A 288,358-nucleotide genomic window follows, 5' to 3' on the forward strand; every position below is an offset into this window, starting at 1 on the left:
TAAAAAAGACCCATCATGACAGCATGATAATCACCAGCCGGCCACATGTTTATTAAATTGCATTTCTATTTTCCACACAAAATTATGCAATTTTTGTTTTTACATATTTAGGGAGACGTTCATACAGGGTTTACACTGGTCACACACCCTGTTTCTCATACAAATTTTCAGCCTTGAGGCCCTTAACCCAGCTCTGCTTATACAGTTACTGAACACAGAGGTTCTACAACAGCTTGATACAGTATTTCCGCTTAGCTGTTCTCAGGCACAACAGTGCCCCCTTGTGCTTAGACAAGTCCAAGTAGTATTGAGTAACTGAGCAGTTGTCACGTTCACTATTGCCATATCAGCAGCATTAAACCAGATTACAATAGATCTTCATTAATAGGCACCAAAGCTCAGAGAGAACAGCTTAAAAATGCTTCATTAGATATAGTCAGCACCTCCTGAGATGTGACACTGTATTTTGACCGTCTTAAGAACGCTTGTCACTATACACAGGGATAGCAGCCTCTAAACAGAATGTTAGATCAGTGAAGCCATTCACAACTTCAATTCCCCAGCTGTGCTGGATGTGCTGCATTCACAGGGCCCAAACTAGAGGGCAGCAACCACTGCACACTTTATAAACACAATAGAAGCAGGGCTATTTTTGTGCAGGCTCCAGCAGGAACTGTGGCCCTTATTCTAGTTCACTCTTTCTGACAAAATATTCCTCAGATGGACAAACCCATGTGCACTGCAGGTGAGGCAGGTGTTACTTGTGCAGAGATAGCAAGGATTATACTCACGATAATACCTTTTCTTCGGAATACTTCATGGCAGCCATTACATTGGGTTCATCCCTCTCTCCTCTCCAATTAGACAGGTAGTTTTTTCCCCTTAGGATCCAGCCCCTTCCTCTATATAATCTGGCACCTCCCTTCAGACCGTAGTCTTTGACTGTCTCCGTCCTGATCCTAGGGAAAAAACACAAACAGGGAGGGCCAACAAACTTTTGGGCTGCCATGAAGTATTCCGAAGAAAAGGTATTATCGTGAGTATAATCCTTGCTTTCTCCTTCATACTTCATGGCAGCCATTACATTGGGATGTACCAAAGCAGTAGGGTGGGTTATACTATACCTCAAGCCAAGACTTGTCTAAGGACCTCACTTCCAAAGCTTGAGCCCGCGACATCCAATGCATAATGCTTAGAGAAGGTATGCAAGGAAGACCAGGTGGCTGCTTGACAAATTTCTTTAGCTGAAACTTTGGCCTCTCTCGCCCAAGAAACCGCCATTGCCCTTGTTGAGTGAGCCTTAATGCCTTCCGGAACTTCACGACCCACTTTCTTGTAAGTGAATGCAATTACTTCCTTTAGCCACCTTGACATTGATTGCTTTGATGGAGCCAACCCTTTCTTTGCCCCCTGGGGAATCACGAATAATGCTTCTGACTTCCTGAACCCTGCCGTCCTGTGTAGATAAATCTTGATAGCTCTCAAGACATCTAGGGTATGCAATTTTTCCTCTTTCTTCGTCAGAGGATTTTGGAAAAAACAAGGCAAAATTATTTCTTGACTTAGATTAACTGAGGAAACCACCTTGGGTAGAAAAGCCGGCCTAGTTCTTAGCACTACCCGATCCGGGAAAATCTTCAAATACTGTTCTTTAATGCACAGAGCATGAATCTCTCCCACTCTTTTTGCTGAAGTTATTGCAACTAAAAATAACATCTTCCATGTTAGAAACTTTAACTTTGCTCTGTCCAACGGCTCAAACGGAGCCTCCATTAGTCCATTCAAAACCAAATTAAGATCCCACTGGGGGATTATTGACCTAACTCTAGGCCGGATCTTCCTGAGAGCCTGACAAAACCTTTTAATTAAACTATGTTCTGCTAGTTTCTTGTCTAGCAGCGCACTCAGCGCCGAAATCTGGACCTTGAGTGTCGAAGCCGACAGCCCTTTGTTAAGACCATCACAAAGAAACTGTAACACTTGAGGAATATTTGCTTTAGGAAAGGTAAACTTGCCCTTGGACCAATTTGCGAACACCCGCCATATTCTGTAATAGATCTCTGACGACACCTTCTTTCTCGCTTGGAGAAGTACTTCAATGACTTCTGGGGATAAATTCTTGTCTTTTAGTTGCCGCCGTTCAATTTCCAGGCCGCTAAATTCAATTTGTGAGGCTCTTGGCAGTAAACTGGGCCCTGCCTGAGCAGATCCTGAGTCACCGGAAGAAATACTGGACCTGCAATCGCCATGCTCTCTAACATGGGGAACCAAGCCCTCCTGGGCCAGTAGGGAAGGATAGCTATGACTTGGACCCCCTCCGTTCTGATCTTCCACAATGTCCTGTGAATGAGGGAAATTGGGGGGAACACATACCCCAGGTGAAACTCCCAACTCTGAGATAGGGCGTCCACTCCGCTCGATCCCCAGGCCGGGTACCGTGAGTAGAACTGTGGCAACTTCTTGTTGACTGCTGACGCCATGAGGTCCACCTCTGGTTGACCGAATTGCTCTACTACTTCCTGAAACACTGAGTCCTTCAGTTCCCACTCGCCAGGCACCACGCTTGTGCGGCTCAGATAGTCTGCCAGCTGATTGTCTTCCCCCAGCACATGGAGCGCTGATATGGACAACAGATTTTCCTCGGACCAGCACATGATGTTCCGCACTTCTTCTAAGAGCCCGTGACTCCGTGTACCTCCTTGTCTGTTGACATAGGAGACGGTAGTGGCGTTGTCCGAAAAAATGCGCAGATGCGCCCCTTGGACTTCTTCGCTGAAGAATTCGATTGCCTTCCACACGGCCCTTAGCTCTCTGTGATTTGAGGAGAACTCTGCCTCGTGCCGGGACCACTGACCTTGACATGTCTTGCCCAGACCATGAGCCCCCCAACCTGTAGCGCTGGCGTCTGTGGTGATCACTTTGTAACGGGGACTTGCCAGTGAAGATTTTCTTGGCACCAGCTGATCGGTCTCCCACCATCTTAGGGACTCTTTGGCTGCCTCTGAGATCTTTATCCTCCTTTCTAGTGGCACCAGTCTTCTCGAGTAACCTAGAAGGGACCACTGGAGAGGTCTCATCCTCCATCTGGCCCATGGGATTATGTCCACCGTGGATGCCATCATCCCTAAGAGACTCATTGCTGACCTGAGGGACACCCGATCCTCTTCGTAGATTCTCGAGATTAGCTGCTGGATTTTCTCGCACCTCTTTGTGGACAAGGATACTTGAAACCTCACGGTATCCACCAATACCCCCAGAAACTGGAGACTCTGCGTTGGTTCTAGACAGCTCTTCTCCCAATTTAACAGCCATCCGTGTTTTTGGAGAAACCGAATTGTGTAGTCTCTTGCTGTGACCACCTCTTCCTCCGAAGGTGCCACTATCAACAGATCGTCTAGATATGCCCATATCATGACCTTCCTTTTCCTCAGTTCTTCTATCAGGACCACCAGGACCTTGGTGAAGACCCTTGGTGACGAGGTGAGACCGAAGGGCAAACAGGTGAACTGGAAGTGATCGTGACCTACGCAGAATCTCAGATATTTCCTGTCGTCTGGGGAGATGGGAATATGGAAGTAGGCGTCTTTTAGGTCGATGGAGACCATGAAATCGTTTCTTTTTAACCCCATTAAGATTGACTTTGTAGTCTCCATGTGGAACTTTCTTTTCTTTATGCGCAAGTTTAATTTTCTTAAATCTAATATAGTTCTGTAACCTCCAGAACTCTTGCTGACTATGAAGAGACGAGAGTAAAACCCGGTTCCTTCCTCTTCCTTCGGGACCCTCACCACCGCTCCTGATGCGACGAGTCCCTTTAAACTTAAATTTAGAGCTTCCCTTTCTATCTTCGAAACTGGGATCTCTGAAACACAAAATTTCGCCATTCTTGGCTTTGACATGAACTCTAGGTGATAGCCAATCCTGACTACCTCCAGAACCCATCTGTCCCGGACGGTTTGTTCCCAGACGCGAGCAAAGCCCAACAGCCTTCCTGCTACCTGGGCTTGCTCCACCACGGGACCACCGTCACTGCTTCTGTGTGGTTCCCGAACTTTCGCCTCTTTTCTTGACGTATTGCCGAAAAAAGGCTCTGGACGTCCCCTGCGTATATCTGTCCCGGGCAGACCTACCAGGCCTGTAGGACTTGGCTTGCCTATACGCTTGTCTGGAAGAATTTGAGAAAAATCTCCCTCTTCTGTCCTGTGGTAATCTGACTGATTTACCGCCTGACATTCTTTGAATCATCTGATCCAAACGACTGCCGAAAAGGAAAGCACCCTCATAAGGCAACGTTGTTAGCTTGTTCTTCGAATGGGAATCTGCCGCCCATGATTTAAGCCATAAGGCCCTACGGGCCACCAACCCTGATGTCAGGGATTTTGCTGCAAAATCAAGACCATCTAGGGAAGCCTCACACATATAGTCCACTGCCAGCTGCACCTGGGTAAGACTTTTACTGATTTGATCACGGGAAACCTTTTCCTGTATGTCCTCCTGCAATGCCGAACACCAAATCCTGAGTGCCCGAGACAGGGAGGCCATAGCCACACCTGATTTTAACGAGACTGAGGCAGAGATATGTAGTCTCTTTAGAGCGCTCTCCATTTTTTTATCCATAGCGTCTTTCAGTGACGCCCCATCCTCAAGAGGAATGGTAGTACGAGTCGTCACTTCTGACACTGCTGCGTCGACTTTAGGTATATTACACCACTTAATGAACTCTTCATCCTCAATGGGAAACATCTTTTGAATTCTCTTAGTCGACCCCACTCTCTTGTCGACACCCTGCCACTCTTTAGCCAGGATATCCTTCACAACCTTATGCACCGGAAAAGATCTCCCTTTTTTAGAACGATCCTCAAACAATGCGTCAAACTCGGATTTTGCAGGCTGCTTATAGTTAAGTGTCCTGTAGAGATTTTTAAGCACTGCTTCTACCAACTCCACATTAAATAGACGCTCGTCCTCCAAAACTTCGCCTGACTCAGCTGATGAGCCCCCAGACTCCTCCTTGTCCGCATCATCATGCACTGACACATCACCATCATCTTTATCAAGGCTAGTCTGGGACCTGGACCTCTTATTCCCTGCGTACTCTTCTTTGGAAATAAAGTTTTTCTTCATCCAGTCTCTCATTTCAGCCAACTGGGCAGATATATTCATACCAACATCCTTTTTTGTCAGACACTCTAAACATAGTACTGTCTCTCCCACAAAGGCTCTATCACATCCTGGACAGATTTTAGTATTCTTGGTCTTAGCCACTTTCTTTCTGGGCACTGAAGGCACACTACAAGACAAGAAAGAAAGATACTAACTACCTGACTGCAATATGGCATGCTAAAACAGCGTGTCCTCATTGAGAGGACTTACCTGGGCGGCGGTGTAACCCCCTTCTGAGAGGCATCCTCCATGGCAATAACCTGGCTTGTTTCCAAAAAAGCGCTCCTGCAGCCGACCAGCCTTGCGCCTGTAACACCGGCCAGGCGCCTTTTAATACACGCTGCCGCAGCAGCAGCCGGCGTCCCCCTCTCTGCTGCTGGCGCCAACCCGGCGTGCACTTCCGCCTAGCTGGAACGCACGCGGCCGTGACCCGCACGCCGCGTGCATCCGTCGGAAGTGACGCGCTCGCCACTGACGCCGTCCTGACTGCCGGGGAGACTCAGCGCTAACCAGCGCAGGAAGCCGGAGCCTGCATCCGAACGCTGGGACCACGCAGGAGCCGGCAGACAGGTGATACACACATGCAGTATGCAGGGAAGGACGCTGTGGGTTCTATAATGTCCTTGCCGCCGGCCCACGGACATATTTTAGGCTTAGGCACCGCCAGCCTGCCCGCCCAGGTCTCCGGTCGCACAACCAGCCTACCGGGTATATAAAAAATAACAAACTAAACTCTAACTGACTACCTGTCACAGACAGAAGGAGACAGGAAAAAGACTACGGTCTGAAGGGAGGTGCCAGATTATATAGAGGAAGGGGCTGGATCCTAAGGGGAAAAAACTACCTGTCTAATTGGAGAGGAGAGAGGGATGAACCCAATGTAATGGCTGCCATGAAGTATGAAGGAGAAAATTAGATTTGGGTGGATTTTTACACCTGCCACACCTGCAGTGCACATGGGTTTGTCCATCTGAGGAATATTTTGTCAGAAAGAGTGAACTAGAATAAGGGCCACAGTTCCTGCTGGAGCCTGCACAAAAATAGCCCTGAATAGAAGTAAACATTTATGTATTTTTTTAACACTAAAAAAAAAAAAAACAATTGTTCAGCAAGACCACTTGTATAGTCCATTTTTGTATACAGTATTAGTTTACAATTTATGCAGAGTAAAACAAGAACATTAATAGATCCCCATACAGCTGCAATGAATTGAGGCAATTCCTAATTCAAAAAAAAAAAAAAAAAAAGAATTTCTGCAAATTAGAACCTCAATGGCACCTATGCAGCATTTTATTTTTTTATTTTCTATGAATGGCCTACATTACTTTAGAGGAGCGGTTCCCAAACTATGGATCCTGACTCAAAAGTGGGTAACGACTTTCTCAGCATGGGGTCGCACTCCATGTTACTGACCATCAGGCTGATGACTTTTCTAATCTCAGTCAGTGATCCAAGGAGTCTGAACAATCTGTTGGATTGTCTGTTATGTTAGACTCCTCCCATCATTTTGTGCCTCCACAATGCTGCTGCCATGTATGTGCTCAGCTGTCTGCTGACTACACATGTGATGTGATGACCTTCTGCAGTAACTTGCTGGGGTCCTGTAATTATTTTTATTGTCTGATGGGGCCCCAGAGCAAAATAGTTTGAGGACCCCTGCCTTAGAAGATCTGCAACAGAAACGTCTTCCTGACAGATAAGTATAGTAAATAGCAGTGGTGGATTAAAGCCTGTGGAGACCACTAGGACTAAATATTGGGACCGACCTTGCAAATTATCTCTGCATACATTTTTAATTTTACTAACCAACCATTATGGAAATTAATGCGAATCCAATATCTATGATTTAGATTTTTGGCCACATTCCATTCATACATTATTTTCTATATAGAGTCTTTAATGCATTGGCGTAACTAGATATTCGTGGGTCCCATAGCAAAAGTTTGTAAGGGCCCCCATTTTCTAACTGATTGTGATAAGTGTATGTAAAACATTACTTAGACAGGAAAAATGGGCCCCCTTCAGCTCTGGGACCTATAGCAGCTGCACCCCTTGCACCTATGGTAGTTACACCTTTGCTTTAATGTAAAGTTTGTTTCTTTGAGTTTAATATTTTTTTCTATCTTTTGGAAACAATTTTAGAAGTCTTGAATGTAATTTTCTTTCAAGATCCTTTGTCTTGGGGCCCGTCAAGAGGTGTGGGGCCTGTAGGCTAGTGCCTACTTTGCCTATTTGATCTGGCACATAGACTCGGGGAGAAAGATTTAGCACTTTAATTATCACTTTTATTAGCCAACATGTTAAATATTTGAAATTTCTCTTTAATACAAAGCAGAGGTAATCAAAGCTATTTTAATTTTCACAAGAGGATCACATAAGCGTCATACATATTAGTAGATCCATCAAGACTTTAATCAGATATTCAGAAGTAGTGTCCTTGTGTCGAAAATAAAATGACAAACGTTTGTAGATGGAACGTTAGTCGAGATGCTCCAGAACCTCAAGAATGAGATTCCGGGGACCAGCCACAATCTGCTTGTAGATGGTCTGGTAAGGGAGACCAAGGCAATTGATGCCGTTAACAGATTTTATAAATTGACGGATCTGGAAGAGGAGTTGAACATTATCAATATAATTCTCTGTACACATTTGGCAAGAAAAGGATCAGCACAATTACTATGTTACCTTCATGCCAGCAGCAGCTGCTGGTCCACCAGGATCCACCGCTTGAATGTGACATGGACCTGTTCCCCGGGCAACAAAACCCCAGCCTACATCATCGCCTATGACCTAGAAAAAAAAAATATGACTACGGTTAATTACATTTTTAGCTCTGTGGCTAGACTAGAAGTACACCAACTCCCTTCATTTTGACTCCAAGTATTTTCTTTTAATTTGCTTTGAGCCATACTTGCTTACCTTCACAAAAGCTGCAGGAGGCTCCAAATTTTTATGATAAACCCCCACAGCATTGGAAGGTTAGATTATTCTCCCACATCCCACCCAGTTTCCGGCAGGCAGGATGAGAGAAGCAGTGAAAACCCGGTCAAGGGGGTGGGGCTAAAAAGGCAGGATTTGTTTACATTTAGGGGGGTATGCAATCTCGTTCGAGCTCCCGCAGCCATCTCCCGACGGGGGAGATGGCTGCGGGGCCCTATTCAATGCTGTCTTCCCCGACAGCATTGAACAGGGTTTCCTGGCAGAACGAGCCCGACAGCTCTAGCTGTCGGGCTCGTTCTGCCGAGAACAGCCGGGAAGTGACGAGCTGCCGGCTGCAGCTCGTCACTTCCCGACCGCAACTCGCGGCCACGCCCCCTTCTCGCCGCTCGGCGGCCGGGACATTGAATCCCGACTGCCGAGCTCCAGTCGAGGTAAGCGAGAACGGGACAGGGGCACGGCTGTCGCGCTAGCTCGACAGCCGTGCCCCTGACATTGAATACCCCCCTTTGTCTCACCCCCTAACCCACAAATCACAGGAATTTTCCCATATTAGAGGCGGTGCTTGGTGATGTGCCAGTCTGGCCCCATCCCGTAAAGTTAATTTGGGGGTTTAATACAGATGTATTATAAAGGGAGAATTCTAAAATTAATATTTGTTGAAGACTGTGGCCTAGTTCTAGTACATCAAACCCAGTTACATTGCATCAAGTGAAATTTTGGTACTTATGTAGTAACTGGGCTGCCGATTTTGAAATCGGGTCCATCGCATCGCACCCGACCAAATCGCATGCGATGCGATGCGATGGACCCGATTTTTCCATAGGATTCAATGTTAAAATGGACTGAGTCCATTTTAACATGGAATTCAATGGGAAAAAGGGGTCCTTTTCATACCCCTACTATCCAAGTGGGCATGGAGTTGGATATAAACCTGTGGCGAGCGTAGCGAGCCACCGAGCCCGAAGCGTGGCGAGCGTAGCGAGCCCCGCGAGGGGACACAGAATACCGTCCCCTCGCGGGGCTCGCTTCGCTCGCCACGCTTCGCTCGCCACGCTTCGGGCTCGGTGGCTCGCTACGCTCGCCACAGGTTTATATCCAACTCCATGCCCACTTGGATAGTAGGGGTATGAAAAGGACCCCTTTTTCCCATTGAATTCCATGTTAAAATGGACTCAGTCCATTTTAACATTGAATCCTATGGAAAAATCGGGTCATCGCATCGCATCGCATCGCATCTGATTGTATGCCTTAACTTAAGGCATACAATCAAAAAATCGGCAGCCCAGATACTACATAAGTACCGAAATTTCTCAGTATCCCTGCTAACTTCTAATGTAGATATTCTGGCACTTGAGCCTGCTTGTGTCCATAGAAAGCAGAGCCGGCCCTAGCCTAAATTACGCCCTAGGCAAGATTTTGACTGTTGCCCCCTAGCACTGCCACTAGTTCCATCTCCCCTTTCCCAGCACCATCAACCCTCATCATAGCAGTCATCATTTTGGTGTCCCTACCCGCAATATTTTAAATAGAACCAGCACACCCATTCAGTGCCTTTTTTGCTGAAAATTCGTCTTATTTGCATTGTTATGACCAGCACACACAAGGAGCTTCTTCTGATTAAAATGATATGCAGCATGCCTATATTCTGTGTGCGACTGTGGCTGTACCTGCATACGGAATGCTATGTTACAGTGATTTCCATGAATACACTATTTCATATGCAGATACAGCCTCACTCACACATAGAATATAGGCATGCTGCATATCATTTTAATCAGCAGAAGCTGCTGATGCCCCTAGGCATTCCAAATGCCCTAGGCAATTGCCTAGTTGGCCTATGCCTAAGGCCGGCCCTGATAGAAATGGTAATGGAGAGGTGTGCCAAGTTGATTTATACCCCTTTTCGAACAAAGTTATAACCTGGGTTATTGCCGGGGGAACCTGGGTGTATATACAGTGGGAAAGGGTCAAAATGACCCAGATTGCCTTAAATCAGGAACCCGAATGTTGTAGCTAGCAGGGTTGAGCCAGACACCAACCAGAATAACCTGCTACCCAGGTCACACTAAAAACTTATGGAAAGCTGGATCATTGGCGCTTGGAGGCTGGTTGTCACAGAGGCTGCTGACATCTGTGTGCCAGAAGTGTGCTCTCACCACCACCTACACACTAATACTGACTTTCCAGAACCTAAGGTGAAAGTGTGGAGGTGGCCTCTTAACACCTGATGTTTGCATGAAGTTCAACAACTATGTCTCTCTTTATATTTGTGACAGTAATGATGGGTACACACCTACAGATTTGTCTGTCCAATCTATCTGGTGGGAACAAAAACCTGGAAATATATGGGAACAAATTACATTCTAAAATTTGCTGCCAAATGCTGGAATACAGACCCAGGAGTAGAGCTGGTCCTGGTTAAGTGCTGCATGTAATGTCACCGTGCAGCACCCAGCTACGGTCACTGAACAGGAGCTAGAATTTTGGTGTCATCCCTCGATGTTCAACACCTGGTGCAGCCTGCAGTCCTCTTGTGATGCGAACTGCTTGGAGATGAGGTCTTCTCCAGGAAGACCCAGCAATAACCTGAGTTCAGCCTGCCGTGTAAACAGTGTTTTGAGCCGCTGTAACATAACTTGAAACAATGTTGAATCACTATGGTCAGACCTGGGTTTTTAAATCGAAAAGGAGTTTAAGCAGTGGTGGCTCCAGAGGAGGGGCTGCAGCACAGTTCAAAATGTAAATGGGGCAGCCACACCAACTGCCATTATAAACTGACTCACTGGCAGTTAAAGTAGCTCCCATATTTGAATCACAAACACATGCAGATGCATATTGGCTGGAGAATGGGTGGGTGGTCACGGCAGGTACAAATGAAAATGTAGACAAACTTTAGCTCTAGCAAAGTATTGTGATGGTCTCTTTGTGAATTCACAATGGACACCACAGCTTTTTGGATAGTGGAAGTGAAGTCTTAGGTCCAAGAACATACAAAGGGGACCCTACACAGATTAAACATCTTTTGACCAGAGTTTCCCAAATTCTACCAGATCTATGATTGAGCACAGTTGACTTAATTAATACGGCATGGATGGATGGAGAATATTTTTTTTTTTTTTTTTAAACAAAACATTTATTTGAATTTATATAACAAATGTCAGCGATGCTGGCATTTTTGGCGGATATTTTGCACATTTCTCAGAGTTGTTGGCACTCAAAAGGTTCAAACACTGACACTTTGCTAATAAACTCCTGGGGCTTTTTATGCCAGTTTACCAAACAGTAGCTAGATAAATAGAAAACATTTGAATGTTTTAAACCACTGGAAGCACTCAATTTCTTTGTATTGAGTTAATTTAATCCAACCCTATTTTACCCTAAGAAGAGCATCCATTACAAAAGTAGAGTGTTAAACCAAGCTGTCCTACATGGGTCAATTGTGCCATTTGATGAAGTTTAAAGAAAAAGCTCATATAAAGGGGACAAGATCCTGTCATTGTGCAAGCTTCCTTGCAGTTGGAGAATGACCAGATCTTCGGGCCAACATGTCATTACCATATATGGTGAATGGCGATTATCTGGCATTGCAGTCATTTTACACCACATTTGCTGTGTTAATGTGTGGCCATATTGGTCCTTCACAGCATGGAATAATGCATTTTCCCCCAGATAACCTTCTTGATACAAACCCTTCCCTACTTACAGTAATGGTCTTCACAAAATATGATGAATCTGGTGCCAACAGTTCTTCTATCGTCACTGGCTTTTTAAGCACTGGGGGAAAAAAAACAATGGAATACGTTTTTGTGCAGGTATCCATCTTTAAGATCAGTGGCAGCAGCGCAGTCCAAAATTCAAATAAGGGAGCCACTCCAACTGCCAGAGTTTGGCAGTGGCAGTGGGTGTGGCTCACCTATTTGAATTTTGGACTGCACTGCATCCCCACTTCTGGAGCTGCCACTTCTTAAGATACATTTATTGGATTTTCTAGAAAAGTTGCAACACATTAATGCAGTAGTTCCCACACACTGTCAAAGTCTGGACTGTTGGGGTGCCTTGAGGACCACATTTAGGAACCACTGAAGTAATGCAAAGGACAAAGACTGTGCATGCATGCATTTTACTACCACTAATCATGCCTCAGTGTGTCTCGGCTTAAGAGACAGCTAAAGGTCTTTGAGCCATCTCACCTGAAGGAGGGGACATCACAGGCCTGAGTGGTGGATAGCAGTAACTGGCACCAGTTCCAAGGCCAAAACTGTTGCTTCGCTTCACTAATGGAGGATGATGTTGACGCCTCGATTCATTAGCTTGGACGTTTAAAAAAAAAAAAGGTAATTCAGATATATTTGTGGCTAGAAATGTAGCTTTTCTATTCAGACTAAAATGAAGGGAAGGAAGGAAGAAAACAATAGTTTAGTCCTTGTTTAATCACTTTAATGAATCATACTGGAGCAAAATGTGAAGGAATTTTGTACTCAAGTTCTCCCTGCACCCTGTAATCCCAGGAGGTATTATATAAAGGTTTTACACGTTATTGGGCTATGATCAGCTTTCTAGGTTTTATGTAACTACTGTGGAGGAAAAGGAAACTAAACATTGGATTCATTTAACAAGGACTGAAATGCTCATTTATTATTTGTTTAATTTGCACTGTATCTAGAATAAACGAACTGTAATCTGAACTTTCACGTTTTATCTGTATATTTACTAAAGGTTCATTTTTATCGATTTCAAATGTAAGAAAATTGGTCGGTACTTGTGTATTATCACGGCGCCCACGATATTCAGTCGTATGGCATTGTATTACATTTAAAATTTGTATGCCATTGTATATGGCATACAATGCAATGAGATGCGATTTTAAATTGTATATACAATCTTTAATTGTATAAGCACCTTAATAGGTGCTTACAATGTTAAATGCACCCCCACGCCACTGCCACTATCAACGCCAACCCGAAGCGTGGCGAGCGCAGCGAGCCCGCGTGGGGCGGCGGTACGCGTCCTCTGACCTTTTCATTGATTTTATATAGTGTGGCGAGCGCAGCGAGCCGGAAGCGTGGCGAGCAGCCGCGCTTTACTTCACATGTATTCCGCGTGTGCTCACCACGCTTCGGGCTCAGTGGCTCGCCACACTATATAAAGTCAACTCCACGCCGACGTGGATAGTGGGGGTATGAAAAGGTCGGAGGACGCGTATCGCCGCCCCTCGCCACGCTTCGGGTTGGCGTGTATAGCACGGGTGGCGTGGGGGTGCTTTTAACATTGTAAGCACCTATTACGGTGCTTATACAATTTTTTATGTTATAGGGGGCACATTTAACATTGAAAACACCCATTAGGGTGCTTATACAATTTAAAATCTTATACCATTGTATATGCCATACAATTCGATGGTATACAATTTGAAATTGTATAACATCTGCTAACATTGTATCGCATCGCATACCATCGTATGCCTTATGGTATGCGATGCGATGGGCGCCGTGATAATACACAAGTACCAATTGGTCTAAATCAAAGAACACAACGTACCTAATTTTATGTCTCCACTTCTCAGCTTATACCATGTGGGCCGTGTGCAGGCTCTAATTGCCCCCCTCACTCCAGCATTGCAGTAGACCTGGTTATTGTGCCTGCCATGGTCTAGAAAGAAAATGCAGGTCTCCGGGTGCAGAGTGTGTGGCCCCATGTTTACCAAACATCTTGCACCCAGTGGCCTACGCTTTCGTACACCCACTATTTTAGCAAATGCTTAACCTCTATTTACTTTGCAAACACAAATCAGGCCATAGGTTAGCAAAGTGGCTATTGTACACATATCGGCCAATGTTTTTTTACTATGCATGCATATGACAAGCAGTGTGCATGCACAGTGAGTGAATTGCGATGGAGGAGATTAAGTGCAAAATTGTGACTCGAAGACGTTGCTCGGGGGTGGGAATGGGGTTGGATAAAGGCAGCCAAGAGGTATGCTGGGCCCCAGTAAAAATTTGGGGGCATGGCCTAATTGTGTGAGGCGTGGTCAACTCCCACGATTAGGTCACACCCCCAAAATGTTTAAGGTGGGTGAGAAAAACACTTTAAAAGAAGTCAAGGGTGGAGTAATATTGCCCATCCCCCCAACCTCAGCAGAAGCACACACCTGCAGCATGTGCTGTGCTCACAGGTTGACAGCAGGCTCAGCATTCGCTCTCACACTGTCAGAGATGCTCGTACTGAGCCTGCTGTCAGCACATGTAGGGGTCTGCTGCTGCATAGGAGGGACAGAGGGGGAAGGTATGGGGGGGTCCTCACAGGGCAACCGCCGGGCCCCTTCAGCAAGCCCAGGCAATTAGTACCTGCTGCTTTGATTGCAGGCTATAAAAGCCAATGAGTTAGCCCGAAGGGAGGGAACACCTCCCAATGGGACTGCATCTGCCTGGAGAGGGGGCTGCAGTCCATAGGTAAACACCGCCACTGATTAAATGTTATTTTATTGTGGGTTGTCAAGATATCCCCTGAAGATGGTTATGACACACTTACATTTTTTACGTACCTTCCAGTAACCTCTCCCAACTTTACAAATAAACCCTCACTGCAACCAAGATGAATGCGCAGTTGGAAAATGGATAAATATCGATATTGAATACATTTCTGAATAAGGCCCTTAGGTCCATAGAAGTTGGAAAGGAGAGCGTTACATTTTCTTGCCAAAACTCCAGAAAGCTGCATATTTAGGGTAATACCCGCAGACCCAGAACAGTAGGCGACTCTCCTGCATCCTGGCCACCTCCTATTGAAGCGGGCAAGATAGGTTACTCATCACCAATTGCAGGACCCGCTGGGCAACCAATCAATCTATTATCTTCTAGAAGGTGCTAAATAAGAAGTGGATTTTGATTGGTTGCTATGGACAACATCCCATCTTCATTAGAACTCTCATCTTTGTAAATAAGCCCCCTAGACAGCAGACTTACAAAAGGCAAGTATGGCTATAGGCATACTAAATATGAAGGTCTAGGGCAGGTTTAGGGCAGGGGTGTAAGGCTTCTCAGCACACTAGGCAAATATTCAACCAACCACACCAATACCTTCCTCAAGTAAAAGCATGGAGGTGGTTGCCTAAAAGTTCCATAGCTGCCACCTGAATAAAGTAGAAGAAGGTCTTCCTTAATTTTGTGATTGGCAGACTTGTTAGCATTTTGGTGCCCTGTGTCAGAAAGGTAATTTGTACCCCCATACTCAAAAATGTAGGAATTGACTACATGGGCAAGAGATGTGACCATAATAGTAGCAATGGTACTTGTTTCCTAGCAGGGTGCCCACTACGCAAATAGCTTAGGGTGCTATTTTTCGTAGAAAAAAAAAATCGCATTGCGTACCGTCTATAGGGCTGTGCGATGCGATGTCCATGTTAACTGCACAGGAGTGCTTACACAATGAAATATTGCATGGCACCAAATGCGATTCGATATTTCATTGTACAAGCACCCATGCCATGAGATGTGATGGGTGCATAGTATGTGATGTGTGCTTACAATTGTAAGCACCTGCATACAAGTGTAAGCAATTGTAAAGCACCTGCTTACAATTGTAAGAACCTGCACCTACGCCATTGTTTGGTGTCAAGCACAGTATCCACGCCACCCCGAAGTGTGGCAAGCGGCGGCAGTGGAACGCATCCTCCGACCTTTTCATACCGCCACTATCCACGTTGGCATGGAGTTGATTTTAGATAGTGTGGTGAGCGCAGCAAGCCACTAAGCCCTAACCAAGGCGAGCACAGCGAGCCCCCTGAGGGGACGCAGAATGCACGTAAAGTAATCCGCTTCTGCTCGCCACACTATCGTCAACTCCACACCGACGTGGATAGTGGGGGTATGAAAAGGTTGGAGGATGGGTTCTGCCGCCGCTCGCCACGCTTCGGGGTGGCGTGGTTATGTCATCTTGGCGCCTCTGGAGTTTTGACTGACAGGAAGGGGGGGGGAGAATCACATCGCACGGTAAAAACGTACCATGCGATGCGATTTCACTACGTTAGCGTACATACCTTGTAGAAAATCTGGGCGCCGTGCTAGGAAACAAGTACTGTAGCAATACCCATTACACCACACAGCTGTGCTCACCACCTATTCTATTCTCCCTCTGTGGGAGCCCTGGAACTCCACAAGAGAAGATAGCCTGTGTAAGTCGGAATAACGAGGTCAGAAAAATGATGGTCAGAATACCAACTTCAGTGAGTCATACGACACCCCTGGAACACACCTAGTTTGTCTGCACCTAGACAGACAAATACATTGTTTTCAGTGGATCATACCATTGCAGTCCTTCTTACCACACACAAATCTGCCATGGGGTAGCTCAGAGCTAAGATTGCGAAGGCAGAATGGACTGTCAGGCGACTCTCTTGTGAGTTCCATTGAATGTTGTGTAGAATCATTGAGTACTTCAATTAGTTTTCTTCTGCGTCTAAAGTTAATGCAGAACTGAAAGAGCAGATCCGTATCGGAGAAGCCATGTTGTTCGGATACTAGAGGAAAAGCCGAAGGTAATTTTTCATAAATTATTTAAAAATCAAGTAACAATAAGTTACACTAACAATTGCTTACATTAATCAAGTAACAATTGTTCATGGCTGGAATTCTAACATTGAAGGATCTCTATACACAGACTGGAGGTCAAAGCTTAGCCCTATTTCTTACATAGGAATATTATACAGCTTCCAGGTCTCTTACAGACCAGACTAAAGAGGTGTTCTCCCTCGTTGCTGCATTCACATTAAAAATCCCTTCTAGACACGCCTAGTCATAAGTATTTACTAACACTGATCATCTTTTCGTGTGTTTTGTTTTACAAAAATGCAGTGTGTTTTCGAAATAACTAGATCGTAATATTTTGTACATAGATACAGCAGCGGTTGCACACAATTTGGTCAGGCTGTATATCATTTTAATCAGAAAGTCTGCTAGTGCGCCCTATTGGCATAGTGATCCAAATAAGCATTTTCGTGGAAAAAGGCAATCAACCGTGTATCATGGGAGTCTTAGGTTTGATGAATGTAGACAATTAGATAAAAGCTTAAGAGGGGGTTGGGTAAGCATTTAGACCTGAAAGTTGTGGTGTTGGGGGTTCAGAAAACTGGGCTGTCGCTCTAAGTTTTATTTTGGGCTATCCATTTAGCCCCTGTTTTTACTACCCTAAAAATGTTCCTTCTCACAAAACACATAATAATGGATCCTCATTGTGGTTTGGTTTCACCTGCCTGAAACAGGTCAAACAAAATCCCATAGAAGTGCCAGCATCATGTGCAATTAGATAGTCCCAGGGCTGGCAATTTACTATTATTTTAACTAAACTAGTCTATGGGGGTTATTCAGACCTGATAGTTGCGGGCAATTTACTATTATTTTAACTAAACTAGTCTATGGGGGTTATTCAGACCTGATAGTTGCGGTTTGATTTAGCAGCACCCTGTAATTAGATAGCCACTGGCCACTCACTAAATTAAACCCCACCTCGTGCAAGCCTGCAAATTGCCTGTGAAGATATCGCAGGCCTTCAATCAGCTGCAAATCCATTTGCAACTCACTCACCATCAAATTATTTTCCCACTGTGTGCAGTCTGTGCGTTACCCACTGCTCACTCAGCCAGTGCGATAGAAACATGGGGGGGTTTGAAGCTTATATCACACGCCCTTCCTTCAACGCTTGAGCACACCTGCGTTTTTTTAAACTCTCACAGAAAACGAACGGGTGACACCCATAAATGCCAGCCTCCTGTCAATTACCTTGCGTATGGCCAGCGATAAAAGAACTAGCAGGATTTTATCACAGGATTGCCTTGCACAATGATCCATACCTAGTCGTTCTAGAATAGCTTGCAGTGCAAATTCACAGATGTGCAATCAGGTCTGAATGACCCCCTATGTCCTATTGGTTGCAATCATTTACTGTACATTTAATTTGGTTCGTAAATAAACCACATTATGTTTATATAAAACTACATGACCTGGCTGGTTTATTGCTTGCACAGAGAAAAACTACCATTCACAGAATTAATTATTCCTGACTTTGGCCCCTTATTTCTATTTTTAGGGCTTAATATCCCACATCATTTACAGAGTTAGGCCTCATCTACTATTATTGATTTCAATTACCCGCTCGTGTGTTAGTATCCACTATTGACAGCCAACCTGTCTGTGTAAAAAATAAAGTAAAAAAGCATACATACCAAGCTGTATAATACCGTATTCTAGCATTGCTCTGCACAGCCTTTCCCCATCTTCCCTTTTGGCTACTTGACCATGTTTCACCAGCCAGTCCAACATCTCGGAGCCTCGAAATGTTCTTTGATATCGCTCTGAACCTTGCTTCCGCAACTGAAGAATGGGGTCTTCCTGACTGATCATCCTGATGGAGATAGACAAGCTTGTTACAAGGAAAAACACTGGGGTCTGGCAGCTGAGAGTAAAGTGTTAACTTCTGCCATAAAAGTAGGTGGCCCCTTTTGACAATTGTCCTTAAAATAAACAGTCCTCTTATGCATCAAAGAGGAAGAAGGGTCTTCTGGACACAACTCTGTTGGACACTAGAGCGCTCTTCACTAGGTCTCCTGTGTCTACTAGACAGCTGTGAGCTCTAGTGAGTCTCCTAGTGTTAGGTCTGTGCAGGAAGGAACCCAATGACTCCACTGTCTGAGAGAGAAGAGTGATGCTGTGGAGCAGAGTCTGGCGCAATCCCACTGCCATTTATACTGGAGATTATCAGACTGCATGGCTGTGCAGTCTGTCACCACTACAAGCGTGAGTCACTGTCACATACCCGGTGCATTATGCTTAGTACAAGCTGCTGCATAGTCCTTGTCTCTGCCTTGCTGTGCATGTTGGGATCCTCATGCTGCTGCAGAACCTCTTAGATCTACTATGTTTATTGTCATCTGCATACTCAATAAACCAAAGTTCTAATTATATTCTGTTGTGTGGATTAACATCACCCAAACACTGCAACACTCTGCCAACAAACGCCACTCTATCATTACCTGAAATTAGATTGCCATTCAAGTCAACCAAAACATTACCATCCAGCCACCAGATTATAGGAGTCGCTCCTCGACATTAACTGGCCTTCACCAAAACCATTTTACAATGGTTTTCCAAATAAACAGGGTTCAAGGAAAGATATTATTCACACTTAAATAATACATCCTCATAGGTGTACAATACAAGGTTCCCATAGATTGTAATTCTGTACCTCATTGTGGCATCTTACACTCATTTCCCAGTGAAAGAGATAAGATTGTATCACCTGTATAATGTACAGTACACATGCTACATAAACACAGTTTGTAGGATTGCAGCTTTATTTAGGGTGTATTGCCGACATATGCACGTTACACAATGAATTACTGTACCACAAGTTTCTAGGATACTCACATCTCATACAACTGGTTGCTTCGTGCAACAATCTTCATCTGCCTGCTGGGGAAGAGTGTGCCATCATCAGTCCGAAATCTATAGAACAGTCTGGCATCTTTGAATATCGCATGTTCGTCGCAAACTAAGGGTGGGAGAGGGAAAGCAGTCAGCAACAGATGCTGCAAGACAGATGTAGTAAATAGATTGTATTTATTTTCTTTCAGTCCCTTCATCCATGCCTCACTGATTTTCCAATTCGCACATACACACTTGACAATTCACGCCATGAGCGACATAGTCAAGTATCTCCCCTGAACTCCTAGGCAAATGTTATGTGCGTACACACTGAACAATATCGTTTAAAGATATCAATCAGTGATGTCACCAGGACCCCTCACTGAGCATTCAGTCTTTTGACATTTGTCAAGTTGAGCTGCATGCACAGACAATAGCTGGGTTGTGAAACCACCCATGTGAGAGTGCATTGGTCATCGTTCATTGCATAAACACAGGGAACTATATGAACGTTATTGCTCAGAAGGGCTAAAATGAGCAATATTGTTGTCTATCGCCCAGTGTGTACACACCTTAAGATTTATCTGCCCAGTCTGTCTGGTGAAACAATTTGGTAATGTATGAAACATATGACAAACCATTTGTTTCCAAATACTGGAAAATAGATGATGGTCAGTCAGACATTTGTTAAATCTGTTATATTTAACATTTATTTAACATTTATCTGAACAATCATTTTTGTTAGTTTCCAAGCATTTGGGAGAAAATGGTTGATTGTCACATAGAATTTGAGGGCAGACAAGAGCCATTTGGGCATCTAGTCTGCCCCTTTTAACCATATCATATTGTTACCTCATACCCTATTGGCTCTTTATTTTTATGTAAGGATATCCTTTTGTCTAACCCACCAGACCAGCATTAATGGGGGGGTGCAGTGGGTTAGTAGCCCTGGGCTTCCCTATGTTAAGGGACCCCATCTTTGGAGCTGCTCTGCCCCTCCTGAGGTGCTGCAGCATGGCAGATTCAATCTCCAGCCTCCGATCTGCTGCCGGTAGCAAAGGCTAGGGATTGCATGATCCCCCCCTCAACACACACACACACAGCATCCGGCACCTCTCTTTCCTCTAGTCTAAAGGTTCAGGCAGCGGGGGAGCCAACTGTCTCCCTCTCCCCCGATTGCTTAATCCGGCCCTGTACACCATGCATGCTTAAAAAGCTCTACTGTCTTCTATGGGTGTGTAAGTTAGGATCCCGACTGTTGAAAGGCTATCATTCATTTGTAGAATGTTTCCCTCCTGGATCTTGTTAAAACCCATGATATATTTAGAAATCATCCCTTCTCTGCTCCGGTCTATACATATTGACATTTTTTAGTCTTTCTGGGCAAGTTTTGTGATGTAGGCCATGTACCACATTAGTTGCCTTTCTTTGTATCATATGTAGTGTAGATGGGTTTGTGGTCATCTGCAGCGGATTGTAGTGTTTTAAGCTGCTGATCTCCAGGGAAGGTGGCCACCCTCCAAATTACACAATGGATGGGGACCTGCGCTAAGAGAATATAAAAAAAGTGTGGTGGCCAGGCAATATAATGTGTTACCCAAGTGGTGTTAGGAAACTGCTCCTCAATAAGCAATGTACATACTGTACTGATTGAGAAAAAGACATGTATAGCACATAAAACATTATGCAAATATTTAAAGGTCACAATGCCGTAAGGTCAATGGGTGGGAAAAAGTGGAGAGTCAAGGTGAGGTTAAAGGATAATTCATGGTGGTGGTAATAGTGGTTTGTCTGGGTGGGCAGGAGACACAGGTTGGTGGTGCGGGGGGCTGGCGTCCTGTCCCTTCCACATTGCACCTAACCTGTGTGGGTGGAGTACCCAGCTTAACACCTAAATGACATGGTATACATTTTCACTGTAAGACAGAACCCACCATGATGGATGACACTGGATTCAAACAACGTCTGCATAATGCTGACCGCAGTTTCTCTGTCTGGGGCCTCTTTGTGCTCGATCAACCAATCCACTAATTCCTTGGCCACAAAGCAGTTTGGATAGGTGAATGCGTAGTGGCATCTGTCCTTTATCAGCTTAGCATTGTGTAATCGCAGCCTGCGAGAGAGCGACAGTTTGTTTATAAAAACTGTGAAACTGTATAACAAAAAAAATTGGTTAATTCGGTCTAATACCCAGGGGGGTGCAAGAAGTCTACCAAATCTGCCATTACAGTATTTATTTAACAATTTCTTATGTAGCGCACACATATTCCGCAGCGCTTTACAGAGAAGTGTTGAACACTCACATCAGTCCCTGCCCCAGTAAAGCTTACAATCTATATTCCCTACCACATGTACACACGCAGACATTCATTCTAGGGTTAATTTTGTTGGGAGCCAATTAAACTACCAGTATATTTTTGGATTGTGAGAGGAAACCGGAGTACCCAGAGGAAACCCTTGCAAGCATGGGGAGAATATACAAACTCCGCACAGTTACAGCCATGGTGGGAATCAAACCCATGACCTCAGTGCTGTGAGGCAGTAATGCTAACCAGTACACTGTCCATGGTTTTTGTCACATTACACCGTCCATGGTTTTTGTCACAGGTGACATTACCGCAATCAATTTTTTTTTTTTACCATTTAGTCTCAAGCAGGGATATCCTTACAACCTGGACTGTAATGGCAAAGCAATTTCTCAGGTTGGCAAACATAGAAGCAAAGCAAAAGCAGAAAAGTACACACACTAAGTAGACAACAGGATCACACAAAGCTGCCCTATGGCAGCAAAATGGTTCCATGTCACTTCAACTATGCTCATTGGCCATCTGAAACTTTGTTAACATTGTCTTTTATATGCAATATTCAAAGCTCCAAGTGGGGGAATTACATTTTTGTTTGCCTTAGCTGATACTCGATGGTCCCCAATAGAGTAATTCAATTGTTGGATCTGTTCCTACATGCATGCAGCTGGGTGGGACACATTTTATCTCGCAGCCTCCTGATTTGGGCTGGAATTAAATCACAGCCGCTATTTCCACTGGGGGAAATAGCGGCCATCACCTATTCAATGCTACCGTTACCGACAGCATTGAAGGCAGATTTCGGCAAAACAGATCTGACTTTAAAACAAGTCAGAGCTGTTTTGTTGGAAATGGCCAAGGATTGTCAAATTTGCGGCCGTTTTTGACAATCCGCAGCCACATTGAATACCAACTGTCGAGTTCCTGTTAGAAGGAATGAAAAAGACCCCCCTTGGTAAGCTAAAATGTACAAAAACACCATAGTTTTAGAGCCCTACCTAGGCCTTTTGACTGGTTTAGCCACGTTGCATTGCTAAACTCAGTACTAATGAGCAGTCGCGGGATACCATCAAAGTGCCTCAAACCCAACCTTGCTATCACTGGATATATAATCCTACTGCAAAAGCATGGTGCAGTAGGTCTAAATCACAGGCCCCATAGCAAAAGCTTCTCTTGTACCCTCTAAGTCTAAGAGCTAAACATTTGGAACAAGCAGGGATCAGCATTATGTTGCAAATGTATTAGAACACAGGTTTTCAGAGTCGGTTCACCAGTTGAATAGAATGAGACGTACAGATTGGGCAGGTCCCATCTTGGTAGGGGATGGCGACGGTGACGCCAGCCACCATCCCCCGCCAGCGCCATATCGATTGCGAGAAGGGGACGCGCGCGCATGAGAGGCGCGCGCGTCCCCTTCCGACGGCGCTTCCAGCTGCTTCCCCGGGTCCCCGCCGGCTTGTCGGCGGTAACCCGGGGTCCCCGCCGCCTGCCCGTACCCCCCCTAACCCTGTCCGTCTCCCTGAGGTGGAGACGGACAGGGTTCCCGCCGACGGAGATTGAGACGCGCATGTGCGTGAGATGCACGCGCGTCTCAGTCTGATGGCTGGCGAGGCTGCTGGCGGATCGCCAGCAGGGACGTTCTGGCGATTCGCCAGCCAGGAAGAGGCCTGCCCCATCTGTATTTGGATGTTAGGTCAACACTAGCTCGACATGGGTTTTTCATGATTTTACATTCTTGAACTTTTTCCAAAGCTTTACCATGCACATGGATTACAATTGGGAATTATGTATTTGTGAGCACAAAGTATGCGGTGCACTAATTAGAAGTCCATGTGATCAAATCTACAAAATTGACACCAAAAAACACATGAAAAACTCATGCCAACCTTTTTATGTGTTGTTGACCATTTCCATGTCAGTTTTTTTGCTTGTGTTGACCTTTTCCCATGTCTACCTAGACATGATCACTCCTATGATCCATACCCAATGAGACACAGCAGAGTCACAAAAGATCTGCATTTTAGCTTTAATAGGTTTACAATTAAACACCGTGGGTCTTTAAAATCTCATCTGTTTTAGATGAACTTCTGGTTATTAATTTTAAGTTCCCTGTGGAAGGAGAAGTCCCAGCACAGAAGCCACTGGCTGCCCATTACTTAGTGGTGGTGCAGTCTATGCAGGGTTGGACTGGCCCACAGTTAAATAGGGAAAGCCCCAGTGGGCCCCCACCTCCTCTTCTAGGGATCAGGTTCCAGACTGTGACCTTAAATTATACTGCACAGGACAATGGAGTATCCCTTACAGAGCATTGCTGTTACTAACCCAGTACATTATAATGCATGCAGTAGCAGTATTTGCAAAATATATATTTATGAAGGGGCTCAACCCTGGAGACAGGGGCGGGCTGGGGCGGGGGGCAGGGTGCCATCTGCCCCCAGGCCGCTCTGGCAGGTGTGCTGCGGGCCGCGCCACCGCGGCCGTTTCTGAGGCCGCATTGCCATTTTTTTTTTTTCACTGCCGGCGGCCATGTTCCTGTGGTTTTTTAAATGATGTCTGCGGCCACAGGAACATGGCCGCCGGCCTCCACGGCTACGTGGAGGAGGGCTCCGGCCGGCAGCCTGTTCCCTCTTATCCCCAGTGGCAGTCGGCAGACGCTGGGTGCGGTGGGGACGTCATGACGTTGACGCCTCCCACCCACGCGTCTGCACTCAGAGACTGGAGGAAGGCTGGGGCCGCCCGCAGAACAAATCGTGGGGGACGCTTCAGGAGGCTGCAGAGAGGGGAACAGAAATTTGTGCCGCAGCAGGACAGGAGGAGCCTGGTCGAGGAGAAAACACAGGACAGTAGTAAGTTAACATGATCTAAAACGACATATCTGCTGTGCTGTTTCATGTATATTAATAATAATGCAATGACACCACAGGCTGCTCCACCTGTATAATAATTTGTGTCATGGCATTACTATTAATAATAGTAATGCCATGACACAAATGATTATACAGGGGGAGCAGCCTGTGGTGTCATTATTGTACAGGGGGAGCAGCCTGTGGTGTCATGGCATTATGCCATGACACCACAGGCTGCTCCCTCTGCATAATAATAATAATAATGTCATGACACCACAGGCTGCTCCCTCTGTATAATAATAATGCAATGACGCCACAGGCTGCTCCCCCTGTATAATAATTTGTGTCATGGCATTACAATTGTTATATTATACAGCGGGAGCAGCCTGTGGTGTCTTTGCATTATTATTATACAGCGGGAGCAGCCTGTGGTGTCATTGCATTATTATTATACAGCGGGAGCAGCCTGTGGTGTCATTGCATTATTATTATACAGAGGGAGCAGCCAGTGGTGTCATTGCATTATTATTATACAGCGGGAGCAGCCTGTGGTGTCATGGCATTACTTTTATATTATACAGGGGGAGCAGCCTGTGGTGTCATGGCATTACTTTTATATTATACAGGGGGAGCAACCTGTGGTGTCATAATTATTATTGTACAGGGGGAGCAGCCTGTGGTGTCATGGCATTATGCCATGACACCACAGGCTGCTCCCTCTGTATAATAATAATGGCATGACACCACAGGCTGCTCCCCCTGTATAATATAAAAGTAATGCCATGGCACCACAGGCTGCTCCCCCTGTATAATAATTTGTGTCATGGCATTACTATTGTTATATTACAGTATACAGCGGGAGCAGCCTGTGGTATCATTGCATTATTATTATACAGCGGGAGCAGCCTGTGGTGTCATGGCATTACTTTTATATTATACAGCGGGAGGAACCTGTGGTGTCATAATTATTATTGTACAGGGGGAGCAGCCTGTGGTGTCATGGCATTATGCCATGACACCACAGGCTGCTCCCTCTGTATAATAATAATGGCATGACACCACAGGCTGCTCCCTCTGTATAATAATAATGCCATGACACCACAGGCTGCTCCCTCTGTATAATATAATAATAGTAATGCCATGACACAAATTATTATACAGGGGGAGCAGCCTGTGGTGTCCTGTCTTTTACGCAGGGGTGCAGCCTGTGGTGTCCTGTCTTTTACGCAGGGGTGCAGCCTGTGGTGTCCTGTTCTTTATTTATGCAGGAGAGCAGCCTGTGGTGTCCTGTTCTTTATATATGCAGGAGAGCAGCCTGTGGTGTCCTGTTCTTTATATATGCAGGAGAGCAGCCTGTGGTGTCCTGTTCTTTATATATGCAGGAGAGCAGCCTGTGGTGTCCTATTATTTATTTATGCAGGAGAGCAGACTGTGGTGTCCTGTTTTTCATATGCAGGAGAGCAGCCTGTGGTGTCCTGTTATTTATTTATGCAGGAGAGCAGCCTGTGGTGTCCTGTTCTTTATATATGCAGGAGAGCAGCCTGTGGTGTCCTGTTCTTTATATATGCAGGAGAGCAGCCTGTGGTGTCCAGATCGTTATTTATGCAGGAGAACAGCCAGTGGTGTCCTTTTCTATTTTTTATGCAGGTGAGCAGCCTGTGGCAGGGGCGGAGTGGGATGGTGGGAAGCCAGGCACATTTTCAGTGTGCCGTGTCCCGCACCTCTCTCAGTGGCCATTCTCCTACAAAGCCGGGCTGATACATACAAAACCTCGGCTGCCACAATCGGAGCTTCTGCACTTGCGCAAAATCTCAGTTAACCTGGAGCCACATGACAATAATGTGCTAGGCCAGGGGGTAGTGTCACTAGTCCCCCTGCATCATATATTAGGCTTTTAATTTTTTTAATTAAAAACCTGCATTTAACAATGCGCTACTTATGGGCCACTTATGCGCTACTTATGGGCCAATGCTCTAGACTTGCCCCCCAGGCTAAAAGTTGCCAGCCAGCCCCTGCCTGGAGACCAGCCACACCAGTAAATTTGGGCCCCTACCACAGCATACTCACGGTGGCCCTACATGTCCCAGTCCAACACTGGGTCTATGCATTATCATTGGGTGTGGGCAGTGTCTGGAATAAGGTCACAGATCCGAGATCTCACCTGAGTTGCTCCCCGGCTAGACTGATCTCCACCGCTCGCTGATAGTCCTCTGTTCTCTTCTGCAGGTGGCTGCTCAGTAGTTGCTTTCCCCGGTCCCCGCAGCCCGGCTCCTGTTGTACTGCACAATAGGACATTGGGAAAAAATAACACCTGCTTCCGATCCTATGTCACAGAGATGCGCTAGTCAGTGGCCCTGCTCACACACTGGGATAAACCAAGTGCACAAGTAAATAGTCCCAAACAACCCTTATAATATTAACCCTTATTACCTCTCTACATTCCACTCATCAAACCACACCCTATCCGTGTCAGGGGTGGCCAAACCAATCGTTGACAGCTACTAACAATCCAAGTTTTCCAGGCCACCTGTGAGTATGAAGTATGTGTGGGTTAGTAATGAATGCAACACGTTTAAAATGTGATGGTTAGTAATGAGTGACTACACCTGAGCACCAGCTAAGTCATCTAGAAAACATAAATTGTTGGCCACCCCTGCACTAAACTAATTTGATGATGGATATATGTCATTACTACACCCCGTGTTTAACTACCAACGTAGTACACTATAATATAAACTAATAGCAAGATCTGTCACAGTAGAGTGAACATTCTTCTACCTCCTAGTTATCCTGCCCTGATTTCGTACCTGCAGACAGCACCTGGCTTGCCCCAGCTATTCTTATCTATGTGATGGGAGAGAAGTGGCTCTGACAGGGTTAACTTTCCAGGCAAAGCCTGAAGAAACAACAGGGTTTGATGAGAGCAGATGTGTGGTGTGCAGCATGGTGGTCGTTTTGCTTGGGGCAAATTGCATCCTTTAAGCTGCGTACACACGGGGGCGATAGGGGCTATAATCGCTGGGAATATGGTCGCAGGCGATAACCGTTTTCAGCCCCATTGTAATCACTGATCGCAGGAGCTTGCTCCTGCGACCAGCTAATTACCTCTGCGGCACCCCCAGCAGAGATTCCCTTTCATCAGCAACCATCTCTGGTCGCTGATGAAAAGGAGACACTGGGCAATATATTGCTCAGCAATGTATTGCTAGCAATATATTGCTGAACAATATATCTCCCCCGTGTGTATGAGGTTTTACACTGCCTGTTGTAGAGAATAACACAAAGATCAGGTGCTGATTGTATAGAACTTTCAAGTTACATCTGGCCCTTAAGATGGATACACACATCTGTTGGTGTGTTCCCAGCTTTAGCAAGATTGGATATAAGAAACTTTAAACTTGAGGTAAATCCAACAGTTCATGTTTTCTGGATCTCCTTATAGCATCCCAGGTAAAATACAAAGTAAAATGTGTGAATCTGGCAAGAGGTGGCAAGATAACTCATCCAGTTTTTAGAATTTCTGTTTTGCACTACAGTACCTTATATTTGTATTCATATGGGCAAGTATATCTTGTGAATTTAAAGATATACAGTATCTACAAAGCCCCTCGACCACTACCGCAGCCAATCTCCCCTTGAGGGAGGTCCCGGGCAGCAGGATCACATGCAATATATTGCATGCGGTCCTTTTACATGCAATCCCATTCCCCCCTGGGGGTTCCAATGGATCCTTGGTGCAACACTAACCATCTCTATCTCTGATTTCATGCTCATGGGAAGTGCATCGGATCGGAATCAGAGGTTAAACCCATGTGATTTGTACCCAATGCTTTGGAATCGGATGATTAGGGCCCAAATCGCACAAGTGGATGGGGCTTTAATGGCCAGGCTGAAAGGGTGTTTTATAGTTTTCATCTATAAAATATTAATCTTCAAGTAGAGATACTTGATTTTCAATTTATTTTCCCATGTGCTCTGCAACATAAGCTATTTTTAATTGCTTTATAGTACGATTATCTCCAATCCACAGTGCCACAATTTACACTCCTCTCTTTAACTTCAGGAAATTAATTTCTACCACACAGTTTAATAGGATGAGCAAGTAATTGCTTATTTAGAAGATCTTAAGCAAATCTGCTCAGGAAATGTTCATTTAAATATATATTTTTTTTTAGTTTGGATGATACCATGCAATTAGTTTCGTTAAATTGTGTTAATTATGTTCTTTTAGATTTAAACTAACCAGACATTTTTAGCATTGACATGATTAGTAATGCATATACCCCATAGCAATCGTCATTGTGCATACATAGGCTTACTATACTGTCCCTTTAAACCGAGACAAGCATGAGTTACACAAATTCTCTGGCTGATTAAAATTAGATTAAATGCAGTTTTGAAGTTATGCGTTACCCAGTTCAAAGGGATAGTATGGCAAGACTATGTATTAAGGCCCATACACACTAGAAGATTATCTTTCCAATCTGGCTGGTTGTAATGAAAGTCTGGAATTTTTGTCGCGCAAATGACAATTGACCATTTACTCTTAAACATGGAAAACAGAAAAAAAAATGGTCCTGTACACAAATTGGTTAAATCAATTAAGCAGAGGACTGCTTCATACTGGCCTACCTGACCCTCTCCATGCGGGAGAAAATGCTCTGTTCCTGGACTTCCCTGGTAATGTATGATTGCCAGCACCTGTAGGGAGCTAGGTGAAGGTGTTGTGCTGGCAATCATACATTACCAGGGAAGTCCAGGAGCAGAGCATTTTCTCCCGCATGGAGAGGGTCAGGTTGGCAAGTATGGACTGCTTTCATTCATTTTCCAGTGTTTGGGAGCAAACGGTTGATTGTAATTTGTTCCCAGAAATTTCTAGATTTTCATTCCAACCAGCCAGATTTGAACGATAATCTTCTAGTGTGTAGGGGCCTTAAGCTTTGTCCCATTAAATATACAAGAAGATATTGACTACAGAGGTACGCAATTAAACCCAAGTGCAGCTACACATAAATCCACATGGTAGAAACACCAAGTACTACTGAGAATTTGCGAATGGATAGAAGTAGTGAATTTAAAAAGTAGCGCTCACAGGTAGCTATGTGACAGAGTAAATCAAACCTTACATAAGGTAATATCAAACCCAAATTGACAAATTGGTGATCAAATCACAATCCTGTGTACTCCACAGTTTCTTTTGCTCCCCTATTGAATAAGCAGGGGAGACACAATAGAATACAGCATAGTGCAGGTCATTAAAGTTTTAAAAAAATTAATACATATACTGCACTTACAATAAAACTTTTTAAAAGGCATTAGACAAGTGTTCCATAAGGCAAACTGCAGGCGGGTGATGTCATCAAAGTCCTCCCTTCTGGGTTCCTTAGTCCGGAATAAGAAGCCACAGCCGGGGGTCCCCACTGTCCAGATCAGCCTTTCAGGATACAAGAGTCCACAGCAAACAGCACACTTAACGCGTTTCGGAAACCATCCAAAGGAGGAGCCCTTACCTGCTCATGCCCTTTGGTTGCTGGAGCTTGGTAAATTTGACAGCATCACAACCACATCTGGGTGCTGATGCTGTGAATACCCTGCAAACGTTATTAGATAAATCCAGCCCACAGGAGCTTAATAAAATTTCCATGCTAATAAAAAAAAAAAAACAATTGTAAAAACTTAGCTAATTTGCATATTGGCAAAAGCAGATTTGATTGCAGCTGGGTTTAAAAAGTGGCTGCTGATCACTGGCTTTGACCAATGGATTTCAAAAGAAAAAAAAATTCTATTGCCCTTTGAAATTAATTGGTCAAAGCTGCTGATCATTGGTGGCTTTGCATACCCAAAAAATACTGGGGTTAGTTTGCCACTTAGAGCTTATAGACAAGTGTCCTAACAAAATGCTAATATGTAATGTAAAAAATAAAGGTGTCCACATGTCTGTGATCACATGCAAATGCAGCCAGTAGTTACCCTTTCACGCAGAAACAAATATATTTCCATTGCGTGTGGCTGCTAAAATATATTTGAATTAACACAGGGGTAGATTGGGAACTGAACGGGCCCTGGAAAATTTTCTAGAAGTGGCCCCACGTGTGCAGCACCAGAGGTATAAAATGGCAGCATCCCTGGATGGCAAAAGTTGCTTGTACTGCAGAGATAGAATAGGGACAATGCAGTGTAATGGTCTCACCAGGGATCATCTCTGTGTAACCTATAGCCATTCTAACCCTGCCGCAGGGAAAGGGGGCCATAGAGCTCAGGACACAAGATGAGGGAATGTGTAAATGTGATAGAGGTCAGGCCGCAGGGGAAGGGAGTGTATTCGTGGGATAGAATGTAGACTGCAGGTTAAGGTCACGTGGGTAGTGTGTCAGTGTGACAGAGCACAGGCATAAGCAGCACTATTCCTGTGGGCAACCAGAATACGTTAACACGGGGACCAGTGGTGACTATGTGTGCATTTCTGTGCATATGCAGACTGTTTGCCAAGTGCACACACCCAGGACAGCGGGCAGGAGTCGGCTAATGAGGCCATGGCGTGGGGGGCGGGCAGTTGACATCACTGGATGTCAGATTCCCCTACATTTCCTTCCCAGCATCATACCTCCCAACTGTCACGATTTTAGAGGGACAGTCCCGATTTTCGGGTCCTGTCCCGCTGTCCCACCCGCGGCAGGCATTGTCCCGCTGCGGGGGGGGGGTGGCAGTTGGGAGACCCCCAATCTAGTAGAATAGACGCTGTGCGCATGCGCACAGTGTCTATTCTCGTATGAAAATGAGGTTGTGGCTAATTAGCATAAGCCGCACCCTCATTTGCATACGCCCCGCCCCTTTTCAGACACTCGCGCGGTCCCTATTTCATACGGACAGAAGTTGGGAGGTATGCAGCATGCATGGTAATGTAAGCTACTTAACATCTTTTGATGGTGTGTGGGTGGGGGAGGAGGCAGCTGGCACTGCCTCCTCCATAATGTCAACGGGTCAGTTGACCTGTTCACACTGCACAGCAATGAACCAGTATGAACTCTGCTTTTTACCTGGTTCAGAATGACGTGTTGCTACTGATTAGCTATAACCAGAAACCCCTTTCACATCGCACTAATTGCCAGGTCTAAAGGCCCCCATACATTAGGCCGACTTGTCCGAAGGACAAGTCGGACCTAATCTACTGACAACTCCCCTGGGGGGGGGTCACATACGATTTGGCACTTGATGTGCCAGGTTTTGCATGCGATTTATCACATGCAGTCCCCCCAGGGAGCTGCTGTCAGCGGGAGCCGGGAGCTGAGCAGGGCATGGGAGCCAGATGCCGAGCGGGGGACTGCAAGCAGGGAGCCAGGCAGGGGAGGAAGTGGGCGCACTGGTCCAGGCGGTGAACTCCGCGAGGGGACCAGAGAGCAGAGACCGGGTAGCGTAGGGGAAGCCGGGCAGCAGCGGGCGGAAATAGAAATGAATTAACAGTCAGTGATTGGCTGAGAGCTCTCTCAGTCAGAGAGCTCTCAGCCAATTACTGGCTGTCCATTAATTTCTATGTGCCCTGCTTCCCCTACGCTACCCGGTCTCTGTCTCTGATACCCTTGCGGTGTTCACCGCCTGGAAGTATCTATTTGCGGCATTCCCCCCCCCCCCCCCCCCCGCCCAGGATAGTGCGCCCACTGCCTCTCTAGCCCAGCTCCCTGCTTACAGTCCCCCGCTCGGCTCCCTCCACCGCACGTACTATACGCTGCGTCCCCTGCCCGCCTTGGGCTGCACATAAGATTTAACAAATCTTATGTGCAGCCCGTCCGACCTCCCGAATCCGACCCGATGCGCACGGGACCGCGCATCGGGTCGGATGGGATGTCTGCACATGCGATTTGGCCCGATTTCACGGCCCGATTCCTCCGATAGTGTATGGCGGCCTTTACTGGCAAGAAAACAGCTTGTACCTGGTAATTAGCTGCAATGTGAAAGGGGTATCAGTCTTGTATGAATTGTGTACTGGGATCTTAGCAATTACGTCCTCACTGCAAAAGGTGCATGTGCTGGTGTAACTAGATGCATTTATTATAATTTACTGCAGCAGTAAAGCTGCCAGCACTGAATGCTAAGCAAATTTGCACTTGTGATTTAGATGCAAATGTAATGTTGATATTAAGGAATACATGTACAAAACTTCTAGCTTCTCGATAGGTCTGACCTAAAAAATTAAGTAACTATAATATTAAGTGCAAAGCATGGAATATTCTGCATTTAACATTGGTGTTGCTTTTAAATTAAGGTCAGGCTATAATTACCAAGCCGCAGCTTCTCAGTGGGGTGGAGCCGGTTTACAAAAGCAGCTGCTTTGTTAATATAGCCCATTCAGTTTTATGCATTTATTTTAGGATATATCTATTAACCAAGGAAGCTTGGCTATCCAGGAGAAACACATTGGACAGTAGAGCCAAGTGAGTGACATAGGACACATTCCCTAGTGTGTAGTGAGTCCTCAGCCAGCAGAAATGCCGCAAGAGATACTTTGGGCCCGATTCAGACCTGGTTGGAAGGATGCGAATTAGCAGCCTATCTGAACATGGATGTACCATGCATGCGCAGGGTACACTGTGCTCAGGGTCCCCTTGTGTACGGACCATGCGAAGGGTAGCCTTCGCTGGCTGTGCACCAGGTGGCTGACAGGCAGGGGGCATTCCGGTGCAGATCCCCAGCATTTCATGGCCATGCACACAAACGTGGCCATGGTGGGGGTGGCATTTGTTAATTTGCATTTCAATCTATAAAGTACAAATTAATTACGAACAGGCATAAATTTCAGCTGACTGGTAACCCAGCGATACACTGCGCACAGCCACAGATCCCCCCCCCCACACACACACACACACACAGGGGGGCATCAGACTGGTACAGAAAATCAAAAGAGCCAAAAGTTGTCTTGTGCCTGCATCAGGGCCCCAGGGAGTAGATAAACCTGGAACAAACGATTACTGCAACCCTGATCTAGCCACTGGCAATTAGGAGAGAAGAGACCCCTCCAAAGCAGTGCATCATGCCCTGCAAATACATTTATGCAGATGTGCAAAGCCTTGGACAGTGATAAAATGGAAAGAGATAGAAACTACCAACCAATCAGCTCCTGTCATTTTTCAAACAAACACTTTATCACTCTACAAGGCTTAGTACATCTGCCGATTTAAACTGCGGATGAATAAATTAGAAAATTATATTTAGGCAACTTTTATGTATTTTCAGTTTTAGTGGAAAACAAATGCTACTTAACATTAATATAGACATCAATAATTTATACAAATACATGTTCCGTAAGATTGCTTCATTGACTTTGGCCTTTTAAAATTACTTTTGGGTTGAGCATGTTAACAGGATAAATGTTGACAACATATAACACTCCCATCTAGTCATATTACCTCCTAATTAATCATGGTTGCCTACCTGACCCTCTACATGAGGGAGAAAATGCTGTTCCTGGCAATGGCATAACTAGAAATATTGCGCCACCCTGCAGAATTTTTTTTTATTCCCCACTGCTTAGCAGCTGACAGGGGGGACTCCCAACAGCCCCCCCACACCACGGGACACTGCCGCCCGCGGGTGGGACAGGCCCTGATAATCGGGACTGTCCCGCTAAAATCGGGACTGTTGGGAGGTATGTAATACTTCCTGTCCCCCATCTCTATCATCACTCCTATGACCCATAACAATTATGCCTCCTGTCCCTCCCATCAAAGTTATCCCTTATTTGCCTGTTCCCCCACTAAACACACAGTACAATTTAGAGAACTTCAGACCTGGCAAGCTTCAGGAGCAGGTGTCACTGTCCGGAGTCTGGACACAGGGAAGTTCAGTCATTTCTTTCAGCTCACTCTCTGACTGTGGCAGCCTTTATAATCAATCTAAAGCCTCACTGTAATATGCTTTACTGTGAGGATTTGGGTTGATTGTAAAGCCTGCCACAGTCTGTATAAATCAAGTGAAGTGTGGCAGGGACGGGAGGAGAGGGCGATCATTATATACTGTATGAAGCTGGCCACGCTGCTGTCAGAGTCACAGACGGGTGCAGGCTGCAGCAGCCAGGCACCACATCTCATCTCAGCAAGGGAGCACTTTGCATACCTTGCTGAGCCGCCAACACTCAGCCCCCGGCATTCTTCTCCTGCCTCCAGCTCCTGCATTCACAGGTACTGTGCGGTGACACTGCGCCCACATATTGCTGGCTCCCCCCCACAATGGCTTGGGCTGCTGAGCCTTAGTTATGCCACTGGTTCCTGGACATCCCTGGTAATGTATGATTGCCATCACCTGTGGGGAGCTAGGTAAATGATAAGAAAGGTGTTTCACCACAGGTGATGGCAACCATACATTACCATGGGATTCCAGGAACAGAGCATTTTCTCCCTGAAGGAGATGGTCAACCCTGTAATTAATTCAGATAAATGATTGTATTATTTATTACAATGCATGTGTAAAGTTGTGTAGATTTAATGCCTGATGTATCAAAACAGGATTTCATTATAGTGATTAAAAGATGTTTTTTTTCTATTCACTACTTCTAAAACTGGTCATAATCGTTAATTTTCGTTGTCCTTGGTTATATATAAAGCTGGTTACTTGATATTATCCAAGAAAATAGCAGAGCTATGCTAGATACTAGTAAAAATTAAAATAACTTTTTGATGATTTAACCAAAAAGCATAAAAGAACATCAGAAATATAATCCAATGTATTTAATACCAATTGTTGAATGACACACACCCACAAACACATACAAAAAGAAATACATTGGTACTCTTTACCTAGCACGGCGCCCACGATGTCCATCGCGGTCATCGGGTGTAAAAAATTACGGGCATCGCATGCACTACAGTAACGGGTGCGACACGACCGACGCGATGCCCACTATTTCCCATAGGGATCAATGTTAAATTTTTCAATGGACGCGATTTTTCAGTTCAATGCCTCAATGCCCGCGATTTTGCCATAGGAAACAATGTTAAATGGGCCACAGAGCCCAAATAGGCACCCTGAGCAGTGAAATGTCCCCCACAATTGTTAACGACACCCCACGATCCACGCGAACCCGAAGCGTGGCGAGGCCGCGAGGGGCGGCGGTACGCGTCCTCCGACCTTTTCATACCCCCACTATCCACGTCGGCGTGGAGTTGAGAATAGAATAGTGTGGCGAGCGCAGCAAGCCACCGAGGGGACGCGGATACCTTCACAGGTATCCGCGTCCCTTCGCGGGCTTCACAGGTATCCGCGTCCCTTCGCGGGCTTCACAGGTATCCGCGTGCGCTCGCCACGCTTCGGGCTCGGTGGCTCGCTGCGCTTGCCACACTATTCTATTCCCGCGATGGGCGCCGTGCTAGGTAAAGAGTACCAATACATTTAATAATCTGAAGGTGGACTATTATGCAGCTTTCACATTGCAGAAATGGGTAATGACACGGTATTCTTAAATGGGACTTTAAAACGGGTCAGAGCCTTGAGACCTTTCACATTGCAGGTGAACACCGTTTAAAAATCATTTAATACCATTCAAACATTCAACCCGTTTAACCCCCGAGGGACACGTTTCAAGCCATTGAAATAGAGCCATTCACACTGCCTAAAAAACGGCTTTAAAACGTGTAGGACTCTGCTTTTTAACCTTGTTGAAATACCGGTTAACTTTAACCGGTAAATCAACTCTGGCACTTTCCCACTGCAGCCTTAAACGTTTTAAAATGGAAAAAAAAGGCAATATACCGTTTTAAAAAGTGCGATGTGAAAGGGGTATCAGTTAGTATTCTCTTGAGAAGTTAGCCAAAGCAAATCTGAAAGTAAAAATTGGGTAGTTTTTAATTCCATTTATTTTAGTGAAAACCTCACAACACCGATTTAGGGATTGTGTTCCACATTTAAATAAGACACATGGAAACTGCTTCTTGTTTGGGTTTTATTTTCAATTGAATTCTGCCTGGAAAACATAAGCTCTGAATGTGACAGCAGAGCAATTACTAAAATCATGGCAATGGGCACACTGAGATACAGCACTCCATACACAAATGCAGGCACCAAATGAGGGTATTTGGGTTGAAGGGTAAATATTCAGCGTGTTACCCCCTACCTCCTTGCAGCCCTCAATTCAAATGCATTCACAGTAAAAATTCACTCGGAACACAAAGCCTAGCAAATAAATAGATGTATCAGCACTTTATTAACCACAGGTAGCACAAACTGACTGCATCACAAATGAAATGTGTTTGCGACCAGACCTTTTCCTTTCTGTGCAAGTTGGAGCTACTGCACCAATGTACATAGTTGTTCCTCTTGAAGGGAGAACCTGATCTAGATGGCACCATTCTAGTTGTGGCAGAGACAGGAGACTCACCAATAATGGACACATTTTACTTTTCCCAGCACTCTGCTCACACATTTCCTGCAAACACTGAGTGCAGGAAACAATGACGACAGTCTCCTTACAATAATGATAGCACATGACAGGTAAAAATTATGGGAAAACATCAGGATACAATGGTGGTGGTGAAATAAACAGGATCTATAGGACAAATTTTATATGTTTAATGCAATTGCAGTTAAGTATTTTGCCCCAAATACCACTTTCAATTGGATGGCAAAGTAATTCCAGACATTCTCCTCGCCTTGTTGATTTGGGCTTCCTCTGGACATTACATGCTGTCATCAATTTAAAAGAGGTCCAGTAACCATAAATCAATTATGTGATTTTAACAAGCATGTATTAAAAGAAGTCTATAAAAATAACTCTAAAATAATTCTTCCAGTACCCACACCCCCTGTTCTAGATCTGCTGAGTCCAATTCAAAGAATACCAGCAGTTTGGGAGCTTCTCACGCCATCAGATAATGGTTAAGCTGTGTACACACGGGGCGGATAGCAGCTGAAATCGCTGGAAATATGGTCGCAGGCGACCATATTGCCAGTGATGGAAGTGTGCCCCGGGGGTTAAATCGCCGGGTGCAAGCTCCCGTTTTAATCGCTGGTCGCAGGAGCTTGCTCCTGCGACCAGCTGATTACCTCTGTGGCACCGCCAGCAGAGGTTCCCTTTCATCAGCGACCATCTCTGGTCGCTGATGAAAAGGAGACACTGGGCAATATATTGCTCGGCAATATATTGCTCAGCAATGTATTGCTAAGCAATATATCTCCCCCGTGTGTACGGGGCTTTACTTCTCAAAGTATAATTAGTGGGCGGAAACTCTTCATTTCAGTCTCTGTACCGCTCCAGGATTTTCTGTGTAAAGCGGTAGCCACTAGGCGGTTCCTGGCAATAGCTCACCAACAAAGTTATTGCCTGTTGGGAAGAGGGTTATTGTTAAATATTACTGGAGTTGTCCTTTAAGAAAGCTGAATACTGTTCTCATAATGTACTAGTGTATTTGTAATTAATACCCCCCTTTGCATATGAAATGCTGCTCTTTGGCATGAGAGTATGATGAACCTGGCAGAGTCAAACAATGCAAAAGAAGGCCCTGTAAATAAAATAGGAATAAATAAAAGGCCAACGCATACTGCACCATGAATCACTATATTCTGTAATGCAGCAGGACCTGGATTTGGCAGATTCCGGCTTTTAGTTATTTATTTTTGAAGAAATCAGTGCCCCCAATATATTATGTCCTATTCATAATAATGATTACTAAAATGCAAATAGAAACAAATATGCTTTATCACATAGCACACTGGTTCTCACAATATGAGGTATGACCATGTTTTTTGTGGAATGACAAAGTTGGAGAAAGTACAAAAGGAAATAAGGAAAAGCAAAGCATACGACACGTATATACATTATAGAGCAAAAATAGAAACAAACAGCATTATAAATATCTAACATTATGTATGTGTGTGTATTCAGAGACACTTTATGGGCACATTGCATAAAATAAATGTTATCAGGGTCATTTTACTCCTTGCAAACTGGCAGATCTGTCACAATAGCATTTGTATATACCAGTGACTCCAATACATACGTACATATGAGAGTTCATACTTAGTGAGACACTTGATAGATATTTCCTGCTCAGTTCAGAGCATACATGAAGGGCACTTACACACTGTGGAAGCAGACTTTCTGTTGCCTGAATCCCCATCCAAATTTCTGTTCCAGAGGTATCACTGGTGCTCAGTGAACGGGTATAAATGCACATACAGCCCATCATCTGGGGTATGAATACCCGGGCTATAATAAGATCTAATTTAATACATCCATAATTAAAATGAGGAAGGCTATCCAATTTATTTAAGAATGATGACAGGAGTTATTTCATTCTGAAATATGGGCATATGTTTTATATATACAAACATACATAACACTGGCTATGATATCAATGCTCATCGCATAAAATTGCTCCCCGCCTATGGGTAAAAGGGAACAGTAAACAATGAGGCCTACTGTGATCATTTCATACACCATGCACACTAATCCAAATACACAGCTAAAAATCCTGACAGGCCAGCAACATATTGCACAGTCAATTTGCCCCTCAGTAGAGGGGGTTAAGCGTAACAAGTTACTATTAATGCAAGGAGATGCCAGTATACATAGATTTACAGACTAGACTAAAAGCCTCTTCTCCGTTAGACTTTTGAACATATATACTGTATATATTAATGGAATGTTCTGCAGATGTTTCCAACTCCCGGAGCACGCTCGGAGTTGTAGCAAAGCCCCAGCTGGAGAGCTACATCAACTCTAGTTATACAAAGGGTTTATTTAGAACTCTGCTAGACACATAAAATATAGTACATATTTCACAATCTGTAAACAAACAGTACAGCTAGAATTTTATCAAAATATTGATCTGAAAATATAACCTAGCGTTTAATTTATAAGACTGGGGGGGGGGGGGGGGGTCATTTGATAAGACAGCAATGACAGAAATTTTTTCTCTACCTCCTCCTGCAAGCCAACTGCGACAGTGCAAGCCCCCTTATGTTTACACACAGTAACATTTCAGTGGGCCACAGTATTGTGTCCATCATTTAGCCTCCATGAAATACTGTAATATGCCAGTCATTAATGCTACCCTCAAACTGTTGTGTGGGGAACATGAAGCAAGTGACATTACCTGGTAAACATAATGGAGATTGAACTGTACCTGAGGTACTGAGGCAGTAAATGAAGGAGAGAAAACACAGCAGCACAATATGTTAAGGGCTGGACTGACATACACTGGGAAACATGGCCGAAAACCACACAAATCGTCCAGCTATTAGGACTGAAATCACCCGAGTCACCTATACATTAAAGTATGAAATAAAATTTCAATGGCATGGAGAGCAGGCTCGTACATTTCCTTCATGTCACCACACACAGAAGAGATACATGCTGGCACAGAGGAAAGTACACAGAGGCAGCACTGACGGGCCATGCTGTTAGGAGTAGGGAGCAGATGGTTGTATAAAACACAAATGAATTGTGACTCGTTACTGAAGACCCACTGTAGAGCACCAATCCTGAATAGATACAGCCAGCCCCATATTTCCAATTAACATAAGGTACAGTACAATGATGACTATGAATTATGTTTGCTCTGTAAAGACAGACAGCAACAAGAGTGATCATGTTTGGTACCAGAGCGTCTTGAGATACCACTTAATTATCTTTGACATGGACTGTTTTAGGTTATTGGAAACAGGGATCTCCCCATAATCCTCTCTCACACTCCCTACACTACCAGTTCGCATTATCCCACCCATCAGTTGTAGCAGGTGCCTGGCTCTGGCTGCCTTTCTTCCCCTTCCCTTCACCCTCCCAGTGACTGTCCCAGTTTTCCCAGCCTTCACTGTTGCTGTTTTTATTATTAGAGGGGGTGCCGGACCCCCAAACCTCCCAGCTGTCAGAGCTCTTTCTCTCTGTGGCATTTTCAGGGAAGGTCCAGCTGTCCCCACTTGGTGATTGTGTTGGCTTCTTTAATTCTTCAGAGCTGCCAAACGTCTCCCAAAAGGATTTTCCAGTGGTGGCATTCTGATAGGTGTCACCAGCTTCCTGCTGGTAACCCTCTCCTGCAGCAGAGCTGTATGTGAGGAAAGATGAAGAACAGAGGTATAAAAATGAGACAAGATGGCGTATGGGTGAGAAATAGATTTTACAGAGAGAGAGTAACAAAATGTTCCCATTATTAAATTGTGCACATTCATTGTCTGTATGTTTATGTTATTAAGCACGTTTCCCACAAGGTATACCAATACAGATACCTGATCAATGCAATACACATGCTCATTTACATGTCCATAGAGAGTCAACATCATGCACAAACAGAATACAATGTGGGGAGGACAGGCTGTTGCTCACCTCTCAGTGGAGTCCTCACTTTTCCCTGAAAAAAATGTTGTCATATCTCTCCAGCTCTTTGAACCGACACCCTGCACCTACAGAAGACACGTGGTGTTATATTGACTTTTGTTCATTATTACAGGCTCTTGTATTAAACATACAGTGGATGTTTCTAGGTTAAGGCTCAAATTATCATGTCGGCTCATTTAAGCAAAAACTCTTATTCTTACGTGGAAAAATCTAGTCAATTTCTTAAAAAGCTGCTTATACTGTAGTTTATCAGTCTTCTAGAGTGGAGGCAGCCATTTTGTTGGCTGAACATATATTCATGGGAAAGCAGCCAATACATTTGGTGGAACTGATGACATCACTGAAGAAGTCTAAAAATGCTGTCTTATGAAACACACTATGAACCAATGACACTGAGTATATGGTCAGACCACAAAATATTTGCCTTCAGATAATGGTTCTTCTTAAATAAACACAATGAAAAAAAGTAACATTTTATTTTAACGCCATTAACAGATCCTATGTGGTCTTTAAGTTGTCAAGCTTAGCTTCAAAGCAATAATTATCTTCTACACAAGTGGATTTACTAACACTAGTACTGAATGGGGAAAATGTACTAAGATGTGTATTCTACTTCACATGTGATGTTGCTATGGGCAACCAATCAGAATCTACTTATTTATTTAGCACCCTCTAGAATAGGGGTGGGCAACAAGCGGCCCTCCAGATGTTGATGAACTACACATCCCAGCATGCCTTCCCTTAGTTTTGCTATTTGGCCAAGGTGAAACTGATGCAAGGAATGCTGGGATGTGTAGTTCATTAACATCTGGTGGGCCGCTTGTTGCCCATCCCTGCTCTAGAAGATAGTACACAGGATCTGATTGGTTGCCCATAGCATCATCACACGTGAAGTAGAATACACATCTTAGTAAAGTTATCTCCCCACAGAGGTTCATGACACAACTATAGTATGGTTAAGCTGTAGCCAAAGGCTCCCTGCAGTATATAGGAGATCGAAGTACACAGAATATGAGCAATTCTTTTTTGGAATACAACTTAAACTATATTCAAATAACAAAGTCTAATAACTGTGTGAGAACACTGTCGGTCTGACTAGATCTTGACTACAACGGGGAAATTTACTAAGAAGGGAGTTCTATTTCACATGGGATGTTGCTATGGGCAACCAATCAGAATCTACTTATTTATTTTGCACCCTCGAGAAGATAATAGACAGGATCTGATTTGTTGCCCATAGCAACATCCCATGTGAAATAAAACTACCATCTTAGTAAATTATCCCCCACGAGTAAAGATCTAGTCAGGCGATGGCGACGCATGGTACTGCGAATCGCCTTCACTCGGGGGCATACACATGGAGCAATCCTTCCTTAAATTTAGAAAATGGGCTAAAATTGCCCCATGTGTATGCCACCATGCACTGATCAACAGTCATTTTATTGCAAGTCATACTAGAGCGATTTTGTGGAAACTTTGTGCTGCCAATTGAAAAAAGAAAAAACAACATCTGTTTTGCTAGATTTGTGAAAACTCAAAACAAACTACTCAACTACCAATGGCTGATCTCCCTTTTATACAATGGGGAAACGTTCTACAATGATCACTGACTATATTCCCACATTATGGCTATGTTTCCTATTAATTCATTCCAATTAATTGATGGTATCAATTAATGGTATCCATTACGTCAAGAAAGAGACAATTTAAAAAAAATCATTTTTGAATTTAGCAACCCAAAAATTCCTTCAAATATCCTTGGTAACTAAAACATATATTTTATCAGACAGTTTAATGGATCTTTATAGCACCACAAAAACTTAAGCTGGGTACAAACTATGCATTTTTTGATACTTGTTCCCTAGCACGTCGCTTATTGGGACCCAACCGACCAGATTTCGTTTTTTTTTTTAGGTTTTCCGGCAAATGTAAAATCGGGTCCATCGCATGCCATTATAATGGCATGCGATGCGACCAATGCGATGGACCTGATTTTACATAGGAACCAATGTTAAATGGCCCCCCCATACCCGATTTTTGATTGTATACCCACCCTGATGGGCAATTTGTATGTGAAATGCCCCCCCCCCATTGTTAACGCCACCCCTCAATGAACGCCAACCCGAAGCGTGTCGAGCGCAGCGAGCCCACGAGGGGCGGCGGTACGTGTCCTCCGACCTTTTCATACCCCCACTATCCACGTCGGCGTGGAGTTGATTTTATATAGTGTGGCGCAGCGAGCCACGGAGCCCGAAGCGTGGCGAGCCCCGCGTAATACCTGTGAAGCAATGTGCGTTCGCTCGCCACGCTTCGGGCTCGGTGGCTCGCTGCGCTCGCCACACTGTATAAAATTAAACTCCACGCCGACGTGGATAGTGGGGGTATGAAAAGGTCGGAGGACGCGTACCGCCGCCCCTCGCTGCGCTCACCACGCTTCGGGTTCACGTTGATTGTGGCATTAACAATGGGGAGGGCATACAATGAAAAATGGGGTCTGGGGGGCATTTAACATTGGATCCAATGTAAAAAAAAAAAATCGTCTCGGTCGGGTCGATTGCATCGCATGCGATTTGGTTGCATGCAATGCGATTGACCAGATTTTTGCGACCCGATTGCATACAATTAAAAATCGGTGGCGCCGTGCTAGGAAACAAGTACCCATTTTTTTAGTGATAGCCCCAACAACAATATTATGTGTACCCAGCTTTAGGCTCCAGAAGTATGAGTAGGGTGGGATAACTCACCCCCATGATGTCCAGAGAAGGAAAGCATTAAGCACAGGGGACAAAAATCAACTGGTTAGAGAAGGGTTTTATAAGAACATTATGGCATGCCAGCTGTCTCCACATCCCAAGGTCGGCATCAGGGTACAGCAGATAGGGATAATGAGCTGCAAACAATTTGTTTTATACTATTTTGCCTTCAAAAAGTAAGTACAGCTTTGTTCCCTGCTAATGACCTAACCAGGGCACTGATTCAATGCAGAAGAATGGGTACCCCAGAGACTCCTTGGGTATGGAGACAACCTGCATTATGCCAACACCACACCCCTACCTTTGTTGCAAGACTGGAAACATCTTCTAGTATTCGTCCTTCTTTTACCTATTAAATGGAGGAAGAGGGGGGGCATGGGGAACAATGAGCTTTCAGAGGGCTGGGGACAGGCAGTGGGGAATGTCACCTATGATCCAGCAATAGTGAAGCAGTGCATGGAGCTCTCCTTGATAAGAGTAGCAGAAAGATGCAGTATAAGTACAACATGCAAGATCAGGATTTATCCAGAGTCTGTGGGATCTTTATAAAGAACACAATTAAGCACCACATTGCCAGGAAGCCATTGAGAAACAGACAACAGCAGACAAAAGGTAGTGAAAAGATGGTTCCACTGACACCAACAAATAAAGCAGAAGTTCATTATACTGTAAAGTGTCGCAGAGGACAGATTATGGTAGTGTGGATCAATTGAGAGTGGACAAGTTTCTTAGACACAGAGAAACAGCAAGATATGTGAATGTTAATCACCACGCTGAGCCACAGAACCAGCAGTGTTAATCTCAGCAGATAACTAGTTAAGACACCATGAAGTTACCTTCTCCTGAGTTGGTTTGACAACATTTTCATTAATTGTCTGGCCTAGCTCACAGGCCTATCCAGGAAAGAAAGAACAGGGGAGGAGTCAGGGGAGGTGGAGGAGGTTCACATGAAATTGAATAGATAGAACATGCAGTGATCATATATGTAAAGTAAGCAAACATTCATTCAAACTAGAGTAATGATGACAATATGTGCATATGAATATGACAGACACGGCCAATCAGGGTAGGACAAAGGGATATATAAAGCAGGGAAGGGACCGGGAGGGAACAGAGGTTAATAGTATAATCCAGAAATCAGGAGCCAGACACTCAACTGAAAGTCAGCAAGAGCTGTTAGGGAGCCAGGGCAGACTGTGCACATGTCATATTCATTTGCTATATGGCTCCTGGCCTTTGTCCAGGTTTGGGGCAGTAGTAGGAGCACTTGGACGTGACAGGTGAAAATGTAAGGGTAAGAGTAGAGGAATAAAAATAATGGGTAAGTAAGAAGATAATTTGACTTGGTGCAAAAGAATAAAAAAAAGTTGTAAAATGGAATATATGACCTTTGACAACAACATTCTCACTATGGGCCTTATTCTAGGTCACTCTCTGACAAAATCCTTCTTAGATGGACAAAACCATGTGCACTGCAGGTGGGGCAGATGTTACTTGTGCAGAGAGTTTTGGAGATTTGGGTGGGGTTTTACTTCAAAGTGAGATCTATATTGCAGTGAAAAAATAAAGCAGTCAGTATTTTCCCTGCACAGAAACAAAATAACTCACTCAAATCTAATTCTCTGCACATTTTACATCAGCCCCACCTGCAGTGCACATGGTTTTGTCCATCTAAGAAGAATTTTGGCAGAAAGAGTGAACTAGAATAAGGCCCTATGACAGAACAGGCCTGCATTGCTCGGCAGAGGAAAGGGTTACGTGATCAGAATGGGATGGTAGCCTCAAGGAACTGGCAGGACAAAAAAACCATCACAACAGCACCGGACTGCCACACACAGACCATGCACACAGAGATATGCCTGGGATTACCGAGTCCGGTGGGTGCTTGTTACCTCCCCAAAACTGCACATGGGCAGCGATGAAGAGGGCGGAAGAAGAAACTACCTTTAGTATCAATATTAACTAAAACTTTGTTTTTTCAGGAAATGGGAAATTTGCTTCATTATAAAACCCATTTTTTCACTTGGATACGCACAGTGGAGCAAAAGTTCTGTGAGCAGAATGCAGTATTCATGACAAGTCAGCATATTCATTTAGCAGATATACATTAATGAACGGATTTTCATAAAATACCATGGTAAACATCGTAGTTCATTGCAGCCCCCACAGGAATATCAATGTTAGACTTAAATTTTTTAGTTTTTTACTTCTCCCTAAAGTTATTACAAGGGCTAGCTTTCTTTCAAAACAATAGGACAAGATCTAAATGCATCTCCTCTCTCTGATTTACATAAAGTGCCACTGGTATCAAAGAACTGCAAGCAGGGAGCTGTAACCAGTAAAGGAGAAGTCAAACAACCACAGTGTGTTTTTAATCACAATTCTAACAAACATAGTACAAATGTGTGGTAATACATCTAGCTTCAATATGCCATGCAGCACGAGAGTCCTGCTGTGAGTGAGCCTCCAGGTCCTGTGAAGCTCAGTCAACGTCAGTCATCTTTTTGCCAAAAAAATCGTAGTCACAACACAATGAGACTAGGATGCACAAGGGTACTGCTATGACACTTGTATACTGTATGTTACAGTCTGTATACAGACAAAACAAAACTTCACTGTGCTCGCCACCTATTCTATTCTCCCTCCATGGGGGTAGTGGACCACCACAAGGGAAGAGTGTCTGTGTCTGAAGGAGAGTTATTCAGTACTCCAGTTGGACACAGATATACAGATGGAGCCCCTCTCATTCAGTCCCGGCGCCCGCCAGAACCTCCCTTCTGGTAAGCGTCGGCAGAGACGGACTCCATTAAAACTGGGAAGCGCGTGCATCTCATGTGCGGCCCAGTCTCTCAGCGGCAGGGCAGTGGGTCCCCACCCGTCTCCGCTTCAGGGAGACGGGCAGGGCGGCGAGGGGGCCGCCGGCAAGATGAGACCCGCTACATCTGTACAAGTGTCATATCAAATTAATTAGCACATTCTTGTGCATCCTCGTCGCATTGTGTTGTGACCAGATGCAATCAAAGCCCAAGAAAAAAAAAATGCCCAAGCCTATAGGATTCTATTGACTTGGCATGCCAAAGGGGCTGTTTCCTGTCACTGCAGCAAAGATTAGCCCAATTAGCTGAGGTAAGTTACCACATCTAATTGATCCCCAGTAGGATAACTCAATTACCTCCGTAAGCCGGCACTATCACAGTTATTTCACCTGTCAAAAGGCAGGAGAACCAAAATGCCAATAACTGTTTTGAGACAAGGTCCCAGGTCCACGTGTTTTTGCACAAAATAAAAAAAGAAAAGAAGAGGGGATAACTTGCCTTTAAATAAATAAAGACGGTAAATGGGGTATTCACCGCAAAAAAAGGAATAGTGGCTAATTGAATTCCCCTACTATTTGTAATTTATGGTTATAGTCTATTAAAGACAAAAGTGTAAGCACTAAACTTTTAAAATGTTAATGTACAGGGTAAAACAATTTTGGAAAATGTGGGAAAAATCGGACATAATTGTTCCTTTTTATATACTTTTAGCAATCTAACATAACTTTACCTATAAAAGGCATACAGCGCATTATCCTGCACCTATACATAAAGTACAGTAAGCGTGAGACACAATAAATTTGTGCCGATATGATGAACTAGTAAGCCCGTTCAAAGCAAAAGCTTCGACAGTTAGTCTGCTACCTTCTGTTTGTGCATGTGTGAGAAAGATGCAGTTTGACTCTATGCCAGCAGATGGCAGTGTTTTGGATAAAGCAACTGGCTGCCTGATTCTGAAACCAAGAGGTAGCCAACAGTGAGGTTACCCTAACTTCAATGGTATGAAACTATCAACTCAACCATCAATGGTTGTGGCTCACCAAGGGTCATCCCTGCTCTATTAGTCATCAGGACAAAGTTTTCGTCATTTGGGGTGAAGAGGCGGTGCTAGGCTCAGCTTCTTGGCACCAAAAAAAACAAAAACACTGTAGGGAACTTTGTATAGGTAGTGATTAATTATTGATTGTTAATTATCAATGTTAATCCCTACTAAAAACAGATTTGGCAAGATGACTACAGTTCAAAAATAGGATGATGTATTGGTAAAACTTTGGCACACTTAATGAATCAGGGTACTTATATGTTAGTTGGGCGCCCACTATAGTTAGTACGCTCATACCCCCACTACCCATGTCCGCGTGGCGTTGATTTTATATAGTGCGCCCGAAGCGTGGCAAGCGTAGCGAGCCCCACGAGGGGACGCGTAAAACTAAGCAAATAGCTTAGTGGGCGCTCAACTAACATATAAGTACCTGAATCAGCTCTACTAGTATGCCGTTCATCTCCTGCTGATCTTATACAAAGTCACTCAGCATTTACCTTCTGTGTTGCTTGAGATCCCAACTTGGTGGCCTAAAGAAAACACAACAGAAACCATTTGTGAGCAAGCCACAAAGTATGTAATCACCATAAACCATACACATTATCCTGGACAGAAGGCTAAGCACCTGATTTTTTTCCATTCAAAAGTTTACTGTCATTTTAAGCATTTTGGGTACTGAACTTCCTTAATAAATATATGCTCTACTTCAGCAAGATATTCTGTGTGAGGAAATGCACCGAATCACAATGACTACACAGACTCGTACTGTATAACAAAGATAATGAATGGTTTATGCAACACTTTGTCAATTACTGAACCTAGTAAGAAGTGATGATCCTTCACAAACCAAGAGAAGGATAAGACCTCAAGCACCAAATAACTTCCAGTGCCACTAGTGCTGGTCTTGTCAGTGTGGTCAGATGTTGACCAGGAACAAGAGGTTATAGTCACATTGTCTGACATTAATGGAAAAGGCGCAGGTTGAATTTTCCATAGAGAGCAGACAGCCAACATTACTAAATCAAGTCACCCATTTACTTACAATATATGCGTATATTATCCTCCTAATGTGAGGAAAGGTTTTAATTATACTTACGATAATTCTTTTTCTTCTGAGTTCCTCCATGGCAGCCATTACTCTGGGTTATTCCCTCTCTTTCCCTATGTTTAGACAGGTAGAGGTACTTGTTTCCTATCTGGGCGCCCGCTAAGTTAATTGCGCACCATGCTATTCACCGTATAAAAATCGGATCGCATCGGATACCACAAATGCACATACACGATATTGAACGATGCGATCCGATCCGATTTCGTTCCCGCTTTTATGGTTGGCCCATAGGATAGGCCATCTGTAACACTACTGTATTTATTAACCCTTCAAAGCCCTCCCCTTGTCACATCTGCACAGAAACACAGTATTGACGTCAACCCGAAGCGTGGCGAGCCCCGAGAGGGGCGGCGGTACGCGTCCTCCGACTTTTTCATACCTCCAGCGCAGCGAGCCACCGAGCCCGAAGCGTGGCGAGCCCCGCGAGGGGACGCGGATACTTCACAGGTATACGTGTCCCCTCGCGGGCTTCACAGGTATCCGCGTCCGCTCGCCACGCTTCGGGCTCGGTGGCTCGCCGTGCTATTCTATTCTCAACTCCACGCCGACGTGGATAGTGGGGGTATGAAAAAGTCGGAGGACGCGTACCGCCGCCGCTCGCCACGCTTCGAGTTGACGTCAATACTGGGGTGGCGTTAACAATGGAGGCACATTTTAAACCATCAGGGGGGGGTTCCTATACAAATCGTGGGTTTGCGGGGTTATTACATTGAAATCAATGTAAAATCGGGTCTCAGGGACCATTTAACATTGATTCCAATGTAAAATCGGATCGGATCGCATCGTATGCCATCGTACATCATCGAGTACCGAATCCGATGCGATCCGATTTCATTACGGTGCCGTACGTAGAAAACCTGGGCGCCCAGATAGGAAACAAGTACCCAGGTAGACTTGTAACTCCGCCCACCTTGGGTATATAGCTGCCTCCTCCCTTTCTCCTCCAGTCTTTGAGTGTCTCTATATCTAACACCACTTTTTTTTTTTTTTATGGGAGGGAAACTATAGGCTGCCATGGAGGAACTCAGAAGAAAAGGAATTATCGTAAGTATAATTAAAACCTTTCTTCTTCATTCTCCATGGCAGCCATTACTCTGGGATGTACCAATGCATAAAATCGGGAGGGACAATAAAGAAAAACTCAACACAGATGATGCTTGAAATATATATTGAAAGAAATTACAACATGGCTTGTTGAAGCACCACCTTCCCAAAATGGGCCGGAGATACATCTACATTGTAATGATTGGCAAAAGTATGAACAGATGTCCATGTTGCAGCCGCACAAATATCCTTTGTTGAGAGCAGCGCTCTATTAGCCCATGATGTCGATATGGCTCTTGTAGAGTGTGCCCTTAGCTTCTCAGGTATCTTCATACCCTTCTCTTTGTAGACAAATGATATCTCTTCCTTGATCCAGTAAGATATAGTAATTTTGGATGCTGGTTCTCCTTTCTTTGCTCCTGCATGGAGAACAAATAATTGTTTTGACTTTCTGATCTTCTCAGACCTCAGCAGATACAAAGAGATGGCTCTAGGCATATCTAACATGTGCATTTTCCTTTCCTCTTCATTTTTTGGTTCTGGAAAGAAGGCTGGAAGAATCACTTCTTGGTTCAGATGGAATTCGGAAACCACCTTAGGTCTAAAGCTGGGATTTGTTCTTAACATCACCTTGTCTGGAAGAATGTTTAAGTAGGGTTGTTCTGACCAGAGTGCCTGCAACTCACTAACCCTCCTAGCCGAGGTGATGGCAGTAAGGAAAACTACTTTCCATGTGACAAACTTCATGGCTACTTGCTCCAGTGGTTCAAATGGCGCCACCATCAATGCATTGAGAATAAGATTTAAATCCCAAGAAACTATAGGATCCTTGATTCTAGGGCGTTCTCGCTTTAGTGCTTGGCCAAACTTCTTTATCAGTACATCTTCTGATAATCTCTTGTCTAGGAACACTGATAATGCTGAAATCTGGACCCTTAGAGTTGATGCTGCCACACCTTTAACAAACCCCTCATATAAGAATTGTAAGATGCAGGAAGTCCCGAGTCTTATATCTTCTGGATAATTCTGTGCCCATTCAATGAATTTTCTCCAGATTTTGTAGTATATATTTGAAGACACCTTTTTCCTTGCTTTCATAAGAAATAGTGCTACTTGTTCTGAGACTCCCTTCCTTGTCAGGATTGACCTTCAACAACCACGCCGTTAAACTCAGAGTCTCTATATTCGGGTGAAATAACGGCCCCTGTTGAAGAAGACTGGGAACTAACGGTAGTTTCCATGGTTGTTGTATTGACATCTTGAGTACCGTCGGGAACCAGCTTCTCTTTGGCCAGAATGGCAGTATAATTATTACTCTGGCCTGTTCTTCTCTGATCTTCCGCAGTAACCTCGCAATCATGGGAAACGGGGGAAACACGTAACCGAGGCTGAATTCCCACTTCAGGGAAAATACATCTATTCCCTCTGTACCTGTGAATGGTCTTCTTGACATGAAGCCTTCTACCTTCTTGTTGCGATTTGTTGCCATTAAATCTATTTGCGGGAACCCAAATCTCTTAGTTATTCTTATGAAGACGTCTTGATTTAATTCCCACTCTCCTGGTATAATTTGCTCTCTGCTGAGGAGTCTGCTATTATATTGTCCTTTCCTGGCACATGTAGCGCCGATATTGATAAGAGATTTTCTTCTGCCCATGGTAGTATATTTGATATTTCTTCCCATAGTTTCACACTCTTGGTTCCTCCTTGTCGATTGACGTATGCTACTATGGTCATATTGTCTGAACGTATTCTTAAGTGTGTGTTTCTTATCCGTCCCTGGAAGTGTTCTATAAGCTCTTGATACTGCTCTCATCTCTCTTTGATTTGAGGACATCTCTTGTTCTTGATGAGACCATCTTCCTTGGCAACTCGCTTCTTCTAGATGTGCTCCCCATCCAGTTAAGCTGGCATCTGTTGTTATTATTGTATAATGAGGTTGGTTCAGTGAAGTATTTCTCCTTTCCAGGTGTGGGTCTAGCCACCATCCTAGAGATCTTCTTGCTTGTAGGCTTAGCTCTATTTTGTACTCCAGATCCATATTCATCCTTGATAGATGCAATATCTCTCTCTGAAGACTTCTCATGCGCCACCTTGCCCATGGAACAATATCTATGGCCGATGACATCATTCCGAGGAGGCGCATCACTTGTCTTAAAGAAGTCTTCCTCTGTGATTGAAGCAAAGCGGCTAGAACCTGGATTTTTTCGCACCTTTCTTGCGACAAGTATACTACATGTTTCTTTGTATTTATAATCACTCCTAGAAATAGGATTTCTTGCCGGGGCTCTAGTTGGCTCTTTTCCTTGTTGATTAGCCAACCGTGATCTTGTAGTATTGCAGTTGTGATCTGTAAGGCCTTCTTCACCTCGTGCTGAGTTCTTCCTGAAATCAATAGGTCGTCTAGATAAGAGCAGATCCCTATCCCTTGTAGTCTTATAACTGCAATTAGACTTGTCAGCACCTTTGTGAAAACTCTTGGTGAGGCCGATAGGCCGAATGGCAGACATGTAAATTGTATATGCCGACCTAGGACATAGAACCTGAGGTATCTTCTGTCTCTTGTATAAACTGGGACATGGAAGTAGGCGTCCTTTAGGTCCACCGATGCCAGGAAATCCCACTGTCTTATTCCTAAGAGAATGGCCTTCAAGGTTTCTATATGGAACTTTTGCTTTTATATATGCATTTATGTCCCTGAGATCTAGAATTGCTCGATAAGCACCTAAACGCCTTTTGTACAAGAAAGAGCTTGGAATAAAATCCCCTTCCTCTCTCGGTAGTTGGTACTGGTTCTACAGCCCTTGCTTTTAACATGTCCTGAATTATCTGATTCAATGCCTGTATTTCTTCTGACTTTGTCGGAATTCTTGATTTCACAAATCTTCTTCCTAATGGTACATTCTCGAATTCTAGTTTGTACCCCTGAGAGAGTACTGACAGGATCCATCTGTCTTGCACTGTTCTTCTCTATTGGTCTATAAATTTCTTCAATCTTCCTCCCACTGGGATGATCCTTGCACCATAATTGTCAGAATCTTCTATAACCTCTTCTTGAGGAGGACTGGCGAAAGGACTGTCTCGTGGCCCCTGTGTTATATCTCCCGTATGGCTATAACTTCTGGCTTCCTTCAGCCCTTGTTTAGGTGATTGACCTCTGTACCTTATCTTGAGGAAGTTTGGCGGATTTGCCTCCTGACATTCTTTGTATGATGGACTCAAGTTTGCTGCCAAATAATAATGTTCCCTCATAGGGTAGAGATATTAGGCAATTCTTGGAGTTCGCGTCCGCTGCCCAACTTCGTAACCAAATGGCCCGCCTTGCTGTAATTCCGGCCGCTATGGATTTGGCAGAGTATTCAACAACATCGAGTGAAGCCTCACATAAGAAATCTATGGCCTTTAGCATGATATTTAAATTCTTTAGTAAATATTGCCTAGATATCTTCTCATCTATATCTGAGGCCATATTATTACTCCATACCCTTAAGGCTCTTGAGGTAGATGCCATCGCCACACCAGCTCTTAAAGATACAGTAGAAGTATTATGCAACTTCTTTAGCACATATGTCACCCGGAAGTGCGGCTGATACGGCCACGTACAGCGCACACAGTTACGAACCCGGAAGTGAACCGGGTCCCGTCTTCTAACCTTCCCCGGGCTGTGGCAGAGAATATCCGCCACCCGGAAGTATTGTGTCTGCGGGGACGCAACGAGTCCACCGCATACAGCCAGCAATCTATTACTGAGGGGCTAACCCGGAAACAGATCAGGTCTCATCCAATGAGCAGCGTCTCTGACCTGGTCACCATGACAACTATACAGGACACAGGAAGTGTCCCATGAATATACTGTTGGCACGTTTTTTTGAAAAATCATTTAACTCTCCCTAATACACCTTTTGAATAAATAGCTATTGTATAAATCTTAGTATATATGTCTCCAGCATCATTTGCCTCCTACTCTAGCGTTGCTTTATATATTTTTTAAAGATTGGTTGATCTAATTGGTTTGGTCACATGACCCATGTGATATGGTATTTAAACCAGAATGCACCATGTGTCAGTTATCCTTTGATAAAGCTGCCTGGAGCAGCGAAACCGGTCAGGATTTCTGCCTCACCTAACCCCACCACTTCTATAGGGGAACCACTTTGAGGAAATTATCCTTTATATTGCCCGGAAGGACCATTACCAGCTTCACTGGCCCCCCAGCCACCCCATCCATTGGATTACAAATACTTCTGCAACAATAGTAGAGGTTGAGGACACCACGCCTACAACATCTGGCGACAGGAGTTGGTGATTCGTGCCATCTTGGGCCACTCCTGGCATCTACATCTTTGTGACCTCCCTCCATATTGCAGCTTGGCAATTGTACCAGTAACAGCATTTGGACATTCCGGATCACCGCCACCATTAAGTGGGTGACACCAGTGCACATCCTCTGGACACTTGGGACTCTCCGGGTTTCACCTCTATGTGGTTCGGTCTGGTGAGATGATGATTTTATAGTTATAATCCATCATGGTTTATTGTTTTTAGCTGGTATTTTCTGGCTCTGCATTTTAGAAATTGTATTAAACTGTGCTAGATCTAACCAATCTTCTATTTTCATTTTTTTTTGCCAATTATTGCACATTAACAGCAATTTATTAGCGCTGCACACCCCCCTTTTTTCTCGTTTTCTTGTATATCATTTTGAACAGGACTAACTACCCTGTCCCAGGGCAGCTGCTTAGGAAAAACAACTCAGGTCAGGCGCACCTGACCCCGAATCACCTAGTGTGATCCGGGTTCATTCTCTTTTTTCCATAACTTCTTTAGCGCGACCTCCACTTTCTTATCCATACTATCTCTCAGATTGGCTCCATCTTCCAAGAGAATGGTAGTTTTAGAAACTACCTCAGACACTGCAGCGTCCACCTTAGGTACTCTGCAATATTTATAGAACGTTTCATCCTTAATAGGAAAAATGCGTTCTACTCTTTTATAATTACTAAATTTTCTAACCACATTTTGCCACTGATCAACCATCAAATCTTTAAGTACGGGAAAGTTTTTGGTCTTGGCTACTCTATCTTCAAAGAGAGAATCAGGAGTCTCCTCCAAGTCCATAGCTCTATAAATATATTTAAGCAGACTCTCTACACCATCAAGGTTAAATGAGCTCTCCTTTTCAGGAATTTCACCAGACTCCACTTCTGAGCCATCAGTATCATCAGCTGCTACAACCAGAGAATCTGAATCACAATCATAATCCAGGCTAGTTTGTGACATAGTTCTTTTAGTGCCTTGCAGATCCTTAATGACAAAAGATCTCTTGATCCAGTCCATCAACTGTGCCAAATCTACAGGCTGTACTTCAGGAGGTTTTCTACATTCCTTGCATAAATTGACTCCTTTCTCTATAGGAAATTCCTTGTCACATGACATGCAGTTGTTAAGTACATTCTTGGACTTAGCAGTCCTCTTTCCTGAAGCTTTGGACACACTAAAATATATAAGAAAAACACCCTATCACTATCTGATTCTAACAGAAATCCGGTAGTAAAGTGTCCTCTATGAGGACTTACCTCTCAGCAGTAGTAACAGGCTTAGGGGGAGAAGGATTGGCTTCCAGGTCCTGTTCCATCTTGGCAACACGAAAATGCTGTGTCTCAGTTTTGAAACCAGTGCCATTTATGCTGTATTTGGTTTGCTGCACCTGCGCAGTCTGATTTCCTGGACGCCGCTGCGTCACTTCCGTTGCGGTGCAGCTCCGAATTCCGTCCCCCTTTAGTACAGGGACCTGCTGCGTGTTTTTGCTGCTCAAGCCGGCGTTTCCGGTATTTTCCCTTCAGTGAAGGGACCCGGTGCGTCACTTCCGGCGCGAGTTCATTACCTGCACGTTTCACGGAGCTGAACCTCCGTTCAGCCTTATCCTTTTGCCGGACAGCATGGCCGATTTGGAGGATCTTAATACCTCCTTTCTCCGGAGCTCTGTACAGGGCGCTGCCTGCCGAGTCTCTGCTTCTCCCCTGGGAGCCACCCGGACCGGCTCGACTGGGCAGAGACGAATACCAGTAATAACAATGAGGTAAGCCCTGTGAAAATAACAAACCTACCTCTACCTAGCCTAAAACTTTAGAGAGACAGGAAAAAGACTGGAGGAGAAAGGGAGGAGGCAGCTATATACCCAAGGTGGGCGGAGTTAGAAGTCTACCTGTCTAAACATAGGGAAAGAGAGGGAATAACCCAGAGTAGTGGCTGCCATGGAGAATGAAGAAGAAAAAACATGTAGTGCTCCTGAGCCATTAGAATGTTTTTCATTTTTGTTCTGGAGTGCCGGCAGCACTCCAAATACATGTAGCATAGAGCACACAACAAAACAACACACATACAAAACAATCCAGTAGGTGACAGCAATAGGTAACTTACGCTTTCCTTGGCAGCAGATGCAAATTTACTGGCTCCCACTGTGAAACTGCTCCAACCCTGTAAGGGAAAATAAAGGAAATTCTCGCATACTGTCGAGTTCAGGTGCACAGGGACTCTGGTCAATAAAAGTATGCGAATGCATCTGCAATGCCTTATTTAAGTCAGCTGTGTATGCAATATCAGTTGGAGCATGTGCAAGCATGCAGTAGTGGTGAGAGATCCTACAGATTCCTCTCCCAAAAAAGTCTGCAGAGTGTAATTCCTAGGTGACAATGAGCTATAGATGGCATTAGCTGCCGGGGCTAGGTTGTAAATCTGATAGCTGTTGTCAGAATGGGAGGACCGCAGCAGATATGACGAAATGTGCAGTGATCCCTCCATAGTAGTTTGGGGTTATACTTAATATTTCTGGTACCCTATTTTAAACCAAAAATATTATCTAAATAGGCCCTAGATTTTACAACAATAATCGTGGCACCATGAGTCTGTCTTTATTTTATAGACAGTAATGATACATATAAGAAAGCCCTTCACCCAGTAAAATGGGAAAAAAGCTAAGGGACAATTTATTTTTATTTTTTTAAGTGTACTATCAAAATTACATTTAAATGTAAACAGATCATTATTACAGAGAAACCTTGGAAAAGGGAGACGTTGAGCAACTTCCATTACACTACATAAACTTAGATTGAAAAATCTTAACATACCGTGTACAAAGAGGACATTGCATTGTTCAGGAAATCATCATCTTTTTTTGGAGGATTCACTGTGTTCCCAAAGCCAACGTATCGGTTCTCCTGGTTTCCACCCCCACTGCCACTGGAAAACAATAGATTTCATGGAAGATGTACCAACACCAAAATAACATGAATAATACGCTCACTGCACCATGCAGTGCAGAAAAACTCAATCTCTAATATTGTGGAGATGAAAGTCAGTACTATCAGGTGTATTGGTACAGCTAACAGGAGTACACCGTTCATTTAGACCAAACTAGCTGCAAATCCTGTATATGGGAACAAAAGGACCACCCATCTCTATATAGTAAAAGGCTCATTACATAATGGATTGGGCAGAGAGCAGATTCTGTTGGAGAATGATAGTGCATGCGGTGTTCTAACCACACTAATGTAACACTAATAAAATCAGGAAATTTGTCCCATGCACTAAAATAGACTGGATCCTCTAAAGCCCCGTACACAAGGGGGAAGATATATTGCTAGCAATTTATTCCTGAGCAATTTATTGTATATAAACACCCTAATGGGGGCTTACAACGTTAAATGCACCCCCAATATGAACGTGAACCCGAAGCGTGGCGAGCGCAGTGAGTCCGCGTCCTCCGACCTTTTAATACTCCCACTACCCACGTTGGCGTGGAGGTGATTTTATATAGTGTAGCGACCCCGAAAGCATGGCGAGAGCAGCGAGGGGACGCGTAATACCTGTGAAGTAGTGCGCGTCCGCTCGCCTCGCTGCGCTCGGCACACTAAAATCAACTCCACGCCGACGTGGACAGTGGGGGTATGAAAAGGTCGGAGGACGCGTAATGCCGCACCTCGCGTGCTCGGTGCGCATTCACGTTCATAGTGGTGGTGGCGTGGGGGTGCATTTAACATTGTAAGCCCCCTTTATGGTGCTTATACAATTTAACATCGCATTGTATGGCATTGTATGCCATATACAATTTTAAATTGTATACCATCGGGTACCAATCGCGTAACATCGCATCGCATACCTTATGGTCTGCGATGCGATGGGCGCCGTGATAGTACACAAGTACCCATTTTATTTTCCATAACATAATCTTAAATAGCCATTTGTTAGCCTGAAGAATACCTGGTTTGTAAAAGTATTTACAAGAAGAAATAATGCAGGGAAATGGACAGGAGAATAAAAACAGCTCAAGACGCAAATCAGTACGTCAAGGAAGTTACCTCTGATAGGAATTGACGTCATCGTTCAACCAGTCCTCAAAAGCTTTATCTCCAAAGGCACCTGTTTGGCCACTTCCTGCATTTGGGCTGCATAAAGAACAGTCAGCGATACACATGCTGGTTTGCCTTAAATCCAACAGAACAGAAACCATCAAACAGAAAAAAAAAACAGAGATTTACCGATGAGATGGACCACCCATCATCTTTGGCTGAGGAGGAGCCCAGTTTTGTGCAGGTGACGTCTCCTCAGACCATTCACGTCCTTCAGATAAAGTTACAATCTGGACACAAGAGATACACTTAAGTAATAATCCTGCTAAACTGTAACAAGACAGACACCAGACTGACCACATCCTTAGACGTACCCTGTCCCGATAAAGAGCTGCTGCTTTGCTGTTGTATTTCTCCTGCAAGCTCCAACATGGGTCATAGTCCTCTTGAGTATCCAGGAACTGGCGAAACTTGCCGTTGCCACCAACCTTCATCTTTTCCAGCTCTACATCCTTCCACTTGTCCATAGTGACAGAGCGCACAAAGCTATAAGCAGATGGTAAAAGTTACAGCTGCAGGTGAAGGAGGGCTCAACATTTAATATGAGTAAGCATGTATTCCTAAAGGATGTCTAGGTCAACACCAAAAAGGTCTAGATCAGCGGTCTCCAACCTGTAGCTTGCAAGCAATCGGTAGCTTATGGTCATAATTTGGGTAGCCCGACTAGCTGCGCTACATCTGAGAGTTTGGGGGTAGTGATCTCTGAGAAAGTGCCTTTAATCTGGACCCGATTCTGAGATAGCACAAGGCAGGAAGCTAGAATCGAAAAGCTGCCAGCAGCTGCAGTGTCAGAGACAAACAAATAGCAACCCCACCAGTGTGAGACAGCAGCACAGCTGACACTCCCACAGTGGAGGTAAGAAGAAGGTAATTGGGAGTCACTGCAGGATGGAATGGGGGAATCTACAGAAGAGCATCCATGCTGCAGTTGTTGGTCAGATCAACGTGGTGTGCCAAGGGCTGGAAGTTGGTCAGATAGGAACGCAGGCAACTTAAGAAACTTTTTTACTTTAGTAGCTCTTCAAAATGTTTCATTTTTCTTGCGTAGCTCACACCCCAATTAAGGTTGGCGATCACACTAGGTAGACGTTGACAAGGCAATCTTCGAAAAATGAAAAGGCCTACATGCATTTTTCATACTTTACCATCCACATGGATTGAGAACAGTAGTGTGCTGAGCGACACAGCCCACCTGGGCCGAAGCATGGCGAGTCGCGTGGTACACTATTTGGGGGTCCAAGTGCTCAGGTGTCAACATAGACATTAAAAGGGTGAAAAACTCATGACAACCGTTTCAATGTTGACCTAGACATTGTTTGTGAGATGATCAACACCAATTATGTAAAGCTTACATGCAAAGTAGGAATGTTCTTGAACAATATATAAAACCTTAACGTTTTAGGTGTCATCTTATAGTATAGGGTCAGAGCAGTGTCTCTTCCGCAACCACATATGGAGCTACCAGAATGGTTACCTGAGGTGGACTCCCAGCCCCCGATGCTTTCCAGAGCATTCCAGGCACACCCAGATGCCATAAGTAACACTGACCCATTGAGGATTAAAGGCTCCACATTCAAAGCAGGTCTGGAAAATAGTGATATATAATGGTTACTGCTAAAACAATCTCAAATACAAGATTTTTTTTTTTTTTTTATCTACTAGCCCATACATTATTATCTATATGGTAATCCGTAAAGTATAAAGGGGTATACAGACAGTGTGAGAAAAAGGGTGATATTTGACGAAAGCCAATTTAGCAATATGCCAAATACACAGATTAGTCAACTCCTGTATACACGGTGCAATCCTGACCAACTTGCTAGGCAATTTTGACTATGTAGACAAAATTGCCTAACGCGTCGCACTGTGTGTAAACAGCTTAAGGCAAGAGGTACTGGGTATATATGCCCAAAGAGATAATGCAAGATTGCGTAAATCTCACACTAATCACAAACCCTACCCAGAAATGTTTACTTCATACAGGTGTGCCCTGCTGCCAGTAAAGTTTCCTATTGCTTTAGATGACCAATAAATCTGCAATATTAACAATTCATTTAGTACTAATTGGTCTAAATCACAATACAGGTTGAGTATCCCGTATCCGTGCATCCATTGGCCGAATTATTCCAAAAACCGTGGTTTTTGGAATAATTAAATTTTTTTTTTTTTTTACCCCCCTAACCCTCTTTTCATACTTACCAAGTCCCCGGGCGTCCACAGCAGGCCTCCGGCATCTTCTCCAGGGCCTCCAGCGGTCCCAGAAATGCATTGCGCGAATGTGCGCGCGCCGGTGACGTCACAATGCATTTCTAGGACCGCTGGAGACCCAGAGAAGATGCCGGAGGCATGCTGTGGACGCCGAGGGACCACCGGACACCATCAGGGGACAGGTAAGTAAGCCTAAAAAAATGTATTCTAAAAACCGAAAAAATCCCCTATCCGGAATGCTCGTGGTCCCGAGCATTTCGGATAAGGGATACTCAACTTGTATATGGGAATAAGACTAACACTGATCCAGCAACTCTTAGGATCAAATGTGTATTTACCATTTTTTTTTTATTTATTTTTTTATTTGGGGAAGGGGGGGGGGGGGGGGGGGGGAGAGATTTATAGTCTTAACTCTAGTACCCTACATCTAATCAGTAAAATATTGTTACTGTACCAACACATGTATAAAATTTGTTGCTTCAAAATTTAAATATGCCCTCCTCACTGATTAGGTACATGGTGCTAAAGGAGGGGCACTAGATTATTCTAGTGGCAGTACGGATGGTGTAATGGTTAGCATTACTGCCTCACAGCACTGAGGTCATGGGTTCGATTCCCACCATGGCTCTAACTGTGCAGAGTTTGTATATTCTCCCCGTACTTGCCTGGGTTTTCCCCGGTACTCTGGTTTCCTCCCACAATCCAAAAATATACTGGTAGGTTAATTGGCTCCCAAAAAATTAACCCTAGAATGTCTGTGTGTGCGTGTACATGTGGTAGGGAACATAGATTGTAAGCTCCACTGGGACAGGGACTGATGTGAATGTTTAAATATCCTCTGTAAAGCGCTGCGGAATATGTATGCGCTATATAAGAAACTGTTAATAAATAAATAATTAGTGGATTGCTGTAATGGTAATTTGGCACGCAAGTTAAAAAAGACAGATTTGTAAGATTTAGGGGGCCTACTTATCAGGAGAGTTTTTCATAAAGGGATGCAGAAAGTACAGTATTACAGCCTAACCACTATGCAGCAACAGCCTCATGCACCCTGAGCAAAACTACATTGTTTACATGCGCAGTGTCAGTTTCCCAGGAGAAGTCCTTAAAAATGTGAAATTGTCAATACCCAGTATGTAACTGGAATTACGTACATTTATTCAACTTGTATGTTGACCATGTATGGCCAATAGTATGGCATTGGTACATATTATTTTCCCACAAAGCCCCCATACTTGTGTAAGCATTTGTTCCAGCGGTACACCAAGATATCAGTGTCAAGTGCCTGAAGCTTGAACTTAAGTGTCCACCTGAATCACTCCTTTAACAATGGCATTTCCACCCACAACTAAATACATAATGTAGTGATTACTTAGGCACTCTGCACCTAATTAGTAAGAACATAATATATGCAAATATGTTTGCTAATGTTAACCCCTTCCCGACATTGCCTTTTAAGGTAATTTTTTTTTTTTTTTCCTCCTTGTGTTCAAATAAGCGTAACTTTTTTAATTTTCTGGCTATATAGACACATGAGGGCTTTTTTTTTGCGGGACAAGTTGTACTTTCTAATGGTACCATTTACTATACCGTATAATATTCTGGGGAATCAGGAAATAATTCAATGTGGGGTAAAAAAAAAAAAAAACGCAATTCCACAATTTTGCGCTGGTTACGGTTTTTTTGGAGTTCATAGTTCGTTTAAAATGATGGGTTATCTTTATTCTATGGGTCGTTACGATTCCGGTGATACCAAACTTATATAGTTTTCGTTACATTTTACCACTAAAAAAAAAAATAGAAAATGTTACGGTTTTTCGAATTTGCGTCGCCATGTTCTGCGGCTTATAACTTTTTTATTTTTCCACCTACGGACCTGGGTGAGGGCTCATTTTTTGCGGGCTGAAGTGTACTTTTTAATTAATACCATTATGGGATATGGGCGACTTTCTGATCTCTTTTAGCTATTTTTTTTTGGGTAGGCGATGCGACCAAAAAGCGTAGTTTTGGCGTTGGGGATTATTTTCCGTTTACGCCTTTAACCGTGCGGGATAACTAATGTTATATTTTAATAGATCGGACTTTTAGGAACGCGGCGATACCAAATATGTTTATTTTTTTTATTATTTATTTATATTTGGGAAATGGGGAAAGGGGGGTGATTTGAACTTTTAATATTTTATTATTTTTTTTTTATTTTTAAACTTTATTTTTTTTTTTTTTTTACTTTTACTACAAGGCCCCCTAGTGTACTTGACCACTAGGGGGCGCGATCGCCTGTACTAGGTTCAGCCATAGAGCTCTATGGCTGAACGTAGTGATTTTTTTCACTTCCTATTACATCCTGCCTGAGGCAGGATGTAATAGGTATGAATACACGGACAGCACAGGGGTCTACATTAGACCCCTGGCTACCATGGCAACCGATCGGCACCCTCCGATCGCGCTGCGGGGGGCCCCGATCGGCGCCGGAGGGGGGCGCCCCCCCTCCGATCAGCTATTTAAGCACTGCGGGCGCTTTGCCCGCGGTGCTTAAAGGGTTAAACGGCCGCGATCGGCGAACTCGCCGCTCGTGGCCGTGAGAGCAGGGACATGGCTGTAATATACAGCCATTACCTGCTCTCTATCAAGCCAGCTCACTCCGTGAGCTGGCTTGATTCACCCCCAACCGACATATGACGTATATATACGTCATATGTCGGGAAGGGGTTAATATATTCAAATAAAACTTAAGGCGTCCATACATGATACAATTATTGTATGCATTTTGGACTAGATTGCACCGCATATGTTTTGAAATGCAATGAGACGCAATCTAGTACTAAAAGTATGTGCAGCACACACTTTGAGCGATGGGATGTGTGCATCTCATCGCACGCGGCAATTGTACAGTGTATGGGCACCTTAACATTAACTACAATTTTGATTTTCATAAGCAAAGAAATAGTCCATTTTGTCCATGACAGAATGCTGGTGGGTAGACTCCAAGAAACCCATGACATTTTATATAAGACAGCTTAACAATCAAGGGCAAGGCTATACAGTCTGTGATTACAGGTAGCTTTCAGCTTACATTATTTTCATCCTGTACTCTAACTTCCTTCAGCACCTTTCTTGACCGGGGGCTAGCCATTTCCCTGCAAGACATAACAAAGAGATTTATACTTTACATATGATGTAATCATCCTGTTAGGTTGCTAGCCGAAACAGCCATCATTATTTAGTGTGAATAACCGGACTGGAATACTGATTTGTCACAAACACATCTCGTGAATTCAGGTAAGCTAGAGTATGTGGCAGGTCAGTACCAGTGAAATAGAAGGGTTTATGTCAGGTATTCCCAACCACGGTCCTCAAGGCACACCAACAGTGCAGGTTTTGTAGATATCCAGGCTTGAGCACAGGTGACTTAATTAGTACCTGAGTGATTCAGATTAAACCATCTGTGCTGAAGCCTGGATATCATTAAAACCTGCACTGTTGGTGTGCCTTGAGAACCGTGGTTGGGAATGCTTGGTTTATGTGAATATGGGGCTTTCTGGAACATCAGCCACAAAACTTCACCAAATGATGGAGTTGATGGAGGCAGAGGAGTAACTCACTTTTTGGGGATTTGCAACCCCAGCTTGGGTCTGAATGGTGTAACCCACCCAACACCTTGATTGGCCGGGGACAGTAGTGCTTGAATGCTGAAAGAATAGGGTCACTGGAAGACCCAGGTCAGGTGTGAAGAGTGACTCCACATGAATAACCTGAACTGTACACGTGTGAAAGGGGTAAGCTTGGTAAAGGGAACGATTTTGGCCTCTTTTCTAAAGCTGTGTACACACGGGGGCGATAGGGGCTGAAATCGCTGGAAATATGGTCGCTGGCGACCATATTGCCAGTGATGGAAGTGTGCCCCCGGTGATAAATCGCCGGGTGTGCGCTCCCATTTTCAGCCCCATTCTAATCGCTGGTCGCAGGAGCTTGCTCCTGAATCCAGCTGATTACCTCTGCGGCTTCCCCAGCAGTGGTTTCTTTTCATCAGCGACCATCTCTGGTCGCTGATGAAAAGGACAAACTGAGCAATATATTGCTAGCAATATATCTCCCCCGTGTGTACGGGGCTTCAGCGATGTGCAGTCCCGCACGTCACCATTGCCGGCTCAGATCTTTAGCACATGCAGTCAAAATCTAGTCAGGTTACTTAGCTAGTGAGAACATATATCGGTACTTGTGTAGTTTCATGGCGCCGTGCTACTTCCGGGGGTACGCTCGCCACGAAATATGTCCAAAAAAGTATAGTTCATACCTCCACTATCCATGTTGGCATGGAGTTGATTTTAAATAGCGTGGCAAGCATAGCGAGCCCGCAGCGTGGGCGAGCGAAGCGAGCTCAGCAAGGGACTCAGACGCACGGCGCCATGCTGGCGCCGTGAAACTACACAAGTACCCATATATCTCCATGTACAGTAGGAGCAATAGCCCATCTACCATTTCAAATAACTTTTTTTTTTTTTTTTTTTTTTTTTTTTTTTTTATTTAGCTTAGCACACATCGCTATATGTGCACGGGTGATCTATACACCGGTAAGTTCTCCCCTATGTGCTTATTTTGTCATCATCTCCCCAACAGCAGCACCTTTATGCATCAGCCATTATTTGGGTCTTGACTGCTGCTGAAGAAATGTTTACAAACCTTGTCCACAGGCTGCAATTTTGCACTGCAATACCCTGTACACACAGGGCGAGTTGAGCTTTGTGCTGAGCAATGCTGAATAGCTCGGTTCGCTCAGCACCAGCGATGCGTGCTGAGCGATCTGTCACTGCCAGTGTAGAAAGAATACACGCAAGCATGCTTTGACTATCTAGACTGACAATAGTGAATGTGGCACATAGCTTTGGGGAAAACACACCCGGTTTGTGCTTCATTTCTAAGCAATGTAGTCAGATTGCTTAGAAATGGGCTTATATCTCCCCGTGTGTATGCCCTATAAGTCCATTTCTTGTTTTCTTCATACCGTTTCTCTACATTATAAAAAAGTTGCTTCAGACCCTTTATGGCACCATATGAATAATGGATAGTATGGGGCAGTCACAACCACATTGCTGCCATAAGAACAAAGGATGCCATAAGAACAAAGGAGATTTTGAGAATACAAAAACCCAAACTACAAATCCATCATTATGACCGGAGGCATCATGGAACTGGTGATCCAGTCTCAGACACTACCTAAGAATAAAACGGACATACAGTACAGAGTAGCCAGTCACATTCACAGTAACATGTGAAGTGCAGGATTAGCGTGGGTTTGGGATCATTAATCCATGATAATTCATATTTAAAAAAAAAAAAAGGAAGAATCACCACAACTGTTGTCACGGTGACATATTATAACGATGTACTAAAAGAAATGACAGCTCTGATTGGCATAAATGAAATTCCATGGAATCTCAAGGGAGCAGATAAAACTTTTGACTTTCATCTTCATTAAATCTTAAAGCTATGCCCTATATCTTCAAAAAACGTCTTGCTAAGATGATTTCACACATTTTACATGTAGAAGAATGATGGCTCTTTATTATTGAAAGACAGCTTTAGTTGCCATCCTTAAGCAAAAAGGTAATTAAAACAGCATATACAGACCCCAAATTTCATATGATCCCCTAAGAGCACACTTTAATCCCTTTCTATAGCTGCTCGCTTGAGATGCAGTCAGTCCCCTTGAGGTCAGGATGCCAGCGTTCATTATACCAACGCTGCTGTCAGAAGACCTGAAAAGGATGCCAACTGGTATCCTGATCGGCAAGTATGCAGAGTGTGTTAGGATCAGGCTGGGGATTGGTGGTTAGGTTTAGGCACTAGTTATTGACTTATGGTCAGGCTGCCGGGAGGGGAAGGTTAGGTGTAAGCAGTGGGCTACAGGGGTTAGGCACTAGTGGGGGGAGTTATGGCTTGCTGCTGCAAGCAAGGTTTAAGGGGTTAGCCCATGTCGGTCTTTTGACTGCCAGACTGTCATGTATCCTGCTCCCATAAACCCATACCCCAATATTATTAAATATAATTCAGAATGACAGCTGTTTTTTTATGCCATGCCTAAACACAAATGTAATTAAAACAGTACATATAGTATGTCCCACATGAAGACCCTGTATTTCCTAAATACATCTGAACTTAATAAATGCCATCGTTCCACTAGAAACACATAGAAAATGGTGCCTATAGTCAATACTTAGTACGTAGTTTAAGTTAAATATAGACTGACATCCAGAAATTTGAAGAACTGATGGCAGTTATGCCAATTAACTCCCCTTTCTGTATATCCCTAGGCCATGTCATTCATATGATCTCAACAGACGTGTACTGCAGATACAGTGTGTGTAATATTATATATCAGCCAGCTCCATGTATAGCCAATTGTCATCCCTACTATGCAAAACAAAGCTGTCATTCCTCTTACACTCTCTCCATAGTACACCCAGTTGTTACAGCCATTACCCGGTGGCAGCTGCTGCTGTGTGTCCCCCCCGTACCTGCTCTACTCCGGGCGGCTGCTGTCTCTCTAGCGATGAGGTCTCCGGTGCTGCTATGCGACTATGCCTAGCTATGAGCGGAGAGGAGCCCGTTATGCGGCCGGTGTCCTGTCTCTCTCACTCCGCCGCCATCTTCCGGCTACGTTGCAGCTTCGCAAAGGCTTCTGTAACTGTAACAGGCTGGCATTCCGGGGGGAGGAGAGGGTAGAGGTGGCTGCCACACTGCCTGCATGTTCCATGTCACTGACTGCAGTGTGCGGTACAGTGCGGTGTCGGCGGGTGGGGGAGGTTTGGAGGCTTACCATAAGTACCTTACTAGCTTTCAGGTATCTGTATTAAGTGACATGGAACATGCAGGCAGTGTGGTGGCCACCCCTTCTTCCTTCTCCAATTCTCTCCTATCCAAACTCCCAGCCTGTCAATCACATAAGAAGCCCAACCCCTCCAGACTGAAAAACAACAGGTGAGCTGTGCAGAATGCCCTCTTCATTTGTTTGTTTGTTTGTTTGTGTTGTTTGGTGAGTAATGATTGCTGACAGGATGTGTTAGTCAAGTGGGAACTAGGAAGGTAAATGATTAATACATTAATGAGTGAATAACTTGATGGGTGCTGAATGGGAAATTAATTCATACTTACCAACTGTGGCAAATTTAGGGTGACGCTCATGGCCACTCAGAAGTGTGGGCAGTCCAATGTTGTAAAATATTGTAGCAACATCACCTGCTTTACAAAACTGGTAATTTTGGTTTCTATAGCGAGGGTGACACACAAGGATTTAATTATGCCTATAGCATCCCCTATACCTGGGGTAGCCAACACCAGTCCTCAAGAGCTACCAACAGTTAATGTTTTCCAGATCTCCTCACAGAATCACAAGAGAAGTAATTAGCTCCACCTGGGTGTATAATTCACTCCTCTTTCGTAGTGATGTTCATTCACGGGTACCAGCTCATATATATATATATATATATATATATATATATATATATATATATATATAACAAATTAAGAGATGACAAGGGGATTTGATGAATATAGGATCAATATAGTTCATCTGGACAACTCATATAAGTTCCCTTCTTACTGACCTGTATTACAGGCTCTATATGCCCGTAAAGGTATCTTTGTCTACACCCAACAATCTCTCAACAGGATAGCTTTGTGACACCAACAGTTCCAACAGGACCCCTCAAAAGTGTATGCTCACCTCAGCAGAGTGCCCTATTTTCATCAAAAGGTGTCTTTAATCCTAAAACGCCAGTGGGATATCAGTCCAGACTCAGTCTTTGATGGTGAAAACAGATGAGTTTATTCATTCCAAAATCCATCCACCATAAACAGGATTAAAAATGTTTTTTTGTTTTTTTTTAATACAAAAAATTGACAAATGAATCAGGTTCCCAGCCAGTACTTCACCTTTATCACCTCCACTCGCCTGGGTTTTTGAGGTGGGGATAAGTGTCCTTTAGATGACAAGCTTTTAAAACATCCATTCGATGGTCACCATTGAATGATGGTGAAGGCGCACGCATATGTAATGGTGTTCCAGACCACTCGTACGTCAAGAAGGCATTAGCATGTGTTTTCCCAATGTTTTCATTGGAACACCCATGAAATGCTGGGCGTTCACATATGCTAATGGCCCAGGCCGGCACCCCACGCCCCTCACCATCCCCCGCTCGATAGGCAGGGAGCATGCACTCGGCGAACTGATTTTGCACCGAGTTCGCACGCTCCCAGCGTATACACATGCACAGAAAAGCTGCTGCGTATATGCAAAACCTCGATCCCAGTGCGAATTCACGCCCAAATGAGTCAACCTGGATAAGGGCCAGAATCTGATTGGTTGCAATGGGCAACATTACATCTTTTCATTTTTAGAAGCTGTAGTAAATTCACCACTATGTGGGACATGAGGTTACAGAAGAAGCATGTGTGTGACATGAGACAATAATCTAACTGTGTAACATGAGATGTTGGATTGTATATATGTGTGATATTAGGTACTTGTGCCAATTAGAATTGCTAATTGTCAAAAATAAATGTATTTACAGGTATAGAAATCACAAAAATGTGGAGACCAGACCAGCTTACCACTGGGAACCACCACCTGAAGAGGCAGAGGGACATTGGTCATGTAACAACAGAAGAAATGATACAGCAGAGAGATACAACCATGGGTCTTGGCAGTAAGTATTAACAGAACATTAATACTTTATTTTAAACCTAGCAGCACAGCTGCAGCTGAAGAGCATTTGCTGTTATTTCTTCTTTTAAGTGTCTGATTAACACTAGTGCCAAAATATATAACTGTACACAAATCACCTGACATCAGCAGCGCTGCATGGTATCAACTTTATGTCATCTGTTTGTGAGCTGATGAAGGAAGAGAAGTCTGTGGGAAGTGAATGGCTTAATACCAATCACGAACCAACCGGTTCCGGCGCTAATAGTATTTTGTTGGGTTTAGCGAAAAACACTAATGGCTGCACGTTAAATGAGTTTGACTGAAACTCAAAAAATGGAAAAGAGCATGGCGGTATTAACACTTTGCGCTAATCAGTGAATGTAGTACTCTGGGAAAATACCAATGAACAAAATGTATACTGGACACACCTTTTTAAATTTATATATCTATTTAATAAGCCATGTGGGAAGCAATATAAAAAGACTCAATAATTACAAACGGTATATAAAAAACAATATAAAATGTATATCACTAATAGCAAGCTAAATGTAGCATCAGATACATAATCAAATCGTCAATCACGTTTGCATAAAGAACTCCGCATAGATGATAAAGTGTTAGTCATTCTTAGGGGTTAATGCCTAAGCCAGAAAAGTTAACTTTGTATATAGATTGCCCCTTTAGTGTGTAAACAGAACACGCACAAAGCAGTCTATTGGGGCTTATAAGTTACTCTGTAGCAAATGTAGGTAGTAAGTATCTCACCCTCCGTAGTGGTTGGAGTATTTGTTGGGCGGCGGGGAGCCTGATGTCTCTGCGGCTCGACCCGCTGTAGCAAATAGATCAATGGCTTGGATAGTTGCCAGATGGCGGGGAGTGATCTCCACCCGCTGTTGTAGATGGAGGTAGCAGTGTGAGCTTACTGCGACGTGAATTAGGTGGTGGGAGTCCGTGCCTGCCGAATCAGGCGATTGAGTGGAGCCAGTGACGGCGTCTCATACATCCAGGGACGTGACTGCCCAATGGTTTGAAGAACAGGTTGGATTAGCGGAGGCTGCTAGCGTGATGACGTGAGGAGGAAATATCAGCTGGTCAACGCGTTTCGTCTCTAGACTTTCTCAAGACTTTATTTTCAGTATCTTATTTCTGGGATATATAGGAATTCCATTTGAGAAATTATACATATATTAATATGAAGATAAATATATGTGTGTGTTAATGTCACATTAACCCCTTCACTGGTAATCCCGAGAATTTTCCAGGCTATGCCTTAGTGCCCAGACTGGCAAGCCCGGAAAAGAGAGTATAAAGTGTGTACTTGGTGCATTTAATGGTAGCGTACAATAGCATATAATACTTGGTTTACATATCATTTTAATTTGTAGGTCATGATAGCCGGTACTGTATATGCGGAGTCGTTATAGACATTTACTGACTTGTTCCAATTTCAGTCACCTGCACAGAATAGATAGATATATTCATTATTTGCATCTTTAGGAAATGTGATGGAAAATCTGTGAGGAAAAAAGCACAATAATCAGGGATTCATGTGCAGGGAAAACACATTGATTCCTCAGTTTAATCTGAATCGATGCGTTTTAATAGGGTAGTTGCTAATTTTAATTGCCAAGAAAAGGCTATTCAATTGAAAAGCTTTTCCCCATGCTGCATGGTAATTACCTGACAACTCTAGCTAACAGTGTAGGTAACCACACAACTTTGTGCTGGGAACAGGCACTGTAGTGGTGTCCAAAAGGGTGGGTTTTGGGAATAAATAACAAGGAAGAAAGGGTTTAATGGAATTCCATATTTTAAAACAAATGTCCATATTTTGTGAATCTTTCAGCTGTGATTACCTTGCAGCTTCCCCTGGTGGCAGATAACATTTGCATATCACTCTGAATAAGGCCCTGTGTGCTTGCTTATGAATGTTACAAAAGAATGTGAGAGGGCAGAGTAATAGATGAGCCTACCAGAGGAAACTTCTGTATACAGGCCCTGATTCTGGTTGACTCGGTAAGGTGGGAAGCTCACAGCTTACCGAGTCCCAAAGGCCCTACCCTGCAGCCCGGCAACATCGTATCCCCTTGCAACCATGCAAGGGGATGTGTTACGAAGACACATCCCCTCGTATGTATCGACACATCCGAAGACACATCCCCTTGTATGTTACAAAGACACATCCCCTCATATGTATCGCTGGCAGAGAAATCATTCGATGGTTGCAGTCAGTGGAGACTGACTTATATTTGCGGTAATTACTGCTTTTGTTTGTTGGCAAACCCATGGCATTAGATTGATGAATGATATCATGCAAAACTCGACCTTTCCCACATTTTCAAGCAAGTTACTTTTACCACCATCGTAAATAAAGATTCTCATGAAAGGGCCTGGGAGGCAGATCTGGGGGTTTCCTTAGATAATGAAGATTGGTCTGATATTTACTCTAATGTAGGTTCAAGCTCCAAGAAGAGACATGCTTAACATGTATAAATATATCAGGGGCAATATAATGAACTATCAGGCCAGTAGCGCACGCAGGGGGGTTTCTGAGTACCCAGAAACCCCCATGAGTCTAAGGGCCCTAGGCTGAAAGCTGAGGGTCCCCTCTGTCCATTGGTATAAGAATTTTAGAAATCGGCCCTTGGGAACCGGAGATATCTGACTTCAAAGCAGTGGTCCCCATCCAAGCCTATTAATTGTGTTTCCGAGTCACATATTTCAGGTTCTGTCTGACTTGGAGTTTTTCTGAGGGTATATTCCAAAAGCTGGGACTCTTCCACTTTGAGGGACACTAGAAGCTTGTCTTTACTGTGCCCAGAACCAGAGATATCAGCCTTCCAGCAGCTGGTTACTGCTCCAGCTCCACACACCTGGTATGTAGTTTTATATACTCGTTGGCAGATTGCTCTGCCTCCTGAACTCTGATCCCCTAGTCCCCAATATCATTTGGTAGGTGGGATTATCTAGTTTTTAATTCCATTAAAATCTAAGAAATCTATTTCCGGGAACTGGAGATATCTGCAGTCAAGCAAGCTGTCCTCCCACCAGAAAATTATGAATAATGAGCCCACTCCACTATACACCCCTCCTCTGCGTATTAAACATCCTCTACCACCCTGGAAGTTATGTATCAGGGCCCCTTCATTCAGCCCAATGCCCCCTTCTCCCACCTCATCTCCCACCATCTGTGCAGTAAAGGGGTAATTAGTGGAAATTACTGATCCAGGCCCTACATGCTGAGTGGTTGATATAATACCCCTTACGACCCGCAGGACATCAAAGCTTCCCCCACCCCTACCACTGGAGGATCGGTAGGGGCCCCAATACATTGCTATGCCCAGGGGTCTACACTGCTGTTTTTACTGTTATTATTATTTATATACATATGGTCTATCTATAATACTTTAACTGACCCTGCGTGTACTGGGTCACCTAAGTGTCCATCTCAGTGCTTTGCTCCGCCCCTCTGGAAACCCCCTTCTGAAAATCCTGCATTTGCCCCTGAAGGCACCCTATTTACTTTGAGGTTGGTGACTGGGACACATGGGCATGCGCTCAGACTAGAGACAAGATTTCGGACCCTTAGAAGGAAAGGCTTTTTTAGGATCAGGGCAGTAATTATATGGAACTCAATGAATACATTTAAAATAAGTTTGGACAAGTATTTATTGGAAACAACATTCAGGGGTAATATGGGGCCTACACACGTTTGTGTAATTTTCTAAGCGATGTGACTTAAGCTGACTAGATCGCTTAGAAAATGACCCTACATTGTGCTACATAGTGATAGCAATGCAAGGCAATATCGCCGGGTGAAGCGCATCATGCATGCATGGGAAATCTAGTCAGATCACCAGTGTTTTTACCGGAGAACACTGGTCCTGACAGATCACTCAGCACACATCGCTGACACAGGGCTGTGTGCAGAGCAATATAGCTGAGATCATTCTGCAACATCACCACATGTGTACGCCCCTTTACCCACAATTATTATTTAGTTTAAAGTTGAAACAAAGTAAATAATCCATGTGGGGATATCACATCTATACCATACCCTCTAATGGGTCATGTAAGTAAAAAATAAAACAGGTTGTACTTTATGGACATATGTCTTTTTTTTCAACCTCAACTACTACAGTTACTAAGGGGCAGATGTATGAACCTATAAATTGTAAGCTTGCGAGAAGGGCCCTCCTACATTTTGACTGTCTGTAAATACCCTGTTTGTTGTATCACTGTCTCCTTTGTAAAGCGCAACGGAATATGCTGCGCTATATAAGAAACTGTTAAGAAATAAATAATAATAAACCTGGGTACTTGTTTACTATCACGGCGCCCATCGCATCGCAGACCAAATCGCATGCGATGCGATATCGGCCGATGTTGTACAATGGCATACAATTTCATACCTCCCAACTGTCACGATTTTAGAGGGACAGTCCCGATTTTCGGGTCCTGTCCCGCTGTCCCACCCGCGGCAGGCATTGTCCCGCTGCGGGGGGTGACAGTTGGGAGACCCCCAATCTAGTAGAATAGACGCTGTGCGCATGCGCACAGCGTCTATTCTCGTATGAAAATGAGGTCACGGCTAATTAGCATAAGCCGCGCCCTCATTTGCATACGCCCCCGCCCCCTTTTCATACGGACAGAAGTTGGGAGGTATGCAATTTTAAAATTGTATGCCATTGTATATGGCATACAATGCCATACAATTCGATAGGATGCGATTATAAATTGTATAAGCACCCTAATGGGTGCTTACAATGCTTAAATGCACCCCCACGCCACCCCCCAAGTATAAACGTGAACCCGAAGCGTGGCGAGCGCAGCGAGCCCTCGAGGCGTGGCGGTACGCGTCCTACGACCTTTTCATACCCCCGCTATCCACGTCGGCGTGGAGTTGATTTTATAAAGTGTGGCGAGCGCAGCAAGCCATCGAGCCCTCGTGGGCTTCACAGGTATCCGCGTCCCCACGCGGGGCTTGCTGCGCTCGCCACGATTCGGGCTCGGTGGCTCACTGCGCTCGCCACACTTTATAAAATCAACTCCATGCCGACGTGGATAGTGGGGTATGAAAAGGTCGTAGGACGCGTACCACCGCCCCTTACGGGCTTGCTGCGCTCGCCACGCTTCAGGTTCACGTTTATACTGGGGGGTTGGCGTGGGGGTGCATTTAAGCATTGTAAGCACCCATTAGGGTGCTTAAAAGCACACATTAGGGTTCTTATACAATTTAATATCGTATATGCGTTAAAATTGCATCGAATCGCATTCCATCGGGTGTATGGCATGCGATGCAATTAAAAAAATCAGGCGACTAATTATCGGGGCGCCGTGCTAGTACACAAGTACCTAAACCTGCCCTTAACGTTTGTAAAATAACTGGTCCCGTTTCTCCTGCATAACGTGGAGAAGCAGACACCCGTTATTGCCTGATGTATTGACCCCCCAGTGCCGTTATGCCCAGCATTAAGGGCTCTCCTTATCGGCGCCCCAGGCTGCCCTGCACATGCACATTTTAAAAATAACCTTCTCTCACCCCGGCCGGTTCTCTGGCATGCGGGAGATCTCGCTTTTATCGTGCATGTCTGCACTGAACTAGCATTCAGTGCAGACATGCACTTAACGCTAGTTCACACATCTGCCCCAATGAGTGACAACGTAGAAATCATTCTGCCATTGGAGGATATAAGATGAGAACCTCTTTTATTCAGCTTTTAAGACACACTTTAAAGTGAGCAATCCTCCTGCATCCTGCCAGTGTCAAAACTTCTCAGGTGAAGTAGGCTGAGATAGCGCACTCTCAGCCAATCGGCCGCTGATTGGCTGAGAGTGCGCTATCTCAGCCAATCAGAAGGCGGATAGTCATTTGACATGTTATTTTAAAGATGTAATAGCCGCCGCTGCCCGCCCGCTGAGTAACAGCATGAGGATTATCACCGCTGCCCGCCCCACTGTCACTGGCATCCCCCGCTGCAAGAAGAGACGCTGCTGCCAGCAAGCTGCACAGTGAGAGCACGGTGATTATCACCGCCGCCCGCCCCACTGTCACCAGCATCCCCCCGGCACCCAGAGATGCTGCTGCCAGCCGCCGCATCAAGTGCCACATTGTATGTGAGCTTCCCGGGGAGCTGCCGGGCGTCTCGCAGGAGAATTGGGTCCGACTTGTCCCTAGGACAAGTCGGCCTAATGTATGGGGGCCTTTAGGTTTAATTATGTGGGGAGGCATTCACTTTTGTTTGTCCTCACAGTTCAAATAAAAAATGTTGTGTAAAAAAGATTATATTCACTAAATAATGTAAACATTACAGGTCATTTAGCCAGATGTATCAAGCTTCAAGAAGTAATAAAATGGAGAGTGATATTCACTAGCCAATCAGCTCCTACTTGTAATTTTTCAAACCCAGCCTGTAACATAAAAGTTAGGAGCTGATTGGCTGGCTGGCTATCGCTCTCCATTTTATAATTTTTTTAAGCTTGATACATCTGGCCCATTATGAGGAATAAAAAGTTTGTTTAGCAATTTTCACACCTATTTTGACAAATTCACCTGGCACTCAAAGGGTTAATCATTTGCATTGGTCTTGGACCACCAACCTGGGGCACCCCTACAAGGGTCCCGAAGCACCCTAAGGTGCCCTGGCACACAGTTTGGGAATGACTGCCATATTAAAAGGTTTATTTAATTACAGAAGTAGGCATCCACACAAGGGGTAGCTCTGTTAGTTCTGTAGACAAATAAAAAGTAAATTTTTAAGAGCATTTAGGGCCTCTCTTGAGGTTAGGTGCAAACCCAGCTTCACCAGTCCCTTCTGGTACAACCCCCTCTCCCATCAGTCACCACCCTCCCATGGGTATTATCCAACCCCTCCAACTTCTCACAAATTGGCATGCTCGCTTTTGGAGTATGGCACCAGACTGTGACTTCATAGTCCAGTATTTAACCATCAGCCTATTTCTGACATCTTAAGGTGTAAGAAGTTGCCAGTTTCTGCTTTCCATGTGAGTGGTCTGTGACTTTGTACATCGAGAGTGGCTACCAAAGTGACCATGGCAGAATAGAATGTTTTCACTTGTTCACTTTTAAGGTGCCATTAAATCACTGATAGACAAAAGAGAAGGAAAAGAAGACTTTTTTTTTTGTGCCCCACAAAAAGAGTCTTCTTTTTCTTCTCTTTTGCCTATGTTTACATTTGGACTCAGGGGAGCACCACCAACTCCAGAATAAGCTATACCCCATCAGGGTAATAGACACCGTGGGTGAAATGTAATAGGATGAGAGTTTCAGAAAGTGAGAGATTAGGTAAGAAATCTCCAGGTTTTTTAAAGCGGCAATCATTTACTTTGCAATACCAGTTTGATTTTGCAGTTTAAATGATTGCCGCTTTAAAAAAACTGGAGATTTCTTACCTAATCTCTCACTTTCTGATTCTCTCATCCTATTACATTTCACCCCTTGTTTGAGAATTGGTCACAGGCTACCTAGGCCGTACCCCACCACAGGCGAGATTAGGTCTTACTTGACCTCGCTCATTTCAGGTGGGTAGAACCTTGAGCAGAATCCCAAAACCACACTCTATATTAATTCACTGATATCTGAGGTACACCAACAGTATTTGTAGTGTCAACCCAGGCTGTATTGTAAATTACATTGTCCATTTCTATCAATGCTCTGTTTCTGTATTGGAAATCCTAAGTAATTTCACTACCAGAACACTAGAGGGCAGCATTTATCTGAACAGTTTATTCTTGGTGGTAGGTTGCAAGTTTCATCAATTCTGTGTATAAGTGCTGTACATAGGACCTTATACTGCTTGATACTCTCCTATTCGAATTCGTATGGGAGTGAGATGTGCATGCGCTGTATGTGCGCACACACTAATCCGATTTTACGGATTTGTCGTCATAACATGTCATTATAAGCAAATTATTTAAAAAAAAAACATCTAGTGTGTACCCAGCATAGCTATCATCATAATCGGTTGTCAGGGGGCTGTGGGCAGGGCTCCACAGGATGGTGTCCTCTGCACTGCTCTTGGCAGACATACGCGCCTCAATAGTAACTGATCAGAACATCGCAGCACATATGTACAGTGTACCGTGATAGACTTAATCATAGGAAAGCATTCTTTTTTTTTTTTTCAAAATGTGTTTATTGGGTTTTTCAGAAATAACACATATCAACTTTACAGCATACATACATAAGTCACATATGAAATTTACAAAGAAGGCTTTGTGTGCCGCCCTTCTTGCACAAGAATTTGACAGCGTATGTACGCCTTACTGATCATACATGCATGGGGTTGGGGGGAGGGGGGGGAGAGGGGGGGGGGGGGGGGGGGGGGGGGGCAGTACACATCATAACATTCTAAACAGAGATATACTATACTTTGATCATACAGAGTAAGTGTGAACCATTCCTCAGGCTCTGGCCCACTGCCCTTTGTCTACAAAGGTGAAGTATCAGTCTCCCACAGTGCCTACATCAACCTCCCTCAAAATTTGGTTTCGCAAAACAGGATCTTTGGATAGTATGTATGGTTCCCATTTGCGTATATAGGACGGCAAGGTCGCTCTCGTCAAGACCGTGGCACCATATCTCTCCAGGTACAGAAATTTCATGAGTAGGGCATCTAAGTCTGCTATTGTTGGTGCATGCCTGGTTATCCAGTAGCCCATGATCACCTTTTTCGCCACCGTGGATAAAATAGTTAGAAATGGTATTAGGTGATGCGAGCTCTCTGGTAAATTCCACACATCGAAATTTGCAAATAACAATGGGTAAGGGTGTAAAAACACTTTAAGTGAAAGGGTGTTATTGATGAAGTGTATTACCTTATACCAATATTTTTTGACATACCCGCAGGACCATATATTATGGAAGAAGGTTGCGGAATGGAACTGACACTTCAGACATCTCCCATCTTCATCGGGGTCGAAAAAACTCCGCTGCTTCTGCGACATATAAGCTCTATAAATGATTTTAGCGTGTGTTTCCTGGAATGTGGAAGCCTGTAGTATTTTCATTGAAGTGTCCCAATATTTGAATATGTCCTCTGTCTGAATTAAAGGTATATCATTTACCCACTGTTGTTGTGTATTCTTACAAAGCCTTTCTACTGTGACATTTAATAGTTCTTGATACACACTTTTCGTTTTAAATTTACCCATCACGAATTTTGCTACTAATAGCTGGATAGTATTGCCCTGCGTCTTAATTATAGAAGTGGGTTGGAGGGAGGCTGCATAGTGTTTCAGTTGGAGTAAGGGAAACATGCTATTATCGGGCAGACCATATTGGTCTTGTAAGTGTTTTATCTCGATCAATGAACCTCCTGGGTCAAACACTTGCGAAATCAAGCGAAGGCCTTTATTCTTTAAGCGGGTGAAGATTGGACTTCTCACCCCGGGTTGGAAGAGAGGGTTGCCACAAATCGGGATCCACTCTGATCTTTCTGGGTCTGAGTCTAGCGTTTTATTTATATGCCACCATGCCTCATAGGTGTCTTTAAAGATTGGGTTTTGGTACAGTTGTTTAGGCACCAATTTTTTAGGAGTATGGAGGAGGGCTCCGGGGGTATAAGGGTACATCAGTGCACAATCTAGTTCGTAGCTGGTGAATGTGCTATCTTCTGCCAGCCAGCTTAGGGCGAATCTGGAAAGAAGCGCTTGGGAGTATTTCAACAGGTCAGGAAATCCCAAACCTCCTTTAGATTTTGGTAATTTAAGTTTTGCCAATGCTATCCTAGGCTTTCTTGATTTCCAGAGAAATTTTGTGCACGCCCTTTCTATAGTGGAAATATCTTGTCGTGTCAGCCTAAAGGGAAGCATTTGGAGAACGTAAGTTAACTTTGGGAACAGGACGGACCGTAGCACTTCTATCCTTCCCAGTAGAGACAAGGGGAGCTCCCTCCAGTTCTCCAGGGACTGTAGGAGATGTTTAATCGCTGGGGAGAAATTATTTTTGTAAAGGTTATTTGGGCTTTTTGAGATCTGTATTCCCAAGTACTTTAAACTTTGATGTTGGATTTTTATGGAGCTATTTTTATCTTCTTTCCCCAGGGCGGGGGGATCCCCCTTAAGCATCATTAGTTCAGATTTATTAATGTTAACCTTGTAACCTGAGAAACTGCTGAATACCTGTATAATGTCTAGGGCGACCGGGATGGAGTGTTGTGGATTTGCCAGAAACAGCAGCATGTCATCCGCAAACAGTGATATGCGCATATCTGACTGGCCTATTAATATACCTTGGTACAGAGGAGAGTCTCTCAGTGTTATAGCAAGGGGTTCTAGCGCTAATACAAATAAAAGGGGGGAAAGGGGGCACCCCTGCCTCGTGCCTCTAAAGATGGGAAAGGGTTCCGAGAAGAGACCATTACACATTATTCTGGACGTAGCGTTACTATATAATGTGTCTAGGAGACTAATAAATTCCTCAGGAAAAGCAAAGTGACGTAGGGTATTATATAAATGTTCCCAGTGCACCATGTCAAATGCTTTCTCTGCATCCAACGACAGTATGCCTTGGGGCATGTTTGACATGGCGCACTGGGAGTTACACACCACCGAGATCACCCGTCGGATGTTGATCACAGGGTTACGGCCCTGTACGAATCCCGTCTGATCTCTGTGTATCAAGCAAGGTAAGAGTAATTTGACCCTTTCTGCCATGATCTTCGTGAGGAGTTTATAATCCACGTTTAGTAAGGAAATTGGGCGATAGGAGCCCGGGTCTGCTAAATCTCGGCCCGGTTTAGGCAATAGACGCAGCGATGCTTGGTTAAAATATACAGGTAGGGATCTCGTTGCGCGTATGTCGTTAAACACTTTTGTAAGTATCGGGGTTATCTTTGGGGCTAGTAATTTAAAATAATCCGTGGTAAGGCCGTCCGGTCCCGGTGCTTTACCTGACTTCAAATTAGCAATAGCTTTTAGGACCTCCTCCTCAGTAAAGGGTGCTACCAGGGCCTCCGCCTGTTCACTGGATAATTTTGGGGTGCTAAGTCTACTCCAGAACTCTTTTTCATTATTCTTATCTGAGGAAGGATGAGAGTATAAATTAGTGTAGTACCCATGAATGACCTCTGCCGTTTGAGTGTTTGACGAAGTTAGTGTGGAATCTGATCTCCTAAGCGGGTGTATCGTGGAAGGGGGACGTTGACCCTGTAATAATGCCGAAAGAAATTTACTAGGTTTGTTACCTTGTTTATGTAACCTCGATTGTCCTGAAAAGGTATACCAAGATTCAGCTCTTTCTATAATGCCTTCAAAACGGGTTTTAGCGTCTATGTAGGATGATTTATTATTTAGAGTTGGGTCGGATCTGAAGGCCTGGTAGGCCAGAGTGAGCGTCTGCTGGGCCTCAAGATACTCAAGGGCTGTTTTCTTTTTGGTGGAGGCCGTAAAGGAAATAATCTCCCCTCTAATAGTTGCCTTTGAGGCCTGCCAGAACAGCTGGGGGTTTGTATTGATATAATGTTTATTCTGTGCCTCAAATCCTTCCCAGGCCCTCAGGGTCACATCTCGTAAGCGTGCGGAGGAAGCCAATGCAGTCGGGCATCTCCATGTTATATAGTTTGACCTTTCTAAGGAGAAGTGGATTTTGATCCACACAACCGCGTGATCAGATATAACTATGGGGGAAATCTCCGCTGTCTCTATTTTTGGAAGTAAGGAGTGGGATGTCATGATATAATCTAACCTTGAAAGGCCGCCCGTGGCCGCAGACAAACAGGAGTATTCTATATCTGTTGGGTGGAGGGCCCGCCAGGCATCAATCAAGTTCAATTGGTGCATAAATTCCGGAAGGCCGAATTTCGGGAGTTTACGGGGTTTAGCCAACCTTGATTGGCAGTCTAGGACATTCGAGGACACTAGATTAAAGTCACCACATATTATTTTCGGTAATTGTGGGTATTTAGATATCCATCTTATCAAAGCCATCAAAAATGGCTTTGAATAGACATTTGGGGCATAGACATTCAGGCACAGGAGGCGTTGTTTCTCATACATTAATTGACAACCCACATATCTCCCTTCTGTGTCCACCTCAATGTCTGATATCTCAATGTCCAAGTGGCTTTTTGCCAATAGTGCCACACCCCTGGCTTTTGAATTATATGATGACGAGGCCAGCACCTTCCACCTCAACATGCCTAATTTCTTGGTCTCCTCAGGGGTCAGATGTGTCTCCTGTAGGAAGACCAGATCTAATTTCAATCTGTTCAAATAGATTAGTAGCTTTTTTCTTTTCGCGGGGGAGTTGATGCCCCCCACGTTCCAACTACCTATCGACAGTGGCATTAATATACATTATGGGGATAGATCTGCTTAGCTATGCGAACTAACCACACATACCAGAATCTGAGAGTATATACCATCATTCCATCTTGGAGTCTTTCGGTCTGCCCACTACACCCCTCTTTTGGGTTGACGGGGGGGGGGGGGGGGGGGAGAGAGAGAGGAGAAATGGGGGGGGGGGATAAATAACATAACATAGCAACAACCAAAATAACAAAACATTTGAGTAATTGTATAACAGAGTTATACATAACTTCCGTGACGGGGGTCTCAGGTTATGAGTGTCGCAATCCAAAATATCAGACCCGCGCACACTCCTAACACTTCCAGCCCCATCCAAATTTCGAACATATATTCCCCAGCACTATCCCAGGCTAACTTGGATCTAGGTATCCCATAAAGATTCTTTTGCCTGCGAAACCAGAACATTACCCAACAGTTACGGTGGTAAAAGAAAACAGCATACCAGGAATACAACTGAATATTTGAGCTTAGGGTGCACCAATGTTAAATAACTAGCACATTTCAGAGTCAACAAAAGGCTGCAGGTATGGCTCGGGGGACCGTGCTCCCTAGACCTGTGCCCCCCGCAGGGCATCCGCCCATCTGAGCAGGGACATGCCCGCCAGGCAGGCTGCCTGTAGGCAAGAAATCAATAAAACATAACCTGGTCTGGGAGTCTCCCCGAGGCTGATACTAGGGTCGATGTGTCCGGGCCCTTAAGCTGCCAGAGCTGGGACGTTGGAGTCAATCATCTAGTTAGGCCCAGCTAAGGTATTTATATTCCGATTAGAGTCTCAACGCGGATCTCTGAGTAAAGTTACCTTGCCATCTAATTAGTCGCAGTCTGACATATTGTTGGCTCGCTGGTCTGCGTGGTTGCTTTCATTGAGGTAAGCGTCAGCATCCGCTGGGGTCGAGAATTCCTTGAATGAGTTTCCCTCATAGATCCTCAATCTAGCTGGATAAATTAGCGCGAATTTCCTCTCAAGTTTGATCAGGCGGGAACAAATTGGCGAGAATTCCTTACGTTGCCGTGACAACTCGGCCGAGAAGTCTTGAAAGAGGAGTAGGCGATGACCCTCCCATGTTATATTTTTCATTTTTCTCGAGGCAGACCAAAATAGCTCCTTATGGAGGTAGTTAAGAGTCTTGAAGATTACCGCCCTGGGTCTCGCCCCCTCCTGAACTCTCTGTGGGCCCAGTCTGTGGACTCTTTCAATGACTAGGTCTGCGCATCCCTCCTGGATCTGCAATACCTCTGGAAGTGTGTGTCTAACAAACTGGGCTAGCTCTGGGCCCCTAATTGATTCCGGTAGACCCACCAATCTGATATTATTCCGTCTGGAACGGTTCTCCAGGTCTTGGATTTTGGTTTGAAGTTGCAGTATGAGCCTAGATTGCTCCTTGACTGCAGGTTTGATGTCTGCAATGTCAGCGAAGCACTCTCCCAACCTGTGCTCTGTGTTTAAGACTCTGGACTGCAGCTGGTGGATTTGCCTGTTGATGTTTCTTGTCTGCTCCTTAAGCAGTGGGTCTATGGCTGCTTTCAGAGCCAGGGCTAGATCCCTATGTGTTATGGGGGTGTCCGGATCCTGCGTTATATAGCCCGGAGTGGCCTGCAACACCGGGCTCTGTTCTCCCTCTGAGCTGGAGCTGCCCGCCCCTGGATCTGGGACCTGCTGCTGGTAAAGGAAGGGCGCATAAGCCTGTCCATTGGGAGGTGACTGGGATCGTGAGTCCCCCTCCGTGGTAATTCTCATTGGGCCCATCTGGGGTCGTATTTTAATTGTTGAATCCGGCCCCTCATCAAGGGTAAAAAGGATCGGGGGTTCAGGGCCCTGGGCTCTCTGCCTCTGTGGTAGGGGGGGCGCGTTAGAATCGCTGCCGGGTACCTTAATGACTGGCGTCTCCGTGGGAAGCTGGGAGCGTGTCCCCTTCGGCGCCTGCACATCCTCGGTGTGCTGTAGTGATTCCAGAGCCGGGGCGCCGTGAGCCGGTTCCCGCTGGACCTCCTGGAGGGGAGAGAGAAGCGGGTTGTCCGTCCACGCGCCCCTCTGTTGTGCCGGGAGCTGCGGTGCGTGGGTAACATCTCCACTGGGTCCGGGCGCCATCTTGGGAGTTTGCGGGCGGCGCGCTCCGTCTTGTTTCTTTTTCTTATTGCCGGGCATCGCCGTCAAGAACCTCTCCATATGCCGACCACCGGTAATATCGCTGCAGGTGGGGGCCAGGAATCGTGCCGTAGGGAGGCTATTAAGCCTTGTAAAAGTGTGTTTTGGGGCTAGCGTGCAACGGAGCTCCTTCTAAAGCTGCCGCATAGCTAGCAGCCGGAAGCGGAAGTTCAGGAAAGCATTCTTAATTATTACTTCTTTGCACTAACATCAACAATTTAGGTTATACCTATATATATTTTTTTTAACCTGTTTGTTTTTGTTATCAACTTCTACTGGAACCAATACAGCAGCTTACTCTAAATATATAGTGATATCTTAGCACAAACATCATTAAACATCTGGGGAAAGAAAAGCTGGTACTTATGTAATATCTGGGGTCCCAATTTTCTTATGAGACCGTGTCCCCTTGCGGGGCTTGCTGCGCTCGCCACACTATATAAAATCAACTCCATGCGTAGTTGGATAGTAGGGGTATGAAAAAATGGGGTGCATTTAACATGGGCATAAGTACCGAAAAGCCAAATAATAGAATAACGTTTTCAAATATTATGCTTAATAAAGCAATGCTTTGTAGCCTATGATGTATATTACTGTCAAATAATGACTTTTACATGCTTTTAATAGTTGTAGGCAATGTTCCCTCTAATGTTACGAAGGCTGTGTGCGGCAAAAGATTTTGGCTGTGCAACTTTGGAAGGAAATTTTAATTTTTGTGCGTCACTTATATATAACTGGAAAATGACGATCAGCATTTGTGTTAACTTTACTTCAAAATTATATTAAACATTCAAAACACAGCACACAATGTAGTTAATGGGTGAAACACACATTAATTGAGTCCACAACTGCAAAAAGGGACCACTGCTGCTTTGTGCGTTCTGTTATAATGTCTGTGCGCACGTTTGTCGAGTTGTGTGCGCGCGCACAGCTTAGAGGGAACACTGGTTGTAGGTGCTCTTTTATGAATGAATATTGCAGGATATCCCCCCCGGAAATAATACCAGTACCTATTAAGTTTAATCAGCATTTATGTACAGGGGACTGCAGCTGTGTTTCTATTTTACAGATTTACTAAGCTCTGGAATGTTTTGCATTCCGAAGTTTGGTTCCATAATAAACACCATGCACTGGCATTAGCCATTGTAGACTGTGGGCTCAACTATGCAAAAACGACTCTTTACTTGCATATGCGTAGCCGTAGCCAGGCACCGGAGCGCCCCAGGCAGGGAGGGGGGGGGGGAGTGCCCCGATGCTCAAACTCTGGACTGCTGCGGGGTCCAGTGATGCAGCGCATGGTGCCGTGACCTTCGGGGGGGGGGGCTTACTGTGCGCCGCCGCGACTCTCCCAAGGGAGAGGAGGGGGGTCCGGCGCTGTGACGTTCCAGGGGGGGGGCTTGCCGTGCGATGCGGCGCTGCCCGCCGCAACTCTGCCCAGGGACGGGAGGAGAGGGGGGGTGTCCGGCACCGTGACTCCAGCGGGGGGGACTTGGCGGGTGGTGCGGGTCGCAGCGACGCAACTCTCCCCATGGATGGGGCAGCTTGCTGGGTGATGTGGCACGGACCAGCTCCAAACTGCCGCCCTCCAGCAAATGCCTAAGGCTGCCTAGTGGTGGCGCCGGCCCTGTGCGTAGCTTTCTCATTCTCCTCTCCATAGCTTTCTCATTCTCCTCTCCATAGCTTTCTCAATTTCCCTTCCCTCCATATACTGTATTATTCCTCGCCATAGGTCTAATGCTGGCCATACATTAGGATGACCAATATCAGATCTGAATCATCTGATGGTTTCCCTTGAATTCCCCCAAAACTCCCTGACTCAGGATTTGGTGCATTTTGTCGCACAATGTGCTAATGATGTACTTATGATGTGCAAGGTCTCCACAGATCATATGTGCAGCACATAAGATCATAGGATCTATGGAGCTATCTCATGACCTGTGGGCCCACACATCGGATCGTAATCTTACTAAAACCATTTATGATGTGCACAGAAGCACACACAATGCATCGCAAGCAGGCTCGGACTGGGCCACCGGGGAGCCAGGGAAACCACCAGTAGGCCCTTCTTTCAGTTACTGTACCAGGCACCTGACCCAGCAGTAGGCTGCGAGTAGCAGCAGACTCTTTCAGCCTGCGCTGTACCCAGAATTGGGGATGACGTCAGCAGGGGAGGAGTGGAGTTTTAGCCGCTCAGTGTCTCTGCACATAGACAGTACGGCGGGCTCTGTCTGGCATGGTACAGCATCACTGATCTCACTACCTGGAATCAGTGTGCTGTCGCCAGCGGGAGTCTAAATAGATGAGATGTTGGGCAACAGGCTCTGTCTGAGTACATCATCAGCACACAGGAACGGAGAGGGGGCATTCTGAGTAACTGATGGACCACATGTTTTTTTCTAATGCTGATGTCCTGTGGCCTGCGATCGTAGCTCTGTCCACTGCGGCATTTTACCGCAATTCGCGTGCCTGTAGCTGCCGCCCCTGTCGTGCAAAATTCCACCTTACAAAGGGGTTTGCCATGGGCATCTTCTCCACTGGCACACTTCTCAGCTCTTTTTACTGCTTCATAAATCTCCCACTCTGACTTCTAAGGCATGCTGCTCAGACTCAAAGTGTTTGGAATGAGTGCGATGGGTCTGCCAGACCTCTCTTCATATTGACCAGATTCAAAGATTCATTTCATCATGTGCACCCCCCTACACACACTCCCTGTTCTCCCTGCACCCGGAACAAAGCAATGCCAGCTGCGTGCCTACATGCCCGACCCATATGGCAACCGTATGCAGTCAATGGATAGGCAATATCTATGTCGATAGTCACTAGGTCGACCACTAATGTTCGACAGTGACTTAAAAGTATCAACACACTGTTAAAAGGTCAACATACGCTTACAGTCGACATTGGCAAGGTTGATATTCAAAAGGTCCAAGTGAGTTTTTCATGTTTTTTTTTTAAGGTGGTTTTTCATATTTTACTCTCCAAGTGTGCGCGAGGCACAGTGCCCAAAGCATGAACGAAGAGGTATATTACTCACTGTCCATGTCTACGTACGATTACTTTGACACCCAAAAAATCATGAAAAACCCATGTCGACCTTTTGACTGTCTACCTTGCTTGTGTATACCTTTTGGCAGTGTCCACCTAGGGTATGTTGACCCTTCTTCGGTGTCAACCTAGACATTGTCTTTCATCTCTATACCATAACCATGGCAACATATTAAGAAAATAAGCACCAAACATTAAACTACAGCTGTATCATTACAGTCACATAAAGTAAATATCATAGTGGCACTGGGCAGATGGAAGTCAGGCTAGGTCAAAATTATTGGTGCCCTGCACATCACCACAAGCATAGAGACATGCTGAGCCCACCCTGACAAGATGGCTGCGGACTGCTGTATTATCCTCAGGTAGATTCTATTCAGAGCCAAGTTAGGAAAAGGGAGGGTGGTGGGGGGACTACTGTCAGTGTCATTACCTGTGTCTCATTATGCCACAGTTTTTCTGCCATTTTGAGTTGTATGTCAATGGCATTATGTGAGTTTACATTATGGACCTTATTCAGATCCGTTCGGTCTTCCATGCATTCGCACGGAGGACCGATGTGCATCTGCGCATGCGCGTTTCTGCGTATGTACAGATGCAGGGTGCGTGCACCTGGCAGCTCCATTAGCATATGGGAACGCCCAGCGTTTTATGGAGGGGGCGGGCAGCTGACATCACTGGATGTCAGCTGCCCACCCAGTCCTCGCACAGAGCGCCCACAGTTTAGGGTCACACTATATAGGTGTCTCTGAACTGCGAGCGCTGGAAAAATCATTCGATGGTCAGTGACCACCAAATGATTTCTCCCCACCTGCGAAAGGATGATTATGTAAATCATCCATTTGCCGGCTTGTGGCGGGTCGTGCGTGCGAGGGGGGGGCGTCACTGCGGGCAGCGCCTGATGGACTGATGTATCTTGGTGTGGAGCTGTGAGTTAGGAAAAGAAGGGTTTCTTTTATATAATAAATCTTTTATTGTATATGAAATTATGTAGTTACGGTCTTACATTTTAGACTTTTAATGCTAATGCTTTTTAATCTGTTCCCAGAAATCCATAGGGTGGCATTCAATGCTCTGATGGCAAACTATTACAGCGAGCAGTGCGCCACCAGAGTATTCTACTAGGTGGAAATGCCGAGTGTGCCCGTTAAAACCGCGGGGTCGCCACAAAATGCAGCAGACTGGCTGCATTTGCAGCGAACCTCGCTGTTGAAGGGCGAGGGTTCCGGGCAAACATTTAATAATGCGAGGGGGTTGGACAGCGACGATGGATTTTCCCTGCAGAAAATAAGCCATCCTCGCCACGGCATTGAATACACCTCACTGTCACTACTTCCTTTATCATTTACAGCAGTGGGTAAATTATTTCTATATCAGAGCTGATGTTTGTAGGCTATTACGCCCAATATTGTTCTGGTGCAAACTGAAACAACCTGCGTGCTGTGTTGTAAATGCTGTCTGGGGTCTGCTTATTGTGGTGAGTGGCACATAGCTGTCATCATTAATGGCAGTCATTAGTCTCACAAAGGTGTCAGGACATCAGAACAGTACACTTACATCAGGGCTGACCCACCTAAATCAGGTAGGAAGGTATGATCTATGTCACGCTTTCTTTGTCTACTGTTGTTATGTCTGCTGAGGATAGTGTAACCCATTTACTAATTATTGACTGTTCCTCAGAACTGCCTGAGCTCTGCCTATTGTTGTGGCTCTTTGTCTGTGATTAGTTCAGCACGGCTCCTTTAAAAGAGACACTGGCCCCTCCCTCTTCCTTGCATTTGTGAAAAAGAGAGATTAAGGGGGAGAGGCTCAGCATCAGTTGATCACATTGTGAGAAAAGCATCTGTTCCTACATCTCCCAGTGAGAAAGACAGGTCTGTAGTCTGTACATAGCTACTCCCCAGCAGCATATGCCTAGCGAGCATTGCCCATTCTTAACATGGTCAAATACAGAGGCATATAGTAACAGACAGCTTATCATAGTAGGTTTAAGGGGGTACGCCAGAGAACTTTGTACCCCCTGATAAAAGGATGGGATGCTGCACTGGAAGATGCACTTTGATTCTGATCTGCACCGTTCAACTGGTGAGTTTACTTGGAATATTCTTTCATTGATCATATCATTACTTAACTTAGATTCTTGTAGATGCAATTTACATTGTTACATCGTTACCTGCAAAGCTTCTCATTTAAAACTAGTGTGTGGCTTTTGAGCATTTGGGTGGGAATTGTCAGGTCTTGGTACCTCTTGGACCTGATTTGTGATGCAGAAAAACGGGTTGTGAAAACTTTTCCATGACGAGTTCGGTAATTTTATGCACAAATTCAGCCCATTGACTTGTTGTGATTAATTGGTTCAGAACTCATGTCACACATACTAAACAGCCCTTCTCCACATACCGTTATGACAGATTTAGGCATATCAATTTGAAGAGACAATGCATGAAGGTGGGGGAAGGGGCTCATTAATAATGCTTTGTGTGTTCCCCATTGGATCTATATTTGTATTTGTATCTTGGGGAGACCATTAGACCATTATATGTACGCTACTCAATCTGATATTAATGGACACTAACATAAAATCATGAAGTGTCGCACAAAAGAAGTCGGGTAAACAGCAGGGCATTAAAGTAGTGTTAAAAGGGAATAAATAAATTGAGCGGGGACCATCCAGTTTTAAAAGAGGTTGTATTCTGATCCCTCTGTAATGTTCCATGTATGGCTTATAGATAGTACGTGGGTGGTCACACACTGTCTTGGATTTGACTTATTATTGTTGGCATGTCCTCTGGTCCAACATTTCATTAACAATTCAGTGCTGATTAGCCACAGGTCACAGCGAAATGCCGTTCTCTCTCTTTCTCGCTCTCATTAGTCACTAACAGTTATAGGTATTTGACTGGGTTTCCTTGTGCATCATTTCAGTCACTTAGATCTCATTCAGTAACAAAGTGGAAAGTCATTGGCATTCTCATGTAATATAATCTATTCAGTAAGTTATGGCAGGTAGGCTTCATATGTTTCACATATTACATTCACATACTGGCTATATTATTTATCAGCATCATGAGATATTTACAGCAGACGTAAAAGAGTGTTACGGCTCATTGCTTTTATATTGAGCCATGACTTTTGCTCTTAGTGCATGGGATCTCCAGAAGGCATATTGAGTGCAGTGCTATATGGCCCATGTAATTCCCAAGGAACTGCGGGGGGCAGGAGAAAAAAAAATACCTGGGCAGCGTGGGTTACGGGCTGCGTGACGTACCCAGGGGCTGTAGGTGCTGCATCAGGGTGGTCAGTATACAGTGTTCGGGAAGCGGTGAGCGGACACTGCGGACAGCAGAATTTGAAAAAAATTTCAAAAGATAGGCTGGCTACTGATTGGCTGAGAGAGAGAGAGCTCTCTCAGCCAATCAGCAGCAGGCCTATCTTTTGAAAATGTTTTCAAATTCTGCCTTCGTGTCCGCTAAGGCAGAGGTTCCCAAACTTTTATGAATCACGGCACCCTAGAGTATCTGAATATTTTTCAGGGCACCCCTCGACCAATGTTTGTTACCAAGAATAAAAATTAAATGAAATAAGTTGTGCTTAAATGTCATCCGTAGGTCCAGTTATGTGGTGAGGAACACGATTCACTTCTGTTTCCCCACATATTTTATAATTGGAAGCCCGAGGCACTGATTTTGCCTGTTTCATTGGCCATAAATAATTTGATTTGGTTCTGCACCACCAACCTGAGGCACCCCTGCAAGTGCTCCGAGGCACCCCAGGGAGCCTAGGCGCACAGTTTGGGAACCACTGCGCTAAGGACTTCCCAAACACTGTGGACTGCCCACCACGACGCTACAACCACAGCCCCCGGGTGCTTCACACAGCCCGGACCCCACACTGCCCATCCCTTTCACGTTGGGGTGCTAAATAGCATCCCCAATGAGCAGCTGATGGGTCCGATCCAACAGATTGAACCTGCAACAGGTTCAATATATGAACACAAAAGCATCCGATTGGGCTGATTTCTCAGCTCGATCCATCAGAATCGGGCAAACTTGGCCCAAATCGGATGCGCGTATGGGCACCTTAACTGTTAGCCCAACTGAAATAAAAACTTTTCATCCGTCTGTACGAGGTAAGCCAGGTTGGAGAAAAGGCATTTAAAAGGGGACTTGATCAATATCCACAAATATTTCAGGGGTCAGTATAGGGAACTGTCAGGAGCTCTATTTACTTTTAGGACACTGCATAGGACACGCGTGCAGTGTACCCATTGATGTTAAAGGAGAGAAGATTCCGTACCCTCCAAAAGAAGGGGTTCTCTACAGTCAGGGCAGTTAAAGTTTGGAATTCTCTGCCAGACTAGGTCATGTTAGCAAACTCAAAGAGAGGGCTAGGCAAATTTCTAGCAGAGAAAAACATATAGATATACACCCCCTCAAGGTGGCCACTCAATAGGAGTCTATCATGTTAAGATTACTCCTTTAAGTCACGCATATTTAATGTAGGTGGAACTCAATGGAAAACTGTCTTTTTCAACCTCACTAACTATGTAAAAATAAATGCAATGTTTCTACTAACCTTCTTAACAAAAAATAATATGAGATCCACCTGTCAGCTCCTTTTTATTGTAGTTTTCAATATGAGTTTTATTTCTAGTAGTAAAACTATTACCCCTTATTCATATAGTGACAACATATTATTCATTATTATTATTATTGCCAGTTATTTATATAGCGCAACACTTAAAAAATATTTGGCCATATTCCCTATCACTTGTACACACACGCGCATTCACTCTAATGTTCATTTTGTTAACCTACCACTATATTTTTGGATTGTGGGAGGAAAACGGAGTACCGAGAGGAAACCCACGCAAGCACTGGGAGAATATACAAACTCAGCACAGTTAGGGCCATGGTGGGAATCAAACCCATGACCTCAGGGATTTGATGCAGTTAAGGTTCTCATACACGGTGCGATGATTGTATACAATTTGGACTAGATCGCATCACATAGATTTTGCAATGCAATGAGATGCAGCACATACTATTTGAGCAGTGCGAAGAAGTGTGTGACGGGCGCGCGCATCTCATCGCAACAAACAATTGTACCGTGTTTGGGCACCTTAATGCTAACCATTACACCATCTGTGCTGCCCACACAACTGTCCTCAACTGTAACTTTTTGCTTACATTTTCTGTATTACTAATTCCTATCAATACTTGCCTACTTTTGACAAAAGAGATGTTTCACCAATGGTGTGTTCAATACCATCAACACACACACACACACACACACACACACACACACATACTGCTATGAAACCTTCTCTCATCTATAAATCTGTCCATACATTTGTCGCCCTTTAGTACAACATGATTTTTCCAAGGAATAGTACACCATCTAATTGACGAAGGCCCATGGGCCCCATGTATCAGCAATTCCCCACCTGGCTTGGGGGAATGGGCAAAATGCCAATTTACTGATTGCAACTCAAAAATAATTGGTTTTATCAATAGGTAGTATTTTGCTGATCGCAGCGAAATCACCAACATTGGAATCTGTTGATCACATATATTAGGTGTCTGGGCCACATTACTCCCAGTTTTGCAACCCCGGTTGCAAGATGAGTTTTATTACTTCATTCATTTTAATTGATTTGTTCAAATGTGTTTTTTATTATAATGTGTACATAGAGCTTTACACAACCATCATTGTGTTTAGGGAGCAATATTTGCCCATGTATACTGTGTCCAGTATATGAGATTGCTGAGTGTGTACAGGCAGGCATTGTCTGCTTAGCACCGAGAACAGTTTTACAAAGCCTGGAATCTGGGTGGTCGCTATGGTAGGGGGTTAGGAGGAGGCTCTGGGGAGGCTGGTTTCCAAGCACCTAGTACAGGAATGCTACATTTTCTGGTATCCTGAGACTTTAACAAACATGGGATTGGTGTTAACCCTTTCACTGCCAATAAGTATGTCTATTTCATTATTGTCAGCTTTTTCCAATGTATTTTTATATTCACTCAGTGGCATTCAACTTCATCAGAAGAAACACACAGAGATTCGTCTGGGAAGGCTTTTCAGTAAGAAACTTTTTGCAAGAGAGAATAACAAATCTTCAAGAATTATAACTGGATTGGCCAAACAGATACAAAAAATAGCTATAGATACCACTAAGAGACTCATGCCCGTCATACCTACCCACATGCTATCAGACCTCCCCCTACTGATTACAGTCCATTAGACCAATGCTATACTTTCTCATGGCACTTCATGGCAGATTCTCTCAACTGGTACTTTTTACATAATGAAATAGCTCCCCAGTTGCACTTGCTTCATGGAACTAGGAGCTACTTCAGGGACCAGAGCACTGAGGCATGTATTGGGCAGCAGTGCTGACACCTTACCCATACCTCCCAACTGTTCCGCTTTTCGTGGGAACGTCCCATTTTTTGAGGGGACTTTCCCACCTCCCGCCCCGGGCCAGCAGTGTCACGGGGGGGGACGTCTTTTCCTTCCTGCCCCCGCAGCGCCGGTTGCCAAAAGGCATTTATGACAGCTCAATACCTGCAAAGCTCCCAAATTTCTTCCAATAAAAATGTTAAAATTAAGTTATATATAGTCTATAATTCTGTGGTGCACAAACGTGAAGGAAGTCTGATGGGTCTGTGAAGGAGGTCTGCTGTTCATGTAAGATGGCCTAATGGGGGATGTGAGGGCTATTAGAGTGCAGGGCTTCTGTGCGGGTGCCTTAGGAGATTTGCATAGTGGGGGGTGTAATGGAGGCGGGCAGGGGGTGTTCACATGCGAACACCCTGCGTTTCCTGGGCGTACCCATGAAATGCTAGCTGTACCCAGGAAAATGCTGCTAATGCCGGTGGGCACTTGTCTGCCGTGGTAGGAGGCTGATGTCACCGGACGTCTGCTGCCCGCCCAGTTCTTGGACCTGACCCGCAAGTCTAAGTCACACTACCCTGCGAATGGATGTTTATGCAAAACATCCATTCTCAGTGCAGCAGGTACATTCCCTGGGCAGCGGGGGGCCAGGAACCAATCAGAATCAGTTTCTGTATACGCCGTAGCAAGTTGTACCAGTTGCAGGCTGCTTATGGCAGGTTCAGTTTCACACTGGTGATGATGATGAGGAGTTGTCCAGCTCCACCTACCCACTTCTGATTGACAGATTGTAAATTCATCCTTGAAGATAAAATAAGATACTTCTACACTGCTTATACATACATTATATTCTCACAAGCCAAACAAATGGTTAAAAATATTTGTAAGTGATGTGAATATAAGCGGAAATTAAAATGTAGGATAAAAAAGACCCATGTAAAAATAATGTTAGTCTAAAGTCTAGGTAAATAAAAAAAAAAAAAAGAAGAAACCCGTGAGATTATGGATTGTTTACAGCTCACAATTTTAATTCTGTGCTTACTCCTTTGCCTATTTTTTAAGCATTTGAGGAATATAAATACTATTGGCACTCTATTAATGTACAAAAGAACTGATATGTATATATGTAGCTTAAACCCCCTTTTGTGTCCAGACGATGGAGCTCATTTTGTATGTTGGTCACACTGGCAGGTGAATGCTTCTATATTGAAGTTGTTTTGTGATTGATGTCAAGTTTTTCTATTGCAAGAGATTGATGTTGCCATGGAGAAGCACATAACATTTCCCTACCCCCACCCAGTGTTACCCTCCTCCACCACTACCTCTTTTATTGTGTGCAAAGGATGGAACATCACACCATTGGACTTTCATCAGAATGTGGCCATTTTTTACCCACCTACTCCTAGAATTCTGTAATCAAGAATCACAGTAATGTTTACAAAGTGGTTTCTTTAGTTGATCTTACAAATGTAGGCAACTGCTCTGTGGTGTTACCACCACAGTGTGATGGAGCATCAAGTTGATGCAAGGCTTTATGCACATGTGCCATCCCTCAAGCAGGCTGAGCAGAGCGGGGGCCTCAGTAGTGGTTAGTGTATACACATTCTGCTTGGGTGTATAATCTTACGTAAAAGGTACAGTATATAATTTGGGCGCATTTCTATACTGATCACTGAGCCTGTTCACCATAAATTGTGACGGCTGCACACTGCAGCTGTCAGAGCATTGAGGGCCAGATATATCTCGCTTCACAAATTGATAAATAACCAGCCAATCAGCTCCAACGTGTCATTTTTTCAAGCTCAGCCTGTAGCATGACAGGTAAGAGCTGATTGGCTGGCTGTTTATCACTCTCCATTTTATCACTTTGTGAAGCTTGATACATCTCTACGGTCATAATGAATTATCTGAGATAATCGACTGTCCATCGGTTTATCCAACTAATTGCCCGCATACACCGTATAATTATCTTGCTGATCTGCTGATAATTGTATAGTGTATGCCCAGCTTAACGTTCAAGTTCAAAATGCTTGTGTCCAGAGGGGTTTCCATATTCATTTTCTGTGGCACCAAGAGAGGGGGGGGGGGGTTGCTAGTTACCCAGGCCTAAGTCTGATATGGAGGCCCAGTGGGGCACCTTTTACCTTGCAGCAGCTACAGCAGCTCTCCTCAGCCCAGCACATGGTGTTATGTGCTGGGCCGCAGTGTGGCTAGGGAGTTGCTTAAAGTACTGTTCTTTTTTAATTTTATTCAAGGGAGCGTAGCCACGCCTCTTTCAATTAGACCACACCCCCAAAGAAAGACCTGGGTCGGGTAAGGTTTTCTGCTTTCCTGTTCATCCTGTAACAATATAATGGAGTTTTCAGTACATACCATGTAACCTGTGATCTTACAAGAAGTTCTCTAGTAATGCTATTGAAAGTCACATGAGGGATTTACTGCAAGATCCTTTATAACCTGTATTTAAATAGCAGAGGTTCAAATTCTTGTGGCATTCCCCATTAAACAGGGCTACATTTGATATGTGGCAAGGAGCCAAATAGAAATTCAGGTAAACAACAAATGCAATGTTCCTGAATGCAAGGGTGAATAGAAGTGACTATGGTAACAATGGAACTGGAGAAAATGGGTTTCAATAAACCCTTTAGGTTTGTACTAGCAAGATACTTAATGCCAGTGGGTAAGAGGCCTAGAGTATTCCTCATAGAGCAATATTGATTTATGGTCCATTGTTTTGTTGGGTTGTTTTTGTGAGCTTTTGATATCACATGCTGTGCTGGAATTATACCAAAGACAGCAATGTACAGTGGGTGTCCTATAATGAAATGACTACATCTAGTCATTTATATTTATGAAAAGGAAGCAGATTTTGAACATATTAGCAAGCATTATTGTATGCCATAACCAATATTAGATCCCTTCACTTAAATAAATTAGGCCCAAAGGTGTGTTTAATACCAATCAGAATAATAGACTGTTTCAGAAGATCGGACTTATTCTGCACAAAATTGTTTAACTAAAAATCAGCTATTTCTGTAGCAGCAGGATATGCATGAGAGACAGCAGGAATAACAGTCTCCAGAATATCCCATTTTGACCTAGCAACGGCTACACTACCAGATGGTCTTATTATATGGACTGTGACTTGTCTCATTTAATTTTGACAAATTGGGACCATTTCCAGTTTCTGCTGAAACAAAGGCTCTGGATGTGCACAACAGCATCAGTAGGCTTATGGGTCTATGGCTAAGGATCATGGGAGCTTGATTAGTCTATAGGCATTGCCTGCCACAGTTTATCTGTTTAGATGTCATGTGGGGTATTCCTCGTCTGTTCTACCTTCATTCTGCTTCACACACCAGGGCAGATCTGTATACAATTATTTACTTTAATGATGTCTGGGATTTGATGCAGGATTGTAACAAATCTAAAATTATATAAAATTGGCCATAGGGCTTGTGAAGCAAAAAAAAGCAAGTAATTTTGTGTCTGGAACAAACCATGTTGCTATGGAAGGGGGCCACCTGCATTTATAATGTTTCTCTGCAGGGTTATTGGCTGCTTTTGTATGTTGCCCACAGCAGTTAGACAGGTTTAGTTTTACACTGCAATGTAGATTTAAGGTCCATACGCACTGGGCGACTATGCCCAGCGTGTATGGACAGCGATGATAGCTATACACACTGAGCGGTTTTCCCACTGCCCGGCACCGTCAGCGGGGAGAGGATGGCTTTGCATACCGCAGCGCTATGCAAAAACGTCCTCAAAGCTGCTCATCTGCTGGTATTACCAGCACATGAGCGGCTTTCCCAGTGATGATGCGGGAGCGGGCAGCAGCGCTCATCAGTGGGGCATACACACTGGGCGGCTTTGAGCTAAAAGCCGCTCAAACATGCTAAAGTCGCAGATTGTGTATGGGCCTTTAGTTTGACCACACCCCACCCAAATCTGAATATCTCTGCCCCACATGCAAGTGCAACAGGTTTTTGCTCATTTGTGTACTTTTTTGCTTTGCTATCATAGCAGAATCGGACCAATAGCTCTTAAATTCTGCTTTACCCATTCTTCATTTTTATGAATTTCTGTGAGGCCTATTTATCAAATGGTTTTCACAAAATTGTGCATAAACTACAGTTGATGAAATACTGTAAGTAGTAGCAGCAGCAGATACTTAAACACTGGAGCAATTCAACATTGTCTAGTGTGGGGACAGCTGATCTCAAAATCTGCTCTCCCTGTGAACTGCAAGGGTTGGTATATGGTAGGACCATGACCAATAGTCATGATGATGAGGCAAATTTGTCTTTGGTCCTTGACATGCAAAATTGGCCTACACAAATGCAATAAATGATATACCGTTGCTTTGTTAAACCCATAATTACACTGCACAACACCACACACGATATTATCTGATTGGCAGCATGGCAAATTAGAAGATTTCGCATTTGACCTACGGGAGTTTGCAATTTTGCGTACATACTAGATGATGTAGTAATTTCAATTGATAGTAGTGAAAGTTCCCACTGCCGAGTCTGACTTGGCAGCACAAGTGTTAACTGGAGAGAAATCCACTGCTCTGTGTTTTTTACTCAAAATCTAACCTGGTATCCACTCTGATTCTGTTTTCTCATCAATGAAAAGTAAAGAAAAGTAAAAATATACAAAATGGTGCTAGTAAAAGTCAAGAAAAACATGTGCAAGGTTAAACTGATACAATTTGTTGAATTATTTGATTTGGAAATGACGAATGGAGTAGGCTATTGCTTGTACTGCAGATACCATGGATATAAAATACAGTTAGAATCTCGGCACTTAGCTCATACCTGCAAATGATAATGACATGAAAGGAGCTTAAGCTGGGTACACACTACATGATGTGTGTACCCAGCGATATCGGAGGTGGCGGGGTTCTGGCATCGGCAAGTGCCTACACACTTGCCGATGCCGGCAGCGACGAGTGTCAGTTAGGGTGAATGAGGGCCATGCTGCTTTCCCTCAATGTCCTTTGTCATCTGTGCATATAGGATGACGGAGAACATCATTAAAGACCTGCGGGAGCGTGCATCGTTAACAATATTGAGCATACATAAGCTTACTAGACGATATTACAAGCGATATCACTTGATCACTTATTGTGTATGGGGCTTAAGGGACCAATGAGTGCTGTTTGCCAAAATCAGAGTGTTGGCTTACTGTGTTCTGTTCTTACATTCATGAATGTTGATACATATTAGACCTTAAAAAGTACAACTATATGAACTATAAATGTACATCAGTGTATTCTTGATATTCAATTGAAGTTCTGTTTTCACTTCCCCATTGCATTACACACATAGAATACTCTCAAACTGTTCTTCCAATTTACAAATATACACTAATCCTTATGTGTACCAACATGATCCCACTGACGCTATGGAGATAGTAGAAGGAAAACAAATGTATTTATTTAAGTATAATTTCATGTTTCTGTCAAGCTAATTACAGCTTGAGAAATATTTTTTTTCATCTTTTTAAACTTTCCCCCCATACATTTCACAACTGGAAGTGATCAGGTCTCCTGCACAGATTCTTGTAGGACTGGTTGACGAACCTGTAAGACCCACTTTATCGCTGCCAACCATTATTAGCGGTGAGTTGTGGCAATAACCGGTACTCTTGGATAGAGCAAACTAGTCTTTGCATTTCAGATTGATAAGTAGGCCTGTAATACACAGCTCTTCATATATATTAATATCAATGTAAGGGCCACATTTATCAAGTAATCCTAGATGGGTGGTGCGCTATCAACAGCTGCTGGCACTGGGTTGTCAAGCCCAAAGGTTTTGTAGTAAAAAAAAAGAAAGAAATGTGCCAGCGCTGGCTGAACAATTAGAAAGACCAGACGGTATCTCAAAAATTTAACAATTTATTTTATACATATAAAAACAATCAAAAAAATGATAAAAAACACATTAAATGAAATGAGCACAGGATGCTTTTGCTAATGGATCGCGGAGCTCCACAAGTGTGGAATTCTTGTGTAATGATATAAAAGTTATATTACCATCTGCTGTTGTCTGGTGTAAGGGCTGTGAGCACCAGAGGGGGAGTGATGATCAAGTCCCATGTAGTGGTTCCCTGGTTGGGGATACGGGCAATTCTCCCTATTTGGCGTCTTCTCCTTTAGGCTGGATACTTAGGAATTGGCTTGAATCCCATAACACGATTTGTAATCCAAATGAAATTAGGAGAGTGTAGACGTCTGTGGGAGAAGGGGCATCACTTGTACCAGATGGGAAATGGTCTTTCTTTCAGGTAATATTTGCAGCTAAATCCCCGAAGACACCCATTTTCGGGGGTTAGCCACAAATATTAAGTATCACCCCAATATATCAAAGGGGATCGCAGCAGGAATCTGCGTTCCCCCCTTCACCGCCGCCAGCTGCATCCCCAATAGATTTCTATGGGGGATGCAAAGCTGCCTGATGTATGAACATCGGGCAGGCCGGCTTTCTGATATGGCAATAGCCCATTGTAGCCTATGGGTGGAAGTGCGGTCAGCTGGGTCTGCAGTGGTCAGCGCTAACTATGCATGCGCAGATCCCCCTGGCTTCCAGCTCCAGACTTCGCAGGAATGGGCTCTTTTCGGAGCACCTGCGCCTTGCCGGTAATACATCCTGCCGATGGAATCACATTTTACAATGCATTGTAAAAGCGATCCCTCATAAATGGGCCCCTAAGTTCACTTATTTTTAACATTAAGATGTCTTTAAAACAAAGATAATTGTTAAACATAATCTAGTACAAGGATGTAAAAGTGGAACATAACTTAATTCAGGACCCGGATGATAGGTCTACAATGAATAGGTCGACATGCACAAGGTCAACATTGACAAGAGGTCCCCATGGCTATAGTCGGCGATCGACACTCATTTTTCATAATTTGTTTCACTTTTGGACTTTTTCATCCGTCGGCTCTGATTGTAAATGGTAAAGAGTGCCAAGCGCAGAGGTATACGAGCGCGGCACCTGGCATGAAGCATGGCGAGTCATGTGAGGGTAAACTTTACACTAATTGGGGTCCATATGCTCAGATGTTGACATTGCCAATTTTTTTTATGTGTCAACCTTTTGCTTGTGTTGACCTTTTGTCAAAATTTACCGTGTCAGACTTTTATCAATGTTTTACCTTTTCGGTGTTGACCTAGACACGGACTATCCTTTGATCCATACCCCTTCATTCCTGCGCTCTGTCACATCCAGGGATTGTGGTAAAACGGGAATTGATTCCTATCATTTTTTTCCCAATGTGAAGTCATTGTTGCTTTTATTGCTGTCTGAGTGGAAAAAATGTTTGCTTATGTTCCTTGACATGACAGCTCCCATAAAGCATGCAGTCATTAAAAATGTAACTAGAAACCATGTTCTCCACATTTGGTAATCTATACTCTATGCATGGCTTTCCACAATAAGGGCAAGGGGGGATTGGGATCTATTTTATAGCATGTAGTAATACTGGGACAGGGCAGATATATGGAGAAGCCAGGACAAACATACTACTGTACTGTTAACATACTTGCATACTCTCCTGGAATGTCTGGGAAACTCATACATTCTACAGAGTTCTCCATGACACCCAGGGGAGCTGTGAACCCTCCCAAATCTCACTCACAAGTGGAGGGAGATTTCATAAGAACATTTATGACCAGGTTCCGTGTAATCTGTTGGTCCCAAGTGACAATATGTAGGAATCATTGTGGTTGCAGTAGTGCTTGATCTCCACATCTGCAATGAGTTATATGAAGCGAAGGTGGTCTCACTGGCAACAAATTATATATCTTATCAGTTTCTTATACAGCGCAGCAAGTTCCATTAGGCTTTACAATTGGAAATACGGATAAAACAAAGCGGGGATTTACAGACAGTCAAAATGGTAGGAGGGCCCTGCTAGCTAGCTTACAAATAGATAGTCAGGCACCGCGGCATCTGTGTTTGTGTCTTTTGCTGCAGTGATATCTATAACTAAATGCCAATACTAGTATAAGCCCTTTCCTGCTGTACATCAGTGCGTCTGACTGGGCAGCAACGGAGTGCCCACTTTGTGCTTCTTTAGAGGTAATAATCCCGCTTGGTGCATCTTTAGAATCAACTATCAGATGCACTATCCAATCTTGCAGCAGCCCCATGCCACTTGCAGAACCACGGAAGAGCATGGCCTCCAGTGTACGCAGTTAGGGGCCTGAGTTTACAGCCAAATAAACAACCTGCCTGTGACACTTCCATAGTATGCCATAAAATGGCACCTTTCTGTGAGCCACCAACAAGGAACGCCAAATGGTTTTCTGACTCCTTGCATCTCAATTGGTCCTGCGACTCTACGCAATTTATTTTTTAGCTAGTTAGGCACGTAGCAGCTAGTTAGGCTCGTAGGGTACAAACCAGAATCAGGCACATATTTTAGAGTTTGACTGCTCACTATGTTTCCTTACTCCTTGCCAAGTACTCACCCCAGTAATATATCACTGTGAAGTACACATATACGTCTTTCTTGGAATGTATGCAAAAACATAAAAAAGAAAAAAGTGTAAAAATGATTAGTTGGTGCTAGCATTTAGGAGTGCTACATAAAGAATAGTAAGACTGGCCAGAGGTGAATTATAGGCAACCCGTTCCATGAGCTCTATCTCTGGCAAATGTCCGCTTGTATTATATTGGAGTATATAAAGAAAAAGGAACCATAAATATAGAAATAAAAAGTGTCTATGCACTAATAATGCTGTTAATAATGCATGGCTAATGCCCCACTCCCTTGTCCAGCATGTCTTGGGAAAGGCAGTCCACGTTAATGCCGGTCCTCGCAGTCTATGTGGGTGATAAATAGTATAATCGTACGATGTATTCTAGAATTTCACAGCAATGGGAAAATATAATTTCTGGTCTGTTACCTGATTATTAGTAAATATGCCCCTATTAATATTATAAAATTGGTTTGTATTGGAATGTGGAATGAAAATAGCCCATAAATCCTGATCAGCACTATTATGCTTTAATTATTCACCTGAATGCAAATGTTCTCAAAGCTTTCTATAATAGGATTTATACAGATCTATGTCTGGGCACGGCGGGGGGTAAATAAGAGGAGGAGTGACACAGGTATCTCACACATTGCTAGATCTTCATATGACCAGATTAATGAGCTCTGAATGCGTCTTTGATGTTGATCCCTTGTATCACATGCTGTTCCACCTGCTCATCTCTGGGCATTGCAGCCACAGTAGAATTAGGGCGCCTATGAACACAGTTACCGTTAAGATTAACAAGGCTGTCCAATTGCTGTGTTCGGAGAAAAGGCAAAATAAAAGGGCTTTATGAGTGAAGTACATGTGGAAAAGAAGACAGCATACTAATTAATACCAGCTGCAACTCGGAGCACTGAACACTGTTTCAATCTGTGCTACAAGTCCTCATAACCCTTTCACACTTTCACACTGCACCTTTGACCCAAGTTATTCCTAGGTCCACGACTTTCCCATTGAAACCGTGCCTGCATGACTCCCTTGAGGTGGTCCCATCAAAAAAATTGATCCCCCCTCTCTCTTGCTGCCAACACCCACTGCCACTGTGCTTCTTACCAGCATCACCGCAGGGTATTACATCATGTCTCCAATGCTGCTGGCTCGTGGCAGAAGATGTGATGTAATACATTGCGACAATGACACCAATCAGCTCCTACCGATCATTTTATAGAATGTACTTAATAAGTGCTTCCTCAAAGCTTATTGGTTGCTATGGGAAACTTCTCCACTGGTCTATTTTTCTACACTTTACACTGATACATCTACCTCCTATATTTCACAAGTCTGGGTCCATATACTTGTGCCCAATTTCTTGGAATGTGGACAATGATACTTCATAATTGTGTGTTTTTAATACAACAGATTAAGGGACAGATGTACTAAGCCTTATAAACGAATAAAATAGAGATACATTACCAATCAATCAGCTCCTGTCATTATTCAAACACCGCCTGTAACATGATAGCTGGTTGGCTGGTACTTTATCTCTCTCCACTTTTTTACTATGTAAGGCTTAGAACAGCTCCTCCAGAGGGTTAAAACAAAGACTCCTGTGTTATAAGCCTGTTCAGCCTAGAGAAAACTGCACAGGGTTAATTGTCTTTTTATCCCTTAAGAACACATCAATATTTGCTTTTGTGTGTTAAGGTGGGAGCATGACATTCCTTACATTGATTTACATTTACTTTTTTATGCAGTGACATGAAATAATATAGAACGCCAGAGTGGTGTATATATATACTGCTTTGTAAGCATCTTCCTCCTCCGCCCTGGAGGAATGTGTAGGATAGGTGTGAAGTAATATTATTGCTCTGAGATGCTATTGATCATGCACATGCAGTGCCCCCTTCCTTTTGACCTGTTAGCAGTGTATGACCATCGCATGAAGGGGCGAGTTCCTCTTTATGCAGGAGTATAGTTTGGTAAGATGTAAATAAATATGGTCATTTTATGAACTCAGTTGAGGTTTGTGTTTTCCTACTTGACATTCATGCCAATCTGCTGTTATGCCATCACTAAACAAGGGGTTAAATGCTGCATTGACTTAGAGGCATCCATCACATATGACCTTTGGTTACATGCAAGGGATGCTGGGAAATGAATCACAAATTGCAGGACCCCAAGGAATGTTGCCATAGCAACCCCAGCAGGAGATAAACCAATTAAAACAAACAGAGTGGAGCAGCAGGTACTGTATGGTCTGCATATAAAGGAAATCTTGTAGGTGCAGTGCATTCTCCTTCACCTAAATTACCCACTGACATCATTTATATGCAAGTCAGGTGTGTAGCAAGCGTTGGCAGTGCCAGCCTTACCTCTTCTCATTGCGATAACCCTGGAGGAATTTTGCAGACTGTGTGCTGGATTCTAATGGAGCTGTGATAACGGATGAATCCTGCTTGTCTTGGGCGCGATGATGGATCTGTCACAAGGAAAGTGGACACAGACATCCATCATGTGCAATGAAAGGGTCTGATCGAAAGGCTACACAAGCCATGGCTAGCTCCCATGAGCATTGTTGTGCTGGGTGTAATTTGTGTACACACTGGCCGCTGGCTCAGAGTGCTGAGCAAGGGTAAACTGTATAATAATATATGCCCCAAGGCTCTAAAGTCACACAGTTCCACATGTATAGCGTTATGGGGCTGTGGCATTGTGCTGTTGGTTTTACTTCCTACACCCCTCCTGCAGCTCACTTAGATTTTGTTATCTTGCACTGTTTCCTCACTTGTCTTCTAATGTTTATCTGTTTTGTCTCTGTAGATAGCAGCATTAGAGCGCCAAGTCTTTGACTTTCTGGGATATCAATGGGCTCCAATATTAGCCAACTTTCTTCACATTATTGCAATCATATTAGGCCTGTTTGGGACCCTGCAGTACAGACCTCGCTATGTTATTGCTGTAAGTATATTCATCACCAATACTTCCTTATTTTGAGCATGGATTGCATCTCCTTGGTCACACCCTATACACAGCGTGTTAAAATGAAAGGTTTAAAGGCTTTTTGCAAAGTGATGTATTAAGCCTTAAAAAGAGATAAAAATGAGGGTGATCAAGAGTGATAAATGTTCATCCAATCAGCTCCCAACGGTCATGGTACAAGTTATGTTTGACAAATTACAGTTAGGAGCTGATTGGCTGGATGTTTTTCATTCTTTATCACCCTCACATGTATCTCTTTTTTTAGGCTTAATACATCTGCTCCTGTGTATTAAGCCTTGGAGAGAGATAAAGTGGACGAAAATAAAGTACCAGCCAACCAGCTCCTAACACAGCCTGTAATGTGGCAGTTAGGTGCTGTTTGGACATTTATATCCAAGTCATAGTAAATAGAACTGCTTGTCTCCTTCCACTTTATCTCTCTCCAAGGCTTAGTACATAGACACCTTAGTTTTTGTGGTTTTTCATTTCTTTTTGCAGAGTGCATTGCTCCTTTATTAACTGTGCATGATCAGAACCACAATGAGTGCCCTATTTGAACAGCCACATGTGGTACCTCGCCCAACAATATGTAATCACAGTGAATGAGTATGTGCTCATACAACTAAATACCTAGCAGCTTTCACAAATACAATTGATTTCCTTAACTTGTTGACATAATCCGTGCACTGTACCAACACTATTGAATCTGCAGTGATATTTTGCATGGACTGCGTCAGTGTGCTGGTGCATTATTCCCTATTAGCAAAAGCACTCAATCAGGCTGTATTGTTAAGATAACTTACTTTTTCAAGTTTAACAAAAAAATGCACTGAAGTAGTTTATAAGGAAGATCCTGTTTTTTGTCAATCTCTGGCTTCATCTCCATCCCCCTAGTTGTTACTTTCTAGGTTCCTTAGAAGTCTTTTCTGATGCCGACCATGGCTGTAGACAGCCTGCACGGGCCCTGCTAAAGCCGGTGGGCGTGGCCTAATCATGAAGTTATCCCTCAGATTCAGGAGTGGGTAGAGCGATCAGTGAGATCGCTAACCTTTCTGAAGGCTGAGGAGACTGATACACTCAGTGACAGCACCCACACTAGCCCAGCACATAGCAGCGTGTGCAGGACTAAAGAGAGAGAGTTGAAGAGGAGGGTGAGAGGGGATCAGAGACCCCATCCAACAGGCCAGGGCCCAGGTAATTAGTACCGCTCCCCCCTCGATGCAACCACTGTTTTTCATATTTATAAATGATCCTCCCTCATTCTGTAAATCAGTTTATATAAATACTGTATGTATGCAGATATTATTTATATGTGCACAGTCCAACTTTGATTTTTTTTTAAACAATATGCACAATAACGATATTTTTAATGATATTATCGCGCATAGCGCCTAGTGCGTACGCACTGTTTTGTTAATGATGCACGCTCTCGCGAGTCGTTAACCATCCCCCCAGTTATCTGAACATGCAGTGAAATCTGTCTATATCATCAACAATGGCATGTTCCGTGGGGTGGCACAGTGATGTCACTGAACGATATCTTCCAGTGTGTATGTCCTGTTGACGGCTAGCAAAACATCAGTGTTTTTTGACCAATGTCTAATGTTTGACATTAAGGTTAGATGGTAGCCTTTAATCAGTGGCGTAACAATAGCACTGCAGCCCAAGAGGTGGCTTGGGGGAGCCGTCACCTGTGGGGGCGTATGGTTTTTGCAGATTCCAATGGGTCTGACCGTCCGTATGGAATCTGTTGACCTGTCCCTCTCATAATGGCTACCGCCATGGAGGAGACAGATGGTCTTACTGGACAGATGATAGATGCTAGAGGTCTCATTGGGTAGCGTATATTGCTACCTGGAGCAGGGCAACAACATTTCTAGTTACACCAGTGCCGGTACTTGTGAGTTATCCGGGCTGCCGATTTTGTCCTTAAGTTTAGTTAACTTAAGGACACCCGACCGACGCGATGCCCGCGATTTAGCCCAAATCGGGGCATCGCGTCGGTCGTGGCCGTTATAAGGGGACGCGATGCCCGCAATTTCCCATAGACAGTAATGTTAAAAGACACGATGGACCCGATTTCCCATAGACAGTAATGTTAAAAGACGCGATGGACCCGATTTCCCATAGATAGCAATGTTAAAATAAAATGACAATGTGAAATTGGCCAATATGGCCATTTCACATTGGATATGTTTTAAAAAAAAATGTTTCATGGCCCCCCACCACCGTTAACGCCACCCCGCTATTGACGCCAACCCGAAGCGTGGCGAGCGCAGCGAGCCCGCGAGGGGCGGCGGTACGCGTCCTCCGACCTTTTCATACCCCTACTATCCACATCGGCGTGGAGTTGAGAATAGAATAGTGTGGCGAGCGCAGCGAGCCACCGAGCCCGAAGCGTGGCGAGCGGACGCGAATACCTTCACAGGTATCCGCGTCCCCTTGCGGGCTTCACAGGTGTCCGCGTCCCCTCGCGGGGCTCGCTGCGCTCGCCACGCTTCGGGCTCGGTGGCTCGCTGCGCTCGCCACACTATTCTATTCTCAACTCCACGCCGATGTGGATAGTAGGGGTATGAAAAGGTCGGAGGACGCGTACTGCTGCGCTCGCCACGCTTCGGGTTGGCGTCAATAGCGAGGTGGCGTTAACGGTGGTGGGGGGCCATAAAACATTTTTTTTTAAAACATATCCAATGTGAAATGGCCATATTGGCCAATTTCACATTGTCATTTTATTTTAACATTGCTTTCTATGGGAAATCGGGTCCATCGCGTCTTTTAACATTACTGTCTATGGGAAATCGGGTCCATCGTGTCTTTTAACATTACTGTCTATGGGAAATCGCGGGCATCGCGTCGCGGCTCCTTATAACGGTCACGACCGACGCGATGCCCACGATTTCGGGCGCGATGAAAAAATCGGCAGCCCGGATAACTCACAAGTACCCCAGTGCCTTTAATGTGCTATCCCTAGAACATCCTTGCTCATCCCTACTTCTACCACCTGCTCTGACAAACATATGTTTTTCTAAAAACACCTCCATCTTACCCTACAACCCCATGCACTTTGGAAGCAGCAGGATCATAGGGAACTAGTTCCCATCCTGGTCAATTGATGGAACAATATAAAAGTAATGTTCGCACCAGCCGCTGTTTGCACTAGGACAAAGCAATACTTGAATTGCTCCTTCGGGCTCCATCTATTGGCTGTCGGTGCACAAAACACTTGAATTCCCCAATACAGGAGCACCATTAGCCATTTATTGTATATGATATGCTCCTGTGTGTCACCCATTTTTCACATGACTGAGGTCATGTAAATCCGGCTTTGAGCATTTTTGTGTGGTGTTAATACAGCCCAACCCGGTGTACTGAACCATTGTGAGGTCTCCTGACCACCAGTGCATATGGAAATGGAGCTCTGTTCCAAAATTACACCTTTATTGGTCCTGTAGAACCTATCAAGTCTTCTGGGGCATCCTCAGTTATTATTCATTGTCAGTCACCGGGGACTTAGAGGAATGGAGCATGTGAGTTAGATGAAGCAGTGATTTACAAAGATTAATCAGCCATGCTGTGAGTTAAGCCCTGGGAAATAGCAGGCAGTGTAAATGCCAAGTGCATACCAGAGCCCATGGATCATATCCGCATTTGTGTGTTGGAACCGAGCAGTTGCACTATGCACATAAATAAGTGTAATTGCTGGTTACATGGGGCTGCTATCTGGTGTTTTTTTTGTTACTAAGATGGGAGTTTTATTAAAGATGGGATGTTGCTATGGGAAACCAATCCTATTCTATCTATTATCTTCTGGAAGGTAAATAAGAAGTAGATTCTGAATGGTTGCTACGGGCAACATCCCATCTTCAATAGAACTCCCACCTTAGTAAATAAACAACCTTGGGTGCACATGTGCAATTAGCAGGGGCACCAACAGCTCTGCCGGGCCCTGGTAAAATGAGGTGGTGTGGCCAACAAGAGGGGTCGTGGCCACACCCCTGTAATTAAAAAAAAAGTCTTAACAGGGGCCGACAGGGAAGAAGGGGCCCCTCCATCAGACCTGGTTACTGGTAAAAAGGTATGCCCTCTGCGCCACTGGCAAATAGCATTAGGAATTATTTGTGTTACCCAGCACAGTTCTATTATGGTATGAATGTCTGGTATATAAGTAATGACTGAACAAAGATTTAGTTATCATTGTACATTTAAAACACATTTAATAAACCTTGCTGCATAGTGCCTACATCATTGTAAAGTAACTGCTTCTTTCTCTTTCCGTCAGTATGCTCTATGGGCTGCAGTATGGGTGACCTGGAATGTATTCCTTATATGCTTTTACCTGGAAGTGGGTGATCTGTCGAAGGTAAGATCTATTCTCATGCCCTCATTTAGTAAGAACTTACAGCGACACATATTTTTACTACCCAACAGGATTTTGATCACTTGGTCAAATCATGCCAAATTGCATTGTTTTATGTTACATGAAATTTGAAACCTTTTTATATTTTTTTTTTATTGAGACATCATAAATGACAAAAAAATTGCAACAATTACAATCAAAGAGTAGTCTCTGAAAAGTGTTAAAATGTTCATACAAGATATATGTGACAGCACAAAAAAATAATACATTCAGTAATAAACAGAAGTCATGCATTCCTTGTCTACCCACCGTATGAATCAAATAATGTGAGAAGCTATCAACCGGTCCCATATCTTTAAACTAAAGGCCCCCATACACTATGCTATTTTGGGCTGATTTCATCCTTAACCGGGTGAAATCGGGCCAAAATCGCAGGTGTGTGACATCTGATCCGATCCGATGCACGGTCCCGTGCGCATTGGACCGGATCAGGGAGGTCGGACCGTCAGCACATAAGATCACGTCCGACCTCCTTGTGTATATATATGCCTGACCGGGGAAGCAGTGGGGCGGGCGGTGATCATCATCTGCGGGATGCTGGCGCGTGCAGCGGGCGGCGAGTGCTGACCTGGCCGGGCGGTGATCGCAGATATCATCAGCGGGACGGGCAGTGCAGTGCCGGGTATTAGATTTTTAAAATAACCTGTGAAATGACTGGCCATTCTCTGATTGGATGAAAGAGCTCTCATCAATTTGAAACCTTTTAAATGAAGGCATGTGATTCCAGTTAGCGTAGGATTACATTGATGTGCTGTGATGTAAGTATGAAGTAAGCATAAACAGGGTTCCTCCTGGGTTCCTGTGTCAAACTGCTCCCATCTGCTGTCCTTGGAAAGCCATTATTTCACCAGCCGAGCACTCTCTTTCAGCACCACAAGCATCTGAATTAAATATTTCACTTGCCTGTTACTAATTTTAAGACCTCTTACTTTCCTTTGTAAAACACTCCATGTAGGAGCTATAACGGTTTGTAATGCCATGTTGCTACCGGTTTGCTGGACCCGGTAACCCCTTGCACCATTTACTGGGTCGAACCATCAAGAAACCGTCATGAACCCGGTAATTAGGTGCGATGTGAAAGGGGTATTATCTAAAACAATATGCATTTTACTATAGCTGTCAAGTACACTTTCAGTGGTTCGTCCTGTGTGGATTGTAGTATACTTAAGGTAATTATCTTTTCAAAAGCATGCAACTTACTATACTGTAGTTTTTAATGCTGATTCTAGGTCTCGCAAAATGTGCACACATTTCGTCATACTTCACATGCGCTATAATAAGAATTTGACTTCTGTGAAATAGCAAGTTGAAATCACCCTAGGGTTACCACCTCATCCCTTTAATTTTGGACACATAGTAATTACGCAGGTTCTGTGGCTAGCTGACTTCAAGATTTCATTTCACCTGGTTTTAATCAGCCACAGAACCTGTGTAATTAATATGTGTCCAGAATTTAAGGGATGAGGTGGTAACCCTAGGTTATACCAGCAGATGAGCAGCGTTGAGGACGGCTTTGCATAGCTCTGCACTATGCAACGCCGTCCTCCGTCGGTGCCAGCAGGGGGAAAGCCGCTCAGTGTGTATGCACTGGATGCACAGTTAGGTTCAAGGTAGGAATCGAACCAATGTCCTCAGCACTGTAAGGAAGTAATGCTAACCATTACACCGTCCATGCTGCCCCAAATCAGAGATTCCTGCTGCGGTCCCTCCATTATACAGTACATGCCAGAGGTACTTATTTTTTGCGGCTAACCCTGAAAACGTGTGTTTCCGGGGAACTAACTAATGTTGAATAATAAATGAGCCTCACAGCCTGTAATGGTTTACATTATTTGTGTAAATTTGTTGATTGGTGCACATGGAGCCTAAATTCATGAACCACGACCCCTTGCATGGCTTGCTTTGCTCTGCAATGCTTTGGGCCAGGCTCCACTACCGCTGTGATCAGCACACATTTAGGGAAGCATTTATCAAATAATATTTGCGGCTAAATCCCCAAAAATACCAGTTTTCGGGAGTTAACCGCAAATATTAAGTATCCCCCTAATGCATGGGTCTTCAACCTGTGGCCCTCCAGATGTTGTGAAACTACATGTTCCAACATGCATTGCCACATTTTTTCCTATGAGAGCATGCCAAAACTGTCAGGGCATGCTGGGACATGTAGTTCTACAACATCTGGAGGGCCACAGGTTGAAGACATGTGCCCTAATGTATCACAGGGGACCGCAGCAGGAATCTCCGATCCCTACTGCAATCCCCCCTGCAGTGCCGCCGGCCGCATCCCCATACGTTTCTATGGGGGATGCGAAGCTGCCCAATGTATCAGGCAGCCCGGCTTTGCATTCGTGGGCTATCGCCATTCTGATATGGCGATGGCACATTGTAGCCTATGGCTACACATAACACTGCCCGAGCCTCAGCGGGGTCACGCGGGAAGTCAGCGCATACCCGCGCATGCGCAGACACCACGGTTTCCGGCTCCGGGCATCGCAGGGACTGGTTCTTTTCGGAGCCCTGTCCCTGCCCTCTGGTCGGTAATACATTGGGTGAAATGATCGCATTTTACAATACGACCCTGGGCGGTAATATTCCGCCAAGATCGCATTGTAAATGCGATCAATGGTAAATGGGGCCCTTACTGTTTTCAGTCATAATCCAAGTAGATGTAAAGTAGTCTTTTAAAAACTTGTGTCCACCTGTCGTCCATGTCGACCTAATACCTGTAATATAGCAGTTAGGAGCTCATTGGCTGGTATTTTATCTCTCCACTTTATCACTCTTCTAGCCTTTTTAGTACATCTCCCCCGTTATGCTAACAGTGGTCATGTCACCAGTAACTATGGTGTGGCAGCCCCAGCTGTGGCTTGGGGGAGCCAGTGGTCTTGGGGCACACTGAAAAATACCTGCTGTCCTGTACAAATACACAGTTTGCTGTCACTTAGTAGTAGTGGCTGGCCTACTACTGAGTGACCGCAAACTGTGTACTGTAGCTGCGTACCGTAGGTGACAGTCCGCCCCCTTCCCCAGTCTTCTCGCCTCCTCTGCGCCTGGAGGCGGTCGGTGCCATTACCAACACACACTTTCGCTAGCATCCCCGGTCGGTCATGGAAGCTGAGGCTGTGACAGAAGGCTATAGTATGTCAGCGGACGGGATGTCCTCCCTGTTACGCCGCATGGGCGCTCGTCCCTCCTGGGGATCTGCAGCACTACACATGCCATGGCACACAGTGGTCCAGGTAACTAGTCTGCACCATTCTCATGTTTTACTAAATAAGGGAAGGGGGGCGCCACAAATTTTTTGGCAGGGGGGAGCTAAATTTATAGTTACGCCACTGCATGTCACTGTGCGTTTTGTTCACTTCTTTGTGAATGCGGCTCAGTTATCACTGTAACCAGGGATGAACCCTCTGAAGAATGTGTGCAGAGTATGCACATGAAGTTTCCATAGTGACTGCTGGATAGACATAAAGTAGCAATTCTTATTGTGTTGCTTTCACATTCCAGCCAGTGTTTACTCAAATGTCAAAGCTTGTGTGCAGAGCGCCTTATTCAGCAGGGTTCGCAAAGTGAAGATTTTCTGTAATGGACAAAACGTACTGCAGGTGGGGAAAATGTAACATGCGCCATGTCCTAGATTTGGGCGAGTTATTTTCTTTCCGGCAGGGTAATTAATAATTGTGGTAAAACCTAAACAAGGAATACACTGATCAATAAACTAAATTGTCTCTTTTAAGTCCAAAGTGAAAAAATTGACTATCAATATTGCAATGGCAAAACCAATGTTAACACATACTCAGGCTCCTGAATGGTATAACTGTGTTTAGGCATATATCTCCAGTCCAATGTATAGGAATTGTGTGAATCAGGGCCTACTGCGGAGCTGGACGCTGACAGGACAGCATGAGTGACAATATGCCAATGCTGGCGGTAATTTTCTCCTTATGCACCAGCATGCGGCGGAGAGAGCACAAGCACTAAGACACTCGCCAAGACCTGTGGGCACTGCTACTGTGCCAGTGGGTCCGGACACTCCACCATGAGCACACATTTCTCTACATATGGCCTCTGTGACTGTGGATCTGTGATTCACTAACACGCCCATAACACTATACATACAGATAGTGGTAGATGCTCAAATTAGTTCAGTAATACTTTTCAGGTGCATGCAAGGGAGGGGTTAATGCTGAGTAGTAACAAGACATTGGTTCCCCCGGCACACTGAATAGTATTAGCAACCAATCTTGAACACTACATGATAATAGAATTCAATTATCATGTAGTGTTCAAGATTGGTTGCTAATACGCGACCCGGATTATTGCCGCTCCAGTCCGGGCCGGGGCTTGGTGTAAAAGGGCAAAAAAAACCTCGGGTCCTGTTACCCGGTGTCCGACCCGGCAAATGTTCAGGGTCGGACACGGGTCTTCCCCGGAGTCAGGGGCCGTGTAAATGGGTAACCCGGGTCATCCGACCCAGGGTCCCATTTCCTTCAATCAGGGAGCCCCAACCTCCAGACTGCAGTGCCCTGAGGTCAGTCCGGGGGTTGGGCAGGGGCTGCGTACAGCCTCCACTGCTGTCTGCAGTACTATGCATCCATTCACCTCATGGACTGAGACTGGGGGCGCACGGAAGCTGGGGGGCAGCTAACCTGGGTGCTGGGGTGACAGGCAGCATTGTGGGGGCGACGGTCAGCGGGTTTCCCGGCGCTTGGAGATGATATCATCTCTGAGCGCCGGCGCAGGGCCCGAATTCACCGGCGTCCCCTACCCGGCATAATGCCGGGGGACGCCGGTGTAAAAGGGAACGTCTGCCGTGTCGCATCCGGGTCCAAAAACCCGGGATGCGACCCGTCAGTTTTGGTGTAAAAGTGGTATAAGCAAGCACCCATACCTCACCCCCAAAATCCAGGCTTTCTGGGCCTTTCTCTGACTAAAAAAGCAATGTTTTGTAGGGTGGCTGGAAGGCACTGTGTGGACCACCTCAATTGTGACTAAAATCTCCCCCTCCAGCAGCATTTTCTGGATGTTTTTGAATAGATCTCACTCCAGAAGATGTTAACAGGCAATACTGTAAAATACTGACTTTGTGTATAGATTGTGTAATTTATATACATATAGCCATCTGACATTACATGTATACAAAACTTAATTTATTGAACAGTAAACTCCCATTTGCATGTGCATTGTAAAACAGATTACATAACATTATTTGCTGCACAATGTTTAGATCGTTGTTTATCAGTATTACAAACAGTGGTACTTGTGTACAATCACGGCTCCCATCGCATGCCATATGTAGTGGCATGCGATGCGATTTTACCGTGTTTTTATGCATTTTTGTTAAAAATCGCATTCGATCGCATGCGATCTGATGCGATGTCATTTTTCACTGAAATTATGGACATGAGTTGAAACCATGTAAAATGCACCCCAAATGTAATTTTTCACACTGTACCACCCCCACTATCAACGCCAACCCGAAGTGTGGTGAGCGCAGCGAGCCCCGAGGGGCGGCGGTACGCGTCCTACGACCTTTTCATAGTTGAGTTGAGAATAGAAAGTATGGCGAGCGCAGCGAGCCACCGAGCCCGAAGTGTGGCGAGCGCACGCGGATACCTTCACAGGTATCCGTGTCCCCTCGCGGGCTTCACAGGTATCCGCGTCGGCTCGCTGCGCTCGCCACACTTTCTATTCTCAACTCCTCGCCGACGTGGATAGTGGGGGTATGAAAAGGTCGTAGGACGCGTACCGCCGAACCTCGCGGGCTCGCTGCGCTTGCCACGCTTCGGGTTGGCGTTGATAGTGGGGGTGGTACAGTGTGAAAAATGACATTTGGAGTGAATTTTACATGATTTCAACTCATGTCTATAATTTCAGTGAAAAATTACATCGCATCGCATGAGATCTCATGCGATGCGATTTTTCCGTATACGATGCCCATCGTGGGAGCCGTGATTCTACACAAGTACCCAAACAGTGGTTTGTGTCATGAGATAGTTAATGTGACAAGCTGTTTTCCACTTTACAGGACAGCGATCTTCTCACATTCCACGTGTCCCAACATCAATCTTGGTGGAGCGAGCATGGACCAGGCTGTATAAGAAAAGAGGCCCCGGTGGCCGGAATGGCTGGACTAGAAAGCCACTCTTATGTTTCAGTGATTGGATGTGCCATAGAATACCAATACATTGAGGTGTTGCATAGTGCCACACAGATACTACTGGCGGTAAGTCTAAGTTTTATTTTACACAGATCTTTCTATGCCTCCTAGTCCTGCATCGAATTTAGACAGCCACAGAACCGATGGTCGCGATGGTGACCCGATGTTACATCCTGAAACGCAGCACTCTCACAGATACATGCATGTGGTGTTTTTATCCTACAGATGCCTTCTGCCGCATTTTCATTTTTTATGTACATACAAATCAGAATTGGACCCATTGCTTAGCATGACTGCAGTAAGTAAAGTCACATTTCTGCAGTTCTCCAGAATCCTGTGGTGATTCGTACACAGGTGACTTAACAAACCAGATTTGGTAACAGCAATGACAGTTCAGCTCTCTGGAGCCAGCAGAGACTTTTAAATTATAATGTAGTAGTTGTTCAAAACAACCCATGTTAATTGTATGGAAAGAATGGCTTCTAAAGTTTAATTTGATCATTTAAAGTGAAAAAGCATCAGAGGAATTTATTTGTTTGAACTTAATTAGTACTTTTATATTTTTTTGGTGTGGTTTTAGTTTTCTATTATGTGGGAAATGTGACTTTATTCTTTTTAACTAGTGCATGCTGCTCCTACTAAATCATACACCAATGAGTGCGCTAATTTGTCTTCAGGGACTTGCGTGGTTTATTCAATGCTAAATAAATACCTCTGGTACAAACAGTTAGCCGCTGGGTAAACACTGTGGCTAATAGAAGGTAATTTAAATAGATATTTATGGTCCTAAGCCAGTGGTTCCCAAACTGTGCGCCTAGGCTCCCTGGGGTGCCTCGGGACACTTGCAGGGGTGCCTCGGGTTGGTCGAACTACTTAATTTGATATATTTTTTTTGGGTCTAGGGGTGCCGTGGAAAAATTCTGATACTCTAGGGTGCCGTGATTAGAAAAAGATTGGGAACCTCTGTCCTAAGCAATATCACAAGGTTCCAATATACAAACAGTACACCTGCTGTAGCTATTCCTGCTTCACCTCTTTACTATGAGGCCTCGCATGAAGCAGTTGTGACAAGATGTGTTAGCATTTTGGCTTCTGGATATTAATCGGTCAGGGCCAGTGTTCTCACCGGAGAACACTGGCCCTGGCAGATCGCTCAGCACACATCGCTGAGACATCGCTCTGTGCTGAGCGATCTTGCTGAACATTCTCAGCAATCTACCATCGCTCACAACGCTCAGCAAATCTCTGTGTGTCTGCCCTTTTATTAGTTCCAAATTATGTACTGGGACAGTTGTGTATATTTTACTCAAAATTTTCAGAATTAGTAAGTTGCTTCGAACTCCAAGTAATTGCCAGATGTGACCCTGTGGGTTATGTATCAATATCAGGTTTCAGGCGCGAAAATTGTAATTTCTTAACGCTGCTATACATGGCATTAAGTAATTATATACAGCCCGAATGTATCACATGTCATGAGTGGACAAAAGGAGCCCGTCCTCGTGGCATGTTCGGAGTGAAGTAACCACATCAGCCGCTTTCTTTACCCCTCTATGGAGACTCTGAAGTTCAACCGCACATGCCTTTTCTACTGATTATGCATGTGCAGCACCAAATTGACGGGGTAATTTTTAAAAAAGTAGACCATAGGCTACAGCGATTAATACCATCTTCATTTGTCGTTAGCGGTGGGGGCCAAACTCCGGAATGCCTCGCTCCCCATTAATTGTGAAGATAATGCAATTATCATTTCTGTTACTACCCAACTTCTACATCCTGTCATTAAGGGCTTGCTCTCTCTCTCTCTCTCTCTCTCTCTCTCTCTCTCTCTCTCGCCCTTAACTTTTTCTAATATGCAGCAGACAACTGTTAAGCAAATCCTTATATGCTTACCTTAAATAACACTGTCTGAGTGCGGTGTTAACAGTAGAAAATCCTTATTTCCGATTAAAAACTGCAGGGACAGATGGGTTTTTGTCATCAGTCCCTGCCGGCGATGGCAACTCCTCCCACTCTCCACCCCTCATTTACAAGGCTTCCTGAGGATATAAAAGTATTTCTATACTCCCAGAACCTGATACTGCTCTTCTTCTTTAAGGCATAGGAAATGGAAAAAGATATGTGTTACACTTCATGAAATCAAATAAAGCAAAAAAGTGTATTAACCCTTTGAGTGACAAGGGAATTTGTCAAAAGGGAGATTCTCAAAATATCCATTAAATATGCCAGCGCCGCTCACAGCGACTGTTCTTTTTTTGGGTGCAATAATTTAACTAAACTTCAATTAATTGAATTGGCATTATATTTATTTATACTAAAAGAACAGTTGCTGTGAGCGATGCAGGCATTTTTAGCGGATATTTTGAGGGTCACTCACAGCAACGTTGGCACTCTAAGGGGTGTGTTCAATGATTTCTGAGAGCTGTGACAGCGAGCATTGCTACCTGCTTGCTGTCACAGCTCGCAGGGTCAGTATTCAACTGACCCTCTGCACGCGCCATTGCCCCTTCGTTTTTTTGTAGCGTATGCGGCCGCTAGAACAGCGAGGCTCGCAGCTAAATGCATTAGCCGAGAGCCTCGCATTTTGGGGGAATCCTTGCAGTCTTCTGACAGCGAGGATTTCCCCGGCACGTTGAATAGGGCGAACGTCCGGCCCGGGGGTTAAATGGTGAGGATAGCCTGTTCCGCCGTTTAATCCCCTGCATTGAATACACCCCTAAGGGATAAGCATTGTTAGCTTTTACAAACCCTAGTGAAGTAGCTGACACTAGGAAAAATGTCCCTCCATTTCAGCATTTCTATGAATAAATGCTTTGGGTACATCATCATAAGGATTAATGATCTCTATTTCATATTATTTTAAGCTGCATTAACACAGCAGAACCACCACAAACATCTTATATACACAGGCTGAGGCAGCAGGTGCATGAAAGGAGAAGGATGAGGCACTTGTTATCCCTGGTCCAATAACTTATTATTAAAATCAGTGATGATATGTAGTTTAAATATCCCTTCAATCACTTCTACATCGCTTATCCTGGCACATCTCCTCATAAACCTTTACTGATATAGACCCGCTTGCTTTACTGCAAGTGGTCAATAATCGTTTTATTACAACTCTTTCCATTCTTAAACTAAAGCTGTCTTTGTTCTACGTTTGTCAATCGACCTGCTAAATTATTCATAAGCTGATGACCTAGAATGGCTGCCTTTGTCTGTATACATGCCATGTGTTCTTTCCTTTGTGTGCAGATTGCTCTCCCTGCACCTTCGGTGGACACCTCCCTTGGCTGCTATGCTGTATGCTGAATGGAAACCAGAGTGACCCCATAACAAATGTCTCCACTCATAAGCAGCAGATTTTGAAAGGATTGGATTGCAACCCAGACACACCGCTTGCTAATTCTAGGATTAGTTCCATAATACAGTAAAACCCACTTTTAATAAATGGCTAATAAACCAAGTGGATATATTTAATTAATTTTGTTCTTTAAAGATCCAATAAATGTAACACATAAGTTGCTTTCTATAAAAGATCTACAAATAACATCCACAAATATATAATAACTGGTGGTACTCTGGAGGTTATTCTAATCCGATCACACGGGGAGCAATGTTTTGCCAGGTGACATCACTGGATGTCAGCTACCTGAACAGGCAAAAATAAGGCACCTGAGAGTTCCTTAGTTTTGTGTGTACGTTCCAAATCATTCAATGGTCTGTGACCATCGAATGATTTGGTCCCCGCACCCAAGGCAGCGAATGGATGTTTATGCAAAACATCAATTTGCAGCCGTGCTGGGAACACAGCGAAAGAGGGGGTGGTGGACGGCTGTACGAGCGGCGGCAGCATTACAACCACATGCAGCACTGTGAAATTCACAGCATTGTGGCCCTTATTTTGGTTCACTCGCCGAGGCAAATTCCTTCTCAAATGGACAAAACCATGTGCACTGCAGGTGGGACAGATGTAACGTGCAGAGAGAGTTAGACTAGAGTTCCATCCCAGGGACCACACCATCATAATTTTATATTTTGCACACAGTAATTTTGCACATACTTGCCTACTTTTGAAAACTAGTTTCAGGGAGATTATAGTTGGTAGTAGAATTTTGCAAAGCTCCCCATTGAGAGGGTGTTCCTATTTCCATATTATGGAGAGATTGTGAAAAGAGATTGGGAACCTGGCAACTAGAAGCGTGGGTGTGTACTGCTACATCGGAGAGGAATCTTTTCAAATGACTTATATAGAAATGTAGATGAGCCCCAAAGCAGTTAGTAAGATCTACTATACTTGCTAAAGTGCTGGGAAATGGTGCTGATAATTTTTTTTCCAAAAATGTAACATTGTAATGTATGCTAGGTGAAATGAGGAACATTGCTAGGCTAATGAGGGAGAGAGGGAGATTGCTATTATTTCAGTCTCCTTCAGAAAGCAGGAAGGTAGGAAACGATGATTTTGCATTATAATCTCTATATATATCTATAGATATATCTATATATCTATAGATATATATAGATATATAGATATATCTATATATATATATATATATATATATATATATATATATAGTGTCCGAAACACTGCCATCTGAGGACAGTGAGTGAAACTACATCTCTTTCTCTCTCATAAACACAGAGGCAATACCAAGGTAGCAGACTAGCTTTCAAAGCATTTGCTTGGAGTGGGTTTACTAGTACCTGTATTTTATATTACCACACACACACACACACACACACACGTGGATTTTATTTTTAAAAGTATCATTTGACATGCAATTGTCCTTTAAAAATGTTGTTTTATAACAAAAATATTTAATTTAATTGAAATGCTTTCAATAACAAATATACATACATCATTCTTAAAAATAACACATTGACCAAATCACCATTCTATGCACATTTTACATCCCGAATGGTCTTTTAAATCATTTTACTTTCTTTATACCAGTAATAGAATACCCTCACTCTCCCCAACCCCATCCCCCTCAAAATAAAATACTGTCCTGAAGCCACAAATGTTCCCACGGACAAATTTGTAGCGGAGCATTTCATCTAAATCTCTCTGGCAGTTATTATATCACAGTTTCATATACAAAGCATTACAATGTGCTTGTAGCTAGAAGTGACTGAATAATGATGTTCATATGAAATGTTGCCATAAAAATAACTAAATATGATTTGCAGTAGTAACACATACTGTATAAAGGGGTAGAATGTCTACTTGTACTTTTTACGTTGATGATTAATTATCACTCCAATACAAGTGTCTCTGTTCTTTGCCCAGCAAACAAACCTTGGTGTAATGTAACCCTTTATGTACACCACCACAGCCTCCCACATTATCCCCTCCCTGTCACCCCCTGATACCAAAACATTCCTCTGCCAATCCTCCCTCATCCTGAGATCCAGCTGATCAGGGTGAGGAATTCCTGGGACTTGGCCAGGGTTACACTGCATGTTTCTTGCAGAGTCCTCTAGACTCTAATTCCAGCATAATGACAGCAACAATTATTAGCACTAATTTTAACTACATAAATATAGCTATTATAAATAATTAAACATATGTATCTCATTTAAATAATGTAAGTGGTTGAACAATCCATAATAAATATATAATATGGCATGGCTTTGCCTTGTAAATGATTGCCGCTTTCTGGCAAACTCTGACTGTATTACATCCTGTGGCATATGTCTTATAGACGAAGTGTATTCTCCATGAACTGATAAGTATTGTGTGTATGTTGGGAGTGTATTCACCTTTATGCTCTCTTTCAGCTCCTTGGGTTTGTGTATGCTTGTTATGTGACCAGCGTGTTCACAGAGGAAGAGGACAGCTGTAAGTATATGCATAGGCTTATTTATGGCTTTATTTCCCTGTATAATGTCTTTAACATAAATGCCACCGTTTTGCTTTAATAGAGAGAGTGTCTTTTGGCAGCATAATAAGTTGTGTCACATATTCTTACTGGAACTAATGATACTACCTCAGATTCTCAGCATCAGGGTTATCGTTTGAATATATTTGCTGAAAATTGTAATCTCTCCCTCAAAAAATCACCCATTTTCCATCTTTCCTTTCATGACCCCTTTTTTTATCTTCCGCTTACCTTTCATTCTCATTCTCTCACTCACTATACTTCATAACTTCCCATTTTGCCTCCTTTAATCCCATGTTTTCTTGCACATGGTGATCAATCTATTTAGCTGCCCTTTTACTTCACCTCACCCATATTATCACAGTTGGGTAAATCTGTTTTGTAACCTACTCACAACATCTTTGCTGAAATGCTGGAGGTCAACACCATTTAATAAACACACAGCATGTATACCCCCAGCACGCTTCTCAAAGCTGAGAGGCTGACATCTGACTGCACGCCAGGATCTTCACCATAAATCCCATGGCAAGTCAGCATAAAAGTAAAGAAACTAGGGCACTCATGGGACATCGTCAAAGCTAATTACAGCCAATGGATTAATAAAACACAGGATCGTCATGAGCTGAAAGTGACAGTTCTGGATATATTTCCTTCCTCATGCACAAAAAAAATAATTAAAAAGTTCCTGAAAGAAAACGGACACTCCTCCTAGCACTATTCCTCTCCGATACCAAACATTCTGCTTCCCCTGACTATCATGTCCTTAACAATTCTGTAATCCTTCTCTATTGATAAACCAACCTTGTTACCTGCCTTTCACGCCACCTCCTTTGTACCATACATCTTTACCTCATCAATACTTGTCAGCCATTAATAGTTTTACCTGTACATCACTCAACCTCCATGAAGAAGCCAGCAGAACCTCCCCCAGACACTAGCATTAACTCAGCACACTCTCTTTACTCATCAACTTATATCCCTATGCTGTCCATTGCCTAAACCAGGGATTGGGAACATTGGGCCTCCAGCTGTTGTTGAACTACACATCCCAGCATGCCCTTCAACAGTTTTAGCATGGCAAATTAACAAAATTGTAGGTTCCTGGCCTAAACCAACATGACAACTGTTATTAACCATTCTCTTTACATCCACAACCCCACCTCAATATTCCTCACTTACAGATGTGTATCCTCATACACTTTGTTTCTACACATCATACGGCATTAGACTGAGTTGCTTCAAGAGATGCAGGGGGACATTTACTAAGATGGGAGTTCTATTTCACATGGGCTGTTGCTATCGGCAGCCAATCAGAATCTACTTATTTATTTAGCACCTTCTAGAAGATAATAGATAGTATCTGATTGGTTGCCCATAGCAACATCCCATCTGACATAGAACGCTCATCTTAATAAATTTCCCCTGTAGAGTACTGCATTTAAATTTTGCATTTTATTTGCATTTAGGATGCTGGACTGTGAATTTATTCAACATAACACAACAGAACTTGGTCGAAAACACTGCATCGTAAACAGATTCAGCCTTATTCACACACAGATGTATAACTATAGCATACAGATGGAGCGCCTCTCTTCCTTGGCAGGGGATCGCCAGAATGTCCTCGCTGGCGATTGCCGGCGCAGAGGCGCTGCATCTGATTGGGATGCGCGTCTCTCACACACACACACGCGTCCCAGTTTCAGGACGGCGCCGCTGCGGGTCCCTGCCCGTCTCCACTTCAGGGAGACGGGCAGGGATAGGGGGACAGCGGGGCGGCAAGGGACAACGGCGGGGAGCCGTAGACAGCTCCGTAGCCATGAGGCACGCACGCGCCCCTGGCGGGAGCCAGCCACGGCTAGAATGAGGCCGGCTCCATCTGTATAAAATTGATCAGTGTAATCTAGCAGACTTGTTTTGTTGATTTTAGTTTTTTATGTGAATTAGATGCACATTCTGAGTGAGAAGGACACTGAGCATGGCCATGTTGCCTGGGACCTGGTGCTGTGTGGTGTGACTCAGTGTACAGTGTATGAAGACACATCTGTGACAGCTGTTTGTTTCTCATCCCATATCCCCCATCATTCATTCCTTATAACAGAAACTCACTGCTAAAACTGTCCACCAATATTCACATTAACTGTACGTAAAGCCTCAATACCACTAACCTCTACTTTAACCTTAACTGATATTAATGTCTGTAATCCACATCTCAACTACCACCCCTTACCATTTGCCTCCACTGCTATAATACAGTCCTCATCTATCCCCTTCTAGCACAATGACTGATTGTCAGTGGAAATCTGGGTCACTCAGGTGACACAAGCTGTTAACGCTTTCTATTCATTGCATATATACAATGTCTAAGAGGTCTTCTACAAAGGAAAAATAAAGGTTTATAAAGTTGCTGTAGACCCCCTATTCTTTGCCAATCATTCAGACTGATCCTTTGTCCTATAAATGCTGATCCGTGCAGAGTAACAGCAGTACAGGCAGGATTCTCTAATGAGTAACTCCCCTCATACATCCGCCACCTTGTGCCAAGTGAGAACGACATCATTAAGAAGTGACAGTGACAGAGCTGTCCCATCTAATGTCCTGTATATGTACTTTGTATTGTCAGACCTATTCTTTTTACACAGACATGTTATGGTTTACATAACATTTCACAACAAATGAAAGACGAGAAGAAAATTGTTCTTCAGTTTAGGTTAAATGGGTTTCATTACAAAACGTTTCAGTTCTGCAAGCAGTTATTTTATTTGGGATATGTTATGTTCCTATATGTTTCATACATCCCTCTCCTGTTTTATCTATTATTCCCTAATTTATCATCCTACAATCTCTACTCTTGGTTCCTCTCATCCCGACCCCAAGCTCTCCTTAATCTCTTATATGGACACACATTGTCTCCCCTATCCTCCAGAATGTCACCAGAGTCTCTCTATATACACCTGCCTCTCTGCTTTTGTCTCCCCTATCCACCAGAATGTCACCGGAGGCTCACCTCTATATACCCCCTGCCTCTCTCCTTCTAGGCGAGATGTGCCAAGCCTTGAAAAGTGATCACTGAACCACCAACCAATCAGCTCCTACCTGTTATTTCTTAAACACAGCCTGTGATATGACAATTTGGAGCTGATTGGCAGGTGGTTTATCATTCTCCATCTTATCACTTTTCAAGCGAAGTACATTGAGCCCTCTGTCTCCACTATTATCCACAATGTCACCAGTGTCTCTCTACTATACATACTTTTTCCTTCGGTTTCTCCTATCCTCCAGAATGTCACCAGAGCCTCTCCACTATATACAGTACACCTGCCTCTCTCCTCCTGTCTGTCCTATCCTCCAGAATGTCACCAGAGCCTCTCCACTATATACAGTACACCTGCCTCTCTCCTATCCTCCACAATGTCACCAGTCTCTCTCCACTATATACATCCTGCCTCTTTCCTTCAGTCTTTCCTATTCTTCAGAATGTCAACAGAGCCTCTCCGCTATATACACCATGGGCCTTATTCTAGTTCACTCTTAGGCCAGTATTCATTGCTCCAGATTCACTGTTTTTTTAGGCCGAATTGGGCTGTTTTCACTCCTTGCGGTGAATCTTTTTCACTGAAAATCTGATTCACCCTATTTAATGTTGGCCAGTTCTCCGTTTCATGCTGCAATTCGCTGGTGTATTTCAATGGGGTATTCACTGGGATTCGCCAAGAGTGTATTCAGTGCTAGGATGGAGAACTGCTTTCAGCATGATTTTCGCCATGATTCACCGTTTTGCATTCAACATCTTTTAAAATGTAAAGGTTTTTTGGGGGGGGGGTTTTGGTGTCAAAAAAATCAGATTTTTTTTTTTTGAAGGGGCATGCTATGTTTATTCATGTGCTTGAAGCAAATGAATATATATTTAAGTTTTTTTTTTTATTTTTTCTAATGATTGCTGCCTGTGTCCCCAGGAGCCCTCCTTCTCCTCCACACATTCTGGGGCAGGCAGGGAGGCTTCCATCTCCCTGTCTGCCACCGTCCCCCGGAACTCTGCAGGGGCATTGAATAGGGTGACAGGGAGGGCTGGCTGCGAATGCTCCAGCCCTCTGGAACCCTGCGAATGTGCAGCGAATCCTAAACAGGATTCACTGCACATCGCGTAATTTATCATTTAATATTCCTTCTCAAATGGACAAAACCATGTGCAGAGAGAGAGTTAGATTTGGGTGGGGTTTTTCTTCAAAGTAAGATCTATATTACAATGTAAAAATAAAGCAGTCAGTATTTTCCCTGCACAGAAACAAAATAACACAGTTACAAAGCAGGTAAGGCTGACTAAAGACTTGCGTACCTCTAGTTCAGGTATTACCAACCACGCTCCTCAAGGCACACCAACAGTGCAGGTTTTAGTGATGTCCAGGCATGAGCACAGGTGACTCAGTTAGTACCCGAGTGATTCTGGTCAAACCATCTGTGCTGAAGCCTGGATATCACTAAAACCTGCACTGTTGGTGTGCCTTGAGGACCGTGGTTGGGAATGCCTGATCTAGTTCAACCTAGGTAAAGACAGATTGTTTCATATTCATACCCATGGATGTTTTTAACCAATAAATGTTTATCCAACCTTATTTTAAAGTTTTTATTGTGTCAGCTGACACCACTTCTCCAGGAAGAGCGTTCCAAAGTTTCACTGCTCTGACTGTAAAGAATTATTTTCTTCTAGATGAACAAAATCTTTTTTCTTCTAATCTAAACTCGTGCCCTTGCGTCCTAGGTTCCTTTCTAGAAGAAAAAAGGGTGTTTGACAGATCCTTATATTGGCCCCTAATATATTTGTACATGTTGAGCATGTCCCCCCTTAAATGTCTCTTCTCTAGTGTAAATAGTCCTAAATTGCTTAATCTCTCCTCGTAGCTTAAATTCTCCATTCCCCTAAAGAGCTTTGTTGCTCTTCTTCCTCCCGCTTAGGTTACAACAAGCACACTGGTTATGTCTCCCAAGGTGCATGACCTTGCATTTACCCACATTGAACCTCATCTTCCACTTTTTTGCCCACTCATCTAGATTTGCAAGATCATTTTGAAGCGTGGTGATATCCTCTGATGATTTAATAACTTTGCTCAGTTTTGTATCGTCCACAAAGATAGATACATTGCTGAGTAACCCCATCCCAATATCGTTAATAAAAATGTTAAATAAAATGGGCCCTAGAACCTAACCCTGAGGCACTCCACTTGGTACTGGTATCATATTTGATACAGCGCTGTTCATGACCACTCTTTGTTCTCTATTACACAGCCAGTTCCATACCCATCTACAGATATTTGCCCCTAATCCCAGGTCCTCCATTTTATTTATCAACCTCTTGTGTGGTACTGTGTCGAAGGCTTTAGCAAAATCAAGGAAAATCACATCTACCGCGTTTCAACTCACCCAAATCTAATTCTATCTGCACCTGTTACATCTGCCCCTGCAATGCACATGGTTTTGTTCATCTGAGAACTAATTTGCCTCTTAAGAGTGAACTAGAATAAGGGCCCATGTCTCTTTCCTTCTTCTGTCTCCCATATCCTTGGTTTTTGCTCCTCTAGGGAGCTTGTTACGCATTTGCACACCTATTTATTTGTGTGGTATTTTGATGGAGACCCCAGATTTGTCAATATCAGAAGTGGGGGTGCTGTTCCTCACAGTCAATTTGTACAATGTAAGAAATAAGAAGGAGGAAAGGACTGTTTAGTGGGGAACGCACTAGCAATGGAAAAAATTATTTAAAATATAACCTTTATTGGTTTCTTTTAATATTTCCTATATCTCCATATGGAAAATTGACAAACAGTGTAAAATAGAGGTACAGACCTACAAACATACACATTAAGGTCCTTATTCTAGTTCACTCTGACAAAATCCTTCTTAGATGGACAAAACCATGTGCACTGCAGGGGGGCCAGATGCAAAATGTGCAGAGCGAATTAGATTTGGGTGAGTTATTTTGTTTCTGTGCAGGGAAAATACTGACTGCTTTATTTTTACACTGCAATATAGAACTCACTTTGAAGTAAAACCCCACCCAAATCTAATTCTCTCTGCACAAGTAACATCTGCCCCACCCGCAGTGCACATGGTTTTTCCATCTAAGAAGGATTTTGTCAGAAAGAATGAACTAGAATAAGGCCCTAAGTGTGTTTAAAGAAAGAAGATTAGTGTATTAAAATCTTTACACAGAGACCAGTCTGAAAAATAGCCTGGGAAGACAGTGATACATTTTGATATACTGTGTCAAGAGTGGACCCTTGGATCATTCAATGTGAGGTGCAGTGTGTGTGTTATTACACATATAACACACTCTGAAGGGATCCAGCATCCATACAAACCACTCACAGGCTATAATACAACAGGCTATTTTTCAGACTGGTCTCTGTAAAAATTTTAATACACTAATCTTCTTTCTTTAAACACACTTAATGTTTGTAGGTCTGTACCTCTATTTTTCACTGTTTGTCAATTTTTCATATTGAGATATAGGAAATATTAAAATAAACCAATAAAGGTTATATTTTAAATATTTTTCCCATTGCTAGTGCGTTCCCCACTAAACAGTCCTTTCCTTCTTCTTTCTTACGTCTCCCATATCCTCCCAGAATGTCACCAGAGTCTCTCCACGATACACACCATGTCTCTTTCCTTCTTCTGTCTCCCATATCCTTCAGAATGTCACCAGAGTCTCTCCACTATATACATAGCCTGCCTCTTTCCTTCGGTCTCTCCTATCCTCCAGAATGTCACCAGAGCCTCGCCACTATATACACCATATCTCTTTCTTTCTTCTGTCTACCATATCCTCCCAGAATGTCACCAGAGTATCAACACTATATACACCTGACTCTCCTTCTGTCTCTCCTATCCTCCAGAATTTCACCAGAGTCTCTCCACTATATACACCCTGCCTCTTTCCTTCGGTCTCCTAATTTCACCAGAGTCTCTCCACTATATACACCCTGCCTCTTTCCTTCGGTCTCCTATCCTCCAGAATGTCACCAGAGCCTCTCCACTATATTCACCATATCTCTTTCTTTCTTCTGTCTACCATATACTCCCAGAATGTCACCAGAGTATCTCCACTATATACACCTGCCTCTCTCCTTCTGTCTCTTCTATCCTCCAGAATGTCACCAGAGCCTCTCCACTATATTCACCATATCTCTTTCTTTCTTCTGTCTACCATATACTCCCAGAATGTCACCAGAGTATCTCCACTATATACACCTGCCTCTCTCCTTCTGTCTCTTCTATCCTCCAGAATGTCACCAGAGCCTCTCCACTATATTCACCATATCTCTTTCTTCTGTCTACCATATACTCCCAGAATGTCACCAGAGCCTCTCCACTATATACACCATATCTCTTTCTTTCTTCTGTCTACCATATACTCCCAGAATGTCACCAGAGTATCTCCACTATATACACCTGACTCTCTCCTTCTGTCTCTCCTATCCTCCAGAATGTCACCAGAGCCTCTCCACTATATACACCATATCTCTTTCTTTCTTCTGTCTACCATATCCTCCCAGAATGTCACCAGAGTATCTCCACTATATACACCTGACTCTCTCCTTCTGTCTCTCCTATCCTCCAGAATGTCACTACAGTCTCTACTCTAAATGTACCCTTTCTCTCTGCTTCTGTCTCCCCGATCCTTCTCCACTCTGGGGGCAGTGGCAGGTAAGGAGTTTGACTGGGGCTATACATCTGTTAAACCATAACACGTGTCCAAAGTTGAGAGCAGGGAGGACAAAAACCTCAGGTGGAGAATGGCAAAAGCTTACCCTTTATTTTGGAGAAGTATCAGGAAGATAAGAGAGGCAAGGTGTATATAGAAGAAAGACTCGATTGTGACATTCTGGAGATAGATTTGGTAGACAGGAGGAGAGGACCATGGTCTACATAGAGAAGCTACTTTATGGTGTCAGTCTGAAGAAGGATAGGGAAGGCAAACGGAGAGTGGCAGGTTGTATATAAAGAAGGGACTCTGGTGACATTCTGAAGATGGATAGTGTAGACAGTAGAAGAGGAACCGGGTGAATGTAGAGGAGAGAATATGGTAACATTCTGAAAATGGATAGGGAAGATAGGGTGTGTATAGAAAAGAGTTTGGGCCAGCTTAAAAAGTGATAAAATGGAGAGTGATAAACAACCAACCAATCAGCTCCTGCCTGACATTTTGCAAACACAGTCTGTGACATGGCAAGTAGGAGCTGATTGGCTTGTTTTTTATCACTCTCCATTTTATCACTTTTGAAGCTTAGTGCATTTGGCCCTTAGTATGGTGACAGACCTCACCGGCTTCTCCTCCCTGGTTCTTGCGTCCTTTTCCTCAGTCAATTTTTGACCCCTGTCTACTCGTCTTTCATCTCCTTTTTTTGTTTATCTTTTTTCCGTATGTCATTGATTTTTATATCTATGCTCCATGCTCATTACCAATACATTTCCATGTTCACATCTTACACTGCTCCCTACATGCCCATTTCATTGGTTTTGTTTTTATTTTGGGAATTTATTTCTTTCAGTTGATTTCATTGGTGGATTTGATCCATTTCCTCTCTATCATGTCAATGAAAAATCCAATCACTTGCTGTTCAAGCAGAGTTACCTGTAAGTATAAGCTGGCGAAAGCAGATAATACAGGCACTCTGCTTTATGACTTCCTCTGTTGAGCTATAACTTCCTCTGTTGAGCTACAGTAGACAGAGGCATTAGGGACCCGGTGCTCAATCTAATATTTTCTTTTATTAATCTAACTTCTACTGAATTTAAGATAAAATCTGATTGTCCAATATGGGTTACAGCATATTGGAGCCTTTAGCTGATGTTATTAAATAAGCATTCAGCTGTATTTATCAATGGTGGCAGGGGGGCCATCAAAAGTATCACAAAGTTTCCTTTTGAAAGGGAGTTTGAGTTTGTTTAAACTCCATTTTAAGCATCAGTCAAAATATAGACGCTGGAATCCCGATTCTGCTGAGAAGAATGGCGCTGGAACTCCGACACTGCTCGCAATGCTAGCACCGGAATCCCAACTGTCGGCATCTTAATTGTAAGTATGCCAGGCTGGTTAGGGATAGGCTAAATGGCGTGGGGTCCCCCCTCCCGAGTATAGCCAGCCCCAGGCTCATTGAGCCAGTCCGGGTTGCAGAAATACAGTGGGGAAAAAAATCAAATGGGTACCCCCTGTATTTCTATTACCAGCACCAGGCTCTTGGCCCGGTCCTGGTTCCCAAAATATGGAGGACAAAAGAAGTAGGGGTCCCCCATATTTTGGAAATCAGCATCAGGCTCCAACATCCAGCTGTGCCATGCCAGAGCCAGGGGAAACGATTATATTAGTTCCCCTGCCAAAACATGACACCCTGGCTGGTTGGTGAATCGTCAGAAACACAGCCAACGTGGTCCACCAATACAGACTTATGGTGTGTACACACGGGCTGATATGGCTTCCAATGTTGCAGATATAGTGAACATCGGAAGCCATTTCGCATGCTGATTGTGTGTTTTTTTAGGGCTTGCGAGCCCGATGCACGCTCCCATGTGAGCGCAAATCGACAGGCAAGACTATATAGTGCAGATCTGCACTATATAGTCAAAATTGTGCCTCGGTTTGACGATTCGCAAAATTTCTGATACTCTACTACCAGAACATTGAATTCCGGTTTGTCGAGTTAGTCAGAAAAAAACAAAAACTTTCCTGGATTCAGACAGTTGGAATCCTGGATTGCATACCCCTCCCCCTCAGTCTCATAATATTAAAACCTTAATCTACACCCAATAGATGCAGCCATTAGGAGGGCTGAACTGAATTAATGATCTACCAGACGTATGAGGCACAGAATGTATTAAGGTGCATACATTCTATACAATATCCTTAGCGGTCGATATCACTAATGATTTTAACTTGATCTGCCTGTGCACCTGGACAAACGATATAGTACATACACACTGAATGATATTGTTCAGCGGCTACATCCAGGAGCAAACTGTCCCTGACAAAATAGTCAGAATTTAACTGCATGTTCCGATGAAGGGGGACTGCTAACAGCCCACTGCATCATATAGTGCATACACCCAAGATGATATGCATGATAATATAGTTGTTAGTATCATTTTTGTGCATATTGGTAGAAATTCTCATAAAGTGCACCTTTAGGCCTCAATGTTACTAGTTCCTAGTAAGTTGATAACCTGCACGGGTTTCCAACAAATGGTTTTAAATGACAATATTGTACTTTTTGCTAGACGTTTTCTTGTGGCAAATGCCAGTCACAACCTACAAAAATAACTACTAAGCTGTCCGAGCATGGTATCTAATTATTATTATAATAATATTTATAAGGCGCCACAAGTGTTTCGCAGCGCCGTACAAAGGAACAATTACAGGGAGACAAAGCTTCATTGGAAAAGGAAAGATTAGTTCACCCTATAGCGCTATTTTGGGATGTTCCCAAGAGCCAAAATCACACTAATAGTGATAGGTTTAAATATACATAACCTTCTCCTATGAGTGGTGATCTGCAGATTAATTCAAAGGAGATTTTTCACTCTGAAACAAAATACCCCTATATTGTTCCCCAATCAAGGGTACAGCAGTAGGGGTTAAATCAAAAAAAGATCATGGTGTGGTATTTAAACACATAGATGGTTTTTAATATAAAGATGCACTCACAAAGGTAGACGATTAAAAAGGCACAAATATTATCCCAAGGCAATAGGCTGCTCACACGTATCCCACAGTTCAAACCCCAGTCTGATGTGAAGTCCAACTCCGGAATCGATCCTCCACACAGTCCAGGAACAGGGGAGCAGGTTTCGCCAGTCAGCCAAATCGGGATCCAAAAGAAACAGCACAGTCTCTTAATGCATTTCGGACCCAGGTGGTCCTTCTTCAGAAGAGTGCTGTTATCCATTCTGCTGCCGGTATTTATGACCCAGAACCGGATATTCGTCAGGGGGGTTGGTCCGTCTATGAACTTGCACCTCCCGGCATTTACCGCACTTACTGCGGGTGGCCGGGTGTGCGCATAAACGTTGTCCCCATCGACGCCGGTATTTAGGTTCCTATACTCAGCAGAGGTACCCGGAGGTACCGCTTTGATTGCGGTCTCCGTTTTTTCTCTATACCTCTGAATTCACAAGGCGCTTCATCTCCAAAGCGCTGGGGGGCATTTTTCCTTCTCCAGATCTTTTTGCTGTGTCCGCGGATTCTTTATAATAACACGAAGTAGGATGTGATGCCGCGGCGTCCATCTTGGAAAAGGGCAAAATTTGCCCATACAGTCTTAACATGGAACTTAAACTCAAATTCCATGTATCAGTGTAAAAAATAGCAGCAGGTAATAAATATAGCAGCAGGTAATGGATTAAAATACAGATAAATACAACAGGATAAAAAAGAACAGGATAAAAAAGAAAGTCCAAACAGCCAGTTCAAGTTAAAAAGCATTTCAATTCAAAGTCTGTGTTCAGTCCCAGCGGTATTAAAGTTTTTAATTTAAAAATCCACTCCATTTCTGCTTTTGATAGACGTTTTTCAATATCATTACTTCTACATTTGGGGAGGATTTGTTGAATGCCGTAAAAATTAATTATCTGGCATTCTTTTTTGTTGTGCACAGATTTAAAATGAGCTGGGACAGAATGGGTCTCCAAACCTTTTCTGATATTATAGATGTGCTCAGAAAGGCGGGTTTTTAAATTTCTTGTTGTTTTTCCCACATAGCATAATTTACATGAACATTCCAGCACATATACAACGTTCCTGGAGTTACATGTAATAAATGAATTGATAGCATAATTCTTTCCGTTCGCTTCAAAACTTAAAAATTTGGCTGTTTGGCTTTTCACAGTTCTACACATTAAACACATAGAGCATCTATGGAACCCTTTTGTTCTGATGCTTTGACGTGGTTCCACCTCTATGCTACTGTGTACCAATTTATCCCTTAGTGACGGGGCCCTCCTATAGATGAAATTTGGGCGGTGTGGGATATGTTGCATTAAAATTGGATCCTGTTGTAATATTTTCCAATTATTTTCCAATTGGAAAATATTACAACAGGATCCAATTTTAATGCAACATATCCCACACCGCCCAAATTTCATCTATAGGAGGGCCCCGTCACTAAGGGATAAATTGGTACACAGTAGCATAGAGGTGGAACCACGTCAAAGCATCAGAACAAAAGGGTTCCATAGATGCTCTATGTGTTTAATGTGTAGAACTGTGAAAAGCCAAACAGCCAAATTTTTAAGTTTTGAAGCGAACGGAAAGAATTATGCTATCAATTCATTTATTACATGTAACTCCAGGAACGTTGTATATGTGCTGGAATGTTCATGTAAATTATGCTATGTGGGAAAAACAACAAGAAATTTAAAAACCCGCCTTTCTGAGCACATCTATAATATCAGAAAAGGTTTGGAGACCCATTCTGTCCCAGCTCATTTTAAATCTGTGCACAACAAAAAAGAATGCCAGATAATTAATTTTTACGGCATTCAACAAATCCTCCCCAAATGTAGAAGTAATGATATTGAAAAACGTCTATCAAAAGCAGAAATGGAGTGGATTTTTAAATTAAAAACTTTAATACCGCTGGGACTGAACACAGACTTTGAATTGAAATGCTTTTTAACTTGAACTGGCTGTTTGGACTTTCTTTTTTATCCTGTTCTTTTTTATCCTGTTGTATTTATCTGTATTTTAATCCATTACCTGCTGCTATATTTATTACCTGCTGCTATTTTTTACACTGATACATGGAATTTGAGTTTCAGATTTTAAGTTCCATGTTAAGACTGTATGGGCAAATTTTGCCCTTTTCCAAGATGGACGCCGCGGCATCACATCCTACTTCGTGTTATTATAAAGAATCCGCGGACACAGCAAAAAGATCTGGAGAAGGAAAAATGCCCCCCAGCGCTTTGGAGATGAAGCGCCTTGTGAATTCAGAGGTATAGAGAAAAAACGGAGACCGCAATCAAAGCGGTACCTCCGGGTACCTCTGCTGAGTATAGGAACCTAAATACCGGCGTCGATGGGGACAACGTTTATGCGCACACCCGGCCACCCGCAGTAAGTGCGGTAAATGCCGGGAGGTGCAAGTTCATAGACGGACCAACCCCCCTGACGAATATCCGGTTCTGGGTCATAAATACGGCAGCAGAATGGATAACAGCACTCTTCTGAAGAAGGACCACCTGGGTCCGAAATGCATTAAGAGACTGTGCTGTTTCTTTTGGATCCCGATTTGGCTGACTGGCGAAACCTGCTCCCCTGTTCCTGGACTGTGTGGAGGATCGATTCCGGAGTTGGACTTCACATCAGACTGGGGTTTGAACTGTGGGATACGTGTGAGCAGCCTATTGCCTTGGGATAATATTTGTGCCTTTTTAATCGTCTACCTTTGTGAGTGCATCTTTATATTAAAAACCATCTATGTGTTTAAATACCACACCATGATCTTTTTTTGATTTAACCCCTACTGCTGTACCCTTGATTGGGGAACAATATAGGGGTATTTTGTTTCAGAGTGAAAAATCTCCTTTGAATTAATCTGCAGATCACCACTCATAGGAGAAGGTTATGTATATTTAAACCTATCACTATTGGTGTGATTTTGGCTCTTGGGAACATCCCAAAATAGCGCTATAGGGTGAACTAATCTTTCCTTTTCCAATGTACCTTTGTGTGTTCTGACAAAAAACACTGTTCACCTTTTGCTGCATGTTTTGTTTGGTGCGCTATATCTCGACACAACCCTGTTTTCTCTGCAGGGAGACAAAGCTTGGCATAACATTGAATAAATAACAAAAATACAGTACAAATAAAGAGCGCCACAGTTCAATACACATTACAGCTTAAATGTAAGTAGTGAGGACTCAATCAACATACAACTTGAGGCCAATGATGGAGATGAGTATGCAGATGGTCACTGAGTGTTGGAGTATAGGAGAGCTGTGAGTGAAATGTGAAGAGAAGAGGGCTTTGACAACAGGAGGGAAGAGGGCCCTGTTCGGAGGAGCTTACAATCTAGTAGGAAGGGGAGACAGACAGATTACAAGAGGTGCAAGCGAGTGGGTGGTGGTTAGATAGCAGGATGTAAACAGGCAAGGGGTCGGAGAACCAGCTGGTTTATGCAGTGGAAGGGTATGCTTTGATGAATAGGTGAGTTTTTAGTGCCCGTTTGAAGCTTTGCAAGGTCGGGGAGAGTCTAATGGAGCGAGGGAGTGCGTTCCACTGAAGGGGTGCAGCACGGGCAAAGTCCTGTACTCTAGCATGGGAAGCAGTGATCAGGGTGGAGGAGAGACGACAGTCGTCAGCCGACCGTAGAGGGTGTATGAATGGAGATGAGGTTAGAATAAATTTGATCAAGTACAGAACAGCTCTCCCACAAGAACCCAGTTAATCTTACAAAATTATTGTGAGAAAAGTAATTTTTCAGACAGATACAGAAATATGAACGTTTGTTGTTTTATCTGGCCTTACAAATTGCATTCAGCAGCCAACGAATGGGCAAAGCTGGCTCCTGAGCCTGTTCAAGCATTGGCCCTTGGTACTAATGAGTTGCTTGTGGTTCTTGTCCTTTCTGGAGAGTGATAAATCATAGTAGGAAATATCATCAGACCATAGTGAGCTAGAGATTAAATATTGATCATGTCGGGCTTGATGACTACAGCCTGGAAATCCTGATAAATGGTTAGTGTCCTTGCAGCATTGCTGGGGAATCTAGTCACCCAAATTTTCCTAACAAAACTAATAAGGAAGGCTAGCTTAGCTTAAAATACTACAACGGCCCTCTTGTTAAAATACCACCAGCACTTTTCCTTAAAAGTTTATACAATTAAAACATTGTTCTGTGAACTCGTGTAAGAAAAATGTAAGAATGCACTAAATAGCAGACTATCGGTGCAATATGTTAAATGATATGCACCATAACGACCAGTCATAGCTACGTTTTTAGTGTACATCATCGTGTGTGAACGCACTAGATCATTAAGACTGTGTGTTCTTGTGAATAGTTAGCGACGAGTTTGGCATCTGTACATACAGCTCAGTCTGAGGATATGGTCACAGAAAGCATACTATTAGATGTGGCCTCAATGTTATGGTTTGTAAAATTACTCAGTGTGTACACACAATATTATTTGTTTTTGAGTTCCAGGGAAATCCTGAGCGATTTCATTTGCAGTGATGTCTAGAACAGCGGTTCCCAACCCTGGATCTCAAGTACCCTCAACAGTTCATGCTTTCCAGGTCACCCAGCAGGTGCACTTATTATTCCGACACATTTTAAAAGATCCACAGGTGGCACTAATGATACTGTGTGACGACTTGAAAAACATGTATGGGAAAAATGGTTGGAAACCACTGCTCTAGTGTGTACCACTTAACAGATCTACTTAGCCCTAAAGAGAATGTATTTTGCATACCCTTTTTGCACCAGAAAGTGCATTGTAGCATAGTGTTCTAAAGCTCATGTCTGCCGTTACCGAGGAAGGCAGGGCAGGACACTGGTAATACAAGACAAAAAAAATCTTGTTAAATAGCTGTGTCAGCTTTTTTCAGTTCCATGGCATGGATCTTCCTTAGCAAAAAAATAAATAAATTAGAATTTAAATTGATTGCTAATCTGAAGTATTACAATTTGTAAAAACCCTATTCATAAAGACAATGCCAAAGACTTTTAGTCCAAAAAACTAGTCTGTAGTAAAGTTTTTTGTAATATTTTTGAACGGTTCTTGTTCTTTGTGAGCTATAAGTCCTGCCATGATAACTTCTCCTTAACGCCAAAATAAAGCATAAGATAAATGTAGTAATTTCACACACAACCTTTATTTAATAAAGCTTATGGTAGGAAAAATAAATGGGGCTTTATTCTCCAATATTGTGAAGGTGTGTTAAACTATATTTTCATTGATTTCGTCAATGGAAACTGAACAAATATAGAAAATATTTTCGTTTAAAAAAGGTAAGATCTTAAGGTGCCCATACACTGTGCTGAATCGGGCTAGTTGTCCCCTCTGGTCCCATATGCATCGGACCCAAGTCGGAGGTCGGACCTGCTGGCCATCCGACGGCGAGCAGGGATGCATGTGACCCATTACAACAAATTGTGTTTAATCCCATGTGTCCCGTAGGAACCAGTATCCGAGCTACACGAAGATTTTTTTTTTCCACATTAAATATTTTCTGCCACACCAGACTGCATTTCTATATGTCCACCCACAAGGAAGACCGCATAGTAATAGGAAAACAATTGGAAATATATTCAAGTTGACCATGCATGCACATACTGCTTAATATCCATAGATTGTGGTCAAGATTTGAGCGAGAGTTTAGAAAAATATATAAATAAGGATTTCCCGATTTATCGTCCATACACATGATAAATCTGGCAGAGGTCCCAATTATTGGCTAATGTAATGTACTAGTGTCTGAATACATTAGGTTTATGATTAAATTCTGGATGAGGAACAGTTACACATTTTAAAATGTATTGTAGAATGAGTTTCACACATTGCCTTGCCTCTCCTCCTGACCACCTTTATATCTACTACAGGCCGGCGTAAGTGAAAAGGAGCAGTGCCAACTGAAGGAAGTAGATCTGAGCCAGTACAGGTGTCACTTGTACCAGTGACATGCGGCTGCACATGTAAAGGCAGGTGACACAGGACTGGAGCATCACCCCATTCTGGGGGAGAGACGAGATTTGCAGTCATGCAGTGAAGAATTAGAAGCACAGCCAAGTGACGAAGCTTGTTCTAGTACAGCTGTGTAGCCTTGACCGATACAGAATTTTGGTTTGCGGAACAGACTATTACATAGTTCTACTTTTATTGCTTTTCAGATCTTCAAAGCATTTTGTGGCTCCATCCTTGCAACTATCTAGTAGAATGTGGTGTCCCATCTGTAGCTGGTTGTAGTGCCCAGTGGGCAACAAATGTATAATAAAAAAAAAAAAGTTACAAGATGAGCCGTGTTAGAGAAATATTTAATAGTAGTTGCTGGAAATGATACGGCATCTTATAGGAATGTATCCAGATAGCTTACAGACAATGTCTAGGTTGACAAGCTATAGAGCAACATGTAAATGGCAGACATGAATTTCACAATCTAATCTTTTCCAGCGAGGAACCTTACCAGAAGCATGGCAAGCAAAGCAGTACACACTTTGAGGTGGGAGGCTTGCAGGTGTCAGGTAAACATGGATCTCAAGAACATTTATCTAATAACTGTCCACCTAGACATTGTCTGAGCTATACCACACCCTTATAGGAATCATGTATCCTATAGCAGTTTGTAATACAGCCATAGGCGGGCATCATTGCAACAAGTTTGTGTCCAAGTGTGGGACACATTTTACCAATACATTAATAAATCCAATTCTGATCCGGTGTCTGATCTGCCTGTCTCATTCTACTTCAGGGATGATAATTCTACATGACAGTCATTATAGGGCTGATTGAGACTTAGAAAATACAAAGACACCAACCTCAGCTTTGACTATCCTGCCAATGGAAGAAACAGAACACTGCATAAACATAAGACCGCATTGCAAAAATCAAGGGGTGGAGAAATAAAATAGATTTTATATACATGGTAAATACAGGCTACTTTTACATGTAGCCTAATCTACTGCTTTCTTTACACTGAAATTCAGTGGTATTCTGAGAACCCTAGTCTACTTTCAACGTTAAGTGCAAGGGATACATGAATTACACATTCTGTGGCTGGCTGCCTTAGTTTTTTACAGCCTCTTATGCCATAATTTTGCTTGTTCTTTTCTTAATGTAGCCCCATTACATATTATAAAGATGGCCGTGCTTTAGGTTTCTTCCACAGGCAGGATAGACTACTTGTTTCTCTTTAACTGTACACACGGAATGATTGGTTGCCAAGCGATATATCACTAAACAACCAAATTGCTGAGTGTCCCGTTTCAATCAGCGACCAGTGATTAGCACTGATGAAAACTGGACACTGTTGGGGGAAACCGCTGATCGCAGGAGCAGGATTCTGCAGCCAGCGATCACTTCAGGGCTTGTCATGGGAGCGCACTCCCCACAACAGTCGCCCCGTACACACGGGGATATGGTTGCTCAGGTGATATAAACGGTTATTTGTTACCCATAATATCTGAAGCAGTAGCCCTCTGTTATGCTTACTGTGCTACTATTTTGTGTCTGTAATGCAAGGTAGTTTGCACTGTACCAAAAAATATTGCTATGAAGTTGAGGAGATTACATTGCTGCACCTGTTAAGAGTTTGGGTTCTATTCTAGCTAGGGGTGCAAGAGCTTTAATGATAGTGACCTTGTGGGTGATAAAAGGCAGACTACTTATGTGGCACTTTTCTTCAGCAGGACTCAATGTTTTCCCTAGTAGCACCCAACTCTGTATAAAAGGGGTGTACACACAGGACTCGGTCCTGGGAAATTTGGACTGAGTCATGTGTAATCAAGATTTAGTTAGCCAGCAGAGATCAGATGGCTTACTACATCCTGCCTTTCCCAGCCAAATACACTGTGCAGGTGGCATATAGTGAAGAAATTCTTCTGTACTGTATTTCAGGCTAACTTAGGTGATTTTGACAATCTAGTCAAAAGCGCCTGGAAGAATCACCCGTGTACACGGCTTAAGTCTCTACACAGACTAATGCTGTGTACACACGGGGGAGATATATTGCTCAGCCATATATGGCTGAGCAATATATTGCTCAGTTTCTACTTTACATCAGCAACCAGAGATGGTCGCTGATGAAAAAGAAACTGCTGGGGGGAGCCTGTTCCTGCGACCAGTGATCACCACAGGGGCAAAAACAGGAGCACGCACCCGGCGATATATCGCCGGTGCACTCTCCCATTGCGGGCAATATGGTCGCTCAGCGACCATATTTCCCGTGATTTTGCACAAAATCGCCCCTGTGTGTACGCACCTTAAGAGCATGAGCCGTCACTCTAGTTGTGTTACACCAATATAAATGGGTTCTATAGGAGCTACAAGTCAATCCTTGTATAGTTACTTCAATTTGAAGACAGCCAACGGTATAGTAGGGATATGTACTATTGCCACCATTTACGACTGCCAGATACAGAACAGGTATCTCTGCACAGCAGAATCAAATGGATCTTAAACCACAAGATGCATATTGTAAAACAAAATACTTTATTGCAAAACATTTCACAGCATATTAATATTCAATTATTTTATACAGCTCAAGTTACACTAACATTTTTTTTTTTATTTAAATGTTAATAGTTGGTCAGAACAAACCAGTGTCTTTAAGTGCAAAGACTGGACACACAGACCAGTCCATTGTCCAGGTGTCAGGGTACTAGTAATCAGGCCAGGTGATTGTTAATTATAGTCACAGGCAAGCAATATTCTGGATCACCTGTGTAAAAAGAATTTGAAGGATTACCATTTAAGATTTGTTCATAACATAAGAGATATGACAAAGGTAGCATGGCTACTTTGAACAGGGCCGGCACCACCACTAGGCATTTGCCTAGGGTGCTGGCCACTGGAGGGTGGTATTGAACCACCAAGGAGCGGTACCATAGAAAGCAGGGAGCAGGAGTGAGCATCCCTCCCCCGGCCCAGATCCTGCCCGGGATTGCCTGGGGCGCAGACAGGGTTTGCACCGGCCCTGACTTGGAACACTAGATAACTATACATAATTTCTTAAGAAACATTGGGAAGTTAAAGCTTAATGTACAGTATATGCACCATTTGATTATTCATGCATGGCTAAAAACACAAGGTTTAGGGTTTAGTAAGTTTACAAGTTTTTTTTTTTTTTTTTTAACTATGTGATAAATGCATATTTAAGCAATCACTCAAATTGGTTACAGAAAATGCTCACCTGCCAGTATCAAGACATGAATGCCCTTACACTTCCTCTGATGGTTGCCCTGCAGATAGGACAGTGTCTAAGATTAGGGGCACAGTCTTTACAGACAACCAGATGTCCACATGGCACGAAGACCATTGAGACATCTCTATCCATGCAGACTTTACACATCCGCTCCTCCTTCAGGCGCCTGAGCTGCTCTTCTGTGCTGAGAGCAGACTCTACAGAGAGAAAAGACAGTACAGAGTATACTAAGTAATAAGAAAAACACTACCAAACTGTTTTAGAGCAGCATCACTCAAACACATGGCTGTTCAAAAACATTTTTTTCATTGTGCCATTTAACACTATGTGGTGCAGAACTGCATGTGCGCGCACAAAAATAAATTGAATAATTCCTGTACACATAGGAACATTTAAGCAGCATGTCAAGTTGTAAAGCCTGGGTCAGAATCAACCAGACAGGAAAAGCTACATTTACCTGGTTCTTTTGGGGGTGGGGGTTGGGGTTCTGAACTTGCTCTTTGTACTGGAGCTTCTGGAGTTCTTACGGGTTCTAAAGAATAATCATAACAAAAAAAAAAAAGTAACACTTGTTAAGCAATGCAGAGTCTGTAGAGCGTGCTAAACTAGGAAACATTTAACAGGACATACTTTCAATATTAGTCAATACAGTCTGATCTATATCCGTCTTATAGTTTAGCAATCTTCATTAAAAACCCATACAAGTTGTGTATTTGTCCATTTGATCTGGGTTGGTTACAGTGTTCAGTCGATGTAGCAAGATCTGTGTTATATAGTCTTGCCTGCCAAGACTAATTTTTTAATTCAATTTACACTACACGGGTGCAAGCATTTGGATTGAATCGGAGGATAATGTAGAAAAGCCATTCAATAGAGTTGATTTTGCTTCAAAAGAAGAAGAAAAAGAAAAATCGCACCGTGTGTACCCTCTATTAGACAGAAGGGGCAGTCTGACCTGGATGTAATTATTGCTAACATTTTCTTCATGCCAATATATGGTTCCACAACTACCAGAAGGATAAAAGCAATTCCAATATACTACAAAAGCAGTCTCTGAATAACACATGGGTTACTTTGATATCTGGATATGGGATACTAAACCTGTATATTTGCTTAACAAATGATTCTGAAAACCATAGTTTCCAGAATGTACTTTTACTAAAAGCAGCACTGGGGACATACCGTATTTGCCGGCATATAAGACGACCCCCAACATTTCCAATCAAAATATAGAGTTTGTTATATACTCGCCATATAAGACTACCCCCTCTTCCGCACACCTTCCACACTCCATGTCACTAGCAACTGTCTGGTCCGCCCTGTAATCCATATCATGGATACCTGTAGTACCAGTATTAACCCCTTGAGAGGTTTGTCCTGCCCCAGCAAAACCCACCACATAGGTGGTGCCCCCCCTCACCTGCAGCTTCCCTGCAGTGCTGCCGCTGTCCCCCCTGACTAAGCCCCAAGGGTTACACTTTTATACATGTCATACACTCGCCTCACACCCCCCCCCCCTTATGCATACCTTGATATTCCAAGTGTCTTTTTGGCCTAACCGCCTGTCACATTCTGCAGGCTCTGGGATGTTCGCGGCGGCTCGGGAGGACTCTGGTGCCTGAGCGCTCCCGAGCCTGCCGTCGATGTCACTGCAGAATGTGGTAGGCAAGGAGGACAGCGGCGGCACTGGCATGTCTCCAAAAAGACATTTGCAGTATCAAGGTATGCATAAGAAGGGGGGGCGCGAGGAGAGTGTATGACATGTATAAAGGTGTAAACCTTGGGGCTTTTTATACTGTCTACGAAGTGCACCTGGCGTATAAGACCCCCCATTTGGAGGCATGTTTTCCAGGGGGAAAAAGTAGTCTTATACGCTGGCAAATACGGTATGTAACTTGCACTAAATACACAAACTTTACTTTATGTTTTTATACAACATAAATGCATTTTGTTTTCACACATGGGTCCCATCCTCAAGATACCTCATTGAAATATAAAAATATTCTAAATACAGAATACGGTTCTCCAAAATGCTTCTGGTCCTGAGCATTTTGTATTAGGGATACTCAACCTGTAATACAAAGGTCAACTCAAGTTAGGCAGTGAGTTGCTCAGAACTGTCCTTGATGGCTAGCCTTGACACTCCAGCTGTTGAACTACACATCCCAGCATGCTCTGCATCAGATTTAGGATGGCCAAATAGAACTGAAGCAGAGCATGCTGGGATGTGTAGTTCAACAACAGCTGAAGTGTCAAGGTTAGCCATCAAGCTACTAGGTAGTTCAACTAGTCATTAAGATCACTGTATTTGGTGTGAGAATTCTGGCTATCAGCCAATAATGATGCAGCAGCTTCATACATGCACATGGCCAAGAGGTTTAGCTATTTCAGTACACATTTCTAGCAACAAGTTCACTTTTAAGAATTCACTATGAAACTCAAAGGCTTTCTAGTCACCAACAGCCAAGATTCAATGCCATTTTCAAGTCTTTTGGTTTGTACTTTATAAAAAAATCTGGGTAACAAACTGAACTAGGCTAATAGTTCAGTTACCAAATACCACAGATTTCAGCATCCCAAAAATGTACATCATGTACACAACAGCCCCAATGGCCCAACACTTTGCTAGAAACTCAGGCTACGTATACCTGTAGTATATGCTGTTCTTTCCTCTTCTGCCTGCACTAGATCATGGACAAGGTCAGACACGGAGTTGTAAGGGGCCCCAACCAGCAGGAACCTGCTCTGCACCAGACCGGCCACCAAGTTTTCATCAAACCCCATCTGCAAGGCACCCTGTGCTATGGATGACTGAAGGAAGCCCTGCCAGTCACCAGGAGAATCTGCAAAGGAGGGGTTATTCCAATTACAAACCCCAATGACCATTGCATGCTTCCCGAATCCCTCAGAAATGTCAGCCAATCACAAGGCAGTAACTTAATACAAAAGTCATGCAGACATTGAGACTTGGCTGTTCAGACCAAATACCACAATAGTAAGACATGTCACCCAGGAGATTGACCATTGGGGATTATTAAACCACTCCAAGTGTCACAGAAACTGCAGATTTTTTTTTTTTTTAGAAATTGGTTCTAGTTCTGGTGTGTAAAACTAGACATCCTGCAAACATCTGGTCTGCAGGCAAAAAATGGTAAGCTTGCGATCAGGGCCCTCCTACCTCGGTTTTATCACCGATTCCAATTATAAAGCACTATGGAAAAGGCTGTGCTATCTAAAACTAAATAGATGAAGGAAACCTTTAAACATTGATGCAATTATGTCAGACAAGAATTTAAGGACCGTTTCCATCATCTTTTAACCATTAGCCTTTTGGCAGACACATGTACTCACCAATGGGGCTGCTCCTCCCAGAGGACCGTCGAGTTTCAGGCTGTGGGGAGTAAAGTTATGAGAACTGAGACTTTTAAATACCTACAGTATGCTGTGACCCCATTATAAAAAGGAGTGACAAGTTTAGAGTGTCACAATTCAATGTTAGTTCAAAAATAAAAAATAAATTGTACTTTTAAAAATAGGAGATATCCTGCAGTGACCATATTTGATTTGCATTAGTGTCAGTGACATTTTACAATAAAGTGGATTCAAGTATGACCAGTTAGTGAGATCAATGCAGCCGCAGGAACCTTAGCTGTAAGCAGATGCCAGCCAAGAGCGTACCCGGGTGGCCTAGTGACCTACAGCATCAGGTGACCAAATGCAGATAATATTTAAGTGAGCATAATTAAAGACTTCGGGGTCCCACACTGTGCGATGCTGTAAGAAGTTCAAATGCACCGCGTGTAGTTATAGCAGTGTTTTTGGCCTGCGATGCCGCTCCTAGATTGCATCAAGTTCAAATCGCACGCGGTTTTAGCATATTGCATGTAATTTGAACTAGATGCAAAACAATCTAGCACAAAACACATATAGCATCATGTATGAGTACTTTAACTAATCCTCTCCCAAAAGGCAAGTGATAATCAGTACTGTGTAGAAATAAAATGATGGATAAACTGAAAAGGGAGAATTTAGGAGGATATTGAACATAGCTTCTAAGATAACTTTTCCAGTTGATAAACTGAAAAGGGAGAATTTAGGAGGATATTGAACATAGCTTCTAAGATAACTTTTCCAGTTGACTCATAAAGGGACAAATATCCCTAGAACAACCTTTAGCTCCATGCCAGGGAGGTGTAAAAAATAAAAATGCTAATGTTAATATAGGACCAAGACTGAAAAATTGCCCATGTATACATTTAGCGGATCACATGTAGTTCAATTCAGTAAATTGGCTATACTAACATTCAGCTAAGTGTTAGAATTCAGACCAAACCGGTTTTTTTTTCATTTGATGTATTTAAAACTTAAGTCATGTTGCCTCCACCTGTCAGGGAAGGGAGCACACCTGTTGCTATTTTTAGAACTTAACAGAACCAATGGACACAGAAGGTATTATGGACTGCAACTTAACTGAAAGGGTAAAATAAGTGAGGTGTGAGGTATAGCGGATACTACAGCCCGCATACGAGGACATTTAAATTTAGCAGTCTAGGGCCGTGGCTCCCTGGGGTGCCTTGGGACACTTGCAGGGGTGCCTTGGATTGGTGGACCAGGACCAATTCAAATTATTTATGGTCAATGTAAAAGGCTAAAACATTGCTGGTGGGCTGTCAATAATAAAATATGTGGACAAAAGAAGCTAATCCTGTCCCTCATCCATAATTATAACTTTGTATGACATATAAAAGAATTTACCTAATTTTTTTTAAAAATTTCTGAATTTGACCTAGGGGGGCCATGAAAGAAATTCTGATGCTTTAGGGTGCCGTGATTTGAAAAAATTTGGGAACCACTGGTCTAGGGCAATGGTTTCCAAACTTTAAATCACGGAGCCCCAGAAAAATCAGTATTGTGTGTCAAGGCACACTTAGGCCAAAGATTGGAAGCTTGCGAGCAGGGCCCTCCTAACTGTCAGTTTGTTACTACCCAGTTTTAGCAATATTGCTTCCAACATAATTATGCTGTGCTATATACGGCTGTAGGCTGGGGCTGAAGAAGGGGTTTAATTCCCCGAAACGTTCCCCTTATGTGACCTCAATACACCTGTCTTTGTTATTCAAGTCTCCTGAGTGCCATTTGTTTCCCCATTGCGGGGTCATTGAACTGTGTATGTATGTATGTATGTATGTATGTATGTATGTATGTATGTATGTATGTATGTATGTATGTATGTATGTATGTATGTATGTATGTATGTATGTAGATCTCATCCTTAGGGTCAGTTATGAGGTAATGAACAGGATTCACTTCTGTGTGCCCAGAATTTGTGTATTACATAAGCCATACATAATTTGAATTGGTCATGGAGAACCATTCCAGGGCACCCCTGCAAGTCCCAAAGCACCCCAGGGTGCTATAGCAGTTTATAAAGCACTGGTCTAGGGGGGTATATTTACTAAGTACAGGTTTTCAGAAGTGGTAATATTACCCATAGCAACTCATTAACCTATCACCTTCTAGAAGAAAATAGCTAGAATCTGATTGGCCTAGCCATAACTAAACCTTTGTGCCCAAAAGAATTGCCATTTCTCCAGCAGGGACATAAGACCTACAATATCCTTCAGTAAATAACATTTCAATATGCGGTCATACCCAAGATTTGAACCCATAATGTGTTACATTGCTTTTTAACACCATACTCATTAAGCCATTTAAATCTACACATAAAAATTAGCATTAACTAGAGGCAGCTATTTGTACATTGTCTACTTACATTGCAGCAAGAATGTCCCAGTATAGCCAGGTGTGTGCACGCACACAAGTATATGCTGGGCTGCAATGCTTTATGCCACAGATCGGATAGAATCCCTGTATGTTAGCATCTTGAAATGTAATAGTACTGTGACTAAATCAAAAATCTCTAATTGAAGTTCATAAAATGTTGTATAGTTTAACCCAGGCATGTCCAAACTATGGCCCTCTAGCTGTTGTGAAACTACAAGTCCCATCATGCCTTGCCATAGTTGTGATATAAGGGAATGCTAAAACTATTGCAAGGCATGCTGGGATATGTAGCTTCACAACAGCTGGAGGGCCACAGTTTGGACTTGCCTAGTTAAGCAATGGAAGGGGAAGGATACCAACATTTAGGAGATGCCAGGTCTGAGGGAAGCTACAAGTGAATGTAATTAAAACAGATAACTGACAAATGTTGCCAACCGTGCCCCTACCCTTCAGTGCTGTGGCAAACTCTGCACTGCCCTGTTGAATGGTTGATCTAGCCAATATCGCCACTTCTAAAAACCTGCACTTCAGTAAATACAGCCTTGCAAGATCATGTGCGTTTGTGGTCAGAGTCCATTTAAATTTGTTCCCTCAGCAGCTCCCCGGGAGGGCTCCATCGGATTTGGCACTTGATGTGTCTTTTTTTACATGTGATAAACCACATGCAATTTATCGCATGGAAAAAGAACTCCAGGAGAGTTCAAGGGGGAATCGGATGAGATACAGAGGGGGTGCTAAAAAGCACCTGCTATGTGCTGCTGATGATACCAATTTGGATTTACCTTCTGTGCAGCAAGATCTACAGGATCCGATCCAATGTGGATCGGATGTCCAACACATTAGATTTTCCGAAACTGGACTGTGTATGGGCAATATCAGTAGGTAAGCGATTAAGGGATTGTCACCGCTGCATGAATAAAACCCTTAGAGGATGTCTCCTGTATAAAGTGACAGTCATGTTGTCCGGTTTAAATTCAACATGCATTATGTAGGCTGTGACCTGTGTGGTATTTTGGCAGAAGACCTGTTGAGACTAGAGATGAGCGGGTCCGGATCTCCGGGATCTGACAGATCCGAATATGGTGATCAGAGTCAGGATCCGAGCCAGCTCAGGAGTTCCCACCTGAATTCCGGACCGAAAACGAGGCAAAATGTCATCATCGCGCTGTCGGATTCTATATAAGATGCATGCGCGCCCCACCATCTTCACTCCATTATAGGAGAGGGAAGAGGGTAGTTGGGATCTGTGCTCCGTGCTGTGATTTATATTTAGTGACTGGTGATTTTGTATGTTGTTGTAAGCTAGGTGCTGCAGTGCTCACACGCAAGGGCTGCAGTGCTGCTGACTGTCGTGTGTCGGCATATATCCAGTGTGACGGCATATATCCAGTGTCCAGCGTGACGGACTATATCCAGTGATCAAAATTTACTAGAAATGAGTGGAAATTAATGTTGTTGAGCTTAATAATACTCAAGGGGCAAAAACAGGCCCAAAATCTGTTATTTTTGCATTAAAAAAAAAAAAAAAAAAAATCCAGATCCAAAACCCGCAAGGGTGGTTTTGCCAAAACCAATCCAGATCCAAAACACAAAAGGGAGATCCAGATCCAAAACCAAAACAGTGCCCACCGCTCATCTCTAGTTGAGACCATACCTGGTGATCTATAGTACCTCTTCTAATGGCGGTGATCTATAGTACCTCTTCTAATGGCGGCAGCAGCTCTTTCATGTTTGAGTGACTATGTAGTAGTCCCTTCTGGTGCAGCCTATGATGCTGCAGCATTTCAGGAAGTATTGCTCCCCCTAACTCTTGGCAACCTGAAACTAGATAGGATGATCCCAGGATCAGGATTAGCAGGATACTGGGGTTGTGGCCCAAAACAGGATCCATGGGATTAAGTTGCACATTCACAGCTGTGCTGGGTAGCACGTCTCAGACACTTCCCAGCTAAGTGGCCCAGGTACTGCACTCCTGCCCCTGGATCTAGAAGGCCCCACACCCTGCACCCATTTAAGTATCCTCACCTCTCCATTGATCCAGCACTATCAGTGGGAAAAATAGCCACAGAGGCCATTTTCTAGTGATTCATGTATACACAATAGGTGACTAGCATAGGCGCCATGTTCATGAAGACCTGTGCAATAGCCTGGCATAATGCCAGAGACTGCTGCACCATCGGAGAGGGGGGGGCCCCAACTGGAGCCTGCACATTGTCCCCCTCCTCTTAATGCACCATTGGACAGACAGCCAGGCATGGAAGCAGCAGCTACTACTTGGCTGCCACCTATATTGCGCAGTTTGTGGCTATGGCTTCCCACCGAATAGCAAGTGTCATGTACACACTCCCTACAGCCATCATGTCTGTTTTCCACCACACCTCCACTGCTCTTTACCACCGCCCTGAGCACTGCAATCCATATGCAGATGTTTTAGTCCTGAATCACTTATTAGACGATCAGATTTATCCAATTGGTTATCCACAACATGTGACAGCAGGCAAATGATTTTTTGACACTAGCATAAAAGGGTAACTCTGGACCACTTATCTGTACCTGAAACTTGAGATTTCATACGAACCATGTGAATATCCTAATTGCAAGACAGAGGGGGTTTGCAGGTGCACTATGCACTCATTACTGCTAACATGTATTCCTTTTATAATTAATTAATGAGGTTGTTAGCATACATTTGGCCAAATATATCTACCTGCTCACCACTTCATTTTTCTTGGGGAAATTGTCTGGGTGCGGGGCCCCCTTGAGCTTGTCTGGCTGGACCACTTCAGGGAATCGCTATGTCACACAGACTCACAAACATATTATCATTTTTCTATGTATGTCTTTTTTCACAATTTTTTCTTTGACACACCCTTTATCACAATTAGTTGCTTACACATACCCTACATTCTAGGACACTATTACACTTCACAGCTATATTTTATTTATGTGATGCCCTGGGGTGGTTTTGCTGTACTGGCTTGGGGATGCTCTGCACCTCAGGCATGAACCCCATAGTGCTAGGGACCTGCTCTAATGAGGAGACCTTAACGTGGTGAACAGGTAGATATATTTGGCCAAATGTATGCTAACATCCTCATAAATGAAATCTAAAATGAATACATGTTAGCAGTAATTAGTGCATAGTGCACCTGCGAACCCCCTGTCTTGCATATAGGTAAAAATCTCAGCAAGGTAGCACCTCTCATTACAGGGTGTGCAGTCTAGGACCCCCCCTCTTCCCGAATATCCTGATTGGCAATATGGTTCCAGTTAACCATATACTACATGTATATGCGTTATACATATGCAGCTATGTCAATGCTCCTCTAGTCTTGGGAAGTCAGCTTAATGAAAAAGCTCATTGTTATGAGGTTTATTCTTGTCTAGCACATTTTACTTGTTATTGTGTAGCAGTTCACGCCTCATATGCAATAAGGAGGCAATCTGACTGAAGAAAGCAAGCAAATGTTGACGGTTTTGTGGTCCTATAAAGCAGGAGTGCTCAAACTATTTTGCTCAGACAATAAAATTACAGGACCCCAGCAAGTTACTGCAGGTGGTCATCACATCACATGTGTAGTCAGCAGACAGCACATGGCAGCATTGGGGAGGCACAAAATAATGTGAATTTAAAATAACAGACAATGCAACAAATTTTTCAGACTCATTGAGGGGTAGATTCATTAAGCTTGGTGAAGTGATAAAGCATCTGGTTTTTATTACCAGTCATTTTTCAAACCAAGCCTGTAACTTCAATGTTATGAGTGGATTGGCCGGTGATAAAAACCAGACACTTTATCACTTCACAAAGCTTAATAAATCTACCCCTGTGTCACTGACTGAGATTAGATTACAAGGCTGCAGAACTGACTTCTCTAGTATCACTATAGTAAGAGAAGTTTGACAAAAAGATTTTTAGTGCTCAATTAAAATTAAACTCACTGTACTCTCTGGGCTACTAAACAGAGTGTCTTGTATGCTGCGGATGTACGCTGGCCCCATGGAATGAATGAGGAATTCACACCTGCAATATAAGGAGACTCAGAATAAGTGGGCAGGGTCCACATACAGGGCAAGATAGAACACCATACATGAATGGCAATCCCTTCCTCCAAGAAGGCCCCCGAAATATATCTTTAGCCCATGTAAAGTCACGGATAACTGCTCATTATACCTTCACCAGAATCTGAGAGACTAAATCAAAGCTATTGATCGGTCCAAGATCAGGTAAGCCACCATGTGTACTTTCTGAAGTAATTGGACTTACCTTGGGAACCACTTGGCATGCTCCCTCCAGGGGTCATCCCCTCTCTCCCAATTTCTCAGTCCTCCATCACAGTGAAAACACTTCACATTGTCCCGGAACCCTGCAATAAGTCATTACATTGGAGAAGGCAGGTAGTCAGATTTTCTAAAAGTGAATTAAAAGGGAAAGTTTATGTTGCCAACATGCGGCACTGCTTGTGCCCACCAAAACTAGATATGCTGCTTATCATTCTGGTTCCCATCACATGTGCATGGTCAGGTGTCCTGCCCCATGGTTTAGACATGTTCCAGCTACAGTACATAGACAGTCACCTCATTAGAAGGTATTCAACAGCAGACGCATGCATGCCCAGTATAGTTATACAGAGTTCTCAACTAGCTCCTGTGCGCAACAGAAGTGGGCATCAGCTTTACCAAAGATGCTCAGGTAACAGGGATCTTGTTAGCATGCATGCACTATGCAAGCAACCCACCCACACTGCACTCTTAGTCCACCCCACTACTTTGCCAATGACAGCATGCCATGATGTGATTAGGGTCTGGCACAGTGGCATAACCAAGCCCATAGTACTGTACATACCGGTGTAGAAGAAGCCCGCCCGGGCCAGCTGCTCAGGGGTCACCTCTGCATACTGGGGCCATGAGCGGAAGGTCGACAGCCTCTCCCGCTCCTCCACCAGGTCGGGGTACACCGCCTGCCAGCTCTCCTCTTCTTCCTCCCCAGGTAACCGGTGCAGTTGCCCCAGGATCTGCCCGTCCACAGAGTCTCTGCCCTCCAACCGGGGCACGTTGCCCACGTCTCTGCCCATCACGAAGGGACACGAGGGGAAGAACTTGTGGTGCTCGGCCAGGGGCTCATCCCCGGGCTCCCAGCAGCGCAGCACCCCGCCGCAGCAGAAGCACTGCACCCGGTCCCCGGGCCCCAGGTAGAAGAAGCCTGCCCTGGCCAGGTCGCGGGGGCACAGGCTGCTGAGTCCGGGCCACTCGCCGAACGTCCGTAGCCGGCTCGCCTCGCAGCGCATGCCGGGCTTCACCAGGGCGGCGGGCGGGGGCCGGAGGGTGGCCGGTGCCCAGGAGCCCAGGAGCTGGGTGATCATCTCGTCCGGTGCCGACATCTCCGCTCTGCTCCTGCCCAGAGCTCTGTGCCCGACCAGCGGGCTGGAGTCCCAGTGCCAGCGGTTCATGGCAACACGTGCTGTTCTGGAAGAGAGAGTGTGACCCGAGTCAGCATCACCACCCGGCCAGGTAGGGGCCGCTCACCCGCACCCAGGACAACAGAGTGACAGCAGGCCGGTAGCTGCATTCCATATTCCCATCATTCACATTGTATTGGGAAAGGGCAGGGGGCTGACAGGTCAGCATTACAATATACAGCTACATAGTGCAATATAGTCAGCTGACAGCACCAGCACACACAGGAGGTATGCAGTCATTAGGTCGACAGTGTCTAGGTTGACACAAAAAAAAAAAAAAAAAAAAAAAAACAACGCACCACACTACATTAGGTAGACACTGAAGAGGTCAACATGAGTTTTTATGAGGAATATATCAGTGGCGTGGGGTGAGGCACAACCTTTCCTGTCATACTAACGTATATGCTGGAGTTTTAGTATACAAGTATGTCAAAAATACAAAGAATACATATAAAAAAAAAAAAAAAAAAATTCTTATTCTAATAATTTTTAGAGTCAAAACTGTGAAGTAAAAGGTCTATGGCAGGTGAGGCAGTGCCTCACCTGGCTACCTTTTCTGCACATTTCTTATTAAAACTCAGCAAATCTCCAGCAGTGTATACTGCTGCACATGTGTATAATGCCAGTATGTACCACAGGGCTCAGAAATTGGGTTCAAATCTGGCTCTGCTACTTGCCAGAGACTCCTCAGCCATTTACCTCACCACAGGTCCCTGGAATATATACACACACACACTACCATCCCAGTGGGCATAAAGAGAATATATTAGTGTGCCAATAGCTGCAAGGCACCATGCCCAAAGCATGGCGAATTGAGCGAGCCATGTTAGTGGATGCAGTACACTTATACATTGTCCATGATGACTTACACACTTACATTTGCAAAACTCATGTCAAACTTTTACTGTTTTGACCAATAGGGATTGACCTTTTTGAATATTGACCAGCCACCCATACCCCACAAAGGAGTATACAACAGCAGAGGCTTTGCAATAGCTCTGGAATTGGCAGCAGAGTAAGTGCCCGGGGTACAGGTAGCAGCATATTCCCTCACATGTAAGTAGTGATGCCAGTGTGGTTCTCAGAAGAGGGTATCTGCTTATATTTCCTAAAGGCTTTTTTGTGTTAACACTAGCAGACTCAATGACCGCAGTATCTTACCAGACGAAATAAGGCACAAGGTGGTGGTCCTGAGAGCACAGGCAGGAGCTGAAAAGACAAGAAAATGGCCCAGTCCGTAAATAAAAGGAGGTACAACTTTACATACACAGATTAAAAAAAGAAAATAAGAAGCCTATAGACTTCTATAGGGTATCACCATCCATAGGTGGCAATACCCTGGCCGGTGAAGATGCAGCGACCGGATCTTCATAAATTTGAAAAAGTATTTTTCGTACTCACTACAGGAGAGGGGAAGTGGCTACAGTTAAGTTGCAAGGACATTTATAGAGGAGAACACAGTGACATAACTCTCAAAGCTGAAAGTAGATAAAGCAAAGTGGCCAGATACAGCCAGGGACACTGAGGGACCATTTACCATAGTATCGCATATGCAATACGATCTGGGCAGGATCTACGCCCATGATTGCATTGCAATATGCTATCCTATCAGCAAGATGTATGTCCCTGCAGATGCATGCAACAAGCAACTTGCTATGCATACCACCATCTAGTAATGCCATATGCATTAAGTTTCTGGCAGAGCCATCCATACCACAAAAGGATGATTGTTCTACACCTAGAGTTTCAGAGTCCTACCTGTGCATGCTCAGAGTGACATGCACCACGGAGGATGCTGGGAGGGGCAGTGCAATAGCTTACAGGCTTCTAAGGGCAATGCCAATCTGGAATGTTTTGCGGTGGGCAAAATCATCTTCAGACTTGCTGCATATGGAGACAATCCTCTAAAAATATATATCCATATACATAACATTTTTTTGTTTATTTATTATAATTCCCCTTTAGTTTTAGGGCAGTTCCCGATGTATCTTGCCCCAAGGGTTTTAAAAGTACAGGAGGGAAACATTAGAACACAGGGAACTGCCCTGAAACTAAAGGGGAATTATAATAAATAAACAAAAACATGTCCAGAAAGGGTAGTGTGGTAGAGGCTAAAGCTGTGTACACACGGGGCCGATAGGGGCTGAAATCACTGGAAATATTGTTGCAGGCGACCATATTGCCAGTGATGGGAGTGTGCCCCAGCGATAAATCGCCGGGTGCGCGCTCCCATTTTCAGCCCCGTTCTAATCGCTGGTCACAGGAGCTTGCTCCTGCGACCAGCTGATTACCTCTGCAGCACCGCTGGCAGAGGTTCCCTTTCATCAGCGACCATCTCTGGTCGCTGATGAAAAGGAGAAACTGAGCAATATATGGCTCAGCCAGCAACTGAGCCATATATTGCTAGCAATATATCTCCCCCGTGTGTACGGGGCTTTAGACAGTGGTGCAGTTTAAAACATGCTTGGGATAAGCATATGGATATTCTTGGCAAGAACAAAGGATGAAAAAAAAAAAAGAGAGAATTATGCCTGAAGGATAAAAAGAGGAAGCAGACTTCATCAAATTCTATGCAACTTTAATTCGGTTTTGAGACTATCACTTCTGTGCAGGAAGGTTCATGAGCCTAATTCAGCAAGAATTGCTAATCAGCTACTGCAATTTGGCTGAACAGCCACATGGCTGCAATTTGCAACAATATTCCTGATAGCAATGCAGTTGCAGTTTGATTGACAGGAAGCTGGCATTTCTTGTCAGAAAACTGCAGCTTTTGGGGATTTGCAAAGACATGTTGATGTTACAGAAATTACGAATGGCTAGTAATTAGCAATACATTTCCATGGGGCGTTTTTTGTCTGGGCAGTGGTTTAATAATTGCAGTCAACTGCAATTTAGAGGATTAGCAATCCATGGGTTAAGGCCCCCATCCTCTATTCAGACCTATCTGATGCTACAAATCTTCAGATTTCCATTGAACTCTCCCAGGAATCTGATCTGACCCTGGGCTAAATTTTCACTTCAGATATATCTGATCATATCTATCAGATCGCATCAAATTGATCGGATGCACACTTGCTACATCAGATGTATCTGATGCAATATTTCAATATAATAGACTGGGCTGCTATGGTGGATATATGAAGCAGGGGCCACTGTAAAATGGTTATGGTGGCCATACACGGCTTTGACTTATCGGAACAGTGTATGGGCATCTGATCCCCTTGAGCTGCTTAATACCTTCCCGGGCGGCAGGATTGTATGCGATACATCACATGCGGGCCTTGGGAGGGTGGCCAGGTTGGATTATCTTTTATTTAAAGGAACCAGCACCGGGCTCCAGGTCCGTTACTGGTTACGAAAATACGGGGGACACCAGCACCGAGCTCCACTAGTCAAGGGGGGTGGGAGTAACATCACAGCCTGGAGACACGTTTATATACTGATCCCTAGGGGCCACATTACCCCCCTGCTGGGACTTTTAGTTCCTCAGCCAAAGATATAGGAATCGGGTGAAATCGTGCCCAAATCACATAGTGTATGGTGGCCTTTAAGCAGGGACGAGCATAAGATCGGAGGGAGCGCTGATTTGGCCTGTTTGCATCAGATTGGCCTCAAAGCAATCTGAAGAAAACAGGCCAAAATCATACAAGCAGATGGGGGCCTAGGCCTCTAGCTGTACTTCACCTCAGATTTGATGATTAAGACATACAGTGATCTGGCTGTGATACAATAGAGAGGGGGGGGGATATAATTATTGCCGTTAACAGGTATTAAATGGTAAAGACAGTGATAAATTGTGTTCCCAGCAGACAGATAAAGGTTTGTGTACCCAACTTAAAGCTACCCATACACCAAGATATTTTAAACATGGCAGTTCGACCATTTGTTGAATAACTTTTCATGTGGGAATGAGGAAAGATAACCCATCATGCAGAATTTGGCACATTGTTCATCTTGACTACACACTGAACAGTGTGCGAATGTGTTAATTTTCCGCTGATTGTTTATACAATTGTGTGGGGGCATCTCTTTTGGCCAGGAGTATTCTAGATTTTAAAGAAAGTGATTGGGGGGGGGGGGGGGGGGGGGGGCAGATTGGATCATTCATGAAATCTTACCATGTGTGGGCTACAGTGACTTCAGTATGTCCAAGGTGCCCAGAGGCAAGATAAATATCAGTGCCCCCCAAATAGCTCAATCAATAAGGGGTCTGTCTCCAGTAAGACAAGTCCTGGGTTCTAATACTTCCAAATATGATGTTAGGAGAGGGATTCAGCCACAGGAGCTATAGACAGCTTTCAATTAACTGATTCAAACTGGCAGGGGAGGAGAGGTGCCCGGAGGCAGATGACACCATTGCCTCACAGACTTATGCCTCTGGGGGGCTACTTATGAGTTACACATGTACTGTGTCCCTGCCCCATGTCTTAAACCCCCAGAAGTTACAAGCAAAGAGGTCCCGAGTGACAGCATACATCATCTAAATGGACATGTAAAGAACCCAGACTTTAAACAAATGGATTCTCTGAGATTTGAATCTCGCGCTATCTGCAGCCTGGGATTCGGTTGGTAACGTATGAATCACCTTTCATACACAATTAACGTACAGTAGAAAAAGAAAATACCAACTTTAATCCTGGGCGCTGACTGTAGCAGTCCCCACAATTTTTCCCCTCATTCAAGGTATTAACCGGAAATAAAGACAGAGAAAAAGGGACATACAATAGTGTAATACTGTTTTTTCAAAATGCAACAGGTTATATGGTGCTTTTTTAGATATTCAGACTCGTACCCTCTTGAGTGGTCTGCTGTAATAGGCAGACAATTGCGCTCATATGGGGGCGGTAACGTCACCGAGTCGTCATCCAATGCATCCAGATAAAATCACGTGTACATGCAAAAGAAAGTTTAAAAGCCGGTATAGTGTAATACCGCTTTCTTTATTCGACACATACAGATAAAAACAATGGTGTAAATCATCAGCCTCTCACCGAATAGAATGGTCTACAAGATATTGCAGACAAACAGGCACAGATAGAATTTCCCAGGCGTCCCCGGAGCCCTCTATTCGATCCAGTAAAAGTCCAGTGATTGTCCACCTCTCCACGGCCAACGCGTTTCTGAACCTCAGTGGTTCCTTTATCAAGGCATGTGGAGGTACATAACCTAATCCTATATTTATACCCCTAATCGGTAAGGCCTATTTCCAGACATGGGTCATCTGCCATCTAAATCCCCCTATGTTATAAACACATACATTGCTGAAATCCATTTCAGATTATACAGACAGCTCCCGCCGTCATTAGCTGCACTTGCGGCGTTTGCCGTTCTCCTTGTACTTCCGCATTTCATCTCTCGGCGGAAGCGGAAGTGACGTCTGCGTTTCATCTCGGGACGCTCACTTCCTCTCTTTGCGTTCCACGGTGCAAGTTGTTTGGGCTCCCGTGGTCATAGTTTTAGTGTTCCGCCTCATTAGTGCATACTCTCCGTCCGTCCGCCATTTTGTTTGATATTAAAGATACAGAAGCAGAATAGAAACGGATTAACACTTTAAAACTTTATAGCAGCGTTAAAAAATTAATAGCAGCATTAAAAATAGCGGTATAAACAATAAGGCCTTATCTAATAGCAGCATAATAATGTTAAAAATGATGATACATTAAAAAGTGGTATAAAAACATATAGAAAATTATATAAAAACATTAAATAAACCACTTGAGCTCAAAGTCTTTGTTAAGACCCCCCGGAATTAATGTCTGATAATTAAAAATCATAGTCATTTCATTTTTGGCCAATATAGCGGCAATATTACCTCCTCTACAATTGCCAGTGACTTTTTTAAGGATATAAAAATTTTTAATAAAATCGGGGTTACACTGATGCTCATTTTTAAAATGCATAGATAAGGCATGATTCTCTAAGCCTTTACGGACATTTCTGATGTGTTCGCTTATACGTATTTTAAAAGGTCTACTGGTCCTTCCTATATAAAATTTATTGCATGTACATTCGATTGCATAAATAACATTAAAAGAATGACAAGTTAAAAATTCCTTGATGACGTGTTTCTTTTCATTAATAGAAACCTCTATTGCTTTTTGTCCAATATTATTCTTTACAGTCTTACATCCCATACACGTACCACATCTATAGAAACCTATAGATGTTATTGTTGATTTCTTGGGTGACGTGGGGCACATACTTTTGACTAGCTTATTTTTCAAGTTAGGAGCCCGTCGAAATATACATACGGGTTTTTCAGGAATTTCGGCACCTATTATGGGGTCCTTCCTAAGAAGGCTCCAATGTTTTTGGATTATCTTCCTTATGTCCTGGTGATGTGAAGAGTAGTTAGTGGTGAAGGACCATTTAAACTTCTCATTATCATTGGTCCTTTTCTCTTTTGGTCTGAATAGAGATTCTCTATCCATACTCTGTATTTGGACCAATGATTCCTCCACTCTTTCAGTATTGTAACCACTCTGTAGGAACCGTTCCTTCATTTCTATGGCCTGTTCACAGAAGACATCTTGGTCGGTACAATTCCTTTTGAGGCGTTTAAATTGCCCCATTGGAATCGTATCCAGCCATCGGTCCTGGTGGCAGCTGTTTCTATTTATATAGGCCTGCGAATCGGTAGGCTTGATGTAGTTCTTTGTTTTGAGGATTCCATCTTCCACATAAATAACAATGTCAAGAAAGTTTACTTGGCTCGAACTTATATTATAGGTAAACTTAATACCTTTATCATTATCATTTAAGTATTTACAAAACAAATCCAGACTCTCCATATCTCCACTCCAGATAAAGAGGACGTCGTCTATATAACGCCGCCAGGACACCAGGCCTGCCCCGTATGGGTGGTGGGACCAGATGGTATCGGTCTCCCACTCACCCATAAAGATGTTAGCATAACTAGGGGCAAACCTGGTGCCCATGGCGGTGCCTCTCTTCTGGACAAAGAACTCCTCCTTGAATATAAAGTAATTGTTATAAAGGATGAGCTCAATCCCTTCCAGTAGGAAGTGTTGAAGTTTTGTATTTACCTCCGACCTGGAAAGTGACCGTTTGACAGCTGCTATACCCTGGTTGTGATTAATAATTGTATATAATGATGTTACGTCAGCAGTAACAAGGAACAGATTTTCTTTCCACTCAAAGGTTTTAATAAAATTCAAAACATCTGACGTATCCTTTAAATGTGATTGATTTTTCACAACCAGGGGTTGCAAATGCACATCGATAAACATCGAAAGATTAGAAGTTATTGAATCTACCCCGGAAATTATAGGTCTTCCGGGGGGATGTATAGGGTCTTTGTGGACCTTTGGTAGAACGTAGATTGTCGGTACTATTGGACAATCTACGTTCAAAAATTTGCTTTCATCATCGGTTATTGTCCCTAATTTGTTATATTTATTTGTTAATTCCTTTAGTAGGGTGACAATTTTCTGGGTGGGGTCTCCTCGCATTTTTTTATAAGTTGTGATGTCAGCGAGCTGTTTGTAAATTTCCTCCTCATAATCTTTTTTATTGAGGAGGACAAACCCCCCCCCCTTGTCTGTAGGTTTAATTACAAGGTTTTTATCGTCCATCAATGATTTAAGACCTTTTCTTTCTTTAAAGGTGATATTTTGTTCCACTTTTTTGGACCCTAATTTTCTAACATCGTCCATCACTAAAGTGTTGAAGGTGTCTAAAAAACAACCTTTAAGGTGAACTGGATTAAATGTTGATTTCTGTTTAAAGACTGGTGCACTGAAATCATAACTTTCATCTGGTTCTTTGTCATGAAAAAATTTTTTCAAAGTTAATTTTCTTAAAAACTTTTGGATATCGATAAAAGTATCGAACTGGTTTATAGGGATTGATGGACAAAATTTTAATCCCTTCTCCAACAGGGTTCTCTCTTCTTCTAAGAGCAAGTGATCGCTCAAATTAAAGATTTTGATGGTTCCTGTTCCCTCTCTTTTAGATGGGGACTCAGTAACCTCATTCATGGTCCTATTTTTTCTTTTTGATTTTTTGGATTTTCGTTTTGGGTTTTTATTCCTTTTACCTCCCCTAGATCCTCTTTTAGTTTTATTCAACGGATTGTGTTGGTGGGGGGTCGTCTCTCTAAAAAAGGACGTTTCGGGGTTCTCATAGGGGAGTGGTTCTCCTCCAAATTTGAGAATCTATTAAATACAGGTACATTAAAATCCCTTGCCCTATCGGAGTTTGTAGCTCTATCCCTGTAATTATTCCTCACGATTTGCTGATCCTTAGGCCTATCTCTCCAATTTTTTGTTTGCTCATCATTTCTTTTTCTATAATTCCTTGTATTACCATTATAATTTCTATTTGGGACATAGTTCCAATTAGAAAAATGTTCCTGATCTTCCTCATAGTGATATTGATAATCTCTATTGGGTCTATAATTATAGTTCTTCCGATTTGTTCCTTGTCTATTTTGTTGTCTAGTATATATTTTTCTAGATTTGGGTTTGGTTTTGGGTGTTTTAGACCCTATACCCTCAATATTGGGTTTAATCAGGTCATTTTCAGAACTTTTCGGATCTCCCAGATCTCTCTGTAGTTTTTTGAGTTTCCTATTTATGAGGGTATTTTCTAATTTCTCTATTTTTTCACAAATTTTTATTTCTTTTTCTTTGTATTCTTTTTGTTCACTAAAAGGGGATGAAAGTTTTTTGAGTTCCTTAATCTCTTCCTCAAGTGACCTAAGGTCATTTTGTCTCTCCTGTATAATCAGCTGCGTTAATTCACATGAACATTTTTGGAGAATTTCTTCCCATCTGGTTTTGAAATCCTCATTAGTAGAATTAAAGCTAGCTATTTTTGTGACCCTTAGACCTTTTGGAACAGTTTTCAAAGAGATATATTTTTCCAAAGTGGCGATTTCCCACCACAAGTTGGTCTCTTTAATTAATGTTTTTTCCAACTTGTTAAGGATACTCTCTAAACTTTCATCTGTGAGTACCACTTCTTTTAAGGGATCTTTAAACACATTTTGTTTTCTATTAGTTCTTTCCTCCCTTAATTTAAACATACTGGTTGCAGCAAAACTCACTTGTGGTGGGAAATCGCCACTTTGGAAAAATATATCTCTTTGAAAACTGTTCCAAAAGGTCTAAGGGTCACAAAAATAGCTAGCTTTAATTCTACTAATGAGGATTTCAAAACCAGATGGGAAGAAATTCTCCAAAAATGTTCATGTGAATTAACGCAGCTGATTATACAGGAGAGACAAAATGACCTTAGGTCACTTGAGGAAGAGATTAAGGAACTCAAAAAACTTTCATCCCCTTTTAGTGAACAAAAAGAATACAAAGAAAAAGAAATAAAAATTTGTGAAAAAATAGAGAAATTAGAAAATACCCTCATAAATAGGAAACTCAAAAAACTACAGAGAGATCTGGGAGATCCGAAAAGTTCTGAAAATGACCTGATTAAACCCAATATTGAGGGTATAGGGTCTAAAACACCCAAAACCAAACCCAAATCTAGAAAAATATATACTAGACAACAAAATAGACAAGGAACAAATCGGAAGAACTATAATTATAGACCCAATAGAGATTATCAATATCACTATGAGGAAGATCAGGAACATTTTTCTAATTGGAACTATGTCCCAAATAGAAATTATAATGGTAATACAAGGAATTATAGAAAAAGAAATGATGAGCAAACAAAAAATTGGAGAGATAGGCCTAAGGATCAGCAAATCGTGAGGAATAATTACAGGGATAGAGCTACAAACTCCGATAGGGCAAGGGATTTTAATGTACCTGTATTTAATAGATTCTCAAATTTGGAGGAGAACCACTCCCCTATGAGAACCCCGAAACGTCCTTTTTTAGAGAGACGACCCCCCACCAACACAATCCGTTGAATAAAACTAAAAGAGGATCTAGGGGAGGTAAAAGGAATAAAAACCCAAAACGAAAATCCAAAAAATCAAAAAGAAAAAATAGGACCATGAATGAGGTTACTGAGTCCCCATCTAAAAGAGAGGGAACAGGAACCATCAAAATCTTTAATTTGAGCGATCACTTGCTCTTAGAAGAAGAGAGAACCCTGTTGGAGAAGGGATTAAAATTTTGTCCATCAATCCCTATAAACCAGTTCGATACTTTTATCGATATCCAAAAGTTTTTAAGAAAATTAACTTTGAAAAAAATTTTTCATGACAAAGAACCAGATGAAAGTTATGATTTCAGTGCACCAGTCTTTAAACAGAAATCAACATTTAATCCAGTTCACCTTAAAGGTTGTTTTTTAGACACCTTCAACACTTTAGTGATGGACGATGTTAGAAAATTAGGGTCCAAAAAAGTGGAACAAAATATCACCTTTAAAGAAAGAAAAGGTCTTAAATCATTGATGGACGATAAAAACCTTGTAATTAAACCTACAGACAAGGGGGGGGGGATTGTCCTCCTCAATAAAAAAGATTATGAGGAGGAAATTTACAAACAGCTCGCTGACATCACAACTTATAAAAAAATGCGAGGAGACCCCACCCAGAAAATTGTCACCCTACTAAAGGAATTAACAAATAAATATAACAAATTAGGGACAATAACCGATGATGAAAGCAAATTTTTGAACGTAGATTGTCCAATAGTACCGACAATCTACGTTCTACCAAAGGTCCACAAAGACCCTATACATCCCCCCGGAAGACCTATAATTTCCGGGGTAGATTCAATAACTTCTAATCTTTCGATGTTTATCGATGTGCATTTGCAACCCCTGGTTGTGAAAAATCAATCACATTTAAAGGATACGTCAGATGTTTTGAATTTTATTAAAACCTTTGAGTGGAAAGAAAATCTGTTCCTTGTTACTGCTGACGTAACATCATTATATACAATTATTAATCACAACCAGGGTATAGCAGCTGTCAAACGGTCACTTTCCAGGTCGGAGGTAAATACAAAACTTCAACACTTCCTACTGGAAGGGATTGAGCTCATCCTTTATAACAATTACTTTATATTCAAGGAGGAGTTCTTTGTCCAGAAGAGAGGCACCGCCATGGGCACCAGGTTTGCCCCTAGTTATGCTAACATCTTTATGGGTGAGTGGGAGACCGATACCATCTGGTCCCACCACCCATACGGGGCAGGCCTGGTGTCCTGGCGGCGTTATATAGACGACGTCCTCTTTATCTGGAGTGGAGATATGGAGAGTCTGGATTTGTTTTGTAAATACTTAAATGATAATGATAAAGGTATTAAGTTTACCTATAATATAAGTTCGAGCCAAGTAAACTTTCTTGACATTGTTATTTATGTGGAAGATGGAATCCTCAAAACAAAGAACTACATCAAGCCTACCGATTCGCAGGCCTATATAAATAGAAACAGCTGCCACCAGGACCGATGGCTGGATACGATTCCAATGGGGCAATTTAAACGCCTCAAAAGGAATTGTACCGACCAAGATGTCTTCTGTGAACAGGCCATAGAAATGAAGGAACGGTTCCTACAGAGTGGTTACAATACTGAAAGAGTGGAGGAATCATTGGTCCAAATACAGAGTATGGATAGAGAATCTCTATTCAGACCAAAAGAGAAAAGGACCAATGATAATGAGAAGTTTAAATGGTCCTTCACCACTAACTACTCTTCACATCACCAGGACATAAGGAAGATAATCCAAAAACATTGGAGCCTTCTTAGGAAGGACCCCATAATAGGTGCCGAAATTCCTGAAAAACCCGTATGTATATTTCGACGGGCTCCTAACTTGAAAAATAAGCTAGTCAAAAGTATGTGCCCCACGTCACCCAAGAAATCAACAATAACATCTATAGGTTTCTATAGATGTGGTACGTGTATGGGATGTAAGACTGTAAAGAATAATATTGGACAAAAAGCAATAGAGGTTTCTATTAATGAAAAGAAACACGTCATCAAGGAATTTTTAACTTGTCATTCTTTTAATGTTATTTATGCAATCGAATGTACATGCAATAAATTTTATATAGGAAGGACCAGTAGACCTTTTAAAATACGTATAAGCGAACACATCAGAAATGTCCGTAAAGGCTTAGAGAATCATGCCTTATCTATGCATTTTAAAAATGAGCATCAGTGTAACCCCGATTTTATTAAAAAATTTTATATCCTTAAAAAAGTCACTGGCAATTGTAGAGGAGGTAATATTGCCGCTATATTGGCCAAAAATGAAATGACTATGATTTTTAATTATCAGACATTAATTCCGGGGGGTCTTAACAAAGACTTTGAGCTCAAGTGGTTTATTTAATGTTTTTATATAATTTTCTATATGTTTTTATACCACTTTTTAATGTATCATCATTTTTAACATTATTATGCTGCTATTAGATAAGGCCTTATTGTTTATACCGCTATTTTTAATGCTGCTATTAATTTTTTAACGCTGCTATAAAGTTTTAAAGTGTTAATCCGTTTCTATTCTGCTTCTGTATCTTTAATATCAAACAAAATGGCGGACGGACGGAGAGTATGCACTAATGAGGCGGAACACTAAAACTATGACCACGGGAGCCCAAACAACTTGCACCGTGGAACGCAAAGAGAGGAAGTGAGCGTCCTGAGATGAAACGCAGACGTCACTTCCGCTTCCGCCGAGAGATGAAATGCGGAAGTACAAGGAGAACGGCAAACGCCGCAAGTACACTAATGACGGCGGGAGCTGTCTGTATAATCTGAAATGGATTTCAGCAATGTATGTGTTTATAACATAGGGGGATTTAGATGGCAGATGACCCATGTCTGGAAATAGGCCTTACCGATTAGGGGTATAAATATAGGATTAGGTTATGTACCTCCACATGCCTTGATAAAGGAACCACTGAGGTTCAGAAACGCGTTGGCCGTGGAGAGGTGGACAATCACTGGACTTTTACTGGATCGAATAGAGGGCTCCGGGGACGCCTGGGAAATTCTATCTGTGCCTGTTTGTCTGCAATATCTTGTAGACCATTCTATTCGGTGAGAGGCTGATGATTTACACCATTGTTTTTATCTGTATGTGTCGAATAAAGAAAGCGGTATTACACTATACCGGCTTTTAAACTTTCTTTTGCATGTACACGTGATTTTATCTGGATGCATTGGATGACGACTCGGTGACGTTACCGCCCCCATATGAGCGCAATTGTCTGCCTATTACAGCAGACCACTCAAGAGGGTACGAGTCTGAATATCTAAAAAAGCACCATATAACCTGTTGCATTTTGAAAAAACAGTATTACACTATTGTATGTCCCTTTTTCTCTGTCTTTATTTCCGGTTAATACCTTGAATGAGGGGAAAAATTGTGGGGACTGCTACAGTCAGCGCCCAGGATTAAAGTTGGTATTTTCTTTTTCTAATGTAAAGAACCCACCCTGGCTAAAAATGCAGGAGGACCCACTCTCCAAGTGGGAACTGAACAGCATCCTACAGCAATGTAGACATTTAAGGCAAACATTAGCAGATTACTAAAATCCAATTAAATCAAAATGATAACTTTGCCAGTTTACCAGATAACACAAATCTGCCAGCTTTAGATACTACCACCCACACATTGGTATCAATACTCAGATTGCCCAAGTTTTTTTCAGCTTCTACAAATTCTGCCAACACTAGTGAAAAACCACTTAATATATACCGGACTACGCTGTTTAACCCCTTCCCGACATTTGACGTACATTTACGTCATGGCCGGGATGTACTTCCCGACACATGGCATAAATGTACGTCATGACTTTAAACTGTCACTGCGTCTCGAGACGCAGTGACAGAGGGACGATGTCTGCTGTCCCTGACAGCAGACATGTCCCTGCAAGCCCAGGGGGGGCTGCGATTCCGCCCCCCCGTCGGCGATCGCTGTGATTGGCTGTTCAGTGTGAACAGCCATTCACAGCGTTTTCCTGTGTTACCAGCGAATCAGACGCTCGGTAACACAGGTGTCAATCACCGCCGGGCGTCAGGGGGCATGAGGGGGTCATCGGTGACGATGACACCTCACCCCACCTGCCCCCAAGGCTGTGATTGGTCCGTGGGACCCGCGGACCAATCACAGCCAAGGCGCGACATTTAAACTAACGGTGACTGCGCTGCAGACGCCATTCCGGTCTGGAATAGCGTGCAGAGCGGTCACCGTGCCTATCTGCCGTGATACTGACCTGATCCTTGCAAATACCTTACCTGATCACTGCTTGTAGCGTGCTGGACGCTTCCTGGATCTGACTTCTTGGGACTTCCTGCTGCAGTGAGGGAGAGGGAGAGGGAGAGGGAGAGGGAGAGGGAGAGGGGGAGGGGGAGGGGGAGGGGGAGGGGGAGGGGGAGAGGGAGAGGGAGAGGGAGAGGGAGAGATTTTGTGTCTGCTACCCCCCCTTTTTGGGGGTGCAGGGTTTTTTTTATATATAAATAACTGTCAGTGCTGCTGCAGTGTCATAGAGTGATAGATAGTGATAGATAGAGAGAGATAGTGACAGAGAGTGTATATTTTGTGTCTGCTACCCCCCCTTTTTGGGGGTGCAGGTTTTTTTTTATATATATAACTGTCAGTGCTGCTGCTGCAGTGTCCTAGAGTGAGAGATAGTGAGAGATAGTGAGAGATAGTGAGAGAGAGTGTATATTTTGTGTCTGCTACCCCCCATTTTGTGCTGATCAGTATATCTGTGCTGATCAGCAACTTTTTGGGGGCGCAGGGTTTTTTTTTTTTTTATATATATACCTGTCAGTTGCACTGTCAGTTGCACCAAAGGTTGTGCACCTGCTGCCCCTCACTGGTAATCAGTGTTGCATCACTGATCACCTTTTTTTTTTTGAGGCTGCTGTGGGGTCTTTTTTTAATTTTTTTTTTTACACACACTGTGATTTTGTGGGTGTCCTGTGGCCACTGTGCGCTGATCAGTGACGTACATCACTGATCAGCTTTTTCGGCACAGGGTTGATCTATTTTTTTTTTTTTTGTGATCAAATTCCTGTTGCCTTGTTCAGTGACGGACGTTACTGACTAACATCTGTGCTCAATTTTTGGCGCAGGAGCTTTTTTTTTTTTTTAACCCCTTCAATTTTTTTTTTTTTTAATTGGGATCAAATTCCTGTATAAAGTATTTTTTTTTTTTCTGCACTACATACACACTACACACTACATACCCCCCGGGTTGAAATAAAGTTTGTACCCCCCCCTACACTATACACGTGTTGAAACATTTCACTACCAGTAACACAAAAATAAAAATGTCATCCCAAATGTCATCCCAAATGTCATCCCAGTCATCCAGAAGAATGTATTCAGTGGAGGAGGCATATGCCATGCTTGCCTCTGATTCTGACACAGCCAGTGATGCAAGCGGGGAATTTGAAGGCTTCGTCTTAAGCTCCTCTTCATCCTCTAGTGATGAGGGACCCCCTCAAAGACGCCCCCGTAGAGCAGCTGAGACCCCCCCCCCAATAATTGATCTCGTATGGACCCCACCACCAGACAATTTTGAGCCCCAGGTTCCTGAGTTTTTGGCCATGCCAGGAATCCAATTTGATTCCACAGGTCTCAGAGAAATTGACTTGCAAATTATTTTTCTCTGATTATTTTATAAATTTAATGGTGGACCAAACTAATTTATATGCCCAGCAGTTTATTGCTCAAAACCCCACGTCATCATTTGCTAGGTGGACCCCTGTAGATGCAGTAGAGATGATGACGTTTTGGGGTCTGGTGTTTCATATGGGCATAGTAAAAAAGCCAGAAATTAGGCAATATTGGAGTACAGATGTTCTGTACAGCACCCCATTTTACCGTATGGCCATGCCCCGGGCTCGATTTGAGACGATCCTTAAATTTTTGCATTACAACGATAATGCACAGTGCCCTCCCAGAGATGATCCCACCTTTGACCGGCTATTCAAAGTCAGGCCGGTCATTGATCATTTCAGTGCCAAATTTGCAGAGATGTACATCCCTGAAAAATTTATTTGTATTGACGAGTCCCTTATACACATTTTAAAGGAAGGGTTAAATTCCGCCAGTACCTTCCCAGTAAGAGGGCAAGGTATGGCATAAAAATGTATAAGCTGTGTGAAAGCACCTCAGGGTACACCCACAGGTTTAGGGTATATGAAGGGAAGGATTCAAGAATTGAACCGCCAGAATGCCCCCCCTCCCTCGTAGGTGTTAGTGGAAAAATTGTCTGGGATTTAGTGCACCCCTTCCTGGATAAAGGTTATCACCTCTATGTGGATAACTTTTACACTAGCATCCCCCTGTTTAAGGCCCTTGGTTCAAGAGGTACAGCAGCTTGCGGTACTGTGCGCAAGAACCAAAGAGGCCTCCCAAAAACGCACATTGCCCAAGTAATGAGAAGGGGTGAAAGCAGGGGAATATGCACCGAAAATATGTTGTTGGTCAAATATAAGGACAAGAGGGATGTCCTTATACTGACAACAATTCACGGAGACAGTACCACCTCCGTCCCTGTACGAGGTACCAGTACCCACACCTCCAAACCTAATTGTATCCTGGATTACAATAAGTACATGGGCGGAGTGGATCTTTCAGATCAGGTACTGAAGCCGTACAGTGCCCTGCGGAAAACAAAAATCTGGTACAAGAAGCTGGCCGTGTATATCATCCAGATGGCACTGTATAACGCTTACGTGCTATTCCGTTCTACCGGCCAGAGGGGGACATTTATGCACTTTCAAGAGGAAGTCATAAAGGGCCTAATATTTGGGAACCAGCAGGCAGAGGGCCCCAGTACTTCTAGTACTGGCCCCCGTATTGTACCAGGGCAGCATTTTCCTGATGAAATCCCCTCCACTGGAAAAAAGGGCAGGACACAAAAAAGGTGCAAAGTTTGCTATAAAAAGGGAATAAGAAAGCAAACTATTTTCCAGTGTGACACTTGCCCCGACAAACCCGGCCTATGTATAAAGGAGTGTTTTAAAATATACCACACATCTATGGATTATTAGGTTCATAATTTCACCGTGCTTCGGGGGTCTTGCTAATGCCACATAGCACCCACCATTCATTCCACCAGAATCTGAGCCGCAAAATCCAAAAATCACTCCTTCCCTTCTGAGTCCTGCCATGCACCCAACTGGTATTTTTTGGTCACATATGAGGCATTGCCATACTCGGGAGAAATTGGGGCACAGATTTTGGGGTGCTTTTTCTCCTTCATACCTTATGAAAATGAAAAATTTTGAGCCAGAACTGCATTTTTGTGTAAAAAAATGTAATTTTTCATTTTCACTGCCCAGTTGTATCAAAATTGGTGAAACCCCTGGGGGTTTGAAATGTAAACTATACCCCTAGATGAATTCCCTGAGGGGTGTAGTTTGCAAAATGGGGTCACTTGTGGGGGGGTTCCACTGTATTGGTGCTTGGGGGGTCTTGCTAATGCGACATAGCACCCACCAACATTCCACCAGAATTTGTGCTGCAAAATCCAAATATCACTCCTTCCCTTCTGAGTCCTGCCACTTTTTGGTCACACATGTGGCATTGCCGTACTCGGGAGAAATTGGGGCACAGATTTTGGGGTGCTTTTTCTCCTTCATACCTTCTGAAAATAAAAAATTTTGAGCCAGAACTGCATTTTTGTGTAAAAAAAATTAATTTTTCATTTTCACTGCCCAGTTGTACCACAATTGGTGAAACCCCTGGGGGTTTGAAATGTACACTATACCCCTAGATGAATTCCCTGAGGGGTGTAGTTTGCAAAATGGGGTCACTTGTGGGGGGTTCCTAACTTTTAGCATCTTATGGTGCCTAGAAACCTACATGGTGCCTAAAAAATAATCTCATAAAAAGGAGGCTCCAAAATCAAGTAGGTGCTCCTTCTATTATGAAGCCTGTGGTTTGGTCAACGTGCACACTAGGGCCACATATAGGATATTTATGAAAACAAAAGAATTGGGGGAATCAATTTTTAGTCACATTTCTCTAGTAAAATGTACTGTGTTCCTTAGAAAAATGTATTAAAATTGCAAATCTGCAAAAAAAATGAAATTTTGAAATTTCACCTACACTTTGTTTTAATTCCTGTGAAACACCTAAAGGGTTAACAAACTTCCAAAATGCTGTTTTGAATACTGTGAGGGGTGCAGTTTTTGAAATGGTATCATTTATGGGGGTGTCTCACATACAAGTCCCTCAAAGTCACATCAGAACTGAACTGGTCCCTAAAAAAATCAGTGTTTGAAATTTTCTTGAAAATTTGAGAATTTGCTATTCATATTGTAAGCCTCCTAGTGTCCAAAAAAATTAAGGAAGTTGAAATAATGATGGAAACATAAAGTAGACATATGGTCTATGTTAGTTATTAACTATTTTGAGTGGTATGATTATTTGTCTCACAAGCAGAAAATTTAACATTTTGCAAATTGCTAAATTTTCCATTTTTTTCCGACATTTTGGTATTTTTCACAAAAAAACACAGACTGTATCGACCCAAATTTACCACTAATTTGAAGTACAATGTGTCACGAAAAAACAATCTCAAAATCACTGGGATAAGTAAAAGCAAAAAAAGTTATCCCCACTTAAGTGATACATGTCAGATTTGAAAAAAAGGGCTCTGTCAGGAACGCAAAAACTGGCTCTGTCAGGAAGGGGTTAAGGTAGACTAAAGCAAAAGGTTGACATTGAAAAGGTCTTTTGTTTAGACCAACTTAGTTCATGCTTTAACATCCAAGTGGACATAGAGCAAGAATAGAATAGTGGCCAGAGCATGGCGAGTGCCGTGAGTCATAACAGACACAAAAAAACCTTGTGTCAACCTTTTCAGTGTGAAGCATGTCTATGTCCACCTGTCAATGTTGACTGAGTATGTCGATCATTTAAAGAGGTCGACCATTAATGGACAACTTCAAGTCAATCATTTATACCATAACCATATATTAACCCTTTAAGTGCCAACATTGCTGTGAGCGATCCTCAAAACTTCCGCTAAGAATGCCAGCATCGCTCACACCGACTGTTCTTTTAGTATAAATAAATACAAATACTGCCAGGTCAATTCAAGTTTAGCTGAATATTTCACCCAAAAAGAATGTTGGCACTCAAAGGGTTTCATAAAAAGGTTTGCTTGGTAGTTCTCACCTATTTTGACAAATTCCCTTGGCACTCAGCGGGTTAGGATCTACAAAGCTTCAAATCCCAAATAACCATAGATGAAGCTTCAACTAATTCAGAGATACGCTATAAGACAACGATGCAAACAAGAGTTCATATTAAGAGACCTGTACCAAATCTAAAAGCAACCAAGTTCTAGATTTGGACCAGACCTGACAGAGGAAGGAGTCTAACTGCTGCTGCGCACAATGTATGTACACCATTAGAAAACAGACCAATAAGAAGGCAAAGAATACTTTTTGAAGTTTGAGGGCACTAACTTAATTGTCCAAATGGTTTCTTGTGATTGTCAGTCTCCTCTCTCAGTTCTAGGCCATGCTGATGAAACAGGGTTGTGTAGTCCTAGAATGCAGTTCCCAGACCAGTATCTGCAGCAACTACTAAATAATCCCCACACCCAGGGCTATTTTTGTGCAGGCTCCAGCAGGAACTGTGGCCCTTATTCTAGTTCACTCTTTGTAACAAAATATTTCTTAGATGGACAAAACCATGTGCACTGCAGGTGAGGCAGGTGTAAAACCCCACCCAAATCTAATTATCTCTGTACAAGTAACACCTGCCTCACCTGCAGAGCACATGGTTTTGTCCATCAAAAAAATATTTTGTCAGAAAGAGTGAACTAGAATAAGGGCCACAGTTCCTGCTGGAGCCTGCACAAAAATAGCCCTGCCCACACCTAGAGACAAATCTTTCCAACCAGCTAGTTGAACCAAATGGGTCTATTCACTAAACTTGACAGAAGCAATCAACTCCTGTTACATGCTGTATTTGAGAAGGGTCAGGATCTGGTTGTCTGGTACTTTATCTCTCACCAAGTCTTAGCAGAGAGCACAAAGTCTGGTAATCTATGGGAGCAAATAGTCCATTTGCTCCCAATTACAAGAAACAGTCAGAATAGATCATTTATCACATTAACTTAAAATTTAACAAACGTGTCTGAACAACCTGGAATTTGAGAGCAATCAGCCAATTTTCATTCCAACCAGCCACATACTGTAGTCTTTAGGTAACAGATTTAGTCACCCAAAGGCTGGCATTCTGGCTCTCCATAGCCCTCTCTTAACACAGGCTGCTCCTGTCAATATGGGAGCAAGGGGTAGATGTATCAAACATTGGAAGGATGAAGTGGAGAGATAGGAGTACTAACCAACCAGCTAGTGACAGAATGCGGAATTTGAAAGTAACATTTATTATCTGGTTGATAGTATTTTATTTCTCAAAAATAGTCCACGAAGTGGAGTGAGTACTAACCAGTCAACTCCTGCCATTTTACGGTCTGTGTGAAAAATAACAGAAGCAGATTGGTTGGCATTTCCTCTTAGCCATGTCTGACAATTCTTTCCAGAAGCAGCAATGACCATGCAGGACATATCTCCCAACATGACCCATTCCAGGTGGGACACTATGCTCTGTTCCTGGACTTCATTCTTAACATATGCCTGCCATCACATGTTTCAAACAGGTTAATGGATCAGAAAAAAGAGGTTTCAGCACAGATACTGGTAATCATACGATAGAAGGGAAGTCCAGGAGTAGAACATTCTTTCTCTAGTGGAGAGGGTCATCTTGGGGAGGTATGCAAGACCAACTTTACTTGTGCCAACCAAGCAGGGACAGATTGGGAATAATGGCCCTGGAAACATTTCTAGAGGTGCCTCATGTGGGCAGCACCAATATAGGCAGGATTAATCCATCACTATACCTGGGTATACACTGCTCAGATTAGTGGCCCCAGACATTTAAGCTGAGGTGACAAACCTCCACATGTCAAATAAAACCAACAATGAGAATGGCCACAAACCCCAAAACAATCAAGCAGGCAAACAATGACTATAATTCCCCGAGTTATCCCCACCCCTCCTCCAGTCAAGAAAAAGGTTACACCCCCAGATAGCACCCACTCCTGCCCCTTTAACAGAGGTCACAATGGATAGATTGGCACCAGACATTTGCAATGTTGGGTACTCTGCTCTATAAGTAGACAAAGGTTGCTTGTGTGGGAGACAGAAGGGGGACAGTGCCAAAACTCTGGACAGGTGGCCGCAAAGGGGATTCAGACAGTTGTGAATATTCCCTGTAAGATCTATTGCCAATCTGCCCCTGCAACCAAGTATTATATTTCCAGACAAAGGCATGGCCACTACCAATAAGAACAGGGGACAGAAGCTTTATGCAGAAGGTCACCCACACGTAAAAATTTAGGCCCATCATTTACTTACATTATATTAGGCAAAATGATCCTTTAAGCTTTGCTACCTAAATAGAATAAACACAAGACAGGATATTAAAAGTATGGCACAGTCAGGTCTCAACCATCAAAGTTTCTCCATCCCCTCACATGCACACCTCACAACACCATATCTTCTAATAACAAAGAAGCAGGGCAGCTGAATCCTTTTATAGCACTGCTCAACCAGGTGTAGAAAATCAACTTATTTGGTTAACCCCTAAACTGCAGGGAAGACAAATAACAGAAAGTCCAAGTGAATTTACACATTTTTCCAAGGATCAGTGTAAAGGCCCCCATACACTGGTGTGATTTGGCCTTTTTTTCATGAGATTGGGATGCATTGCTGCTACGGGTCTCATGAAAACTGGCGGTGGTTTTTGGTTCGATGGAGATGCCAGGTGTGCTCCCGTGCCCTCGCATCTCAATAGCAGATCTCACTGGCTGTCCTTAATATTTCTTGCAGCCTGTAGCCCCTGCTAGGATCTCATGTGTTACATTGTATGCAAAAGGACCACATACAATGTATCATATGCGATCCTGTCCCCGGGAAGGTGCCGCCCACATTGCATGCAACCAATTGATGAGATACCTCTCACCAGTGTATGGGTACCTTTACTGTGTATAGCAGGCATTCCCAACCACGTTCCTCAAGGCACACCAACAGTGCAGGTTTTAGTGATATCCAGGCTTCAGCACAGATGGTTTAATCAGAATCCCTCAGATACTAATTAAGTCACCTGTGCTCAAGCCTGGATATCTACAAAACCTGCACTGTTGGTGTGCCTTGAGGACTGTGGCTGGGAAAGCCTGGTGTATAGCAAAGGTTCCTAAGTGCAGCCCTCAATGCGTCCCAACAGTCCATGTTTTAAGTATATCCATGAATCAGCACAGATGGTTAAACCAAATTGACTGAGGTACCAATTAGTCACCTATTGCCAAACATCGATATATTTAAACCTTGGAAAAATATTCTGGGTACACACCTAAAGATTTATCTGTCCAATCTATCTGGTGAGAACTAAAATCTGGTAATGTATGGGACCATATGACATATCGAACATTTGCTCCCAAATACTGGAAAACAGCTGTCAGTCAGACATATTGGTTAATACCATTTGATTTAACAAATGTATTATTTTAGTCCATTTTCCAGCATTTGGGAGCGAATGGTTGATTGTCATTTACTCCCTTATGTTACCAGATTTTTGTTCCCACCAGACAGATTGGACAGATAAATCTTGAGGTGCCTTGCAGTGTATAGTGAAAATGTGGTTGGAATGAGATGAATGAGATCAGATGTAGGACAAAGGATGTTTTTCTGATTCACTCGGAAAGGCACAATCACTCTCTAATATACAAAACCATGTGCACTGCAGGTGGCGCTGATGTAACATGTGCAGAGAGAGAGATTTGCGTGTTTTTTTGTTTCTGTGCAGGGTAAATACTGGCTGCTTTATTTTTACAGTGCAATATAGATATCAGTTTGATGTACACCCCCCACCCAAATCTAACTCTCTCTGCACATGTTACATCAGCCCCACCTGTAGTGCATATGGTTTTGTCCATTAGAGAGTGATTGTGCCTTTGCGAGGGAATAACCCCCTAAACTTGGCAGCATGTGTAAGCTACCTAACATATTATTTCCTGAGAAATCATTTGACAAGAAAGGGAAGTCAGAAACAGTTTTAATGATTTCATGTGTCTTTAACCTCTTCATGAATTTGAAGGGGGTATACTAAATCAGACTATCGGCCTGATTCAGACCCGATTGCTAGACTGCGCATACTCACAGCCTAGTGAACAGGTCAGTGTTACCCACCAAACGCCCGCTTCCCCTTACTAGCACTCATCGGGATGTGTACGAGAACACATCCCCTCACATGCGACCGAAGGGGGGGAGAAAGCATTTAATGGTCACCGACCACTGAATGCTTTTTCTCCCCTTCGGAAAACAAGGTCAGTCTGAACTGACTTTTATTTCCAACACAGATGGCTGAAAAGGGGAACGTCTTGGCGAGTGTGAAACTTGCCAAAGCCATTCGCTCCCGACAGGGCCGGTGCCACCACTAGGCAGCTTTAGGCATTTGCCTGGGGGTGCCAGCCACTGGAGGGTGGCACTTGGGAGCAGACCCCCCCCCCCCCCGTGGAGCCAGGTGAGCGGCGCCCGCACCAAACCCCCTCCGATCCATGGACCGAGTCAGCGGCAGCCGCACCCCCCCATCCCCTCCCGTCGTAGAGCATGGGAGCTGGTCTCAAGTCTCAAATGTCTTCACACCATTTGCCGGCCGCAACTTTCCCCCCTGGTGGGGGAATCGGACTGCATCCATCGAATGATTTTTCCCCGCCTGGGAATGGATTATTATGTAGATCATCCATTTGCAGCTGTGCGGGGGGGTCATGGCGTGCGAGGGGGGTGGGCGGCACTGCGGAGGGCGGCGTCTGATGGACTTGCAAGGCTGCGAATTTTGCAGCCTTGCGAGGCAATCAGAATAAGGCCCTAAGTCAATATCACACAGCAAAAAGCATGTAGGTATTTTTGAACGGGAAACGGTTATCTGTCAGACCACACTTAGGTCGACAGTCATTAGGTCGACCCCGGAAGGTCGACTGGTCCCAAGGTCGACAGGGTTAAATGTCGACATGACTTAAGGTCGACATTGGCCAATGTCGACATGGGTTTAGGTCGACATGAGTTTTTCACTGTTTTTTGAGCCGACATGTGCCGACAGGCAGTATTTCATGCCCTACCATCCACTAGGGCGTGGTGGGAGAGTAAAATAGTGTGCCGAGCATAGCGAGGCACCGTGCCTGAAGCATAGGGAACGAAGCGAGGGGCTGCGGTTCAACTCCAACTGTGTCCATTTCGACTGTGTCGACATTCGGGTAAAAAAAACAGTGAAAACTCATGTCGACCTAAACCCCTGTCGACTTTGACCCATGTCGACCTTGACCCATGTCGACCTTTAACCCTGTTGACCTTGGGGCCAGTCGACCTTCCGGGGTCGACCTAATGACTGTAGACCTAAGTCTGGTCTGACAGATGTACCAATTCCCACTGGTGCTATATGGATGTGCTTTCTCAGGGCACAATAATACTGGTGTCCGGCCACCTACTCCAATGTAACTCGAGTGGGCGATCAGTCAGACACCGGTGACTATTACTCCCGCATGTGGACAGACACTTACTTCAAAGTTCTGTATCGCATGCATGTAGAGGTTTCTTTCAAGCCGGGCTTCACTGCACACATGTACTTAAGAATGCTGACACTAACTTTCTAATTCAGTCACGCGTTCACGTAACAGGTTCTTTTTCCACCACAGGATTCTTCTGTTCAAGAAAGCTGTTTTATTCACACACATGGTAAAACATCACAAAAGGGCTGTATATAAACGGGAAAGGGAACAAAGTAGGCAGACAGGAAAGCGAGACCCCAGGTCAGTGCAGATGGTCCGGCGGTTAGACGCTGCAGACGTTACCGCTTGAAGCACAATCTCTGGCGCTGGTCTTCCCTCCTCTTTGCATGCAGACTATCTTAGTGAAAGGACAGGGGTGGCAATCAACGCATTTCGGAACAGATGTTCCTTTCTCAAGATCTGCCATACCATAGTTTCTCCTGGGCTCTTTTTTACAGGGAAATCCCTCCATCACATGACTCATTTCTAGCCAATCGGGGGGAACCTGTAGCCTGGCTTTATTTCATTCACAGTGATACCAATTAAAATAACAATGTAACAAACACAGGTAATCTCCATTGGGATATACAAAACAATACAAATATATCAAATATAGATAAAACATATATATAAATAAATACATCTACGATATATTTTAAAACTCATATTAATATATAAAGCCAGGCATGAGATAAAAGAGAGAGATAAAACACATAGGGGTTTATTTTGCTTGGTACGGTGGGACCGTATACGGGCGGATCGTTTTTTCCACAATGCGCATGTGCGGCGATCTCACACCGCTCACGGACGGGTCTCTCCGTGCAAAAAAACATGTCCGCAAGAGTACGGTCATTGTGGGCGGCATGTGGGCGTTTTTATGGGAGCGGCCGGAATAATGAGGAAAACTGGGCGTAAACATGGGCGTACACGGGGGTGTGCACACAAAATGTACGGTGCCACAACCACCCCGATCGGCGAACGCACCGTGCATTTTAAACCAAAAACAGGCGGATGCCAAAGATAGCTCCAGACCACCCCTAGAGATACCATATGAGAGTGGACGCCCGGGTCTGCTAATTAAAGCTGATTACTACACCTGAATGTAATAAGCAATGCTGCTGCCTATTAAGTGAAAACCATGATTTCACTACCTACAAGCCACACACAGCCTTCAAACACATTGGAAGCATATCTTTGAACACTTCTCTACATGTAAAAGTTGGTTTAATTGTAGGTAACATTCATTCTAGACCTGCTTATATATGTCAAGGTAGTTATTTTATAACCATCTACACCCATTCAGAAAGTGTTTTGTTATACTTTAAAAAGCAGGGCACTCAATTCACAGTGTCAACTTTTTCACTGTAACACAAACATAACAGTTTTTTATATGGAAAAAGACACATAAACCACATCTAAGAGCAACAAGGATGTTTTTGGACTCAATTTCTACTTGCACTGTGATGTACGCTCAGATATACAGAAGGTATTGGTGTCATACATGGTGGCGTATGCTCTGATGTACGCCTGGTATCAGTGGCTAAGAGGGAGATCCATCCGTACACGGTGGCGTACGCTCTGATGTACGCCAGGTATCGGTGGCTAAGAGGGAGATCCGTCCATACACGGTGGCGTACGCTCAAGTGTACGCCACTCCCCATTGTCAGTGTTTGTGACCGTCCGTGTGCGGCTGTTCTGTGGGCGGACTTTCGCTCACCGCGAGCGTACGGGAAACGTACGGTGAAACGGACCGTACGTACGTTTCACCGACCTAACCAGAATAAGGCCCATAATTAGCAAGATAAAAGCAAAACCTATAAAAAGCATTTATATTCAAAATCAATATTTAAACCTCTTGGTGATAACGTCTTAAGATCAAAAATTGTCCTCATTTCTAATTTGGCGAGGTCGCTCTCCGCATTGTGTTTCCTCCAGTTCTTGTTACATAATTTAATACTACAAAATGATTTAAGCTGATTGATATTGCAAGAGTGCTTTTCCTTAAAGTGCATGGAAATACTATGTAATTCATATCCTTTTTTCACATTCATACGGCCAGTCCGGCCCACATACTGGTATCCGCAGTTACACTCTAACAAATACACCACATTTACATATCCGCAAGTGATAAAATCCTTAATAGCATACGATGTATTGGTAACATTGGACCTATACTCCGAGGTTTTATTAGCAGTAACACATAATTTACACATAGTGCACTGGCCACAAAGGTAAAAGCCTTTAGATGTAATTCTTGATGGTCTTTTGTCGACCGGAATGGCACTTCTCACCATTAGACTTTTTAAGTTATCAGCCCTCCTGTATACAAACCTGGGTTTGGGACCCAGATGAGTACTCAGGCCGGGATCCTTAATCAGAATCCCCTAATGTTTATTGATAATCTTTTCTATCATATGGTGTTGAGATGAAAACTTGGTAATAAACAGTATTTCATTATTATCCTGTTTAGATAATTGTTTCTTATCCAAAATTTCCATTCTGTCAGGAATACTATACATTCCGAAACGCGTTGATTGCCGCCCCTGTCCTTTCACTAAGACAGTCTGCATGCAAAGAGAACGGAAGACTAGCGCCAGAGATTGTGCTTCAAGCGGTAACGTCTGCAGCGTCTAACCACCGGACCATCTGCACTGACCTGGGGTCTCACTTTCCTGTTTGCCTACTTTGTGCCGTTTCCCATGTATATACAGCCCTTTTGTGATGTTTTACCGTGTGTGTGTGAATAAAACAGCTTTCTTGAACGGAAGAATCCTGTGGTGGAAAAATAACCTGTTACGTGAACACGTGACTGAAATAGAAAGTAAGTGTCAGCGTTCTTAAGTACATGTATGCAGTGAAGCCTGGCTTGAAAGAAACCGCTACATGCATGCGAGACAGAACTTTGAAGTAAGTGTCTGTCCACATGCGGGAGTAATAGTCACCAGTGTCTGATCGCCCACTCGAGTTACATTGGAGTAGGTGGCCGGGCACCAGTATTATTGTGCAGTAGCGCACGCAGGGGGGGTTTCTGAGTATCCAGAAACCCCCCAGGAGTCTAAGGCTGAAAGCAAAGGGTCCCCTCTTTCCATGGGTATAAGAATTTTAAAAATCGGCCCATGGGAACCGGAGATATCTGACTTCAAAGCAGTGGTCCCCATCCAAGCCTGTTAATTGCTTTTCCTAGTCAGATATTTCAGGTTCTGTCTGACTTTTAGTTTTTCTGAGGGTATATTACAAAAGCTGGGACTCTCCCCCTTTGATGTACACTGCCTCCTGAACTCTAATGCCCTAGTCCCCAATACCATTTGGTAGGTGAGATTCTCTAGTTTTTAATTCAATTAAAAGCTAAGAAATCTAGTTCCGGGAACTGGAGATATCTGCAGTCAAGCAAGCTGTCCTCCCACCAGAAAATTATGAATAATAAGCCCACTCCACTATACACCCCTCCTCTGCGTATTAATCATCCTCTACCACCCTGGAAGTTATGTATCAGGACCCCTTCATTCAGCCCAATGCCCCCTTGTCCCACCATCTGTGCGGTTGATATAATACCCCCTACCACCCACGGGACATCAAAGCCTCTGCTCATAGCACCCCACACCCCTACCGCTGGAGGATCGGTAGGGGCACCAATACATTGCTATGCCCAGGGGTCTGCACTGCTATGCGTGTGTGTGTGTATATATATATATATTATTTTAATTGTTATTATTATTTATATACATTTGGTCTATATATAATACTTTAACTTACCCGGCATATACTGGGTCACCTAAGTGTCCATCTCCGTGCTTTGCTCCGCCCCTCTCTGGAAACCCACTTCTGAAAATCCTGCATTTGCCCCTGTTGTGCCCTGAGAAAGCACATCCATATAGCACCTTTGAAAAAGCTGCACCCCTCAAGCAGCGAAACGCGTTAGGAGGAGTTACCCTGGACCGGATCAACTACACCTACTGATTATCTTCACCCACCGAGACCATCTGGATTACCCCTGTCTCATCACCCACGCTCTTTCAGTTTATTTCCACCATTGGTCTTCATCCCAGCTGGACTCATTGGTCACACTGAGCGCAGGAATCGAGGTTGGCCACTTACATCACCTATCATCCAAGTCTACCAACCTTGAGGAAACCTGCCCCTATACAACATCTAATTGGGACCTCTAGCGAAGTGGAAAGTATTTGGCTATATACCATCCAAGCCGCCACTGATATTGGGTCATTGCCCACCGTGGCCCCAACATCGCAAGCAATTGAGGACACCCTTCCAATTATATCTGGGACTAGACCATCTGAGACACCGTGTGGTAACTATCAGCCCAGTGGGCCTCTTGATTATTTGCATCATCACACTTCTATACCCCACGGAACTGGCCACATCAGCCAATTCATCAATTCAGTTTCCGGTCCAGTCATAACAAATTTATTTGTTTTTATTCTCTTGTGCCCCATTCATTTTATTATTTCATTTTTTTACTTGTTTATATTGTGCAATTGTACCTAATATTCTTAATTGTTATTAAAACATTTATACCTTTCATCAAACCAGCGCCACTTCCTTTTCTTTTTTGCTTGGTCCTTGGGGCTGACAACCCCTTTCTAAGTGGCAGCTCTTAGCGAGACACCCCTGATAGCGCCTGTCGGTGCACCCTAGGGGGCACACCATTTCTTCCCGGGAACTGGAGATATCTGCAGTCAAGCAAGCTGTCCTCCCACCAGAAAATTATGAATAATAAGCCCACTCCACTATACACCCCTCCTCTGCGTATTAATCATCCTCTACCACCCTGGAAGTTATGTATCAGGACCCCTTCATTCAGCCCAATGCCCCCTTGTCCCACCATCTGTGCGGTTGATATAATACCCCCTACCACCCACGGGACATCAAAGCCTCTGCTCATAGCACCCCACACCCCTACCGCTGGAGGATCGGTAGGGGCACCAATACATTGCTATGCCCAGGGGTCTGCACTGCTATGCGTGTGTGTGTGTGTGTGTATATATATATATATTATTTTAATTGTTATTATTATTTATATACATTTGGTCTATATATAATACTTTAACTTACCCGGCATATACTGGGTCACCTAAGTGTCCATCTCCGTGCTTTGCTCCGCCCCTCTCTGGAAACCCACTTCTGAAAATCCTGCATTTGCCCCTGTTGTGCCCTGAGAAAGCACATCCATATAGCGCCAGTGGTTCCCCAACACCTTGCTGAGAGCAGTCTACAGCCCATAGAATGGCAGTAGCGCCAGGACCCGATGCGATGCTGCTTGATATTAATACATTTCTCAGCATCCCTATGGGGGATGCGGCAGCAAGTGGGGCAGGTGAAATCGCAGCAGGGATTGGAGAATCCTGCTGAGGTTCCTTCATATTCCATTCGGGGGATACTTAGTGTTAGCCACAATGGTCCCTTTGCACTCCCTGTCCCCTGCAGTGGGTGTCCCCGCATGATATAACACTTTGGAGTGACAGCACGCCTACTGTGTCCATCAGCAAGTGCACCTTAACTGCTGAGCAGGAGAAGCTCACACTGATTGTGTAGAGACAGTCAGCGCACCCAGTGCTGTGTATGTCCCACGCTGTGCAACTGCCGCTGGGTGAGAGGAAGCAGCGCACCTTCAGAGAGCTGTACCAGCGCACACTTACCTCAGAGCAGTGTGTCCCACGCTGTGGCAGTCTGAAAGGACAGCGCTATTACCCACAGCATGTCCTGAGCACCGCTGTTTATCCCTGCCGGGAGGGAGCTGCCACTCACTGATGGAGCGAGTTCCTGGGCATAAGCGCAGGCAGTGCTAGCATTGCTGTTCAGCCTCACAGACCTTACACTTCAAACTCTGCACTGCTGTGCATGCTTCTACTATAAAGAGAGACCTCCATACTGCCAAACCCTCCTATAGGAAAACGATAAGTTCCTGCACCATACACCTGTTGTACACCTGCCTGTTATATCTATCTGCTATTCTGCAAGTGGGGAGAGGTGAATGCTTCTTGTGCTGTAGGAGAGGTCATGCAGCTTTGGCAGTATAGTCGCAAGAACGGCCAGCATATCTATCAAACGTGCGTACACATGCACTTTTGTTCCGATATTGGCCCGTCCTGTCGGATGAAAATTAAACAGCACTGAACCTTCGACCGACCGAGTATGGAAGGACAAGAACGCTTTTGGCCGTTTATCGATCGTACAGAGGGAGTCGGGACAGCATACACACCTATACAATCAGGACGGCCGACCCAGAACGGAAGAACGGCCTGACGATTGTATATATGTGTACCCAGCTTTACCCCTTCACTGACTGTTAACTCTTTGCTCATTACTACAAATAAACCACATTCCTGGTTAAGCTTCCAAAAACGTGTGCCGTCTAACAACACCACAAGCACTGCTATATTCTATGCCAGCAGGTTATGGGCCCAGAGCCTGCATGCTTGGAAGATTAACTCCCTAAAAGCCGAGTGATAGCAGTGAATATACAAGAACACACAGATAAAAGTGAAGTGACATTTTTATAGAAGAGTTAACAAGTTGTATAACACAGGGCACAGTAGGAGCTTTGCTAAGCGTTCTCCAGGCAATCGCCATACCCACACTCTCCCATCTGATCGAAACAATGTGAAGCGTGATTCATCACTCCATAGGACTTGTTTCCATTGCTCCACCGTCCAGTTTTTCCGCTCCTTACACCAACAAAGTCTCTGTCGTGTATTGTTTTTTGTGATCAGAGGCTTGTGAGCCGCAGCTTGACCATGATAACCGAGTGTGTTTCCTGTCCATCATTTTATCAGCAAATGATCTGCTACGACGCTTGCTTCCATATTTATACATGCAGGAAGAGTCCATATTCACTTTGTCAGGAAGATTCTATTATTTCAGAGTTACACCAGGGTGTCCAAATGACTTTCTTCCACATAGTGTAGCACCTTGGTCCTTCTCTGGAGGTGAGAGCTCCAGGGAAAGATTGTATCTATATATTGCAAATTATCAACATAAGACTGCAACAGTTTAACCTTACATAAGTAAGAACTGCACAACCAAAGCTCAGGGGCTTTGGTTGTGCAGACTGCATTAACATTATAAACCCCATCGATGCATCAATCTTGAATTTTCAAAAAAAAAATAAAAAATCCTTTTCTGCTTATTATGCATTTGCATTGTTTTTTATTTTTAACTTTTATTCATATGTTTATGTTTTGTTTTTTTTCTGATCCACCTCGCAGAATTGTAGTATTTGTACATTTAAAATATATTTTTATATATATTTCTATATGTTTACTGACTGTGTTTATATTTATGTGTTAATGTCTATATGTTTAGAATAAATATTTCTTTAAAGATTACCAAGAAATTGACTGTTTACATATAGCCGTATTATCCCTGTATATTCATAACCTACGAAATAGAAGTATTATTGTATAGAAAGGTATAATGAACCAGTAGCTCATGGGCGCCCTCTGGTGGTTGAGAATGACTGACATACTATTTGTACTGAAGTCATCTTAAAAAAGAAATTTTGGGCCTGATTCAGACCTGATAGCTAGGCTGTGACAGCCAAATGTGTATGCGAACACAGCCCCCCACATGCAGTTGAAGGGGAGAGAAAGGATACAATGGTTGCTGTCCACTGAATGATTTCTGTAGCCTTTGGTCTGGAAAGTAAGTTACTTTTCCGATGGCCACTGCAGTCCGAATTCGGGGTCAAGAGAAAAGAGAAAAAGTATGTCCCTGATATGGTGCAACTAAATCATTAAAATGTAACTTTTATTAAGTAATTGTAAAATTAGCTGTAAAATATAAAGAACATATTCAACGTCAAGTGATATGAAGACAAAGACAATTAAGTGTTTAAAAGAAGGTGGCGAGCAGGTGGCACACTGTAATAAACACTTTTAATTCACACAGTCATATTAACTGTTTTTTTGTTAGTTGTGAATTTTCTTAACTGTGATGTATAATTTGCCGTGTTCAAACGTATTCCCTTTAATAAGGGCTAAATAGCCTGGGAATTGTTTGCAACATTTTGAAACATTTTATTTCATATTTTATTACAGAGGAGATTTGTAACAATCTGTTGGAGGTGCTGGGTTACAAGAGTGTCGGTTCCAATAGATGTATTAGAGCAGGGGTGTCATACTCAAATTCATCGGGGGGCCGCATCAGCAGTTTGGTCACCCTCAAAGGGCCGGTTGTATCTGTAGGTCCCCCTGTATAATTATAATGCCATGACACCACAGGCTGCTCCCCCTGTATAATATAAAATGAATGCCATGACACCACAGGCTGCTCCCCCTGTATAATAATAATGCCATGACACCACAGACTGCTCCCCCTGTATAATATAATAAAAGTAATGCCATGACACATAAATGATTATACAGGAGGAGCAGCCTGTGGTGTCATGGCATTATTATTATTATACACGGGGACACCTCAGGAAACAGCAGATATATATATATATATTTTTTTTATTGTGAGTGTGATCCTCATCCTCACTTACTGTTTCTCCGTCTGTCCTGCAGCTGCTGCGGCTTCCAGCTTTTCTTCACTGCTTGCTGCGGCCACACTGTCCCCGACTCCCGGTCCAGCTTCCCTGCCTGCTCCTACTTCTCTACAGACGCATGGGCGGGCGGCGTCATCGTCATGATGTCCCCACCCAGTGTCTGTCACTGCCAGGCAACAGAGGGAACAGGCGGCCGGGCCCTCCTCCACGTAGCCGTGGAGGCCGGCGGCCATGTTTCTGTAGCCGCAAACATATGTGTCTACAGGAACATGGCCGCCGACAGTGGAGGAACAGGTAAGGCGGCCGCGGTGGGGTGGGTGAGAGGAGGTGGCCTAGGCAGGAGCTGGGACATCTCCTCGCGCGGGCCACATGACGAGGTCTGGCGGGCCGGATTTGGCCCGCGGGCCTTGTGTTTGACACCCGTGTATTAGAGGTTTTTATCTCTATATTTTGATTTAATTAGTAGAGGGTGGGCTGATTTCAAGAGGCGGTTAGATGTAAATTTTCAATGTTAATGTATGTCCTGTATTGTGTATAGTATGAATTAACCAAATAAGATTGCTGTGAATATTAATCCCAGATCACACTGGGTTCACCTTCACCCACTATTATACTGCTGTGTGTGATGCAACTATAATAACGGCTCTTGGTATGTATATATTAGTCAGTCACCCATCCAGCAGCGAGCGTTATTACATCCAGAGCTTCCCGCGTAATTTGAATATCATTGGCTAAGCCGAAATTCTTATAGGCACCCCAATTGATTATGGGAATTCGGGGTCATGTGACGTCAGCCACCCACCCCAAGCAGGCATTGACATGACTGCTTTCCCAAGGGAAGCCCATAAAAAGCTGGGCGTTCCCCTGCTGCAGCTCTCCATCCCCACCCCGGCCCTTCCTTTACTGTGCGAATGTGTTCACACAGGGGGTTTGCACATGCACATAATCGTGCAAACCCCCACCATCAAAAACAGGGCCAAATTTGGACCCATAGGACCCCCGTCTGAATTGGACCCTTTGCTAAGCTGCAGCTTAAAATGTTCAAGTATCTGGGTGGTTGATAGACAATAAAGGATGGGGTAGATCGGAAGTACAATCTCACAAGTAGATTCCTTTGTGGGGGATACGGTCACTAGGTCTACAACAACTAGGTTGACAAGCATTAGGATGACACTACTAGGTCGGTATGCATGAAGGTCGACATGGGGTTAGGTCGACAGGGTCATTAGGTCAACAGGGTCATTAGGCTGACATGGGGAAGGTCAACATGGGATTTTTCTTGTTTTTTTTTGGAGCCGACGTCCGATATTTCATGCCCTACCACCCACTAGGGCATGGTGGGAGAATAAAATAGTGTGCTGAGTGTAGCGAGCCACTGAAGTTGAATGCCAACCAATCATTTACTTGCACATATTTAGTACCAGTTACATATCATGTCCTCAGTAGTGCCAGTTACAAACGTCCTTAGTAGTTTTTTTTCACTTTCAGGTATGTATGGTTTTCGGAATATTTTGGATAACGGATATTTGGATAAGGGATACTCAACCTGTATATTATAAGAAAAGCAGATGAGGAGAGTGGGCCCTGCTTGTGAGAGTTTACTTAAAGCATTCTAATAAAGTAATTAAAAAACAATCTTTATGTGCATAAGTATAACAAATACAGGACAGTTAATAAGACCATAAATACATTTGTGGTCGTTCACCAACTTTAGAAAAATTAGTATGGTTTAAATTCCAACAATAATTACAAGTCAATCGGGACTCCAACTCCATGCTGAAGAGGGCATGGCTTCACAAGAATGTTACAATCGTGAGTCACACCCCTGGGCATGCACTGTGCTATGAGAGCTGCTGGCCATGCACAGGGTAATTGGTAGATCCAAGTTGGAGAGCAGACCTTTCATGCATAAAGTGAAGGGGGAGGAGGAGGAGCAATCTATTGCCTTTACTAACCAGTGCCCGAGGCATGGTGAGCAAAGCAAGCAAAGGTCCATTTGGGCTCCTATATTCGAACCTTGCTCCTTTTGTGCTGTGTCATATCAGTGTGACATAAGAGGTCCTTTAACCAGCTAGGATCTAGACCTAATCATGCCACCAGCCCCTCTGTTTCCAGTGAATAGAGCCTGTGTACATAATGCCCACGGGGTGGGACAGTGGGATAGTCCCCCAAAAACGGGACTCTTGCGAAAATCTGGATGGTTGGGAGGTATAGAAAACATATATTAACAACGTAACTGTCACCACAAGTTAAAGGGATCCAATAAGAAAAAAGGAGTCACTGCCTTATACTGTAAAATAAATTCATGGGCACTAGTTCCTCTTAACCCATAAACAGGACATCCAGCCAGTGACAGAGTTACATTTTCAGAACACTGAGGTTTGAACTGTTATAGGGGCCCCATCACAACCAACAACAATAGGACAACATCCACGAACTTTGTGGGCCCCATAGTAAAATCTGATGATGGAAAGCCCCTTCCATCATCACCATCACCACTAGAATCCCCCAGAGAGAGGCAGAAGAAAGAGTGAATGGAGTGAGAGACAAGGAGGGTGTTGGCTTAAGAGAGAGACAAAAAGAGAGAGAAGCAAGAAAAAGAGAGGAGCGAGAAAGAGGGAGAGAGGAGTGGTCAGGGTGAGAGGGCTTCATGAAAATAGAGGGAATGAGAGGAAGAGAGGAGTGAGAGAGAGGGTGTCAGAGAGAAAAAGAGGGAGGAGCAAGAGAGAGGGAGGGGTGCGAGCATGAGAAAGAGAGCATTTCAGGGAGGGAGAGAGAAAGACAAGTGCAAGAAAGAGTGAGAGTGTCAGGGAGAGAAAGGGAAGATAGGGGGGGTGTTATGGAAATAAAGAAATAATGGGAGAGAAAGAGTGTCAGGGTGTGTGTGTGAGAGAGAGACAGAGCCAGACAGAGAGTGTGGGGAAGAGAGGGAGAGACTGTCAGGTGAAAAGGGACTAAAAACGGAAGTATGTGGAAAGAGGTGGGGAGAAGAAGGATAGAGGAGATAGAGACTATAGGGGCGGAGATAGAGATAAAAAAAAGGTGAGATGTAGGGGGAGAGAGAAAGAGATGGGGCATTTGAGAGAGAAATAGAGGAGAAACAGCAGGTAAAAAGAGTTGGTGACACAGAAGTTGGGGTAAATCAGGGGCGGATTGGCCCACCGGGAAACCGGGCCGTTTCCCGGTGGGCCGGCACATATTGTAGCTTAAGGGGCCGCCCGGCGCCCACCCTAACGACCTGCGCCCGCCCGCAGCAGTCAGCGTCTCTATCGATTGCTGGGCCGCGGCACTGTGCCCAAATTAAAGATGGCCGCGGCCAGCATCGCATCCACCCAAAGCCAAAATGGCCGCGGGAAGGCTGGTGCGCATGCGCCGGCGCACTCAGCTGCTCCCGCGGTCCGTAGGATGGCTGCGCTGGCCTGGCGCTGCCCCCTCGTGATCCATCCCAGCAACGCGCAGGGCTGGATGAGATCTGATGGGGGGCGGCGGCGGCGGTGACAGGAGCATCCGAGCAGGCAGCCAGCGGTAAACATACAATTTATACAAGTGTTCAGTCAGTGTGCCAGCAGTGTGGGAATGTCTGAATGATATATTTTTCAGTGTGTGAATGTTTTTATTATAAAAGGTGTTGGAATCGCTGCAGCTGCACTACCTTATTTTATTGTTATTTAATGGAGCATCTAATTGCTATGTTCATCATGATCTCTCATCTGCATTGTATATGTATATATATATATATATATATATATATATATATATATATATATATATATAGCAAGAGGGGTCCTGACACTCGTCCTGAGTCCAACAACTGCTTGGTTGCTTTTCCACCCCAGTGTTAGTGTGCGGCATATGTTTAATGGCATCATGGTGTGTGGCATACGTGTAATGGGCATCACAGTGTGCAGCATATGTATAATGGGCATCACGGTGTGCGGTATATGTATAATGGTGCATCACGGTGTGTGGTATATGTATAATGGTGCATCACGGTGTGTGCCATATGTATAATGGGCATCACGGTGTTCGGCATACGTATAATGGGCATCACGGTGTGTGCCATATGTATAATGGGCATCACGGTGTTCGGCATACGTATAATGGGCATCACAGTGTGCAGCATATGTATAATGGGCATCACGGTGTGCGGTATATGTATAATGGTGCATCATGGTGTGGGGCATATGTATAATGGGCATCACGTGTGTGCCATATGTATAATGGGCATCACGGTGTGCGGCATACATATAATGGGCATCACGGTGTGCGGCATACGTATAATGGGCATCACGGTGTGGGGCATATGTATAATGGCATCAGGGTGTGCAGCATATTATAATGGAGCATTATGGTGTGTAGTATATGTATAATTGGCATCACGGTGTGTGGCATATGCATAATGGGCATTATAGTGTGTGGCATATGTATAATGGGCATCACGGTGTGCGGCATACATATAATGGAGCATCACGGTGTGCAGCATACGTATAATGGGCATCACGGTGTGCAGCATACATATAATGGGCATCACGGTGTGCGGCATATGTATAATGGGCATCACGGTGTGCGGCATATGTATAATGAGCATCACGGTGTGTGGCATATGTATAATGGGCATCATGGTGTGCGGCATATGTATAATGGGCATCACGGTGTGCAGCATATGTATAATGGGCATCATGGTGTGCGGCATATGTATAATGGGCATCACGGTGTGCAGCATACATATAATGGGCATCACGGTGTGCGGTATATGTATAATGGTGCATCATGGTGTGGGGCATATGTATAATGGGCATCACGTGTGTGCCATATGTATAATGGGCATCACGGTGTGCGGCATACATATAATGGGCATCACGGTGTGCGGCATACGTATAATGGGCATCACGGTGTGGGGCATATGTATAATGGCATCAGGGTGTGCAGCATATTATAATGGAGCATTATGGTGTGTAGTATATGTATAATTGGCATCACGGTGTGTGGCATATGCATAATGGGCATTATAGTGTGTGGCATATGTATAATGGGCATCACGGTGTGCGGCATACATATAATGGAGCATCACGGTGTGCAGCATACGTATAATGGGCATCACGGTGTGCAGCATACATATAATGGGCATCACGGTGTGCGGCATATGTATAATGGGCATCACGGTGTGCGGCATATGTATAATGAGCATCACGGTGTGTGGCATATGTATAATGGGCATCATGGTGTGCGGCATATGTATAATGGGCATCACGGTGTGCAGCATATGTATAATGGGCATCATGGTGTGCGGCATATGTATAATGGGCATCACGGTGTGCAGCATACATATAATGGGCATCACGGTGTGGGGCATATGTATAATGGGCATCACGGTGTGTGGCATATGTATAATGGGCATCACGGTGTGCGGCATATGTATAATGAGCATCACGGTGTGTGGCATATGTATAATGGGCATCATGGTGTGCGGCATATGTATAATGGGCATCACGGTGTGCGGCATATGTATAATGGGCATCACGGTGTGCGGCATACCTATAATGGGCATCATGGTGTGGGGCATATGTATAATGGGCATCACGGTGTGTGGCATATGTATAATGAGCATCACAGTGTGCGGCATATGTATAATGAGCATCACGGTGTGTGGCATATGTATAATGGGCATCACGGTGTGCGGCATACATATAATGGGCATCACGGTGTGGGGCATATGTATAATGGGCATCATGGTGTGTGGCATATGTATAATGAGCATCACAGTGTGTGGCATATGTATAATGGGCATCACGGTGTGCGGCATATGTATAATGAGCATCACGGTGTGTGGCATATGTATAATGGGCATTACAGTGTGTGGCATATGTATAATGGGCATCACGGTGTGGGGCATATGTATAATGGAGCATCACAGTGTGCGGCATACATATAATGGGCATCACGGTGTGCAGCATATGTATAATGGGCATCACGGTGTGGGGCATATGTATAATGGCATCAGGGTGTGCAGCATATGTATAATGGAGCATCACGGTGTGTGGCATATGTATAATGGGCATCTCTGTGTGTGGCATTTGTATAATGAGCATCACAGTGTGTGGCATATGTATAATGGAGCATTACGGTGTGGGGCATATGTATAATGGGGCATAACGGTGTGTGACATATGTATAATGGACATCATGTGTGTGGCATATGTATAATGGCCATCACGGTGTGTGGCATATGTATAATGGACATCACGGTGTATGGCATATGTATAATGAGCATCACAGTGTGTGGCATATGTATAATGGAGCATTACGGTGTAGGGCATATGTATAATGGGCATCACGGTGTGTGGCATATGTATAATGGGCATCATGGTGTGGGGCATATGTATAAAGGGCATCACGTTGTGTGGCATATGTATAATGGGCATCATGGTGTGTGGCATATGTATAGTGGGCATCACTGTCTCCCCTCCCTGCATCCTCCACCACTTTGTGACTCCCCTCCCTGCATCCTCTGCCACTCTGCATTCCCCCTCCTACCCTGCATCCTGTGCCACCTTGCCCCCCTCACACTCTGCGTCCTGTGCCACCCTGTGTAAATCCTCCATCCCTTCGTTCTCAGCCACCCTCCGTCCCGCCTCCGACCCTCCCTGCATCCTCTTTCACCCTGCCACTCTACTCTCACCCCTCGTCACCCCCTTCTCACCCTTCATTACCTATCCCTCTCACCCTGTGTCTTCTCATTCCGTTGCATAATGTGAATTTTAGCTTCTTTTTTTTTAACGCATTCTGTGTGGCATTTTGTGAATTTTGGATCATTCCATGTGTCATAATGTGAATATTGGCTCATACTGTGTGGCATAATGCGTACAGATTTTTCGATAGAAAAAAGGGCCCTCTTGTTATGGTGTATGTGTTCAAGGGAGGTGGCCCATACTCAGTGTCCCACGGCGCGTGGGGGGGGGACAGTTGGGAGACCCCCTGTCACCCCCCCTGTCTCTATCTCCCCAGCCCCACAGGCTGCAGAATAGACCCTGTACGCATGCACCTATTCTGCAGCCTGAGGGGCTGGGTACATTGCCAGCAGCTCAGAGAGCCACTAGCCATGCCGCCCCCCCCCCCCATAGCGGCAAAAATTGGGCGTGGCCTCGTTGAAATAGGCCACACCCCATACAGATAGGCCACGCCTCCAGAAAAAAAATTGGGCGCGCCTACGGCGCGCAACAACCACCCTTCTTTGGGGCTGCTTCAAGATATTTCCCAGGCTGCTTTTAATTCCCAATCCGCCCCTGGGGTAAATAGAACACAGGAAATAGAAAAAGATAGTAGAAAGAAAAGGGGACAGGGAGAGAGTGAAAAAGAGGATGTGGAGGATAAAAAGAGAGGGGGAGAGACGTGAGTGAGAGGGGGACTGAGAGAGAGGGGTGAAGAGGGGATCGAGGGGTGAGGTGGGGAGAAGTAAGGGAAGGGGTGAGGTGACAGGAGGTGACTGGGGGAGAGAGGGTAAGGTGAGAGGGAGCGAAAGGGGGTGCAGTGGTATGGGCGATAGGAGGTGAGAGGGGCTAAGCTGATGGGGTGAGGTGAAAGGGCAAGATGAGAGGAGTTGAGGTGATGGGGGGGGCAAGATGGGTGGGGGTGAGGTAACTGGGAAAGGGGAGATGGGGTAGGGCTTCTTCACACAAGCATCGGTGGGTCTCCCTTTCATTGACACCTGCTCCCACAGCCAATCAATGGGGTTAGGATAACGGCACAGCACTATTTAAAAAAAAATTGACTTTAGAAAAAAAGAAAGTTTTGAGGGATTGCCTACAGTGGTGTAACGAGAGAGGGTGAAACTGCTATGGTGCCTGGTGAGTTGGGGGCCCCAGTACCAAGCAGGCAATCTCCTACACCATTTTTATTTATTTTTCAATACTGCTGTTCTGAAAATGCGCATGCGCAGACACAAAACATCGCTTCCCCGTGTGAATGGACCTGAATAAGGTCGGACCTGTGATAATATTGTGTAACTAAGCAAATGACCAATACCATTATCTTTGGTTTGCAATTTGTATCTGACTCTCAACATCTGTCCTTACTGGGCTAATATAAATGTGCCCAATACCATTTTCCTTCTGCTGTCTGTGTAACGGGGCCTACACATTCCATGTGATCTCACTAAATCACTTAGAAAATACCCCTACATCGCTGTGTGTGTATAGGCATAGCGATAGCAATGCATGAGCATGCACGTTGCTAACGCCCGGCAAATAATATCCAGCAGGCTGGATAAATCTATAATTACCAGTGTCAGAGCCACAGAGAACACTGGCCCTGACAGATCACTAAGCGGCACATTGCTGTGCAGTGCTGAGCGATCTGAGCATTCTAGCATCACCCAGAACGCTCATCTCCCTCAGTATAGGCCGCGTTAGCTTTATTATATACATGTTAACTGAACAGTTCAAATTCTCTTGATCTGTAACCCATTACTTTGTAAAGTTAAACAGGGAAGTGCCATCTTTCCTTTCACAAACCTGGAATAACTACCATTACTAAGTAAATATGTGTGTGTGTGGCTACTGTAGTGCTCCCAAGATGGCTTATTTCCTGCAAATGTAAAACTTTTTTTTCTATATAAAATGGAGATATATATACTATACTGTAAGACCTGTTTAAAAAGAAAAGGAACACATTACAAAATGTCATGCCAAGCATGCCAGCACTTACAGCTTCACAAAAAGTGAAGTGCACTAGAGTTCTAGCTTACATGGAAACCTGCTACCTATGCTGGAACACACTTCGCAGCATAGGTTAAAAAAAATAAAATAATGACTACTGACAAATATTATGTTATTTATTTTATAAATGAATCACACAAGAACCCAGTTAGAAGTCCTGGCAGTCACATGTTGGCATAGGCCACTCCAAAATGCCCAACTTCTGCCCTCACACATTACGTCACGTCCGGTTTGTTAACGCGCCGCCTGCCACTGGCTTGTCACGCGCGTGCGCCGTGCGCTCCGCTCCCGGCGTGCATCGCGCTGCTGCTGACGTCAGCCGCACTCTGCCCAGTCCCCGCCGCCATTGGTGTGTGTGGAGCCTGTGATTCCCGGGCCAGGCCTGAAGCCACACAGCCAGCGGGCAGCGGTCCCCGAGCCAGCGCCAATCTCCCGCCTAGGCCCGGACTGACCCGGCGAGCTCGACACACTCGGAGCTAGGCGCCCGCTGAGTAATCGCCCACGGCCCATACCTGTTCTCCGGGCCCCGGCCTGCAGTAAGCTACTCGCCCCGTAACGTGTGGCCCTCCGGTTCCGCTCTTCATGAATGATGTCTGCCACAAGCGTGGATCCGCAGGTGAGGAGGATGTACCCCGTGACACTCTCTGCAGGCCCGGTCCTTATGCCAGGCTGTAGGCCGCAGTCTCCGCTTCTCTCCTCGTCATCCGCCCCGGGCCCCCTCCCCCAAGTGTCCTCACCCGCCTCCCACATGTCTCTGCCCTCGTCAAACATCCTCGCTGGGCCCGCTGCGTCTCGCCCAGCAATATTTGGGGACTCGTTTGTGTCCCTAGCCATACACATATATACACGTATATTCTATCTATAGTGGTGGATCTCACAGTCCCTGACATTCTCATCCAGTGTTCTCTCACAGCGTTCCTTCCCCTTTCTCCATCCCGTTATCTGTGTGTCTCCATTGTCTGCACCTGGTGACCCCGATTTTCAGCTCCCTCACATATCATCCCATCCTGGCCCCTCCCATTTCTTCTGCCAGCATCTTGTGCTCCTGCCATGGCCTCCCACCCATCACTCATCTGTCACTGACCCTTCCCCAATATCTTACAGCATCATCCTGCATCTCGCACCCACCTCCCACATCTTCCCCCCCCCCCCCCCCCCTCTTTATCAATAGCCGCTTCCTGTGTTTCTTGATGATTTCACTATATGGCCCAACATCATGTATATGTGAATCATCCATTTAATTTATTTGAACTACTTTGTCATATTTCATCTGCTTCAGACTTGTTGAATCCCACCAGTTAACAGCTGCCTGCATTCTGCATAGCATCCTATATCAATCTATAGTGTTCACTCTTGCACCCTACACCCAATCAGCGGAAAGGCATATTTAATTTTTTTGTAATGGCTACTTTATTATCCTTTGTTTGCCACAACGGATCTGCAGCAACGCCCAGTTACAGAGTACATAAAGAAAACAATGTTTTCAGGTGCCCATTCGCATCTAGTACAAAAACGCATGCATTGTGCTACAGCAGCGTGCTTTTTGGAATGGCTGCACATGGTTTTTGTGCAATGTGATGTGCGTGGGCACCTTTAAACTGGGCATACACTAGGGTGACTTCTCCACTGAAAGACGTTGCCTGCAATCCCCCATTGAGGTGAGCAGAACCTTTCTGGATGGCAGAATCACATGCAGTCTTTTTACATGCGACCCCAGCCAACCCATCTCAGAAATAATCCAACCGATTGCTTCTGCAGCTGGCACCACTTGCAGGCTAGGATGCAATGTGCACTGGGCCACGCATTAGACCTGCTGTCAATCACTTGCCATTCGGATGCCTTTGATGTGATAATCCCCCCCCAATCGCATGAAAAAGCCCACATTGGTATTTACCCTGCACACTAACATTGTTTATATTGTGCCACAAGGCTAGCAATACATAAATGCAAAAACAACAAAATACAGTGCAAGGCAATATAGGACACGTACTGAATCTGACACAATGTTCCAACTTGGTCGGCTGCGGTAACTTCCACTAAAATTTCCCCATCCCAAAACTTTTTTTTTTTTGGTCTCTACAACCACAAAACAAATGATTTCTTGCTGTAGGTTTTTCATTCTATCCTGCCTTTTGTTCCCCTAACTTGATCCCATATAATTGGTCCTCATTACACTACAGTTTTTCCTATCTCAGTGAATATATCTTGTGTGACTTTCCAGTGTTGTCATTATGTGTTCACACCTACATAAATAGCCACATCTAATCTATTTTTCTCTCTTTATTTTTGGGGAAAATTACAACAGAGACCAAAAGGCCAAGACAGTAAAGGTAAATATTTTAAGATTTGTATTAACATACCAGCTACAATAAGTAATTCACCTATTAACATTCATACATTTTTATAAATTCTGAGCATACTTTTTTTAGTTGCTCCAAAGACAGTGGGTAAAACATAATTATCTTAGTATTTGTAGGTATGTTATAGTATCCTAAACTCATCTATAATAGGAAAAGGCCATTAATCCTAAAAGACCAGTGTTTTCATAATGAAAATGTAGGTTATGTTCATGTCTATATATAAAAATGTGGTATTGTTAAATATATTTGACATAAGTAATCTAATTACGTACTCCAAGACTTTCAGTTATTAAGCATATGCCAGATTACCTTGCTCTTGGTGTTCAGTGAGGGCCACATTAGCTGTTTTCTATGCTGTTGTGCTAGAAGCAACCACTTGGCAATGTCTCATCAGACTTCCAGCCAATATTGAAACCAATTTCATGTGTAGTAGCCCACTTAGGGGTAATGTCCACTTTACATCAACTTGACATGTTATGCTGTGTACACACGGCGAGATTTAACATTAGATTTTGACTATATAGTCAAAATCGCATGCATAACGCACAGGTTTTTTACCTTAGAATCCCGATGCGTGCTCCGTGACAGCACAAATCGAAACACAGATAGACAGGGCAGCAATGACTATATAATGCAAATTGAATGTAGATTGCACGAATTGTATGTAAATAGCACAGAGATAGCAAAGATTGCATAGCACTTGAATCTTAAGTCGAATAGTAAGGGAATCTCTCTGGGTGTACACACCATTAGTCATATTTAAAGCTCATAATGCAGTTTCTATTAAGGTAGCTTTGTGTATACAATTATGGATAGGAAATCCACTGCCATAGCGACCTTTCACTTAATCAAGTTTTATGGATAACCAATGTTGTCCTCATGTTCATTTTCACAAGTGCTCTACCCGGCTTTTATTGCACGCAACCAGGCACCATCCTGCTCCAGGATTCTGATGGGCACAATCAGTCACAAAGTACTTAAGTTATGCTGGGTACACACCAGGACGACTAGGGCCCGATCCGCACAATCTAGATCCAATTCCGATCAATTGGATGTAGATTGTGTGCTGATTGGGCCCTTTTCTGACCTGGTGTGGACCGATACCGATCCGATGCGCGGTCCCGCGGGTCGGTCGGTCGTTATTGAGATCCTACCTGCTGCAGGTAGGATCTCAATGACGACCATACAGCCGGGTGCGGGTCGCCATCGGATCGGACCCGCTCACGGTGCACATCGTGAGCGGGTCGTGCCCCCCGCGTCATCGTGAGCGGGTCGTCCTGGTGTGTACCCCGCATTACTGTCACAGTTACAAAGATCCACCCCTCACTTTTAATAGGCAGGGTGCAGTTTGTACAGTGGGAATATTGCCAGGGGGGGTAGATAGATGGCACTGTCACTGTGCATTGCTGGATACTATTATATTTAATCCCCTACCAGCAAATAGTCCTCATGAGTCTTTAGAAAATAAAAATGTAACATTGTTAATTTCTCATTCAATTAAAATAAGGATTTTTATTTTAAAGTTTGGCACTTCTCTCTCCTAGATGGCAAAATATTTCGGGGAGGAGTTTAACTTTAAGCTGTAGCAAATCCCTTTTAATAAACCCACAATATTCAGTATATTTATTACAAATACTTGATAGGTACACTACAACTTTGTTCTAGTGTGGAAATCCCCCCCCCCCCCCCTTTTTTTTTCTTTCACAAAAGCATATGAAATGGTGAAGCACAGTTAAATATGATAAATGTATCATTAGTTTAGTGGCAATTCAACATCCCATATCCCCTGTTATAGCTTGTATTTAAATTGTGAGGTCAATCCTTGCCATGTTAGTTTGCAAACTCAATTTTTCCCCAAAAGTTTTTCCACTAGGGCGCTCAAACAATGATCTTATTTCAGTTCAAAATGGATCCTTGCACCAGAAGGACAGCGTGCATGATAATGACTTCGAGCAGTATCTGTCTGGGCAGTCCAATCAGGTCAGTATGTTTGCTTTGCTAGAATTCAGTAGCTTCTTACTACAGCAGTAACTGGCATCATTTATGAAATTTGGTTAACACAAGCAGTTAGTATATAACATTTTTCAAAGGTTTGTCGCAAATGCCAGGTCGCACCCTGGATTTGAACACTTGTCCATCCTGGGAGTGACCCGGATTTTGCAAAGAAAGGTACCCCACAGCGATCCGGCAATAAGCCGGGTCGCTGATATAATCAGGGGGCAGCGCTTGGAGCCGACACTGCCTCCTCACACTGCACAGTAACCCGTGTCCGACCAGGGATTAACCATTCTTTTAACCCATGTCGGAATGCTGGGTTGCTGGATGTGGTTTCAGGAGACCTTTTCACACCAAACGTTGACCTGGGTAAAACCAAGGTCAGACCTGCGTTTTTTGGGCAATGATAAAGGGGTATTAGTGGTGCTGCAATGTTACTGCTTTTATTTTATTCTGATGTTTGCTTTTTCGTGTGGATGGGGAGATTGCAGCTGTGACGTTGATTTATACACTGCATCCTGATAACTATTATAGGGAGATTGTATATTTAATTTTATGGGGGCATCTTATTTAAATCGGAACAAAGAAGTATTCTTAGCGCCCCTTAAGATCTGCTGGTTTCCAAAGTGGTCCAGTCATGTGTGTTTTGTGGTGGTCACGTTGAGTTGTAAACCTATACTTATGAAGCCTATCAATTTGCATTTACTAGAGAACACTATTCCTAATACACAACTATATTTGTCTTCTAACAGAGCAACAGTTACCCATCCATGACAGACCCATACCTCTCCAGCTATTATCCACCATCTATTGGTTTCCCATATTCCCTGAGCGAGGCGCCGTGGTCAACTGGTGGAGATCCTCCTATCCCATATCTTACTCCTTATGGACAGCTCAGCAACGGAGACCACCACTTCATGCATGATGCAGTGTTTGGCCAACCAGGTGGACTGGGGAATAACATCTACCAACATCGCTTCAATTTCTTCCCAGAAAACCCAGCATTCTCTGCCTGGGGCACCAGTGGCTCTCAGGGTCAGCAGACTCAGAATTCTGCCTATGGGGGCAGCTACAGCTACCCTCCAAGCTCTTTGGGAGGAACAATTGTGGATGGACAGACTGGGTTTCATAATGAGACTCTAAATAAAGCACCAGGAATGAACAGCATTGAGCAGGGCATGGTGGGGCTTAAGATAGGCAACAATGTTACCGCCTCTGCAGTAAAGACGGTGGGCTCTGTGGTCAACAGTGTAGGGATGCAAAGTGCTTTGTCTGGTAATGGTGGCACAAGTATAAGCATGCCACCCTCAAAACCAACCTCATGGGCAGCCATAGCCAGCAAACCCGCCAAACCACAGCCCAAGACAAAAACTAAGCCCGTGACCATTATCGGAGGTGCACTGCCCCCACCTCCCATTAAACATAACATGGACATTGGTACCTGGGACAATAAAGGCCCTGTTACAAAACCCCCAATGCCTCAGCAGATTCCATCTCCTCAGTCTATCCCTCAGCCACAACCCCAACAGCTGTTGCAGCCCATCCCAGCTCAGCCTCCGCCGATGTCCCAAGTTCCCTATCAAAACCCGCCGCCACCACCACAGCAGCAAGCACCACAGAACCGCTGGGTAGCTCCTCGTAACAGGAACGCTGCTTATGGGCAAGGTGGGGGCTCAGAAGGCAATCCCTTGGGTGGGGCGCAGCCTCATGCTGTCCCTGGTAGTGACTCCCATCCAGTGTTGGAGAAGCTGAAAGCCTCTCACAGCTACAACCCCAAGGACTTTGACTGGAATCTGAAAAATGGAAGAGTGTTTATCATCAAGAGTTACTCAGAGGACGATATTCACCGTTCCATCAAGTACTCTATCTGGTGTAGCACAGAGCATGGAAATAAGCGTCTGGACAGCGCCTTCCGCTCCATGAATGGCAAAGGCCCAGTCTACTTGCTCTTCAGCGTTAATGGCAGTGGACACTTTTGTGGCGTGGCTGAGATGCGGTCACCCGTCGATTATGGCACCAGTGCTGGCGTCTGGTCACAGGACAAGTGGAAGGGCAAGTTTGATGTCAAGTGGCTCTTTGTCAAGGACGTCCCCAACAATCAGCTGAGGCATATCCGCCTGGAGAACAACGACAACAAACCGGTCACAAACTCGCGGGACACGCAGGAGGTTCCCTTAGAAAAAGCAAAATTAGTGCTTAAAATCATTGCCACTTACAAGCACACGACCTCCATCTTTGATGACTTTTCTCATTATGAGAAGCGCCAGGAGGAGGAAGAGGTCGTGCGCAAGGTAATATACCAGCCTTGTTAACTCTTGGTCCTTTTGCTGTCTGTGACTCTGGTAGCCATAAATTGAAAGAAAAAAAAAATTAAATGGCCGCTCTGCAAATATAATACCATGGGAGTAATCTATTGTAGTCTAAAATGTCATGTCTTCTATATATAACTATATATACACATAGATCAGATAGTACTCTAATAAATTCATAAACCATTAGCAAGGGTAGTGGTACACATGGCAGAGCTTATCCCAAACAGCTTACAGTTTAGTGGGGAATGGCATGAAACCTGCCCAATAGTTTAAGATAAGAATTCCTTCCACAGTTACGTGGTGGTATTATGAGAGAGACTGTTTGGTGCAGACGTTCTCTGGTACCCTGACAAGCCATATTTTGAAATTCTATCTACATTCAAAACTGGATCGTTCAATGGGGAGTATTTCACACACACATGGGAGAAGCTTTAAGAACAGTGCCCTTTTTAATGAAGGTATATTACTTCGTTATTGTGCACAACAGAAATGTGTAATGCATCCCTATTCAGAAGTAATGTATGTACTGTTCAGAAAGCACCTGTCACCTACACACAATGAATACATTGTGTAGGCTATACCAGTATTCATGAGGCTACAGCTTTTCCAGTCATTTGGAAATATTGACCTCATTGAGGCATGAGACACATTATGCCTCAGTGGTGTCAGCAGTTTCCTAGTGCATTGATTAATCTGAATCTTAATTTAGCCCATAGTATGCATACAAGGACATACACTTTGTTCTAGAAGATCCCCAAAATATGGCTTGTTCGTGATACTAAACCAGATGGTTGCATATCTGATTTAGTGTTTTAACAAGGGGATTGTACGTGGAAATAAGTATTGTGAAATGGAGATCCCATCTCTTCAGTCTTGTGGCAGAAAGGGTGACTTGTGTACGCTGTATGTTAAAGGGGTTCTGTCTTGTATATGATACCATGTACTTTTTTGAAATAAATGACACTGTCATCTAATCAATTTGTTCTAGCACGTCTTGAAAATTGCTAATAAGGATATTTTCTTTGATTCATTCAAACGGATTTGTGTTTACTTTTCCTTCTCTTTCCCTTGGTGTCTACTGTTTAACATGAAATGATAAAGTGACCACTGACAACAGAATACTTGTTTCAAGTGTTTAATAAAGTTTTTTTTTTTTTTATATCCAGAATTTCCCATATTAGCTTACCTTTCACTAGTTTTATACTGTCCTCAAGAAATTATATTGATTTTGTTAAACTGGTTGTGCCATTTAGTGTACCTACAATTTTTAGGGCTAGTTCTTAAGCAAAATGGAATGCATCCAGCTCCATGGGATTGGTGGTTACATGGGTACAATAAACCTGTTCTGACAGCACTTTAATCAGCATACGTTCCATATGGCTGGACTAATGCCTCAATATGTACTCAATATTGGTACATGGGAGGCTGGATTTATTACAGGTAATGTTAGGCATCATACTGAGGAGAGTTGTGACAGGTGTGTGTCTTACCAGTTAGGGACATTATATAAAATGTTAAGAAATTAGTTTTTTTTTTTTTATTTCGTGGTGTAATGGCATACTGGTAACAAACTTTTGCCCTCTTCTCACCATAGTTTTTATATTTTATTTTTTATTTTTTTTTGCAAATCCTTAAGGTTGGAAAGTGCCTGTGAGAAGTAGATCTGATTTGTGGTATTTGCTTTAAGTGTGCCTACACATTGGAGTTTATCCAAAGAATTGCAAAGCTCCACCACATGGGTACCTACGTCTTGTATTTGCAGCTACCACTTATTATAACCAACAGTTTTCTTTATGACATAAAAATTACTACAGTCTAAGGGAGGTTCACAGCAAGAGTTGCAATTTAAAGGTTGTTTAAAGCTAGAATGCTCAATACTGAATTCCGTGCACTCCTTTTCAGATCAGCTTTGGTATATATGTTATATACAATATGGTGCATCTTGGAAAAAGTTTCTTGTTATTAAAATATACCAAGTTATACTTTAATTAAAATGAACATATTTCCTAAAATTCTAGTTAAATTGGCCCTAATTTATGTTGGTGTGATTCTCCAGTCACTAAGGATGGTTGGATGGTACCAATTGCTTGCCCACAATTGACATGTCAGTCCCCAGATGCATTCAAGAAGATGGCACAAAGTGTCATTGGAAGCTTATTCATGGGGGAGAAAATGTCAATATAGATGCAATTCTGTGAGATATTAAAAGCAGCCATTGTGTTCTAACTGGGTTATGTCTACAGTCTCTTGTTACTGTTTCATAAACCACAGAGTGAAGTTCGTATTCCTCTGACACTGCCAGCAATGTTCTGGGTTGAGTCATGTGAAATCGCAGTATCCAAGGATGTTGTGCGATGTGAAAGAACCCAGGTGAAATAAACTGGATGCAGCATTTCAATGTGGGTAGCGAGCAGGGTGGAATACGTGCTCAGCCCGACTAGTGATGCAGTGTAAACCGCTTAGATGAGTCAATAGAACCCTTTCAAAGCAATGGAACAGTGTTTGATAATGTCGTCTCACACCGTACCACCGGTGATATCTTCAACCTGGCATTATGACAATCTTAAAACTGTTCAACCGGATTGCATCTGGTATGGACCAGTGTAATGCTAGCTGTCACTGTTATGTAAGTGGTATCCCTTTCAGACTGGTACACCACTCTCTTGCCATTAGGTAGTGCTGTTCCACTATATTATATAATTAATATGCTTTGTTTATAAACAAAATACATAGTAACATATATTGTTTCCTTAATAGAGGAAGCAGGATTTGCATAGAACTGCAAATATCCAGAAAGGGATGTTTAAATTATAGTAAATTTTTCACTATATTTAACTATTTTAACATTTTCCTGTTTAAAAGGTATTTCTTGTATTTAAAATAATATATTCTGTTTGCCTTACCTATGCCAAGGTATTGTATTAGGTTTGTAGCCCAGTGATCAGCATTGCTACCTCAGGACACTGAGGCCTTTGCTTCCAGGGTCCCCCTCTGTGTGGCATTTGTATTGTTTCCTAGGTTTGTTCTCACAATCCGTGTGTGTGTGATCAATAATTAAGAGTGTAAGCTCCACTGGGGCAGGGACGAATAGAAATTATGAATCATTTGCTGCAAAGTGGCATTTTTAAAAGTATACAAAGATCTCCTTTTAAAAGAACATAACAGCGTTTAAAATAGTAAAAAAATAGATAAATAAAACAAGATGGGCTATATAGGTCTATCTGGCTTATGAAAAATGTATTCAGGAGAAGACTTAGGACCCTTTATGCTATTTCATGCATTGCGATAGCTATTCTAGATGTCTATAGTGGTCAAACATTTTCTGCAACTATTTGTATTTGAAGATATGGGCATTTATATGATTGGCCACAAGAACAGCCATCAATAGTAATGTAATTTACACCTAACCCGTGCTTGGTTCAAAAGATGTGACACTGGGGTAGATTTATGAAGCAGTGATAAGTGCCTGGTACTTTATCACCGGCCAATCAGCTGCTAACTGTACCATTTTTAAAACCAGCCTGTAACTTAACAGTCAGGAGCTGATTGGCTGGTGATAAAGTACCTGGCACTTTATCACTTCTCTGTTGCTTAATACATCTATCCCCAAATATGGCATGCACACTCCTTACACACAACTCAGACTAGGACGCAGCTCTGGCTACATACACAAGACTCTTCTCTTATGTTGCAGCCATTCGGCCATTGTTGAGAAGCGCTCATAGTGTCTTTATGTTGGCTGTGATGGGTGAGAACTGGCTGCATTCAGACTAGCTTGTAAGTTAGAATCGGACTCTTGTTTTCAGATGTTCTCTTAGTACAATCACGGAATAAATCAATGTCCAATCCAGCCATTTGCTTTATGCTCTTGTTAGGTACATGCCCTTTTTTTTTTTTTTCCCATCTGTGAATGTTTGTTGCAGCTCAAGTCACATGGACTAATAAACTTCTGTTAACAATGTATACTGCACCCAAAATCTACTTCTTCCTTTTCCAGCTTTACACATCGTGGTTTTACAGAAACAGCTGTAGCAAAGTCTAATACGGCCTACACACATGCCGATATTAAGGCATTTTCTAAGCGATTTTGCTTAGTTTTGCAAAGTCGCTTAGCAAATGCCCTCACATCGGTGTATATGTGGGGGCTGTATCGGCATCCGTGCGCGTCCCCGCGCGTCTTTATCGGTGGCCGAGATTGATGGACAGTGTCCATCAATATCGGCATCGGCAGTGTTCTCCCACCGGAGAACACTGGTGCTGTCCGCTCGCTTAGCACACAGAGCTGACAGCTCGCTCTGTGTGTGGGCTGTCAGCTCTGTGTGCTAGGCGATAGCGGCGCAGAACAGCCCGACCTAGCATAGCTAGGTAGCCCTGCACACATCGGCATGTGTGTAGGGCCCATTACATTATTTCAGTCAGTGATTCTCCAACTTTTATCAGGACCCCAAACAGATCAGGTTTTCCTGAACACCTAGCAAGTGCACAGGTGTATTCATTAATCAAATGTTGGAGCTAAATGTTTCACTTTTGATTCTGGAAAACCTGCACTGTGTTGGGTCTTGAGGACAAAGTTTGAAAAACTGTAGTCTGAACACCAGAATACCTACTGAGGGTGACTCTGGCATGCCCATTTAGCAAAGTCTTTAGACTTTGAAATTATGTTTTCCTCGATATGTTAGCTGTGTGTAAAGAGGTAACAAATCGTTTCAAAGTTCTCTCATTTTTCTCTATTAAACTATTAACTCTTATATATTGCATGCAAATGGCTGTATCACATTGTGACCAATTAGACCCTCACATTATTCTGCATTGCCCCAAACTGTACCACTGTACCTGTTGTGTAAAATTGGCAAGGTATGCTGTGTCCTGCAAATCCTTAAGATGGGTAGCTTCACACGTGATTTACCTCCCTGACTGAGCCAAGTATCGATATAGTTAGTCATACCCCTAATGTGGGTTATTGCGGCATTGTGAAAGGAGTATAACTAAAACATGACCATAAAATTGTTGCATTTATTCTGTTGCCCTACTGTCATACACTACAGCAGGAGAGAAGTATCTGTTACTACTTGACAGAAATGCTCACCGTACATTTTGAATACCGTAATATAGGAGTCAGATGTAGGCTTGGCATACCAACTCTACAGTACACATTTTATATTTAATTTTAAACAAACAATATTTATGTAGCCAATACTGCCTCATAGCTCTGAGGTCTTTATACTTTGGCTCTCCTCCTGTTTGTATGATGGTAGGTTAATTGGCTACTGAGAAAAATTTGCCCTGGTGTGTGCCGGGATTATAGGTTGTAAGAGGCTGCTGTGAATGGCCAAGTATACTCCATAATGCACTGTGGAATATGTATGCGCTATATGAATACACCGCTCTGTTACGGGTATGAGCAAACTTGGATTGTGCTTGCTCCCTTGATGCTCGGGCAGTTCATTTATTAAGGGTTTGTGTAGATCACCCATAGGGGGTTATTCTGATTCACTCAGGAAGGCACAATCACTCTCTGATGGACAAAACCATGTGCACTGCAGGTGGGGCTGATGTAACATGTGCAGTGTTAGTTTTGGGTATATTATTGTTTTTATTTTATTATTTCTGTGCAGGGTAAATACTGGCTACTTTATTTTTACTACGCAATATAGATATCCGTTTGAAGTACACCCCCCCCCCCCACCACCACCCAAATCTAACTCTCTGCACATGTTACATCTGCCCCACCTGCAGTGCATATGGTTTTGTCCATCAGAGTGTGCCTTTACGAGTGAATCATAATAACCCCCACAATGTCATGTCCCAGCCCATGTGCTTAGTTCCTAATATGAAAACCTTTAAATTTAGGTTACACCTGCAGATAGCTTCCCTGTTTTGCCTCTTCAAACAATCCAAGCATAACCATTTGATTTTGCTGATGTGATAGAATTAATGAGTTTCTTTTCACCACCAAACCTATCTAAAGGAAACCATGTCCCTTTTTTTTTTTTTAATTTTCTGAGCATTGCTTGGGTTTATTGTTGTCCTTTTCAAAGTTCTACTAAATATTTTGCATTTGTTGTATTGCTTTGTCCTGTGTTAATCACCAAAGCCATTTATATATGTCTAGGCAGACTTGCTTATTTAATAGCCTTTGGATAGGATACAGATTGGCTCTGTATACAACAATTTCAGAGCTGGTTTGCGTCATGTCATCGGTATCATTAAAATAAGCATTTGTTACATAAAAGCCCATGGTGAGAGAAAGTAGGTGCCAAAGCTTTGGTATCTGCAGGGTGGGCTGTATAAACCAGTTATCACATGTTCACTTTTCCATGTAAAGGGGAGCTCTTTGGATTCCCTCCACAAAGTCATGCAAATGTACAGTATTGGCTACTTCTTCCATTGTTACCACAGCTTCACAACCCCAAGATTTTAGGGCTACAAGAACAGATTAACGTTGAATAATAACAAGATGCTCAAATTATTGCACAGGTTTATTAATGCAAAAAAACATGGTTGACATTAGGGTTCACATTATTTCATCACAGCACTGAGGTTCTGAGTTCAGTTCCCAGTTGTTGCACAAGTGTGTGGAGTTGGTATGTCCTCCCTAAATCTTCTTGGGTTTCCCTCTGGTTTTTCTGTATCCTCCTACACTCCAAAAACACATAGGTTAATTCTCTTCTGACAAAAAAATAGTATTAACCCCCCCGTGTGTGTGTGCATCAGTGGTTGTCAAACTCTGTCCTCAGGACCCCACACAGTTCACATTTTCCAGGTCACCCGACAGGTGCACGTATTACTGACAAACATACTGACAAAAGATCCAAAGGTGGAGATAATCATTTCTTCTACGATCCCCATGGCAGCCATACTTAGGGATATTTCCCCTTTCCTCAGCTTAGACAGGGTGATTTTTTTCCACATAGGCTCCGCCCACCTCAGGTACATAAGCCTTCCCCTCCCCTTCCTCTATGTCTTTTTTCCTGTCTCCTTTGAGTTTAGACAGGGCAGGGTGTTATTTTATTTTTGCAAGGGCTCACCTAAGCAGGGGGGAAGAAGAAGATGCAGGGAGACCTGTGTCAGCTCGACCCTGCACTTATGGATATACGCGGAAGTTACCTGTCAGCGGCGATGTCTCCCCGTCTGTCAGGGTAAGGTCTGGTTCTGCAGGACGGCGTGTCACATCCCCGTTCTTGCGGCCAGCTCCACACAGCTTCTGGCGCGTCTCCTCTGTCTCAGCGCACAGGAGCACAGCGGTACATGCCGGCAGCGTTACACGCCGGAGCGCGTGTACCGGAAGTAAGGTCTCCGTTGTTGCGCCCAGAGGGCGGCTCAATGAGGGGCATTTTAACAGGTCTAGTGAACTGTGCTACAGAGTACTTCCGGGTATACAGCTGGGGATAAAAATCAGGCAGCCCACGCTGGTTTATTCAGTTGTTTGGTGGTTTTCAGTATACTGGAGTGTCTGCTGTTGCTGCGCATCATGGATCCTTCCCCCCATAAGACTGATACTGCTCTAGCGAGGTGAGCCTGCAGATTGTGTTTTGTGCTTTAGGAAAAATATTTTATTTTTAGTTAGTAATAGATATATATATATATATATATATATATATATTGCAGTGTGCCTTCTTCTCCAAGCAAGAAATGTTCTTCCAAGAAGAAGCATACTACAATCAATTGTGTCACCTGTGACAAAGTATTACCTGGTTCCTATAAAGGCAACAAATGTGGAGAATGTACTAAAACTCTGACACAAGACAATCAATCAGAAATGTTATCCCAGTTGATGGATTGGATGAAGAAATCCTTTGTGACTAAAGAGGAGCTTACTCAGTTACAGTCTTCTAAGAGATCTAGGTCTCAAACAAGTTTAGATTATGATAATAGATCTGAAGATAAACAAGAGGAGGTCTATGTTTCTTCAGGTGAAGAATCTGGGGAAATTAAAGAGGAGAGCTCTTTTAATTTGGAGTTAGTTCAAAGCGTGTTAAAATATATACATAAAGCTATTGACTATAAGGAGCCTGATAAGCCTGTGGATAGTCAGGATATTCTGTTTGAAGACCGTACTAAGGCTGGCAGATTCTTTCCATTTCATCGGGTGATGAAGGAGCTGATTGCTAAAGAATGGTTGTCAGTGGATAGAAGATTGGGTAAGATACCCAGGATTGAGAAAATGTATCCATTTAAAGATGAGCAGCTATTAAGTTGGTGCGAGGTACCTAAAGTAGATGCTGCGGTGGCGGAAGTTACCTCTAAGACCACGATTCCTTTAGAGGATGGTGCTTCCTTTAAGGATACCATGGAGAAAAGAATTGAGAATTCATTGAAGAAAACACACATGGCATCATCCATTTCTATGAGAGCAGGCATAGCAGTGGCGTCGTCAGCTAGAGCGCTCAGACTATGGAGTACTGAAATGCACAAGGATATAGAAGAGAAAATATCTAGGCAATACTTGTTGAAAAATCTGGAGATTATGCAGAAGACTATACAATATATATGTGAGGCTTCTCTAGACATAGTGGCTTTCTCTGCTAAATCCGTAGGAGCAGGGGTAGTGGCAAGAAGAGCTCTCTGGTTGAAGAATTGGAGTGCGGATGCAAATTCAAAGAATCGACTAGCGTCACTACCCTTTGAAGGAAATTTTTTGTTTGGGGCGAAATTGGATGCTATGATCCAAAGAATAACTGGAGGAAAATCCGTTCGCCTGCCCCAGGATAAGAAAAATAAATTCCCTATTCCTACTTCCTCTAGACAGCAATTCAGAGACGCCAGAAGTTACCGACCGGGGCGACAGTATAATAGAAGAGGAGGTGCTCTGTCACGTAGTTCCTTTCGAGGTGCGAACAGAGGAAATCCAAGGCAATGACTATCGTCAATCAGGTCAGGTGGGGGCGAGACTCTTAGAATTCGCAAGCATTTGGGAAGAGTCTATCCACGACAAGTGGGTGATCACAGTCGTGAAACAAGGTTATCATTTAGAATTCCAAAGTTATCAACCAGCAAACAAATTTATGAAGTCTCGTCCTCCAGAAAACAGGATGGAGAGAGTAGCTCTAACAAAGATAGTGGATCAATTGATGCAATCCAGAGCAATAGAAGCTGTACCAAGAGCAAACTGGAAGAAAGGGTTTTACTCAAATCTTTTCTTAGTAAAAAAGCACTCAGGCGATTTCAGATCTATCCTAGATCTGAGAAGACTAAATATGTATCTGAAGAAGACAAGATTCAAGATGGAAACTCTAACATCCATACTGGCAGGGATCAAGAAGAACGATTTCTTAGTCTCTCTGGAATTAAAAGACGCCTACTACCACGTACCCATATATCAGTCAGACCGAAGGTTCCTCAGATTCTACCTGTTGGGTCATCATTTTCAATTCAGATGCCTTCCCTTTGGCCTCACTTCGTCGCCCAGAGTGTTCACAAAGATGCTGATTGTCCTAGTAGCACAATTGAGATTAAAAGGAATACAGATATGGCCCTATCTGGACGATCTTTTGATTGCAGGAGGTTCTGTCAATCAGACAAGACAAAGTTTGGCGATAGTGATACAATACCTGGAGAAACATGGCTGGGTTATAAACATCAGGAAGAGTCAACTACAGCCATCACAGAAAATACAGTTCCTTGGAGTGTTAATCGATACTGCTCAATTTCGAATCTCACTGTCCAAAGAAAGGTGTTTAAAGATACAAACCTTGGCTGCAGAACTTCGGCACAAGAAATCGGTCAACCTAGGCCTAGGCCTTCAATTGTTGGGAATGATGACCTCGGCGATAGGAACAGTGCCGTGGGCACAATGGAACATGCGTCCTCTTCAGTGGAAGCTCCTGCCGTATGTGAGGCTGTCAAAGAACAACCAAGAAAGAATTGTTTTGGGAAGGGAGGTAAAAGACTCTCTAAAATGGTGGACACAAGATCTAGAACTCAAGTCAACAGACCTTCAACTACCTCGGTTCATCAATCTTACTACAGATGCAAGTCTGGTGGGCTGGGGAGCGCATATTGCGGAACACAACATTCAAGGAAGGTGGTCCCAAGAAGAATCAGAGCTGACATCAAACGTAAGAGAAGCCCTAGCAGTATGGCGAGCTATTTGTCAGTTCAAGTCCCTGATAGAAGGCAAGCATCTCAAAATCTTCTCGGACAATATATCGGTGGTAGCACACCTCAATCATCAAGGGGGTACGAGAAGCAGAGACTTGATGGACATCATGCAAAAGATAGTACCTTGGGCGAGAAAGAACTTGATATCCCTGTCAGCACTGTATGTGCCAGGAAAGGAGAATATAGTGGCAGACTATCTAAGCAGGAAGGAAGTTCTACCTGGAGAATGGGCGCTGAAAACTTCAGTCTTTCAGAAGGTCGTAAAAAGGTTTGGCAAGCCAGATATAGACCTTATGGCCTCTCAGATGAATCACAAGGTAGAGAAATTTTACTCAAGGTTCTATCTGCCAACAGCGACAGCAACAGATGCGTTCTCAGTCAAATGGGATTGTCAACTGGGCTATGTATTCCCACCGGTCCAGATGATAGGTCGAGTACTGAAGAAGGTGCAGGAAGACGGAGTGTCAGTAATAGCAATATTACCGTTTTGGCCGAGAAGACCTTGGTTTCCTGCAATACTCAAACTGGCGATACAAGAATCTATGATCCTCCCAATATCTTCGGATCTCTTGAGTCAGGGACCTTTACATCATCCCAATCCAGGGATATTCTGTCTCAGGGCTTGGAAGCTGAGAGGCAATTCCTGATGCAAAATGGCATGTCTGAGCAAGTTGCTGAGGTTCTATTGAAGGCCAGAAAAGAAGTCTCTTCCTTGGCCTATTATAGGGTGTGGCGTAGATTCCTGCTATGGAAGAATGACTCCACTCTCATTTCACAGACTGCTACAGCTCGGATCCTACAGTTCCTATATGAGGGGTTCCAGATGGGCCTAGCAGTATCCACGTTGAAGTGTCAAATATCAGCCTTGAGTGTATTGCTAGATCGCAAGTTGGCAAAAGAAGAGATAGTGATCAGATTCTGTAGGGCCATAAAGAAGATGCGGCCTCCCAGAAAATCTATGGTAGTACCTTGGGATCTCAACATTGTACTAAATGCTCTCATGCAAGCACCGTTTGAACCCTTGTCACAAGCAGAGCTTAAATACCTGTCCTGGAAAGTCGTTTTCCTGGTAGCGATAACATCGGCCAGAAGGATTAGTGAAATCCAAGCCTTATGGGCAGAGGAACCTTATCTGAGTATGTTTCCAAATAAGGTGGTGTTAAGAACACATCCAGACTTTCTTCCGAAAGTTGTATCCAGATTCCATTTGAATCAAGAGATTATACTACCGACATTCTATGATGATCCTACTAATCCTGAGGAGGAAGAATTACATTCTTTAGATCTAGTACGAGCTATTTCGCTTTATCTACTAAGAGTTGAAGAAATTAGAAAAACAAAACATTTGTTTATTGTCACGGAAGGAACAAACAAGGGGTTTGTGCCTTCTAAACAAACCTTGGCAAGGTGGATTCGAAGTCTCATCATCTTTGCCTACGAACAAGAAGGAAGAGCTGTTCCACAGATAGTAAGAGCACACTCGACAAGAGCGATGGCTGCCTCATGGGCTAGGAAGGCTCAAGCTTCCCTCTCCGACATCTGTCAAGCCGCGACTTGGTCGTCTGTGCATACCTTCACTAGGCATTATGCCTTACACATTCCTTCCGCCCACTTTGGGGGAAATGTACTGAAAAGTGCCTTAAATAAATAATATTGCATTGATATGGTCTCCCGCCCTTTTTTGCTTTGGTATGTCCCTAAGTATGGCTGCCATGGGGATCGTAGAAGAAAACATCGAATTATACTCACCGATAATTCCTTTTCTTCTTAGAGATCCCATGGCAGCCACAAAAAAGATCCCTCCCTATGTTCTGGATGATTTATTTCCAAGTGAGTAGGAGACATTCAAAAGACATAGAGGAAGGGGAGGGGAAGGCTTATGTACCTGAGGTGGGCGGAGCCTATGTGGAAAAAAATCACCCTGTCTAAGCTGAGGAAAGGGGAAATATCCCTAAGTATGGCTGCCATGGGATCTCTAAGAAGAAAAGGAATTATCGGTGAGTATAATTCGATGTTTTCACATGATTCTGGGAGGAGACCTGCAAAACATGCACTGTATGGGGTCCTGAGGACTGACTTTGAAAACTTGTGGTCTGTGTGTTTGGGAGCATAGGGGTCTTTGTACTAAGCCCTGGAGGGAGATTAAGTACAGGTTGAGTATCCCTTATCCGAAATGCTCGGAACATGAGCATTTAAGATGAGGGATTGTTTCGGTTTTTGTACTATTTATTTTTTTCCATACTTACTGTTCCCCTGGTGGTGCCCCGATGGTCCCCCAACATCCACGACGTCTTCAGGATCCTCTTCAGCTGGACCAGAGATGTCGCTGAAGACTATCCTGGAGGCCGCAGTGGACATCGGGGGATGGGTTACAGTGTAAGTATGAAAAAAAGGAGTGGGGGAACCTGAAATATTTTGAAAACACAACGGTTTTCAAAATATTTCAGTTTTTGGAATACATGGATAAGAGAGACCCGACCTGTACCAACCACACAGGTCCTGTTATTTTTCAAACACAGCCTGTAACATGCTGGGATCTGATTGGTTGGTACTTAGGGCCTTATTCTAGTTCACTCTTTCTGACAAAATCCTTCTTAGATGGACAAAACCATGTGCACTGCAGGTGGGGCAGATGTTACTTGTGTAGAGAGAATTAGATTTGGGTGGGTTTTACTTCAAAGTGAAATCTATATTGCAGTCTAAAAATAAAGCAGCCAGTATTTACCCTGCACAGAAACAAAATAAGTCGCCCAAATCTAATTCTCTGCACATTTTACACCTGCCCCCCTGCAGTGCGCATGGTTTTGTCCATCTAAAGGTGTGTACACACGGGGGCAATTTTGTGTAATATCGCAGGAAATATTGTCGCTCAGCGATGGGAGTGTGCACCGGCGATATATCGCTGGGTGTGCGCTCCCGTTTTTACACCTGTAGTGATCGCTGGTCGCAGGAACATGCTCCTGCGACCAGCTGATTTCCACTGCCGGGCTCCCCCCTGGCAGTTTATTTTTCATCAGCGACCATCTCTGGTCGCTGATGAACAGTAGACACAGAGCAATATATTGCTAGCAATATATCTCCCCCGTGTGTACGGGGCTTAAGAAGGATTTTGTCAGAAAGTGAACTAGAATAAGACCCTTAATCTCAACGAAGCTGAGGCAGGGACGGATGTGAGTGACTGAAATATTCTCTGTAAAGCACTGGAATATGAGTGCAAAAAATAGAATTGGTAGGTGTACTAGGGAAAATTATAGTATGGGTTGAATATCCCTTATCCAAATATCTGTTATCCAAATTATTCCAAAAAATCTACATCTGTAACTGGCACTACTGGGGGAATAAAATGTAACTGGAACTAAATATGTGCAAGGACATGATTGCTTGGCATTCAAATTCAGTGTCTGAGATAGTACACAAACTTTGTTTCATGTTTTAAAACCTTGTTTCATGCACAAATAAAATATATTTGTGAATTTCATGTGTTTGATATGTTTATATAACATAAGTTCAAGATAACTCATTCAAATATAAAAATATGGCATAATCCATTATCCAAAATTCTTCGGGGCCCAAGCATTTTGGATAAGGGATACTCAACCTGTATTGAAATAAATACTTTTATTTTCTATATACATATATATTTTTTTTGCATGGAAACCTACTAACCAGACACTTATCCGTCACTGATGTACAGTGTATGGATGAATGTGTTTGGATTTTGCCAGAACTAAACAATGCTGTTACTTAGGGATTGATCACAGACCAGGCCTAATACTTATAGGTAGTTAGGAAAAGATAGAAGATGACATAAAGAATTCTCATGGTAATTAAATAACGTTCTAACATGCTATGGCCAGGTAGAACTGTGCTCAGTGACTATAAAAGCAAAAGGATAGTTGGGTGTGGTAGTGATCAAACTGGAAAAAAAAGAGAAATTATCTACTCAGGGGTTTAAATATATGTATCACAAAGAAAAAGGAAGAAGATGGTGGAGCGCTTTACCTATAAATTAACACACATTGATCAATTGGGTATCGCATTAAAATAAAGATTCATTATTAAACCGTATATACTCACGACAATTAAAATCTGCACAAATAAAATTATTGCTGAGGACAGAGGAATAGTTCATGGTTACCACTTGTTCCTATTAAAGATCCCTTTTAGATGGATTTAACTTGGTCTCCCATTTTGTAATCCATAGGACTGGTATTGTGGGTGTCCATATACCTGCTGAAGTCCCAAGGTTTTTTTCCTGTGGATGTTTGTATCCGGTATCCTGTGGATATATAGGTGGGTCTCCAAAGATTGAGCAGGTGGTGGTGTCCCTTGATAGTGCAGTCCAGTAGTAGGATACAGAAAGGTTTTGGGGGATCCAAGATGATGTTGATGAGGGAGCTGGTTCCAGTGGAATGTTGATATGGATAGTCCAATAGCACGCAAATCTGACACGTTTCGTTGTTGTCTAACAACTTTTTCAAAGGTCTGCTAAATATATGTATGCCTAAATAAATTCCCAAGGGATATCAAAAATGAAATATAAAAAATCAGCAGAAAACAAAAAATACACCGGTGCGGTTATATACCAATATCTATAAAAGAGTCGACCAAATCTGAATTTTTCTTTGAAGAATTCTGCTCTAATATAATCGAAGCAGGACCACTATGTGCACAGTCAAAATACACTCATTAGCATTTAATCAAAGCAAACAATTTTGGCTTTTAATGTATCCTCAGCCAGAAGTATCCAACATAGTCACCCATCCATTGATATATTTGGGGACAAAGTTTTAGACTGAAACATCTGCCTGTTGATACATTAAAAGCTGAAATTGTTTGCTTATACTGGTGTGCTGGCCCACTCACGCAGTTACTTGCTGTTTACAGCTGGGACACTTAGCAAAAATTTTCTATGCATTACAGACCGACAACTTCCCTTACTTATTCAATGAGTGCCATTTAATACAATTTTAATAAATATATATATATACATTTACACAGACAATGGGCAGTATTCAATGAAAAAAATTCGCCATGCACTCGCCCTGTCACGGAGGGCTCGCTGCCACTCCTGCTCCCTTTATTCAATGTGGTTAAGACTCGCCGCCACTCGCAGGGAGTCTTAACCCCTGCAGCGGATGAGCGTCCGCGGCAGGGAGCCGTGGGACGGTGGCAGCCAGGGAGATTAAAGTCTCCCTGGCTGCCCCAGAACATATGTGGTGGGGAGGTGGGCTCCCCGGGACCCAGGCAGCACAAGCTGCCCCCCCCTATAGCCAGCGGGGGACCCAGTATTCACTGCACCCGATCGTGCATATGTAATGATCGGATGCAGTGAATATATGAATATCTAATGAGCGGCTCGAGAGCTCCAGCCCCCTGCTGGCTGCTCTGTGTAAAAAAAAAAAAAAAAAAAAAAATTTTTTTTTTATTAAATATATATTCATGTGCTATAAGCATATGAATAAAAATAACATGCCCCTTCACAGAAAAAAAATCCTGATTTTTTTACACCAAAATAAAAAAACAAAAAAACCTTTTAGTTTAAAAGTTCACATTCCAGCTCTCCATGAAAAGATGGAGAATTGCTACACGGAGAGAGACTGCGAAAATCACTTAGAAAGACGGCGAATATTTCACATTGAATAGGGTTGCTCGCTTTTGGAGAGCAAAATGCTCCATCCAAGGCGAAAAAAGCACAAATTCGCCATAAAACATGGCAAATTTTTCTCATTGAATACTGCCCAATAGTGCACAAATCCTTAAATGTCCTTGGGACAAAAAAATCCCACTTTACCAGTCTGTTTTTCACTTTCACTTTAGGTCTTTCAATGTTTGACCAGCTGCACCCACAATTAGCCCGTTCGGGCACCTGGATTCCCAGGTCACAATATCTATAACAGGGGTGGCCAACCGGTCAGAGGTAAAGAGCCGAAAAATATCGGTAGTCAAGCTAAAGAGCCGACATCATGCACGCGCCGAAGGCGCATGCGCCAAAAAAAGGGGCGTAGTCTATTTTGACCCCTTGGGTGGGTGTGATACAAATATGCCTCCAATAGTGCAGTGCCATATATACATATGCCCCCAATAGTGCCAGATACACATATGCCCCCCACGGTGCCAGGTATGCACCACATGGTGCCGGGTATGCCCCCACAGTGCCAAAAAGCTGGTATGCCCCCACAGTGCCACAAATTGCTATGCCCCCACAGTGCCACAAACTGCTATGCCCCCACAGTGCCACAAACTGCTATGCCCCCACAGTGCAAATTTCCCAGCAGCAGCACTCACCGTTGTTGCTGCTGCTGCCAGGTGGGGAGAGGACAGTCTGGTGTCCCCTTGCAGTCCTCCTGTCATGTCACCGATGGGAGGAGAGCACAGCACACCGTGCGTCTCCTTCCCCCTCATTTCCCTGTGACTGAGCCGCCCACCAATCAAAGCTCACTGGCCGGCTCCTGATTGGCTGCTGGCCCACGAGCTCTGCTTGGCAGACGGCCCAGTCACGGCCCAGTCACAAGGATGCACAGTAAGGGGTAGGAGAGATGCGCGATGCGCGCTCTCCTCCCCTCAGAAGGAGAACGGATTCAGAGAACCGGCAGCAGGGGGGACTGGGACAGTGGGAGCAGGAGCCGCACTTTACAAGGGGGAGAGCTCAAGAGCCACAGGTTGGCCACCACTGATCTATAACAACAAAACAGAGGAGCGCCTATGGTGCCAAGCATCATTTGATAAAAGGTTTATTCTTTAAAATCCACATTCGGGATACACTGGATAAAATACAACGTACTGCAACAAGCGGTTACCTCAACCGCAGATGATATCGGCATGTAAAGTCTGCCACAGCGCAGTGTTGATGGAGCGGTTACACTCACAAAAACGGCCCAATGCGTTTCATCACTAGGACTTCGTCAGAGGGCTGGCCTGGCGTCGGTCAGTAGCCTCTAAATACCCCGCTGTAAGGGGCGTCGCTCATCAGGTACGCCTCTCTCCCAGCTGGAGTTTTATCTGTTTCACTGGCTGTGTCTACTGACGGTAAATACACTTACAGGTTATTTTTATAACCGCCATTCAAAACATGAAAGTATAAGATAATTATAATACATGAATAAAGACATATAGTTCTATAAGGAGAAGCTATACATAACTTTAACAATATATTGCTAAGTAGCAGGTATATAAATCCACTGACAAGGCTGCGAATCTTTACCTTATTATGGGAACATGGCTATTCTTAGACAGATCTTTTCTACATTAAGGTAACGTTATTACAATCAATCTACCTAGTATCCATTATCATTTTAGAAATGGGGTGATCTCTACCCCTTCATAGAGATCACCCCATTTCTAAAATGATGTTTTAGAAATGTTGTAAACTGCCGCTGTTTTAAAATTAGTTACCATCTAAAATGTTTTTCAAGGGAAACATCGATGTTGTTTGGGATGTCCATGTTTTTTGGGATGTCCATGCTGTTAGAGACATCGATGGTTGCTTATAGATGTGCTAATATCATAATATGCATCTATCATGTATTACTGATTATGATATTAAGAATCGGTCCAGAGTAATAATGGATACTAGGTAGATTGATTGTAGTAACGTTACCTTAATGTAGAAAAGATCTGTCTAATAGCCATGTTACCGTAATAGGGTAATGATTCGCAGCCTTGTCAGTGGATTTATATACCTGCTATTTAGCAATATATTGTTGACGTTATTTTTAGCTTCTCCTTATAGAACTAGATTTCTTTATTCGTGTATTCACAGATTATCATTATGCTATATTTCATGTTTTTATATTTTCATGTTTTGAATGGCGGTTATAAAACTAACCTGTAAGTGTATTTACCGTCAGTAGACACAGCCAGTGAAATAGATAAAACTGCAGCTGGGAGAGAGGCATACCTGATGAGCGACGCCCTCTAACAGCGGGGTATTTAGAGGCTACTGACCGACGCCAGGCCAGCCCTCTGACTAAGTCCTAGTGATGAAATGCGTTGGGCCGTGGCCTGGCGACGGACGCATTTGTTAGTGTAACTGCTACATCAACACTGCGCTGTGGCAGACTTTACATGCTGATATCATCTGTGGTTAAGGTAACCGCTTGTTGCGGTACGTTGTATTTTATCCAGTGTATCCTGAATGTGGATTTTAAAGAATAAACCTTTTATCAAATGATGCTTGGCACCATAGAGCGCTCCTCTGTGATATATATATATATAGTGCAGTTTATTCAGTGGGCACTCCAAGGGTTACAGTAACAAAAACCAGCATGCGTGGTGCCTTCCATAGGTCAGAATATCTGAGTAAGGACGGCTGAATAAACCGAAACATGTCATATCACTGAGCTCTTTGAATCAGTCTTATGTTTTGGAATGAGTGCCGCTGATTTACTACTGACTATATATATATATATATATATATATATATATATATATATATATATATATATATATATATATATATATATATATATATATATATATATACACACACGTCAATTGTCAAATAGAATATCTCACAATTCTCACAATAAATGAACATGGGAAACTGTGAGGTTGATTGTCCAAACGCGTTTCGTCCTATTGCAGGACTTTTTCGACTGCGCCGCTTCAGAGCTCTCACCTCAAGAAGAGCAATGTGCGGCAGATGTATCTGAATAGCCACCGTGTAAGCGACAGTGGGTACTTGTGAATGGATAAGATCCACTGCCGTTAGTCCCTCAGCACAGTGAAGCTCACCGACAGACTCCAAATGAATGCTCCTAATAGCCGCTGCTGTCGGCAGTCTGATCCAGCGATATGGAATCCAATAATGCACATATGAGAAAAGTCTCAGAAGTCTATATCAGGGGAGATAGCAATGTAGGTCTTCACAAAGTGGGTGCTGATGCATTTCAACCTTAACAGGGCCTTCTCAAAAAGGGAATCATCATTTTTATGGGACCTATTATATACCAGTCTTCTTATGCCTATTGGTTACAGGTAAATTGGTTGAGGACCTTCACCTGTTATGATCCACCTCTAATTACACCACCTCACATTAGGTAACCTAAACTAACCTTTCCGAATGAACAAATGAAAAAAAAAAAAAAAACATGGATCAGTATTGGCTTCTCCAGCTATATGTATACACATATATATATGCATACATGTGTATATATAAACCTTCTAAACATATGAATTCAAAGTATATACTTATTATTATAAAAGGTCCTGATTCGATTATATTAGCGCAGAATTCTTCAAAAATAAATGTCAGATGTACATTAGTAGTGACCAAGGCAACTGGTCCTGCGTCTGTTTCAGCATCTGCTGTCTAATTGATGCCAGGATGGAACAATGATATCAATACTGGGAAGAAACATTCTCCAGGATAAGTTTGTCTGCTTGAACATGAAGCGCAAAGCAAATCTGTTGCAAATTTTAACCTGTGGCATGAGCAGGATATTGGGTGTTAAGTAGACCTGATCGCTGCGGTCAGATAGCCACCACCCCACCAGAGTGAAAGCCCTGTGAAAATATTGCAGATCTGCGATTAGCTGCAGATCCATTTGCAACTCGCCATCTAAGGATTTTTCCAGTGTGTGCAGTCTGTGTATAGCCCAGGACCTACATGGCTGATGTAGGCTGGAGCTGATGTCACACACCCTCACTGAAAATGCTTAGGTACACCTGTGTTTTCCCTGACACTCCCAAAAAATGGCTAATTACCACACCAAAACGCTGGCTTTCGGTCAATCAACTTGCAAATGGGTTGCAATTAGAAAAAAAAAAAAAGACCCTGGATTTTATCGCTGGATGGCCTTGGGCATGCGTGTTATGATTAGTACTCATGTACAATCGATCGATAATTGGCCCACCTGTGAATTTGCAGCCCATCGCCCAGGTCTGTATAACCCCCATAGTTGGGTTGTGGTGCAGAAACATTTGGCAATGTAGGTGAGTGGGTTTCAGTGATGCAAAGAGCACAGACACTGGTCCTTTTATTATTATTATTATTATTATTATTATTATTATTATTATCATCCTTTATTTACATGGCACCAAAAGGAATCCGCAGCGCCCAATTACAGTACACAAAGGAGCAAGCAATGCAGGAAACAGTGACTTACAACTGAATACATAGAGGTAGAATACCACAGGATTTGGTGTCTTTCATGTTCTTGGAAATGGACAGGTCCTTCTGTGCTGCCATCCTAAACCAACCTACAACAATTACTTCATTCCTTCTGGTGTTTCTGTATTGTGGGTGCATTGTTATTATATAATTAGTGGTATTTCCCTGTGAAATAAAGACTGATCCACCTTCACCACATGTTGCAGTATGGGTTGGTCCATTCTAAAGACCGTGTGTGGACATTCAATGGTTTGATGAACATAATTCTGATGATTTGTCACGCCACCTTTTGTATCCTTGTATTACACCTCTTGCATGTACTGTACTCTTGCAGTTGTCTTCTACCTATTACTGTATGTATTACATTTTTAGTTATTGTTCTTTTTTCTTATTTTTAATCACTCATTTTTATTCCTGCTTCTTAAATGTTTGATATTTTGATTTTCTTGCTGTAGCCCTACATGTTAATATTCACTGCCCTATTTCCCTATGTGATGCTTTAAATATAAATCATTTTTGTCCAAATGAAGTGTTTTGTGATAAGCTAGAATTAGGCCTTAAATAAAACTTATTGAATATGGTCCACATGCACAGTTGTGTGCCAATTCCATACCTCCCAACATGACCCTCTCCAGGGGGGACACAACTCTCGGCTCCTGGACTTCCCTCATATTGTACGATTGCCGTCACCTGTTTTTTAACAGGATAATTGATAAGAAAGATGTTTCACAACAGGTGATGGTAATCATAATAGAAGAGGAATAGGAACAGAGCACTGTGTCCCTCCTGGAGAGGGTCATGTTGGGAGGTATGTTCCACCTGTGGTTTTCATATATATGAATTGCAGTGAGTACACTCACAGCAGACAAGTTTTCATTTCAGCTAAATAAATCCCCACCGGTCTAGTTATATTGTAATAAAGGAGCCTAAAATGTAATCTGTTTAGAAGGTTAATTAAGCCACCGACAATAAAAATCCAGAGATTGGCACTGCTGCAATAAGCATACATAGGTGGGTACTCAATGTTTAGGTCACGGTGGTCGAATTTGCTCGACCGCCGTGACCCTGTCCCGTTCTCGGTCAGCTTGACTGAGAACATGCAGGCGGGATTCAAGGGAAGAGAAGGGGGTGTGGCCATGAGTTGCGAGATAGTTTGGTAAATATGTATATCAGCAGTGTTCTCCCCAGTTTTTTTTCCAGCCGGGTGGCATCGAGAAGTAGCCAGGTTGAGGTCTCCACAATAATAAACCTGGTCTTGTGGGGTATGTTTTATAAAAGAGAGATATATGCACAATTAACTGGGTACTTATACATCCGCCTGTCGGTATTTATAACAAGTATATTTGTAATGCATAGGTATATAACAACTACTGATGCTGCTATGTACCACTGCACAGGGAGAAAAATTGTTTATAGGCCGGTAGCAAGAACCAAATTATGGGTCTGCCGAGATGTAAATTCCGGCTCTTAGAGGTGGGTTTTGTTCTGTGATTGTACCACAACAAGCTTGATGTATCAGCAAAATTTGGACAAGTAATAATGCTCCCTATTGGTGGGTCAGTTGGTGCTAATTACAGTTCAGGGGCGACTCGTGACACAAGTCTCCGCATCTGCACCTAGTGACAAGAGATGGATATTGAATTCCGTGCAATTCAATAGGAGGAAGACCCAACGCTACAGTCCCCACACTGTGCAGCAGGAGCCGCATAGTGTATCTGCTCACTGCTGCCTTACAGGGGACAAAGCCACGACCAGGATCATTGTGTGCAGTGGCTGCTGGGACAAGCATGAAGGGGTAGAACCAGTGCTCTGGTCTCCGTGTCTACAGTGCGGCATGAGCCAGATAGAGTGTCCTCTCACTGCAGCCATGCTGGAGACAGAGCCGTGGCTGGAGTCCCTTGTTACCTAAAGCCCCCCCCCTGAGGTGCAGAGAGATAGGCTGGTGTGTGGCAGACAAGACAGGGCGCATGCATACAGACAGCTTGGGGATCCTGTGTGACATCGGTAGAGCTCATCCGTGTCAGTCACCTGATCTTCCCATCGAGCAGTATGTACGGAATCAGTGTTTGCTTGCAAGGTCTAATTAAGAGTGTCTGGACTCGGGTAGATTTATTAAGCTCGGTGAAGTGATAAAGTGTCTGGGTTTTATCACCGTCCAATCAGCTCCTACCTGTCATTTTTTAAACCAAGCCTCTAACTTCACAGTTAGGAGCTGATTGGCCGTTCATAAAATACCAGCAACATTATCACTTCACCAAGCTTATTAAATCTGGCCCTCAGAGTCTCTTGCCAGGCGGACCGCCAAAAAATTTATGCCGCGTGAGAACACTGTTCAGTATTTCCCAAACTCGGTCCTCAAAGTACACTAAAAGGGAATATACACAGGGTCATTTTCACCAAATTTCTAAGCAATCTCTCCAGACCGATCATGCTATGCATATAGCCCCAGGCGATGACAGTACGCATCACCTGCAGAGAAAGAATCTTTCTAGGTTGATCGTGGTGCTTTGCCTATATTTTATAATAATGTATTTGAACAATTGTTTTTACCTGATGTCCAGCATTTGGGAGCAAATGGTTGGTTGTCATTTGCACCCATACCTTAACAGATTCTTGCTCCAATGAGACAGATTGCTAGACAGATAAACCTTTAGGTGTGTACTCCACTTTAAGGTGATAAATCAAATGATTTGTCGCTTTGAGGTGAATCCGAACAACAAATCAGCCAGCACTATCGCGCATTCCTTTGTGTTGTGTGTTGCATCTTTAATCAATTATTTTCAAATTGTCTAGTGTGTACGTACTGCCTAATATGTGTGTGTGTGTGTGTGTGTATGTATGTATATTTTTTTTGGGGGGGGGGGGGCGGGGGGTATTTAAGGAAAATTGGGATGTCCAGTGTGTCGTTTTCCCATCTTCAGTGTTTACCCAGCTTTAGTGTGTATCAAGGACCGTGGTTGACAACCCCCTATAGTATTGACATCCATTATTATTATTAATACACAGAACATGTTATTGTTTTTTTTATTTTGAAGATATTTACTTTACTCTACTATAAATGACCCAAACACCCAGAATATAGCATATTAATTTGGAATTACAATTTACTCACCAGTGTGTTTGAATTGTGAACCCAATTGTATAGTCCTTTATTGATACAATTTACATCCAAATACATGTTTTATTTCAAAACATTTGCACAATACACTTAGTTGTGATAGGTGTGACGCACACATCAACTACAACGTGCATCAGTAAACATAGCGTTAAATTTGTATCTGATTGTCGAATTTTGTATATATTTTTTTTAAATCTTGGTGAAGTTGATTAATTTGAAATATGTTAGAAATCCTACTCAATCTGTCTTCTCCCCTTCATTTGCATAGAATGGCAGTGGCATCAGAGAGAGGAACTGCTAGCAAAAGAGAGGGAGAAGACTTGTAAAAAAGGTAAATCGTTAACAAACATGCATGCTGTAAAGGCAATTTATACATTAAGGGTTATTTTTCAGGCTACTCTGACATACGCAGTCCTTTATATTATAGGTTAAAACACAAGTAAAATGCATATAACCCCACATTGCATATGTGCATGCATTTATTATGTGCTAATCACATAAAATAGATTAGATATCTGTGTCAATATAGGAAGTTGTCATCTTGTTCCAGCCTAAAGAATATTGAAACATGTAAGTAAACATTTTCCACATGCTCCCATTGAGATGAGCATAATAATAGCACAGCAAAAACACAGAGACCGCTTAAGTACACAATTTTTAATGGCATGGGGTATATATAGGTACAGCTTCCTAAGGGTGCGGGGCTTATCACGTGAAGCATACTTACCTGACCCCCTGTAGGGATTACCTCCATTGGGATGCTGGCCTCTGTTTTGTGACCGCCTGCACACACACCACTAGCCGGTGACTTACCATTCTCTTCCATACACCATCAGAATAAAATGTCTGTCAAACCCATAGACCAATTATCTGACATGCAGACAACATCCAATATCAATGAAATACACCATATTGGATGTTTTCAGTCTGTCAACTTGTCAAAAAGTTGAATCGGATCACCAATTATCGGTTCGTTCAGAACCGCCGGATGATTTTGCGCGTTCGGTAACAAATATTCTCTGTTAAAATATCAGCTCTTAATTGGCTGACCAGGACAATAATTGAACAGTATATGCCCAGCATAAGTAATATACATTGTTCTGCATTGTTAATGCTTATTGACTGAGGCATTGGTTCACAGTGAATTGACTGGAGGCATCCTCGTACTGGGTCAGCTCAGATGACAGCCGAGGAATAAAATGAAGGCCTTATTTTTTCCATGCTTGTTATCACCTGTCCCAATGTACCATCCATGGGGGGGATGGTTTGATTGTGCTCAATTACTTAAGAAAGAAGATATAGTATTCTTTGGTACTTGTTTCCTAGCACGGCGCCAAATTTCAGTATGTACGGTACCGTACTGAAATCGCATCGCATGACGTTATAGTGGCATGCGATGTGATGCGATTTCAGTACGGCTCCCATTCCCGCTCCCTGTCATTCCCGCCCCCTGTCAGATCCTCTCAGAAATCATTCTGAGGTGATTTTCTGACAGGACTGGAAGCATCCCTCAGAGCTGCTGGTGAACTATCGCAGAACTATAGCAAGTTTTACAAATGGCTGCATCGATTAACATCTTCAGCTTGCCTCAGATGGAGGAGGAGGCTATCCAACAGCATGAACTCCTTCCGCTGATGCAGAATTGCGCAAATGGGCACGCAATGCACCTCTCAGTGAAGGAGTGTATGTGGCAGTGCCATGTTAAAGTTTGCCTGCTGAAGATGAGCCTCAGAGCGGCCCACTGGTTTCCAGGGTGCCGCTTATCGTTTGTCACCTTTGTGCGCTTCATTTACTCCTGGGCCCAGGAGCTCACCTCCTTTGAATATTGTGGGCAGCAGTTTGACATATCTAAGAAAACTGCGGTCATGTATAACCGCTGGATGCGGGAGGCTTGCGCCATGGACATTATGGCGCAGCCACAGTGGCGGATCGGTGGACCTGGCCACATTGTGGAGGTAGATGAAACGTTGTTTGTGAAGCGCAAAAGTAACGTAGGCCGGACTTTACCACAGCAGTGGATTTTTGGTGGGATATGTCGGGAAACCGGACATTGTTTCCTTCAAATGGTGCCCAGGCATGATGCCACCACTTTGAAGCCACGCTTCGGGCTCGCTGTGCTCGCCACACTTTATAACATCAACTCCACGCCGATGTGGATAGTGGGGGTATGAAAAGGTCGGAGGATGTGTTTCGCCGCCCCTCGGGGGCACCCTGCGCTCGCCATGCTTCGGGGTGGCGTCGATAGTGGAGGTGACACAAAACAATGCCATAGGTGCTTTTAATAGTAAGCACCCATCACATCTCATACTAAGCACACATCACATCTCATCACATCTCATAATAAGCACACATCACATCTCATCGCATGGGTGCTTCTACTATGAAATATCGCATCGCATCGGATCGCACCCATGCGACATTTCATTGTATAAGCACTCCTTAATATGGGCATCGCATCGCACGGCACTATACACGCTGTGCGATCCGATGCGATTTCACTACGGAGAATAGCCCAGTACGAATTTAGCTAGGAAACAAGTACCTATATTTTTTTAAAGCAAAATGCAAATCACACTTTACAAGATGTACCCTAACGTTCCAAATATCTTGCATAATATACAAAAAAAACACAACTGTTTGTGAATAATTCACAATAACTGATATTTCTGGCACCACACGGCTCAAAGCCAGGTGCCTGCCAGTCACACACTGCCAGCGCCGCTGAGGAAGGAGCTGAGACTGAGTGAAATGGTGCTACCAGTGGCGTAACTATCGTCCCGCAGCCCCCGCGGTGGCGGGGAGGCACTGAGGGTATGTGGGCGCCGAGGGGGCTGCGGGACGATAGTTACTCACGGGTTGCCTTCTGCCGCCGGTGGTTTTATTTGCACCGGGTCCCAGCTCTCCCGAGTCCCGGCAGCCGCAGCGCCTCTAATACAAAAAGGTGACACTTGGAAAATGGCTGCCCCCATACCGCAGACAGTTTTTCGTCTGCAGTATGGGGGCAGCCGTTTTCCAAGTGTCACTTTTTCATTAGCAGCAGTAAACGGGAGAGCCGCCCGGGACCCGGCGCAGACGGATGCGGCCACGCCGGCCAGAGGTAACACACACAAACACGTCACACATACATACAAACACAACCCCCCCCCCCCCCCGCCGTACCCCGGCTCCCCTCCGCTCCGTTTTTTCTTACCGGGGGGGGTGCCTCCTGCATTGTCGGCAGGGGGGCGCAGAAAATCTAGTTACGCCGCTGGGTGCTACCTCACTCTCAGCTCCTGGACATTACAGAAATCTCAGCGGCTGTGGTGGTGACTGAAATCCCGCGAGAGGCTGACAGTGACTTCAGCAGCACCTCGGCAGTTGGTGCTGGCAGCGGCTGTGTAGTGGGAAAATTGGAGACACAGCTGAATCATGCTCTGCTCCAATTTCAGTACCAATAGCGTGTGCGATTCGGGGGGAGTGTGGAGACTTTAGGAGAACCGCCACTGTGGTCCCGCTTGGATCCGGTAACGCATGCCAGTGGTATAACCTTTATTACATGCATATGAGCAGTATCAATGGCTAGTTCTTGAGCGCCCATACACATGTTTACAGGGGGAGCTACTTGTGTAATAGCCTAGGGCACCTGGAACCTTTAATCAGGCCCTGTGTAACTGGCAGAAGTTGGGGTGAGGCAGAGGTTCATATTGTTCTGAGGAGGAGGCTTTGTTGTTTACCGCCATTTTTATTGTATGTCTCATTACAGGAACGCCTGACGAAGCAAACCGTAAGGACACCGCTTTACCTTTCTGACTAGAACTGATCTTAAAAAGTAAAAAAATAAATAATAATAAGTAACTTTGGCAAGTGAAAAAAAAAAGAACCTCAAGAAATAGACATTTTGCGGTGCAGCCTGTAGGCTTGGGACTAAAATGAATCTTTCAGTATCTGTGTATCTTCTAATGCAGGCTACAACGTAACCGCCACCTTCCACTACTAAATTTCATTTTCTTTCTTTATCTTCTTTGTTTTGGCCAGTCCGCTTGTATTTCCTGTATCATTATACACCTGTAGTTTATAATTGTACTCTGCCCCATATGTAATATCTGCTCTGTATATGCCCTGAAAAAAATAAGACAGTACTACTGTATCTTAGAATGACCCAGAAAGGTGACAAGCTACAAAGATTTGTTTTGCTAATGTGACAGATTTTTTTTTTATACCACTTAAGGGCAAATCCACCAACTGCAAGTCATCACAATGATCAGTGTGACAATCTGTGAAGTTGGACACAATTGTGCTGTGTTCCCAGGCACCTCCAAAATCCTAAAATGAATGTCATTTGAACCATGTTTGCTTCTCAATGTCTATTCACATGCCCGTTTCATGTTGTGTTTAGGAGGTAACCCCCAGCCACATTTTAATTAGCCGCACAACTGTTTTATTTAGCGTAAGAGTGGACATAACCTATCACACAGTTTCTTATAAATAACAGTCCAATATCTATGAAGCGCAGAGTGCTGTAAGGAGAGCTGGAAATGTGTATGGTGGCAGCATTGGTAGTCTATTGCCATGGCTCTGACAATTGGGGAGGTTTATCAGCATGGATGGGATCTGTGTGTGGCCATGGTCAATTATCTATGGTCAGCTCTGTACAAAGAGGCATACGGTGGTCACCTTATCAATTCACACATCAGTGATGTCATTAGCTCCTATAGTAGGTACTGGTAGCATGCACTCCAGCGTGTGTGTGTGTAGCTGGTGTTTCCAGACCCTGTTCCTGCCATGATAATGACAATGCACTGCAGGCTAATTATTACACATAATTAACCAACAAACGCTTTAATAAAGGCTTTTGATTCTAAATCTTGCAATGCATTAAAGGTGGTTTCCACCTTAAAGATTAGATACGTACATGTGCTCATTTACATTTTATTAAATTATATTTTTGTTTTCAGGGTCCTGTGTTTTTCAGCCTTGTGTTTATATCATTAGGTGGAGTGCATTATTATTATTGTCCTTTGATAAGAGCTGTACTTTCTGCAGTAAACACAATGTTCTCCAGTCATATAGCGGACAACTTGCTTTATCTGCCTGCTGATCTAAAAACATGGCTGGGAAAGTCAGAAGGAAGTGAAGGTACAACATGTTTAGTGAAAGCTATAGGGGAACAGGTATGCTAATAAATGGAAGGAACCTCATTTACACATTGCATTTCCCACTAGTTATCATGCTTGCAAATCCGAATTTGTCTCACCTTAGTACATTTGTAGCCTGCGCCCTTGTATGAACTGTTAATTACATGTTAGAATTGTGTCGTATGACACTGAGTGATATCTAGAAATGGCCCATTCTTTGTTCCTTCTATTTTTAGGGAATCACCATATTTATTTTGTGTATTTTAAACCTATACCAGCCATGTGCTCCTCTTGTCTTACCTACATATCATTGCCTCATGAGAACCCATCCTGTTTGCATGTTACTCCTGTAAAGACCAGTCTGGTGTTGGTTATTTATCAAGATATCATTCTCTAGATTATGACCAAGTTCATTTCCTTTACCCTCCTGCAGTCTTTCCAGGGGTATATACTAACAACATGCTGTTCTAATTCAAGTTGTCTTTATTTCCTGGGGGAGGGGGGAATCAGTTTTTGTCTGTGTATAAATGTAGCAGTTCCACCATGTCCTAATTGGACTTTATGTAGTGTAACTTTCTCACCACCAGAGGGAGCTGCTAATGTTGGCATTACATCTAGCTTGACAAGGGTTGACACTTCTCAGCTATTACGTATTTCACAGATGAGCTAACAAAAACATATATAGCCTATATTCATGTTATGTCACATCCAGTCACAATGTATTTATTAGCAGATATCTGTATGACTGTCCAGTTGTTCTTTTAATGTATGTAATTTATCATTATATAACAACCTTGCATACATGTCATAGTTCTGTGGCTTGACCTGTTAGGTTTTACACATATTCTCCATATTTCCCTCTCCGAGATTTCTTACCTACGTTTGTGGTTTTGGGTTGCCCTTACATTGTCCCGGATGAATCAGGAACTACATATTAAGGCTACATACACACTGGCATTAAAATGATAGGCTAATGCTAAGCGCAAATAAATTGATCGGAAAGTATAAATTATTATCTAGCGAGTCTATACATATTTGGGCATTTTTTGGTTTTTCTGTTAACACAGTTAAACATGTCTTCATCTCCATGAAGGGTGCATTGAAAGCATAATGAGATATGGATAAGAGGTGGTTATGTTTCCACATGCATATGGTAACGCGTAATAACAAATTCCCATTTTTAACTGATACATGTTACAAAAAAAAAAAAAAACACAGAATAACATGGCTAAGTTCAGTTCCTGTGTGTTTGTGTATCTGCTTTTGTCAGTTTTTACTCACATTTCAAATACCCATTGCAAATGCTGATATGTACGTAGCTTTACTCACTACTCCTGTTTATGTTAAGTTCTGCTCTGTGTATACTGAGTCCTGTATTACAGAGGGTTTATATATATATATATATATATATATATATATATATTCCTCTTGTAATTAAATGTAGTTTCAATCTGTTCAGTATTCTAAAGAAAAAAATAATAATTAAAAAATATATAGTTTTACCCAAATTTGGTGAATACAATACCCATACCTTCATTACAAAGCATAGTTACATAGTTACATAGTAGGTAAGGCTGAAAAAAGATTTGCGTCCATCTAGTTCAACCTGGTATAGATATCCATTGCTGATTTGGTAGGTTCTGGTATTTTACAGACAATTTATATTTCTTATTTGTACCCATGGATGTTTTTCTCCAGTAAATGTTTGTCCAACTTTGCCTTGAACGCATTTAATGAGCCAGCCGTTACCACCTCTCTGGGAAGAGAGTTCCAGAGTTTGACTGTTCTGACCGTAAAGAAATTCTTTCTACTAGCTGAATGAAATCTTTTTTCTTCTAATCTATACTCATGCCCTCGCGTCCTAGATTCCTTTCTAGTAGAAAAGAGGGTGTGTGACAGTTCCTTATATTGGCCCTTGATATACTTGTACAAAGCAAGCGAACAGAACTTGCATTTGGGTGCAGCACATCATTATGGCCTCTAGGTGGAGGTATTTAAGATGAGATGATACTACCTAGGTGACTGTAAATAAATATTAGATGAGGATTTTGCAGGGAGATTTAAAATAACTATCCTTTAAAAGGCAAAACTAAAAGCCTCTTTAAAACCCCGAGCCAAAAATGAGGAAAAATCGGATTATTCACAATCTTTTCCCTATTCCAACGCCCCCCCCCCCCCCCCCCCCCCCCCCGTGAAAACTTTGAGAATATATAACTGAGTACATTACATCAACTGCTTTTTATTTGTTTAAGATTGTAGTCATGTCCCTTCATATGATGTTAGTCTGTCCCTACCATGATAATCAATACCCAGAATTTCACACAGCTAATTCAGTGACATTGATGATAGCAATGTAATGTGGCTTGTGTCATAGATTAATATGAATGTATGGTTGCAGGAACTGCTTCTTTTTTGCCATGATAGACACTTGTTACACCTATGTCCTTCTCTGAATATAATGACTCATTTATCCCTATGTCTGGTGAACACTGCATATCATCATTTTTTCTTCCCTATTCTTTCCATTCACCACATTGGGGACCCATTATGTGTCCTAGAGGTGTTTGAATTCTAGTCCCTGCATGCGTTGAGGAGCCCCATGGGACAGCAGCCTGTGCTCCCAGCTCCCCTCTTGGTCAGACCAGGGGCTCAGTTTGATTCTGAATGTATCCGAAACGCATTTTCTTTCCTAGCATATTCTCATTATGCGTCTCCAGACGGCCCCACGCACTGGCCACTCTGCTCTGCTTGTCTAGACTAATAAAAATTCAATAATGTTATGAGTGGAGTGTCTTACTTTTCTACGCGTTGTGTTGTCTGTGACCGTGCTATGATATAAGGTGGACTTTGCACTGCTTCAGGAAGCAGAACACATTATAGCTTACACATTGTAAATAGTTATGTTCTCGGTTAAAAATAAGATTTCATTTAGCTTGCAATGAAAGAGATATATAATGCTATTGTTTAATGACTGGGGGTGCAGTATCAATACACCAGCTGTAGGTGGTGCTGAATGATTGGTTGGTTTCCTGGTAAGTGAAACTGTTCATAGACATTCCTCATTACAACATACTTGCCTACCTGACTCTCTCCTTCAGGGAGAAAATGCTCTGTTCCTGGATTTCCCTGGTAATGTATGATTGCTAGGTAATTGATAAGAAAGGTGTATCACCACAGGGGATGGCAATCATACATTACCAGGGAAGTCCAGGTACAGAGCATTTTCTCCCTCATGGAGAGGGTCAGGTAGGAAAGCATGCATTACATCCTTCATAAAGTTCCATACACACTGGGCGTTTTTGCCCAGTGTGTATGCTGACCGATGATGGGAAAAATCGCTGGGGGGAAATAATGCTCCGTGCATAAACACAGAGTGTTTTTGCCCGTTTTCCGGGGGGTGGACGGCTTCCATAGCAGGATGCTATAAAAAATCGTCCACCCCGTCGCTCATACCAGCAGATGATGTGGGAGCACGCATTAGCGTTTACCGCTCATTGCTGCCGTGTACACCCTAGGCAGCTATCGAGCTGAAAGACACTCTAATGAGTAAACTGAGCGTCTTTCAGCTCAAAGTAGCCCAGTGTGTATGGGCCTTAAGCTTGTGGAGTATGAGTGTATAATAAACTTAGAAAAATAAAAACTACTGTAATCATCTATCAGGAAAGCTAGGAATGTCACTATGCCCAGACCTGGGGGCCGGGGTACAGCATCCCCTGTGTCACTCCCTTAATCTGGCTATGCTGGAGGGTGGCTGAAAGGTGATTTTATTTTGATATATTTTATTTATGGTTTCAAGAAAAATAAATATATAATAAGAGGGTAGGTTAGAACAGTTGTGGAACAAGCACAGCAGAAGCAAGAACCATGAAAAGAAATGATAGAAGTTTGGAAACGGTTTGGAATCAATGATCAAATAGAACTACAAAAATTCAGAAATGGTAAAGGCCTGAAAACATATCTTATAACGTGGAGGAGGGGATAGTTTAAAAAAAAAAAAAATTCCCATAAATAATGACACTAAAAAATGTACCGCAATAAAGAGTTAAAAAGAATAGAGAAGAACACTATAAAGAATTGGAGCAATCAGCCTGAAAGTTCTTTGGAAGTGCCGAGGATGAGCAAGGGCATGGCGAAGGCGTACTATGGACCCCAAATCCGAAGGAGTTGGTGAGATCTGAAATTGAGGTAAGCCATAATTTGTTTCCTTTATTTCAAGTGCCACATTTTATTTATGACCACAGAGAGAGTAGGTGTGCTGGGATATTACATTGAGAGGCATTTCGGTAATCTAGCCACATGGTGGATATGCCAAATTATCTGCATATTTGTCCAAAGGGTCAAAAGGAAGACCCAAATGTAAATGGAAGCACCATGGGTTACTACTAATTACCTCTTCCTGTGGTCACACAAGTGCCGATCATTTCCAGGGTGTCCATGCACATGCTTATTCGATCTCTCACAATTTGCCAACACATGGGGGAATCCAACTGAGAGTGGAGTTCTAGCTGGGAAATCCAACTATGAGTTATTGCATCGACAGCCGCACTTTACAGCAATTAGAACTTGCACAAAACCGCTTACAGCTCCATAAGGCTGCTAACAAAAGATTTGTGGGGAAAGCAGGCCACATGTATTGCCAGTGTATTTCAACCCCGCTGTAAGCCCCCAAAGTGTTCTGGTATACCAGGCCCAGGCCTGTATGGTTGGAGTGCAAGCGCCCACAGTTTTAATCTCACTGCATTTAGCAAGGATCCCTGTAATCATTTTCCAACATGTCGACAGGCTAGTACCTCACTATAAAGTATTGCACCTTTAAAGTTTAAACATGACGGTAAAGCATCAGGTATAAAGTTGTAAAGCTGAGATTGTTATGATGCTAGTATGTCTGGTTCGAAATACCGCTGTCCCCCTTCTGCTTATCGACATTCTAACTTGAAATGCTAACTACATCTCTTGCTGTGATATCAGGTAAGTCTAGGCAACATAAATCTCCAAAGCTGTATTACTTTTCTTGTGTCAAACAAAAGACTTCATGACTTTTTATGAACTATCACCGGCTGTCAGTGCCCCATTAAAGTAATGTATCAATGCTGTACAATTTTAATAACATTTAAAAAAAATTGTAATATAGACATTTGATTACATAAAATCTGCTTTACCTCATTAAATTAATTTGGATAGAGGGTCTCTAGTGTTTGACCGTAACTAACAAGAGAGAGGAAGACCCTGTCAGATTTTTATTCTGTTATTCATGGAGCTCCTGCACATGCGCTATGCAAAGCTGTCCTCTCCCCGCTGACTGCACCAGGCAGGGGGAAAGCCGCTCAGTGTGTATGCAAATGGCCGGCAATCACAGTTTGGCAGTGGCGGCAGTAACGCATATATTGCTGGTGCAGGCCAGCAATGTATACGTTACCCCCATAACATAATGGACGTTGGTGGGCAGTGGCGGTTGTAACGTATACATTGCTAGCCTGCGCCAGCAATGTATCCGTTAACACCCGTGCCAGCAATGTATATATTACTGGCTAATAAAAATACAATGGTGGCCAGGGGTAATCATCACAAGACATGCTGGTAAAACCAGCCGACGGGGGACTTTGCTAGCGATGATGTGGGAGCGCGCATCATCGCTAGTCTGCCATCGGTGGCCCATGTAAACTCGGCGATTTTCAGCTGAAAATCGCTCAAAACAGCCAAAATGCGCGATTTTCTTCTGAAAATCATCTAGTGTGAATGGGCCTTATCTCTCTCTGCTCATGTTACATCTTCCCCACATGCAGTGCAGCATGGTTTTGCCCATTTGCTTAAAAAATGTGCCCTGCGATCAGGTCTGAATTAGGCCCTTAATTCAAGTCCTTTTTAAGGGGTTAGTCACACAGAGAACAGATCTTCTGTCTTAATAACCAAAACCATGATTCCTTAATACTACAGTATTTTAGTCCCAATAATAACAATCCATAGCTACTAAATAGAAAGTGCTATATGGTTTTATATTTCACTGTATTTCCATACACTGTAGATGGTATGCAATGCTTACAATTTTTTACATGAATGTTTGGTTTGGACAGTGCCAAATGGTCTAATGTATAGCGAATAAAATGACTTTTTAACTCGATACTAAATAAATAATTTATTATAACCCTTGACTGCTGCCTTAGGAATCACATTTCCTTTGTTAATCTGTTCTAAAATAGGTCTTCAAAAAGAGGTACTGTAGTAGGATTGGACTGGCCCATAAGTGTACAGAGATTGTCCCTGGTGGTCCCCACTGCCTGAGGACTGTACACCCTCCTCTTGGGATCCTTGCCTTGGGGGAGCATGATCATGGATGAATTTAGATGATTGGTTTATTTCTATGGAACTACACCAACATTTGCCCTCCTGCCAATCAAAGTAGGTGGTCCTGACACACCCCTCTGCCCTCCTTCATGAAGGCTCCCTGTTCTTTGCCTTCCTCCATAATAGTTGGCAAAGCCCCTCAAATCTTCATGGATTCTACAGATGGGAAACATACAGATGACTGGCAGTCAAAATACTGACACTGGCATCCCAATGGAGGGAATAACAGTAGGGGTCTGGAAAGTAGACTTATGCTCCTGCTGCCCCCCAACTCTCCCTTCCCGCAGCATAACCCTTCCCGCTAGTGTCTAACTCTAAAGCTGGCCATACATCAGAAAGATATTGTACCCAATCATACAATCTCAATTGATTGTAAGATGGATTGTATGCAGATTGTGTGCACATCTTGTGTACACAAATCATACAATCAATCATAAGATGGATTGTATGACTGATTGTATGATGGATTGTATGCAGATTGTGTGCACATCTTGTGTACAAAATCATGCAGCAGATGGATTGTATGACTGATCATATGATCGATTGTGTGTCCAAAAACCACCAAGGACTGCTGGGGATTTCAAGGGAAATTGTACACAATCATGAGTGCAATCGATCTTAAGATCGATCTTTCTGATGTATGGCCAGCTTAACCCTCATGCTCTGCCATCTATACCTTTTCTAAGTACCCAACCCTTCTTCCCAGCAGCCTAAACCTGACTGTCCCTCCCCTGCAACCTAACCATAAGTACCCCATAATGCCTAAACCTATAACACTCTCCCCCACCCCGCATACTTATATCTGGGAGGCTGGCAGATAGGATTCTTGTGTTTTGCAGGCAATGCTATCACGATGGCTGTATGGATTTGTCAGAAGATAAGGGATTGTGGTCCATGGGTGAAATGTAATAGGATGAGAGATTCAGAAAGTGAGAGATCTGGTAAGTAATCTCCAGGTTTTTTTTTTAAAGCGGCAATCATTTACACTGCAAAACCAGTTTGATTTTGCAGTGTAAATGATTGCCGCTTTAAAAAACCTGGAGATTACTTACCAGATCTCTCACTTTCTGAATCTCTCATCCTATTACATTTCACCCCATGGGGTATATTCAATAGAGGTCGAAACTGCCGTCTTGCCAAAAAGACGGTAGTTTTCGACATGAATACATTGGAAGGGGTTCCGATCTATTCAATTGTAACTTTTTTTTCCGGCATGTCCAAAAGCAGGTGGATTGACGGAAGAGCCACTAATTCACCTGCTTTTGACAGAAACACAGCCAAAACGGAAAGGTTTTGGCTGTGTTTCCTTCATTCTCAATCCGGCATAACAAGATGCCGGATTGAGGCAGGGAGGATGGCGCCGTGTGAGCAGCAGCTTACACAGTGCTGTCCTCCTGTAGGCTGCAGCCCGCACCCTCACGCCACTGCCCGCACCCTCCAACACCCTCCCACAGACTCCGTACATTGCAGCTCACCCGGCTCCATCCAGGCTCCGTCTCGGGTCCCCGCTGCCTCGCACCATCTCCCACTGCCTTACGACGTCTTCCGCTGCCGCACTCACCCGGTCCGAGCGCCAAATACAACATCCGGATTTGGCCGCGGAATTGAATTATGGAAGCCAGATCCATTCCGTCAAAAGAATGTCGGAATGAATCCGCCATCAATTGAATATACTCCCATGTATCTATTGGTGTAATAGTGTGTTTAAAGAAGGCTGTCCTCAAAGATAACATAGGCACTTTACCATCTGTGAACATAAATTGGGGATTCCACCCCTTACAAACATGAAGATAATGTGCTTGCGTTTAATGGATTATCCAAGAGATCAATGACATTTATCAGTCAGAGGTTGGTACATATGAATAAGCTGTATTTTTGTAATGGACACTGAGGGATAATGTAAAATAAGTGGAAATATCCATTAGTGCATATTTATACTAGCAATAGCTACCACAGTAACTTAGATTTCCTGGTGAAAAAATGTTAAAGCCTTGTAAAAAAAAAAAAAGTAGCTTTTTCAATCTTCTCTTATAGCAGGCTTATCTTTCAACAAGCAAGATGTTATTTTACAATAAATCAATATGGAGTCTAGGTTTAGTAATTATATAACCACTCCCTGTGATATGACTTCATCTACAAGTGCTATGAAATTATTATCCTCTCCCTTCCTGCTGTTTTCCCAGTCTGCAGTCATCTACCGGAAAATGTCATGTTTTGCTAGACAGCAGCACCCGGCGAGAAAAGGCCAGTAACTATGAGCTACGGTTACCTCTTTCTCAAGGTCATTGTGCTGATTGTAACCAGAGAAACAACACTGTCCTGTTCATGAAGTAATCTGCTCTGTCTGCTGGAACAGCGCCCTCTGCCTACAACTCATAGCCCTTGTCCTGTTTTTCTTTTGTGGTATATCGCATCTCCACCAGGTGGGGACAGAACTTTTAAAACCCAGTCAGAGTTCTATATCTCTATATGTATAAAATGTGGATCATTTATTTTTTTCTGGGGAACGATGTTTTGCGACCATTGTGTGAGAGGCTTCGGCGAATTGATTATTCTGCGGCCACTCACACAGCAGTGCGGGAGGGGGGCGTGGGGCGGCGGGCTGTAGTCGCGCCCATGGGAACGCCCAGTATTCATGGCCATTCCCATGAAAACGCTGGGCGTTCCCATGGTAATTCAGCAATGGTGCTGGGGGTGGAACATCTGCATGTCAGCTTCCCGCGCGCTTCCGGTACAAGGTAGCCACAAATCTTAGACACCAGAGAGTGTCTTAGATTTGTGAGCACCTAAGAAATCATTCGATGGTCAAGCTGTGTTTGCATGTGTGCGGGGAAAGTCAGCCTGCAAAGGGGGGTCGGACGATCATGCGGGTGGTGGGCGGCGATTGGTTGACTCGCAAACGTGGATGTTGCAGCTTTGCGAACCAACCTGAATGACCTCCTGTGTGTGTATAGTCACACAGCAGCATGGTCAGGGGGTCAAAGCAGCCATCGGAGAGCAGCAGTATTGCACTCATGGGGCCTAATTCTAGTTGGCTCGGTAAGCAGCGAAATTCACTGCTTACCAAACGCTAAAATGCTGCCCCGCTGAACATTTTGCATGTGCAGACGCAAACCCTGACCATCAGGGCAGGGGACAAATTCAGATCGCTGTGAGCAATCCTGAATCGGCCCCATGATGTCTTGTCTGTCAGAGGAGTAATGATGACACAAGTCAAAAGAAAGAGACACTTTGGTAACTATACTACTGTTTACTACTGCAGTCTTTATGGCAGGGACAGAAGCTCTGAGAGGAGCCCATTCCTGCAATCTGCTCTGCCAGGGGGCCCATTCCTGCAATCTGACCTGCTACAATCAGTGAGGGCAGGGCCGGATTAACAATGGGCCTGATGGAGCTACAGCTCCAGTACCACTCTCCAAATAGGCCTGTTTTGTAGATGAGGACTGGGGCTTTCCAACGAGCCCAGCCCTGCGTCGCTAGCCCCTTGGGAACCAGAGATACCGCCAGACAAAGCTGGAACGTTTTCCCCATAGGATAACATGGGATCTGCTAATTCCAACCCCCATCCAATTCTAATGGCTGCCAGTTCTCCCCCTTGCATCACAGAAGGTCATTCGAACCCAAATTGCTGGGCCTTCAATCTGATACCAGACTGGTTCATATGGGTAAATTGGTTCCAGAGATATTGCGGGTAAACCAATTCTTTGTTTCTGAAATGTAATTTCATGGTTGTTCATGAAGATTTTGGGGGTTCCTAAACGATATTGCACTTTGTGTTGGAGCAGCCCAAATAGGTTACATATACAGTGCGGGGTGTTGCTAAAAGCATTTATGCGCTTGTATGGGAGGGGGGGGGTGGGTAGGGTTAGAGGGTGGAAGATGATGTAAAAGAGAAAGGAGAGAGTTGAGTAAATAAATAAAAATGCAATTAAATAAATAAAAATAATAAAATGAAAATAAAAAAATGAAAATTAAAAAAATTAAAAAAAATAAAATGAAAATAATAAAATAAAAACGTGCATAAATTGTTTACACTCTTTTAGGTAGTGTTTTGAGGGAGCAACAGTCCAGTCAGTGATATTTCTAGCTTGCCCTAGCTTCTAACCTGTTTACAGGAGAAGACGGCAGCGTTCTGCTGCTCAGCGTCTGCCGTGTGCTGCGGGCGGCTTGAGGTGACGTCACCCGATTCTCCGGCTTCTGCTCGTGGTTTGCAGCAATTAACTGGAGCGGGTGGCAGAGTGTCCCCTTGTCCTGATGTCCCTCTCTGGTCCAACGCATTTCACATCCACCAGGATGCTTTTTCAAGCAATTATTTTCCTTTTTATTTTATTTTTATTTTATTTTTTTCATTTTTTTATTTTATTTTTTTATTTTTATTTATTTAATTGCATTTTTCTTTATTTACTCAACTCTCTCCTTTCTCTTTAACATCACCTTCACCCCCTCCAACCCTACCTATCCTCCCCCCCTCCCATACAATCATGGTTGTTCATGTTCTTTGAGGGCAGATTTCTCTGGAAACAAATGGCCCAGTTTCATGGAACCAAAATCATTCAAAGCCCACTTAAAAGTTATTCAATATGGTACTGGTCTCATGTAAATGGGACTGTTAGTTCTGGTGACATAGCCGGTTATATGATATAGTCGGTTAAAGGGGGGGGGGGGGGTTCTCTCTGCTACACACCAGAAAATGCAGGGGCTAGGATGGTGTAAAAGGGGCCAACCCGGGAATGGCCCTGCATGATCCTGGCACTATATTCCTGGGTAAATCCCTGCATTTTCTGGTGTGAAAGGGGTATTATTTCAAATAGCCGGGACCTGCAGTACTCTGAATACAGCTGGTGCAGCCCCCTTCTCTCTGCCTGGCTGTCAATGGCTGTCATTTCTGCCTGGCGGCAGCTGTCCCCCAATTACCGTGAGCATGTATTCCCCCTTGGCAATGAGCATGTAATCCCACATGTAATCCCACATGGCAACGAGCATGGAACCCCTGCCAATGAGCATGGAACCCCTGCCAATGAGCATGGAACCCCTGGCAATGAGCACGTAGGTAAGCAGCACTTATCTAGCATAATTTTTAATTGGCATTATGGTGTATGGCATAATACGTAATGGAAATTATGGTGTGTGGCTTAACATGTAATGGGCATTATGGTGTAAATTTGTAATGCGTAGCGAGGCATGGTATTTTATTCTCCCACCACGCCCTATTGGATGGTAGGGCATGAAATACCGCCTGTCGGCACATGTTGGCTCAAAAAACAGTGAAAAAATCCATGTCGACCATTTGACTGTAGACCTAGACAATGTCGAACTAATGACCTGTCGAACTAATGACTTTCCGACCTAGAACCATGTCAACCTTTTCACATGTCGACCTAATGACTGTTGACCATAATGCTGTAGACCAAATGACCACATCCCAAATGTTCTAGTTACGCCCCTGCACGGAGACGTAGGAGTTCCTTTACCAATATCCACCTGCAGCCACAGCCTCAAGGAGACCAAAAGCATAAAAGAAATTCTGCAGGCCCTGTAACCGCAGCTGGAATAGATACTGGAATAGATACTGGATACAGTAGAGATTTCCAGCTGCAATAGGCAGAAATGAGTTGGTCACGGTAGAGAAGAGCAGTACTGTATGGAAAATCTCTTTAGGAGAGTAGGACACTCTCTCAGCTGTCATGCCCTGAGATGGCCAAGGGCGGTTTTAGACACCTGTGGGGAGACAGGCCCAACTACAGTGTATATAAAAGGAATCCAAACCTGAACATATATACTGTATCCTCTCCAGAGTATGGAAGCATGCTGGGATGTGTAGTTTCACAACAGCTGGAGGGACACAGTTTGGCCATGCCTGCTTAAGACATGCAATTCTTAGGAAAAAATAAAAGCCCCCTACACACTAGATGATATTGCTCCATGAGCGATATTATCAGTGATTACCACCAATTCCCAGGTAAACGATATAGAGCATACACACTGAACGATATTGGAATGTGCACTTCTGGAAAGCTCTGGGTGTGCTGCGCTCACCTGCCAGATGCTAGAGGTCTAGTAGGGTTTCTAGTGTTGGTCTCCTCCAAGGTAGTGGAAGTTTTTTGGGGGCACTGGGTCTCTGTGGGGTAGTGGCACCATTTTTCTTAAAGGAACGCCGTACTACCCCGTACTACCCTGTACCACCATACTTGCATCACTGCTGCTGTGTCTCCCACACCACAGCCTATTGTAGTATTGTACAGAACATGGCAGGTCCTCTTTATTATTGATACATTATACAGGTACGCAAATGTTTATGTTTATATTGCCAAATTTTACTGTGATCTTTTTCTGTCGTTTCCTGGCCAATCAAATGGAGGAAGAAGTTGATTTCTATAAGCAAGTATATAAAAACATCAATAAAATCTGGACATTCAAGACATTCCATCTGAAAAAAAGATGCGTTTTGGGCCAGGATGCAGTACCGGTCCTACGTCACTCCGGAAGAACTGGAAGAAGTGTGTAATGTAGTAGAATAAGTAGATAGACAAGAAGTGCATTTGCCACATTGGAAGTTAGTGGGGAAACACCTCTAGTGGGAATTTTATTTTGTGATACATCTAAAAAAAAAACCATATCACTATAGTTGAACAAAATTAAATTCTTGCTTAATTGGGAACGGTAATATCATATGTATAGTGATTTTGCACAGGGATGCTGTTTAGTGTGTTCACAGGATGGTATCACGGATTCAGTATTGAATCCCGGCGGTCGGGATCCCGGCATTCAGAATCCCGACGCCGGAATCCCGACAGCCGAAATGCCGACAAGGGGGGGACGTGGATCGCCCCCCCCTTGCGGGCTCGCTGTGCTCGCCACGCAGCGGGCCCGGTGCCTCGCTACGCTCGGCACACTAATTTATTCTCCCTCCAGGGGTGTCGTGGACACCCCAGGAGGGAGAATGTGTCGGCATTTCGGCGGTCGGGATTCCGGCGTCGGGATTCTGAACGTCGGGATCCCGACTGCCGGGATTTTAACTGCATCCCGGTATCACTAGGTACTGAAAAATAATTGAAATTAGATAACAGGGCAGCCATGTGCTTTTTCCATTATTTTGTGTTTGGAAGCCCCGAATCCACTTCTACTGTTTTACCTACAGCTAGGTATATGTAGCATTGATGGTGCGACTAGCTCACCCGCAAATGAAACACACACGCATCCGTCCATGCCTGCCATTTGCTCCTATGAGTGGGATGTCGGACTGCAGCAAATACTGCGGCATGCACTATGTGTGTGCATGTGCATATGCCTCAGGCAAAGATGAGCAGGAATACATCTGTACATTCCAGGATTTGAAAATGAAGCCATTTGAATGAAGCCTTGCCCCTGATTTGCTCGCCCCAGTCATGCAAAGTCCAAACTCCTAGTCTCGTTTCCCCAACTGTCTGATTGGTGCTCTCTGTATCACTAAGGCACGGAATATACTTTTCATACATGTGACTAGTTATAAATGAAATTCATACAAGAATCTGGGAATTGTTTCTCATGCTTTAGGAAGGTATTAGCAGTTTTATTTATGCCTAATAGCGATATCATTGGTTATACATTAATTTAATTGTTTGAGACATGGGCACAAATGGGGCGTAAATGTCTGCAATGTGTGCCTGGTGGCCCCGGGCTCATATGCACTATTGCTATAACTGGAATACACCCGAGCTCTGCATATGGGGGAATATACTATTTGTGTATGTCACTTTTTAAATTGTAAATGACCTGAAACATAATTTTCTGGGGATCGCTTATGTGACCCCCCCCCTGCTGAATGAGAGCCTACTGTATGTCCCTTAAAAGTTAAGTTACATTTTTTTTTTTAACTAGGTGATAAATGACAACCACTGGGCCTGGAAAAGAAAAAGGCACCCAGTTAATGGAGGGGCTAATAGACCCTTTTGTCATGGCTAATCTTTTTAAGACTTACACACCAGAAGCCACACCAAGTGCACCGTTCAGCTTGTACCATCATGTAAATGGCACTAAAACATCCCGCCAGAGAGGCAGAATATTTACTGGCGCCACCAAACATCTCTGCACTGGATTCCACCAATGCTGCACCTGATTCACCATCCTGCATCTAATCCAGCAGCTTAACGCCTGCCTTTACCTCTTATTATTTCTTTCATTATTATCTTATAAACATTGTTTTTTTATCACTACCTATGCAGAGATTTAATCAAACCTACATGTTTTTATTCTCTTTAAATGGATAATTATGGATTTTTTTAGATTTGTTTCTTATACAGTATACGTGATAGAAGGGCTTCACATTCAGAAGCAGTGGAGTAACTGCAGGAGACAATAGAGTCAGCTGCCACTGGGCTCCTGGAGTAAAAGGGGGCACCTTCTCCATTGTCTCTGGCTCTGTGCGCTGACATTGACATGGGGACCAATCAGAGCACAATTAGCAGTGGTAGCTCAAGGGTGAGCAGCCGTAGTCACCCCAAGTATTAGTCGGGGGCAAAGTCGGCACAGAGGAGCATGACACCGAGGACCCATCCTCATCCCACATGTGAGAGCTTGCAGCAGCTGGCAGAAATTAGTTCAAAGCTGAGATACATTTGCCCCCACCCTCATGAGAGGAGGTCATAGTGGCTGTGGGACATACGCTCCTTCAGTCCCACCATCCCCTCTCCCTGCCTGAAACGAGCATTGCAGAGAGGAACTCACAGCTGAGGAACATGGGAAACACATGCCCACCCAGTCCTATACTCCCTCCATCCCCAGTGAAAGGAGCTAGAAAAGATTGCTGGTACGGAAAACTGCTTATACAGTTTTCAAAGTTGTCTACTAGATGGTGCAAACTTCACATTCCAAGACTGTCTCTCTCTTCCATCTCATTAAGTTTGTCGGAACTAAGATTAAAGATCTTAGGTTTTTTTTTTTATAATTCCCTATTGGGTTCTTCAGTCTCTACATTTTCTTCAGTATCCATTTATTAGCATTGAGAGTGTTGACTTTTTAGACCTCACCATATGTACAAGAGAGGAAGTTGAAAACAAACAAAAAAGATATGATTTTTTTTTTATTGTAATTCCTATATCGATTATTCCAGTAATCCCCATGGAAACTGGATAAGGAGTATCCCACCGAGTCAATTTGTGCAGATATGTAGAAATTAGAGATGTGCAGACTCGGATTCCAGAGATCCGAGCCCCCACGAACATCATCATTCCGAACCCGGTTCCGAGCAGCGCTCGGAGATTCCCGCCTGACTCGGGTCCGTCCGCGTAGTCAGAATGTCATCTCCCAGCGTCGGATTTCGCGAGGCTTTAAATAGTGGATGCTGCGCCCGCCATCTTCACTCCAGTCTAGTAGTGGGTTGGTATAGGGTGTGTTGGTGCTGCTGCTGGGGCTTAAACTTGAGCTTGACCTTGAACGCAATATTTTTTATTCGCTAGGGCTGTCTCTCAGTGCTGTTGTGTAGTCTAACTGTGTACTTGTATTACTACTGTCTCCTCTGTGCGGTCTACCTCTGGTGTGCTGTGCTGTAATTATTTTATTCGCTGGGGCTGTCACCCTCAGTGCTGCTGTGTACTCTGTTCTCCTCTCTGCTTAGGGTGGGCTCTCCCTAGCAAGGAGGACAGTCTAACTGTGTACCTGTAGTACTACTGTCTCCTCTGTGCTGGGGCCTACCTCTGGTGCTGTCACAAAGAAAATAACTCACACTAGGTGAGTGTAGCAGCGCTCAATTCAATGAAAGATGCCAGTGTTTGAAAAAGTATAACAATTTTACTGTTTGTTAAGATACAAAATAAATAACATGTAAAAACAATAATGACAATAATGGTATAATGGTAAAAGGGGGGGAAATAAACGTAAAATGGAATGAATGTCACAATGATTGAATTAATAAAAGTATGCCCCGCCTCAATGGACACGTCGGAGTGAGCTGTGTCGACACTTGTATGGAAGAAACAGGTAAGTGCACTTTAACCAATATTGAATCGAAGATCCTTTGGATATGAGTGATGCTGGGAGTCCTCACGATGGTTGCGGCTTGTTGGGCAGCCGCTGGAGGAAATATAAACCGCTTGGAGTGAAGCAGACCTTGTATCGGTGCGGAACCGGTCTTGAGGGTTCAGATCACCGGATATGTCTGCAGCGATTACCCAGATGAGAATTTCTACGATGAGATGTGGATGTGGCTTCCGTGCTAGGTGGCAGTCCAAACTGGTGTGGATGGTGTTAACCAGTGGATAAGATGCACGGTGTCCGCCAAATAAACGTCCAGTGGGATAAATGGATGGAATATAAGTCCAAATGGAACTGAGGTGTCACAGCTGGGTCCAGAGGTGGGGGGCAATCACCTAACGCGTTTCACTGCGTCCTGCAGCTTTATCAAAGGTGTGGGGGACTGTGAGTCTAAACCAGGTATATATACCATTCTTAGTGGGGCAATCAATACACCTGTAGGTTCAATTAACATTTCCAATACGTATACCATATAAAATATTAATATAGAAATCGGGAGGCAGACATATATCCAAGATATTAAATAAAAGTGATTAATGCAGAAACAAAAACAGAATTTTTTTGAATTTAACAGAAATTTGCAACAGAAATATGTGAAAATTGCAAAATACCTCTATTACTATCCCCATTCTTGGCTCCGGTCACGTGACTGAGATAGGTCACGTGATCGGAATGGGTTGAGAAACATGAGAGTGGGCGTCCATCCGTATAAAGTAATCCCAAACTCACCATATAATAAAAGTGGTTAGGAGGTGAGTAAGCAACTCCCATGAATAAAACAATTTAACGGTGGTAATCTGAGAATCATTATATAGATGGAGCGCATATGCGTTCCATGCAAATGCTGGATTACTTCCGCTCACATCCCGGAAGTGAAAGCGGAGCTCGGCCGGGTCCATGTGTGCACAATGCTATCTGTACTTGGAACGCACATGCGCTCCACAGTGCGGCCGAGCTAGATGGCTTCCGTTCTAATCCCGGAAGTGGGAACGAGAAGATGGTAACATTTACATAGGAAGACAAATATTTTTACAAATATAAGAGCATTAAAGAGAAGGCTCATGAAAATTTCTGAGCCATAGGTCACGCAATAACGTGTTTATTCAAATATACGAAATACTTTCAACACAAAATCAACAGACATAAAAAAAGGGGGGGGGTGGGGGTCATGTGACCAAACATAACAATACATATATGGGTGTGTGGAGCGCATTATGCGTTCCACAGCTCCGATCACGTGATTGAAAGTACATCAATTACCCTACAACCCAGTGGAACTATAAGACCAATAATGATATTGTTCAAAAGATTTTAAATGATGCGAAGTTCCAAAAGGGACATTTTTACATAGAAATATTGTCTGTTTACTAGAGATTAAAACACTTGATGACGTTACTAATGTAACTGTTTTGTAAATAAGGAATATCCAACAATCGGATATTTTATCAGAATAAAGCGAGGGAAGAGATCAATTGTAATGGATCCTACCATTTTTATTATTTTTATTAATATCAGATATAAGCAAGAGCAACGGATGGTTTTTTGCAGTTAGATGACTTTATATACATTAAAATGAAAAATGATAATAGAAATGTACAAATATATAAATGAATGAATAAGAATAAAAATAAAAATAAATTAAAATGAATTTGGAAATGATGGTGAAAAATGATGATATTAGTATAGAATATAGGAAATATATGAAGGAAAGTAGGTGGGGGGGGGGATTTACAAGACAATGTTTAATTCCATTGCCTCGTTCAAACCCCTAGGGAAAAGACAACCCATTTTAAAGGTCCAAAAGATCTCCTGTTTGCATAAGGTACGGAACCTGTCGCCACCCCTTTTGGTGGGTGGCACATGTTCTAATCCTGTTAATTTCAGATGTTTCGGATTATTTGCATGGTGTTCGGCAAAGTGCCTTGATACACTATGAAGTAGAGAGCCTTTGATGATATTGCGGCGGTGTTCAAGGAACCTGGCCCTTAAAGGCCGTGTGGTCCTGCCCACATATTTTAAGTTACAAGTGCAAGTGAGGAGATAAATAACAAAAACAGTATTACAGTTTATAAACCCCTTTATCTTGATCCTCTCAGTGGGTGTATTTATAGTGGTTAGTTTATTAGAAATGAAATCGCAGGTGATGCATTGGTTGCTGCCACATTTGTAGCAGCCCAATGGTTTTGTAGGGAGCCAGTCCAATGGTGAGGTGGATGTTTGGGAAGGTATTTTTGGATGTTTCAGACAACTTGGTGCTAATAAATTCTTTAGTGATTTATTTTTTCTAAATATGAAAGAGGGCTGAGGTGGTAATATTTCCTTTAGTAAAGGATCTTGTTTGAGTATGAAATGATTTTTTCTTATAATTTTTTGGATTTCCTTATAATCTCTATTAAAAGTGGAGATAAAAGAGATGCGATTCTCTCTGGTTGAAGTAGACTCTGTGGGACGTCTGTCGCACAGCAAGGTGTCTCTGTCTCTCTCTCTACTGGACTTATATGCGTCTTGAACCAATTGGGAGGGGTATCCGCAATGCTGAAATGCAGTGATAAGATCTTTAGCTTGATTATCAAAAGATTCTAGTTCAGAACAATTACGTCTAAGTCGTAACATCTGTCCCTTGGGGATATTTTTTACCCAAGGAGGGTAATGGGCACTCTTGAAATTCAAGTAAGAGTTGGTATTAACTGGTTTTTGATAGTTACTGGTCTGAATGGAGCCACTGGCACTCGTCAAAGTAAGATCAAGAAAATTAATAGTGTGAGGGTGACAGTCGTGAGTGAATTTAAGATTAAAGGAATTAGAATTTAAGTGAGCAACAAAGGAAGTGATTGAAGTGACGTCCCCATCCCAAATAAGGAACAAATCATCTATATAACGGCCATAGAGGACCAGATTCGTCCCAAAGGAGGACCCCCAAATGAGTTGGTCCTCAACCTCCCCCATATAGAGGTTGGCGTAACTTGGAGCGAATCTGGTCCCCATGGCCGTCCCCATCACCTGTAAATAAAACGTGTCCTGAAAAAGAAAATAATTGCGTTTGAGTATAAAGGAAATGGAGTTGGTGATAAATTGCTGTAGTTCCACCGTCAGATCACCATCCTCTTTTAATCTTTTAGAGATGGTGTTGATACCTAATTCATGTGGTTTGTTTGAATAAAGACTCTCTACATCGAGAGTTAAAAAGTAGTATGTCTCTTTCCAGACAACATTTTTTATTAAATTTAGAAAATGAGTTGAGTCACGGATGTGTGATCTGAGGTGGTAACACGTGATTGTAAATGGGAATCAACGAATTGTGAAAGGTTGGAAGTGAGTGATTGGACACCAGAAATGATAGGACGACCAGGTGGGGAAGTGAGGTGTTTGTGAATCTTGGGGAGGTGGTAAAAAATGGGAACCAAGGGGTAAGGATTGAACAAAAAATAGTATTCATCTTTGGAGGTGACACATTCCAAAGTGGCTGACTCAAGGAGTGCTTTCAGCTCCAAGATGTATGGTTGGGTGGGATTGGTTGTGAGTTTTGTGTAGAAAGACAGATTAGACAGTTGGCGAAGTGCCTCTTCCACATAACAAGTAGTGTCCTGTATGACAATGCCTCCTCCCTTGTCGGCCTCCCTGAAGACAATCGAGGTGTCTCCAGTGAGGCCGACAAGGGCTCTCCTCTCCCACTTGGTGAGGTTGTCCCTGCATTCATATCTAGATTTACGTGCATCAGAAGAACAGAGTTGTTTAAAGTCATCGAGAGTGGTCTTATAAAAAGACTCGATGCTTGTGCCTTTGGCCTTTATGGGATAAAAATCAGATTTGTTCTTTAGTTTAGATTTGTCTATATTAAAGATTTTTTTAGGGGAATCATTACTTTCGGTCCACAGTTCCGCCAATATATCTAAAGAGGTCTGATCACCACTATCCAACAGGATTGGGGATCCTGGATCATAATCTTTAAGAGATTTTTTTGAGAAAAAGTATCTCTGTCTGCAAAGAGTACGGATATAGCGATTAAGTTCGATAAAAAGTGAAAAAATATTGGCGTCTGTGGAAGGAGAGAATTTTAATCCTTTTTGTAGTAGTTTCAATTCTACCTCACTAAGTTGTCTGGACGAAATATTGAATATGTTAGTGATGGGTTTTTTTGAGGTTAGTTTCTTGCGTTGAACCCTCTTTCCTCCTCTAACTCCTCTATGCTTGAGTGCCTTCTTTTCTTTGGTGTGCCCCCACCTAGCACGGAAGCCACATCCACATCTCATCGTAGATATTCTCATCTGGGTAATCGCTGCAGACATATCCGGTGATCTGAACCCTCAAGACCGGTTCCGCACCGACACAAGGTCTGCTTCACTCCAAGCGGTTTATATTTCCTCCAGCGGCTGCCCAACAAGCCGCAACCATCGTGAGGACTCCCAGCATCACTCATATCCAAAGGATCTTCGATTCAATATTGGTAAAGTGCACTTACCTGTTTCTTCCATACAAGTGTCGACACAGCTCACTCCGACGTGTCCATTGAGGCGGGGCATACTTTTATTAATTCAATCATTGTGACATTCATTCCATTTTACGTTTATTTCCCCCCCTTTTACCATTATACCATTATTGTCATTATTGTTTTTACATGTTATTTATTTTGTATTTTAACAAACAGTAAAATTGTTATACTTTTTCAAACACTGGCATCTTTCATTGAATTGAGCGCTGCTACACTCACCTAGTGTGAGTTCTTTTCTTTGTGGTTTCTTTCTAGTGGGGAATGACTACCCCCACAGTAAAGCAGCAGCTCTTACCAGAGATACAGCTCTATGCAAGGCGCCTGATTATTCCTAGTGAATACCTTTTTTTTACCTCTGGTGCTGTGCTGTGTAATATATATTATATGAATAATTAATTATATTATATATAGTCCACTGGTGCTGCCTGCACTGAATCTGCCAGTATTATTTAGTTACTCAGTCCACTGTTGCCACTGGCAGTGCTACTGCCTACCTAGTGTACCTACCTAGTACATACTAGGATGCTACAGGTATATCTAATTTAATTAAAAAATTATACTTGTGCTGTGTGGGACTGTAAAAAATAATTCCATGCTGCTGGTGCACTGACGTGTGCCACTGAGTGCCACTGCCAAGCAGTACCTAATAATAAAAGTAATTATTATAAATTCTGCTGGTGCACTGCATAAAGCTACTGGTGGTGTGTAATATAACTACCTTTTGTGGTGACCACTGGCAGTGCTACTGCCTGCCTGCCTGTCTACCTAGTAGTTTATTTTCTCTACCTACTAGGCTGCTATATTATTAATACTTAATTAATTGAATTATATATAGTCCACTGGTGCTGCCTGCACTGAATACTGTGAATAGAGGTTGCCAGTATTATTTACTCAGTCCACTGTTGCCACTGGCAGTGTTACTGCCTAAGTGTACCTACCTAGTAGTACAACTACATACTAGGCTGCTATATCTAATTTAATTAAAAAATAATACTTGTCCTGTGTAGGACTGTAAAAAATAATTCCATGCTGCTGGTGCACTTACGTGTGCCACTGCCAAGCAGTACCTAATAATAAAATTAATTATTATAAATTCTGCTGGTGCACATACTAGTATTGCTGACGTAGCTTCCTGTCTTGTGCATAGTACTGTCTTATCTACCTGTCTGGTGCCTAGTACTGCCGTATCTACCGCTGCAGTGCCACTCTTACATGAGCCATGTGTTTGTGCCGCACTCTTGTGTGGCTTAGCATAGTTATTCAGCTACCTCGGTGCAACCTTTTGCCCTAAAAACAATATTGTGAGGTGTTCAGAATAGACTGGAAATGAGTGGAAATGAATGTTATTGAGGTTAATATAGCGTAGGTGCAAAAAAAAAAAAAAAATCTGCGATTTTAGCAGTTTTTATGCTTTTTTAACAAAAAAATCAGAACCCAAAATCCAAAAAATCCAAACACAAAAGACTAAGAGGGATATTCAATCTCCGGCGAGCACCTCCCATCGGGGAGATGCCCGCCGGGCCCTATTCAATGCTGTCTTCCCTGACAACATTGAGCAGGGTATCTCGGCAGAACGAGCCCGACATCACTAGCTGTCGGGCTCGTTCTGCCGAGAACAGCCGGAAAGTGACGAGCTGCCGGCTGCAGCTCGCCTCTTTCCGGCCGCAAATCACGGCCACGCCCCCTTTTCGCTCCCTGGCAGGCGGGACATTGAATCCCGCCTGCGTGTTCTCGGTCGAGCTGACCGAGAACGTGACTGGGTCACGGCGGTCGAGCAAGCTCGACTGCCGTGACCCTGACATTGAATACCCCCCTTAGAAGGTGAACCCAAAACCTCAAGGTAATCAGAACCCAAAACCTGAAAAAAGTGGCCGGTGCACATCCCTAGTAGAAATTATATGGAACTGACAGTATACAATATTCTGGGCCAGATTCTCTAAGCTTCAAAAGTGATAAAATGGAGAGTTATAAACAACCAGCCAATCAGTTCCTGCCTGACATTTTTCAAACACAGTCTGTGACATGGCAGGTAGGAGATGATTGGCTGGCTGTTTATCACTCTCCATTTTATCACTTTTGAAGCTTAGAGAATCTGGCCCACAATCTGATATCCTAAGTGAGCAATTTAAAGCTAAGAGTTATGATCAAGATATCATTCAGAATGTAAAATAAAAGGGTTTTTATATGGACCGGACTGATATATTAAGTCGTGAAAGGATTATAAATGAAAAAAATAAATTAGGAGTACCTTTCTTTAATCAATCAACTTATAATATAGACAAGTTGAATGTGTTTAAAAAAAATAATAATAATAATTGGGGAAGTTTAACAAAGGACCTTTTACTCAAAGAAATGAACATTGAAAAATACCCAAAGTTTGTATAAAGAAGAACAAAGTAATAATAATAATAATAATAATTAGTGCTATTAATGTCCCTACACCGATGACTATGGATAAAAGTAAAGGGTTCTATAGCCTGTGCAAGGCCTCCAGTTGCACATAGCCAAAAATGTTACAGTTTAAATCTATTCAAACTAAAGAAACATTTGACATTGATGATTTGTTAACTTGTAACTCTAAATTTTACACATACTTGATGGAATGTGGCTGTGGAAAACAATATGTGGGGCGAACCACCGGTGTGTTAAGAACGAGATATATACAAATATTCACACAGCGGGTGTTTCCACTCATCCTTTCCTGTGCTTTGGTAAGAAAGACAGCCCTTATCAGCTCTAACCATTGGAAACTGGTGCCAACAACTTTTGACAATGCATTTCATGGACCGGTAGTCTGTGCTTTCCATTGGCCAGAAGTTGACATCTGATCACTTCCGATTGCGGCAAAAACACTGGTGAGAGAGGTGGTCCCTGTTTAAAATATGGACTGGATTTGGCATATGGACTTATTCTCTTATTGATTAAAACTCCAATGATTATAGTATAAGTACATTATGCAGTTTATGTTTTTTTATTGTAATAGTGAGGATTATTATGCATATTATATAGGGAGCAGTTTAGCTGCATTCTATGTATATACATTTTTACTGATACAGTGCAGGTTTTTTTCGAAAGCTTAATAAGACATGTGACCTATGGAGCGTATAAAAACCTATCAACTTGAACATGCTCTACACACCCTGAGGAAGCACCTTAATAGGTTTGAAACGCGTTGGTGAGATGAAAAAGGAGAAGTGCTTTCTGGATCCTACATTTACATCCACCTTATTCTATTCTTTTGAACAGTGAACTGGTCCTTGTACTTGTCCAGATGAAAGCTCAACTTTCCTGTGCTGTGAGATCCAGTTATGAACACTACAGTTTTATGTATTTTTTTATGGAATAAAACTTTTTATTTGGAGAAAAATTATGCCCTGGTGATTGGAGGAAATTTGACGTTGAGGCATTGGGATTCTGCATTTAAAGAAACCTTTTTGTGAATGCGAGGATGAATCTCCTGGTGAGCGTAAAAGTACCCATATTTTGTACGATTTCACTCGATTTGGGCCGTGAAATCGCCCAAATCGGCTGTATGTGACATGCCGTCGGGTCCGATGCACAGTCCCAATCAGACACATCAAGGGTGCTTTTTGTTTTTGTTTCGATCTGTAGGTGTGTGTCAGCGGTGAAGCACTATTGGCACACACCTATGTGCAGGGGCGTGCAGTGTCGGGGACCGGGCATGACGGTTCAGCGGACCTGCAGCCAGCAGCATCAGAATTTTTTTTACATTTTAAAATATAGGCCGTTGATTTGCTGAGAGTGCACTGGTATATAATATGATCAATAGAGCTGCTACCACATCATACAGTGTAAGGGATATAGCTCAGCTGCTGCATCTGCCCAGTGTACCAACTTCTTCTATCACATACTGTATTTGTGGATCTGAGCCCTCAAACATTGCAATGGACCAAAGAGCAGATGCCAGGAGGAAGAGACAGGAGCCTTACCATGAGGTGGGAGATTGTGAGCTTAGAAAGTGCATTACTGGTTCTGTTATGTGTATTTATGTATTATATGTTTAACCTTTTCCTGACCACTTATCTTATTTAAATGTTTGAAACCGCCTATACTACAGACCATCTGTACTTTTAAATATCAATACTGCATTCCATATAGTATCTAGTGTATAAAAAGACCAATTTTCGGGGGCGTGGCCTAGCGATCTAACGAGGCAGACGTGCTAAACCGAAGCTCCTGCCCTACCTACCGCAAAAACACCTTTATCCCCACCAAGCCTAAACCTCAACACCCTACCCTCACCCTATCTACATCTCTCCCGTGCCCGGATCGCCCCTGACCTTTTCCGCGGAGCCGGGGAGCTCTTTTCAGGGCTCCTGCGGGTTGCGGCCTGGTCGTGGGGTCGGGACCGGGACCTCGAGTTCCCTGGAGGGGGCCGCCGGAATTCGCTGAGTAGCCGCCAAAAGAATCCTCTGCCGCGGCGGGGGACGAGACTGGGATCTTCCCCGGCACACTACCCGCCCGTGCAGGCACATCAGAAGCCCGGGTGCTCTCCCCGCCGCCTGCGACACGCCGGGATCCAGGACTCCACCGGCGCGAGTGACGGAGTTGCGGTGACGCGCCGCAAACTCCTCACCCGCCGCATACCCTGCAGATAACCCTCCGGCAGGGACCCGGAGGCTGAGGGAGAAAGCCGAAAACCGCAAGGGGCTCACAGTACGCCCAAGAGGTGAGGGGACCAAGCCACAGTATCACCACCGCCATCTTGGATGGGGCGCGATCCTGCGACCAGCGCATATCCAGGCATTTATCACTACCTAGCCTGCCCATCATACCTGCGCAGCCCCACCAGCCACCCCAGCACAGCCCTACCAACCACTAGCCCCGATCACTAACTCTGCACATCTGACAGCTGGGCAGCAGAAGTGGTGCACATTCCCTGTAGTGGGTGACCCCTGCCCTACACTGGTGCAGGCTAAATACCACCACCCCACCAATCTCACCAGGTGCCAGGGCTGACCAGTAGGTAAAAAAAAAAAAAAATAATAATATTACACGCTGGTTGGGACTGACATCCTGCATAGCAAGTCTGGCAGCAGTCAGCCCCTCACCGCCTGCCCAACTCCCTGCACCTCACAACTACCTGCGACGCCCAAACTGGGCTGTGCGCAGCCTCTCTGAAACCCGCTCTCCCCCACGGCTACGGCTGGCCCTTTGCTCTGGGTGGGGACCCTCATCCCACAGAAATCTCCGACCGGCTCCTACCCAAATTTGAGGTGCTGAGGTGTTCAGCTGACCCTCTCCGCACTAGGGAGACGCTTCCCACCACCACTTACTCCCCTACTGCCTCGGGTGTCCGCCATACACCGGCCCGAGACACAATGACGGATTCCACTCTGATGTGACTTTAACCCTCAACATGTCACCGCCCATGTGACCCACAACCGCATAACCTATTGCTCCATCCTACCACTCTAGTGCGTGTAGCCCTGACCATCACTGTCTCCAAACCCCAATAGTTAAAAAAAAAAAAAAAATAAAAAAAAAAGTATCAAAAATAAAAAGGGGAAAAAAAAATATATATATATAATTAAAAAAAAAAAAAAAAATACAAAGGCTTGAGATGGCTCCTAAGAAAGCCAAAGGGGTCCCTACTCCCCGAGTTTCCTTCCCTGCACAAAGGGCCACGCAGGCCCAAGGGACATCCCCGAGCACCTCCATGACAGTGCTGGCAGCCGATACCCCTGCACACGGCCCCGGCCTGTCCTTCTCAACAGCAGGCGTTGAATGTGCACCTGACACCCCGCTCACAGCTGGACTACTATGTCAAATACTGTCTACCTTCAAATCGGACCTGACTAGAGACCTAACAACTGCGATCCGTGAAGTCAAAACCGACCTGATAGCTGTGGGGAACCGAACAGATCATCTCGAGAGAAAAATGGAGGAACTGGTGGCATCCCATAATGACCTCCTCTCCTCCTATGACCAACAACAGGCCGAAATCGAAGCAGTTCAAAACAAGATGGCCGACCTCGAGGACCGATCCAGGAGGAACAACATAAAAATCAGAGGGATCCCAGATTCTGTATCCAACCCTGAACTGGAGGGCTATGTCATCGCTCTGTTCCGAAAACTACTACCCTCCGTGGAAGACAGAGACCTCTTAATTGACCGTATCCACCGGCTCCCAAGACCCCGACAAGTCTCCTCGGCTCTTCCCAGAGACACCCTCCTACGTGTACACTTTTTCACTATCAAGGAGCGAATCCTGAGAGCCGCAAGATCAGCTGGAGAAGCAAATACCTTGGGAGGCCTACAGATTTTCCCAGACCTCTCCGCTGTCACACTTGCCAAAAGAAGAGCCTTAGTCCCAATAACAGCAGCCCTTCGAGCCAACGACATTCCCTACCGTTGCGGTTTCCCTGTGAAGCTTTTGATTACCCACGAAGACTCCACGCACACCGTCTCGTCCCTTGAAGCAGGAACCGCTCTCCTCTCAGAATGGGACATTACGGTAAAACACCCACCTGCATCTAAACAAGCTCCCGCCCCAAGAACGGAATGGGTGGACACTTGAGAGACTACTCCGCTGCCCTCTTCGTGGCATATGACCCATAAGTCCCGTTCCTGGACATTTTCTCTCCGCACTCCGGAGTTTGACCCCGTGGCTAAGTATCACAACCGTTAGTTCCTTAATCTCACTGTTTGTTTAAACATTCCACGCTCTTTGCTCTACCTTTATGACAATATTGTCTTATGTTAGCTGAGATGTTTGATGGTTACGTTGATAGTCTATATTATTCTTCAAGTTTTGCACAGGTTTGCAGATATATGTTTTAGTTAATGATTCCTGTGAGGTCTACATGGGCGGTGGCACTAGGCCACCTTCAAGCCCCCACCTCTCCGATACTACTGCACTTGTTCCCCCTTCCCTCTACCTGCAGTAGTCATGTCGGTCCGATATAATGGACCGTTTTGGTTTGTTCTTTTCCCTCTCCCTGTCAACTCTTCCTTCTCTTTCCCTCTAAGTCAAAATCCCCCCCCACCCACTAGACTCTGTCTTGTACCCCACAGTGTACGCACCTTATATACCAGGTTAACACGCCACTATTTCTGGACCACTACACCCACCATCTTATCCATGTGGATCTATGGCGACTAAGATCTTATCTTTAAATGTAAAGGGACTGAACTCCCCCAACAAGCGTAAACTTGCCCTCACCTTTTTCCATAAACAGAGGGGAGACGTGATCGCCCTACAGGAGACTCACTTCAATGCTGTGAACCCCCCTATCTTTAGAGACAATAGATACCCACTAGGTTTCTTCGCCAATGGTCAGTCTAAGCGTAATGGGGTTGCCATCCTTTTCAGTAATAAAATGACTTTTACTCAACACTCTCTCACTGCAGATAAGAACGGGCGCTATTTGATCCTGACTGGATTGCTAGATGACAAACTTGTTACCCTAGTCTCAGTGTATGCCCCTAACACCAACCAGATCCCCTTTCTGCGTAAACTATTTATTTTAATTCGCAAAGTCGCCAAGGGGTCACTGCTGATAATGGGAGATTTCAACTTAGTATTAAACCCATATTTCGACAAATCCCCCAAATCTTCCACATCTTCCACATCTCGACTCCCTCCCACTTCTGGCCCTTCCCTGGCATTCCGAAATATGCTGACAGAATTTGATCTATACGACATCTGGAGAACACACAACCCTTCGGGCCGAGAATACACTTTCTTTTCAAACGTTCACAACTCATATTCTAGAATTGACATGCTCTTATGTGATAAATGGACTCTACAACATTCCAAGGACATAGACATCCTCCCCATCACCTGGTCCGACCATGCCCCGATCCTGTGGAAATGGTCGTTAAACAACTTCCACATGCCGCCTAGACCCTGGCGTTTAGCTCCCCATCTTCTAATCGACCCGCTGCCCAAAAAAATTATATCTGACTGTATCTCCTCGTACTTTACCAACAACACCCCCCAAGACACATCTATATTCACACACTGGTGTGCCTTTAAGGCGGTTACCAGGGGTGCCGCTATTCAGGCCGGGGCCACCCTCAAGAAACAAAACATCCAAAGACAAACCGACTTAGAAAACAAAATAAAAGACTTAGACAGTAGAAACCAATCCTCCCCCTCAGCTGCCCTAAAGAAAGAGCTTTCCGAAACCCGCAGCCAATTGCAGAAAATGCTCTTGGCCCGAACTCAAATAGCCTTGAACAGACTCCGTACAAAATTCTACCTATCAGGGAATAAGTCTGGGAAAATGTTAGCACGCAAACTGAGAATGCAACATGCTAAAAATAGAATTAAGCTCATACATTCCCCCTCAAAGGAGAAACTTCTGAACCCAAAAGATATCTCCAACCAGTTTGCTAACTATTACTCACAACTATATAACCTATTCCTGGACCCAGACACCCCCCAACCCTCCAACGCCACCATATCCTCCTTCTTAGATGGGGTAAACTTGCCTTCCCTGACCAATGATCAATTAGAAGCCCTTAATGCCCCTTGGTCCCAATCTGAAGTGGACGCCGCTGTCAGATCCCTACCTAGAGGTAAAGCCCCGGGACCCGACGGATTCATCAATAATTTTTATACTACTTACCGTGAAACCCTCACGCCCTACTTGACTAATCTTTTCAACACCATAACCTCTTTGGGATCTTTTCCCAAAGAAATGCTAGAAGCACAAATAATAACCATACCCAAACCGGGGAAGGACCCGGCCCACTGCCAAAATTACCGTCCGATAGCCCTGTTAAACGGCGACACTAAATTGTTTGCAAAACTCATAGCCATCAGAATTAAAAACTATCTCCCCATGCTAGTGCACCCGGACCAGACGGGGTTTGTCCCGGGGAGACAATCCTCTGACAACACCCGCCGAGTGTTCAACTTGATTGACTCCCTTATGGAGGATCAGGGCCTTCTGCTGCTGTCCTTAGATGCGGAGAAGGCCTTTGATCGCTTAAACTGGGAATACATGCAGGCCGCCCTCTCAAAATTTGGATTTCGGAATCAGATTATGTCATCTATTCTGGCACTATATAGTACCCCCACGGCCCGGGTGTTCAGTAATGGTTTCCTTTCAGACCAGTTTCCCATATCCAATGGAACGAGACAGGGTTGCCCCCTCTCACCGTTGATATTTGTATTAGCTATCGAACCCCTCGCCGCCAGAATACGGGCCGACCCTGATTTCCCTGGACTCCGATCTGGCCCTTCTTCACACAAACTGAGTCTCTTTGCTGATGACATTTTACTTTTTGTCTCTGACCCCTTACGTACTTTACCCCACCTTCACAACATTCTTGACAGTTTCAGCAAGGCCTCATACTACAGATTAAATACCACCAAAACAGATGCCCTACCCATTAATTTAGCGGACTCATACTCAACCCTATCATCTAAATTCCCATATAATTGGCAGAAAATATCTATACGCTACCTGGGCATTAACATCCCATCAGATACTAGGAAAGTCTTTGAAGTTAACTTACCTCCCCTCCTTGGCTCACTGGTAACCCTCACTAAATCCTGGCTTGCGTTTGACATATCTTGGATGGGACGCATGGCTGCCTTTAAAATGTCTCTCCTACCCAAACTCATGTATCTCTTCCGCACGATCCCCTACACTTTCCCTAAGAAAGAGCTTGCCGCATGCAACTCAATTATGCTTAAATACATCTGGTCCGCAGGTCCCCCCAAACTAGCCCGTTCTAGAATGACCCTCCCTAGAGCCAAAGGTGGACTGACCCTCCCAGACCTGACACTATACCATGAAGCTTGTAAACTAGCCCAGCTTAAATCTTTCTTCGAACCGCAATCAGAATCTCAGTGGGTGGACCTTGAGAAATCGCATGCCCAGATTTCAATAGAAGACCTATTTAGATTGCCCAAACAACTCCGCCCTGATCTCTCCTCGCTTCTCCCAGCTACTAGGGCCTCCGTCTCAGCCTGGGACTTCCTGAATTCTAGACTCCCACAACCCATATCTCAACTCCCACTAATTTCATTAAAATCAATTTCTAAACTAATACCCAATTTACACCTGGCTAGATGGAATGCTTTAGGTGTAACTAAGTTAGGAGATATTCTGGAAGGCCAGTCCGTTCTCCCCTTCTCTACTCTCCAGCAGAGATTCTCTCTTCCTAAATCCGAACTACTGCATTACTTTCAAATCTGCCATTGGTGGAATACTGCCCCTATTCTCACTAATACACCTGGTAACTTTGACTCGCGTATATACTCCCGCCTTAACCTACCAAACACCAAAGGGGATGTTACATTCTGGTACAAATTATTACAAGACATTCCGAACTCCCCTAAATCAAATGCACAGACTAAATGGGAAGCTGACCTGGGTATAGCCCTGTCAGACGCTCAATGGAGCAAAATCTTCCTTTCTTCCTATACCATGTCAAAGTGCATAAACCATGCCGAGATGCACATTAAGCTGATACATAGATTATACTTAACCCCAGCTAGACTAAACTCCTTCTGGCCCTCATGTTCTAAATTTTGCTGGAGACAATGTGGTAACATAGGTCATATATTTCATATATTCTGGTCCTGCCCCCTTCTCACCGTGTTTTGGAAAGATGTATTTGACTTAGCAAATCAGGTCCTAGATACAACATTAATGCCCGCTCCTCAAATAGCTCTATTCAATATCTTCCCTGACACGGTCGCACCCAATAAACGCTATGTTCTAGGCCACATATTCATTGCAGCTCGCGCAGCCCTGGCCCAGTGTTGGAAACAACCCACTCCTCCCCCACTTTCAAAAGTGATTCAGAAACTAAATTTTAACTACACTATGGAAACGCAATATTCCCCTGACTCCAGCTCTACATCTTACTTTATAGCCCGCTGGTCACCATGGCATGCATATATCACTGTTGGAGCGGGTACATCGCATGCTCCCAAATCACCCCAAAGCGACCCCCTTCAATTTAGCCTCAACGAGACACAAGACGCCTCCACAAACTCCCCATGATCCCCTATTCCCTTTACCAGGGCCTACTTGTGTTTATTGCAACAATGTTATTTGCTTAACTACTTCGTTAAATTTGTTCAGACCAGATATATTTAATCTACATCATTATTATAGGAGATATCTTATCTGTTGTACCTGTTTAGGTTTACTAAATTCTTAATATGTGATGTTGAAGATAATTACTGTCTATGTATCTACAGAGCCTATGTATCCCCCCCCTAAACACCCCCCCCTGTATCCCCCTCCTCCTTTTTCCCCTTTTTCTGTAATGTGTAACCCCCCTACTAAAATTTAAATATTTCTCAATAAAATATTGATGTTAAAAAAAAAAAAAAGACCAATTTTCGGGGCTGTTACGGCTCCCTCAGACTCCTGTACTTACTCCAGTGCCCTGCAGAGTGGGAGATTTTGGATTACATTTGGAACCCCCCCCCCCCCCCTTTAAAAATCCTGCGTTTGCCACTAAGAAAGGCACTATAGAAATTAAACAAAACAATCTGAACATCTCATGCTATTCATCATTGTGGCCAGCAGAGGGCAGCATCAAAGAATGAATAGGGATCTTAGAATTTCTTCAGGTTTTGTGATTTTTAAATTTGTGTCTCCTGTTTGAAGTTCACCTGTACCTTCTCATGTACAAAAAATAGCATTTTTGTAACATTAAATAATGAAATCATTTATTTTTTTCCTTTTCTTTTTAATGAACTTAAAGTTTGCCCTTTGCATTTGAGGCTGAAATGTGGAGCATCAACAGTCTTGCACATTTGTCAAACATTGGCAAATGTCTTAACTGTAACTTTTGATCTTTTATTACATGGAGGGAAGGGGCTAACTGAAGGGTTAGGGATGACCATCATCACTGGTTTGTGGCCAATGTCTAATACTTTTGCCATCGATGGGGAGAACCAGATGCTTTCCCTACATCAATGGCACAGCAAAACCAATGTTTTGCCTTTTTTACAAACTGCCAGGACAAGGAGCATAGCTCCGCTCCTGTGTTTTGATTGGCCCACAGGCCAATCAGTCAAACAAAATGGATGACCATCAATAGGTAAAAATATTGATGGTCATCCATTTCATAGTTTAGCACTATCGATGGCCAGTTGCACTATTGCAATTGATGGCAACCATTGATGGCAATGGCAAAGATGGCCATCCCTATGAAGGGTTAAGACAGTCCCTGAAGCTATGGACATTAACTGGAGCACAGAAGGAGGCATGATTATGGTTTTATGATCAGAAGTGTTTTTTCCTCAACAGCACAAATCTGTACAAACTACAACAGCAAAGAATCAATATATAGATTCTGAATAGATGCTCGGCTGTGTGTGTTACAGTACTGTAGTGTACAAGGACCTGACGCAGTGTAGTGGGTCAGGTTATTGTATATAACACGCTTTCCTGTGTGATACACCGGGGCCCGCCTCCAAGTTCCCCGGCATCTTCAGTAGAGTTGGGTAGTTGCGCAATCTCTGCAATGGGCAGAGTTTCTTTGCCTAGTTATAGGCTCCTGTCAAGGTTTACCCATCTCTAGTCTAGGGACAACCTACCTTTGCAAACAAGGATTTTCCACTCTAACTGGCTGAGGTCGTAGGATGCGTACCGCCGCCCCTCACGGGCTCGCTGCGCTTGCCATGCTTCGGGTTGGCGTGGATAGTGGAATTAACAAGGTCGACAGCTGTTACGTTGACTAGTGTCATTGTGAACAGGTTTAAGAGTGTTTTGCACAGTGCACCCCTATGTACCCCTACACCCTACTAAATCTAGACGCTTTAGCATCTAAATCCAGATACCCCCCTTCTTAGCGGCTTGCAGGGAGCCTGGATTCAGACGCTTTAGCGTCTAAATTCATCCCCTTTGATAGCGGTGTGCCGAGGTGTCGCAGGGAGTCTGGATTTATACGGATTTAGACTCTACGTTATGCTGATAACGTAGCGCTGCGCTGAGAACAGCTAGAGTGGCACGCGCACAGAGTCTGGCAAGCTGCCAAGTTTCAAACAGACTGTGCGGTTGCGCCGTGAAACTGCACAAGTACCAAATACTTTTTCCTCTCTGCGGGCATGCGAGCGGATGTGTAAGCACTGATGGGAGTGTAAGAAAACCATAATCTCACCTCCTGTCTACAGCTCCCGGCCACTCGCTTGACTGACCTTAGCTGCAGTGTCCTGCTCCTCTTCTAGACCGCAGCGCCAGCATACCACTCTCTCCATGCCACATGGGTCAGCTAAGACCACCTCCTCAAGCTGGCCAAGGGGATAGCAAGATCCATCCCATAGATACAGGGGGGTTGGACAGGCTGCAGAGGATGAGGAAGGGGTATCACTAGGCACAGGTGACAGAGTTGATTAAAGTAGAATCGGGAGCTTCTCATTTGCTCCCAGTTGTGAAGCTGAGCCGAGTCTAGGCTTGAGGTGCATGCTCTAAGCATTTGCCTAGTTTGCTGATGTCTAGGGCTGGCTCTGGATTAGAGTTATGCTACAGAGGTATTTGTATGGTTATAGTAAGGCTGCGGGGGTGTATGATTAGGGTTTAGCTGAGGGGAGGTGTATAGTTTAAATTAGGCTGTGGGGAGTGGAGGAAGTAAGGTTCAAGATAGGCTGCGGGGGGGGGGGGGCATCTTTATGGTTTTGGATAGGCTGAGGGGAATGGTTATAATTAAGCTGCAGGTGGGGAAGGGTTATAGTTATGTTGCAGGGTGGGAAGGTTATATTTGTGCTGCATGGGAATGGTTATAGTTATGCTGTGGGGGGAGGGGTATGCTTACAGTTATTTCAAGGGTTTCGGGGGTTGTGTTTATTAGTGTAACCTCCCTTTACTAGTGAGAGGTTAAAAGGTAGTTGATACGCCTCCACCCAAGTTACTTATTAGTATGTGTCATGGGCATGCTTGGCTAAGCCCTCAATATATTTTGATACACGTCTTGTGGTTTATTTTACATATTTAAGTGCTTCTCTTTATTGTATTACTTTCAACTATCTTCAAGATATAAAGTTTTACATTTGTTGACCATTACCACACATGTAACCATATAAACAATTGTAACCTCTGAAATGGTTCCCCAGAAACTACTTGTCCGTTTAGACTGATAGATGGATATTAATCTATATCTATCTATCTATCTATCTATCTATCTATCTATCTATTTAATAGGTCATAGATAGATAGAATTATATACTCAAATTCTATGGGGATGATTTATCAACGCTTGGAGAGTGATCACTTGTTAACAGATTAAGTGCTAACCAGTCAGCCCCTACCATACTTGCCTTCTTTTGAAAACTAGTTTCAGGGAGATTATAGTTGGTAGTAGAATTTTTCACAGCGCCCCATTGAGGGGGCGTGTCATGCTCCACCCAAAGGGCGTGACTAGTTCCATATATAGAGAGATTGGGAAAAGAGATTGTGAATGTGGCACCTAGAAGCGTGGGTGTGTACTGCTACATCTGAGAGGAAACTTTTAAAATGACTTAAATCTAAATGTAGATGAGCCCGAAAGCAGTTTGTAAGATATACTATACTTACTAAAGTGCTGGGAAATGGTGCTGATGATTCAATGTAAATCTATATGTCTCTCATTTCTCTTTCCCCCCAAAATGTGACCGTATAATGTGGGCTAGGTGAAATGAGGGAGATTGCTAGGCTAATGAGGGAAAGAGGGAGATTGCTGCTATTTCAGGGAGTCTCATGCAGAATGCAGGAGGGTAGGCAACTATGGCCCCTACCTGTTATTTTCAAACAGTCTGTAATATGACTTTAAGCTGATTGGTTCATACTTCATCTCTCTCCAAGCTTTGCTCCTCTCCCCTCAAAAAAGTGGCAAAATATCAAGCAGGAGGTGTACCTGTTTGTAATTCCAAACACAAAGGGCAATGAGCTATTTTGCAGACATTTTACCAGCTTCTAATCTGCTGATAACACAGACTCAAATAAGTGATATAACTTGGCAAAGGACTTACATTCTCTACTGCTTGTTTTACTGCAGTAAAGACACCTGGGACCTTCTGTTATTTGAACACTTTCAATATGGTATTGATATTTGCAGTATCTATTGTAACCACTAGATGGTGCTGTAGGATACTACCAGTTTATTTTAATTTTTTAAATCTAACAATAAGGCACATTAATATTCTGCCAATTAAAATACAGAATTAACATTTTTGCAACACCCTACTTGGGATATCATCTTTAATTAGAAAAACATATTTCAGTAGCAAAATATACTAAAAGACTGTTTGAGTTTTCTGTTTATTGTGCCTAGGCGCTGTTGAGCTTGGCGGGTATGTGTTCCCAGTGTGATAACTCTACTGTCTCTGCTTATATTGTTGCCTGCCTGGCTGCTGCAGTGACCAGTGGTGCCGCTGATGGCTGCCTAGGCGCTGTGCAGGTCGGCGGGTATGTGTTCCATGTATGATACCTGTGCTGTCTCTACTTACATCATTACCTACTTGGCTGCTGCAATGACGGATGGCGCTGCAGATGGCTAACTAGGCGCTGTGCAACTCGGCAGGTATATGTTTCCTGTGTGATAACTGTACTGTCTCTTCTTGTATTGTTCCTACCTGGCTGATGCAGCGACCAGTGGCGCCGCTGAAGGATGTCTAGGCGCTGTGCTGCTCAGTGAATATATGTCCCCTGTTTCTTTTACCCCCAAGGTACATCTAGCCTATACCTGTATGTTTGTATGTATATTTTTACTGTCACTGTTGAACTGTACCTATGCCGGCTGTTGCACAGCAATCCAAATCAAATTCCTAGTATACGCAAGTATACCTGGCCAATAAAGCTGATTCTGATCCGTAAGTGTGCTCTAGTTATATTACAGTGAGTATAATTTGTCTTCTCTCATATATGCTTAAATAAGCAAATAAGCTAACAGAAGGAAATGGAAGACAAAGGTATTATACACTCAATTTTACAATGTCTTTTTCTCACTTCCTTCTGCATTTTGCATCATATCTTTTCTTTCATAGCATCACTGTTTATTACCTCTTGCTAAGGTTACCATCTGTGTCAGATTACTACATCTACACCTCACTACTGATTTTCCCAAGGCATAAAAACTATGCAAAATGATATAAAGATTTTGATGGAAATAAAGTTATAAATATATATATATATATATATATATATATATATATATATACAAAAATACATTTAATAAAGGTTACAGGTGGAATTTAATAGCAAATAGTATCACATCAGCGGTGAACTCTTTTCAATCACTGCGCCCTAGAGTATCAATCACTGCTCCCTAGAGTATCAATCACTGCGCCCTAGAGTATCAAAATCGTTCTCACGGCTCCCCTAGGCCAACATTTTCTTATTGAGGAATTTAGAGGTAAAATATTAAATTAAGTAAATTGCATTGATTTGCCATCCTTAGGTTCAGTTGTGTGGTAAGGGATAATATTGACTTCTGTTTGCACACATTGTATAACTGGTAGGCACCACCACTTGTTTTGCCTATTACCTTAAATATATACAATTTGAATTGGTCCTGGACCACTGATGCAAGGCACCCCCACGAGTGTCCCAAGGCACCCCAGGATGCCACGGTACAGAGTTTGGGAACCACTGTTTTAAGTCAAACCTTTCCTATCACACAACGTTTCGCCCTATTCTCCAATACCTTTGTAAGATGGAATGGTAAGGTTTAGTGCCATGCTTGAGATACATAGTTAATCCTTGCCATAGAAGGCTGTTACCCCATCAGGGGCTGCAGTGTGGTGTATCTTTGTGACAACAGCTTAGCTATCATAAACAGTGATTGTATTTTATATTAGTGTTACCTGTAACTTTATGTAATGTAGGGATGGACCTGGAGTCTTCTGAGAATGTAGGAACGTATCGGTCAGTAAACTTTCTTACTTATTATTCCCAATTAGATCAAATCTGTCCGAGTTACTGTCCCTCAGGGGCCTTTATATACTTCTAGCTTACTTTAATACTATTTTATATACAACTGCTTGAAGGCAACTCCTAACTGATTCTTCAATTCCATTATGAGTACTCAGATGAGAATTCCATTTAGTTGCAAGACCCAATAAATCTCCTTTTAAATGTCTATTTTTGTTGTATACGCACCCCATGTATAAAGCCAGGTCTTGGTTAGTGCTTGAGTGGAATTACATATGTAGCTACAGGCAATGACATTTCTTTGGTACCCTTTTGTCTAGCTATGTATTGTTGTGGTAGTCACTTTATGGCAATAAAATAACTGGATTATATTTCATAGGAAATCTTGTATATTGTTACAGTTGTCATATTGTATCCAATGGCAACATTTTGGCATACACATATTTCCTGTCATCTGCAGCTTTATATACCAAGTGTCACATTATATGGAAAGTGCACTTGTTTCCTACAGAGTGTTGCGGTTTTGCTGATTGGTCCATTTTCATGATTGCAATTCTCACTTCTGGCCCGGGGAGCTAAGCTTGCTACATACTACTCAATTTAGGTTTCCATCTCAACAACTGGGAGTGGAAAAACCTGATAGGGGCATCACATACTAAGCAATTTTATTCTTATAGAAGTTACTGATTTACTGCTGCACCTGAGTGTGCATATTTATATAAGGAGGATGACGTCTTCAGGATATACTGCCAGAAATATGCTACGATTATTGAGGCTTCCTACACACTTCATGATATCAGGACCTGCAGATATATTTTGATTGAAGCTTAGTGCATCTGGCCCCATGTCTGGACATGTTGGGGTTTATATACTTAGCTGTGAGTTCTATTTAACATGGGATGTTGCCCACAGCAACCAATCAGAATCTACTTCTTATATATTTAGCACCTTCTAGACAGTGGCGTAGCTATAGCTCCGCAGCCCCCGCTGTGGCGGGGAGGCGCAGAGAACATGTGGGCGCCGGGGGTCTGCGGGGCTATAGTTACCGCACTTACCCGCTGCTGCCCTGCTGTCATGGTCCCGTCTCTCCCGGCGCCAGCTCCTTCAGCTATAATGAAAACGGACACTTAGAAAATGGCTGTCCCCATACTGCAGACAGTTTTCTGTCTGCAGTATGGGGCAGCCATTTTCTAAGAGTCCGTATTCATTATAGCAGCAGGAGCCGGCGCCGGGAGAGACTGGACCGTGACCGCAGATGCGGCAAGTCAGGTACGCCGAGGGGAGGGAGGGCGCCGAGGGGAGGGAGGGGAGGTGGGCGCCGAAAAATATGCGTCGGGGGGTGCAAAATTTAGGTACTTACGCCACTGCTTCTAGAATATAATAGAATCTAATTAGTTGCCCATAGCAACATCCCATCTTCAATAGAACATCAGTACATAAACTCCTTTTAAACAATTTTATCATTGTTTGCCTAAAACAAAATCATGCCCACACACTGCACAACAAAACAGGCCAATCACCTGATTATTGCCATTCGATGATCAGCTCAATAACTGCATAGCGTGTAAACAGCTTCAGAAGAGAAGCTTGAATGTCAGGGTGTCTACATTAAAGCATACCAAAGAGTAGAATAGAATATTTATATTTAGAGAATGATATCGAATAAGTGTTGGCGTTTGCGCTAAACATTGAATTGGGTGTCATACAAATTGCAGATTATGGGTGAAATGTAATAGGGTGAGAGAATCAGTAAGTGAGAGATTTGGTAAGAAATCTCCAGTTTTTTAAAGCGGCAATAATTTACACTGCAAAATCAGTTTGATTTTGCAGTGTAAATGATTGGCGCTTGAAAAAAAAATGACGATTTCTTACCAAATCGCTCACTTTCTGATTCTATCACCCTATTACATTTCACCCCTAGTGTCTCAATCCCATGGATACTATTTAATCACTTGTGATTGGTCTTCCCCTTCTGCTGCCATTTTAACTTGACCATATAAATTTAATTGCTGGTTCTTTATTGCATTAGCCATCGCTCTTGCTGCACTGAATTAACCATTCCTGCACCACCACCTTATACTTACAATACGACTGATTTTTTTTTGTTTACAGGGACATCATATTCCATACCCTGTTTAATACTTGATTTCTATCTTGTCTTTTTACAGTAGCATATTATTAGATTGTTAATCTTAAATTACACAAATGACACATAAACCATAAAGCTTTACAATAAATATTTTTATTTTGATACAATACAATTACAAAGCATAGTACATAAAAAAAGAATAAGTAAATGCCTTAAACATGCAAAAGAAGCCAGTATTTTCCCTGCATGCATAAAAAATAAATATATTTATTTGCATATTTTGTCCAGTTTATACCCCTTTCACACCGCACTTGTTAAACGGTATATTGCCGTTTTTTTCCTATTTCAACACGTTTAAGGCTGCAGTGGGAAAGCGCCAGAGTTCATTTACCAGTTAAAGATAACCGGTATTTCAAAACGAAACGGTATTTAGTAAAAACAACAGATTACAGACCTGTAATAGGCTGTCCCCTGCGTTCTGCCTTGAAACGTGTTCAGGGGATTAAACGGGTTGACTGATGTGAATGGTATTTAAACGGTATTTAAAAAAGTAATCTACTGCAATGTGAAGGCTCAGACCCGTTTTAAATACCGTTTCAAAATACCGTTTTTTAAAACGTTTAGGCAATGTGAAAGCGGTATTACATGGTTATTATAGTGAATTAGTACTTCGATGGTAAGCTGTAAAACAAGACCCTCTCACCTTAAGTTTTGTGTATTCCCCTGATTTATCATTGCTGCTTATATATATTTACCTGCCATCCAGTGCTGTGGAAAATGCTGATGCTCTATAAATACATAATAATAATAATAATAATAATAATAATAATAATAATAATAATAATAATAATATAAACTATTAAACATATTAATAATGATAAGTGCACTTTAAAGAAATGTTGCTAACATTTGACTTTTTTGCAAGAAAACTGAATTAGCCAAGTAGCAGAAGTGTTTGTGGTTCTGGGCTCACTCACCTTATGAAGTACTGAGAATTTGATTAAATAGTTGCAATATTTAATCATCTGCTTTTGGATTCCATACATTGGCCCTTATTCTGATCGGTGCGGATATTCCCGCATTCTTACGGAGCGGTCCGTACGCCACGGTGTTTTGCCGCGTGCGGCCATCGTCCGTAGAAACGCCCACGTGTCCTCCGCATTCGGACGGACTCACTCTTTAAGAACAGGGCGTGTTTACGGACGACATACAAACCATGCGTGTGCGGGAGAAACACTCCGATTCTGCACGGTATTACAGAGTATTACAGAGTATGCTCGGGAATACCGCATCCGAACGGGAGCCAAGCGGTGCTACCGCACGTAAGCGGAGTATTTACGCCAAACAACCCACTATTATGTATCTTCTGCAATACATCACATGACCCACTTATTCAATTACCTATCCTCATAAAAAACTTCTTATTTGGAATTGGAATCAATTAGATGCCAATATATCCTTACAAGCATGCCTAACACATGCATTGCACACATTAACCCTTACAGCAATTGAAGCAGCAATGGTTTCAATTAAAGCACTGACAAGCGTCCTATTAGTGAGTAATGAGTAAAGGAGTAGATTCTATTGGGTTCAGGTGTTAATGCTTGTAGTCATTAGGCGGTACGTTCGCCTACCGCATGAACGAGTGGTGTCCGCAAAGCAATAGTACACTTGTGGACACCGCACATTTCTGCCCTTTTTGGTCGCGTGCATTCGGAGTGCTATCCGAATGTACGCCCCCCAACATAAGTGTACTCCCCCGTGTCCGCCCATGTTTCCGCCCCGTTTTGCCCACTTTGAAACTACGCCCATGTGTCATTCCGCATGACGCCCATAATACGCCCATATTTCCCGACTGATTGCGGTGCACAGTTTTGTACGGGATTTGCCCGAACAGGTACGGAGTCAATGCGTGGCACATGCGCGTTGCGTTCTCCACGCATGCGCAGACGCCGTAAAGACGCTATCCGAAAGTATGCGGAAAAGTACGCATCAATCAGAATAAGGGCCATTGTTCAGATTTATGAGTGGTAAGCATGAAATACTTTGGAAATACAGTTGGACTAATGCAGTATTTAAAAAGGTATGAGAACACATAAGCAATGTGTGGTTCTACAGCTGCTGTATAACTACAAGTCTCAGCAATTGATGCTGAGCTTTTCCTTACAAAACAGTTGAAAAACAGCAAGATGCCTAAACCAGCTATAGAGGTGACAAAATGAAAGATAAATAACTATAGCGAGTATGGGTATATAGGTTTTTACCATAATACTTATTAGTAACTGAGAACCAAATCTACGTAATGCAGAATGACCTGTGGGTGCCATACATTATTATTTCTTATCCATAAAGAATACACTTTTTAAATAAATAGACTGTTCTGACTGCTATAAGCCCAATTGCCTAAGTTATAAAAATCGAGAACTTCACAGCAATAATTTAGGTGTAAGTGCAAAATAGCTAACGTTATATTTACTTCATCAATGTTGGACTTCCAGTTCTAGAACACACATTTTCTAACATTTAAAAATTAAAGTAAAAATGTATATAAATGTATGTTTTAGCCCTGGAAGCGCAACATCGATTAAGATCAAGATAAATCGATCTATAATCATCCAAAATCGACCTGTACTAAAAATACCCCTGAACTCATTTATCGGTTCCCTGTTTCCGCATTCATCGATCGAAAACACAGGTAAACATTTTTCATCAATATAATGGTTTGGTTTAGAATAAATAGGAACAGAGAATAGGGCTTTTCCCAATATTCACGGAAGAACTAAAATTGCATTTATTGGAAAAACTATTTGGATATGTATAGATGAACTTTGCCAAAGGTAAAAAACAACATTTACACTCTCCTGATCCATCTGCCTGTTCTCGGTATTCAATGATCAGACACCTTTGCCACATCTGTGACAAAGTGGTCCATGTACTAAACCATGCATAGAGATAAGTGGGTGGAGATAAAATACCAACCAACCAGCTCCTGTAATTTTTCAAACCCAGCCTGTAACACAGCAGCTAGGAGCTGATTGGCTGGTACTTTATGTCCGTATACTTTAATACATAGGCCTCAGAGTGACCAATGTGGAATCTGTAAATTTCTGTCCAATTATAAACAACTAGGGGCCAAACGTAATAGGGTGTGAGAATCAGAAAGTGAGACGTTTTGGAAGTTTTGACAATTTTTTAAAGCGGCAATCATTTACACTGGGGGAAAAAAACAGGTTGATTTTGTAAATGATTGCCGCTTTAAAAAAAAAAAATCCCTTTCTGTTTTTCACACCTTATTACAATTGGCCCTAGGTGTGGATTGCCCTTTAAGCAGCATATTTTTAAATCAGTGGTTGACTTTTATTTCTGATTAATATATTAACAAATAATCTACAAAACCATGTTATTGCTTTACTACATAGTGCATTGTGCAGATAAGTAAGATCATCCATAACACCTCTTCAAGCTGAGACTGCTCTATGCTCACTGCCCTCCTGCCATGAGGGCTGCAAAAAGCCACTAAAGGAGAGAGCACTGTGCATACAGATCAAAATATATTACACACTCAAAGGTTGACAATGCCGCAGGGAGACAGATATAGAGTACAGGAGACTCTAAGTGGTACAGCAACAGTGAAACTGGTGGCAGGTTCTCTTTAATCAGCTCGAGTGATAGGGTCCAAGTCTGCATACTGCAGGGGTCTCCTCTATGTCTGAAGCTTTCTAGCAGGCAGAAACCAAGAAATAGTGAGTTATTCTGGATGTGAATTGTCCTGTATTTGCCTCCATTAATCATTGCCTTGTAGTTTTTCTCCAGCTCCTACATACAAGGTCAAGGTGGCCTATATATAATCATTTTCTTCCATCGCACAGACGGTGGCAGCAGCCATTTTGAGAAAGCAACCTAACAATTCACCGGCAGAACATACGTGAATCAGTCACTTATGAGCTGTAGCAATATACATATATGAACATGAGGCCTGTCATTTCAGTAGGAAGTAGTGACTGCATATGGCATTGTATATGCATATATCCTGTGGCACTCATTCATAATGGATGGTAAGACTTCATTATTATCAGTGATGGTTGAGCTTGTGAAATGGCTGCCGCATTTGTCAGCAGGAAATATTTACACTTTAACAAGGCAGGCCTTACAGAGCTCAATGTACAGATGCCACTGCCATTCTGTGCATGCTGGGAGTTGTAGTTATGCAGTACTCATACACAAAGTAATTTCACATCACTTCTTTTGTATTTAAAAAAAAAACCAATTCCCCATCATGGGTATTCTGTACTCAATCAAGGGTGGGGGGCTGTATCTTGGAACCCTCCCCCTTTCAGTAGCTCTGGGAACGCTCTCTTGGCATTCACCGCGTGCCTTAATTGTATAGACATTAAATCAAGGTCCGCTGTGAACACGCAGAGTTGGGCTCCATTTTGTGTGGGAATCAGAGGAGCTGTAAGAATGGCGTTAGGTAGGACATTATATATTGGGCATGGAATCAGGTTATATAACCAAGGTGACTTGTTTCATGTACAGTATACATAGTGATGAGCAGAATGTATAAAACTGAGGTCTGGACAGATACTCATCAGACTGCACCCTGCACAATTAGATTGTAAGTTCTTGCAAGCAGGGCCCCTCCGCTTTCACTTCTGTACTTATTTATGCTTCGTGCACACTGTAATTATACATTAATGCCATATGTCGGTTGTATTCTCACTGTTCAGCACCATATTGGTAATACCTTATATTAGCAATAATACCAATATTAATAATACCAATATTAGTACTACTCATGGTTTATAATTAAGTGCGCTACCTCAAATATTTACTGCATGTTACACTCTTGCATAACAAGATGTGTGTTCTCATTATAGAAAGAAAAACATTTAGAAAGTTGATTCTATGGCATAATCATATTCCACAATGGAGCTTTTTCTTGGACAGACCAAATGTAAATGGAAGAGATGCCCTTTTTTAAAAATTACCATGTCCTTGGAAAATCAGGGTGGGACATTGGCTTATCAGGATGTGCCCAAAAAGCCCAATTTTTTTAAATTGAGGATGCTAGGAGGTGTTTGTATCTTTCTCAAAGGAATTCTGGGGAAGTGGTCAAATACATAAGCAGAAAACAGTGTTCCAATTACAGACATTGGAGGTCATTCTGGTTGACCCTCAAAGCTGCAAAATTCATCAGCTGCCGACCCATGCACTCGCCTCACCAGCAATTTTCCATGGAAACGCCCAGCATTTTCATGGGGATGGCCATGAAAATCTGGCCGTTCCCATGGGCGTGACTGGCGTGTGCGGCCACATGCCCCCCATCACTGCTAGATGCGAACGGAGCGGCAAATAATTAGTTTGCTGCGTCTGCTCACTCAAAGCGTCTGCACAAGCGTATAAATGCTTATGCACAGTTGCAAAACATCGCTCCCCTGTGCGAATGCGCAGGGGAGTGATCAAATCAGAATGAGGGCCATTATCTCAGTTCCTGCATTTGACAGGGCAAGCTGGCACTTAAAGGTCAGTGGCAACTAGATAGTGACAGTTTGTTTTCCATTACAGCTATGACCAAGAAGACACAGAGAAGCCATTCTATCATCAATGTATTATAGGAAGCTATAAAAATGTATCCTTTGTAGTCATTACCTTACTGATAGGAAAGGTCATGGCTACACATAATGGCAAACTATAGAACGGCACACAGGGAACCAAGCTGGAAGAGATTGGTTAGACTAAACTAATCTTTCATATTTACAGACAAATGAAAATACAGCTAAGTGTAAACTAAATACAATTTCACACTCACAATTCAAAAATAACCAACACCATGAACAAGAGAGGTCCTCGTCATACAATGGGGGGATTATAGGCAGGAACATATAAGTCACAGGATGGATTTACAGTATACGGTACAGAGAACATCACATAACATTGGATACTATTAGGTTAAGAGGATAACACATGCCAGTTGTATGCAGGACACAGGGCAGACAGATAATACTATAGTTTGCAGGACTGTGGTCATTAAAGGGCTGCGGATGATATTGGGGTTGGAACACTAGGGTGGAGAATGACGCAAGGCAGGACAGTGGTCATCACAATACAGTGGTCATCACCACAGGACAGGTGGGCAGATTAATAATCACAATAGCTGACAAATTGCTAAACTAGAATATGTTACAGGCTGAGACAGAAACATGATAATTAGTACAGGACTCATCCTATAACATTCCAAACATGTAGACAAAATAACAGGCTTGACCTTTTGTATATGGCAGGGACAATTTAGGAGGGAATATACAGTATAAGAAATGCCAGATTAAAAAAATGTAAGTTGGCGGCATATTAGGCAGTAGAATACACATAGACCTGAACATGTATATATCAGACAGGAGAATAACATATTAACAAATAATCATAGATATGTCAGGCTGAGGCAGAAGAATACATATATAACAAGGGAAGGGGCATAGATATGCCAGGCAGGACTATATACATAGACATTGATACGTTAGACAGAAATATACACATAGAACAGGGCGTGGATATTCCATGAAGGAGAATCACATAGAACCGTGCATGGGTTGGATACACAAAGCAGGAGATACACATAGAATGGGGAAAGGATACACCAGGCAAAAGAATATACATTGAACAGGGCATGGATATACCAGGCAGGATACTAAACACAGAATGGGGGGTGGTTACTGCAGCCAGGATTATACATTACACATAGATCAGGGCCAGGGTATGCCAGGCACAGAGTATACACATATAACAGGGTATAACCATGGCAGCAATGAGAATACACATAGAACAGAGTGTGGATACACCAGTCAGGATGATACACTGGGCACAGATATGCCAGGTAGGAATATACACATATAACAGAATATGCATAGATATGCCATGCTGGAGAATATACAATGGCACATGTATATGCCATGCAGGGAGTACACATATAGAACATTGGATAGTCACGCCAGGCAGGAAGAAACACATAGAATGGGGGATTGACATAGTAGCAGGCAGTATACATGGTACAGGGCAGGGACATGATAGTCTGCAGCTGGCATAGCAAAAAGACACGCTAGAAAATGAAGGACACATAATACAGGAACATATAAGGTAGGTAGACACATTATCCTGGCCTGGAACAGCAGAGAACACATAGCACAGAACAAATATATGGTACACAGTTGAGGTCACACAGATCAGAATGCATGCATGTTAGGAAGCTATGTATGCATACCACAGGACATATAAATAGGATAGGACACAGTACAAAACAGGGACATGTTAAGCAGGAGTAGGCATATAACTGAATATAGGTATATGTTAGGCTGGAGAGGATACACAGAATAAGATAGGGATATGTAAGACAGGGTAGAACATACTACTGTATAGAACACAAACATGTTAACCAGGAAAGGACACATCGTGAGAATAAACAATACAGGACAAGGACATGGTATGCATGATAGAATATATCATAGAGTGTAGGAGCATGTTATGTAGGTTACAACACATTGATTATGACAGGGACAGGTTGAGCAAGATATGACACATAGTATAGGATAGGGAGATGTTTGGTAGCAGAGAACGTGTGGCACATAGTACAGAAGAGTGACATGCTGTAAAGGAGAGAGCATATAGTACCGAACAGAGGCATGTCAGGCAGATGAGAACACATATATTCACATAGAATAGGAATAATCAAAGCAGGGGAGAACACGTACTGTAGCAAAAGGTGTAGGTAGGATTAAACACATAGTATAGGATATTGGTATGTAAAGAAGGAGATGACACACAGCACAAATGCCAGAGAAGACACATACTATTGGATGAATATATGGTAGGCAGGAGAGCACATATGGTGTAAGACAGGGATGAGTTAGGCAGTAGCAGACACAGGACAGGACAGGTACATGTCAGGCAGGAGAGGACACATGGTAAAGTACAGGTACATGTCAGGCAGGAGAGGAGATCACATGATGCAGGACAGGTACAAATTACACATGAAAGCAAAATAGTACAAGACATATTAGATAGTAGATCAGACACTGTGCAGCAGGAGAACATGCTACACTGACCGCCAACATCCCACCTGTCGGGTGCCAACTACATCCCCTGAAATGGAAGTATATTCTATACACCAAAACATATCCAGCTAATGTATAACCTTATACTACTGTGTATTTCCAGAGCAATTAATGGCTGATCAGACTAAGTGGAAACTGGAACTTATTCAAGCTGAACGAAGACCGTGTTTTGTAATTGTACAATTAAATTATAATGATTGAAAATGTAACGCATGTTACAGATTTGCTTTTATATATATATATATATATATATGTATATATATATATATATATATATATATATATATATGTATATATATATATATATGATCTTCTCTACTATGACTGCCTTTAACATTATTGTTTTTTAACATACATTTCTCATTTATGTATTGATTTGAGCGTACAAATATACAATCATTGCAAACAAAATTGGCTGCTTGTGAGGCAATATTACTACAGAGTGTACACCATGATAGTACATGTCATACACATGTTAGTCCAGTGTACAGAAATGTTAGGCAGGAGAGGAGACTCCCAGTTACAATACACAGATAGGCAGAAATATATCCCAGCACTGACCAGGGCCATGCAATTAATATAGGGACATAGTACTGCGGATATGTTAGTAGACATACCTTACCATGACTGGCAAGGAAAGAAGCCCTCGCTGTACATGACAGGGATATGTCAGTGTACAGCATAAGGACATGCCAGAAGAGAAGCACTCATGGTACAAGACGGAGCATGTTAGGAGGTAAGACCACATAGTACAGATCTAGCACATGTTATGCAGGAGAGGAGACCACATAGCATAGAACAGGGACATGTAAGACAGAAGAAGACTTTGTAGTACTGGGCATAGACTTGTTACCAGAGTAAAGACCTCAAAGTACAGGGCATGTTAGACATGACAATACATATAGGAGGAGATGTAATAAGCCTTAGAGAGGGATTTATTACCAGCCAATTAGCTCCTTACTGCCATGTTACAGACTGTATTTGAAAAATGACAGCCAGGATCTGATTGGGTGGTAGTTAATGTCTCTCCACTTTATCACCAAGGCTTAGTACAGTACATCGGCCTCATAGCACAGGATATGAATGTTCTATATATGAGAAAAAATCTATAGTACAGGGCAGAAACATTTTAGCAGAGAAAACCTTGTAATACAGAACTGAAACAAATAATATGTGAGTGAATGCCTCAATAGAAAATGTAGCAAGGGAAATTAAACCTCATAGGATAAACCATGGACATTATATGAGGGAGAATCATAGTACAGGGAAGAAAAGGAGTGAAAACCTCATAGAACAGGACAGGACATCACAGGGGAGATGACCTACCAGTACACACAGGACAGGAACATGTCATACAGGAGAGAAGACCTCACCGTACAGGATGTGGACACTTTAGCAGAGAAGACCTCACATAATAGGATATAATAGGATATGCACAAATTAGGAGAGTGAGTAGAGTGCAGGGAAGAATATTTTAGACAAGATAGAAGACTGCTCGGTACTGACCAGGGACATGTCAGAAGAAAAGACCTCTCAGTCTAGGACAAGGAGACATTAGTAGATCTCATAGGACAATGACACAGGTTATGGTATAAGACAAGTTGGGCAAAAGAAAAGACCACATAGTGCAAAACTGGAGAGACAGAAGTATAGACCTGGAAATAGAGGACATGTGCAAGTCAGGAGGGAAGACCTGGTAGCACCAGACACCAAGGACAGGAGAGAAGACCTCACAGGACAAGGTGTAGTAGATTTCGGACAGAATAGGAAATAATAGGCATGATAAGGAGATATTAGGCATGGTAAGGAGATATTAGGTATAGTAGGAGATATTAGGCATATTAAGGAGATATAAGGCATGGTAATTAGATATTAGGCATGGTAAGGTGATATTAGGCATGGTAAGGAGATATTAGGCATGGTAAGGAGATATTAGGCATGGTAAGGTGATATTAGGCATGGTATGGTGATATTAGGCATGGTATGGAGATATTAGGCATGGTAAGGAGATATAAGGCATGGTAAGGAGATATTAGGCATGGTAAGGTGATATTAGGCATGGTAAGGTGATATTAGGCATGGTAAGGATAAATTAGACATGGTAAGGAGATATTAGGCATGGTAAGATGATATAAGGCATGGTAAGGTGATATTAGGCATGGTAAGGAGATATTAGGCATGGTAAGTAGACATTAGGCATGGTAAGGAGATATTAGGCATGGTAAGGAGACATTAGGCATGGTAAGGAGATATTAGGCATGGTAAGGTGATATTAGGCATGGTAAGGAGATATTAGGCATGGTAAGGTGATATTAGGCATGATACGGACATATAAGGCATGGTAAGTAGACATTATGCATGGTAAGGAGATATTAGGCATGGTAAGGAGACATTAGGCATGGTAAGTAGACATTAGGCATGGTAAGGAGATATTAGGAATGGTAAGGAGATATCAGGCATGGTAAGGTGATATTAGGCATATTAAGGAGATATTAGGCATGGTAAGTAGACATTAGGCATGGAGAGGAGATATTAGGCATGGTAAGGTGATATTAGGCATGATAAGGAGATATTAGGCATGGTAAGTAGACATTAGGCATGGTAAGGAGATATTAGGTATAGTAGGAGATATTAGGCATGATAAGGAGATATTAGGCATGGTAAGTAGACATTCGGCATGGTAAGGTGATATTAGGCATATTAAGGAGATATTAGGCATGGCAAGTAGATATTAGGCATGGTAAGGTGATATTAGGCATGGTAAGGTGATATTAGGCATGGTAAGTAGACATTAGGCATGGTATGGAGATATTAGGCATGATAAGCATGATAAAAAGGATAATTAGGAGGCTAAATAGTGCAGGAATGAATATACAGTATTACACAAGGGAGCCTAGCTCACAGAAAAATGCAGGCACATAGCAGACATAAGGGGACAGCATATATTCAGGAAGTGTGACATTACAGCACATCTATTTTAAAATATCACTTACAAATTCATATATTTAGATGCACATTGATACCTAATAAAGTTGCTTTGTAGGGAAGAACATTGGAAGTGATAAGATTGCATGAGGCAGAGGGAGGCAATACAGGCTGTTAATAAATAGCAAAGGACCAGGAGACAGTGGAGACATTATCACATGGGACAGAAGATGAGGGGTAGTAAGAGTAATATGGCAACAGAGGAGAGCAGTATCAGATAAGATGGGAGATATTAGAGGGGTGGGACAAGAGAAGGATGCTAATAAAGAGTAGGGGGGTCAGTCTTCATGTACCATGGCCATCGCTGATGTTAGGAAGGTCCTGACGGAATCGGGAGAAGCGTCCAGCTGGGATGATTAGGCAGGAGCAGGGGAGGCAGGCATGGATGGGGAGAGCCTTCCCTGTCACATCCTTTGTGTCCCGGGCGCAGGCGGCGCTTCTCCTCCTCCCCTTTGAAGCATTGTCCTCAGAGATTGCAGAAACATTTAGCGAAGCGACAAATAAATCCCATGAAAAGGAGAAGGATCAGTGCTCCCCGCTGCTCCTCACCGCGCAGGCTCCCCCGTGCTGCTGCCCCAGCATCCTGCTCTGCCCCTGACTGCTGCTCTCCTCCGTGCTGCTGCTGCCTCCACATCCCCCTGCTCCGGCCGGCTCTGTACAGACACTGGCATAGAGCTGGGAGCATTTATGCCCCTTCCTTCCAGAGGGGGTCCGGGCTCTGCTCCTGGACCTGATCTGATCCTGTCTATGGGATTAGACGAGCCCTCTGCCCATCCACCCAGCCAGTCAGCCAGCCCCTGAGCATCTACTGACGGACTCTGCAAGAGGATTACACCCGCCGCGGTGACGTCACAGCCATTCCCCAAATCCCATCAGTGAGCTGTGTCCTTGAGACTTGGGGGTAGAGGGGGGAGGGGGGGGGGGGGGGGGGGGGCAGCGCACCCGCCCCCTGCACCCTCACTCAGCATGTTCCCTGTCACTAATATATTATCACTTCTTACAGGACATTACAGCAGCAGAGATGTCTGATTTGCATTGCCCATCTGTCTGTACACGCTGCCTGTCCCATGTTTATATACACTCATGTGTGCATGTAGTATGGAGTCATAATGTATGTATGTATGTATGTATGTATGTATGTATGTATGTATGTACGTATGTCTTTATGTGTAATGGGGAAGTGCTGACATCAGTACTATTCATATACAGAGCGGAATAAGCACACATACAAATGTATGTGTGTGGTTGTGTGTGTGGGTGTATATCTATATAGATATATATATATATATATTATCTATCTATCTATCTATTTATCTATATTCACATACACACATAAGCATACACTTACATATACATATAAACCTATAGCGATGGATAGCTGGACAGGGATACAACCATACATACATATATACAAAGATATAGCTGTATAATTACAGGTGTACATACTGTACATATCGCTATTGCAGACGTAGTTATGCAAATAGGTAAATATATACCAAACACATAGGCACAGCCATATGACACAAATATAAATATATACACATATGTAAAGTATGGATATACACACACATACACACACGTATCTATACAAGTAGACGTACATACACAAATAATTACACATATACGCAATATATTGATACATATATACAGTAGGTGTATAAAACGAGAACCAGCCATATCTACAAAGAAATAGAGTCCAACTTTATAAATTGACAGGTGCTCACTTATTACCCCCACCCCTCCACCCTCACCCCCATATGAAGGAAAAATAAGGTGTACAGATATAGCTAGTGACTGCGGCAAATAATGGGGGGGGGGGGAGGGGGGCGACTTGGGGGCACAAGATCCTCAAACACCTACAGAGCTTGCTCCGACTTACGGTAAGATCTATCTATCTACCTATCTACCTATCTATCTATCTATCTATCTATCTATCTATCTATCTATCTATCTATCTATCTATCTATCTAGTGAATCCCACATTGTCCACATCACCCTAAATGGAATGTTCTACATGGATATGGAGTTCTTACTTTATCTAGGAGACTTTATAATGTAATCGCCACCTATCTATAAAAAAATACACTATATACACCTATCTACCTATCTATCTATCTATCTATCTATCTATCTATCTATCTATCTATCTATCTATCTATCTATCTATCTATCTATTGACCTATTAATATATATATATATATATTTATATATATATGTATACATGCAGTAGGCGTGTATACGTATATCTATCAGGTTCTCTGTTACATGTCCTGCCTCCTGGGGTTTCATAGTGTAGGACTTGTTTATTTGCAGGGTCACTGTAATGAAATAATACGTTGTTCCTATAATTAATATTATATATATATATTTCCTCAATAAGCTTATGATCCGAGCATGTACATATAGCTGTGTGTTTCTTACCAATACGACTCCGGTGCTGGAAGCCATTTATCCCTTTTCTATCAAATATCCCCATACTCTCCTGATGTATTATTAAATAAAACAGAACAAGCTGTAATGTTTGTTTGTACGCAGCGATTGTGACAAAAATGCATCAAAATAATGCAATAAAATAATACAAATATGCAATAAAATGCAATAAAATAATACAATATTTACGTACCGATGCACTAAGCTTTATTTTATTCTAGCTTTGGATTGAAAGTTCGATTGTTTGTGTTAAAAGTTATACACAGTTGATGTGTCGTACCCTATAATAAAAAATAATAAAAATAAACACATACATTGTGATTTGTGTCCCCTCCAACCGTGTGTGAAATATTTATACACAGAAATAAATATATGTAGTGTATATGTAGCATGTATTTGTGAACACGGGGCGAAGATGCTCTTTATATAATAAATACCAATAATGTCCTGTTGGTAGATACAATGCAGGACATGCAGCATCCTAATCCTACACATTGGCACCTAATTAAGCCGAAGAGGGGTCCAGCTACAATGACACATCTCATATCGCAGGCCAGTTAAATAAACGTGCAAAATGGTTGTCTTTGAAGCAGACCCCCAATAATTATTACTGATAGGCCTGTGCTATAATATAGATATAAAGGATAAAGGGCATGTCAGCTGCTGCATTGCTGTACAAGGTATTGAACGACACGAGGTGCTTCTGTACACCTGCTAGGCAGGGGCCTTCTAGGCGTATGTCAGACCCCAAAAGTGTCACCGAATACATAATTGTCACTTGTTCTTGACTTAAAAGTTGTTAATTACTAAACTGACTATATATATATATATATATATATATATATATATATATATATATATATATATTATATATCTGAAACAATAAATATTCTTGGTGTGTGTGTGTGTGTGTGTGTGTGTGTGTGTGTGTATATATATATGAGTGTTTATGTATGTATGTATGTATGTATGTATGTATGTATGTATGTATGTCTGTCTGTCTGTCTGTCTGTATGAGTGTATGAGTGTATGTGTGTGTATGTGAGTGTGTGTGTTTCTGTATTTGTGTTTGTGTGTGAAAACTAAAACACGAATCTACAGTATATTCTAATTTAGCCGAAACTCATGAGTTTTCTGCAGTATGGAAGACAATAGTCTGGTAGTCTTATTACCGATAAGCACAAGCCCCTTCAGTCTCACACCCACACCTACATTTATTGACCTTAAGAGGTCGCCTCATTTTGTCATACTCCCACCAGACTTGTTGGTGACTAATCAGAATATAGGGAGTAGCTGAGCCCATTTATTTCAGTTTAAATACAAGCTGTATAACGGGTGACGGAAACACACACATAAGGTAGAAAGCATTTAATAAATGGACCTGAAATGTAAATAAAGTTTCTGTTCTAAATACCCATGCCACACTGATGTGCACAGTGCTGTCACATTCCCTAGTGCCGTCCAGCAGACTGGATTGTATAGAAGGCAGAGATTCCCCCGCACAGGACTGCAGAACAAAGCCCAGCCTCACTGGGTGGTCACACAGACACCCCAAATAACACTCAGCGTGGCCAGGAGACACAGACAGCTAGGGCCTCAAATATGGCCTGTGGATATATTTGGGAGGCGGTAAACCCCGTGGGGTCCCAGCCCTGGAAAGCCATTGGTGTTGCCCGGCAAAGTATAAATATTTAGAACCCCTTTGGTTGCTGCACAGAGGGGATAGGGATGCCTGAGGCCCAGGTCTAAGGGGGTAAGCTTTGTCCCACTCTGTGACCGAGTTCATGGGTCTGCTCCCACAAGGGGGATATTCCCAAATGAGGGAGGGTACACCAGAATCTCACAGCAGTTCCAAGGCCAACACATGTTACTGCGTGTTCTGCAAGTTGCAGTGATAACAAGCTGTATTACTTCCCCCCTAGACCTCCATCATGAAGCCTTCCCCCCATACCCCCAGCACCTGCCAGGCCACAGAGCCAGCCAGACAAAAACTTACAGGCTCCAAGGCAGGAAAAGTCACATCACAGGCATCCACAAGGTCCAGTCTGATCCTCCCGGCTTACTGGAGACACTGAGTGATCTGCAATACAAACAGGATAGGTGTAAGAGCAGCAGAAATGTACAGGCAAACTGTGCCCCTTGTCCCGTCTTTCCTGCCCCCCACATCTTCTAGAGGACAGACACAGGAGTGGGAGGGGGGAGGAGAGGGGAGGAGGAGTAAGAAGGAGGGTATATCCATCAGTGATTTGCAATCAGATTTATACCCATTCATCCTTGCATCCAACGGACACCAAACCTACAGAATCAGGGGGGTCGCAGCCCTTCCCCACGCCCCCAGCCCCAAACCCTCACAAAGAATGCAGCGCAGCCGTGCCTGAGCCAGGGGCCCCCAGCGCCTCTCCATATGAGCCCACAGCATAGGTCTCATTGGGGGAGACAAAGGGTTAATGCCCAACATATGCTTGGGAGACCCCGGGTTATCTACAGGGTGACTAAATGACAAGCAAAGGGTTAATTGTTATTCTAATCTTTTACATTTTGGGGTCATTTTTCTATATTCTGTAAAGGTTATATATAGTGTTATAAAGGTTATATATAGTGTTTATAACAATTTTATGAAACACGAGCTATCTAGTCATCTCCATTCGGTGTCTTTGCAATGTTATATTTGACCATATTACTAAATGACAGAATAAATGACATTAGTCCCACCTGCACCTGCAGTGAAAGGGTTCCCTGTATGTATCACACTCTCTGTACAGGTCGCTATTTCTAGTATATATTTCTCCTCTCCACATACATTATATGAACACTTGTTTTGTTCTAGAAACATCAGTGTCTGAGCTAGCTAGACCAGATCCTGATGATCAGTGGGAGATAACCAGCTCTGCTAATGATCTACTCCATCCCTCTCTCCTGCTCACCCGCACAGCTGGACATTCTGCGCACTAAACCGGGCTCTGATGAGCCCCAACATAAGTAAGTGTTAGGAGAGAATGTAGGGCCCATCTACTGCAGGATAGGACGACCTGTGGCGTGCCAGATGCACCAGAACTACAAAACATAGCATGCTCCGTCTGCCAGATACTAGCAGGATATGATGCTTCCAAAACAGCTGGAGAACCACAGGATGCCCAATTTAGGGTAGCACAGTGGCACAATGCAGCTTTCCCCACACACTGGATGCGAGAAGTTTATAGTGTTCAGGAATAGAGATGGAAGAACCATTTAACTCTGATCAGGACCGCATATACTATACAACTATTAATCATGATGCACAATTGTGCTGGACAATTCTCACAAATATTATTTTGTATTAGAATCCCTGCCAATCAAATTTAAGTTAGGAAGCATAGATGTATGCATGATATATATATGTGTGATTGCGTGTGTGTGTGTGTACACACACACACACACACACACACACACACACACACACACACACACACGATGCACGATTTATTTGGTCTGCATACACACGTTAAATTACAATTGCACCACGTGGTTAATCAGCTGTGATTTACAATTCACTTGTGCTACATAAATGTTCTAAGATCTCCTTGCCCCAAGTCACACGGTGTGTGTGTGTGTGTGTGTGTGTGTGTGTGTGTGTGTGTGTGTGTGTGTATGTATGTATGTATGTGTATATATAAATATATCTATATATATATATATATATATATATATATATATATATATATATATATATATACATATAATGATACAACACAGGCAGGCAGACTTTGCACATCTTTAGATATATAAACCCAATGTCAGCGCGGCAGAAATATGTAGATACAGATATCTCAGTCGCTGTGATTCGTGTATATATATATATATATATATATATATATATATATATATATATTTAGGCTCACACCTGACACATCTGGATCACTTACTTTCCGTTTTTTAGTTTTCAAGAATCAAAATGTAAAACACTGAGGGGAAACACAGGAGCAGGTACAATGTATATGCATTATTTCTACACTGCAAAACCGCTGAAGATGATTATTTATTTTTACGGATCACACTGTAAATAAACAACATAATTATAACAATATTACTAAAAACAATATCATAAATAAATCAACTAGTTATACATAACACACACATATATATATATATATATATATATATATATATATATATACATACACAGATAGATAGATAGATATTGCCTCTGCAGCAGTTCGAAAACCAACCCCCTCCCCGGCCCCCTCTGTCCGGGACACGGAATACCCTCAGTCTGACAGGTCCCCCTCCCCCAGAGTGACCATAGCGCAGTGGGAGCCCCCCTTTCCTGTGAGATGGGCAGAATGATGGAGAAGGAAAATAACTGCCCTCCCCCCTCAAATATTCTCATTTGTAATTAGGCCTTTACCTCTAGTGTTTCTCCAGAGGGGCTACCCAAACATGCTCCCATATAATCAGGCCCACCTAGTATATAGCAGTTATTGTCTGCGACCCCGGCACATCACCCCATGTAGAAGGCTGCATGTACAGTTACACGGTACCTCACACTATACACACACAATGTACATATAATCCATGTATAGAAATCGCGCATCTCTGAGCTGCTACATGCAAATTATTTATTTTGCTACAGATATACATTCTGTTCTATAACAGGGTCCTGTGTCGGAGACCTGTGTTACATACACTAGCAGAGATATATACACACACACACACACACACACACACACACACACACATATATATATATACTAGGTGATTCATCGCGCCCTACGGGCGCTCTTCACACCGTCGTAAGGGGCTGCGCCCCCTTAATTTGTGAACGTTTGTATATGAGAAATATGGTTAGAATTGTATGAAAGATGCCCTGTATTGCAACTTAGGTGTCCGCGAATCGCGGGAGGGGGGGTCGCGGAGGGTGCCGCGAATTGCAGGAGGGGGGGTCGCGGGGGGTGCCGCGAATTGCAGGAGGGGTGGGGGGGTGGATGCTGCGAATCGCGGGAGGGGAGGGATTGCAGAGAATCGCGGGAGGGGGGTCGCGGGGTGGGTTGCCGCAAATCGCGGGAGGGGGGTTACGGGGGCGGGGGTTGCATCGAATCATGGTAGGGGTCGCGGGGGATGTGCCGTGAATCACGGGAGGGGGGGTCACGGGGTGGGGTGCCGAGAATCGCGGGGGTGTGTGTGTGTGCCGTGAATCGCAGGAGTGGGGGTTGCGGGGGGGTGTGACGCGAATCGCCACAAGAAAAAATCAACACAGAAAGGTCAACACATGTAAATGTTGACATAAGTGTGGCACTTCATTGGTGTCCATGTCGACACATGAGAATGAATATGAAAACATTCAAAAAATAAAAAAAAAACTTCAAAAACTCATGTCAACCTTTTTCATTGTCGACCATAGCCATGTCAGTGTTTTCCATGTGCAATTTAATTCTGGAGCTGCCGCGAATCACGGGGGGTGCCGCGAATTGCGGGAGGGGAGGGTCACGGGGTTGGGTGCCGAGAATCGCGGGGGTGTGTGTGTGTGCCGTGAATCGCAGGAGTGGGGGTTGCGGGGGGGTGGGGGGGTGTGACGCGAATCGCCACAAGAAAAACTCAACACAGAAAGGTCAACACATGTAAATGTTGACATAACTGTGCCACTTCATTGGTGTCCATGTTGACACATGACAATGAATATGAAAACATTCAAAAAATGAAATAAATCTTCAAAAACTCATGTCAACCTTTTTCATTGTCGACCATAGCCGTGCCAGTGTTTTGCATGTGCCATTTAATCCTGGGGCTGCCGCGAATCGCGGGGGGTGCCGCGATTTGCGGGAGGGGGGGGGGTTGCGGGGGGTGGGTGCTGCGAATCGCGGGAGAGCGGGGTTCATGGGGGTTCCGGTGGGGGGTTGCCGCGAATTGCGGGAGGGGGGGGGTCGCGGGGGGGTGCCGGGGTGCCGCGAATCGCCGGAGGGGGGGTTGCGGAGGGTGTGACGCGAATCGCCACAAGAAAAAAATCAACACAGAAAGGTCAACACATGTAAATGTTGACATAAGTGTGGCACTTCATTGGTGTCCATGTCGACACATGAGAATGAATATGAAAATATTCAAAAAATGACAAAAAAACTTCAAAAACTCATGTCAACCTTTTTCATTGTCGACCATAGCCA

General features: G+C 43.4%; 5 protein-coding genes and 2 long non-coding RNA genes across 20 annotated transcripts; 4 read left to right on the top strand and 3 right to left on the bottom strand.

The window, feature by feature from the left end:
• Nucleotides 1-7,426: 7,426 nt before the first annotated feature.
• Nucleotides 7,427-27,108, bottom strand: LOC146007031 (DEP domain-containing mTOR-interacting protein-like). Its single transcript, XM_083145429.1, has 9 exons — nucleotides 26,828-27,108; nucleotides 21,452-21,630; nucleotides 19,521-19,644; nucleotides 18,320-18,498; nucleotides 16,424-16,618; nucleotides 12,294-12,413; nucleotides 11,807-11,877; nucleotides 7,849-7,953; nucleotides 7,427-7,767 (listed from the first exon to the last, which is right to left on the bottom strand). Exons 1-9 carry the CDS (start codon nucleotides 26,959-26,961, stop codon nucleotides 7,642-7,644), a joined length of 1,233 nt encoding a protein of 410 aa, XP_083001555.1. The 5' UTR covers nucleotides 26,962-27,108; the 3' UTR covers nucleotides 7,427-7,641.
• A 9,473-nt stretch (nucleotides 27,109-36,581) lies between these two features.
• ARFGAP1 (ARF GTPase activating protein 1) lies at nucleotides 36,582-67,176 on the bottom strand. Of its 7 annotated transcripts, XM_083146762.1 has the most exons (14): nucleotides 66,879-67,176; nucleotides 63,437-63,500; nucleotides 59,630-59,739; nucleotides 58,470-58,641; nucleotides 58,285-58,385; nucleotides 58,105-58,191; nucleotides 56,875-56,986; nucleotides 56,168-56,224; nucleotides 48,093-48,125; nucleotides 45,607-45,639; nucleotides 44,574-44,630; nucleotides 44,039-44,086; nucleotides 40,973-41,049; nucleotides 36,582-40,694 (listed from the first exon to the last, which is right to left on the bottom strand). In XM_083146762.1, exons 2-14 carry the CDS (start codon nucleotides 63,494-63,496, stop codon nucleotides 40,352-40,354), a joined length of 1,290 nt encoding a protein of 429 aa, XP_083002888.1. In that variant the 5' UTR covers nucleotides 63,497-63,500; nucleotides 66,879-67,176; the 3' UTR covers nucleotides 36,582-40,351. The 7 variants fall into 7 exon arrangements, with proteins under 7 accessions (XP_083002888.1, XP_083002890.1, XP_083002889.1 ...); XM_083146764.1 differs by lacking the exon at nucleotides 44,039-44,086 and having other exon boundaries at nucleotides 40,973-41,043; nucleotides 66,879-67,174; XM_083146763.1 differs by lacking the exon at nucleotides 45,607-45,639 and having other exon boundaries at nucleotides 66,879-67,172.
• LOC146007957 (uncharacterized) lies at nucleotides 67,167-78,153 on the top strand. Its single transcript, XR_014444431.1, has 3 exons — nucleotides 67,167-67,341; nucleotides 68,934-69,068; nucleotides 77,937-78,153. It is a non-coding gene; the product is annotated as an uncharacterized LOC146007957 (long non-coding RNA).
• Nucleotides 78,154-88,395: 10,242 nt separating this feature from the next.
• Nucleotides 88,396-138,342, top strand: NKAIN4 (sodium/potassium transporting ATPase interacting 4). 2 transcript variants are annotated; one of them, XM_083146770.1, is made up of 7 exons: nucleotides 88,396-88,674; nucleotides 104,304-104,441; nucleotides 108,742-108,822; nucleotides 114,908-115,105; nucleotides 120,815-120,875; nucleotides 129,462-129,546; nucleotides 137,508-138,342. In XM_083146770.1, exons 1-7 carry the CDS (start codon nucleotides 88,621-88,623, stop codon nucleotides 137,515-137,517), a joined length of 627 nt encoding a protein of 208 aa, XP_083002896.1. In that variant the 5' UTR covers nucleotides 88,396-88,620; the 3' UTR covers nucleotides 137,518-138,342. The 2 variants fall into 2 exon arrangements, with proteins under 2 accessions (XP_083002896.1, XP_083002897.1); XM_083146771.1 differs by lacking the exon at nucleotides 129,462-129,546.
• Nucleotides 138,343-140,172: 1,830 nt separating this feature from the next.
• Nucleotides 140,173-173,560, bottom strand: BIRC7 (baculoviral IAP repeat containing 7). 3 transcript variants are annotated; one of them, XM_083146773.1, is made up of 11 exons: nucleotides 173,542-173,560; nucleotides 173,415-173,451; nucleotides 153,229-153,276; nucleotides 151,455-152,074; nucleotides 150,876-150,975; nucleotides 150,551-150,632; nucleotides 144,176-144,215; nucleotides 143,473-143,667; nucleotides 141,282-141,356; nucleotides 140,813-141,021; nucleotides 140,173-140,341 (listed from the first exon to the last, which is right to left on the bottom strand). In XM_083146773.1, the coding sequence occupies exons 4-10, from the start codon at nucleotides 152,056-152,058 to the stop codon at nucleotides 140,822-140,824; spliced, it is 1,296 nt and encodes a 431-aa protein (XP_083002899.1). In that variant the 5' UTR covers nucleotides 152,059-152,074; nucleotides 153,229-153,276; nucleotides 173,415-173,451; nucleotides 173,542-173,560; the 3' UTR covers nucleotides 140,173-140,341; nucleotides 140,813-140,821. The 3 variants fall into 3 exon arrangements, with proteins under 3 accessions (XP_083002899.1, XP_083002898.1, XP_083002900.1); XM_083146772.1 differs by having other exon boundaries at nucleotides 173,415-173,552; XM_083146774.1 differs by lacking the exon at nucleotides 143,473-143,667 and having other exon boundaries at nucleotides 173,415-173,552.
• LOC146007959 (uncharacterized) lies at nucleotides 151,460-179,315 on the top strand. Of its 2 annotated transcripts, none has more exons than XR_014444432.1 (4): nucleotides 151,460-152,119; nucleotides 152,988-153,123; nucleotides 153,203-153,318; nucleotides 179,106-179,315. It is a non-coding gene; the product is annotated as an uncharacterized LOC146007959 (long non-coding RNA). The 2 variants fall into 2 exon arrangements; XR_014444433.1 differs by having other exon boundaries at nucleotides 153,206-153,318.
• A 14,777-nt stretch (nucleotides 179,316-194,092) lies between these two features.
• Nucleotides 194,093-231,709, top strand: YTHDF1 (YTH N6-methyladenosine RNA binding protein F1). Of its 4 annotated transcripts, XR_014444434.1 has the most exons (7): nucleotides 194,093-194,431; nucleotides 196,121-196,145; nucleotides 198,037-198,155; nucleotides 198,923-200,461; nucleotides 224,084-224,146; nucleotides 227,558-230,477; nucleotides 230,868-231,709. XR_014444434.1 is itself a non-coding variant. In XM_083146775.1 (6 exons), the coding sequence occupies exons 1-5, from the start codon at nucleotides 194,402-194,404 to the stop codon at nucleotides 224,114-224,116; spliced, it is 1,746 nt and encodes a 581-aa protein (XP_083002901.1). In that variant the 5' UTR covers nucleotides 194,093-194,401; the 3' UTR covers nucleotides 224,117-224,146; nucleotides 227,558-231,709. The 4 variants fall into 4 exon arrangements, 3 of the variants coding, with proteins under 3 accessions (XP_083002901.1, XP_083002902.1, XP_083002903.1); XM_083146775.1 differs by having other exon boundaries at nucleotides 227,558-231,709; XM_083146776.1 differs by having other exon boundaries at nucleotides 198,076-198,155; nucleotides 227,558-231,709.
• Nucleotides 231,710-288,358: the final 56,649 nt, after the last annotated feature.

This window comes from Crinia signifera, chromosome 6, assembly GCF_055691185.1.
Source record: "Crinia signifera chromosome 6, ASM5569118v1, whole genome shotgun sequence".
In the NCBI taxonomy this organism is placed as follows: domain Eukaryota; kingdom Metazoa; phylum Chordata; class Amphibia; order Anura; family Myobatrachidae; genus Crinia; species Crinia signifera.

Bases quoted from the DNA above. Each gene is read 5' to 3' on its own strand.
- LOC146007031 (XM_083145429.1), bottom strand. From the start codon at position 26,961: ATGTCCTATTGTGCAGTACAACAGGAGCCGGGCTGCGGGGACCGGGGA. The intron at 21,631-26,827 runs GTGAGATCTCGG...GCTCTCTCGCAG, and splicing joins CTAGCCGGGGAGCAACTCAG to GCTGCGATTACACAATGCTA. The intron at 7,768-7,848 runs GTAACATAGTAA...CTCCTCTTCCAG, and splicing joins CAGCTGCTGCTGGCATGAAG to ATCCGTCAATTTATAAAATC.
- ARFGAP1 (XM_083146762.1), bottom strand. From the start codon at position 63,496: ATGGCTAGCCCCCGGTCAAGAAAGGTGCTGAAGGAAGTTAGAGTACAG. The intron at 56,225-56,874 runs GTATGTTAAGAT...TTTCCCTTACAG, and splicing joins CAATGTCCTCTTTGTACACG to GGTTGGAGCAGTTTCACAGT. The intron at 40,695-40,972 runs GTGAGCAACAGC...CCTCACATACAG, and splicing joins AGTGAGGACTCCACTGAGAG to CTCTGCTGCAGGAGAGGGTT.
- NKAIN4 (XM_083146770.1), top strand. From the start codon at position 88,621: ATGGGATGCTGCACTGGAAGATGCACTTTGATTCTGATCTGCACCGTT. The intron at 88,675-104,303 runs GTGAGTTTACTT...TTGTCTCTGTAG, and splicing joins TGATCTGCACCGTTCAACTG to ATAGCAGCATTAGAGCGCCA. The intron at 115,106-120,814 runs GTAAGTCTAAGT...GCTCTCTTTCAG, and splicing joins CCACACAGATACTACTGGCG to CTCCTTGGGTTTGTGTATGC.
- BIRC7 (XM_083146773.1), bottom strand. From the start codon at position 152,058: ATGAACCGCTGGCACTGGGACTCCAGCCCGCTGGTCGGGCACAGAGCT. The intron at 150,976-151,454 runs GTATGTACAGTA...GACTTATTGCAG, and splicing joins GGCGGGCTTCTTCTACACCG to GGTTCCGGGACAATGTGAAG. The intron at 150,633-150,875 runs GTAAGTCCAATT...CTTATATTGCAG, and splicing joins CATGCCAAGTGGTTCCCAAG to GTGTGAATTCCTCATTCATT.
- YTHDF1 (XM_083146775.1), top strand. From the start codon at position 194,402: ATGATGTCTGCCACAAGCGTGGATCCGCAG. The intron at 196,146-198,036 runs GTAAATATTTTA...TTTCCCCAAAAG, and splicing joins AAAAGGCCAAGACAGTAAAG to TTTTTCCACTAGGGCGCTCA. The intron at 198,156-198,922 runs GTCAGTATGTTT...GTCTTCTAACAG, and splicing joins TGTCTGGGCAGTCCAATCAG to AGCAACAGTTACCCATCCAT.